This window comes from Prinia subflava, chromosome 3 (assembly GCF_021018805.1).
Source record: "Prinia subflava isolate CZ2003 ecotype Zambia chromosome 3, Cam_Psub_1.2, whole genome shotgun sequence".
NCBI lineage: Eukaryota > Metazoa > Chordata > Aves > Passeriformes > Cisticolidae > Prinia > Prinia subflava.
Window position 1 is genome coordinate 45,330,479 of NC_086249.1, and position 288,358 is coordinate 45,618,836.

Sequence of the window (288,358 nt, forward strand, 5' to 3'; positions counted from 1 at the left end):
ATCCAGACTTCCTGCATGACACACCCATCATGCAGGTAGGGCTGATGACACCTCCACTTGCAGACCACTGGAAGGCTTGAGCTGCAGTTCGCTGCAGATTCAGTCCCAAGTAGCTCAGGGTTCCTTGTCCTGGATAGGGAGAAAAGGGTCCTGAATCAAACCAATATCCATCCCACTGGCAGAGAGGCACATGAATGTGGATGTTTCACCCGCCTCTCGGTGAATCTCAGTAGTTTCAGAGTTTATCTGAAAAGTTTAATGGAGTTGAGAGTCTTCTCTGGGAACCTGGAGTTAGGGTTAAGTGCTCCATCCCTACAGGCACTTCTTAGCACTGCTTTCCTGCAGGCTTTTGCTGGAATAAGGTTATTACTCCCAGCAGCACAGTGTCACAAGGCTAGACAGGTACAGCAGAGGACCACACTCCCAACAGCTCCAAAATTTGTGATCAGTTTTGTGTTGGCTAGTTGCACAGTCTCTTTCTGGTTTAAATATGCTACTGCAGCTAATGGGACTGTGATGAAGTCAGAAAAATCATGCTGGTTACAAACCATGCAAATGGTATCATAATAACAGAAAATATTGTGATTTGTATGATAGATCTGACACAAAAAAAATCTCTTGTTTTCAACAAATCAGAGGCTAAAATCTGAAGGAAGCTATTTCTGTATCTTGGCTGAAAATTAATGAGCTTGATGCAAAGTATGAGCAAAGAAACATGGTGGGAAATTAAAATCTTTCAAGAATCATTAAGAGCAGACATCTGGGTTTTCCAAAGTTCATTTACACTAAAACTAATTTTCCAATGTAAAGCCTTGGCAACCACTTTAAGCAGTTAAACATTTGATGATGCTCATGTAACCAAGGCACGCTAAATGAAAACTTTCCTGAGAAATATTGTCTTAGCCCTTAATGCAATTAAAAAAACCCCAAGCAATATATCTCATGTATTTGAAATTCTGTAAAGCATTGTAAACTGCAGTTAAACAGGAGATTTCAGATTAAATCATGGTTTGACAGGAAATAGCTATGTGGGACATGATGGGAAGGAAGGAGGAATTTCCTTCAAGAGGAAATTTTGATAGTAGAGGGTTACTGATGGAGCTCAAGAACCAGACAGCAATAGCAGTGATCAGAGCACTGTGTCCAGGTCCAGGGTGACTTTCAGGTTCTTTGTGAGGCAGTCACTGAAAGACAACTTCAAAGCTAAGCTGGATCGAAGTGAGATGATTCCAGGAAAGCATAGAGGATTATCACTTCCACAGTTTTAGGTAACAGTGACATGCCTCTTGAATGTTGTATATAATCAGAACTTCCATGTTTAGGACAACCAAAGCAGAACAGATGCTGGAAATTCTCCACTTAAAAGATTTTCAGGAAAGGTGCTGAAGGTACAGTTAAAACATTTGTATGATCATGTCCTCACACAGGCAGTGTTTAGATGAGCTGTAGCTTTATGTAGGATGAGTGCTGAATTAAGGCTTTGGTTGCACTGCACTGCTTAACTTGGACTCAGTGTCCTCATCTGCAGAAGAGACTGGCCAGTCATGCCATGGCTGAAATCAGTGCTTAGGTCCATGGGCTCCTTCCCAGGAGATGCTGATCCCAATGGCCAAGGAGCGTTAGAGTTTGTATATGAAGCTGAATAACATACACCCTGTATTGCCACAGTGAGTGTGCAAATCTGGGGCAAGGAACACGCTTTGCCTTCAAGCTGTGCTTCAAGCAGTGATTCTAAATCTGGCATGTTTAGTTTTCAAAACAAAGGCTATTTCCCTTTATGAAGAGGAATACTTAAAATATAAAGAGAAAGCTGAGACTGGACAGACCTTTAGTCTACTAAAAAATCTTACAGATCTTCAGTGACCTGAAAAGAGAAAATTGACTTAACTGTCATCTAGAAGATGGGCAGAGCAAAAGTCAGGCCTTTGTCACGCCACGTGGACTTTCTTGCAGCCTTTCACTTTGCAGCAGTTGAAATGTCCTTCTGTAGTTGTCAGTGATTGTACAGAGAAATAATTCCAGTCCCCTTGCAGTTCCTCAACATCACACTATTACTCAGAAAATCAATTACTTCAAGGAAAAAGCTGTGGCTATCATAGGAGACACAAAACAAAGACCAGCTATATCAGCCAGGTGGAATTTGCACAACCCTGGTTTGCCTTGCCCTGCTGCTGGATGTGCAGTTTCTTAGGCTGCCCTTTGACTCCTTGACATTCTGAGGCTTTGCAAAGATATATGCCAAATTCAGGAGGAATATAATATTTGCTACCTTTTCATCAAAGTCTATGAGAATAAGCCAAGATCACTGATTATTAGGCTGGGTAATATCGCTGTGAAGAAGGACCACTGCAGGAGACAGTGCCTCAAGTGGATTTGTCCCATGGCAAATGCAGTTCCACTATGGCAGGACTTAGGACATGTTTAAGGTTGCCCCAAAGGCCGTGTCCAACCATTTGTTCTCCAAAGCAGCTCAGCTGTGCTGGATTTCTGCCTGCAGTGCTTGGAGCTTATCTGTGTCCAGTAGACCCTGGACAGCAAATCCCCCAGCATCAGTTCTCATATTGGCTGTTCCTTGCCCTCTGACCTTTCCTTTCTTTTCTCTAGCACCCCTAAATAAATAAAGACAAGCCCAAGGGGAAAGAGAAGTAAGGCAGAGACTGCTGAGCAGGACGACAGTACTTCAAAGGTATTAAGGGAAAGCAGAATAATCCTTTGTGACCCTAAAAGACCCTGGTTCCTTCTCACGCTTCTCTTTCCTGTCTCCTCCATTGTCCACCCTGATTCTCTGAGGATCTGATTCCTCTAAATGAAATCAAGGCAGTATTCTGGCAAATAGAAAGATTAAAATAGAAGAAGTTTGGTGGTTTTATTGTTGGTAGTGGTTTTTTAGCTATTTGCTATTTGGCTTATTTTGCTGATCCTGTCTACAAAACAGCCCTCATGCAATGCTGCTGTGAAGAGGTTGGGGCTGATTTACATCAAACAAATATGCCAGCAGGCAAATATTCATGCAACTTTACCTTGAAATTGTCTAAGCAATTAACATAATTTAGATAAATTCAGGGCAGTAGGTCCTTACCTGCAAAAAGTTGAACTTCTTTTTCCTTTCCAAATCCTACAAGGAAGTACACTGAAGAAAAGCTTCTAGTTTTTTTTTTCCCAGTTCCATTATTAAGTCTAATAAAAAAATAAAAAATTGAAATAACTACAAAGCCATCTCAGGAATCCTAATATTCAGAAAACCTTAAAGCTCATTTCAGACCTTTATACTTATATTACTCTGTGGGCTTTGTAAGAAACTACTGTAACTGAACTGTTCTGCAAGACAACTCATGAAAAGAAATGGGATTTTTCAATACAAAAATCCCTAAGCAAATCACTTTTACCCATTCCTTCTCAATCTCCCACAGTTTTCACTCACACACTTTCCTCTGTAGTCATGAATACCAAGACACCTGTGCCCAAGTAGTTTTGGACCATTTATATGCAACAGGGAGGACAAAGGACATCAGCAGCAGTGGCCTCAACATGTATCTTGGGGTTTTTAGTTGTCTTTTGTATCTTCTAGCAGTGGATGCTGTGTTGGATTGCTCGCCTTGTGATTTTGACTCACCCTTTGTAAATGTTTGGCAAAATTCCTGAATTTCACAACTTTTATTTTCCTTGCTTGATAAGCTGTAGTCCTGTTCTTTGTCCACTTGTCAGTTCTAACTTTAGTTGTTTGTTCACATGAAACAACAGATAATGAGCTCCATGGTGATTAATACATTCCTATCCCTTTAAACTTTGTTCTGCTGTTTCCTCTGGTGCTTTCGCACACATTTTCCCATTCTTACTCCATTCACACCCCTCTTCTTATTTTATTAAAAATTTCTACGGTGCTAATGGAGTCACTCCTAACTTCGGACATTGGAACGGACAATTAATTACAGGCCCCCAGGATGGCCAAATTCATGTGGTGAGAACTGGGCAGAAGCCCACAGCTTTTTTTTGTTCAAGAACCACTAAAAATGTATTAGACATGATGAAATAAAAACCTGAGTCTCATGACCCACATAGCACATATTGTTTTTGATATCCATACAACTATTCAGATAATTTGCCCTTGGTTAATGCTGTGAGAGCTGTTGTAGACTCTTGAAAATGCATCCTCACCTTCTGGGATTTTCTAGTTCAGGCACACAGCAGTCCTGCTCAGTTCTAGTGGAGGCAGATCACTGCTGAAGCACTTCTGCACTCTGTGATTCAGCCATTTTCTCTAAGACGTACAAGCAGGAGTCTCAAACAGCTCTTCTTAAACTCTGGCAAAAATGCTTTCTCCTAACAGCAGGAGCATAAGCAAACAACAAAATGTCATTGTCAAAATTATTATAGTGGGATGACAGAGTGCATCTCCATAGTAACAAGTGGGGCTAATGCCACCTCTTGCAGCATCACAGGCAGCCACACAAAAGTTTCTTTTCCTTTCTGAAAGAAAAAGTCATGAAGGATCTCAGTGGCTGCTCAGCCCTGGGAGGTGGAGAGCCATTAAATGCCTCTTATGACTCCTTAATACCTGCCTGGAGTGGGTAGTCAGATATCCCCACAGCTATGAGCAGCACCTGATCCTCCTTAAAATTGCTTTAAAGGAAGTAGCAGGATATAATAGTTCCCTCCATGAGCCCTCTTCTGTTCATCCTCAACAGAGCAAACACAGTCACATCCCCTGCAAAGTACACTTTGTATTTGCAGTCAGTTAATTTTAAATAATTCTGTGTTTCATTTTGGAAATGAATTGAGTGGCCAGGTGAGGATGTGGACAAGGAGATTTTCTTATCTCCTTAACTACATGCTTTGTAACTACCAACATTTTGACAATTGCAGATGTACTATGCTTCAGTAGCATTGAATACGGATAACGATTAGTTCCTTGAAATTCATGCAACGGCAAGAGGCTAAAGTTTCAATCCTTAATTTAGCTGAGGCTAGAATTTTGCTCTTTAGGTGCTGTTTAAATCTGTTGTTCATCTCCAAGTTAGACTTTCAGCTGGTATGAACCAGAGCAGCTTAATTATTTTAATACGTCTGTGCCATTTTCTCCCCTCAGTACCTTGTCCTATTGCCTGTCTTGTTAGCTTTATCTCAAGGCTCCTACATCTACAAATGCTCCTTGCAGTTCCCATGACAAAGCTGAGAAATACATGCATGCATTTAAGAGGAAACATATCCCCAGCATGCACAATTCTCCACTCTGAACAGCACTAGCAGCCTCCGGGTGGGTATTCTGATCCTAACACATACAAACAATTTCCATAAATGTCACTGCTAGGTACCTGACTCATCCCCCCAGGAACAAAGCAAACTTTCCAAAGTAAAGCCAGGGTCATGATGAAGACTGGCACAAATTTTCTGCTAAGTACTTTTCTTTGTGCTTTTCTGTCATTATACTTGAAAGAAAGTTGCTGCCTCGGGCCTTGATTCTCCCACATTTGGTAGATACCTGCTGGGGCTAATTCATGTGAAGCCATGGCATTATGTACCTTTATGTACCTTGAAAAGATGGTGTGCTCAGGTCCCCTTAGGCTCCCAGCTTTTCTGGAGAGTGTGTGAGGTAAAATGATTAATAGGAGTCTGTGAGCTCTTAATATAACTCACATTCACAGTTTATGGCTTCTCCCCTGCAATACATCACTTCCTCCCTTTCCATGCAGTTTTTCATGCAGAGAAGCCTTCTTCTCTATTTCTTCTTCCAACAGAAACTTTGCAGAAGTAAAAGCCAATCATCTGCTCTGCATTTGCAGAAATGTTTTCTGATACACATCAGACATAGCTATAAAAATTAATAGAAGATATCTGAAAAATAAAACTACAAGAAATACCATATAGACATGGAATTTAGTGACTGTTAATATATAGAATTATATATATATATTATATAGAATATTAATAAATGTCTGATATTCCTAATCTGTATTTAAAACAATGATGGTATAAGGAGATAGGAAAATATCCATATATAGATTTTTTTAGATGAGGTATAAATTGATAACAGGCAGGTTTATTTGCTAGGCAGTGATTTTCACCTTAATAATTGTCTGATTTTACTTTATGGCATTTTATGACTGATAGTTTTGTAACTGCTTTTATGGCACTGCTTCTGGAAATTAAACTATCTGATGTTCATTCCTTCACACCACTGAGTGCAGGTCATCATTTTCACTAGGAAAGCAGTGAAATCTTAAAGATGGACCCTTTAACATTACTTCTAGTCCAATTTCCTGACAGTAAAATTATATATGCTTTGCTTGAGTCTCTGCTTCTGTTTCTGCCAATTCACACTTATTGAACCCACTGTCCAATTTCTCCCTAATTTGACAGCAAGTTTGGCATGTACAAGTACAAAGCTTTTCAGATCTTAATGGACGTTGATGTCTGGATATGTGAGAGTCACCAATTAGTAATGTCTTAGGGTACAAGATGAAGAATTCACATGTGACCCCTTCTGCCTGGAACCAACCCACCCACCAGTGCATGGTACCTCCAGCAGCATCACAGCAGTCATTGACCTTATACTCACCTCTCCATAAACCCAGGAACAAGCAAACTTGAAGAAGTTTATGGGGTAAGTGAAGTGGGGACTGGAGGAAATACAGGTGACTCTGGGAGGGCTGAAACACAGAGACAAAGGAAAAGCATAAAGGACATGAAAGTGAACAGAGGAGTAAGAATATAGAAGCATTGTGGGAGCTGGCTGGAAGTTGGAAAGGTGAGAACAATGAGATTTATTGTTCTGGGTTTGCTGAAGGATTTGGGGGAGACAGGATATTCTTGGGGAAAGGCATTTATAAAATGAAACCTTTTTGCATCCTTATTCAGGTTCCTAATCTGATTCTTCCCTCAAGTCTGCCTTTCCAGGAGGCAAAGTTTGAGAATATGTGGAACAGATTCTGAAATCTTCCTTTCACAAACTCTCCCCCCCCCACCCCGTATTCTATCTAAAGCATTGTATTTCCTTTTTAAAGCTGTGATTCAACTGCACACTCAGGCTAGCTCCCATGGCTGGTCTAAGACTGCTGACTTTGACATAATCTTGGTATTGTAATGCTTTGTTGGATTTTGTGCTTGAGAGTCAATCAACCACTAATGTATCAGCTGTTGTTATTAACACTAGTAAAGAAGAAAGAATGGAAACATCTTCAAGAGAAGAGAGAGAGCATATTGTGAAAGTAAAATAGGAAATTGCAGCCTGGCTAACCCTTGTTTGTGAGATTCTCCAAGGAAGCCTTTTATGCAAGGATGAAGTGTTCTCAGAGTAACACATCAGGAGCTTTTTAGGTGTTCTGCGTGATGGAGTTACAGTGACATTTAAAAACAGATGCATTGCAGATCTTCTATATACTGTTGTCTTAGGAACTAAAAAGTTTCCCAGAAAACATCCTGAACCAGAAAGGCTCAGAAAATTACTGGAAAAAATAGTAGAAATACATAAGATCTGAAAAAACATAATGACTAAACATAGAAGACAGAAACAATGATTCAGATTAACTATAATCTGTCACACCAATTATTAGTCCCTGTACTCCTATTTTACTAATTTAACAACAATTCCTGAATAAATTTGTTTCTCCTAAACAAACACTTTATGTGAGTTCACATAATTCTGTCATCTAATTATAACTTCAGCTTCTCCAGGATCTCTTATTTGGGAATCTGTTCATTGGTAGTAGTTGGAACCAAAATACAGCTTACAGAAACATACTGAAAGAGGAGAGGTAAAGGAAAGGCACAGAAAGATTTCTTGCCTCAGTGATATAAAACAAATGAAGTGATGGAATCTGCTACCAGGCAAAAACCTAGGCCTGGCTTCTCATACCTTTAAATTATTCTCATCTCAAGTTGCTTCAAATAAATAAAATTTGAAGGACATGCTCTCAAAAAATACACCCTTTACTTTTTAGCAGTCTCTGTGTGATGTTTATTGACCAGTGCCCTTGGGGAGTTTTGAGCAAGACTGGAATGATACCAGCTCATTCCTGCCAGCCTGGGAAAAACTGCTCAAGAGCTGCCTTCCTAGAACTGTCTCCCCCAATTCTGAAAGAAGGATTTGAATATCTATGAACTTAACCCAATTTTCCTGACAGGCTGACAAAACAGAGGGGGCTTTGAGCCCTATGTTGCTGCACTTGAACCAGGCTAAATTCAGTCCCACTTTTGGGTTTTGTTCGGGCTTTGGCTATTTTCTGTGTGCTTTTTCACTCTCCCTTCACCATTTGCAGGAGTTATCTGTACCTCAGAGGCCCCAGACCTGGCCCTATCCGACCTTAGGGGGCCTATGAGCCTAATATAAGCAAAAATTTTAATTTTATGTATCCCACTGAGACTGACAGTTCTTTCTGCATTTTTTTGGTTTGTTTTGGTTTTGTTTGTGTTTTGATTTTGTTTGTGTTTTGATTTTGTTTGGGGGTTTGGGATATTTGTTTTGGGTTTTGTTTGGTTGGTTTTGGGTTTTGTTTATTTTTTTTTTTGTTTGATTTGAGGTGTTTTTGTTTTGAATTGTTTTGGAGTCTTGTTTTTTTGTTAAAACTTTTGTTTTTATTCTCAATTTAAAAGATAAGAGCTGGATACACAAGCAAATACTGTAGTACAGAACAGCAAGGGGGGTGCAGGGAAAGCATTAATTGCAGATTGTTTTTGAGCACTCTGTAAATCTTATTTTGCATTTTAATGTGGGGCTTTGGGAAAATAAAAGCTATGTGCTGCTCTTCAGTGCCAGGAAAGTTCACTCATTTCTCTGTCATCTGCACAAACGTCTCAAAGTGTCTTGGGAGTGGTCAGAAACATCATCTGGATGAAAGGAAAAACAGTTGTTTCATGGCATTAGGAAAATAATCTCTCCATTTGTACTGTGTCTGTTTTGTACAGAAGTCAAAAGGACCCTGTGCTGTGACAAATCTGGAACAAAAAGTTAAAGCTGTCTGATGGTACTGCTGGACCTAATTCCCCTCCAGGTTTTGCAAATGTGCAAATCTGGCCCCTCCTCTATTCAGCTTGAGGAACTGCTGAGCTACCTCTCCCACTTCTTTCTCACCTTGTCTGACTTTCCATCAAGAAAAAAACTTTCCATATTACACCAGGGATATTCTGTGTAGCAACCTCCAAATATTCACCTTATATAGGTCCTGCAGTAAATGCTTAGCAAGCTGTATTTACACCCCTTCAATGGCATGGCCCTTCAATACATAAGCCTATAGTTTTTCAGAATTTCAGTATGCCCGTTTTCCCTCTTTACTTCTTCCTAATTTACCTCCAAGCATGATGCAAAAAGGCTCAAAAACAGCTGAGTTTTTCAGTGCTCTGAAAATAATTTTTGAGGCATGGCTTGCTCATTCAGACAGAAAGAAGAAAATGTGGATGTTCTTCTGAACTAGCATTCACATTCAATGTGATAGATACACTTTTTGCTGGCACTATGCCATTTTAACATGTGGGATGCAAGTACTTTGCTGCTTCGGCAGACCACTGTGAAGAGGCTGATTCCCAGCCAGGAATACAGAAAGGCTGGTCTCAAAGGCTGTGTGCCTGTACTTAGTGATGAATAGGAAATGAGAGTCTCTAATCCATCCATCTCTGTTTTGGGCTACTCTCCATATTTCTAGTCACCTCGGGCATGTTTGAAGAGTGCTAATTACAATGAAATGTCCCACTTGCACTGACAGGAATTACTTTGTAATAAAATTAGAAGGGTTAAAGGTGCCTGGGTATGCTCCTTAACAAGTCTTCTCAGCCCATCTGAATTTCTGCAAGCTGATCAACTGGTCTGAAGGTCATGTACATCAGTCTGTGACACAGCTTCTAGAGGGACAGCAGCAGTAACTGTCAAATATTGAGATTATAGAAGTTTGTGGAGCATTAGGGGATTTTTTCTTCCCAAAGAGAGAAGGAAAAAAGCGTCTTAATCTCCTGTTTCTAATGTAGGCTGGTGCTGGTACTCACTATTGCAATGAGTTAAAGACCCTCAGCAAACACCTCATGTAAGTGAAATAAAGCTTCCTCCTGGCCCCACAGCCTGCCCAAAGACACTTGCAAAAAGTGACCTACAGAGCTGCTGGAAGAAAGGGACCAGATATCCCTTAACAGGAAAGTCTGTTGAATTAGTAAACACCTCTGGTTAGGAAAAAACTGTGAGCCCTTTGTTATTTTTCTCTTGAAGATTCATGAGGAGACATTCCATATATAATTAATGGGATTCTTTTTACTAAAAATTATTGTAAATATTAAATATACTTGCACAGTAAAAGAAAAATGGCAAGCCACCAATACATATCATCTATCAATCCTGATTGCTCACATATTTGAAGTGTTTCCTTTTTCTTCTCCTGCCTTTGGTGCTAACATGTCTGTGCATTATTTCAGGTGACAGAGAATTACTATAATTCTAAAAATAATTTATTATCTCCCAAGAGCAAAGGTCATTTTAATTTGGAACAAATAAATGTCAAATAGTGGATGATGTACAGGATAATAATTCATGGGCAGCCAGCCAGAGGAGATAGCTGTAATTACATTCAAGTTCAGGAAGACACGGAGAGCTGAAAGATGAAAATCTGAATGTTCTTAGGCAAGTTATCAGAGTTCATTTTGCTGCAGGATGTGCTGTTATCTGATTCCCTAATCCTGTCTGTGCCCTGAACTGATCTCATAAAAGAAGAAAACCTACAGGAAGAGGGGTCTTGTATAGAAGTCCCTCTTTTCTGAGAGCCCAGCAAGCACCGGGGTAGCTTTGTGGAGGGCACATGCTGGTACTGGTGATTCATGCCCAGTGGAGCTGAAGCAGGTTCCAAAAGAAGAGAAGCTTCTCAGTGTCTGTGGAAGCAAAATCATTAAGGAGAGAAGCATGAAGTGCTCAGGAGGACAAGGGCTCTTCCCAGGACAAAACTTGCTGGATAGTGTGGGACACATAAACATACCCTTTACTTCCCCTGCTCTGCTTGCTTTTCAATTTGCAGCATTAATCTGTTCACTAAGTTCATTAAGACACCCAGGTGTCGTTTTGATAGACAGGTATTCAAAAGAGTCAGTGGAGAGCAAGGCTTCCATGAAGCTGACAGTCTTTAAGCCAAATAATTCTCTTGGATTCAATGACTGTCTGTGTGCTCAGTGCTTGAGTCTAAACCCAGGCACTGTCAGTGCCACTTGGGATAGCCCCAGGTGTCTGAGACACCTTGCTGGACTTGCCTCCCTGTGACAGATACAGTAGAAGACCTTCATACCTTTGAATTTACTTTTGTAAAGCATGACTAATGTCAGGAAATAAGCTCTCAGTACCCAGGGCATAAAAAGCATTTAAAAATATTAATTTTCCCTGATGTACTATTTTCCTTTCCTCCTACTTCTGCACGAGTATCTAATGTTTGTCAGGGCCACAGACAGTCTCCAGAATGAGACAGCTGATTTGCCTAATTCAAAAGGCAAATATTGTGTCTTACGGTCCTGTTACTATTGCCCTGTTACTACAGCTGTAATTGATGCTGTTATTAGAGCTACAGAAGGTGATGAACTGGAAAATGCAGGCCAAGATAGGGCTTGCTCAGATATTTGGAGGCTTTTGGATCTGGGAAAAATGAGCAGCTGTTTACTACATTACCTCACTATACAGAGAAATGCTGTTTGTGAGGCTTATCTGAACATCCAAGATTTCTTGCTATTTAAGGATGTTCTAAAATAGATTTTCATTCAGCCCCATTTATAGCCAAAACTTGAGTAACCTATTAATTTTATGGAGTAATTAACAGAAAATAAACAGGAAAAAAAATCATCTGTACACATGTAAGAGGAGATCATTCTTTAGGCTCACAAGAAGCTTTTCGGTAAACCTGATGACAAACTCACTTCCAAATTGTGGAGGAAAATTAAGAATTTATGGTTTAAGTGAAGCAAAATCCAACTTTCTGAGAACTTAGTAAACACAGATCTTTTTCCTTTTATTAGGAGTGTGTATATTACGTGTTTGAACTATTCCCAGGAAAACAGAACTGCACATGAATAAGTAGAAAACTGCAAATTGCAAAGCAGATGTTCTGCTGACCTCCTCCCACTGGAATCTGCTAGCTGAGCTGCTCGGCTTATTCTCTCTTTCAGCCATCAATAAATCAACACATCAAGTAGGTAGAAACACAGGAAACTTTAACTAAGTAGGCGGAAATTTAATTGCAGAATTTGCAACAAAGTTGGGATAGTAAATGGAACCACATCTATTGCAGAAGGATTGCAACTTAATCCCTAGCAAGTTTCTGTAATGTTCATCATTATTCCCTTGGTGTTCAGCACTTGATAATATGATACTGGAAAAAAGGGATTTGGGATAAACAGGGAGTGAGTATCTTAACGGTGAAGATTGTTAGGCTGAGGAATAATGCTCTAGAGAAATAGTAAAAGCTTCATTATTTAGTGATATAGAAATTGCCTAGACAGAACACTGGAAAAATGCAGACAATAATTGTGAGTTACTTACCCTGGCACACCAAAAGAGAGGGGAACATTTCACATGTGTGTACATGATATTTTAGTCAATTATTTTAATCCCTAAATTCTATGATACTCTTGTCAAGTAAAATTGTTGTCAGCTAACCACATGGCTAAGAGTTGCATTGGAGATGTGCTTATCCGATGCCATGAATATTCACTGTGTAGTCCTACAAAGTATCACAATCTATCCTGCTTCTCTTCACTAATACTAAATAAACTTTATAGTATTGTAAATGTGGAGGGGTTTTTACTGCTTTGATATTCATGCTGATTTGTGTCACTATTGATTCAGACCATATTAGCAAGAAATCTTTTAAATGTGCCCTGAGGTAACTAATCTGCTTTTGTATTGTATGTTAGATCGCACAGCCCCTAAAGTGTTAAAATCACACAACCACCTCAATGAGATTCAGTGCTGCATAAGGAAGAGATTTTGTAGTCTGAAGCAAAGCTGGCCAAGGCTTCTAATCACGAAGGCAGCACCGAGGATCTATCACCTTGCGCAGAAGAAATCCTAAGAGGGTACATTTAGCAGGTATCCTATTTGCATACTCGTCAGATGTTGCCCTTCTGCTTTGCTCATTGAGCTTCTGCTGACTCGGCACATCTGCTCTTCCTCTCACTGTGACCCTTTTATCCAACAGGGTGTCAAACCTTGTGTTGCTGAGGAAGACTCAGTGGGAATATTTTCAAGGTGCTGAAAATATTAATGCTGAAAACTTAATAAAATGTTTTTGAGAGAACTGTCAGTTGGTTGTTAATTTAGCAAGTTTTTATTACAAGTAAATTGATTACAAATTGCAGTTCGCTCTTTCGGTGTTAGACATTCCAGATTGAGACTGTGTGCTGGAGGACTGTCAAGACTATCAGACCACCATATTCAAAAGGGTTTTCTTTCTCAGAGAAAGGATATCTTTATTTCTTTCAAGGGGGCAAACCATGCCTATGACTCATCTGTGTCTCCTTCTCCTTCTGTCCAAGGAATTCAGACACCTAATTAAATGGAGAGGAAGAATTCTCATGCTGAGCAGAAGGGGATTTCAGGGTGAGGAAATTTACTCTAAAAGTTGTTTTCTTGTCAATCTTTATCTTCTTCAACAATTACAGGGTATGGAAATAGCTCATGACAGCACAAGCGACAAATTTTAAATCCTAATGTTGCTATAGCTGCACCAAAGCCAACACTTATTGCAAACGTTCCCTTTCAGTCGATTGAACTCTGTAGAGAGACAAGTACATGGAATGTTGGTAAAAATGTCAGAAGTTGACCTAGAATTAATTCCTGTATTGTTGGCCATGAAATAATATAAAGAGCACCAGAATTCTCTTGCAATGAATTGCTAGATAGCTGTCACAACACAATTAACATCTTTCTTTTATTCATGACAGTTTTTCAAATCTGAATGTTTATATTACTGACTTCAGGCTTGCAAAGCCTGTGTCCTGAGGCATAGGGAAATGAACAAACTGTTAATAAAAAGGCAATAAATCCTCCCTGCTGGATGAACACGGTCTTTCTGTATATCCTTGAGATGCAACAGCAAGTATGCTCCCCTTTTGTACTGAGCTCAGTACTTAACTAGCAGCCTGCTACAGACCTGTCTGTAGTGTGACATGAAATGGGGGGCACTGGTCAAACCTCTGTCACTTCCTGTCTGCTTGTGCTCCTCTTTCCCCAGGAGTAGCACTCAGGTGAATTGTTCCTCCATCCTTCCCCTGTATCACCTCTCTGGTGTTTTGCTAAGGGGATGTTAGCAAAACATGCTAAGAGTGTTAACCCCACTGCTAACAGCACTAGAATGAACCTCATCATGGTTTATACAGGAAATCATACAAGGATTAAGCATAAGGTTGCATTCAGTGCTAGAAGACATACTCCTGAGATTTACAGTGATGAAGACTGGAAGATGAAGATCACCCAATCTGATCTGCTTCCTGAGCCAGGAGCTTTGACACTGTTACCTCCATACTAAGCTGGATCCCTTGGGCCTGACTAAACGCAGTCTTTGAGAAGGGCGTCTATCCTTGGCTGCAAAAAATGAAGTGACAAAGAATTTATAATCTCCTTTGTACCCAGTGGCCTATCACCTTCTCTGTCAGAAGTTTGTGTCTAATTTCTGCTTTGAATTTGGCTTCACTTCCAGCCACTAGCTCTTGATGTGCCTTTCTCTGCTACATTAAAGAGCCATTCAGTAACTGGTATTTACTCCCCATGAAGGTTCTTACATGCTATAATCAAGCTGTCTTCTGATCTGTCTGATAAGATAAACATATTGAGCTCTCACTGTTCTCTCTTTTATTTTCCCTTCCAGACATCAAAACATATCTGTGGCTTATTTCTATATCCTTTGTAGTATTTCAACATCCCTTTTAAAATGTTGACATCAGGACTGTATACATTATTCCACATCAGTCCCAATAATGTCACACAGAAAGAAAAGTCAATTTCCTCCTCCTACTCTCTATTCTGTTGTTTATACTGACAAGAATTGAATTAGCACTTTTTGCCTCTATATCACATAGGAACTCCTGCTGCTCCATTTCCTCTTAGAAGCCAATGTATTTTCAGTCAGTGCTTTCCAGGGTACAGAATACCCTTCTGCAAGAAGGGTTTGCATTGCCTGCTTTAAAATGAATGATTTGATTTGTCTAGGGTTTACCCAACCATACCAGCAGATGAACCTCTTTCTGGTTTCAGCAGTCCTGTTATTCTCACCAGAATTTAGTACTGCATCACAGGGGATTTTGTATTAGATCCCTAAAAAGATTAGACAATTAAACCATGAAATTTCCCACCAAACTCTACAGAGGTTCCTAGAAGTAAACCTGTCTGATAAAGACCCCCCCCAATGACAAGTTGTTTGAGATCTTTGAGACAGACATATTGTTGCTCATTATTTATTTTGTTGATGCCCTAGAGAGCTCTTTTGTTCTTCATCATATTGTGTGATACTAAACTGAACAAATTTGGGAAGTCTGAATAATACCACACCTGTTCAATTGCCACTGCCAGCAGGACTTGTAATCTCATAAAAAAATGAGAACAGGGTTGTCTGAAAATAGCTACATCCTTAAGGTGTATTGATGGTCATTAATTGCTTACATTCACTGTGTACTTATTCTTATGTCAGCTGGCATGCTACTTTGCCTGTAGCAGATGTACTTAAATGTCTGTGCAATTTGAAGGTCATTCCACTGCATGTTTAAATATTGGCACAGGAGAAGCACTTTCAGGGTCTTGCACACTTCCACTGATATTGAAAGATTTTGCGGGACATTACTCTGCTTGAAAATGTAAAAGACATTTTTAATCACTTGATTGCAAGTAGTGCAGGACTGACAGTTACAGGAATATATGTAATCTACATCCATCAGTGTCCTCATTTCAGATGGGATAGAGCAAATTTTCTTCCTAATACCTGTGGTTTGGATTTAGCATGAGAACAATGTTGATAACACGCTGATGCTTTAGCTGCCACTGAGTATTGCTTACACTAAGCCAAGGTCTTTTTTCTGTGTCTCATGCCCTGCCAGTCAGCAGGGGCACAAGTAACTGTGAGGAAACACGGCCAGGACAGCTGACCTGAACTGGCCAAAGGGATATTCCATACCATAGAACATCATGCCCAGTATACAAATTGAGGTCAGTTGGTACATAGGGGCTGATCTGCTGTGGGATGGGCTCAGCATTGGCCTGTGGGTGAGAAATTGTACTGTGCATCACCTGTTTCTCTTGGGTTTTATTCTCTCTCTTTTTCCTTTCCATTAGTGGTGGTGGTGTTGTTATTAATAACATTAATATATCTCACCTTATTTGAGTTAATAAACTGTTCTTATCTCAATACACAGGTTTTACCTTTTTCTGATTCTTCTCCCCACCCCATTGGGCAGGGAGGGAGAGTGAGTGAGCAGCTGTGTGGTGCCTAATTGCTGGCTGGGATTAAATCACAGCAATTAAACAAGGCAATGCAACATCCTGCAGCAACATACACTTCCTAATTCTAAGACCTCACTCTGCACTTTCTGAACAGAGTTTGTAAAACCTTTTTTAGTATCTTTGCATTTTCAGCACCATTATTAAAATTCCCATCTAGCATATAATCCATACTCGTGCCAGGGCTTGTTTTTACCAAAAATATCAGTTCCTTGATAGTGTCTTCTAATTCAGAGAGATACAGACTTTCCCCAATGCCTACCACTTTCTATTGGTTGCATATTCTTGTGAGGTATTTCCTGGTTTACCAGTGGACAAGCATGAAGCAAATTTCAAGACCCCACAGAACCTTGAACCTTGGACCTTTTCTTTTAAGAAGGTGATGAATGACAGCACATCACCATCAAATACATACTAAAATTATCAGACAAGCACTAAAACCTAATATCTCTATGTTTTGTGCACTAACCACAGTAAATGCTGGGTATTTAACTTAGCTTACCATCTAGTGACAGAGACTTTAGCTAACCTGCAACACGTTGCTACACAGAGTTTTCATCATATAACAGGAGCTTAGACAACTGACGTAGGTGTACACATCTGAATTAAGGAGTTTTGGACATGCTAAATTAATGTGTCTTGATTTTGAACTGAATCCTGCCCTTCTGGTTCCTTCTTGGCAACCTGGAACTGAGCCTTTCTATTTTCTTCTTTGTTTCCTTATATTTATTTTAGAATGTTGTCATCCCATACTGAATTAATTGCCAAGATGGCTAATCCTCTGAAGCAAAAGTGATCTCTGTAGTCCCTTAAAACTTTTCAGTCTCATAGTGACGGTGTGGTTTTTTTGCTTTTAGTTAAACTGCTTATTCTCAACATGTTTTGAAGAATTTTAGTTCCTTACTTTTACCCTCAAGAGTAAAGCAGTGTTAATTTTATCCTTTTTCATATCTACTCAGTCTTGCAGTAGCACTGCAGATGTTCAGGCAGTTCCTATCCTTTAAACATTCAGTTCTGCCTTTGTACCACAGCATCAGATGTAGCTCAGAAAAAGACATTTGTCATTAAAAGAGAAGTTTGGGCTTCAGTCCATAAGGCCACCAATGTAGTAAAGCTTTCTTCAACACAGTCTGACAATTCTTCAATTGTCAAACCATAATTTTCAAATTATCTCGTATAGCAACTTGACTGAAGAAGGGTTAAACCTATGTCTATTTGATCTTCTTCATGCTGAAAATATCTTTTCAGTTTCTCATACCAAGCCTCAATCTTATGTGTGAGAATCTACTAATAACCCATTAGACAGTGCACTTTTTCACTCATTAGACCTCCTTTCTTTGTACTGTTTGTTCCCATTAGCGAGACAAGAACAAAAAGTTGAGCTTTGTTCTTGAAATGGCATGAAGTGTCCTGTGAAGCCACTCATATTTCCTGCAGATTTTGATCCCTGTGCCTTGAGCCTGCCTTATCCGCTTAACTCCCAAGCAAGTTATGTCTTCTGTATGATGGGATATCTTGACCTAGGCATCTCTGCTGAGCTACAAGAGTGGAGATACCCATCTGTTTTGTGTTTGGGTCCCCTCATCCCAAAGGGTCCCCTGAGCTCTTGAAACATTGGGATGTGAGGCTGTAAATAAAGTAGGACAAAAAATAAGACTAAGTTGGGAATATGATAACATGGGTTGTGAGCAAGACCTGGTTTTGCAATTAATGTCACTGTTGAGAGTTGAAGGTTTTGTGATCAACAAAAATATGTTGCAATACTGGGATCCCATGCAATACAGCTGTGTGTAAAAGGCAAGATGTCACCACCCAGATGGAAAGTAGACCCTGTTGTCTTACTGCATTTTCACAAAACAAAGCGTAACACTAACTTTTCATTTACAAGCAGATTAATTGGTCATGTACATTGAATATGCCATGTGCACAGGAAAAAATTCAGCACAAAGCCCTGTAAGATGGCACCTGTTTTGAGCTCTTTCACCTAAACTCTCTACCTCTGGAAAACACACTTTAGCAATAAAACTTCTGTTTTGGTCTTTAGCAAATACTGGGTTTATTTATTAGTCCCTGATCCTGCATTCTTCAGAATCAATGGGACTAATGATTGGCAGAGTTTCATCCATAACTATGTGTTTATATTTCAGTTGTGCAGTTCTGAAATTGTATTTTAATTCTGTGCCATATCCATCAAGTAATTCTGTAGTAAACTGCAGGTAAATCTCTATTGAGGGCTATTTCCAATGAATCTCACTAACACAAATATTTATCCAGCAAGTTTCTCTTGATTCTAATGTAGAAATATCTGTTTCTCTGTCCCTAGGAGACAAAGTACAAGTCAGAAAATGCATTTGAGGCAAACAAAATTATTTGATTATGATCATTAAAGGATTGGCTGAATAGACATATTTGACCCTTTGTTCTTCATTTCTGTTTTACTATCTCCATAATCATAAAAGCCGTCAATGTAGTCATCTAACCTTCCTTGTTACATTGAAAAAAATGGTGATTCTGAGTTTTCAGTTGGTTCCACACTCGAATTTTGCCAAAATGGAAAATTTACTTCATAATTAAAGCACTTTAAAATCCCCTTACCTTTATGATTGCAAAATAGGTTCTATGTTCCCTATAGAAATGGATGCTAATTAGGGGAACTTTTAACCTCCCAATTACACAGAATCAAAGTTTACAGGCTTGCTGGAGGAAACATGCCCACGTGAGAAGACACTGATTTACATAAACTCTCTGTCAAGAATTTTTAATCTTTAACCATTAATTTTTTAATCATTATTTGCAGGACTCTGCCAAATCAGAGATTAGAATTTTCACTTTACTTTCCAGGGGAAAAAACAGACTTATTCTCTGCATTTCTCATTGAGATTGAGAATAGTACTGATTTTTCTCACTTGAGTCATAATATTCTTTGAGGATTAAAAAAAATAAATGAAATTCTGATGGCTGGTGTTTATACATGCCTACAAATGAGACTGATCACAAGTATTTTTCACAGATTTAAGGTTAATAATGAATGTTTCAAAGGTAACAATCATGACTTCTTACACCCCAGCCATGGTGCCTGGGAGAAGGAAGGGACTCATCCTTGTGTTCTGCCCATTCATCTTTCCTTATTTTCTTCTGTGCTGGAAAAACTGTTGGTTGTTGTTTCTCTTGAAGTCAGCCCCTGCTCTTTTTTGTTATTTACACTTACTTGTCTCTTTCTACCCTTCATCCAGACCTGCTGCTGTAACGCTTCTCAGGCAACACGAAATTGTGAAAAATGGATTCATGCTGTTTCACACCTTTCAGCACAGATTTAAACAGGAGAAAAATCAAAACAAAAGCTCTTTTTCAAGTGAAAAAAAGCAGAGTAAACTAATTACATTTCTTTCTTATCTTTTTATTGTTCATGCTGGTTCTTTCTCCTCTCTGAACTCCCTCTCTTGAATTTCTCCTTTCTATCTATAATAACGTCTATTTAAAACTTAGGAAGACAAATTGCCCAAACTGTTGGGCTTGTTCATGGGAATGACTTTGCCAAACTAAACTATTTTTCAGCCTTTTCAGAATATAAATTATTCAAGCCACATTTCAAGGCCTGGCCAAAATCCAGCAGGATGTTTATAAGAAAGTAGTCAGACAGTTCCTCTCCTCTAAGTAAACTCCAATAAAAGAGAAAAAGAGAAATAAAAGAGACATTTGAAAACAAGAAACCTCCAGCAGCACCTCTACCACCCTGCCTGAGACATTTTTCTTATGCCATCCCCTTCCCAGAGACTTATGTACAGGAGGCCTTCCCTTTACAAACCCTTGAAGGTGGAAATACTGAAAAATCCACTCTTACTCCACAATGATGTCAATACACCATATTAATTATGGTACAGTGATAAACTGTGGCAGACACAAGCTCTTTGTCATAGTCCATTGCTGTGTTGTAAAATTTTCAAACTATTCTTAGGCTTCCTTGTGCTACTGACGCATTTTATTATAAACTTGTCCTTTTTTAAGATTTATACTGCAGTTCTGGCCTGTATCATGGTGAGTGACACACGGTTCCAGGCTCTAACCTGAGAGCGTTCATGGTCTGTGAAAGAATTTATACTCCAAGTCAAATATTTCAGTTGTAAATTCTGCCTCGGCCTCCTTCAGGCACCACATCGACACACAATGGTTCTCACCACCACTGTGCTCAGATTTCTTTGTACTATAACGTTTTGAACAGAGTAGAGAGATGTGACAAGCCACAGCTTCTTACAAGCAGATAGCTATCCTGTTGGGTGGAACGAACCTGTGCACCCTGCTGTCCTTTTCGGGAATTTTCTCCTGCAAAATTAAAACCTCTTATATATTGCACAAGTTTGGTATAAAGGAAAAAAAAATCTAGAAATTCAGCACTCCTGCTGCTTCCCTGAAGTGCTGAATGATTACCTTTTCCTGTTGTGGTGAAAATCATATGGAAACTGGCTAAACTTTCTCAGGGAAATCCCTGAGCTGTTGAAAGAATCAAAGGAACCCACAATCAAGAAAGAAAGCCATGAGCTCTTTAAGGTCTTTCCAAAGGTAAAAGGAAAGCACCCCAGTGCTCACCAGAGAAAGGATATTGCTGTGAGGATGCTCACAGTAGCTTTGACCAACCTCACTGCAGTCAGGGAACAGACCACACTGAAACCTTCTCTTGTGGCTGGCAAAGACAGAAAGGACTGAGAGATGAGTAACAAGGATCTGCCCTAGCAAAGAAACCAGACATTACACAGGGACTCTGTCCCATCTCCCAGCATCTGAGAAGATGAAGCACATTGTCTCTGAGCACCCTTAAACAGGAGAGTCCCTCCACTCACAAGCATTTGGGGCTTTCTGCAAACATGTGAAAGGTGTCACAGACAAAACTAAGGAAAGTGCAAAAGAAAGTGCTGTGTAAACAGCACTTGTATCCTGATCCTTTGAGAAGGCTTAGCAAAAGTCCATCTAATTCCTTTCACCTCTATCTTACGGATGTCTATGAGGCAACGGTCCATGGGTTGTTTTGTGTTTTCCCTTCACTCACAATTTTGATCAATTGTAGCAACTACCCACATCCCTCTAAAGAGCTGACTAAGAATCCTCTTCCCTGCTCCAGCATGAAAACAGCATCTTTAAAATACTTTTTGATTCACAGTTTTTAATTCAAAGTTTATCTAGCTCTTGTCCAATGATCTGCATCTTCCTCAATACCTCTCAGGTCACAGAGAAGGTCTGAAACCACGAATCTCTGCCACAGAATAAAAAACCTTTTCTCAGTCCTTGTGATCATCACTCATGTGTCTGAAATATAACAGTGACTAGAGAGATTCTGAGTACAGAGCCTAAGCTGCAAAACTTCTTTACAGGAATTCTCTTTCAGTCATGTGGGGAAGTGCCACAGTGCTTGTAAAGCAAATATTCAATTTACATTGCTATCCACAATGCCAGTAATTAACTCAGTGGCTAATTTGTTGTTAGCTGCAACTAATGGATTCAAGATGAAACATGTTCTTGTTTTATAATGAGCTGTTCTTTGATGTACTTCCTTCTTGCACAGAATCTGAATATTTTTATTCAAATGCCCATGTTTATAAATTCCTTAAAGGGCAAAAATTAAATGTTGCATGCATATTCCCACCTTTCATAAGATCTGATGTGTTTCTACTGCAGCTCAGCTTTCAAGTTATACCTATTATTGAATGTTATGGATCCTCTTTTCCTATTCCAGTAGAAAATTCTGAATGGCTTTGAAACACAGAAAGCAATGAAAGGCAATTCATTTGCCATGAACAACCCAGAATCCATCTCCTCTTATTAAATAGCAAAAGTGGGTAGCAATATGGATTTTAAAGGTCAGTAATGCTCACAGTCAGGAAGGGGAAAGACCTTCTGAACTTACAGGAGGAGGCTTTTGATCCCACTTTCCACAGTATGACATTAACTGGAGCATTTATTTCCTCCTCTTTCCTATACACCCCTAAGATAATTTTACAAACAGCCACCCAGTTTGAGCTGTATCAGCAACCTCCCTTCTGCCCAAGGTCAGAAGGGATCCGAGGGAGAGCTGAGTGGGTTCAACCAGTGAACCAGTTATTCCCAACAGTGTATGGATCCAGAGGTTCAGATGTGCTGAGAAAACACAAAGAACAATTACATTTGGGCCAGAGTCTCACATCCTGTTGCAAGAGCCGGCCATGAGATGTTTTCTCTTTAAATGCCACTTATGCCTTACAAATTAATTAACAGAGGAATTTGCTTGCACTTCTGTTGCTCTCTTCTTTACGTAAGTGACCTTAGTGGGTTGCATAACCCAGCACAACACTGTGATTCACTGCAATGCTCTACCATATTTAGTCTTATTAGCAGCTATTTGAGAAACGCTGCTGCTCACTCTGGAGAGACATCATTTATAGTGCTATATAAAGGTCTCTATATTTTTCCCTCATGAAAAGGATTACTGCAGCATTCTTATCTGTAATGCAATCCAGAATAGGAAAGACTCATTGATTTTTGAGGAGGTGTTTTCAATATGGTGACCTGTTCCATACTTTCATTTGAAGTGTAATTATAGAACAAAAGACTAGGATGGGAAGTGCATGTTGTAGAGGAAAAAATCAAATGCACATTTTTTCTTGACATTTACTGAGAAAGAAACCTCGCCTGTTTTCTAAATGTTAATGAACAGTGCACACAAGAAGAACCAGGGCATTTCTTCACAGAGTTAAATACCTACCACGCTTACACCAATTTCAGTGACAGTATTCTGAAAAATAGGGTGACGGCTGAATTTTTGCTCCTAATGTTAGCTCTTTTACTGAAGAGGAACAACCAGAAGACAGATCTGCACTGCATGAGCATTTCAGCATCAAAGTCAAGGAATAAATCCCTTGTCACTTTGTCCTCCTGCACTGTGACTGTCATTTTCTGGATTTTGACAGAGCTAGTCCTAGTCTTGTTGGTGCAAGTTGAAGAGGAAAAGAAAGCTTGGTGCTAGTGTTAGTTTATTTTCCAGAAAACCCATAATTTTTGCAGCTTTAACCTGTGCATTTTATAACTCATTCTGTCTCCCAAAACTTGGGACAATTCATCAGATTTGACACTCTGTCAATTTTAACAGGAAATGATGTTTCTTGGAGAAAATAAACCTTTGATTCTGGTTAATCTTGATTTTTTATTTATGGGGATTGCCCATTTCCTGCCCCATCAGAGCAAACATCAACCAGGCCCTACAGACTTTATCAGAAGCAATATAATTTTCAAGCTGTGAGACATTAGGAAAATCCTGACAAGTGAAGAGCAATTTCATATAAGGCACCTTCTACCAAAAGTAATATTCAAGGGCATTTCCAGAAAGAAGTGAGTATCTTTGGATATTTGGATTTTTATAACTTTTTCCTTTTTCCGTGGAGAAATGAAAAAAGGAGGTGCCTATATTGCATATGTATCTATATTGGATTCTTTTAAAATAAGTATTTTTATTTTTTATGATCAAGTTATGCTTTTTCTTCTGCTATATATGATGTACATAGAATCTAAAAGAGCCACCAGAGTTGCTTGGTAGTTTTATGAAATTTTTAAAATGCAATATTTATACTTCACAATTATTATTTTTTGTATTATTTCCAGTGCTGCTGTTGTTTTCCTGAGACTTGTGAAAGAAAGAGAAAGAAGCTAAAAGAAAGAGGATTTTTTTTTATATGAGGTAGGGGATAAAAGAGGTGTTCCTAACTGTTTAAACTTTCGATTCATGTGCAGTAAAGATTTCAACAGTACTGTCAGCACCATGAACATGAATGATGCCACTGTGTGATGCGATACGGAGATGTCAAATACTGCTGGAAGACACACATACAAATATATCTTGCCTTTTTTAGCCCCTCCATCTTCAGGGGGAATATGCTTCTCAAAAACACATATTCTCAAATCAACAGGACAGCAGGGTTGTCACTGTCCTGATCACAGCTATGCAGCCACCTCCACTGCAGCTATCACTCAGGAGATATTGCCACGTGTTTCCACCCATCAGACAACTACCAGATCTCATCTTCAGAGTGTCAGGAGCTTCCTGCAGTCAGAAGATTACAGTGATAGCAGGTCTAGATGAGTCAGCCCGGGGGCTTTAGAGATGACAGATAGGATGGAACAGAGCTCAATCACGATCTTTCAGATCAGAGTCCTGTGAAGCAACTTGCATTTGTTGTAACAGCTGCCATCTGTGAGCATGTCGATTCTGTTCTGAGTCCAACAACCCCTCCATCACAGACTCCTTGTGCTCTCTGTCTGGAGTGGAAGCAGGAACACCAGGGAATCAAGCAAAGAGGATTGGACACAAGGAAGTGTTTTATTACTCTGAAGGTATCACAGAGCTGGAACAGATCCCTGAAACAGTTGTACACACTCCACCCTTGAAGGTTTTTGAAATTGTCTGGATGAAGCCAGAAGTGCCAGTTCTGGATTGGTATCCATCTTTTTTTGAGTGGAAGGCAGGGCTATATGACCTCCTGAGGTAATTTTCCATTTTTAACCTTTTGTGAAATGCGCCTCAGGTGTCCTGTAGGTAGCAAACACCTCTTTTCACACTAATTTATAGTGGAATTAAAGCTACTCCAAGAACTGATCACATGTTGCCCATCCAAACCTCACAACACCTGGCTAATGCTTTCCGGCAAAGGACAGGGATCACAGTTCGGATGACTGCTGTGATTTCAGTGATGAGCTCTTCTTTGCCCAGTGCTGTGACTACTTTACTTAGCCAGGATTTACAACTTGCTGCAGGTCTGCTGGTTTAACAAAAACTTCTGTTGAACTTCAGTGTTAATTCAATCCCCCATCCCAATGTCCCTTACACCTGTATATCAGACAGAGCAATCTATAAAGACAAAATGGAAAAGAAAATGACTGTGAAGGAGTAAAGAAAAGGTAGCTACAACAGCAAGTTGTAAACAAACACATTTAAGCAGAGCTGAAAGAGTAGTTAGTGTCTTTTTGTCACATTGAAAAAGATGGAGCCCTGCAGAAACCTGCTGTGAGCCCACTGATTAGGTAATTTTTGTGGACTGTTAATAAATTGGAAGTACATATAAATTTGCTGTTAACATAAAGGAGAGAAGTGTGTAAGCACTCTGGAAGACAGGTTCAAAACTAAAATTAATCTGGATAAACCAAAAAAAAAAAAAAAAAACCAAACCAAAAAACAAAACAAACAAACAAACAAAAAACCCCCAAAAAAACCCCAAAGTATGAAATCTGAAGGGTAGAATTCTGCAAAGAAAAGAGCAAAGTGGTCCACTAGGGAGACACTGAATGAATGAGCCTAAAATGATGTAAAAAATGATGTAGCAGGGAGAAGTACTACAGAGCATAATGGATAAGTAAGAAAATAAGAGTCAACTATGTGAACCTGTAGGGTAGAAAAGACACCTCTATATCTCTATTAGCAGGGGAGTTACACATAAGACACAGGAAGTAATTATTCTGCTCTATTTGTGGTGGAGTAAGGCACAGCTGGAACAGTGGGTCCAGATGTGATCCTTGTATACTGAAGAAATATAAAATTATTGGAGCCTATAAGAGGGATAAGAACTTAGAAAATTTGATTTAGGAGGAAAGAATTGGTTATGAATTTTTGGTTACACAAAGGATTGCTGTAGGGATGGTGATGATTCACTTTACTGTTTGCAATGTCTCCACCAAACAGCTACTGAAAAAATTTAAGATCTGATTTCTCCTCAAAACAGATGGATGGACTGCATGATATCTTTGATGTCCTCCTCTACTCTTCCAGGATACGATGAGTTGGACACAACTGCATTGTATTCTAAGGAGTTATCTTGCTAATCCTCTTGAAAATCCCTTAGCCAGTTTTGTGGATAATTGTGTGAGAGCAGCATGAATGAAGCAATTAAAACTAAGGACCAGAGCGCAAAGAAATACTGCCAGAAACTCCTGCTCAGATCAATTCTACTGGCTATATTTAAATCCTACTTCATCTGACACCTTGCACCAATATCCTGTGTCATCCGCAGGACACGTCTGTATTTCTGGGAACTGCTGAATTCAGCCTCTGCAACTCCCTTCTCCTCACGCAAGCAGCACATCCTGCCACGTACGCTCTGATATCCCCCTAAAGAATGCACAACCTAAAGTGGCCTCAGAAAAGTGGCATGTTGTAGGCAAAAGATTTTCACCTTTTTGAATAAGACTTTATTGCTGGGTAGCCATGGGAACGTGATTTCCTTCAGTTCCAAGTCTGTATAAATGTACATCTCATTGTTCTAGTTCACGAGCCAGGAGTTATGATTCGAGAGGTAGCACAGAGGGTGAGAAACCTCAAGAAAAAGCTCTTTACAGAAAAGATGTAATCTTAATACTTGTACAAACCTCGTAGCTGTTTTTTTCAGCAACTCAGAGATTTTATTGTATTTTATAATTTCAGTACTTGTCTCAAAATTTCCCCACCCCATGAAAAGCATTATATTTTTCTGCAGGTAGGGGTGTGGGTCGGAAAAGCAAGATGTCCATGACTGAGATAATGATAGCAAGTCTCTCCACCTGCAACGCTCTGCCAGCATGTCCGACCCTTCCAGGACCTACTGGTGATGTACATCACTTCCACTGCACTGTGTAATTCTGATCCCATGTTAAATTTATTTCATGACATATTCTGTACAATCTGCAAAACCGAAAACTGGTCTGTGAGAAAGGGTCATTGTCTAATGGCTGTCCCAGTGAAAAATAGAGAATAGCATCATCTATTGCCTGCTCCAGGTACTGGAATCCCACACCTCTTTATATCCACCACTGTGATATAATTCTGACTTGCTATTACCCAAAATGCAGCCTTTTTCTCTGAGTACTGCCCCTGCATGGACTATTCTATGAGATTTCCTGAATAAGTAGAGCCTTCACTGGGGAAACCAGACTGACTCCAAACATTGCGATGTGGAATTTTTGAAGTGTGATTTGGTCTGTTGTTGGTTTTGAGGTTCTGCTCCTGGGAACATTTTGATGAGTGTTATACTGGTAATAGGTATGCATATAGCTAATAAATAATGACTGTGGTTGCTGCTTACAAGCTACAGTTTCATAGTTGCCTGTAATATTTAAATATATACTAGCTGTTACTATTAGCTACTGTTACTACTGGTAGATATATACATATACACATACTTACTCTTCTGGCACAACCTTTGAATAACTTCATATATACATTTGCATTATTTGGAGTAAGTATACTTGCTGTAGTAATAATAATAATAGTAAAAATTTGCATCAGTCTGTGATATTTGGAAAATGAATCTTACATTTCCTTGTAAGTTATGAAATCAGTGTCACACACTCAAACCCAGTGTCACAGTAACCTTTTAAGTCACGGCTGTTGCCAAAAAGTAGGTCTGCAGAAATTACTACAATCAATACCAACAGACTCATAATTTTGACCTTTCTTACTTTGTTTTCTAACATGCATCAGAAAACTATGAATGACAGCAGTGGAAAAAGTAAAGCATGGTAAGAGTACAGAATACAGACTGGTTACTGCCCCTACCAGTGGCTGTAACTCTCCTGATGAGTGTAACCATTTGAAGCAGTGTAGACATTACAGAACTGGTTCCCAAGGTTGGATTTGAGGGGAAAATAGTAGAAGAAATATAAGTTGAGGGGTGGAGAGAATTTTTCTGAGAAGTCTAGCAGTTCTGGTAAAAAGCAGCTAAATACTGTAGTTTCAAAACAAGCAGCAGCAGAGGAGAGGAAACTGAGGCAACCATGAGAGATGGGAGAAAGCAGAAATTAAATAGCAACCATTCAAAGGCACATGAGTGGGGAGGAAAAAGAACTTCAGACTAAAGTAGCAAAAAGTAGGGTGGGCTGTTGTGATCATAGGTAGAAAGATCATTGCTGGTAGGGGGACTGGGAAAATGCTATCCTTCATCTCTCCTCTTGTTCCCATCCTCATTCTAGACTGGGAACACAGCAAAAAAGTCTGAACCTATAGGCCAGTGACTCGTTTCATTGCATAGAGCAATGCTGGTCATTTACTGGAAAGACCTGTCCTCCTGGATCTTCACATCTATCTGGAGTGGAGATTTGCATCAATATTACAGAACATGATACAAAAAAAGCTTGCACATCTCTAGAGCTGATGTCAAATAGCTGATGTAGATACAGAAACTAGCTGTTCCCTCAGTAGGGAGCAGCTTTTCTTCTTGGGCACTTTGGCTTCTTTCCCTGCCTGTAGTGACACATTTGCACAAGCTGGAGCTCATTATACTGCTTGTGGGTTTTGATGTAGTTTGGCAAATAGCTAATTGCAACTCAGCACTTGTGCCCATTTGTTCAGAATAACTGTCTAACCAACAATGTAGAGTAAGGGCTTGCAAAAATTAAGGAACTTGGTAAAACAGGCTTTTATTTCCAAATTCCTCTGTCTGGATGAGAGGAGTCTAAGTCCACCCAACTCCACTCATTCATGTATTCTGGTTCCAACAGCACTATAGCCCTGTCTGCCAGGACATGTCCAAGGCTTTTCTCCTTTTCAGTGGCTAGTGCCAGTGTACCACCAAGGTGAACCAGAGATTTCACAACCCATGACATGCAGAAACCCAATCTCCTTGGCATCAGAAAGGTAGTGATAGACTTTTCAGTCACACAAATCTCCTTTCATTGATAAGAGCTCAGTTTAATTCCCACTGATCTGATTCATAACTTAAGCGCTTCCTGCAGCCCAGGCAAGTCCAGACAGAGTGATATTTCACCATGCTTTAAATGAGTTTGCCTGGAAGAGCTCATAATGAAGAAAAATACACTGAGTTGCATTCACTGAGAGCCTTCAGCTGCTCTTTCTTCAAATTATCTCATCAAAACTAATGAAAAGTTGATCTGATTTCCCCTAGCTTCACCTCACTTCAGTTCATCCCTGAATAGTACCAAATCATCAGCAGAAATTGGTTTAAGTATGAATGTTTCTGGAGGGAAAAACTGTTTTGCAGTGTTGTCACATTTTATTTGTGGTGGTAGGCATGAATGATGTGTGCGTGCCTGTCTCAGGACCTCATTCCTGGCTCCTCCTCCGGGTCTGTGAGGTCCTGTCCCCTCATCCTCACTCACCCAGTACAGGACTTCATAGTCACCACATATTCCAGAATGTTAATCCAAGAAAAAAGCTTCAGAGCTTTCTGTCCACAGTCATGTCTCCCTACACACTCAGTGAGGGATGGTTGTTGGGGCCCAAAGCAAGAGACAAAACCCCAAATAGCTGAGTATAACAACACAACACCATCAACTTCTCTTCAGTCCTGCACTGCCAGAGTTCCCAGTTCTGCACCCCTGGGAAAAAAATGGCTTAATAGATCTCTTTGGCTTACATTTAGTAACAGGCAGCTACGTTTGGTATTGTCAATGTAGCTGCGGTTGTCAGAGCAGTCACAAAATGGTTGTTTCTAAAAGGCAAGAACCAATATTCTGAGATAAACCTTATGATATTAAATTGTTTGGTTAATTTTGTCTCTATGAACAGGGGAAGCTGATGGTGGGCACTAGCAGAAAATTGTTTTAAGGATGGCATATCGAAATACTAGCAGCACATATATTTGCAAAAACCATAAGTGCATAACTTGATTTTGTGGACAAATTATGTAACTGTCTGTATTCTTGCTCAAACAGAGATTTCAATCATATACCTAAGCCTTGCTTTAAATTATTTGCATATGTATTTGTCTTTAGAGGCAGCCATACCACTGTGACAGGGAATATAAATGATGTTTTTAATTTTTATGGATTCCAGTTTCATTCAAATTGGACTTAGCTGCCTGCTCACATCTCAGCAGATATAAATTTTGCTGGCAGGAATAAACACAGTTTAAAACTGTGTGATGTGAATTTGGCTTCTGCTTCTTTTCGCTTCTTGATTTTTAAAAAACAACAGCAACTCACAAGGTGATCATTAGACATATATCTACATTAGTTATTAGCTTCAGCTTTGAAGTTATCTACAAGGACTCTCAGGTATATTACAAACCTTTTACAGCTATCTACACAATATTCCTCATCAAAGTGGAGCTGTAATACAATTTTATTGAGGATGCCTTTTCCCTCTTTCTGGACAGGAGAGGAACTGGGAGAGGCATGGAAAGGTGGGTAATTGATGCTGGTAGTCTCCTTGTGCTAAACACTACCATAGGGAGGTAAGTTCAGCAGAGGACAGCAGGGGAGACAAGGGTGGCCCACACTCTGTCCCTCAGTGCATGGACTATGTGAGACTGGTCTGGGTGGGTGAGGAAAACCACGAGCCCACCTGCAGATCTCTGAGCCTGATCCTATTCTAGCCCTAGGAAGGAAGAGGGGGTCTCCTTCCCTAGACAGAATAAGATTGTTGGTCAGGGGAGGACATCTTATCTGACTTTGAGAGCCTGAAAGAGACAGAAACTTTTGTCCATGTAAGGACTTTTCCTTTCAGCCTTTACAAAGGGTGAATGCCCAATAATAGGAGAAAATAAATGATGGCAGGTGAGTAGGGGGAAGATCCAATCCTTAACGTGATTTTTGTTTTTCCTTCCCTGGAAAGCTCAGGCAGCTCCTGCAGCTGGGATGTGAGTCATATACTGCACTTCCATTTACACTGTTATGTCTTTTCTAAGGATGCTTTGTATCACTACTGCTCAGTAGTAGTGAGTAGTAGCCTTAATCTCTGTTAAACCCAAGACCATGTGTTTCTTGTTCATAAGCAAGATTTCTAACAGCTGAAGAACTGACATTCATTATGACAACTAGCCCCTAAAATAAGGTTATGAAAACAGGTTTACCACTCAGCTCTGGGTGTATTAGCCCAAGGAACTATTTACATTTATTTACTATTGTTGAATCCCTCCAAGAAAATTAGGTTATCACTTCATACAGATTAATCAATTACTTTGCTTCAACCTACACGTCACATTTCATTACATTCTCATATACTTTACATCAGTGATTATTTGAAGGAGGAAGATACCAGAGATAACAGAGGAAGAAGTATATGTTGCTCTGTGCAATGAAATTTTGTACTGAATACCACAATATTATTATCATGAAACCGGAAGATCAGTATTGCATTGCCTTCCTTTTTTATTCAAACAGAAACTTAAATATAAATCCACTTAAAATTTAGTACAAAAGGCGACCACTGGGAAAAGAAAGCAGAAAAAAAGAAAGCAAAACTTCCTCATGATTTTCTAAATGTTGCTAAATCTCTAAATGATATTTGTCTGAATCATGGTCAGTCAATATCACAGCAGATGGTGCCTGACAATTTAAATCCTGTTATGAACAGTATCATTCATCGTCACATATTATATCATTATGAAAAACATTCAGTCTCCTGTATTGTACAAAATCTAGCACACAGGGATAGTTGCTCCCAATCCTTAGTTATCATCTCACTTTTGTCACATATATTATTTTTGAGACCACAGGGCAGAAATTAACAACAGAAGTTCATGGTCTTTCTGCACTACGAAACAAAGTAATTTTATTGAGTGTTTGCCCACAGTAAAGGACCATAATGATTCTGAAAGCAACACCATAAATAATACAGAGGTGGTAGAATAGTGTCAAGAGGCTTTTATTTTAGCCAAAAGTAGATCAATGTACTTAGAACTTTAATATTGATCAAAAGACAAGATGAGACATCAGATTTCACTGGTTTTTAGCAGGTCAGAAGAATAGAGTGTTCAAATTATTAGCTAGATAAAAGAAGTACACTTTGTAACACTGCAAACCACAGGAAAATAGATACTGATCTTCACATTAGCACTGAGCGCAGTTTTCCTGAGCCACTGTGTGAGCAAGCAGCTCACATCTCCAAGGAATGCTGTCTGCTCATGCAGCTGAGGAAGACTCAGGCATATTCCCAGTTAGTTTCTTGCTAACAAGAGGTTAAAGAGATCCTGCTAACATTTTACATCACTGAGGACCTTAAAACTGGAAGCAGATAATTAGCAGCTGGTAATTTAATAAAGATTCCTGAGCAGTGCCTGAGAGTTCTCTAGGAGGGAGGCTCAGCTTACAGGTCATCCTGTCAATCACTTTTACCCTAAAATAAAGGACCAACCACACTAAATAACCATGTGGAAGAGGAATAATGGCACTGATTTCATAAACTGCAATATCCCAGAAAGAAGTTACTAAATATATCTACAAAATTCCAGGAGATGGGAGATATTATAGCACACTCTTAATACCAAAAATCCTTTCATACATACTTCAGAAAAGGACATTCAAAGATAAATGAAGGCTCCCTAAGACTCTTCATTGCTGGAAATCTAGTATCATCAATATACTCTAAGCAGACAAAATGAGAAATTACTAAACCTTCAATTAAGCACCCTCAGATATAATTATGTGAAAGCAATATCATGCAAGATGAATTGTTAAACAGCTAAGAGAAACAGGGGATATGATGCCTTGGGTATAAAGGAAAATGATTTAATATAGAGTATTATGAAATTACAGATGTTTCAGTCAAGATTAATATGCCATGTATGAGATGGTCAGATGCATTCCCTGTCACTGGTAAGTCCTGGTTTTACTTTCATATTCCATACCTCAGGTTGCACAGTAATGCCAACAGACCACAGAGGGCCCTTAAAATGACTACTGACCACTTTGCAAGAGGGTTGGTAGCCCCCATAAGACAGAATCACACATCCCATTCTAGTTCCACTCTTTTTGCTTCTTAAAGCTCTAATTTATCTCTGCAGCTTGCAGGAAACCATCAAAATTCAGCAGACAGAAAGCCCTCAGGCTAAAGAAATACTTTCTCCCATCAAATTCCATTTAATTTTGTTTAAGTTATAAACTGTTAAAAACCACAAGATCCCAAATAAAGCTTGAAAACCTCAAGAAAAATTATTTCCAGCAAAGTGACAAAACAAGTTTAAAAAGAGGGAGGGAAGAGGATTTATTGGTTTATTGCACTGCAGGAGCACCCGTGGGTTTTGGGAGACACCAGACCACGGGTGGCTGCACCAGGTCTGGTTGCTCCAGTCCTACCTCCCCTTACAGGCTCCTCTGGCCAACAGCTGGCACAGCAGCTGGAGCACTGCACCACGGTGCCAGCAAGGCTACGTCCCACATGACAACCTGCTCCTGGAGAGGTTAAGGTTACAGAGACTTATTTCAAGTTTTTTATTTAAAAAAAAAAAAAAAAAAAAAAAAAAAAAAAAAAAAAAAAAAAAAAAAAGTTAAATTTATAACCACCTGAATAATCTTGGTTCTCTAATTAATTCTCCACATCCATCATGATACAGTCTACTTTTATTCCTCTGTGCTATTTTTTCCCTTGTTGTGATCTGATTCATCCCACGTAGTGTAATGATATTACTTGCAGAGGGGAAAGAATAGTGATAGCACATGCAGCCATGATACGATTTTTTCTTCACTTATTGTGCCTGTGTAATGCAATGCTGATCAGGTCTTTTTCCTCCACTACAATATACAAGAAATATTGATGAACCATTATGCATTTGAGGAAATTTCTTTTATAATTTCTGACCATTTTTCCCTAACTTTTTGGTTTTGATATGCCCCTGAGTTGTTTTGTTTAATTTAGTTTTGTCTACAAACTTCCTTACAGTCACAAAAACTATTGTGTCATTTAATCAATGCCTTTAGCACCAAGAAATTTTATTGTTATTACATTTTTCTCACTACTAACATATTTTAAAATGTTGCAGCTATCTTAAGTGATGAGCTAACAGAACTTTTATTGTAAGATTACTTCCTCTTGAGATTTTAATGATGGAAATCATTGCCTGACAAAAATAGTTTCTCTAAAAAAAAGTTTTAAAATTCACATTTCTGCTTTATAATTCCATACCTTTGTTTCTATGTCTTTTTTAAGTACCTTCACCAGGTTCATTGTTTATAATGCTCAAAACTTGGCAGGCAGTAAATTTTTCAGTTAATCAGCATATACACAAGTTAAAGCTTTAATTTAAGTTTAAAACTTTTAATTTAGCTCCTCAAATATTTTCTCCCAAGTACCAGGCTTTTTGACAGCAATGTGCAGGGGCTCAGACACTGATAAATTCTAACGAATAATTAATCTGAGCTGCATAATTTAGCTTCAGAGAATAAAAAAAATCAGAATTCAACCACAACTGAGTACGACTGCAACCTGCTACAACTGTTAAAAAAGTAAAGGCAGATAGAAGATTATTACAGATAGCTAGTGAGCCCTTATTTTAAGAGGTTTTTTAGTCCTTTCCTTTCTTGTATCAGTGAAAGGAAGATGAATCAATCATGAAACCTGGCCAGAACAATAGAGAGAGAAAGAGTCACATAGCTCTTAGATAAGTAGTGGTTTCAGAATAGAATTCAGCATCATAAAATGTAGCTTTTAAATGAAAATTTTAAAAAAGGTTGTGGAATCCCCCTCACTGGAGATATTCGAGAACCATTTGTATGCAATCCTGTGTAACGTCCTTTAGGATGAGCAGGGAGGTTGGAGTGGATGACCCCATGGTCCCTTCCCAGCTGACCCATTCTGTGAACACAACCACAGGACCTCCAAAAAGGAAACCTCTGTTGTTCTAATATGGCTCTGAAATGCACACTTGAAATTAAGAAATCACAGACAAGGCTTCATATTCAAACCTCTAGAAAACCTTGAGACCATTGTATGGCATTTATCTGCAAAACATCCCTTCACTTACAGCTCAGGCTGATTGCACACAAGTGAGAAACCCCTAAAAAGACTGATGAAGAGCAACTGCTGCCCTGCATGGATTTCAGATATTTTACTGCAAAGGTTTAGTACACAGTGTGTGCACAGTAGAGCTTTGAACCTGGGAATAAGCCCTTTTACTTGTAGAAGTGAAAGGTCCTTGGCAGATATCTCACCAGAAACTGGATATTTCTATCCAATTTCTTCAGCTTATGAGGACAGAAGGACTCCAGCCCCATCGAGCTCGGTACACTGTCAGCCTGTCCTTGGTTGATGAAGAAGCCAGAGCCAGGAGAAGTGATGGGCTCCCTTCACATTCAACCTCCAGGCAAAGCATTTTAGAGACAACTGGGGTGGAAGATGACATGAAGAAGAAAAATTTGAGAATTGCCTCATAATTTTGCTGTCAAATCAAGAAACCCGTCAAAAAGTTAGGAAGAGCTGAGGGAATTATTATTCCATGGGGACTTTGTACAACTGGAGTGGAACTGTCAGTGCCTAAAGTTGGCTCTTATTTCTCCAAACCACACAGGTGTCTGAGGTGAGGGCCTGTGGGCAGGATCTCAAACAGCAGTTTAAATCTACAGAGGACACTTAAAACCTAAGGATGCAGCACTTCCTTATAAATTGTTTACAAAAATTATTCCACCTGTCATAGCAATGCAAAAAGCAAAGAACTGCAGCTGAATTTGTATCACACATGCAAGTTTTCATATCTGAAGAGGTCTTTATGCAGAGTGTTCATCCAAAGCAGAGTTAACTACTGTCTGTAAAGAAAAAGGTGTTTATTATCCTGACACACTGTGGACTGGAGTGACTGATTATATCGAAGCAGGAATCTGCACATTGACTGCACATCAGTTTAGAAGTAGTTGATGACACTGCTTTGTCAGGTGGCTGATGACACAGTAGAGATCATGATAAGAGCATTTTATCAATTAATCAAGATACAGTCCTTAAGCTGAATCAGAGGAACAAGCATTCCTGGAATTAGTATAGAATTGACTTTGCATGGTTCAGTAGAGAAAGCAATAGCTCCCATAAGACTTTAATGTACTTTACAGAGACACATTTTCTTAATTGCTTGTAGGCATGTAAATGATCATAATAAATTCCTAACATGAGACAAAAGAAAACTTTTGAAATATTTAGCCAAAGAAAAGAAAACAGCCACCACATATCTCTATCATATATTGCATACAATTTTTTTTAAGCAGATCCCTCTAATTTGACAAAATGAATAACATTATTCCAACTTTTCCATAAAATGTTTTATCTTCATAAGACAACAACTTCAGGCATCCTTCACAAAATATTAACTTGCCATTCAACTGAGAAAGATTTTAAAGCCAATGTAGAAAATGAGAAACCTTTTTCTATGGCCACTCATGGTGCAAACCATGTATATACAAAAATGTTTATGATAAACTGTTACTGCATGATCAATATTCCACGATGTTCAAGGCCCCAGCAGAACTGCAAGAAATGCTTGTAAATGTGAAGAGTGTATAGCAGTCAACTAGCTTCAATTTGGTCATGCATCATCTGTGACAACATTATGACTCTACTGCCAATGATGACTTTGGGATACACCTTTGTGCCCACAGATAAATGGAGAAGGATAACAGATGGCTTCTTGCCAATTGCCTTCATCTATACAACACAGCAAAGCATTCAAAAGATAAATCAACAGGCAAAACTGTGGGCTGTACAGCAAAGGTTTTGACTATTTTTTTCTGGAATTCCAAGTTTCAAAACTACTGAAGATCCTAAATCTGGTCAGTTTGATACAGTGAGGTAGGGTAGCCTGCACCGTGGATCTTTCCATGTCTTGTGATGAACAAAATATTAAAATGATTTTCTGTTAAAAGGAGTTCATACAAGATGATGGGGATTTCTGCCTTAAAACTTCTAAGTTATTTTAAAATAATAACTTAAAGAAGCATATTTTTGGTGGTTTTAATTTCTCTCAAAAACTGAATATTTCTTACAACCCTTCCAAAATTAGAATGCTCCATATGTGATGGAGTTTATGAACTCATAGAAAAGTAAAATATAATGGAAAAAAACATCAGGTGAAGATGGTAAAGAATGGTAAAGAATGCCATTCCTATTTAAAAGCAAATGACAAAGCAGATAAAAGTGGAAATGGAACATTGTTTAGAGACATTAAATGCATATAAATTTCTCTATGAATTGAGGAGTAACAGTATGTCATCTTAATCTATTAACTTTCTTTAAAAAATACAAATACTTTTTAAGGAAGATGTAAAGATTCCTGAAAGGTTGAAACCTGACAAAAAAGCTAGATCATCAAAATATATATGTGTAAAAAAAATTTGTGTACTGAGCAATTCAGTAAGAGATTTAAACATATTTCAGGAATTTTACATTAGAAAATGAGTAATATTCAACCTTAAAATATCATTATTTCAGTTTATTAAACCATATAGGTTGAGAACCACTTTATTATGTCCAGCTTAAGCTACACCCAGGCTAGTTCTTCCGATTTTGAGGGGATTGCTTCAGTGAGCTAGTTTCTTTCTAGTTCTTACATATCCATTCCATAAAGCTGTCTGCTCTACTCTGTTCTTCATTTTTACCATCTGTAAATGTTGCAGTGAGATATTTTTTCAGAAACATTGTCTGTAGAGTCAACAACTTTTTTTAAAAAACATATTTATTTACTTTTCTCTGTAATGTATCCACGTTGGCTTTTTATTGTATATGGGGAAAAAAAGGAACTTTTGTGTTGACAGATTCCATGCAATGTACTGACAGATAATGGAATGTAACACTTGGGCATAAAAGCAAACTAAACGAAAATAGCCCTTAACATGCGTGTTTATTTTGCTAGCACATGGTTTGAGAAAATGAGCATTCATTTCAAATAGCTGTACAAAAAATCATCTGCTGTTGTGCAACAAGTTTTAATCCTTGTTTGCAGGTATTGAGCTTGACCTTTGCCAGTAACACTACAGCATAGTTACTGCTGACACTGTAATGGACATACAGCTGCAGCAAGGAGAGGTTAAAGGAGTGGCATTTGTTGTAGAAAATAGGCTAAAAGCACCAAATAGGATCATTTACGTTTTATCCACTCCCCCTGCTTATTTTTTCTTTCATACATGTTAGTACACTTCTTGTATATAAACATAAAGACAAATGTATGTGGTTTTTTGAAATAAAAAGAAATAAATGAAAGAACATGAACTTGGAGTTCAAATTTTAGTTCCTCCAAAAGCGTTCACAAAAACCATTCACGTAAAAGCTCCTCCTAAAAGCTCAGACAAAAATCTCTGACTGCTCAGGACAGAGCCCAGTGCTGTGTGTCAGGTGCAAGGAGCATGGTCAGGCTGGTGTGGGGAGGCTTTTCTGCCTACCTCTCTGTAGATGCCACAGGACTCAAGAAAAGGTGGCAAGAACAGGCACTCCCTGTAGTCATCCTTTATGAGGGACTCAACTTGACGGCAGACCCATGGCAACAGATTTTCCATCATGCCTTTTATGCAGCAAAAGAGGTCTGGTACTAAACCTCTTCTTACAGCTGGGCTTAACTTTGGCAGAACTCTGACAGGGGGCAAAATTATCCTCCTTGACAGAGCAAAATCCTCAAGGAGAACTCAAATGGAGGGAAGTGATGGGAACTCATATTTCAAAGCTCTCTACATAAAGAGTGAGAGATTCTCTATTTGCAGTTGTGTGCTTTTTTCTTTTCTTCCCTGCAGAAAAAGAAAATGCGAAATACATCCCCAAAGCCTGACAGGAACAACATTTTGAACTTAGGTTTACAGAGAGGCAGGTAGCAGATCTGTGACTTCACTTCAAGCTAAGGTCAAGTTCTGTCTAATGCTTTCCTGTGCAGCTGTGATTTGGAAAAAACAGTACCTCCCAAAACTTGCAATACAGGTTGCTGTTCCCTGTGCATGTTCACTGAGATGAATCTAAAGGTTTCTAGCTAGTTGTACCTCAAACTTATTCCATTATAACTTAGGAAGTGCTGCTCAGCTGAAGAACAATTAATAGGTAGGATGTGGGACGACAGTCAGGGGAGTGATGGTGTAGATTAAGAGCTTGAAGCAGGTGTGAGAAGCCCAGTTAGCATCCAACAACTGAAAGAAACCTATTCTTAGCCTCACACTCAAAAGAAAAATGAAGAGTACTTGCAACAGTGTTATTTACCATTCTCTAACCAAGACAAAAGAGAAAAAAAGGAATATAAAAGTTGGCTGAGGAAAAGCAGCTGCTGAGGTAAGCACACCCAGCCTCCAAGGAAAAACTGGAAAAATTGTAAAAGTGGTCAGAACAAAGAACCTGTGACACCTGGACCAGAAAGCTGAATGCACACACAGCCTGTGTGTGCTATACTCATGTACCCCTTGGCACTCCATGTGCCCCAAGTACCCACTGCTCCCTGCACAACAGAGAAGTCAGATCATACTAGAAAGGACTACTTATGACTGCTTAGTTTTGTGCAATTTTGTTTGTTCCCAGATAGTTTCTGCATTAGATTTGTACTATCTCTACCTTCACTACCAACTGTTTGATTACTTGCTGTCTGGGTTTATCCCTTCAACCACAGCCGTGAAGCAGCGAAAAAAGGGTGAGGGACCATAACAGGAACAGCTTAGGTGAGGGCAGAGTTTCTTTCTAAGAGGAAAAGTTGTGGGTGAGAAAATAGTAACTGTAGGACAGTGTTCAGTCAGTGGAATGTAGTTTTAAGTGCAAATTAAAGCTCAGAGGAAAGTGTAACTCTGAAAGCGGGGTTGATGTCAATTAAATAGAAACGCAGCCTGAAACTCTCTGCAGAAGGAACAATGGTTCCACAGCTCTGTCAGTGAAGTCTGTTTCCTTCACTAGAAGATGCCTTTCCCATTAGAAAAAGCCACACTGCCTTGTTCTCGTCTCAAAATATCTCAAAATTTTCTTCCTTTGGTTATGACTGTGCAGTGCCTTGTCATGGCAGGAAACCAAATTAAACTGAGATGATGTTTTAATTTTCTGGAGTCAATTTGAAGTTCATGCTAGCTCATCAAGGAGAAATATATAGAGCTCCCCCGGGGTATTAACATGAACTCTGTGTGTGATACCTCCTCTTTTTCACACCTATCCCAAAATAGTGCCAGAAACAAGACAAGAACACTACCAGTACTTACTACAATTGAACCTATAACTTTGATTTCTCAAGTAATTTACAGATGATTGAAATGCTGCTAACAGCTTAAAAATCCAGCCTCCAAAATTATTGCTGTCACTTTTAACTATATGTGTCCTAAATATAACTTGTTTTCTTCTATGAAAACTATGATTAGGAGACTCAGTGAGCCCCATATTTTTAAAATTACTCCACAATTATTTCCCTCTGTTTGCTACTTTGCAGCTCTTACTGTTTCCTGTGACATGAATCTCTATTCCCCGTCAAAGGATTTGGTTATAGCTTTGCCTTTTAAGACCCTGAGTGGAGATTGCACCAGAGTATAGATCTGGGTAGAACCAGGGAGCAGCTTGTAAACAGACCACTTGTTGGTCTGTTTACCACTCTGTCACTGTATCTGTTAACAAAGGAAGGACATTACAGAAAAAAAAAATAATATTGGGAGGTTATAGTAGGTTAGAAACTGACTACGAGTCAAGAACATGCTGCTGCAAGGAAATTCAATCCAATTGTGTGATGGACAAACAGAGGCCTCATAAGTGGCAAAGGTTGAAATGTTTCTGTCCCACACAGCACTGCTGAGAACCTGTCTGGAGTACAAATTTGTAAAAATATAGTGAAGATCACAGAAGAAAGAAACACTTTTTCTGAGAGTGTTAGAAAAAAGACTGATGAGAAATGATTTTCAAGAATTTTGTTGCATCCATCTGGAAGAGAGAGAAATAAAGAAAAATAGAAACAGAGGTCAAATGTTTTCCACATCTTCCCAAATAAATGGTTTTCATAAAGGACTGCAATCAGTGGTTTCATTTTGCACTGAGCATGGAATGGAAGGTTCTTTGCCACAGAAGGTAAATAATCAAATATAAGAGAAAAACACCTTTCAAAGGTAGTCATATGGTGAAACACAGATACTAGGAATATATGGCACTTTCAAAGCACTGCCAAGAATATGGATTTAATCTTCCCCAGAGAAGGAAGGTGGCTAAAAGGACTTCTTCAAGACCCTAATAGGAATAATATTTTCTTTGATTTGTGCACAACATAAATTCTACACTCACAACTTTCAGAGTATCCCACCAAACTGCCCCCACAGCCATTTGAAAAATATTACTGTCATCACCAGAAACTCCTAGAGAGAATTCATTCATCAGATATCTGTTGGTGTTAGCTGCCAAGTAGACAGCTGTCCTAGTAGTGAAGTCCTCCCTTTCATGGTTCCTCTTCTTTTGCTGGCAATGTTTTGTGCTAGTCTAGTACATATTGTATATGATCACTTTTTTTTTCCACATTTCTGCTTATAGAAATTTTCTGTCTTCATAGAACTCAAGCACCTTTTGTTTTATTTTATACTGTATATAATATAAATATATTATCTCTATAAACCATATGTTAAGCTGATTTTTACAATGGAACACCTGCCTTGGATTTGCTGGGATGGTTCAAAGAGCTCTCAAGAGCACTCACTCTAAAATCACTGGAGCAGGTTTGTATTCCTCTGACGGAGCTGCCAGTGAATGTTCAGCAAGCACATACCTACTCATGGTGTGATATGAACCAGGTGTTTGGAGGAAAACAGGATGGACATTTGAATGTTGTTTCAGTGACTGATACTGAAATTATTTTTAAGTAGGAGGTGTTGATTGCTGCTTCAGTCCCTGCCTAGATTTTAACAAAATTGTGTCACATGCACAGCATTTTCCTGCCTTAGCCTTATGACTGAAAAGAAGATTAAATGAAAAAATAATGTGTAATGTACTCTTAATGATTTATCCTGTAAAACTGTGGTACTTAATCTCAGCTGAGGTCTATAGTCATCATCTGAAACCCCTTATCACCTACAGTGTTCACACACAAATTATATTCCCTCCAATCTCATAAATTCTAATTAGCTTTAACTCTGATGCCTTACAGTTTCTGATTAAGGAGATCATAGTATCTCACTTTGCTGCAGAATCCCTCAAGAAGGAAAATAGAGCATTTAAATGATAGTCTGATATAATGTTAATAACCTACAAGCATTATGTTCAGACCTGATATCCTTAATTAAGAAAATTACAGTTGTCCCATTTGGAAGTTCCTACGAAATAATAGGACAGATAAAAGTAAAACATTTACAAAATGAAAGCAGTCCTTTAACAATGTAGTTTTGAAAGAAAATTCATATCAAAAATGTATTTTGTACTAGTGTAGTTCACCCCAGAGAAATTCATAGGAGTTGGCATCTGACTTACACACTTACTGGTTTTAACTGGAGAAGTGTTGAAGGGTTTACTGCATTGCTGGTATGACATGTTGCCTACAACCTGGGGAACCCACTTTTCTTCAAGTTATTGTTTGGTCTTCCTTTATCTAATGCTGCCTTTAAAGACACAAAAGCCAGTTCTTCTCACATTTTACAGTTTGTGCCATTTAAGACAGTGATCTGCCATACTCTGCTTTCTTCCCTTCTGTCCTAGTCTTGTCCTTTTGATCCCCAGCCTTTCTGGCATGGCTTCCAGTTTGGTTTGTATTTCCTGGTGGCAAACCCTTGTGCTTTTTTTTCACCTATTCAGGTTTACTCTGTTTCCTCAGACAGGCTTTTTGAGTGCTACCTTGGAAATTAAATTTGATTTTCCCTGGGCTAAAATCAGTTTCACTTTGCCTGTATATTCTCAAATATTTTTTGTAGTATTACAGCACTCTGACTATCTTCTTAATTCAAAGAGAGACCTATCCTCTGTCAACAATAACATCCATTTCCACTCCTGTAACTTAAAGCTAGGCTGCTTGCCCCATCTGTCTGTACTGAGGCAAACCCTCCAGAACGATTTAATGTTCTTGCAGACCTGGAGGGTGCTCTATACACAAATAATGATGTGCAACATGTTGAGCTGGTTTTAAAAGTATCCTTTCCATAGGAAGCATTGACCAAAAATGTAAGAACCAATGTATTTTGCCTTATATAAAGCAAAACCTAAAATACATTGGTTCTTTGCCATCACCTTCCTCACTTGTTTTTCTTCACTTCTCCTCTCTTTCTTTCTGCTGGAAAATAGTAGGGAAAGGAGTGAATAGGAAGCAGTGGAGTGAATGGGGCAATTTCTCAAATTTTCCTCCTTCTAAAGAGTCTTGTTCTCTTTTTTTTGCTCTCCCTTCCTTGGTCTATCACAAGCACAGTTTTAAAATAGAAAGGAAGAAAGTAAAAGAAGTTCTGAATCTTTTCTTTTTTATTCTTCCCTCTCCCTTACCACTAAGAATGGGACTAAACCAATGAGATGCACATAAGAATGAAGGGATCTTCCATATTTTTAAGGCAGTTTACTCCAAAATCTTCCCCAATTACATCAGCTTATTCAATTCTGATCATGGATATCTGTAAGGTGACAAGATACAGTGGTTTTCTTTTAAGGAAAGTGAGCAACTTGAGATGTTATTTTATGCTTGAAGTTTGACTTTGATACTCATTAAAGATCTTCCAAAGGTGGCAGAGAAACAGGTGTGGACAGTTTAGTTACAGCTGAATCTGCAGTAATGCCTTCTGCAGGAATCCCCCTGTCATAAATATTCATGGAGTTTTTACCCTCTACCTGTCTCTGCTCTCGAATTTAATTTGTCCTCAATCCTTTGCAGAATGACACATCTCCCCAAGGAATTCACCTCTATATTTCCGAGGGATATTTGGCTTCCCTAAATTGAGAAATTGCATCTCCTCTGCTGAATCAGAAGATGCTCAGATCTGTGTATGCATTGGATTTGTTGTGCATTCAGTGGTTGCTCTGTGAAAGCTTCCTAAGCTATGGAAGTGCAAGGATCAACAGAGTCCAGCTTCAGGAGAGCAGGGCAGAAATTCAACCCCATTGCTCTCGGGATGGGTGGCTAACACAGCCACCTGCCTGGGGCCACGTCACAAAGCAGGGAATACTCTGGCACTGGGGCCCCACACATCTCCTGCCATCCTTTTCCCTATGAAATCTGTGTCTGTGCCAGACACCCACAACAGACAAGCACACAATGGAGACCTGCAGCTCAAAATCACTGAGCAGGGAGCTGTGGATGTTTATGGTCCCCACTGATGCAGCATCTCCGGTGTTGGGCAGTGCAGGTGTCAGGCACAACACACAGCAGGGTGGGTGATAGAGGGAAGTTTGTGCTGCCAGGCTAAACTTAAAGGGGCATTGCAATTGCTCAGCATTATGCAATGTGTGAACTAGCATAAAGTAGGTAAGAATTATTTTTGTTTTCACCAGCACTTGAAGCTGTAAATTGAGTGCAGCTAATTATAGGATAGTTCTGTGTATAGGGAACAACATATTGTTGCAGAGGAGTGTTCATATTTATTATCATGTCTTGACAGAAGTTTAAAAAATCTGCTAATAAAATGTTTTCTAGTTTCTCATATAAAAAATCATCTTTTTTTTCTTATCAGTCTATTCTATTTCTCTCTGGCAAAAAGTTATATTTATTTTCCCCAAGTTGTGTCATATTTACCCATCACAATAGTCAGCAAGCTATTTCCCTGTCTTTTTCCTGATCTATGAGATTTTCCACACAATTTTCTCTACCAGTCCTGGTCAGGAGAGGAACAAATTGCACAGCTGGACTTGGGGAACTTGACATGTAGCCAGGAGAATATCTGCTGGAAAGACTCTGCTTCCTCTCAGAAGTGTGTAAGGTGATTATTGCCATACACCTGCTCAGAAGCAATTAATCCCTGCAGGTAATGACCAAGGTGATCATGCAAGTACTTGTAAGTATAGATGAACTCATCAAGGAACTACATGGAAACAGCCGTTTATCATTTCTTCCGAGCTGAGCACTCAATTCCCAGCTTACCTCAAAGGCAAAAACACTGTTTCAGTTCACCCTTTATTCAATAAAAGTTATTTTGCTTTTCTGTCAAGTGCAGCAAATTATTTAAGCCTCAACTTTACTGGAAGGGCAATTTAATTAATTCGTGGAGTTATTCTTTTAATTGGATTTGGGTGAATCAACTTTTCTGAAACTCAGAAAGGGAGGTTATTGGCTTGACTTCACAGATGCTATTCTTACATTTCAGCTAGCCCCAGAAGCAAGGTTATTTCTCTCTGAGGATGTCAGTCTGAGACAGTGGCATCCAGTGCATTTTTATTATCTTACTAATATAAAAATTCAAGAAAATTGAAAGGTAAAATCAAATTCTCTCCTTCTGGATGCATTTTTAAATGATGGAAATATTAATAAGACTAACACTAAATTGATCATCAGGCTATACCCTTAACTGTCAAGGAAAAAAAAAAAGTCAGTTAAAGGGGAAAATATTCATATTTTGGTGACAAGAATATTCTTGTCATCTTCATGATGCAACTGTGTTGATTGATCTGCCTGAGCTCAGGCTGGTAGGTGACACCAGAGCGATGTCCACAGAAGTGTTGTCAGTTGCCTTTGCTGTATTAAAGTAAATTCAGTGAAACAGTGAAGAACAACCAGACCAGTCTACACTAAAATAACAGTAGGTTCCTCCTGTATTCTGGCAGGACTAGGTAGTTGAAGATGTATACAAAACTAGGACTGAAGCAAATAAAAAACTCTCAATAGCAACCTTGTAACCTAAACCTTTCGATGCAAGACATGCAAGACTTTATCAACCAGATATGCCAAGGGAAGGATTTTTCTTTATTTCTTTTTGTAGCAGTGAATTCTTGAGTCACTGGGAAGCACAGATCTATTATAGTCTCATTTCCAAATATTAGGAGCTTCTGGATGGTGCTGTAATGGGAAAAATGATCCTGCTTTCACTCCCCTTTCCTACCCAGTGCACAGACACTAGTAGGCAGTGTGTTTGTGTTTATGTACCATGTAAAAGCCTCATCTGAGTCTGGGACTGAGCACATGGTCCCTGATGGCCCAAGGATGGTGTGAAATGAGAATAGGACATAGTTCTTTCCTCCAGAAGTTTCTAAGACAAGAAATGCTGTAAAAAGAAACAGGATGCAAAGGGGTGAAATGATGTCATGCTGCCTACCCACTGCCCGAGCTGGAACTCCACTTCTCTTAAAACCAAGCAAGATGATTTTGCTCGTGCTTCTACAGGATCAGCAGTGAACGGTGTCAGAGAAAGTCCCTCACAAGGGGGACATTCAGTGCTACCAAAGAACTGTGTATCTGAACCTAAAAAACATAAAAAACCCAACCCCACAATATCATAAAGTTCCTCTAACAGCAATATAAGAAAAAACTGGAATTCAGGTAAGGCAATGAATTTGCATTCTATGGCTGCACTTGTAAACACCAAGGTAGATGTTGACATTTAATTTTCTCACATTTATATTCCTAAGAGAAATTATATGTTCAGTTTACACAGATTTATTGTCTTAATTGCTTAGCAGCTCTTGGTATAATATTTAAAAGGTCAAAAAAAAGTTTTTAGTACATATTGCGAGGTACTGAGTCCCTGTGAATTGCAGTTATAAAGCCTTCCCTCTAAAACAAAGAGCAGCCTAGATGTGAATGTGCACAAATGAAATGGCTTCAGATGTGGGAGGAAGAGGTAGGGGCTGTTTTTGGATCTCTGCAAAAAAGCACATTTGTGGAGGTAAATGCTGTCTTCTCTGGGGGTACAAATATGGGTGCACAGTTGTGTCTGAAGTCTTCAGGTGTGAACTTCTAATGGCCCTTCCTAAGCAAAGAACCTGTAAGGGAAGGGAGCTTGTGGTTCTGTTTCCAGGGAAGTCTGATAAGATCATCTACTCCCAAACACTGGGACTAAACTAATGTTTTCCATTTATACTTTGTAGTAATGGGAAAATTAGAGGGTTTATTAAGGGAAACTTTTTTGCACAAAGCTTTGCTCTCTTTCAAATGCTTTGAGATTCTCAGGAAAAAGCCCTTTCTTTTTCTTAATCAACTATATATTCCTTTTTTCCCCATGAAATATCAGTATTTTTTAAAGAACATTTCCAAACAGTTCTAGTAGATATCGTATGCCAATGACTAATTATCTAACTGGTGATCATTTAGAGGCTAATATATGATTTTGTGTAGCGCAGGTTAGCTCTGCTGAAGTCCAACACGCCACGGTCAGACAGCACATTTTCCAAGATACTGTGAAGTCTGTAGCACTGCACCACATTGTCCTCTCTGGTGATGCCAGCCTCTTAACCTGCAGTGATTAATGTACCTGTTCTCATACATCTCCTTCCCCATTCAGATCAGGGCTGCATGCACCACTGGCCATGTGAGCACGGGCAGGAGTGTACTCCTTCTTCTAAATTCCTGTGCACATTTCCCACTTGCACAAGGCCTGAACAGCTTATGAGCTGCCCACTGTGGCTAGACAGGAAATTGCTTCAATCAAACAACTTCCCACTCGGCGATGATGATATGTTCTGTGACTCAGTGCAGGACTCCTGCTGCTAATTTAGCTTAATATGAACGTGCAACATCACAAAATCATTTGGCAACAGCAGTGTTAGGATTCCAACCAGAGCTGTTGCCATGACATGAAGGGGAGTTTAATCTTCTAAACTAGGGAATGATGTTTTAGCTGGAAATGCTATTGACTGTGAAGAATTCAATCTGAAAATAAGGCTATGGAGTTTTTCAAACTACAGCATGTACATTACCAAACCAGTATGACATTACACTGACCGTACTGCGTTTTTACAAATCCTACCTTAATACCATAATCAATACCTTTATTTTGAATTCAGGTTTTCATTTGATTAGATGGAAAAAGAAATGTTTGAAAATGGTATTCTCTGTGCTTCCTCAGACCAATACTGCTCTGAACAAAATTCCATGTGATTGTACAAACATAAAATACAGCAGCATTTAAGGTTTTGTTGTCATCTTCTAGACTATCACATAAGAGTTAGATGCTAGAAATTAGAAAAAAACCTCTCCAGACATTGAATCTTATTCAATGCAAAAAACCTCTTGCTGTCACCTGCCTGTTTTATAAAATCCTCATTCACAAAGTTCTCTGAAGTGGATTTCTCCCGAAAGAGAAGGACGTAAGATGATGAAAGAAAATTGTCTCTTTGCTTCAACCTGTTTTTAGTCTACCTTTTTCCTTGCTTAGACTTTATTTATTCTGCAGAGAGTTCTACAAATACTTCTTGTTTATATTGTCCCTTCTTGTACACCTTTACCAACAATCCAATAAATTGAATCTTTCCTGTTGAGTTAAGCCCCTACACTTGCTGGGTTTATTTGAGACCTGGTGTGTTCTGTTTCCATTGTACAACAATATTAAATTGTGTATGTCTGCAGAGGCAGACCCCATCTTCGATCCACAGAGCTTCACCATGTAAGAATGAAAACCAAACAGGACACTCCAACCAAATCTGGCTTGAAAAACTCTACCAGCCCTCAAATCTATGTAGATTCCAAAATGCTTTCATTTTCACTAAGAGGCAACTTTGGGGGACCAGCATTTTACACAGATGAAATTTAAAGTTCTATCTAAAATTTTCATTCCCAACTACTCTATGCTGGATTTACTTAGGAAAAAAAAAGAAAAAAAAAGGTTGTCTCATTGTACATTTGCATCAAATATTCAGTAATGATAAACTAGTCAGCACCTCTCCACTCACAGTATGTCCTCCTCAGATTGCATCCACTCAGCCTGTCCCCTCTCAGGGCATGTTTAATGCTTTGTCATTGGTATTTTTCAATGCCTCATGTCCTCCACTATTCTTCAACAGCAGCACTGCCATCCCTACCACTGCTTGGCCAATAACACCATGAGCAGAGGATGAGGTGATATCTCTCTTTCCAACAATGTGGGAGCCAAAGCAGGTCACAGAAGGCTTTGCCTTTTCCTAGCCCGGCTTCTGTCTGCTCTACTTCCACCCTTCAGATCAGACTAGCTAGTGCAAAGAGACTGGGAGTTCTAAATCCTTTAGCAGACTATCTCAAGTGATAACCTTCCCTTTAAGCAAGTGTTCTCTTTTATTATGAGAGCTCTGTAGTTTGACCGGTTGCTGCTGCAGTCAGAAGATTTATTCATCTTAAGTGAGAAAAGAGGCTTGCTTTTCAAATCAAAAGATGATTTTTAAAATTTTATTTAAGACAAAGCTTAAACTATTAAACTGTTCCAATGTGGGTATAAAATATAGCACCAGATCCAGTACAGTATTTCATAAATAAATCTGAGAAGCAGAGACATGGGACTTCTTGCAATTTCAGGTCAGTTTTTGAAAGCAATTTCTCAAGACACTTCTGTGGCAGGGTGTACATGCACTCAGAAAAGCAGCACAGTGAGTGAACAAAGGAGTCAAAGCTAGCGTAGCCAAATGTAATGAAAACACATTCAGTAACCCATAAAACATACTGATAGGGCTGCAATCAGCAGGTGTAACAAATATAGATAACATTCCACAGGCCAGGCACCCCATGGGCATAATCTGCCCTGTAAGTCTGCCCAAGCACAGGTTCTTCTTTATTTTTTTTCCAGGGGTCAAGAACAATTCAACATTTCTTGAGGTTCTGGGACATAAAGAAGCTGTCAGAATTACCCTTGGGGGCAGTCCTACTTTGTTTTGCTCATTTATTTTTATGTGTAGGACAGGGTAAGCACCAACAAATATTTTCCTGCCAGGAGCAGGAAGGGGGATGGTTGCTGGTTCAGCAGCTTGAATTGTTTCACACAAAGGAACTGCCCTTGCTCCTGTGCTTGAGCAGTCATGCAGTTAACACTTATGCAAATGCCTGTCCAGATACCACGGGACCTCCAGCTGGACCCTGTGCAAAATAAGATTGCTTGCAGTGTCCAAAAACCTGCCCAAGCACAGGCAGCTGGAACAGGGGATGGCGACACCACTGTGACTAATGAACGCAGGCTATCAAACAATCAAGGAGCTTCCGGCCTCAAATGTGTTTAGGAAACCCTACCACTGTGCTTTGGGAAATTATATTCACTTTTTGTCCTGGATGCTTATGGGTGTGGCAGCGCCAAAGACTTAAAAGGGAAGGGTCAGGTTTGCTTAACCCTTAAATAATTGTTTGCTGGACACTGTTTCCAGCAGGAAAATCTGGATTGCATATTTAAAGGAAAAAAACCAAACAAACCAAATAGAAATGTGGCTAAAATCCTATGAGTGATAGAGCAGCTTAAGAAGTGTGTAAAAACTGCTCAGAAACAGAACAAAACAAAACAATCATTATTTTTGCACTCTAATCTGTTCCTAGTGGGTTGTTTGCAAACCCCGGTGGGTTGCTTGATACTTCTCTGGCTGTCACCTGCTGGGATATTCCTGTGACCATACAGCACCACAGAGCTAAAACCAAAACCAGATGGCATATAAGGCTTCCTTATGCTAACTGCAAGAATGAGTATTCAGAATATTTGTCATCCTGGAGGAACAGGCAGGATCCATGAAGATGAGGTGTTTTGCACAACTTTATCCAAATATTGTAGGTCCAACTGCATTCCATGCACATTCCTGAGCTTCCCCTCCAGAGGCTTGTTTCTGTTGTATCACAATGCTCCCGTTGTAGTGCTATAAACTAAAAGAGGAATCCTTGAATAGAGATTCCCCGTACAGTTTGGAGTCTCCTAGCTCCCCTGAGGGGTTTCTTTTTAAACTCATTAAAGCTCATACCTCTGGCAATCTGTTTTGTAACAGTGACGTGTCAAGTTATGCCAACTTTTGCTGGGGAAGACTTTTCCATCTTAATGTCTGTTCACTCTGCTCCATCTTACCATGCCACATCTTACCATCCACATTAAGCCACAGTCTCCTTACAGAGGAATTTCCCAGATCATTAACTGTCTTTCAAGTGACAAATCCAGTTTCCCATGCTTTCTGCTGCACCAGGAAGATTGCTTTTATCACCCTTCACACCCAGCAGGAGATCAACTCAGTTGACAGTGGTTCAGGACCTTTTCTTTTTCTCCCACTGTCCCTTAGCTGCTACTGATGTATCCCTTTCTGCTACCTGCTGCCTATTTGGCCTCCCCAGTTCAGCCTTCCAATGTAATCATCGCTATACCTTATTTAGCTACCTTGCTCAAAAACACCTATTTCCCACTGATGCCCAGTCCTCCAAAGCTTTTATCTTGCTTTATCCTTTTCACCTGTCACAACCTCCTCTCATGCTTTACTTTTCCCAAACGTTTTTAACACATATAGGGTTAAGGATTAAATGAACAGCTGAGAAATGGGAAGGGCAAAAGCTTCTCATTCACTTATTTTTTTTCTTTTTTTCCCTCTCCTCTTTTTAAGGGAAAAAATCCAAACACAATTTAGAGGACTGAATATGGCTGAAATTACACTGGAGGGGACAATCTGTTCCAGCTCAGAAGGTGGTGGGAAAAGAGTCCAAGCAAAAGCAAATTTTCTATCTCCTACTGTAAAATGGAAGAACAATAGTATTAATTGTCTTTCATTCACTATGCAAGGGTTTGGCAAACCTGTCCTGGCAGCTGTATTACCATCAAAGCTGAAATGCTAAGACATATGCCCAGTGAGAAATCATAAAAGCAGAGCAGCAAAAAGGATGCGGGGGCTGCAGGAGGAAAGATTTGAAAGGCTAAATATGAATAAAACTGGGCTTAAACACATCTGCAAAAGAAAAGGGACAGCGATTTTCTTATCAATGTTTGAAAGGTCTGCACACCAAGGGGAGTTACCTCCTCCAGGAGAAAGGATGCAATTAGGAACAGTGGATGAAATCACAAGGTGAATTTAAACTGCCCATTGTGAAGGGGAAAAAACAACCTCTTTACAAAGGAAGATATTTTAGGAAGCAGGCATCCCAATGCTTGGAGTGTGGAGAGCTGATCCAACAGCAGCACGTTGCTTGCCTCAGTCCTATACTGCCAGGGGCACACAATAGCTGACCCAGTGGGGGTTTTGCATCTCTTCACTCCATGTTCTGGATTAAATGATCACAAATTCCCTATTTCTATGTATTTATTAAAACAGTTTACAACTGTATTGCCCAAAGAGTTGGGGTTGTTCAGCCTGGAGAGGAGACCTTCTAGCACTTTCCAGTACCAAAAGGGGGCTACAGGAGAACTGGCAAGGGACTTTTTACAAGGATATGTAGCAATAGGACAAAAGGTAAAGGCTTGAAATTGAAAGAGGATAGTGTTAGATTAGATATGAGGAAGAAATTCTTTCCTGTGAGTGTGATGAGGCACTGAAAGAAGTTGCCCAGGGAAATTGTGGATGCCCCATCCCAGGCAGTGTTCAAGGCCAGGATGGATGAGGCTTTGAGCAATGTGGCTTAACAGAGGGTGTCCGAGCCTGTGACTGTCAGTACACAATCTTTAAGGCCAGTTCCATCCTACACCATTCTGTGGTTCTGTGGCTGACTCTCTGCTCCTTGTGCCACAGCCTGGCATCACTTCACCTTCCTCTGTTGCCAGCACAAGTGCTGCTTCAATTATTAAAAAAGAAGTGGGTTTTTTTTAAGCTTTTCTTATCCCAGTATATTAAATCTGTCTTGGAGTTGTACTACTGTGTAATTAAATTTAATGCATTTGAGTTGGAGGCACAAATAAGGAGGATGCTGCAGCAGCAGCAAAATGATGGGATTTTTCTCCAGCTGATGACACACACCCGAGAGTTTTCAATTTTGAAACTGTGACTCTAATGGTTCATTCCTGTTCTTTAGCAGGGGGCATGTGTGAGACAGAGACACAGGGTGCAACCATTGAGCTGCTTGTTTTTCAAAACTCAGTAGCTACACAGTGTATGTGAACCCAGATCAATAGCTCACCCCAGAGACTGGCTGGGGGGACATTCAGAAAGCAGACTTCAGGTGGTAACTTGCTATTTCATTTGGACAGTACAGAGCTTACTGATCTCCCTTGCCAGCACACACCGACGTTATGGGAACTTGGAACAACATGTCTAAACATCTAAAGAGCAGCAAGAGGATGGAAAAATTACGAGTCCTGTCCTAGACACCTGCAGGCAGGAGGTTCACCATTCTTCAGCTTCATGTTTATGTTTTTCTGGAGCTCAGGAAATTTCCAGTCTGGACAGTGAGGTGAGTAGCACTACTTACTTATTGTGGAGAACCACCTATAGGTCCCAGTAAGTAATGTACCCCCATGCCAGGAAGCACTTTGGTGAGGGCAGCCCATAAAAAAGGATCTGGATCACATAATTTTAGATTCACTGAGATAGTTCGTGCATTTTAGTACATGACATCTGCCCTACATTTTCCGGATTACGTTTTTTGGGACCTCAATTCTCTGTTAACTTTACATTATTTGGAACATTAATGAACAGTCAGTAAATTCACTGTGAGGAAAAAAAGGTTCTTGCTCTTACAGAGTCTTCCTTTACTTGTCTTGGATCATGCCATTTTTTTTGTTCACATATCACCAGCACAGGATCAAGCCGGATGCACCATTTCAGCAGCCTGATATTTAAGCACGTATTTACAGGAAAAAGGTATTCCCTGAGCAGCTTTTGACTCAGGATTCGGACTCTGCCAGGCTGGCAGGGCCCAGAGGTTTCAGCCATTATACAGGGCCACAATACAAAGCTCATCTCCTGTCAAGCATTTGGGTGGATGCCCAATTTATTTTCAGAGGCAAATTTTTGGCTTGAATCTTGCATTTTAATGCCATGCATTAAATGAAACACTACAGAGAACATCAAGGAAGAAATTCAGCTCTCTTGTGATGAACTGATTCCACCTACCATGTGCCAGGTATGTCTCATTGCCTTGAAATTTTCCAACACCCCAGAACATTTTGATTTCTATTCCCCTTATGGTGGGCTTTTTGGGCACAAGGTATAAAGCACAAATGGCAGAAGTATCCTCCTTAGAGCAAAAGTGTCTCTTCAAAGTCAACATGCTTTAGGCACTTCTGTCATTTTCACTCCCAAAATGCCCTTCACACAGTTCCTGACTTAGTTAACAGTATGTTGCTAAGAAGTGAGTTGTGTTCATAATAATAATGTTCTATGAGGCAAACAGGGAAGGAGATACATTTTTCCCACTGCCTTTTCTCCCTTGATTGTGCAATCCCAAAATGCCCTATAAATAAAACCAGACACATATAAACATACAGGCTCCAACCTCTGCCAAGCAATCTGTGATGAGACTTCCAGTGGCACTCAGAGCCTGCCTCTGCAACCCAAAGATCGATGCCTTGTTCTGAATTTGCTCCTCATTTTACCCTGCACTACTAATTATGACTTCTTGCCCACACATAGTTTCTACTGAAAGCACACGTCCATTCCAAGCCTTCCTTTACAAAGACAGGTTCTTCACTGTTTTCTCTCAGACTGTCATGAGATTTCCATGGTTCCAGGTATTAAAAGTCAGTCTCAGTCAGGAGAGTATACTGGCACAGTGCCTCAGGAAATGGCAGTAAGAAGATCACTAAGGACCAGATTCTGGACCTGGCAAAGATAACCTGTTTTCCTTCTGAAAACATGCTGGAGTGAACACAGGAGATTTTCTATTTACATTGATTTACCCGGGGTTTGAAGGACACTATGCTCCCTTGCCAAGCTTTTCTTTTCTTAGTACGAACAGGGACATGGGTCTAAGTTGGAGCAGTCCTTCTATAGCATGCCTGACAAACACATGGAAATAAAACAGTCTAAGAAATCCTGAAAAATAAATGGGCATTAAAATTAGTTCTTGATAGAGTCTGAAAGCCAAGAACACATTAAAATTTTAAAGAGGACCGTGGATCATGAAGACTCTTTTGGAGTTCTGGTTTTTGCAAGTTTTTGCACTTGAAGTAACAAACTTCAAACCACAGATGTGTGAAAAGGTCATTCCTGGACTTACAAGGGAGTTTTTGTCAAAGACTCATCTGACTCTGCATGCCTGATACCTGACTCATGAATCTGCACATCAGATCGTGATAGATCTTCCTTCCCTCCCCTTTCTTTTCTTCATCCATCAAACACCAAATCCTTCTCTAGCTTCCTATATACCCTTTACTTTCTCCTTTGCAGGCCCTGCCACTTTTCAGCCATCCTTGCTCCTGGTTTCTCTTCACCTTATCAAACTGAACATCTACTTTCACATATGCATTTTGAAGTGCCTTCCTTTTTTGCCCATGACTCTCTCACCATGTGAGAGCTGTGGCACAGGTCCCAGTTATTCACTGCCCTCATGTCCCAGGAATTGCTGTCTGGGCTTTCCAGGCTGCTGTCCTGTGCACAGCCCAAGGGTGCTCACACACCCTCCCTGCCCTTGCAGCCATGGGACTGGCAACCTTTATGAAGCCTCTCCTTGGTGGTACCTCACAAGGGATAGCTGCCAGGGCTACACAGTGTGCTAGCAGCCATCCTCATGAGGAATCTGCATGTTTTGGGAAGTATTCTGATCCACATTAGTCCTAGTGCTGTGCCCAGACACACATATCTTCCTTGCCCTGGGTTGTGCCAGCACATCTCTTAGGACTTTCTCACAGATGACCAGGGCAGAGCAGCAGCTAATTGGGATTTATTGGTGTGCATTAGCTCAGCGACCCTGCATGTACCACAGAAAGCTGCAGTGCCCTACAATGTATTAATAGACACCATAAAAACTTGTGGCTGGAAGAGAGGGAATAACTTCCATCACTTAGCACTTTCATGCTCCTAATGGTAATGATTGTTCCCTCATTCCTTTCTCTCATCAGCAGCTCTCAAGGAAGCATCATTAAAATGGCATATTCCAGTACAAAAAAGACATCAGGCTCAGTTCATTTAAAAGACATATTTCAATAAAGATAATTTAACGTTCAGATCAGAGGTGCCCTCAGGGATTCTTGTGCCTGCCCTGCATGGCTCTAATACTCAGCTGTAGCCCATGTTTGCACAACATGGGTGTGTAAGATCTGGAGATGCCCAGTGAGTGTGGATTGTCCTAAAAGACTCCCAACATAAGTCATCCTTTTATTGCACTCCACCATACTGTGGTGCTCTGACACATGTTAGAATAACATAAATTAAATTACAGAAAGCAATGAGTTCTTCACTTGTAGTGCAATTTACAGTACTTGCTTCCCGGGTGGAAACTGATAGTAAACTTGATGTTTGGATCCTCAGTGGACTCAAAAATGAGTCAGAAGAAAATTACATCTAAAATGTTTACAGAGATATCAAACCTCACTAGAAAAATATTTTATATTTTAGTAGTATTCCACTTGTTTCTTTAAGTGATTCAGTGCTTTAAGTAAATACTTTTGATTGCCTTAATCGTTCTAAAGAAAAACATTTGGATTCCAGTGATATTTAGGAACCAGAACTGAAATAAAGCAGTGCCAATTAAACTAGGTAAATAATAACAGCTTCTTTTACAAATCAAGCTGTTGGGCTTTGTAGTCTCTCTAGGACTTCTCAGCAGAACGCTGCAGGCTCTGAAGAAAGTACCTGTTCACATGTTTTATCTAAAAGAAAAAGGTGGGAATTAGCTCCATCACTAAGGGAAAAGGTCACTACATTTCCCCCAGAATACCTTAAATTATAGTAAAACAATTCCATGAGAAACACAGTATTTAAAATACTGGAAGTTACAGCAAAATATCAGCACAGTTGTTGGAGTCAACTAGTTCAGACAGCACAGTGTCTAGATGTAAAAGACAATTTACATAGCCGGAGGTAACACAATTCTTGTACGGCATTTTGTGAATCTGTCCTGGCTTCCACTGTTTTAAGAACCAGACCCTGCTATGAAGGTACAATCAATAGCTGAACCTGTGAATTTCATGTCACCTTACGTGAAATGAGTAGAGGGTAGGATCCAGATCAGCAGACCTCTGAAAGACTGCTCCTAAATTCACTCTCACAGCATCAGTGGAAGCAATCACCTCTCCATGCAGGGAGCTGTTTCTCTATGCACCTGCAGTTAAGGTGCACATCAATCTTAAACAGGCAAACTGGATGCCAGCACGTAATGCCAACCAACACTCCTGGCAGGCCATAGTCACAACATCATGACTGATATTTAGGGGCTTCATCAGCCAGTGTGTCTGTGTTACTTGTTTGCACCTCCTTGCCAGTCCACATTACCCAAACAACTTTGGTTAAATGCTGTACTTTTATGCATGAAGAAAACAAATTTTCCTATTTTACACAAAATTTGGCCTATTGGGGAATGTCTTTTACAGAACTCTTGCTTACATCCATTAAAGATTTTCTAATCATTTAAATATAACTAAACAGAACCTGATAGCAAAAATCTTAAGTTTGCCAAGGAGGAATAATTGCATATTTCTAGATATATAGCACATATTCAATAACAGACAATTGAATCCATGCTAATTCATGCACTGCATAATGTTTTCTACTTTGATTACACACTGTAATTAATAACTTGGAAAAACGGGCTATCCCAGGAATAACAGATGAAAAACCTAACAGCAGTCACCTGCCAGATGCAATAGAGAGTTGTAACAAATAGCAGCTACATTTATTTATGTATATATATTTTTATATATGTAAAATGTTGGGGCGGCAGCTGTTTGATTCTGCAAAATGTATGGAAAGTAAAAATACTTTAATCATGACTCTTGTGGCATTCACCTAGTTCACAGCTCAGTGGTACTGTCTGCCATACACTGGTGAACCTGTGAGCCTCTCGAAAGTACAAATATATTGGAGTTAATCCCTGCCATGCAGTGCTGCAAATCCAGAAGAGATGACCCACATCTTTGGATTCAAAATTGATTCTTTTCCTCTTAAATGCTTCTCCATCCATCAATGTCCAAGCATAAATGTAGGGAAGTCCTTATGGATTCATTTTACTCTTGCATTTCTGTTCACATACTACTCGAGAACCAAGAGTAAAAAAGAAGCCCAGAGAAATATGGCCAAATCATACACTGGAACACAAAAAAGATATAGCTTTTGTCTTCCTTTTGTTTTCCCTTTCTTTTGTTCTGACCATCAAAGTGATGTAAGTTCTTTGAAGAGAGGAAAGAAAGAATGAAGTGCCCCCACCATCTTCTGCAGTGTCTATCACCTGATAAAAGTCTTTTAAGCTGTAAAGGTTCCCCAGAGGTGATGCTGTAGTGGAAGAAAGTTCCCACAAAGCCACCTTTGAATATGGTGCACTGGTTTTGGTCACCCCATTTAGAAGAGCTATTTCACTGGGTAACAGCTGCTGGGAGACAGGCTTTGGATGATGACCAGTGTTAATTGTGGGCAGGAAGTGCATCTTTAAACAGTAAGTTGAAGTAAATCAAGTGGAAAAGGCTCACTGCTGCTTGGGAGTTTAAACTGAGGAAAAAGACAGTTGAAGAGATTCAGGTGTTAATGCATGGAATATGGAGCTTTATATAATGGAATTTGCAGTGATGTGTGTCAGGATGCAATAAAATTTTACCTACAGAAAAACTGGCCAAATTGTAATTCAGCTGACCATAATACAACATAATATTGTCTCAGAGCAAGCCAACCTATCAGCTAGTGAAGCTGAAAAAAAATATTCAAAACAAAACAAGTTTTATTAAATCAAATGTCCGCAGATGCTTCTTGTGGTATAAAAGGTCATTGTTGGGTACATAAATAGTTAAGATTTACAGCTGAGAGCAAGATATGGTGAGGAACTTTTCCTTTCATGTTTCACTAAAATAAAGCATAGATTTTTAGAGAGGTTTCTTTAAATAAAGCTGCAGAGCTCCTCCTTAATACATCAGAGGCCTTTCTTTGCTTCAGCACAAAAGCTTAGTGACACTCCCCAACAGTTCAGCCTCTGATGGGAAATAAAGTTTCCACAAAATCAACTTTCTATTCAAGGAAAAAATCAAATCAATTTTGCCCAACGCATTCAGGTTTCCTTTGGGAAAATCAAAACAAAATATTTTTTTCACTACATGAGCTTGACCCAAACCAAATGTTTCCGTTTATTTTTTAGCTGAACAAGAATATTTTATTTCAACTCAGTTCAACTTGAAACTGCCTCTGGGTATACTGTCATGGTGGATATAAATCGCCCAGGAGAATATGGGAATAAGGCAATTTGCATCCCTGACGGTTACCTGGCTCATAAGAAAATATTATTAATTCAACCATGTTAAACTATCATCTTTAGAACAACAAGACTGAAGCAATATGTTTGGATACTTCCAAACCAAAGTCCTTCATAACTTCTTCTCCCATTAAAAAATTCTGATATGGGGAAAGAAATGTTTCAACAGGTAAAATCGCACATGAGAAAAACAAATAATTATGACTCTAATTTCCAGCCAACTATTCATTCCATCAGTTTATGCCACAGTAATTCCATTGAGCTCCACTGGAACAACACAGCCAAAGGGGTTGAAGGTACAGTGTTTCCAATCTGACCTCAGTGCATGGGTTTAGGCAGATAAAAGTTGTGTCTTAAGGTACTCTGGGTTCTCTCTCACATTTAACTTCCCCTTGGCCCTGTAAGTATCCACAGGAACTTGTAGATCCTAAAATAATAATGTGGCTAGAAAGGATGACACCCTACAAATTCTCAGGAATATGGCACATCTTTCCAAAACTCATGGATGAATGAGATAATCAGGTTTTTAAAAGCAAGCTATGAGTTCAGCTTTAGCTGGGATTGAACAGAGATTGAAACTAATGTTAGTGTGTGGGATAGACATGAAAATTTAGAGAGATTCAGTTATATATATACATATATATATGTATATTTTCTTATTACTTAGAAATCATAATTAAACTGAGTTATTCCAGCTTTCCCTTCACCCCCAACTTCTAGTATTCAGTTGTCATTCAAAAGCAATCTAGAGCAAATTAATACAGACATCCAGTTTCACAGCAAAGAGCCCTACACCACCATGCCAGTCACTCACCTCAGGTCTACAGTCATCAGGACAAAGGGCTCTGGTGCTGCAACATCCAGCTTGCTCAGGATCATCACCTGTGAACAGCAAGTTTGAGAAGTGCTCTTCTAGCATGGTTTTCAGAAGGCTCATGTCAAGCTGTTCACACCTCACTGCAATGCCATGGGTCTGGAAGGCTGAGAGGTCCAGAATGAGCTCAACTGCATCAAAAAGAGAGGAGGGGTTTTAGTTTTTATTTCTGGTTTGTAATGGCTAGCCTCTGATTCACATGCAACAGCCTCTAATGAATGCAAACAGAGACACCAAACTGTAGTCATCTCAGCCACAGCACAAATTATTCACATTCCACTTGCCTCACTTTTAGATATCAGAGTGATTGATTAACATTTGCAGTTACTACTACATTTAAAAGATCTATTCAGAACACCAGAGAGCAATGGCAAACTCAGAAACTGGGTAATTTTCCACCTGAAACAATCCTGAGAACACCAAATTTGAATTATGTAAACTAGGTTTTTAACTTCTCCTATTTCAGATGAAAATTATTGAAAAGCAGCATTTCTAGGAAGTGTTTATGTGCACCATGCCAAGCATAAAAACCCTGTCCAAGAGAACGGAATAATGTCCTACAAAAAATTTCCAAGCAGAGCTAGGGAACATGGGAGGGGCCATCATGAATTTGTTACACTGGTGCCTTCCAGAAATTAAAAAGCAATGTGCAGTCTGTTCCCATTCCAGCTGTGTTTCTGGAGACTGCTTTCTGTCTACCGCAGACCATGTTATTGCCATTTTAAGCTAAGATTTCACTTAATTTCCATAGGCTGGGGCAGAGTGCAGCTGTCTGCTTTCAGGGCAGATGAGCCGCCTGGGATTGCAGGGCGCAGCGTGCGGGCGAGGCTGCTATCGGCTCGCAAGCTCGTGTCTTTAAAATGGAACATCACGGGACATTCAGTTTTCCAGAGCTTTCCACCTTTAGGAAAAGCAGTGGTCAAGGCTGGTTTGGACATGGCTGATCACTTAAGAATTGTTCCACACTGAGTTCTCAAGGTAGAGCTCACACTTGGTTTTGCAGACAGATGAGAGCCCTTGTACCTTTTTTTGCTGGGCTCTGCAAACAAAGATTGGACACTTCTTTTCTTAATACCTGCAGTGATACTACATGGAAGGAAAACAATTTTCAAGTTCTTGGGAGGAGGTGACATGAGTGACTTTTGCAGTCAAGATAAGATAAAAATCTTGAGGTAAATAATACAATAAACTCATGATCAGTTGCACATCCAACACACTTTGCTAGAAGGCATAAGATCACAGAATTGTTTCTGATACATCAACCTACACAAAACTGGCTTCTGATTTGTCCATGCCTCATGTGCAAACCTTAAAACAATTTTAATATGCCTGTGCCTCAGTTTCACATATGCCAAATTGCTTTCTGTGAGGACAGCTAAGTTTCCAGAAGGCACTCAGACCTTGTGGTAGATACTCGTACAACACGTACAGCTACACCAAAGTAAACAGTGCAGTCCTTAAATGAAGAGCTTATGACTGTAGCTGCAAAGGTCTTGGGCAAGGCAGTATTTAGCTGGCTTGCACTTCACTTTTATGTTCTTGATGTCCAGAGTGGAGCTGCAGTTTTACATGAGTCATTGTACACCCCCAAGCATAGTATTTGTCAAGGTCCAACTCAGGCCAAGTTTGGAAGAAATTAACTTCTGTAGCTGGTATGCAAATATGACTTTAAGCCGATTACCTTACTTCATAAATAGTGAACAGCCAGGGCTCATTGATCTCTCCTGCAGGACAGTGCTCTGTTTGCCAGGGTCTTTGCTTTGAGTCATAGCTCTCAAGGTTACTCCTCAGAGTTGAGAGATTCCTTGACTCGAGATTCTCAGTAAATGATTAATAAATAGCATGCTAAAGTCTGAAATCTTAGCTAAGTGACACAAAGGATTGATTGTACACACATAATCCTTGGGACATAAAGTGTTGACTAAGTATGGGACTAAGTTTGGAATTAGGCATTCATAAACTCTCTTCTGAGAAGGATCTTAGAACTCAAGGAGGTCTTTTCTGAACCTCATGACTCAACAGGAGAGTCTCTCTTCCTGCTTATTTTGTCTGATCCTGTCCTCTATGCCATAAATAATCAAGTGCACTTTGTCATCAGATCTTATTAAACCCTTCTCCTGTTTACCATGAAGCTTGGCAAAATCACTGGGTTATATCAATAAAGATATTGCTACTTCTTTCTTAGGAGTGACATCCATGACACACTCATGACTGCTATGCTACAGCTGTCAGAGCCCAGAACCAGCCTTCTCAGAAAACAACAGGACACCTGGGTTCATCACAAAGGTTGTATGTAGCCCTAGCCAAGGGATCCTGCTCTGCATAGTAGCTGCATTCAGCAGAGGTGGAGCCCACCCTCTGCATCAGATATGCACCCTCATGTTCATGGGGATGGCTGCCAAAGCCTCTGGAGCATGGATGCCAAATTTACCTGGTGAACACAGTAACTCATTCGGTTATAGTATGAAAGGAGAGAAAAGTTCCTCTTCTGGTTTCTGGGTGAGACTGCCAGGGCTGAAACATTTCTTGCTAATCTCAGCATTATCACCTTTATTACCAGTTGCTGTTGTCTGATAGTCTTCTGGCCTCACCTATGGGACTGGAAAACTTTAGTACTGTGATGATACATTTCCAAGTCCCACATGGGCACTAGTGGGAGCTACTGCCTTGTCTGCCCAGTCTTCCTCGGTTCATGTGTGAGTAAAACTGGCTCCAAAGAACTTTATTGTGGGAGACATTCTGTAACTGTGTCCCACTGATCTGAATGGGCTCCAGTGTGTGCTCTGAGGCTCACTTTGGTACGGTTGGGGTCCATGAAGAGATTAGCACAAGTCAGCTGAGCTGTAGTAATGCTCCCTGTGTTTGAAGCTCCCTGGGATCTGCAGCAGGGTTCACAGTGCTGCACACAGAGCTGAGCTTAGGAGCAGCCTGCAGCTCCCACGGGCCTGCCAGGACCCATGGGTGCCCGGGGACACTGGCATCTCTCTGAGCTCTCACTGTAAACTGCCTGAGCCTGCCTGTTTAAAACCGTTGTCCTCAGCATGAGGGAAGTCTGCAATATATTTCAGGATGTGCAGGTGAGCAGCAGACCCACTCAGCTAAAATTTTGACAACTATAAGTCTCAGAAAGTCTGGGAGCTGGGGCTTTTTTAGGTGGCAAATTGAAGAGTTGGCTATTTCTTCATGTGTGTCCTGGCAGCAGAGGCACAAGGCAGAAGAGCATCAGGCTGTTTCGTTTCCCTTTTGCTCTTTAAACCCTCTGCTTTACAGAACTGCTTCATTTGGGACGCCTGCTTGGGACAGGCTACTGGAGTTAACTGTTACATCCATCTCCTGACAAATGAGTATGACATCAGAGTAACTTCATTTTTTTTATAGATATCTATTGTTAATTTGATTCACACGTTAGCACAGACATGGAGTTAAAACTGAAGGGGACTGAATATTATACCTGCCTTTTAAGGGTGGTGGAATTTCCCCTCTTTATGAAAAAACTTCTCACATATTTCACTAGTATCTACCCATTTCAAGCCTCAGGTTTTGCCTCTCTCAAGCCTGTGTCCTGTAATTGCATGCAGCTGTTTGTGAGGAATCCGCTGCCAATTGAAAGCATGCATTGAAAAAGCCCCCAAGCAGAGCACCTCCAAAAGAAGCGCTGAAAAAGCTGCTGATTTACCAAAAAGACCCTCTCTGCTCTGCCCTCCCCTGCCCTCCTCTGCTGTCGCTACCTTGCAGTTTATGACATCCAGAGAGTGGGAGGTCTGACAATCCGAACAAGGCAGCAAGGAAGAAATTCCGTTCCTGTTGCAATCAGTAATCCCTCCGTGGAGGCTGCTTTCTCGTGAGTGTGTGTGCGCGCTTTCTTTTGTGTCACTTCAAGAAGGGCTCTGATATTATTATTACTTTAAATATAGCTTGCCCCTGGGGCGGGGAAATGCACAAGGAAAGAGCCGGCGAGCAGCCTATCTCTCAGAAGAAAAGAGCAAGCCTCGCAGCACAGGAACTGGCTTCACTCAAGTGTGCAGTTTAGAAGTAAAAAAACTATTTGAAATACCACCATTGTGGAGGAGGCTGAAGAAAAAAGACACAGAACTGGATAAACACAGCGAAGAATATGGTAAACCAAGGTGCAAAGTGCATCTGTTTGCAGTTTGAAAGTGGGCTCTGAAGTGCAATGTAAGTCTTCCTTAAATTGTATTCTTTTATAACAGTATCTAGTTGTTTAATTTCCATTCTGAAGCCATGCTGGGCCAAAAGGTACAATTAGCTACAAAAATCAGCATAGAGCAGAATGTGTAGTCTCTGATATGAGGCTGAACACGATTCTGAAATACAGCAGAAGACAGACACTATCAGCCATATTATGGAAGAGGCACTATAAATAAGACCATATTTAATTATTTCAAGAGAAAGATGCTGGATGGAATCATTAATCAACTTTTTTAATAGAGAAGCAAGAGCTTTGCTGTTTAATATGGCAAGCTATTTTAATACTGCTGTGTTTAAAATTGTGTGATTACAGTTACCAATAGCAATAAGATGTAGCTCCAGAGGGGAGTCCTAGTAGTTGCAAAAGTTTTATATCTTTTATTTCTCCAACATTTTTGCTCTCTGAAGCCTCAAGTCCACATTCTCTATCCTACAGCCTGGTTTTACTTTTCAGCTGGATTTCCAATATGTCAACACTGGACTTTCTATGGAACTGAAAACAAAACATTTCAGCTTTCGGAGTAATTCTAGTATGTTTTTCTACACCACACTAGTTGCAAAAATACAGTCGACAAAAGATTATGCTCGCTCAACTTCTGGCATGGAGAGCTGAGGAATATAATGCCCAATGGTGAAAAAAGGTGATAATTTCCTGGTTTTCAAAATTTATTTCTGTGGTTTTGGACTTAGCAATGGATATTCTTTGTGATGGAGAGAGCCTTGTGAACCCAACTGCAAACTCCTTCATACAAATAAATCATGAGAGAAGATTCTACAGAAATGTTTGTGGAGCTGGAGGAATTAATATATCACATCTCTGCAACTTGACTGTGAACTCTGACAACCTAACCAATCTTTCATGTGAAAGTAACATGAGCCCACCGTGCTGCCCTTCACAGAAAAACTGGCCAGCTTTGCTGACAGTGATAGTGATTGTTTTAACCATTGCTGGAAATATTCTTGTCATCATGGCTGTTTCACTGGAGAAAAAACTACAGAATGCCACTAACTATTTTCTAATGTCACTTGCAATAGCTGATATGCTGCTGGGTTTCCTTGTCATGCCTGTGTCCATGTTAACCATACTGTATGGTGAGTATTAGCTGTGTAACCTACTGCATGTATTGACAAGACTTAAACATTGCATGCAATAGCATCTTGTTGTTATTATGATTTCATTTTCCTACCACAGAAAATTTTTATCACTCCATGTAAGTTGAAATATATGTCACCAGTTAATGGATGAAATAGGTGAAGTACTTGTATCTTTTTCTACTTTATATTTCCAGTTACGGTCATTTTAATCACAGTCCCTAACATTAGTTTGTTACTCAGTTGTCAGATGAATTGTCTCAAAGTGTATATGAAGATGCTCTGTTCTTTCTATTGCTTTCAGGTTTTCCCCCTGGCTCATAATTTTCATATTCCCAATGAGAATGTAGGGTCCTGCCAGTTACTTTGCTCTGCAAATATGCACTGAAACACTAATGACTACTTTTAGATTCAAAGTAGACAGCCCCCTCAATTATTTTTAATGAAGTAATACAAATGTAAATAATTTTCTTATCACCAATACTCTGCTTAGACATCTTCTTACTAGCAAATGCTGGAATAAATATTGAGGGAGTTAAGAAATGGATGGACATTAATTCTGCCTGTTTAGTAACATTTAAAAATGCAAAACTACCATTTCTTAAGAGAAGTTTTTTAAGTTAATAATGGCTTACAGGTCATGGCCTTGCAGGTGATTAATATCAGATCTTTCTTCTCATTTTCACTAAATAATTTGCAGCACAGCTCACACAGGAACAGCAGCACCCAATGTGTTCAGCACTGATTTTGTCAGGCTGTTACTGCCCTAAACTTCAGAAACGAGTCTTCTAGGGCTGCAGCTGAATTGCTACGGTTCAAAGAGAAGCTAGACATTGTCAAGAGGAAAGTGAGATTGTTTGGAAAGATTTCTATTACTTCACTACTTTGGTTCTTGAGGTCCAAATGTGAGCCTGTGACTTAAAGGAGATTTAATTCAGAAAGTGGGAAGTTATTTTTTTTTCCCATTTTCAGTATCTCTAAACAGGTCGTTATCCCAGTAGCATTTGCAAACTGCATTTGGCATCGGTGATGGTGCAACACTGTGGTATTAGCGTGTGATTATCTTTGGCGGGAGAAACAGCGTGAAAAACAAGTTGTCCGATGGGTGAGATTTAAGTCGTGCGATTGATTCCCTGAGACAAGCAACAGGGACTCCTGCTGGCCAGGCTCCGCTGCCGAGGGAAGAGACGCCCGAAATCCATGTCTCGGGAGGGATCTGGGGGCTGGGGCGCTGGATGCCCTTCCCGCACGGGAAGCGGGAGCCCCGTCCCGGGGAAAGACTGTGCCACGGCCGGGGCACGGGAGCCGCAGGGCACCTAAAGGCGCAGGGGAGAGGCTGTGTTGGCTTTGCCTCCTCTCTCCCTGCTTCTTCCCTGGCAAGAGCAGGAATGGAAGCAGCATAATTTGGGGTGAAAAATCATCTGGTGGCACTCACTGGTACTAGGAGAACCATCTTGGTGTGGTGCACCGTCAACCTCCAGGATGATCAGTGATGGCATGGAGGGAAACCTCCCCTTCCACAGTAATGTTTTCTTGGCCACAGCTGCTCAACTTCAGTCACATAATCTATGCTGACAGTCTTGAGCTCAAACTTTGCACACTTTTGCATACCTGCTCAGCTGGGACACTTCCAAGGCTGTGGAGTGCTCCACCAGCCCTTCCGCAGCCCCTTGAAGAGGTGATTGCTTTGCTCAAAGGAGATATGATTTGCTTCAGAGTTCAGAGCTACTGTGGGCAATTCTGGTTTGAGTGCTCAGCCATGCCAGTTGTGTGCCTGTGCCAGTCTGCACCCTTTGGGCTGGGCATAGTTCTCCATCCACCCAGCAGCCCCAGACTCTGCTGGAGAAGGCAGAACCCAGTAAGTACTGCCAAGGTGGGCATGTATACAGAGCAGAAAACTTCCTGGATGATGTTATCTACAGCCTTACTAAGGGTGAACCTTTTTGCATCCAGAGTTTTCTCCTCTCATATACTTTCCCCTTTCTTGAATCTGTAGTCTCTAAGGAAGTTTATCTGGCAGATGCTGTTTTATCCCTGCCCCATCCTGGTTTATTGCAAAGATGAGAAGTCTAGCAGGATCTGACAAATGTGTTCCCAAAGGTCACTGAAGCAAGAGAACAGATGTATGTTGTCAAGTGTAAAAATACTTTAACAGTTTTCCCTGTGTAAACTGGCCTGGCCTGACAGAGAGATGCTACTGAGAAGTCATGCCCCTGAAAGCCAGACATCACATAACACACTCCAGGGACCAGGTTTCCCAACAGAAGACCAGAAAACATGATAAAATATATCCATAAATGCTGTATGGCTTGTCAGGGTCAGCTAGTATTACAGCAACCCAAGAACACCAAGAAATAGGTCTCCTCAGTACTCACTGAGACTAAATGTAATTAGGCACAGACCCACCTCCTCCACCTCCTTCCATTCCTGCTGTTGCAAATCTTGTACTGTATCTCTAAAGGAGACAGGCACTCCCCCAAATATGAACATATTCTCACAATATCAGCTTTGGCATTGCCCCATGCTACACTATCATGGGCAGCTTGGGTAATACGCTCTAAATTAAATCACTAAAAGATAAGGACCCTGATAACTGCAGAACTTTCTCCAAGGAGAGCTATTAGTGGTTCCCTGCAGGAATAAAAAGGGCTTTTGAATGGGGGTCCTGCAGGGCTCTGCTTAGCCTGAGTCTGCTCAACATGTTCAGAACAACATGTATAGTGTGTGGAGTGAGAGCTTACACAACTTTCCAAAAGCACCAAGCTGGGAGAGGTTACAAGTACTCAGAGGGACAGGATAAGAATCATCGATAAGAATCTGGACCCCTGAAGAGAAAGCCTGAAACCAAAAAATAACATTCAGTGAGGATAAATGCAAAAGTAAAGAAGCAAACCAACTTTTGCTGGTAAAATTTATCCAGGCTTCAAGAATGCTGAACAAGATCTGGCTATCCAAATGTATCATTAGCTAAACGTGCTTCACTAGCATGATACTTTCGTACAAAAGGCACTTACCATTCCAGGTTGTATAAGTAAAGACATTTCTTTCAAGATCCATGAAGAAATCTTGTACTTTACTTAGCAGACAGGAGGCCTTTGCAAGAGTGCCAAGTCCTGTTTTAGTCACTGATATACAAGATGCAGATAAATCAAACAGATTCCAGGGCAGAAAAAGAAGAAGAAAAAAGTTTTAAAAGCATAATCTGTAAGAAAAAGATAAAGTACTAGGCTTTTCTTAGACTGGAAGACAAAAAAAATCCCAAAAACCCCCAAAAACCAACCAAACAACCAAACAAAAAACAAACAAAACAACAACAACAAAAAACCCCCACACAAACAAAAAACCACACAAAACCCCAAAAAAAACAACACAAAAACACACCACAAAACTGGGCAAGCCACGACAGCCATCTCCCAACAGCTTTGAGAAAGGAAAGTAATCAATTAATCTTCATAGGTAGTCAAAAGAACAAGGAAAAGTAAGGGCTTAATTTGCTGCAAAGAAGCTGTAGGTTGGATATTGGTAAACACTGATTCATCTGCTTTGGATTGCATTCCCCAGAGGAGTCTATCAATATTCATTGACAGAGGGAATATCCATATTTAGGTATGTGGTAGAGGCCTAAACACAGGTGAGATAAATATCACTGGTATGCAGCAAAATTATTTTTCTTCTTTAGCTTCCATTAAATCCAAAGTTTTACTTTCAGAGTTAAGGCAGCTTTGCATATCAGCAGGTGTTGATAATGCAGTAATTACGTGGATAAAAAGTCCTAAAGCAAAATAGAGAACTTGCAGATTTACAATGACAAAATTGCTTCTCTTTTCATAGATTTGCTGCCAAAAATGTTTAATCATAGCACCAAGCACTAACATTATGCAAACAGAATTAAAAAGAAAAAACATATGCTGCCTGTAGCCTCAGAAAGAAGCACAGTTAACCCCAAAAGCTAGTTAGAAGGCTGCAAACAAACAAGAATATTTTCTTAAAACAGTGTCAGGCAGCTCCTAAATGTATCACTTACTACTACTTAGTACTTACTACCATCCTCCTAGAAGGATATATGCACCAAGACACGTGTCACAACAAAAGATATATGCCACATCTTTAGCTGATGCCAGCTTTCTCTTGTGCAGGATACGAGTGGCCTCTGCCTAGGAAGCTCTGTGCCATTTGGATCTACTTGGACGTGCTCTTCTCCACGGCGTCCATCATGCACCTCTGCGCCATCTCCCTGGATCGCTACATTGCCATCCGGAACCCCATCCACCACAGCCGCTTTAACTCAAGAACTAAGGCTTTCGCCAAAATAATTGCTGTTTGGACCATATCAGTTGGTAAGTGAGGCAATATTTCGGCATGTAATTGCAGATTTCCAGCTTTTGAGAGGATTTGACATATATACTGCAGTCTAAAACTTTATTCTCTGCCTGCAGTATTTTGCTTCCCCCAGTCTAAGAAGTGCTGTAATGTAGTAATTTTGCAATGGAAATGAACAACTATGGGAAATGGAGGCGAACTGAGCAGCACTGAAGGAATATACATCAGTGATAACATTCAACATGACTGCATTCAAGTTTATTTTAAAGATGTGTTGATTTCCCATATTGATGATCCATCGTTACCTAAACATCCGAAAAGAAAAAAGAAATCAACTGAAAAAAGTATTTCCCTGTTTTGTGTAAGTCAGTTGTTCTCAATTTCTTATTTGGGTAATTTGCTTAGAGATTTTTCTCCTGGGCAGATTTTCTCTGCCTCTCTCAGTGTGTATGGTGGGGAATTTATACATCCTATTTAGGAGACAACAGATACTGTGTACAGTGAGAATGAGAGGAGTTTCTCCAGAGGACAATTCAGAGTTACAGTCTAAAATATGTGCTCTGAATGACCCTCTTGACCCTGGACCACAGTCTGAGAAAAAGCAGTCTAGGATTGTTAGGATTTAAAATAGCTGCACAGCAAGAAATCACGGTCTGCACTCAACAGGACAGTTCTGCATTCTCCACCTGATGAGGTTCAACAACATCTAGTTCTGGGGTGCATTCAGCTGATCAGCTGTAGATGTCTAGCACAGGCCAGGTTAACTCCACCCTAAAAATACCTAGCTCTCAACAATAAAGAAAGCCTATAACAACTCAGATGAGATGTCTTCATTTAGATTAGATGAATTATATCTTGTCTCTTCTACAGTCACATTTTTTAATCCAGTAGAAAACATATTACCTACTCCATCCAGTTTTTCCAGTTTTTGAAACTGCTAAGTGCAAGTATTTTTAGTGCATTTCTCTATATAATATAAATAAGTCAAGCATTCCTTAAAATTATGCATACTGTGTTTGTCTACACTTGTGTGTGGTGCCTTCTGCTTAGTGTGTGTGAAACTACTGCCCTGGTTAGACACAATATCACAGAATGATCAGAATGACCATTCCAAGGGCAAACCAGTGGTCCACTCTGCTCAGCATCTTTTTTCAGACAGGGGCTTACTGACAGAGTATCTGAATTAGCTCACTATTAAAAGGAATCCAAGAAAAAAGTGTTCTTTTAGCCCTGTTAGTTAGAACATGGTTTATGTCCTGTAGCAGGAGGGTTTATTTCTTTGCTAGCTTGATATTTTGTTTCAAAAGTTATGGCTTTTCTTTGCAGTAATAACTAGTAACATATCCATTGTAAAAACACCTTTTCTGCTCTCTGGAGAAACTGTCTTCTAACAGTGATGAGTCACAGATGTTACTTATTGTTATTATGGCAAGTGATAGCAATGTGGTCCCTATTTATGTAACACTGAAAAATACGGCTCCTTATTTTATTGGAAACCACTCCGTTGTGGCACAAGTGAAGAGGATAGAGCCCTGCTTTACTGCAGCTGGATTAGGACATGTGTAAGGGAACAGGGGGTGTTAGGAAAATAGAAAGTGTTATAGGGTAACTCCATTTCATCCACACATTTCGTGTCACCAAAACAATGAGAAGGTTAAATAGATACAAATTAATGTAGGCAAGCACACTTTGGTGGGCAGGAAAGATTTGGTGCTCAGCTGCTTTCTAGTCTCATGGAAGCAAGGGGCATGGGGAGATCAGCTGAAGGAAGACTGGTCGGTGTCCAGCAACAAGCAATGGCAAATGGGATGCACTCCAAAAAAAGCTTCTCTCTCTATAGGGAGAAGCTATAAGAAATGGATGAGGCAGTCACTGCCAGACCGGAGTAAGTTTGCACTGTGCCATATCCCAATATTAATAGAATAAAGAAAAATGCCAATATTGTAAGGAATCTTGAGAGATCCAAGATCATCCATGCAATCTGCTGTCAGTCAGTCATCAACCCTTATCCTCCTGATCTGCTACCATCCAGCTAAGAATATGTAGGATATGGGTTTCTGAAGGTGCTTTCTATATCACTTACTAACAGGAAAAGCTTTCTGAACACAGAGGTGCTCCATGTATCATTTACCAGGCTCTCAGTGCTACTTAGAGTGACAGGGCTATAAAAGATTTAACCCTTTGCATTTTCACACGCCTATGGCTGCAAAATCTCACTGGAGTGAAGCGGGTGAGATGGTGAGACACTGCCATAAATTGCTCAGAAAAGCTGTGGATGCTCCATCCCTGGAAGTGCTCAAGGCCAATCTGGGCCTCTGAGCAACCTGGGCTAGTGGAAGGCATCCCTACCTGTGGCAGGGCAGTTGGAACGAGATTATCTTGAAGGTCCTTTCCCACCCAGACCATTCTGTGATATCTGGCACAGGCAGAGCTTGTGTTGGGCACAACACACCCTCCACAGCGCCTGGTGTGGCTACCATCTCACTTACAGATTCAGATCCAAAGTTTTGCTCCCCAGCCCCAGACAGATACCCTTTGACTTCCCCATGTTTGTCCCTACAGTTTGCAGCTGAGCTGGTGACCTGTGAACTGGTGAAGTATAAGATGGAGGGTAAAAAGCAGAGAAAGAAATGAAAGATGTTATATTCCCCTGTGCAGACATTCATTTTAGCAGAGGAAGATGGAGGAAACAGCCAACAGTTATGTGTTGGCAGCACATTTAATCAGTTCCACTCACCATGCAGACAGCTCAGACTGAACTGGACAGCACTGATGAACATACAGGGCTGTCAGATGCTGCCTTCTACCACCCTCAATATGGAAACAAACTGTGTAATCCTACCACTTGTCTTTCATCCTTCTGTCTTTCAACCCATTATTTTTCTACAAGAGGATCTTTCTTCTATTGCCATTAGAATTTAATTTCACTGACAGTCTTTGACAAAAAGTATTGTCAGGGATTTCTGGAAATCCAGGAACATTATATCAGCTGGATTACCCTTATCCACCTGCTCACTGACTCCTGCAAATACTTCTAGCTGATTTGTGGGCCCTGAGGAAGTTCTTCTAGTGCTTCCCAACCTACCTAGATTATAACTTCTAGTGTAGCCAATTAATTACACTTTTGTTCACTAAATTTGTAATTTCTCTTTTATTCACTAAATACGCAAATATATTCAGTCAATTTTAACCAAAGGTAATCAGTGATCTTCCTTCCATTGGCTTCAGTGACATATGAAGCATTTTAAAAGGAACAGAAAAAAGCACAGATACTTAACTTACTCGACTTCTGAAATCTTGATTTTCTCAGTTTAAAAAAATAAATTGTGCTAACATTTGTTTTTGCATTTAGTGGAAGAAGAGCATTTAGCCAGAAGCCTTTGTTTCACTAGACCATGTAATGCCACAGGCAATTGGTTTAAAATAGATTCTAATTACTGTAACAGACTCTAATCATGTCTTTAATTCTTAAATCATCCACTATGCACAGTGGCTAGATAATTAGATTATTTGTAGCTGTTGAAGGCAAAAGCTCATTAAACCCTGAAAATTATTCCATTTGTTTTAAAGCACAGAGGTCATGATTGAGAACAGGTGTAAAAAGCCAAAGGATTTCCCCCTGTTGGAAAAAAAGTAGAATTTTGAATAGAGCTGAAATCTATAGAATTGTGAATAGAGCCTAAACTGAAAAATACATGTAAAATACCTTTGAGTCCTAAAGGGGCCTAACAAACACATTACTCTGCAAGGGGCCAACAGTGCATAATTCCCTCCTTGAAAGGGTAACATAAAAGAATTATAGGTATGAATGTTAAGTCCTTATATATAACATTCCTCAGTTCTTATTTATCTCTATTCCTCTGTTAATGATCTAAGTAATGTGAAGTCTGATGAAGCCCAAGCACTCTAAGCTGAGTTTTCTCTTATCATTTCTTACTCAGCCTACACATCTGTTCACTGCCTTCAGGCAGTCTCTGCACTCCCCAGTCACTAACAACTTAGATTTATTCAGTTCTTTTCATGCAGAAAAAAAAGCCCAACACAGATCTAGATGAAGCTGGTAAAATACTTCCCAGCACATAACTCTAAAATTTGCCATTGCTTTTGAAGCTTTGAAAATGAGAAATGCTGTAGCACATGAAGCAACATTCCTCAAAGTGCAGGGTGAAGTTAGCTCCAGGTGTACAAATTCCCAGTGCAACTGAGCCCCTAGCTAATTTGGCAGTGTGACATTTTATGCTGACACAGAGGCTTACACCTCCTTCACAGGCAGTCTGCAATTTCCCTGCATGATTTCTTGCTGCCTTACAGCATATGAAGGGGCAGGGAAGCAGCAGGGACTGGGAGAGTTCAACCACCAGTGCCTCTGGATTGTGTTTTGCTGACAGCTCTGGCCTACTTAGGCTCAGTCTTCTTCCTGTTAAGGCCAGCTTTCATTTGAAAATCCCCTTACAGTTTTCAAAAGACACAAGCAGCTAATAAACTGCAGCCTGGGAGTCCCTGTCCTGAATCTACTACATATCCATTTCTTCCAGGTGACATAATTTGCCATTTCAATCAAGTCTAATTTATGGACACCTTGCCATAGGAAAAGATCATTTGTTAAAACATGGAATATATTGCCCAAATATATAAAATTGCAAAGATTTACACAACAAACTGTACTCTGGCAATATACATTTAAAGCTTAGCACCTACATCTGGAAGTCCTGGAGCTAAACTTAAAATACCTACCGCATTACCCTCTTTCCCATCTAGTCATCTACTCTGCTTCCATTTCTTCTTTTGAAGACTTGACTTTGCACTCTTAGCAGTTTTTTATAATCATTTCCCTAGAGAAAATGTCTCTTATTTTTATCATACTCATGAAGCCATCTCTCAGAGAGTGAACATACAGTTTGCTCACTCCAGCTGCAGGATCTCAGGGGCAAACATTGTAGGTTTTGTGTTTGGGCAACCCTGGGACCTTTACCATTTGTGCATGTAGATGATGCCATAAAAATAAAATGCAGTTGTAAAAAATGTTGCACGACATATAAAGAAATCTGCATCAATTATAATGAAGGGTGTTGATATGAAATTTCATTAATAAAGTATTAGAGTTTCAGAACCATCTCAGAAATAGAATCCTCATTGTATTTCTTCATAGACACACAATGTATGAGGCCCAGTAGTCAGCAATAATTATGTCAGTGGAAAGTTCATTGCCAAACTGACTACTATATAGTGACAACAACAAGCCCTTTGTGTACAGGTTGTCCGGGGGAAGGTAATGTTCAGTTCCATGGAAAAGGAGCATTCAGCGCTGTGGTGCACACTTCTGAGTTGACTAGCACAGGTATTCTGGTCATGAGACATTACTTAAGATGGTTCTGAGAAAGACACATAAATATCCTATTTACTTTGATGTAAATTATTCCCATATTTCTCAGGTAACAGAACCCTTTGTTTGATTTATTCTTCCCAGAAGGGTGAACACATCCACCAGATCATCAGTTTACCACACATATCTCCCTCCCATAAGTGTAAAGGTTTAAAAACCTTGCATTTTGAACTTGTATGTTTTTGTTCCTCTGACAAGGAGGTGTTATGAACATTATACTTTTTTTAATGGAAAAAAATGCTTAAAGGAATGTTAATGATTGAACTGCTTTCTAAATTCTCCAAATTTGGAAGCACAGCAATAAAGAAATAAGACACAGACGTGTCCACAGGGACACATTTGCAAACCAAAGACACTGAGCAACCCAGCATTCATCTGGATGGGGGAGAATATATTATACCAGTAAATACATGTCATCAAAGGAAGAATAATTATTATGTATATGTTTACCATGTTCTTTACCATGCTCTTTATGTAATTACATCAGGATGAAATGAAGGGTTTTGCCTGTGAAAAGGGCACACACTCATTTTGTGTGCTCTCCTTTTGCAAGAAGCAATCTGCCTTTCAGGTGAAAAAAGGAATGAAGGGTGGTCATGACATTATTGTGTGGCATTTCTTTCTGTTTTGGTTTTATTTTTAAAGGCAAGTTATAAACAGTACAGATGTATTTTAATAGAAAAGAGCCTGATTAGTCAAGGTGCTGATGAAAGAATTAGTTATCTTCTTTTAAAAAAAACTTATCTTTGTTTTGAAGATCATAAGGGCCATGCTCTTCTTCCTCTTGAAGCTACCAGCAAAGAAGCATCAAGTTTATTTGGACCAAACCTGTCCTATTATGAGGGATTTTTGAATGAACAAGTAACTGTTGGTGCATGCCAATATGACCCCTAATCAAGCAGTCTCTCTTTGTAGGGTACATCAGAGTAAATGGAATATTTTAAGAAAAAAGGCATCATCTCTCTCTAGTCAGAGGAGATGCATTTCTGCATAGAAAATGCCACATGCAACACAAATGACAACAAAAGAAGTATACAAGGAATTATGTTGGGATTAATCAGTTCTGTTGTCTGTATGCTGTGACTGCTTTTAATCACCTTCTACATTAAAAATGGCACTGCTAAACTAGCACTGTGTTGCATAAAAGAAAATGTCAAGAAAAGAGAAAATTTCATTAATTTTAAAATTACACAGAATTATTTCATAAGTTCCTTTATTTATAATACTTGGCTTAAACCAGATGTGTTTTATGGTGCTAAGAAAGGTTCATGTATCACAGAATTCTTTAAATTTAAAGCCTTACATTTATGTTTATCAGCAGGAACACTGCAAACCATTGAGCATTCAGGCTGCAGTTAACTTTCCCCACACATTACCTAATCTGTGCCATTGGCATCCCTTCTAAGCAGAAACACAGCTAATAAAAGTCAAGGATTTTGTCAGAACTGCAGCAACATATTCTTAATTACCTGAGACAAATTTAGAAATACCTGTCAGATGATTTTGCCTATGATGTCCTCCAGGGTCATTGATGGAAAATAGCTTGTTGAGCTCCTGTGATGTCCTGAAAGCAGGCTGTAGCATCGAGATAAAGGCTTTCTTTTCTGCCTGATCAAAATTGGAATCTGTGTATTTCACAGCATTCAATCCTGCCTTTATTTTGGAAATAAATCACACCCACTGGGAAGACTTATTTCCTTTTGGCAGAACATAGCCCTTGTTACGACTCCTTGTATTTGATCTGAGTTTTGAAATGTCAAATTGAGCGCTATTGCCAGGATCATAGACTGAGCTGAACTGTGAGTATCCTGAGAGAAAAATTGTGTGATTTTAGGTCCCAGGTGCACTGAGTGAGCAGCGTAAATTACCCCTTACAAACACAGAAGTATTCAGAAATTTTAGATTGAAAGTTCCCCAGTTAAATCCGGCCCTGCCTTGCATACTGCTGCAGGACATGAGGAGGTCACTCCAGCATTTCTAGTTGCAAGGACAGTTCATGTATTTATTTTTCATTTTCAAGGTGCTTTGTGACATTTAATAGAAAGAGAAGCCTAGGGATCATTCTGTAGCACCCGCACAGACACCAGTAGGTGGGAAATATGGACAGATACAATCTCTTCAGATACGCCCCCTTTTTCTCTCTTCTTTAACACTGTTTTCTTGTAAATGTGACCAGGGCATTGATTGGTCTAACAGAGTTCAGTCAGGGTGAAGGGCACTAGCTGTAGGGTGGACAGTAAAACATAAAGCACAGGATCCTGACTCATCATCTTCAGACCTGTGCAGGTCCCTAAGCTGCTTCTCATTCTGTTTTTCCTTCTAAATTATCCATCACATCAGGACATCTATCCCAATAACTGTCCAGCCACTGCTGCAGTCTTCTTGTATGACTAGTAAACAGCTGACAATTTGTTTATTAGGCAGCTGCTGCAAGCAACCACAAAAGGAGGCATGAAGAAACAACTGGGACATGGTCTGAGGTCTAGAAAATGCAGAAGGATTAGAGATTTTGTTATCTGTGCCCTTCAGATGGAGTGTGAAATTATTGTAAAAAATAAATTTTAAAATTATCTGATAGCTACATTCAAGTCTCCTTTTAAATTACACAATGAGGCCAAGTAGCACTGCTGAAGAAATTGCAGAGATACTAACAGATAAATCTCTGTTCAGTTCAGTGGAAGATTAGGGCAGAGTTAAGTAAATTATCAGCATTCAACAAATCACACCATGTAACAATTAAAAGACAGAGATATAAAAACTGGGATACTAGGGGATCTTGTCACTTAGACTGTTCTAGGAGGTATCACATTATTTGCTCATGGTAGTGGAATATCTAAGGTCTTTCTGTAATTTCTAGCTTATTGCTGCTATAAGTATTTTCTTAAGCATTACTGTGTATGTAGCAGATAATAAATTAGCCCTGAGGATCCTTTAGGAGCTTCATAACTAAAAAGACAAACTGATAACAACTGATCTAGGAAGAGCCTGTAAAAAGGGTATGGTATTTCCTTCTTCTCAAAGCACTGTTATCTCCAAATCTGCTCTCGTAGGGGCCTGAACAGTGAACACTGTGAGGCCATCTGACATGGAAAACTGAAAGGTCGTATGCTAAACAGAGGGGTATCACAGGGGGCTGGAGTTGATCCTACACAAGACTCTTTTCCTTTGCAAAGTAACATATTTACCTAGGCCAGTGCCAACCATAAATTTGTAACTTCTTTTGAGTAGAAATTAAACCATTGCTACTGGGAGCTTAAAAATACTAAGGCAATATAAATAACATTAATGGAGTATGCAGAAAGAAAAAGGGTGTTTGACCTGCTCTGCTGCATTTTGCTGAGCCCCAAAAGCAGCAGCCTTAAATAGAAGGAGGAGCACCTTGTCCCTCTCTGCAGAGATAGGCTGGAGATGTGTGGAACCCCTTGCAAATTTTCAGACTAAATATTAAGCTCTTTATTGTAAGTCTAGGCACTTTTCATCACTTCTACCCACCATGGGTGAAGAGGTTATACAGTCGTCATTAGCCTATGCCCCCTGAAGGAGCACATCAAGCCCAGTTTCCTTCCAGCACCCAAATGGCAGCAGAATTGAAGCTGCTGCCCACCTTGGACTCAGGCTCTACTCAGCCAGCACACCCCAGGCAAGTTGCTTCCTCACCTTTCCTTTTTTATTTCTAGCTGTTTGGTAAGTGTAGACTTCTATATGCCCTTTAGTGACTGGGTAACCATCTTAAATAGAGAGATAACAACTTCTCTCAATTTGAGATCTCTGTGAGAAGCTAAAAAACACCTTGGAAGAAGCTCTGTCCAAATCAAAAATAATGTCACTAGTTGAGAAGCAAAGACTGTACTGAGGAATAGGCTCCTCTGGAAACTGCTATGCAAAAGGTTGTATCTTCCTCAAATACTCAGAAGGCCTGAAAAATCCAACAAGAATATTAGTGGAACCAGAATGTAAACAAGTCCTGCAGCATAACTAACAAAGAGAATTTGAGGAGTGCAGAGCCAGGAAAAGCACTTAAAGCCAAAAGCAAAGAAACTGTTTCCCGCTGTTGGATTCTTGCTGCCTTTAGGAAATAGGGCTGTGTGCACATTTTGAGGATTATATCAAAGCAGAAAGCGACTTCATCAGGGGCTTCCTCTCTCATAACTCAGCTCACTCTGAAGCCCAGGGTTCCTAAACCATTGGGTCAAAAAGGGGCACCTTCATTTCTTGCACTGTCCTCCCTGTAATTCTCCTCTGATCCTGTTAATAGTTATTTTATTATCACAGTTCTACAAATTAATTTGGAGACACATATCTCTGTTCTTGTTAAGAAATAGGCTTCAGAACTGAGGACATAAATGAGAAACATATTAGGAAAAACAGACTTCTCTGATTTTGTTTTTCTAAAGTGAAATAGATAATTTATAGTATAAATTTTCATTTACTATACTTTTCTCACATAAAAATAATTGAATGTATCTCCTGCTAGGCTAAATAATTTTCCTTAGAGATTTTCTGAGCTGTCAAGAACAAAGACATTTCAAAATTAATAGAATAATCCAACTGTTACCTGGCACCCCCTCTATGTGACATTAAATTTGTTTTCCTTTCACTTGCATTAAATAGAACATGTGTGAGCAAATAAAGTGTTCCAAGGGAAAGATACAGAAAAACAGCACCATGTGTGCCCTTGAATAAAAAACTAAATTTGGTCTATCAGTAGTTATAAGGAAGGTGCCTGGACCCACTCTGATTCCATCCCTGTGAGTACAGCCTCTTGGGATGCAGAAAGGAGATGATGCTCCCCCAGCACTGACTTACTTAACTCTTGAGGAAATCCATGTGAAAACAAATATTGTGTGGGGATTTGTGAGAGAAAGCTCCTCATTCGCTTCTGCCTCTGCCTCTACACATGTACCTACCACCAGGGAAGAATTCTGTGCTGGTCTCACATGTGAGGAGAAATTCTAGCCCAGGACTCTGTCTAGGGAAGGTGGAAGCTTTTTAACATTCATGTTAACTAGATGCACCATCTAATCAAATGGTGATTCCCAATCCACACGGAGGTTTTCAACATCCCCTCTTCCCAGGTGGAAATCTGTGCTTCTGCACTGCCACCCATCAGCAACCTGCACACATTGGAAATATGGCTGCCACTACTCTGGCAGCAACAAAATTATCACAGTGAAGGGTTTGTCATGACTGGAAAGGAGTCTAAGGGGGAATAACATTTTCAGGTGCATGCAGAGAGCAGCTAAGTGTTTGCAGGTCTGGGGAAACAATAATGTAATGACAAAACAATGAAATGTAGTGATGTAACAACAATAATGGTGAGTGTCAAATGCCAAGCAGAGACGTGAAACCTGACTGAGCAGCTCCTCTGTGGATGTTTAAGTGGAAACCACACTTGCTAAACCCCAGCTCCTCGTATATGATCCAGACACATTACCATCCTTGATACTCAGAGGAGGACATGCTCCATGGTCCCCCTGCCACAAGTGGCTTGTGTTCCTTGAGCAAACAAATATCCACACAAGGCACTAAGGTAGCCCAAAGGAATAAATATTCTTTTGTGTGGTTAATTAAGTCAAAAATGTTGAAAATAATGTGATGGCAGTGTGCAACAAGGAGATTTTTTATACAACATGAAACTGAGAGTATGCATTGCATGCCTTGGGATGTAGCAGGTGAGTTATACACGGACATCTGTTTGCTGTTTGAATGTTTAGATACACAAACAGAGGATATTTTCTGAGTAAAAATAGGCACCAGATACCAGCATGGACTTTTCTAAAGAAATTAGGCAATATGGCCAGATTGAGCTGCTTGAAGGAGACACTGGCCTTCTCAATCAGCAATCCTTTCAGAGGTCCCCAGTGTCACAGCACATCTTTGTGCAGTGGCCCAAGAGCTGACCCATGACCTGGTATGTCTGAATCAATGTGACTGCTAGAACCTGAGATGGGGAGAGGTTTTTGTTTTTCATGAGAAGGTGAACAAAGGTGCCAAAGTTTTTGAGAAACTGTAAAGACATTTCTAAAAGGTGGTTCCTAACTTTTACACATTTATTAAGGCACAGAATAATGCTCATTTGTATTAAATAAAATTGAAATGGATATATGCGAGGTGAAAGCATGTCACTGACAGTTTCTGCTTAAACGAGACTTCACTGAAAGAACCTTGACCTTATTCACTTCCCCCTCCTTGTCTTCACCCCAAGTAACCCCAGTGTGCCACTCTACACACACATTGTGAATTATGGCTTTGATTTAGTGATAGTCTCAGCAGCTCAAGGCTGCTGCAAACTCAGTTTACCTGTCCAGTTAAAGTGATTTTATAGCTGTTGTACACCTCTGAAGCCAGCAATGTGTACCACTATATCAACCTTTCTCAATTTCATCAGGCTTCTTGAAACAACAAAAAGGATGCTATTGCTTTACTTCTTAATCTTTGGTAGTTTCAAGAGCCTTCTGTCATTCTGAAACTGTGCCCAAATTCTTGAGATTTAATGCAGAATTTATTACTCAACTCTATTGTTTGGGATCTGTTGTGCAGTTTATTAAAATCCACAGTTTGAAACAGCCACATGTGTATAAATCAAACCATATAAATAAACCATCATGTACCAGAGAAAAATAATATTTAGGGCTTGTTCACAAGGGAAAATGTTCTAAGTGGGAATGTCAACTGGAAATGGAGTGGCTAATGTACCTTCAGTGCTTGAATGTATGTTCCTGTTCTGTGCTGGATGCTTCATTGTGCCTCAGTTTAGTTCTTTTGAAAGCCAAGGAAGATAAACCATAAAAACCCCCTCAAGATTTTTTCCAGACTGACCTTTAGCTAGCAGGAGCATGGAATGGGCAGGGTGTGGAATAGCTGCTCTGTTACAGCCCTTCCAGGTTGTTTCCTCCAGATCTGCTGCTAGCACATGCTTCACTTCCCAAACACCTGTTTGTCCCTACCTGGTAGCTCTGCATGATCCTGTCTTGTGAAGCTGATTTTCTTCTTATGACATTTGAATGCACCGGCACCATCTGTGTCTTCTTAAACCTCCAGTCACCAAGAGCAGGGAGCTGGAAAGCAAGGACAAGTAAACCAGCAAGTATGCATCTGAATCATCCAGGTGAAACAGATCATTCATATTCAACTTTTAAAGAGTTAATTCAGTCAGTTGCAATAATGCTAATGCAACTTTAGACCAGAGCTTTATGTTATGGGTTTACAGAACAAATGATCTTGACCAAAGATGACACGTGGGTGATATTCTTGGCCATATGTGATGATTTCTAAAAATCCTATCAAAATACTGGAAGTGAGTTGCACATGAAAGTTCCTTTACTGACAGTTTAAATATGACTGCCTTTGAATTTCATCCCTGTGTCCTCATGGAATTTGCCATACTTATGCTGCAGAAGCCAATTGTCAAAGGTGAACAAACCCTGTTCCTTTCAGGAGGGAAACAGCAAATTTAGTCTCTATAGAGATATGAAAAAAGAAAACTGGGATGGACATTAACTTTTTCCACACAGGACTGTCACAATATCATTTGGGGGCTGTCCTGCATCAACTTAACTAGGGTTACACAAAAAGCAGTTTACAGCTGTCAGTGTTCTCTGCCACCAAAGCGTGGTATCTCTGCTGTTCTCAAACTGTATGCAGGCCACTTCCCTGTGGCTGTAGGGGAAAGATGCCTTGAATGGTCACTCAGAAAAACTTACATGACTAGCAGTGCCTGCTACTGCTCTGCTGGCACAGCACTTTTGTGCTTGTTAAAGGAATGTCAAAGAAATGCAGGAACTTCTGCTACACACTGAAGCCCATTTTGATTTTTTAAAGCCAGAAATCTGGATTTAGAAGCCAGTCTCCAGAAAGCTGCTAAGAACAAAACAAAGAAGTTGGGGAATTGCTTCTCTTGTTTCAGGTGAGAAGTTGCAACAGGCTTTGGCCCTTTACTTGAAAAAGCGTGCAAATTATGCTAAAATTTTCCTTTTCCTAATGCTGCCTCTGCTCCCATGCCTCCTCAGGCAGCTGAACCATAAGGTAGTAATGAAAAGCATCTTTTTACCCTGTCAATACTATTGTTTATTTTATCTCTGCAGCTCACACTAGGTCTTTGAATTAAATGAAAAAACAGCCTTGCTGTTATCAGCACAGGGCAGAAGCAGTCAGGAAACTTCTGGTATTGCTCTGACTAATGCTGTGTCTTCGTGCAGCTGGAGCATGATGGTGGGAGGATGGTGGATGCCTTCAGCACCCCTTCGACTCATCAGAAAAAAAAAAAAAAAGAAAATTAACTTCAAAGCATTCTTCATTTCCCTGGAGTTGTTGAGCACCCCAGATTACTCAGCCATAGCTGGACAATCTGACTTCTGATGGTGACCTCTTCCTCTGTGCTTTCAGAGAAACAGACTCAGATCTTTTAGCCAGTAGCTAAAAACACTGGAGGTTTCTGTCAGCTCAACTCAGGAGTTGCCACACACTGCATGAGTTTGCAACTCACTCACTGGCTTCTCCTAGCCCAAGTTCAAGCATTTAGAGCTTGTGCAGGAGGAACAGAAAGGATAATGCCACAGGCTTTCCACCAGCTTCTGCCCTGGGCCGATAAGAACAGCACTTTTCTAAAGTGGCCTGAGGCAATGCCATGACTCAGTTCAAAGTTGAAAAGACAAAATAAGCTACAGTGTTCCCAGAAAGAAAAAGATCTTTGTAGAAGGTCCAGAAGAACAAAAAGAACGAAGCACTTGGACAGAATAATAATCTAATATTTTTATTTCTGTGATTATTATTGTTTGGTATTGAGCCTGTGCTCCACAGCCTTCCTCTAGGACTGGAGCTGTTATGCTGGGTACTGGATATGAGTGAAATGAAGAGACAGGCTATGCTTTTAAAGGGCTCCCAGTTTAAGCAGCAGAGTGGGAAGAAGGGAAAGAAAGAGAGATAGAGGAAGGTACCATTGAAATGCAGATGTTTCAGGACTGGTCTGTGAACCAGTAAGGACACTCCTGGGCATCCACTGAACAAAGTAGGGCACAGCATCCTCACATCACAAGAAATTCTTCTCCGGTCAATGTTTTTATTTCTCATAAGCCAAATACAGCAACTGGGATTTCTGCTCCAAAGTGCACATGGGACTGAAGCTCCCAGATTATGCTAACTTTCCACAGGAGTCAGACTCCTCACTGCTTTTATCCAAACAGGGCTGCATTATCACTCCCTGTTTCATTCCACTTTTGCTATCTTTGCAGCACATCATCTCTTTCATTGTCTGAACATTGCCTGTCTTGGAGAGACAGCATCCATTTGGAGAGGAAGAGACAAATGCTGAAAAAACCCCAAACCAACAACCAAATAAACAGCAGCTGTTTCATTTTACCCGGACTCTGTTGTGGTGTGACTCTAGCAGCATTTGCAGAAATCCCTGAGGAAATGGCTGAGTAGGCTTGAAACAGACAGGGCAGTCCAAGGAGAATGGACTTTGTCACCTTGTCTTGCCATTCATGACAAGCCAAGGATGCATGCTCCAGGGGAAGACAAATTTTCCATGGCTGTGCACAGAGAAGGCAACCTCTAGGAGCTGGAAATACAGTGAAAGGACTTTTGTAGTCCTGCAGGACAAACGACATCTCAGGCTGCCTCATATCAGTGTCTCTCAGTGCTTAATTTGTTCCCATTGTTCATCTGGCCATTACCACATGGGAAGCTGGGTTTTGTTACCATTTAACCTGTGTTGACTATATGGAGATTACAAGAAAAGAGAAAGACACAATTTAAAATTACTCTCAGACCTATGACAAAAAATTATCTTTCCTCCTAAAATTAGTACTTCTCAGGCTGTTTAGAGCCTAGAACACTTTTAATCTTCTAATGAAAAACAAGATCACTCTTATGCCACTCCAGAAAAGAAGTACATCGTGTCATCTTGTTCATAGTTCATAAAATCCTTTGCCAAGGTGGCAGGGACCAAGGAGCAAGTCTGGAGATCATTACAAGGGGCCTAAGATCCAAAAACATGCTTATCTGGCTACCAGGTGTCATAGGACAGTTGGAAGAAATGCATTCTACCTGTGGCTGAGGTAATGTGTATAGCTACGATCACCTCAGCCCCAGGTAGAACACAGGTAGACGTTTGTTTGTTATTTCTTGGAGGCTGGAAGTGGTTTTCATTATTGTTTTTAACCTCTTCTTTCTCTCATCTACTTTCAGGTATCTCCATGCCTATCCCTGTCTTTGGACTACAAGACGACTCCAAAGTATTTAAGAAAGACATATTTAAGAAAGACATCTGCTTACTCGCAGATGAAAATTTTGTTCTAGTAGGCTCTTTTGTGGCATTCTTCATCCCTCTGACCATCATGGTAGTCACTTACTTTTTAACTATCAAGTCGCTGCAGAAGGAAGCTATGCTATGCGTGAATGACATTGGCCCTAAGACCAAGTTTGCTTCATTCAGCTTCCTCCCTCAGAGTTCCCTGTCCTCAGAGAAACTCTTTCAGCGCTCCTTGAACAGAGATACAGGGACTTCAGGGAGGAGAACCATGCAATCCATCAGCAATGAACAGAAGGCTTCCAAGGTCCTTGGCATTGTCTTCTTTCTGTTTGTTGTGATGTGGTGCCCATTTTTCATCACCAATGTGATGGCTGTTATTTGCAAGGAGTCATGCAAAGAAGAGGTCATTGGAGGACTCCTTAACGTATTTGTTTGGATTGGCTACCTTTCTTCGGCCGTCAACCCACTCGTATATACGTTGTTCAACAAAACCTACCGCTCAGCTTTCTCTCGCTACATCCAGTGTCGCTACAAGGAGGAGAAGAAACCTTTCCAGCTGATCTTAGTGAACACTATCCCAGCACTTGCATATGACTCCAGCCAGCTCCAGCTAGCACAGATGAAGAGTTTGAAAAAAGGGGCAAAAATGATGGCTAAGGATTACTCGACGGTCACGATAGGCACACATCGTTTAGATGGTACCTCCAAGGGAAGTATTGGCCCAGGGAATGAAAAGGTTAGTGGTGTGTGATGGTCAGCAGCTGCCATGACAACCACTGTGCGTGCACTGAAAATTTCACCTGCTGTGAGAAGCTCTGATAGCGTAGGAAAATCAGCTGTGTTCAAGAGACCTTCCAACAAGATCATATACTCCTCACACTATCCTGTGGCTGAAAAGCAGGGTTGAAAGGGTATCAAACATGCAAATTTTTTTTCATACAGTACTTTGGCTGTTTTAAGCACAGGCTTTATTAAACCTATTTTTTTAATATTCTAAAGGATATATTTCTTAAAGAAAAAAATGCAATTTCTGGTATTATAATACAGGCTGTGAAGAAACCTACGCATCTCTTTTCTCTTTGCAAATGAAAGCTAAGCTGTCCTTTGATGTTCTTGCAGAGTAGGCTCCAGCTAGTTTGTCTTGCTACAACTGAGTTTTGTTATCATTAACTGAATGAGCACTTTACAGAATTTTAAATAAAATGATGGTTCATATGCTAATATATATTTAAAATAAATCTTAAAGTATTAAACAAAATCTATTAAAACTGCTATAGATTAATTATATGGACATTTTGTTAATTGGTTTTATGCATATTTTCTTCATCAGTAACCATCCTGAAATGTCCCTAGGCTTTTTCTGCCATTTGTTCTGTATTTCAAATAAGCAATCTTCAAAGGTAAATTATACTTGAATAATCCTCTGTTTCCACCACCACTTGTAATCTTTATTTCAGGACTTGTAGTTTATTTGCATTCAAAAATTCCATGTGTTCAGCTTAAAAATTGAAAGTAATGTTTTCAGAATTATTGGTCTTAATTCCCCGCTCCCTCCCACCGGTGTTGACAGGGAGGTGAAGTGAGAGAACAGTGGAAAACCAGGCACAAAAACTGCTAAATAATTTCACACCACTTCCAGATTCATGACTCTGTTCAATTCCAACAAAGTCTGATTTAGGTAACGTCAGAGGAAGCTTTGCGTGAGAAAAGCCTTCAGTAAAAAGTTGAAGCAGATCCTCTCTCATCATTTCTCTTTGGTTAAAAAAGGCCATTATGAAGAATGTTCTGGTTTTGGTTTAGGGCTTGTAAAGCCAGAATTATTAGGAAACTGTTAGTTGCTAAAAATTGTTTTTCCTTGTTTCAGTGTATTGCTGTTAAGGCAGATTGCTCAGGAACGGTCAGAAGATTGCACTACCAGGACTCAGCCTTAATGAAAGATGTATGGGCATATGGGGCTCACTTGAAAAATAACAGGACCTGTAAACAACATTACATTTCACCTGCAGAGATCCAAGGGCAGAAAACATTGCATAAAGAACATAAGATACATTGCTTGACGGACATGGCTAGGCATGAAATTCTTCTCTTTCAGGCATCATAGCCAATGTCACTGAGGCCAGTGGGACTTTGCTGAAGAGGAGAAATATAAGTGCTGCATTCACATGCAAAGCTTAAATCAAGCCATCTGAGTCATTCCATGAATTTTGCAGCTATAATCTCATCAGAACCAGGATGTATTTCAGTTTCTCTGGAAAAAACACTGCCCACCCAGACACAAAACCTCAATGCTTTCATCCGTTCCTTCTACTGAAGTTGTTCAGTTTTTACAGAGCAATTAAATTTCCACTAAGTCAAAGAAGGAGAGAGACAGAGAGAAACCTTATTCTAGCCTACCAAGTGAGAGTCTTTGGAAGAAGAAGGTCTTTAGCTTAAGATACTGTGACAGACAAGGACTTAAAAATTTGCTGGACATTTGATTTCCAAGAAACTAATTTATTGTCATATATATAGTATAACTAAATCTGCTATTTTTATGAGCCTTTTCCTCTGACATGGGATACATAGTACCTACTGTGCTCTGGCCACACAGAAGCTCTGCATGCACTTGATGACACTGACTCACCCCACAGACCTCATTCTCCACGTCTGGGAGACAAAGTGTCATGCTCTAGCCCCACTCGCAGTGATGATGCCATGCATGTCGTCTGTCAGCTCACAGACATTCATGGTTTTCTCCCCAAAACTGGTCATTTAGGATGAACTGATAATTCAAGTAAAATAAATGCTGTGCTCACCATGTGTTTTATATGCTTTCTCTGTCTCTGGGTACATCTGATCACCACAGTTAAACTGAACAGCTTCAGCAGAAGCAAAAATGAACTCGCTGCTCCTGCCTCCTTATGCACACATCCCACTCCTACATAGCATTTTGTGAGGGGTGTCACACTGGCAAAGAAGGGATTCCAGGGGGAATCTGCAAAATGCAGCTGAGTAGGAAGATTACCATAGTAGTAGGTGGGAGCAGTGACTTTCCACTGCTTCCTGTCAAGTTGGATATTGACCCTAAATCTGGTACTTTGAACTAAGGACAATGCCCATTTTGTATCCCACAGTCCAGATGTCTCCACTCCACAAGGGAGGTGATGGTTTTGAGGATTTGCCCTTGGAAACAAGTATCTCAGGGAATAAGCAGGCAGTAATAAAAGCAAAGGTGTTTTGTGAGAAGAGGTCTGAGGCTCTAGATCTGCCACCAAACCAGATTGCCTTCATATAATGAGTATTGACAGGGACTGAAGCTCTCTAAATCTACACGTGAGGGGAAAGGAAACACAGAAGCTCCCACCAGTGGAGGGAATCACCACATTTTTTGCCATTTATGTCTGACTTGATGCAAGTTTCTCTGCCCTTGAGAAAGAAAGAAGTAGGTAGGACAGACAGCTTGGGTCTTACTGCTCATTTGTGCCAGGGAGCAGAGCTCACCTGCATCCTGTATGTATATGGCACCCAGCACTTCTCCAGAGCTCCATTCCTCCCAAATCTCCTGAGGGTCTGTTTGCTGCTTTGCACAGTCTCCTTCACCCGCTTCACTCAGCTGATAAGCTGTTACTGAAAATTTCACATTCAGTGCTTATGCTCTCCACTTACTGTCTGCATTTTGCCCATGTGGCAGAGCAGATCAGCCCTCTGTTTCTCTTTCATTTCACCTCCTGTTCCTCATTCACAATGTCAAATTGCTCAGGTTGCAAATACTGACAGGGAATGTTTCGCTACAGTCACAGAGGCTTTCAACTACTGGCTTGAAGTTTCAGTACAAGATGACTCTGAACAATCATTTTTTTCCAGCTTATTAAAATAAAACCTGTGTTTTGGACATAAGAGACTTGACGGCATTTCATTAATTGACAGCTGGAGAGAATATGACACTTCCTTTTTGCTTAGAAGCAGGAAAACCTGATGCCTGACATTTTGATTCTGGAGCACTCCAAGAGATGGCTTTATTGAGTGATCAGCAGCTTTTGTCTAAGAAGCCTCTCAAGGCCAAGAATGCACAGCAGATAAAGACCAATATCTCTAGCTCTTTATGGGCATTTTTGACAGCTTAGAAAGGCCTGATTCTACCACCCTGCATCAAAATATTAATAGATTTTTGTGCAGTTTTCCTTAGTGAGGATGACAGAGTCAGGATATGAATTTGTTCTAGCCACCATGCCAAATCTGCTAGAGGTTGTTCATCAGTAGATAGCAATTAATGGGCTCATTATACTGCAGACAGATGACAGAGTTCAGCTGTTTTAAACTAGGATTTACAGCACTTGGCCCACGTTTGGAATAAACACCATAGTTTTAATACGACCAGCTTCAGAGCAACGTTTCCATCTTCCAAAAAACTGTGTTTTCATTATGCATCAGACTGGAATAGAATTTTTTGTAAATTTTCAGGTTAAAAAAAAAGAGAAGACATTCATACAGACTGGTTCAGAGGTTAGGGCCTTCTCCTACTTCACAGGAAAAGCATGCTGAGTCAGTCTGTAATATCTGCATCCAAAAAAACCACTTCATCTGAAAAAACTTTTCAGCATCAATTTTTCAAGCAGATTGACATTTTATTACTGTTAAGACTGCATCTGAAAAATGTCCAAAGACATGAAGCTCACCATGTATCTCCTAAGCTGGTGTGCATCCTTTTTACACTTCAGGGTAAAAAATTCTTATGTATCTATCCCATCCAGTCAACCATGCACTGTACTTATGTAATTATTTCCAGACGGTGAGATGCATTCTATTTTGAATACCTATATGTTTGCTTATGTAAATACATAGAGAAAAAAGATTGCTGTATTTTGTAATGTTAATGTAAAAAGGTGTTTCAATGCTTTACTGTTCTGTCTGATTGCACTGCTAGTAAAGCAGATTAAAATATTCAAATGCCATCAGTTGTTTTATAAACTGGAGGTTTGTCTTAAATAGCTAATTTGGTTTGGTTTTATTTCTCCCATAAATATTCAGTACAATGTCTGCTGAAGGCTAAAGTAATTTTAAATGTTTTGCTGGACAAAAAGAAAGAGCATGTTGCAGAATTTAACTCAGTAAACTGGCCCAAAGTGAGGGCCATTTATAATCCATTGTAATAATTCTTTTTTCTAAGGACAGCCATCCTTCTGCTGAAGAGGTACTCTTCGGGTAAGTACATATAGCTTAATAGTCTCAGAAACAGTGTATTTGCAAATCAAATTAATTTCATTAAGAAGTAGATCTATGAGATTAAAATTAATAACTTGTATTGGTTTGCATGGTAAGGTTTCAGAAGTGAGGAAGCTACAGGAGTGGGTTCTGTGAGATGCTTCCAGAAGTTTCACCCATATCTGACAGATCCAATGCCAGCCAGCTGCAGGATGGGTGAACCTCTGGCCAAGGCCAAGCCCAGCAGCCTGCTATGGTGTCAGTGGGATAATAGATTTAAGAAGTGGGGAAAAGCTGCACCATAACAGCCAGAGAGAGGAGTGAATATGTGAGAGGAGCAACTCTGCAGACACCGAGGTGAGTGGGGAAGGAGGAGCAGGAGGTGCTCGGGGCACTGAGCAGAGATTCCCCGGCAGCCCTTGGTGCAGACCATGGGGAGGCAGCTGTGCCCCTGCAGCCCAGGGAGGCCCACAGGGAACGTGTATCCCCCTGCGAGCCGTGCAGAACTCCACTCCAGAACATCCACCTGCTGGAGCAGGTGAATGCCTAAGGAGGCTGTGACCCCGTGGGAAGCCCGTGCTGGGCTCCTGGCAGAGTCAGCGGAGGGAGGAGCCCCTGCGGAGCAGCTTTGCTGGCAGGATTGGGACCCACAATGGAGCAGTTCATGAAGAACTGCAGCCCGAGGGAAGGATGCATGCTGAAGTTCATGGAGGACTGTCCCCAGAGGGAGAGAGCTCAAGCTGGAGCAGGGCAATTGAGGAGTCCCCTCCCTGAGAAGGAAAGAACAGCAGAAACCACCTGTAATGACTGACCATAGTTCTCATTCCCTATCCCTCTATGCCACTGTGGGGGGAGAGGTAGAGAAAATCAGGAGTGAAGCTAAGCCCAGGAAGAAGGGATTAGGGGTGGAGGGGTGAAGCTGTTTTAAGATTTAGCTTTTACATCTCATTAGACTACTCTGATTTGATTGGCAATAAATTAAACTAATCTCCCTATGCCAATTCTGTTTTGCCCAACAGTAACTAGTGAGTGATCTCTTCCTCCCCTAATCTCGACCCAGGACCTTTTCCTTGTGCTTCCTCTGCCCTGCCTGGTTGAGGAAAGGAGCGGGACTTTGGTGGGCTCCTGGTGTCCAGTGCGGGTCAGCCCCACCGCCAGGGCCGCACACACAGCGTGGCACCGCTACACAGACCGAAATCACCTCCAGGTCACAGAGCCACAGTGCCACCTATTGTCGCTATTTTCTTTCACAAAGAGCGTTGAAATAAGAACCCCAAGTGGATTTTAATAGTTTTCATTTTCCCTGTCTTAAAACCAAAATAAATTTATTCCTCTAACTGATTTGCAGCATGCAAACTTGTTTGCAATGGCAATGCATATCAAAGCAGTACAGCTGTTAATAAGTAACGCCTTCAAAATTTTGCTCTAATCTTCGGATTGTATCAAACTTTATAATGTGTAGAAAAAACGCACAAAACTGTATTTTTCAGAAGCTATCAGACCTAGGGAATCAGATTGTTTTAGCTGCAAATATGTGTCATACCACATATGGTGGTATGGTGAAATGTGCCATATAAGATCCCTGAACTACAAATCCACTCAGTTTTACCTCAGTACTATTAGAGCTCTGTACATAGGCTCCAGCATATCGTAATTTTTAATGTTCTTTGGAAAATTCCCTGCCAGATTTACCTGTTTCTACATAATTTACACTGATCATTGAAAGAGAATACATTTAGTTTAACAATGTGGCACTCCAAGACAGAAAAGCAGACATGTTTGGAAAAGAAGACCCTAAGTTCCATCTAGAGATGTATTCTCTGAAGGGAGTCAGCACTGCACATGCATCAACATAGTCCATTATGAAAGGCTCGAAAAACCCCAGAAGTTAAGACAGTTTCCTGAGTTTCCTGTCACTATCATCAGTTCTCACCATGAAGGCAGGACAACTGCTCATCCATAAATATTTCTGCAAATGCATTTGCAATTGACAAAAAAAAAAAAAATCTCAGCGAGTTTAATCGCAAATTCCTAGGTCACAATTCACTGACAATACAAATATTAGCATTTTGTGAGCTCACTTTTATTCTCCCTGTTACACGCTAAGTTGTTCTGTAGCAGTAAAAGAGATTGAGAGTCTCAGAATCCTTAAACAGTTCTTCATAACTCTCAGGAACCCAGTAGTAAAAATTATAGTCCTGCAACCACATAACTGCCACAGGAAATGGAAGCAAAGAAATCAGTATTTAAAATGATGGTTCCTGAGTTTCCAAGCAAATTTACAACCTGCTTGTTTTGTAAAGTCTCTGCTGCTGAATAATCTGAAATTACAAAGATGTTTGGGTGATTCATGTCTTTTAAGAAAATCCAAAAAGTGTGCAAGTTGAAAAATTTGTTTTTATGGAGTCATTTAGACTGGGAACTGCTGGTGACTCCTAGTTAAATGTCCAGGCCTACTCTAGTTGAACCAGCTTCTAGAGGCAATAGAGAAAAAGAGGCAGCCTAAAATCAGTATTTTAAGCAAGTGGAAAAAATTACCCTTTGGAATTGCCTACTGAAGAAAATCCCTGTCTTCAAATCCCACAAGTATAAAATATCTCCATTCCCAACTAACAGCAGATATAATGTGGCCATGTAACTTTGCTTTTCAAAACTAAATACTCGGGGCTTATGGGGATAAGGCAAGGCCTGGAGATAGGTATAGGGAATATTTTTCCCTCTGTAAGGGGACTATTAACAGTCACATTGGAGATCCTTGAGGGAAACCAGCTTCTTTGCTGAATGGGCCTTTTGAGGAACAACCACCTGGGAGAAGGTAAAAAGATTGAACTGTGCCATCTTCTGATCTGCCCAATAAGCCAGTGGCTGATGAAAGAGGAACACAGTGACATATTAACTGAGGTTTTACCTTACAGATCTACACCTAAGGATGAAAATGGGGAAAGAAGCATGTTTAAACAGATTACTCCAGTCACTGTCAGACTACATTCACTTTTATTTATTCTTACAACTGTTTTCAGGAAGCGACAACTGTTGCTGGAGACTTATTTACTGATGGGCAACTGAGGTACAGTGAGATAAAAGAAGCCTCTCAGTAAGCTAGGAACCCAGAACTTAAAAGACATGGATGAAGCTCCCTTTCCTATAAACCTCTACTTTTCAGTGCTGGTGAAACAGATTTCAAAAGCATATCTGGACATCTGCAGTTCTTATTGACAAATGAAAACCAAATTCTAGCAATGCACAGTTATTGTAATTGAGATTTATGTATTTGAAATGGGTCACGTTTACTTACTTTAGGTTTGTAGGACCAGAAAAAATAGGGATCAAAAGTAGTTTATAGAGACACTTCCTGAGATACACTTCCTGAGATGAAGTACAGCAGTTGTGAGACCCTGAAAGACCCAAAGAGCCAGATTACCCTAAAACTCCTCTTTGATACTTCCACAAGAATAAAAATGACAGCCATTTGGGAAACAGCACATAGGACCTGAAAATTCATCCAAGGATACCTACTTCTGAAATTTTTTGAAAGAGATGGAACTTTTCAGGGTCAAACAAAGGCAGAAAATCTCAGTATTCAGAAGCAGACTAGTCTAACAGTTATTCCATCAAAATATTTGGAATTGCTGCCTTTTATGTAGAGTTCTACATAAAAAAAAGGATGACATTTCCACAGGAGCATAATCATCATGGCTGCACTCTGGAAGTCAACATTTCTGTTCTCCACATCATAAGTGCAGAAATTATTTTTCCCCCCTTTCTACCTTGTAGACAGTGAACCCTTCATGTGAGGTTTGCTTCAATGGGTTTTTCTACGGTACTTTGCACTGTGGACCTGGTCATTCTCAGTAGCAATAAGCTCTTTAGTTTTTTTCAATGAGCTGTATTATCAATAGTAACCTATATTGTCAATAGACCCTTCTTTACTGCAACTTAATTTTTTTTTCCTGAACTCCAGAATATCCTTCTGAATTGAAGTCTTTTCTTTTCCCAAAGATCTATTCTCCTTCTCAATGGAGAGATGTTGGGGAGTAATATAACTGGCCTTTTCTTACCTATATATCTCAGCCTGCACTCCCTCTCATCCCCCAGGTCACTAACACAGACATTAGGCAGTCCTGTCCCTCGTATCGATCCCTGAGGGGTGTCACCCTGACAGCTGGACTCTGCACTGCAGATCAACACTCCCTGAGCCCAGCAATGAAGCCAATTTTCCACCCACCTTATCATCCACTAACCGAGCTCATATTTCTCCAATCTTGTTAAAGGAGACAAGGAGACAAGAGGACTATTAGAAGTTCTTCCAAAGCCCTTGCTAAGGTATACAACTTCCACTGCTCCTGCTTTTTCTGCTGAAGCAGAATTCTCTTCAGAAGGTAGTTAGACTGATCAGGTGTGCTGTGCTCTCGGTAAATCCATCTTGGCTATTCCTACCCACATTCCTTTTCTTTGTATACCTGGAAATGGCTCCTAGGACGATCTGTCCCATTACTTTCCTGGCAATGGTGGTAAGGCTGACCTGACCTTAGTTTTCTTGATCTTTTAGACACTAATTAGGCACTTTTAGACACTAGTTAGAACTAAATAATCCCTACTAGAAAAATTAGTGACTAAAAACTTGTTGCCCTAAAGGTTTACTATTTTTTTAACTTTCAGAAGACTTTTCTTAAAATTTCAATCAAGTTTTTTATCAATTGTCTTTGGGCAATATAACCATCTACTTTACTTTTTCATCTTAAATGATATTTGGAATCTTCTGACCCTTTCATTGCCTGTACTTCCTCTAGGAGTCATATATGTTAATGATAAAATATTCTTTCTGCTGGGCATCAGGCCGGTTGTTCTAAAAGCCATGTAGGCATGTTACCATACTCATCTCTGACAGCAATAAATTACTGCCTCTTCCTTGGCTTTTCTAAAAGCCATGGTCTTTAAAGTAACCTTTTATTGTAATTTTGCATGACTCTGTGTCTTACCTCATTATAGATAACAGATTTAAAAAATCCTCACAGGAAGAATTTATGATACACATGAAAGTTCCTTCTGTTACTTCGACTGTAATTTTGATGAATGACTTCAATTCTGTGGTCTGAACTGTCCACCAAGACCAAGAAAGAAAGTTTACAGTACTTGTATTACTTCAAGGCTCATGTAAGGATCAAGGCATGCCAGTTGGTGTTGCTGATCTTAACTTATTCCATAAGAACTAAAGAAATGCCTGCCTCCCTTGGAAAGACAACCACAAACCTAAACAAGTAGCATTTATGCCTCTCCTTGCAGCTCCCATTAATAAGGCAAGCCCTAATGTTCTACTATATTATTTATTGGCTTAAATTGAATTTAAATTTGTCCTTTGGCATTTGCTAAATCAGATCTTCACTATTACATTCCTGTCAGACAACATCTTTCCTTAGCTCAATTATACATCAAAGCTCACTTGAATATCTGAATTCAAAATACCAGCTTCAAGGGCTCAGTAAATACATGAGACATTTAAAACTGTGTGTGGAAAAAATTCTCAAAAAAGCAGACTCTTCCTAGGTTCAAAATTAATCTGTACTAGAAAGAAATAGAAAACAAAAGACATAATACAAATATGTGGAATTAATTTACTAAGAAAAACCAAGACTTCCTCGTTTTTAATTGTAACACATTAAGAGTAAAATACTATCTGTCAGAATTATCAGGAGCATATTCCTCACTGGATTTAATATCAGTTGAAATGTGCTTAATTTTCCATTTTTCTGAAGTGATAAAAAATATTACTAATATTTCTTACATAACTGTAACAAAAGAAGCATGACTGGCTAGTTTTTCCCTTGGAAAAGTAAGTGCTTTAACTGCTCCAGGGACAAAGAACTTTTCAAAAAATATTACTTCTCCTATTTTCTTATCACAAATGTCTTGTTCCTGCAACTGCAAATCTTCTGTGTATACACTTTCCACAGCCTCTGTGCAAAGAGGATTTATGACCATTCTCAGCCTCATACAGCTCAGAGCTATTGAGGCCACTCCTGACCCCCAGTGCAGTGCTGCAGGAGCACCAATCCAAGATAAAGCCAAGTGGAAGACGAGCCAGGGGAGCTGTGTAACTGGGATTACAGTGCAAGCAAGACCAAAGGACAATGCTGTGTCCCTAAAAGACGTAGGGACTCAAATGACTCATTAATGAACAGAAAGGAAATAACGAAATTAAGAAACAGAACAAAGCAGAAAAAAAGCCCTCAGTGTACACAGATAAAGAAAGTGAGGGTGTGTAAGAAAGAAAGAAATGAAAAGAAACTCAGATCTAACTTCCACCTATGAATAAAAGGTAAGATAAATGGATGTAGAAGGACGGGGAAATAATAAAGATAATCAATAACAATACAGTTGTGCAGAAAATTCTCCCTTTCCCTGTGCAAACTGTCTGCCTTGTAAAGCTAAAGACTTGAAACAGGTTGTGCCAATGCAGCCAGCATGAAATATACTGAGGGATGATACTGCTGCCAGCATATATGCTTCTTGAAAATGACTGATTGCATGGCATAAGACAGTTTAAGATAATTTAGATAAATATCACCTTAGAACTCTAAAAGACTTGATTATAATGAATTGCTATAAAGAACACTGGAGAAGTTCTTTACAGAAAAGAACAGCATACAAATAATCTCTTGACAAAGTCAACAGTGAAGTGTGAATTCAGAGCTCTGAATAGCCAAAGTGATGATGAGATCACATACAAAAAAAAAGTTGAGAAAAATGACTGAAAAACAAGCAGGAAGAAATTAGTAACCATCACTCTTAATTCAGACTACACAAAAAGTATTAGAACATTAGAAAAGTGTGTATCCAGATGCTTGGCTGAGGGAAGGACCATGCTTACTGCAAATAAAATTGGAAAGGAAAAATTTAGTGCCATAAGCTTAAGACATACAGGTTGTTTGGCTACAGTGTGGAAGCTTCTTGCTGGAAGCTTTACAGAAAATGTGTTTGAGAGTGTTGAAGCTAATGTTTCCCCAAGTACAGAAAAGATGGTGAACAGGCTTTCTCACAGAATGCAAAGACTTTCTTATTGATACCAAGAGAAATTCTAGATAGATGATGTGAAATCATATCTCACCACTGGACGAGATCAGTGGTAAGATGGTAGAAAGCACGATCTGTGTAGAGGGAACACAGAGAAAGTAAGTTGGAACAGTACGTGCTGTACTGGAATACAATAAAGTAAAAGATAAAGCAAGAGTACATAAGCCAAAAATTTTCCAAAGTCAGTGTCTGTCATTCTTTTCTTTTAATGCCCTCATTTCTACTGGTTGCCCTGCTGTACCACATGAGAAACCTTTTAATGATGAAGGAAAGGAAGCCTGTTTCACATCTGGTATTTTTTAGAGAATCTGAAATGATAGGCAGAGTGCAAACAAAATGAATTCACAGGTGAGATGCTGTCTGAAAGGATACAGAAATGGAATTAAGGTTAAACAAATGTACATAACCAAAGATCTTTAAAAGACCTGGAAAGATCTATACCACAGCATAGAAGAGACTGCACCAGCTTGGCTCCCTCTGCTATAACACTGCTCTTAACCTGGTGTGTCAGCTCAGTGCCATGAAAAGAGCTCTCTGAAGGGCTGAGACACATCTCTCACATGATTTACCTATGCATTTGTGTTCAGTCATTTTTGACTGAGAAGACACGAAAATAATGCATGCATCTTGACATGGAGGTGTGGGGAGGCCAGGCAAACTCATCAGCAGGCTCTCAGGTGAATCCTTCTGAATATATCACTATAAAATGGGAATAAACAGGGCAGGGATTATCTAATGGGCTTGGATGGGAAGAGCACACACACATCAAAATCTTATGAGTATCACTGCCTGAGTTAGGCAGATTTCATACTGACAACAGATAAATAATTAAAAACAAGTGCAGATACCAGGAAAAATGAGATGTGTGCAACAACAGCTGCCTATACATATGAGAGAGAAAACAGGCTGTAGGAGAGAAAACAGCTCAAATAACTAACTGGGCATTTAGGGACTTACAAAATGCACATATAGTGATGGAAGGAACAACCTGAAGAATACTTGAGTAGTGAAGAAACATAATTTAATTTGATTGATGGCAACTTAAACACAGCTTGAAAAAGAAAAGTTGAGACCAGGAAGTTTAAACTATTAAGACTATTTGTATCAACTACACGCAAGTACAAAGGCAGGATAGGTAAGCTGCTCTGCAAGGTCCAGGTCTGGGGTCCAGCAGCTATGGTCCAAATGGATCTACTGGAGAAGAACAGAAAGTAAGGGGGAGAGAAAATTGTCAGTACTGGGCATTGCTAGAATTAGGGATCAAAAATATAAAAGGAACTGGAAAAGTCAAGACATTTTTGATATGTGCAAAAATAGTTACTGCCAATGCTACATGCTACAAGACTAAAAGAGTAGGAGGGAACTTTGCTGAGGATATTTTTTGAGAACAGATAGGCATGTTTAACTGCAAATTACTAAAGAAAGAAATAATAAAAGCCCAGCATAAAGTGGGATCATTTGGATTATGAATAAGATGGAAGCACTGCCAAGTATCTTTGTTACTTAGTGATCTTGCAGGTGAGGTGTAAACTACCTGCACTAGAATTTGGATTCATTATAAAATCAGCAGTTTGTCTGGATACACCTGCTATGAAGAACTCTGAAATCCTGAGGAGAAGTAAAACATTTGGAATCCAACGATGCAGTGGTCCCAGCTCAGGCCACTTCAGTCAACATTCTTTCCCTTGAAGCAGTCAAGGGACCATGACAAAACCAGGAACACTGCTTTGAATAGTTCTATTATGGATTCCCTGGTGGGTTTCTGGAGTCAGCAGGTTGTGAGTTGATGGTCACGATCTCCCCATCAGAATTATCTTCTACCCAATCAGAGCCAATTTCAGCACAGTTAATGAGTTTTCTTCGTTATTTTCTTCCCTGTCCTAGGAGTTCTGCGAAATGTCCTTGTGGCCCGCGAATTCTGCGTTTTTTGTGCTCACTATCAGCACGTCCCTGTCCCCAAGCTTTGGTAACCTCTCCCTAGGTCTGAGACCACTGAAACGTACCAAGACATAACATTTTAACAAGGCAATTCTACTGACAAGCAATTTGTCTTTCTAGCACCTGGCAATCAATTAGAGCTTGTTCGCTGCCGTTTCACGGATTAAATCTCCTTTACCAGATAGCACAGAGCAACCTTTTTCAAGACAACATTTACACATTTGCCGTTCCGCAGCCCCCGGCGGCGGCAGGCGCGGCCGTGCTGGGGCGGGCCCGTGCCCGGCAGGGCCATGGCGGGCGGGGGCGGTGCGGGCCAGCCCCGGCCGGGAGGAGGAGCCGCCTCCGCCCCGCGGCCGCCCCTTCCCGCCGCTCCGCCGCGGTAAGGCAGCGGGAACGGCAGTGGGAGCGGGCTGGGAGCGCGGGAGGCGATGGCAGCAGCGGCTGGACCTGGGCCTGGGCCTGGGCCTGGCCGCAGGGCAGGGATGGCCGCCTGCGAGGGCGGGAGGGTGGAAACGGGGGCACAGGAGAGCGCTGCGGCGCAGCGGGCAGGCGGGGCCGTGGGGAAAGGGCCGTCCCGAGGCGGGCCGGGGCCTTGCTGCTGCCGTGCCGTGGCGGGGCCGCGCTGCTGGGCCGGCCGCCCTCGGGCCGGCGCCGCGGGGGTGGCGGGAGGCAGCGGGGAGGCCCCGGGGGCGCTCCCGGAGCGGGGCTCTTCCTGCCCGCTGCCTGTAGGAGCGCGCAGGTGTGAGGGGGGAACGCTTTCCCTTTGTCGTTCGCTACCTGGGCTGGTGTTACCTGGGTTGCCCTCAATGTTTTGTTGTGTGCCGGTGACAGGACCCCAGGGAATGGCCTGAAGCTGTGTCAGGGGAGGTCGAGGCTGGATATTAGGAAAAGGTTCTTCACCCGGAGCATGGCTGGGCACTTGAGCAGGATCCCCAGGGCAGTGGTCACAGCACCAACCTGACAGAGCTCAAGAAGCGTTTCCACAATGTTCTCAGGCACCTGGTGTGACTCTTGTTCTGTGCAGGGCCAGGAGCTGGACTTGTTGATCCGTGGGTGTCCCTTCCGACTGCGAATATTCTGTGACCCTGCAGTCTGTTCACCTTTCAGCTGCCTGCCTGGCCTTACTGCCCCTGTGCAGGCTGACAGCGTCCACTTTTGTGTCAGCCCTCCAGAGCTGCCTTAGCACACTTACACTACCAGCTGTTCTAAAACCCCCATGACTCTCCTTTGCTTGTGTTTTTCATACTGTTTGCCGTGAAAATAAGCCTTCTGCTCCTCTGTTCCTGCTGTCCCACAGACTGTTAGAACGTGCTCATTAACTTCCATCAAAGATGAGAATAAGGCTCACTATTGTGGTAGTTAGTGGCTGGATCCTGTCACACACAAGGGAAGGAAAGCTGGGCCAGGTTTTTCTCATGCATGGTGATTGTGGAGGCAGCAGCCTGGCCCAGGAAGCTCCATGCTAACCACAGCACGTGGGAATGCCTGTTTGGTAGCCAAAGAGCAAGCCACAGTCAGTGCTGAGGTAAAGGTCCTTGGAGATGTGGGTCTGTAGGAACGCAGGTAGGCTTTGCCCATCCTGCTCACAAGAGTTCAGCCTCCCGTCCCTTTTTTGTGGGGAAATAGTTAATGAAAGATCAGAAAGGGTGTGCAGGACATTATTCTGAGAAACTATAACATTAAGCAAAGATACTACAAGTTGTATATAACTTTTCAGTTCTCAAAAAGTCTAAGACCAGGATTGTTTTATTTTCAAATTTAACTTTCTCTGTGTTCTTTTTTTAAAATTTTCTTTCCCCAAGTTAAAATCATGGCACTGAAGCAGGTTTCCAGCAACAAATGCTTTGAAGGTTTCCAGAAGGTGTTTGAACATGACAGGTAAACGCCACTATAAAGCAACCAAGATGTTTAGCTTGGGGCAGTGAGTCCATTGCTGTCAGTGCTCTCAATCTGCAGGAAAAAGAGCATGCTCTCACTAATATCCATGTTTCAGTCAGGAATAATGTCTACTGCTGCTCTGGCTGTGCTCTTGAATTTCTGTGTTAATGTTTAACATAATCTGGTATACTTAGTGCCACAGAGCTGAGGTGGGAAGCTGGTATTTTTACCTTTGAAAATGGAACTTCATTACTTTGGGTTGTCCTGTGTGCAGCACAGAGAGCCACTGTGTGTGCAAAGTTCCACTCACTACTGGATATCTTACTTCTGTGCACTCTGGAAAAGTGCTGTGAGCAGTGATTTGGAATAGATTCTTGATTGATGAAGGTGTACAAAAAAACAAGCTTTAAAAAAAATTCATCCAAATAAAAATAAAATCATCTGTTGTGCTTAGATAAGAGCTTATTGATAGTTTTAGGCGTTAGTATTAATTGAGCAACTAATTGGTCTGTAGACCTTGTGGCTTGAAAGCCTCCCTTTCTGGCACATGCTGTGCATTTTAAGTTGTGCAAGTCATGTGGATGTGTTCTTCAGTAAAAATTACTTTGCAGTTTGATAGCCAAAGCTCAAGCTAAATATTGCTGGGATTCAAAATTCGATTTTCAACCTGTTTTTGGTTAGCAGCACTGTGAAAATGTGGCTTATTTGTAAGTCTCTGTTTTAAGTACGTTCCGAACAAGGTTGAAAAGTTAGCTGTTGCCAAATCTAGAGTCTAAGGGTGAGTTTAAAAATTGATTTTCCCTTCCTTTAACTTAGTTTTTACAATCCACTGACCAGATCTCTTTGAATGAAATGCACTGATCCACTGATTCCTTATATTTATGTTAGTGGCCTTGTTACTTAAGTAGTGGTGATAACAAGAAGTATTTTATTAATACAGTGCAGAGCTAAAATGCAAAATGAAATTTGGAATCTACTTGCCTCCAAAAGCAGAAACTGGGAAGTGTCCTGTGCTGTATTGGCTTTCGGGTAAGTAACATGGGGTTTACTTTCTTAAAAAATACAATCTTAAACATTTTTAAACCACTGCACTACAGTTACTGAAAACTTAATGTAGAGGCACTGCAGTGGCACTCCTGGATTCTACAGAAACTCCTCTTCTGGAAGGCACGCTTGGTTTGAGTGTACCGTGATAAATCAGGATGCAGCTTGGGGAGTAGCCTGCCAGATTGTGTTCTAAAATGCTCAGTGTTCAAAGTGTTCTACCCTGTTGTTCTGAAATGTTCATACCTTCTGTTCCAAAGTGTATATGTAAAGGTTCTCCTGTAAGGCCTTCCTGTTGGGACACCTTCTGCTTTCCTTTCTTTTTAAAACCTGCTTCAACTAAGAGAGTAGGGATGTGAAAAGAGATTATGGAATCCAGCACATTTGTGCTGTGGACTCTGCCTTATTCCAAGCACAACTTTGCAGGAAGCAGCTGCTGAACTTGAAAAGAGAGGTGCTGTCAGCTGCCTTAGCACAAGCATGTCGAGTGTCAAGGAAGCCTGTGGGATTAGAAGGAGCCAGGGGCTGAAGAGGCTTGTGCAGCAGGAGTGAAAATGGCTCATCAAAAATTAATTAATTAAATCTTTTTTTTTCTTTCATTCAAAATAAAGAGCAGAAACTCTGTTCTGTAATTCAGGCAGTTGCTTTATTGAGACTTGTGTTTAGAAAGTTGGAGACCAGACTGTTAGTGTGGAGACTTATGTTCCTTGTTTATATTAATTTCATAAAATAGCTGGTGCGTCTGATTTGTGTCATGTCGGTGGACTGGGTAAAAATGTTTATGCTTGAAGTTAGGAACATCAGAATTGTCTGAAGGCATATTTATTTTACTGAATGTAAACTGTATTGTCTTGGACAATTTATCAGTCAAATTAGGTTACTGGCAACTTGTCCTCAGAGAAAACTAGAATCGTTAACTCCTCTTAAATTGCATAGTGGAGAAAAATTGAAATATCAATTTGAAATGTAATTTATTTGTAATTGGACTTTGGACCTGCTGCTGTACAAAAGGCATGTATTGCTGTGGGTTTAGGAGCCAGGGTGTTTATGGGCCCTTTATCCTGTCTAAAGTGTGTAGAATTTGTCAGACCACGTGTGTGATTCTGTAACGCAAGCAGCTGAGATGACAGTACAGAGAAAAATGTGTTTGCAGGATTAGGTGTCAGCAGTTACCAGTGTCAGTCTTGCCAGATGCCTGTGGTCAGTGGGTTTAATGCACAGTACTTGAAGGCACTGTGCACTGAAGGAGGAGATGCTCCAGGGGATACAGGGTGCACACGGATCTGCTTTTGGCCACGTGTTAGTGGGACTAGATGGGACAGTGCCACTGCTTTACTGTGGATTGCTAAGTATTGTTGAGCCTAAGGAAAACATTTTCCATGTTTATGGAGATAGGATTTCTTGTTTTTCAAAACCTTTACTGTCAAAAAGGCTCTTGAAACCAGTATGCCATGAGCAATGGGTGACCAACGATATTTTTATTTCCCTAGGGCTGACCTGCACAGAGCAGAATTTTATAACGAAGGCTGGGTTCCAACAAGCGGCAGCTGAGCACGGCCTCATTGTGGTGGCACCAGACACCAGCCCACGTAAGTTCAACAAGAGACACGGTAACTGAAGTGTCCTCAGAGATTGGGGTGCTGCAGTGTGCTGAAAAGTGTTTCCGAGTCAGAACCTGACCTCACCTCTGCATCTTGCGTTGTTCACTAGATTACATTGTGTGTGTTCTTAATAATATAGGGGTAGTGGGGGTTTGACATTTGAAACTCATTGCTGTGGCCCTAAAACTAAAACAAAGGGGCTCTAGAGTTCAGCACAGACAAGGAGAGGGAAGAAAAGTGAAACAAGAAATGTCTCTTACTAGAATCTCTTTGACATTTTGTGTGCGTTGCTGAGACCCTGTAAAACCTTTGTATTGCCACACAAAGATGCAGTGCTTGCTCTTAATTGTATTCTGTCTACTAAAGCAAATTAAATACATGCCTTCAGAGGATTACAGTACTTGAAAAGCAAACTAGAAACCCTTCTCCCCTGCAGCTACAACAGGCTAATGATGAATGGAATTTTTAAATGATGTGCTGTTATTTGTATAAGGCTGAGCTTATGGTATGGGAAATCTGAAAAGGTGGATCTGCAGTTATTGGGAATACTGGAGATTCACTGTTTTATGTTTTATATTTGTTGGATTCAGCCACAGTCCCATGAGTGCTGTAAATAAAGGTGTCAGCCTTCTAATATTTGCCAAGCTTTAGTGGGTTACATCTGACTACAGGCAATATGGGAAAAAAGCAATCTTCTTTCCATATAGATTTTTTACATCTAGGTTTTGAAGTTGTGTCAGGTCAAAGAATGTAAATACATGTTTCTAACAAAGAACAGGGACAGAAGAGCAAAACTTGTGAATTAATGAACTTCACACTTTGTTGTTGCTATTTGCTGCAGGCTAGAGATGGGCAACTAAACTTTGCATTATTCATATTGGGTAGTTGTACTGTAACTTGTTTTTGGCAGTATCTGTGTAAACTGTCTCTATCAATGTGTAACTGCCTTTGCATAGGTCCTTCCTTTGTCTGTTTTCTTTTAAGTCCCTTGTGGCAGCTTCTCTCTTGCCTTTTAGCCTAATAACTGATAAGGATTGCTCTACTATTTAAATGAGTTTTGGTATGAGCTTCATGTTATACTCTTAAATTTTAGCTCAGAGAACCCAGATGTTCTTAAGTCTGTTTGAGCTGTCTGGAGAAACAAATGAAAAGCAATTCAAATATAATCATGAGCTGAGAGGCATTGAAAGTGCTTACATATGCATTTTAATTGTGTAGTGCATGAGAGTTACCTTCCAGGAGCCAGGAGATGTATCTGGATGGGGGAAAAGACTGCATGAAATCATTAAATACTTGTCATTACAGACCCTCTGTCAGGCCTTGATAGAATTTACTTTTCCTACTTTGAAGGGGTTTGTTGTTCCAGACAGATATACTGAGCAGTATTATGCAGATTCCTTTTCAAATTTCTTTTTTTCAAGGCTTCCTGAAAGGTTTTTTTTTAGCATAATGAGCATTATGCCAAGGACTTTCTGAGTTCTTGTCTATCTCAGAGGTACTCAAGATAGACTTTTTACATCCAACGTGTTGTTCAAGCACCCCAGTCCCTGTGACTGCTGGACTGCTAAGTTCCAGAAACACTAACTGCTAACTGCTAAGTTCCAGTGTTCAAGGGCATGTCACTTGGAGCCAAGTCAGCTTTGATCCTTGTACAAATCTGGTTTCACACTGTGGCAGGGTGGCAGCCATCTCTGCACCAATTCTGAGGCACTGTTGAGTTACGTGTGGGTGTGCAGTGTAATCTGACAGTGGTAAAAGCCCATGTACGTTTGGATTGCAGAAACTAGGAAATAATGGCCTCTTTCTCTCTCCAAAACACTCCTATCAGATATACCTTGAAATATTACATTCTGTTCTGCAGACCAGGCTGGTGAATCACAGACTAATCAAAGGGAGGACTGGTTGGGATGTACTGACTTTCAAGAACACATCTGCAAATTTAGTTTGACAATGTAGCCTTGGAAAGGAGGATACGGTCCTGCAGTTATTCAAAGAAGAAATTATTTAAGTTTCATGGAAGTTATAGGTGGGAGCAGTGAAATGAATTGCAGAAGAGGTAGAGGTATAGACTTGTGAAATTATAGGAACAGTGAATTATTCTTCTGGAGAATGTTAAAAGGGGAGGTGCAGCAGGCATCATTTAAAGCACATAAATTGGCTTGGACACTCCTTTTGGTGATACGTGGTTCTGTCATTCTGGGGAAAAGGAAATTTTCTTCTGTTTCTCACACAGTTTCTTGTACTTGATAAGATGAGGTCTAATGACTGAAATAAGCTGGTAGCACTAATTAGCAAGTGCCAGCTTTTTGATTAAGTTCCTGGGTAAATTGGACAAAGCTTTGTAGAACTAATTTAGGAGACGTGTATATGCTATATTTATTTATGAAGAAATAGTGACGCTATTTAGAAATTGGATATATCTGTAGATATTATGTGTCATTTTGAAAGTGTTGAAATAACACTTCTAAACATTGTGTTAATGCATTAAAATCTGAATTTTCTTATAGTTGAAGGAGTAGAGATGTGATTGAGAAACTTGTGTCCCAAGTCTGATTTGTGTGGCAGGTTCTCCAAATCTGACTGTGTAGTGAAGGAAAGATTTTTCATGCTAGGTGGCTGTAATATTGAAGGAGAAGATGAAAGCTGGGATTTTGGCACCGGTGCTGGTTTTTATGTGGATGCCACTGAAGATCCTTGGAAAACAAACTACAGGATGTATTCCTACATAAAGGATGAGGTAACTTTGCTGCTGGGTTCTGCTGGTGTTGCTGGGTGATAAAGGGGTGTGGCTCAGTCATAGGAAATTCCCACATCTTGTGTTACAGGGTTATGGAGATTTCTATAGAGATACTTTGAGTTACTTATTATCAGCTGAACTGTTTCCGTTTGATTTCACATTCCCCTTCAAGTCGGCCGTCGGGCTAGAACCAGAGATGTGCCTTTGCTTTCAGTGGCATTAAAAGTTGGTTAGTTATGTGCTTTTTTCTTAAACATACTCAATTGCTTTAACATTTTTATTTTGCTTTTGTTTCCTTTACAGCTGCCTAAACTAATAAATGCCAATTTTCCGACTGACCCTGAACGGATGTCTATTTTTGGGCATTCCATGGGAGGTCATGGAGCTCTTATTCTTGCTCTGAAGAATCCTGGGAAATACAAAGTAAGATGAAGTACAACTTGTATGAGGTATACTAGTGCCTGCATAGGTTTCTGTAGATGTGAGGGAAGCAAACATAATACTGAGTTCTTTGAGGGCATTAAATGTATAAACAGATTCATTTGCTGCTGTTCATTGTCACACAGTCTTGTTTTTTTGCTGCTGTCTTTCTGAACAGTCGGTGTCAGCATTTGCTCCTATCTGCAACCCAATTCAGTGTCAGTGGGGGAAGAAAGCCCTTGGTGGATATCTGGGACCAGATGCAAGCAAATGGGAGGTATGTGTTGCAGCCACAGTTCTTTAATGACAGATGAATGAGTAAATACATCACAGCAGGAGCCGGGGAAAAAACTCTGGAGTGCCATGAGCTGGTACTGTTGTTTTACTACATCCCTAAGCGCAGAAAAACATTGTTTGTTTCTGGCAGAAGTGACTTGCTGTTGCCTTATGGTGCTTATGAAAATGGAATGACATACAGGTCTCTCATCAAATCAACTACATTCATCTCAGTTTTATGAAGATTTAAAAGTCTGGGCTGAGAACAATAAAGAGCAGTGTATTTTTGTAGTAGCCTGAAGGGAGAGACTGCTGCAAACTGTTCAGACTGATGAGCCTCATGACATCTTGCAGGGACAGCCTGTGGGAGGCCTCCAAGAGGAGCCCGTTGGATACTGGGAAACTGGTGTCCTGCAGGACAGCATTAAACTAGACAAAGTTAGGTTTTAGCTCCAAGGCCTTAATTTTAAGCTATCTGTATATGAATGGCTAAGATACAAAAATGTGTTTGTCTGCATGGTTGCTGCATTATTTGGGCAGTCCTTCAGTATTTTTGATCTCAAGTTTAACATTGCACTGTATTTCTGTAATTAAGTTAGAAGGGGTCGTTGTGACCATGTACTTAGATTTCCTTGTAAATAAACACAAGCTGCAGTTCATTCCCCTGTAAATTGGATTAAAGTGTGTCTTAGGCAGACTTCCAGGTCTGATTAAAACTTTACAGGATTGGAGAGTGTTCTCTGCTTTTCTAATTGTTATAGAGTAGTTTGTGTACTTAAAACCCACCAGTTAAACTTGCTTAGACTTAATGTAATGGATTTGTTGTGAAACAAAACAAAACAACCAAAAGCCTGTTTTCTGTCCCCTTAACTTGTTTTGGAAGGCTTCTGCAAACCTACTCCAACAGGTCAACAGCAATCATCAGGAACAGATTAGATCTGCCTTTGGCACAGATATACAACCTCTGATTTCTCTGTTTTAGCTTAAAATTGCCATGTAAATATGTTCAGGATAATTTGATACCATGGCCACAGTGCTGGGCTGAGCCCAAGCTCCCCTTTCCATCATGGTGTCATTTCTGGATCTGGGGACATCCTGAAAGGATGGCTCTAATGCCTTGGTGTAGGACTTTGGATTTTGCTGTCCATTGGTGATTGGTCTTCTCCACAGCCTTAAACACTTTGCTGCCTTTTGAAAGGAGTTATTTATTTTGAGCATGCAATAAGCACAGGACCCCATGGATAGCACGTTCCCCATCACAATTACATTTTGATTCATGTATGTTTAGAGTTTTTAATTTTTGTTTCTCATTCAAACCAAGTTTTCTTGGTCAAATGATGCTGGTAACCTTCAGGTTAAATGCCTTCCCATGAGCATAGTTGTGTTACACTGGTGTTTTGACTTTGAGCTGCCAGAATAATTACACCAAGACACCAGCTTTCTTCAGCAGGATCTAGTTTCTGCACGAGGGTGTGAATTAGTACTGACTAAATTGCTGTTCCTCCATTCTGTAGGAATTCAGCCCTTGGCTGGATGTGCTGTTTGGTCAAACTCGTACATTTGCCCTTTTTAAAGCAATGGGTAGCACTTTTCAGTTGCCTGGAATTTCCCTGTTTTTTGTTCTTGCAAAGTGCAGCTTGGTGTCCTGATCAACAGCCCAGGACTCTCTGTGCCATTCTTTTCCTGCAGTCGACAGCCTGAAGCCAGCTGAACCAATGTAACTGGCTGTCATTGCTCTTCTATTTCTGCAGGCCTATGATGCTACTCAGCTTGTCAAGTCCTACTCGGGCTCTCGCCTCGACATCTTGATTGACCAAGGCAAAGATGACCAGTTCCTGTCCGCGGGCCAGCTGCTGCCCGATAACTTCATTGCTGCCTGCACCGAGAGGAAAGTCCCAGTGGTCTTCAGACTGCAGCAGGCAAGTCGCTTCTGCACTCCTCGGTTGTTGATTCTTGTGATTTTTGGTTCTGTACAGCAGGCAGTGAAGAGGGTGTCTGTAAGGGGGCAGGCAAGCTCTCGCTGTGGGCCTGTCCCTGCTCCCTGAGGAGGAGGGTGAAGTGACACTTTCCCGTGGCATGGGCCATCCCGGTGTGCATCACCCGCCCGCCTCGGCCGCGCTTCACCGCTAGGTGCCGCCGTGCTTCCGCCTTGGCCAGGCTGATCCTGCACGGGGCCTCGGGCTGCCGGCGCTCGGCTGAAGACACAGCACTCATCCTTTTCAATGGGTATCGCAGTCACTGTATGGCCAGAGTGACACATGGCCGCCTGCTGCGTCCCTTATCTGTGCCGTGGGTTTCGTGTTTACTGTAAAACTCTGTGATTCAATTTGTATGTGCTTGTGTAAATCAGGGAGGGGGTGGAATGCTTGACATCCTAGATTCATGTAAAGAGCCAGGTGGGAGGATCGCTCTTACCTGTGGTGCAGTGACCCAGCACAAGACTGTCCCGAGAGCACTGGAGCCTTTGTAAGCCACTGGCAGCTTCCACCCAGACCCAGTGGGGAGCCCAGCTGGGGAGAGGAGGGGTTGTGCTCTCCGGTTTATCATAAACCTTGCACCTAAAGATAGAGTTAGTGCTGAGAAGGGCCGTGGGCCAGGGGTGACATTTCAGCACAGTGATGGAGCAGTAACTCAGACCTGTGTTCACCTTGTCCCCCTGTGTTTTGCCAGTGTTCTCACAGATTGCGTCTCACTGCAGCTGATCCTTGCTGTCACCCAGCTCTAGCTCAGGCCCAGATCTGGGCAGGTTGAGGGACTTTCTGTTTGTTTAGCTTCCTAGTGCTCCTCTATACTTAGCCTGTTACGTACCCCTTGCCACTTGTATATATAAATTCCAGGTATTTCTTAAAATGGATAAAACCAGGAGAGTCATTGCATTTCCTTTAAGCGAGCTTAGCATGATTGCTTTAGCATGAGCTGTGTGTTCTCTGCTGATTCCTTTATTGTTGCTCTTTTCTAGGGTTACGATCACAGCTATTTTTTCATTGCTTCATTTATTAATGACCACATCAAACACCATGCAAAATACCTCAATGCCTGAACCATTTGGATGCAAGTGCTGCCTGGCCAATATGAACCAAGAGATAGTGGTGAACTAAACAAAAATCATTTGCTGAAATAATGTTTGTAAAATGGAGCTCTTCTGATTGTACTTCTAAGAAAAATAAAAGTCCCACTTAATTTGATGTGTGTGCTTTAGAGTAAGTACTGGGAATGTTCTTGCATGCTTGGAAAACTGTTGATGCCATGAAGTTACATCTGCTGCATTTTGGGTCAAAGTGTAAGCCACCAGATGAGTGACTTTCAGACCATGAGCGTGGGTGTGGACGAGGCACCTGCAGACAGCTTCTAGTGCAGCTGTGCAAAGACTGGGATTAACAACAGTGTGCCCATTCAGCTAATTAATTACTGGGGTTTACTTTGTCCTTTAATGGTAAAGGAAGTTGTTAGTGGCACAGCTAATCCAGCTACTTAATCTGAAGTGACAGGAGTGTTTTTCCTTGGCCTGTGTAAACACCTTCCAAGGACCAAGTCTGGTGAAGAACGCAGAGAAAAGCCTGCTGTGCACAGTAGTTTACTGTCCTGTGCATTATCAAGCAAATGGAGTTATTTCATGGATGATACTTACAGAAAAGACCTCTTAAAATGTGAAGGAAGTGGTCTGTAGTAAAAAAGATTTTTTCTCCACTTGCCTTTAATTCTTAAGAGTGTGAAAGACTTGTACTGTGTATCTTAGATTTGACAGGACTGAGAGGAGACTGCTAAATAGATCTGAAAAAAGCAACTGCTGTCTAGATGATCTAATATCTCATTGCTGAAAGCATGTGTTCTTATTTTACAAAAGATGGCAGAATTTAGTCCTGACAGTTGCAGATCTAAAATAGCTCTTGCTGGTATAAGTCTGCAAGCTGCCTTGGACAAGAACACAGATTGTTCCAGTAAGCAGCCAAGTAATCACTTGTAAACTCAGCTTTCTCAGGGTTCAGCTGGACCTGACTTGATGCTCAAACCTTGACTTGCTCTTGCCAGAGGAAATACTCTAAGAGATGTAGGATGGGTTTCCTTCTTTAAGCAGTGCTGAATACGCTCCTGTGTCTCTGGCTCCTGCTAGATTCTAGGTTACAGGGAGGCTGGTGTTGGTGACAGCCTTAAATTATGCATTGACTTTTATCAATCTTGCATCCATTTATTTATGAAATAAGCTGTGAATGCTGGGAAGACATAACTGTGTGCATTGCAAGAGCTCTCCAAAAGAAATCATTGCAGAAAGATCCTCTGTTTCCAGACGCCCCTATCAAATGTGAAAATACAGCCCCTAAAGTCACCTGTTCACTGAGGTAAAGACACTCCATCAGAGAGACTGGAATCTAGGAGAACCTGTAGTTGGATGACTTCAGAAACCTGCATGGGCAAGAGAAGGCTGGGTGCTGTGACCTGTTCCTTGTTTGTGCAGCCAGGGGCAGAGCAAAGCAGCAGAGCACAGCCCTGGCACACTGGGTTAGCCCCAGGGCTGAAGGCTGTGTTTACTGCTTGGATTCAGTACTACCAAGGAATCCACAGGTTTTGTTTGCTGAAGCAGAAGGCTGCAGAGCAGTCTCTGCACTTCTGGAGGAGAAAAGGCTGCCCTGTAGAGAGAAGTGTCAGCAGTAAAATGAACAGCTCTCATCCACCAGTGTGAGCAGGAGCAAGCTGAGGGATCTGGCTGAGCCCAGCCCTGGCGGCCGAGGGCAGATAATTCACTGCCACTGGAGGACTGGCAGGAGGCCACAACAGGAGCAGCAAAGCTGCAGGGAGAACTCTGCAGGCACCCAACAGTACCTCATGCCTACCTCAGCTGCCAAATTCCTTTATTTGCATTGCATCATCATCTTCCTCCATCACCAAATCCATCATTTCCAGTGTTAAGCTCTCAAACTACCATCTCTTTTACAAGAAATCATCAGGAATAGCCATTAAAGGGTTTCTGCAAATAATATAGTTTAATTGTAACTACAGTAAAGATTTCCTATATACATTATGTTCACTGCAGAGGGTATTAGAGATTTGCCATGCATGTTTTATTGCACATATAAATATTGTACAAAGGATCATGAAGATTCTCTTTTTAGCCATACAGATTAAGACTGCATAAAAAAAGCTGTATTACAAAATACTTAGAGCTACTTATTTACAGCCAACTTCAAACAAATACTGAAAGACACTATCAGGAGAAAATCAAAATTTTAATTATGAAAAAACAAGATTTGTCAAAATAATAATAATTACAAAGCTTCATGTTGCCATATATACATTGTAAAAAAATACTCAGGAAACCTGCATTTTATCCCTCAAGATGCAGAAATCAATATTCCTATTTTTATACTGGATCCTTGAATGCTTTTAAAATTTGATAAACTCTGACTTGAAAACTTATTTTCTTTACATTGTTCGTGCTTTTTGACAAAACAGCTATTTGTGCAGCTCTGTAAAATATTAAAATACATTTTCATTTAGTGTTAAAGTGCACAGTACATTTTATAGGAAACAATACGCTAGCTGCCGATCAAGTGACAATTTCAGGCAATGTTCCCTCTAGACAATAAATGTTTTTGCTTTGGTTGAAGTAACTGGATATTCCCTGCATACTGCTGTCTGCGAGCCCCCTTTCGCTGCCTCCAGCCCGCCAGCAGTGCGCGGTGTTGGTGTGCGGTGTGCGCTCAGACAGGTCCCAAGCACAGCAGAGCACGGGCCGGTTCCAAGGCAGTGAACGTGTGTGCCGCTGCCTCCAGAGGGGGCAGTGACAAGTATGCAGTGCTCCGCCCAAAAACCTTCATACAACAGTTCTCTCCACATTCTCCTGCTTAAATATTTAGTCCTCCCACCCCCTTGCCTCTTTATTTTTGCGACTCTACATTTCAAACTCCCTGCTTGTGTGTCCCCAGCCAGCTTTCCTTTTCACCACATGCAGCTGCCCCCTCCTGCTTGCCCAAATCCCATCACTGGCTTCTTGAGTGAATGAAAACGGGATGTTCCAGATAGCAGAGGGATCACTGTGCTGGAACTTTTGATGTCTTAATAATAAATGATGCTTTTAAAAATCTCTTTGAAAAATGTAAAGTGGTGATAAGGAGAAGAACGTTTATTTCCTATTGCTGACGTGGAAGTAGAGGTCTGATGCTGCGAATGTGCACTACAGAACATTGTGCTTAATTCTGTGGATACTTTTAAAGAGAAGCACTGTACCCAGGCAGGTCGGATCTGGAAGATCAGATCTTTGAGACTGCCTTTGGCAATTTCAATAATTTTACCTCCTCTTGAAGGAATTACTGAAGAAAACAAGTTAATTTTTTAGCTACCTGGTGAATCTTGTTAATATTCTTGTGCTATTTTTCACTATTTGTTCTGTAGTGCTGTAATCTTTAAAAGAAATCAAGTTACAGTGCAAAATTACGTTTCAAGACACATGATCCTAATGCACATAATTCATTTTGTTGTGGCAAAAGTTAAATGTCTTGTGCATAGTAAAATAAGCAATCAAAAATATTTGTTCACATTTATTTTTCAAGTTTACATATTTCCTTTTGTTTTTAAACATCTATATACAAATAAAATGGGTGTGCTCTCACTTTCAGCCAATTTAGTCTAGTGAGGGGAGAGGTGTTACTGGAATGTAGGAAACTCAATGGAATGCAGACAATTTTTAACCAATGTTCCACAGATTCAAGAAATAAAGAATGCCATTCCAGCTAGCTGTTCTTTTAATAGAAGCACCTATTTTGTTTGCTTTTTTTATCTTACATATTAGAAAATACAATTTACGGAGATCTAGAGCTACTGCACACCAAGTAGAATAAAAAATAACTAAGTATTTATATTAAAATAAAGTGTTTAACCACAAAAAAAGCAGTAATAAAATACAGTTTCCTAATTTACATTTTGCATCCAAAGGATGAATAACAACTCACTAATAAATAATATTTATATAAATATTTTAAGTCTGGATATTTTTAAAAGGCAATAGCCTGAAGCAACTGCAGAAAAACCTAAGGTGGTAGCAGTCTGACTAATTCTCCCTTCTCCCTCCCCCCAGGTGATTACAGTGATTCGTAGTTTGGTAATACAAAGGTATCTTGCTGCAAGACAGCTGTGTACTCCACACGGTTTTAAGTGGCAGAGAGGTGGTTGTTTTAGTAAGTACTGTACAAAGTGAGCTAGAAAAGCAGTGAAGCGCCAACTTCCCCTGGAAAATGTTTCTGTTCAGTCTCTGCTTTGTAGTTTGACACATATGTACAGTCTGAAACATGGGTTTAAAATCATAAGAATACTCTTGGAGTACTGGAGTTGTTTTCAATGCAGTTTGAAAAAATGGGCAGTTTTTTGATTCTTTCATGGCACAGTGTAGCTGGTAACAGCAGAGAGGGTAGTTTCATGTGAATAAAGCTTGTTTCACTGTGGTTACATCTAGCAATGCTTGAACTGTTATGCTCACTTTTACCAAGCCCTTTTCTTCTAGGATATGATGTGGTAGGCAGAGCTTCTCCTAGACAAAGACAAAAAAGGAGTAAAGATTAGAATATTCAATGCTCACTGCAGAACCTCACTTCACATGATCACATTTGGAACACAAAGCCCAGCAAGCAGGAATCGTTTCCTATTTTTAATTAAAAAGAACTTCCTGTGATTTTGACAGGAAGTCTCATATTTTGTTCCCGCTACACTTAAGAGTTAGTGAGAGATCTGTTAATTCTGGGCCCCAGAAACCAAGTTATCCTGTGGTCATTACAGCATGTAAACAGCTAAGATTGAGGCCAGCAAGCACACACCAAACTTTCACCTGCAAAACAGGATAACACAGCATTTGCCCTGCTATGACATATGTGTGAGATGGGGGATGGAAGGCTGACTGTTTAAAAAAAGGCAAACCAAAAAAATCCCATTCGCCCCCTGAGCTCCAGACAGGTCCCAGGATATGCACCTTGAAAACTACACTCTAGCACATACAGGGAAGTGTGTGCAATGTTGTGCATTCAATGAGCAAACTGTTTTGTTCTGAGTATTTGCACCTTATTTGAAACACCCAGGAATCCACTTTATCCACCATAAGGACATGGCAGTCATGGCCAGGACAGAACTCACTGGCTGTCCACAGAGGCTGTTACAGCAGAAGACAGTCAAGCAGTAAATACTCTATATCCTACAGGGAGAGCAAGACACCCACCCATGAATAATTAGAGAAAGCCTTAGAGGGGCAGCCTTGCATCATGACTGGCCCTCTCTTTAAAAAGTTTTTCTCAATATAACTGGGTATTCTTGTTAAGAAATCAATGAAATTATGAAATTGGGCAGCAGGTCTGTAATAAATAAATGGAAAAGCCAGACTATGTCACATAAACCATAATTACAACTGTGAGACTCACTGCCACAACATGGAAGCCAAAAGCGTAAGTGGGATGACAAAAATATACAGGTAAGAGAAAAATCCAAACAATGCTGTTAAACACAAACACATGGAAAACAGTGTCTGGCTCATGAAGTCCTTAAGCTGCACATCATTGCTTTAGGCATGAAAAAGGCACCATCTCTGGGATCTAACCCATTCCTTCCCTGTGCATCCATACATGACCATCAGCAGACTTGGAATACTGATTTTTTGGAAAGAGAGGGTGGTTTTGATATTCTCACTATTAATTATGTTAGTTATTGAATAAACTTTCAGCTTTTAAAACTACTGATGCATTTAATTAACAACCTGTCTTCTACTGAATATTCCTCTTGTGTCTGTAATGTTAATGTTTAGGATGCAAACTCCTAAACTGATACCGATTACCACTGGAGTAATTACATAAGAAGGTAGATACAGAGAGATATCAAATAAAAGGGGAAACCCCCCTCCCCCCCCTCAACATTCTACTACTTCAAAGGTGTGATTTCTACTAGACATTTTGCCAATCTACTGTCCTGGGAGCCAGTTCATCTAAAAATCCACAATGCTTGAAATTGTTTAAAAAAAATTAATTCTATTAATCTTATTTGAGAATACAAATCAGACCTGAAGTGAAATGTTACTTTTTCCACACTCTTCTACTTCTCTCCTACCTTGCACAGTAGGTTCTTGTTTCACAGATGTGGTGGCCCTTAGCATGGCAATATTTCATTATTCTTCCATGCTAGACAGAAGGTATTTAATAAGAAGGCCTGCTGAATCCAGAATCTGAAAACTGAGCGACTGGCATTACATGGGTATGGACTGAACTCAAAAACCCAGCCTTAAGAAAACCTACCTCACTAGATATTTATGTTTGAGAATATTCCACAATTTGCTATTGAAGTCAGATATACTTAAACCACCACAGGTCAAGGATGTTTACTTAAAAAAAAAGTAAATTCCAAACCCACTGTTTTTGTGGCACCTTGTAGCACTCACTGAGCTGTTCTGTCATGTTCTCTTGCTAGGATTTTTGCAGTTGTTTATAAGCACATTTGCACTAAAAGCATAAGGGAATGTGTGCCCCATTTCCTATAAAAACCCCATCCAATATGGTTTTTTTTCTGTTTTTAAAGGCAAGCGTTATCCAATTATTTTAAATACAGCATAGTAATTTAGTTTGTATGAAGCAATCTCTCTCCACGTGTTGTATTTACAAGATGCATACTCCAATCAGAAAAGCTGTTCTAGGAGGTCTGTAAAAAAATAGGACCATACAACTGTGTTGTAGGAGTGAAAAGTTTCCCACCACGTAACTTTTTTATGTATCATTCTATGTTAGTGCTCAAAACATACACACTTGGCAGCCTTCTCTTATGAGGCACGAGGAACTTGGCTAATACTTTATAATTCTGCAGCTAAACACATGGCTACAATAAACTTTCCAAACTTGACACTGAGACTGATGCCATCTCCTAAAAATGACAAACTTCTCCTAATGTGTCACAAGTCAGCTCTGGTATGTAAGCCCTAAACACTATCTTTAAAGCTTTGTAAATGGCTTTCATCAACCCTGTGTCACATACTTTTCAAAGCAGAGTTTTTGAGTCACATATTTACTTCTCAGACTAAGAAAAGGCAAATCTTGCCAAGGATGGAATCCAAAGCACAAACAACAGCCTTCCATAACAGCAGTAACATCCCAGGTGTCTCCACACTTAAGTTCAGCTGCTGTCTCTGCCTTTCCATGCCTTGCCTCATTCCCTCACCAGATACAACTGCTCTCTAGAAACCACCAACAGCAGGGCTGTGAAGCTGCACACCATGGACATTTCAAAGCTCTCCTTAAATCCTAGCTTTTTGAAAAAAAAAAATGCCTCACCAACCAAGAGGAGAACTTGCCCCTGACTCTGAGGAGACTCAGCTTCACTCGCTTCTCCCCGCATTTAATAAAATTTCTGTCCCAATTACAATAGTTTCAAATGCATAACACTTTTGTGTAGAATTGTGAATTCTCTCTAAAAACACCCCTGTTGAAACCATCACTGAACAAACCCCAAAAGAACAGATCGAAGAAATGAATACTAATTCTACAGACCAGACTAAAACAATTGTGGTGGGAAGGGCTGCCACTCCTCTCATAGCAGCACCAATCTCTCTATTCTGTATCCACTACAAAAATGAAGATCTAATATATTTTTACTGCCTTTTTCTCTCTAAGAACACAAAGGAACTTAAATTACTTGTTGCAAACAAACCACCTGCTACAGACACACAGCTATTTCGAATGGATAAAGATGTTTTCAAACTCAACATGAAGCAGAAGAACAAACTCCTCCTGAAGGAAAAAAAAAGTTAAGAAGTGCACAAAAAGGAGGCAGCAGCAGGCTGAATCACAAAGCAGCACAAGGAGACAGTACTACGTCTACCCACAAATGTACACGTGTGCATGTGCTTGCCAAAGCAAGTTTCTAATCCTGAAACAAAATGTCTGATTTAGGATAGAAGAAAGCCAAAAATACACAATGACACTAATCCCTCAAGAATACGTAACATATTTCACATACATATCTATTTTCTTTGACACCAGATGTCTTCAAAGTCAAAAGAACTGGTTTCAATTAGTTTATGGCAGGGCAAGCAGCTCAGCGATTTAGATACATTAAGTATTTATAAAAAAGACATTGCTGCTATAATATCAGATTGGTAATTGATAAAACGACCACATCATGATAAGAGCAGGGCCCAACTGTCTCTATTTGTTAGTAAAAATACAGAGAAATGGAATCCCACGATTCGGCAAGAGCCTTTCTCTTTCTTCCTTGTATTTGTAGAATACGAAATTTCAGATCTACGAGGAAAAATATTAATAAAAAAATGAATACTGGAATGTGCAATTCCTCAAAGCACAAATTAAAAACCTAGGTCCAGGTAATGCCCATCATTTCATGTTCAAAGCCAACTGTTTTGAAGTGGGAAGTCAATAAAAGAAACTTCAAGGCATTACACTTAAGCAAACTTACGTGCAATACACTCAGCCTTTACATTTTTTTAGGTCAAGGCCAGTTTTCTTTCTGAGGAGTTGGAAAAGAAAGCTACAGCAAATATTTACTTTTTCATATATATAAGGCAATTTAAAATAATGTCCTTTTATATATTTTTTTCCTTTTCCACTATTACTGTTGATGTTTATATATGCACAGAACTACCATTTCAAGAACAAGTGAAAAGAGATATAAAAAAGCACAGTAATTCAGGCTATACTGCAACTGCAAAATTATGTATTTGGAGTCATGGCCAAATGACTATGATTCTATATCTAGATAGGTGCATCTTCTGCACATTCAATAAATCAGAAATATTTGCAAAACTCTAATTGCTGATGATGGGCTTTGGATTCTTCAATACATTATGACCTTGAACCATAAAATTTAAAAGCAGACCACATATTTTATAAACTCCCTCACAATTTTTTTCTAACATGCTTAGAAAACAGTGATTTGAAACTTCAAGGAACAAAAATTTTAATAAAGACAAGACACACATGAAACAGTAAGAGAAAACAGACTCTAACAAGGGAAATACCAGTTATACCATAAACTCACATATTAAATTCTGAGAAAGTGATGAGTGTTTTGTATCATCAAAGCAGAATAGGTCATTACCTTACAGTATTTTTCTATTGCTCTTTCTGCATAATACAGCTTGTGTTCCAGAAATGAAGGAAATGGCAAAGGTTCACAAAACCAGCTGTACCATTTTTTCTCAGCCTGCACGTTTTTTGGTTTTCTTTTTTTTGCAACAGGAGAATTTTTTTTGTGAAGAACGATGACATGGCAATTCTTTGGTAACTTATTAATGTATACTGAGTAGAAAACTGTATTGAATATTTGCTTGGATCTAATTCAATCCCCATTCACATAAAGTTCAACTTCCAGAACACTTATCAGGAGCACAATGGGATCTATATACAGCTTTCAGCTATAAAACCTTGTTAATATGCAAGAGGCATTTGAAGGACTATGACACTGCATTACACTGCACTTGAAAATACTTCTTTTTTCTGGGTCAAGGAAAAAGAAACCTAAATCCTCACATCAAAATGCCACTTGTGATCCAGTGCAAACACAGTTTGCTTGCAAGAATATCCACTAAAGGCTGTATTTATTATTTTATTGCAGTATGGATGAGATGACCTCCACAGGACATAAAAATAATTAATATGATGGGCACAGTACAGATTGGAAACCAATTTATTAGGAAATCTCTGATGATCACTGCAATGGAAAAAATGAATGGGAAAAGAAACAGAGGAGCAAATATAATTAGTGTTATTAGTGAATATAGGAATGAACTACAATATGCCTTTTTTTTTTTAACTCAAGGTGATCAACTTAATTATGTGACTGGCTATAAGCAGTAAGTACCAATTATATCTAAGTGGATATCTCAATATTGACATCTCCTCAAAGGTGAGGAACCATCAAAGAGTTGAACTGTTTGGTTCACAAGTACTAAAGCCACGGAACAGCAGCACAGAAACAGGACTCTGAATTTAGCAAAGAACCTATTAGAGCAGATTAATGATGTTTTAGTTTCCAGCTACCCATATAGTGTAAGAATTACTGCCTTCAGAGATGGAAAGACAGATATTTTTCATATGTGCATTATGTCTGAAATATATTTTGAGAAACTTTATTATATTCAGACTTAGAAAATGTAAGGGTAATTTCACTATTTCTTTCCCTTTAAGATTTATAGATATTTGGAAGTGTAATTAATAACAACCTCCCCAAAATACCAAACTGGATAAGCCTCATGTATGGTAGCACAGCTGTGCTTGTCATGAACAAGTGTGTTTGGTGTTTTTCACCATCTGTTTCAAGACAGCTTCGCCATCTCTAACAACCAGAAACTGCACATAATGCTGCACTTTCAATACCAGGTATTGTCATAGCTGAGAACACACAGAAAATGCTCCCTAAGTAACTGAGTGATGACTCTGTTTGCATGGTAAGCATATACAAAGTTAGGACTTCAGAGAAGTTTGAGAGTTAAGTGTCACTGTGACTGGGGACGTTCACTTGGTCTACACTGGCACAACAGGAGTTCAGTTTCTAGCCCAGTGCCTACTCTGATAAAGCATTCAGAACCACCAAAGACATGAACTTCCATTTGCACACACTGACAATGCAAAACACACTGATTACTCCTCTTACCACGCTCCAAACTGGAGACAGTGGATAATCAGATGTGCTATTAGACAATGAGACAGATGTGTATTACAGGATGGTAGCAAAACCTTTCTCCACATGGTTTTCTAATTTGAAAAGAGGTACTCATACATGTAGTTCAGCACCACATAAGGAGGGCACAACACAAAGCTTCAACAGGAGACCTGTTCACCAATTACGGGAGCAATAGCAAAACCCCAGCCCTACAGAAGACATCACTTTTGCCTCAAATGCCAACACTGGATTACAGAGAAACATATTAACAGATTCTGAACTGATTCAAGCCATACATCACTCAGTTTCATCAGAAAAGCAAAATAACTAGAACAATACAACAAAAATCAAACCAAAGACCTGCTCAAAGTAGAAGCTTAAATGTCAAGCTGTGACTGAGTAAACAAGTGTCTGCTGTTGGAACTGCTGAAATTAGGCACACGGTTAGAAGACAGGCCTGTGCAGGATGAGGCCACAAGCCTACAGCTACACACCAAATAAAAAGCTTTGAAGCACTCACTGAACTCTTGCCCGGTCACAGATAACACTCTTTACAATAAAGCTGGTTATGTATGCACTGGAAGCTGCCAGACATCAAATCCTTTAAAATTTTTGATTTATCCATCATCTGAAATTAATTTTTACATTGTAAAATACGTATCTAGTGACACATTTACTGCTTTTTATCTACATCTGTCTATATTATGTATCTATCTACATATTTAAGCCACAGAAACTAGGAATAAAAGTGCATTTATAAGTTTTTTAATAAAATTTTACAAGTATTTGTGGAGTGCGGATATTTGTAGAGCAGCATTAAATAATAACTGTATGGCCAGAATAATCAGTAACATACAAATTCTTATCCTAGTTGTACTCTTAAAGTCTACAGCTAATTTTATTATATACTAGATAAGGAAAATGAATGTATATATTTCCAAGACACAAAACAGGTCTTTTGGTTAGCTAGTCTGAGACTGAGTTACAAATTTAGGCAACAGCACTTAGGCTAATATTGCAACACCAGTGTGGGCTTATACTCGAGGATTTGTATTTTCAATCAATTTTCATTTGTATATTTCATATACAAATGTCTGTAATGTCTATAATGAAAAAACTCGAAAATTATCTTAATTTAAGTTTTAGAGCAGATGAACAGAACACAGAACTGGAAGGGAAACAGAGGTCATCAGACCTGCAATCTAACCATAGGCAGAGTTCAAACATACCAAAATAGCTTCTGGCTAATGTATGTCTAAGCTGCTCTCTAAAACCTCCTAGGATGGAAAAGCTAAAGTCTTCCCAGAGGATCCATTTTCCTAGCTACATAGTCTTTGCTGCACTGGTTACAAAAACAAACAAACAAACAAACAAACAGTATCTGCATTTTCATAGGTGATGAAACAGAGAAGATAATGATGAGACTTGCTTGACGCCACACAAAAAAGGATGGCAGGTAAAGGAATCTAATAGCTTATTCCCAAACTGTCTCACTGTACTGCATGATCTTCATCTGGAAACATTCTAAAGTCCCTTGGATTCTATAGCTTGCTCATACCCACTGCTAATTTACAGCCAGCTTTGGGGTCTACTGTAGCAAGCGTTTAAAAGGAGTTCAACATTGTTCTGTGCAACAGAAGAAAAAGATTATTCTACCATAGGAAAACATGAGTACTCCAGTATGGAATTTAATCAGAACAGTAGAGATGAACAATAATCTTTAAAGTTACAGTGCTCTTGTTAATATATAAGAATTAAAAAATCACAGTAATTTGGAAGATAGCTCTCCAAGTGCTCTTAACACAGTATATGTAGAGATAATTGGCACCCACTCAGAAAATACTACTACCTGCTGCAAGTGCCACCTGAAGCTGCTTCAATATCTGCAGCATTCTTGGATTTTTACAAGAAAGAGGCTCAGTTCTATTTAGCTTGTGATATTCATCTAGCCTACACCCAAAAGTGGAACAAGAGGAGCTTCACTGCCTTAACACATTCAGCGAGTAGTCTAGGCAACATGAAAGGAAAAACTATAAATAAAGAGGTACATAAGTTCTTAAACTACAGCTGGAGGGAATAGAAGACATGGGACTTGCCTTCAAGATGCTACTCTTCTCTCCTATTTGAAGAGATTAATAAAGATATTATAAGGAAGGGAAGCAAGGGAAAGGGAGAAGCTTGTAAGGTAAAGGAAGGAAATTAAGTACCTGTAATTTGTCAGAGACAAAGCGGAAAGTTTGTGCGCACATGCGAACAGGTTATGCTGTTAGCAAATTCCAGTGATAAGTTATATACATCAAGACTATAAAAAGTATATGGAAAAGACAAAAGCCTAATAGATCCCAGGAGCGAAAAGTAGAAGTTGATTGTGGGGGTTTCTCCCCGAGGGCGAGCAGAGTGTCAACAGTCTTTCGAATGTGACGAATATCCGACTGCAGGATGTCATACGGAGAGCAGAGGTCAGCCTATCCCGAAGGGCAGCCATTAGAACAGAAAAAGAGTGCAAAAAATTAAAAATACAAAAATAGAACGATATTGATAAATAAATTATTACAATTATTCTAGCATAAACATGTAGGAGTAGTTTCTTCCTAGTATTGCCTTAGTCACTAGACATCCCAGCTTTCTTTTAGCTCCTCTAAATACTGAAGCTATCATACAACATCAGAATGTTAAGGAAGAAGAGCTCAAGGCCTTCTGATCCTTCCGAAATTATGTCCAAGTTCACAAGGGTGAGGAAGCTCGTGTGATCCGCTCATTCCAATGAGGTCTGCACACCTTTGTCCATATGGACCTTATTCAAATGCTTAAATGGAACCAGCTGAAAAAGCTAACTTATAAAATAGCAAACAGTGTGTTAGAAAGCTGTTAAAAGCACAAGCAGCAGTAATATGAAGTCTCAAGAAAAAGCACTTACAGAAATCATTAGAAGTATGCAAATTTCTCTAATACAATAATCTAAAACTTGGTATTCAAGTATCACCTCAAATGATACCCTGGGATAGAAACTTAAGTCATTGTAGTACTAAGTATACCTTATTTTAATAAAGTTTCTAAACTGAAGAACTGGGCACTAAATTTCTTATGTAGCATATTTAAAATTATGTATTTTTAAAATTATATTAGCAGATTAGATTCCCATAGCTTTTTTGGAAAGTATCAAGGACTTGATGTAGGAACTTACTCTAGACTAGCTATACAATATGAAGTGTAATATGCAATAGTATCAGTAAGTTCCCACAATATTTAACATTTAAATCAAACCAAGCAACACTAGTACTTCTGAAATGCAATTTAAGATACACCATTTTCTATTGTAAATAAGGCCTTACTGAGATAATTAATACTTACTGAACAAAATTACATGCACTGAGAGTTTGTGTGAACACTGTTCATGTGGAAGTTTTTCAGCCTCACTTCCTTAATGAACTGACAGTACACCAAATAAACCAAGACATGGAAGTTCAATGTCTGTTTCCTATTAGCGAAAAGTTTGCAAGATCCAGTTTGAAATAAATTAGACTTTAAAATATTTAAAATGTCTTTCTATCCTGAAAAGTGGCTAGTGAAACTGAAGTCAAAACTGTCATTCATACACAAATAAAATAGTGACACTTTTTTTTTTTTTTTTTTTGCTTACCATGACTGGTTTTAGCTTTACCAGGAGTCAAAAGCTGCAAAATTTTGATACAGATACAGAGCAGGGAACCAACCTGCCTAGCAACAGCAATTTTTTTGCAGACATTTTTCAGATTTTTTCAACTCAAAACTCTAATGTGATAATAAACTTCAATGCAATTCTGTTATTTTAGAGAGTATGAAATCTCACAGGCAGCACAAAACATGCTAATCTTGTTTAAAAATGGGATAGAACTAGTACTGTGATTGACAATACCTACATCCACAAGTTGCTTACTACAGAAACAAATTTTAGTGCAAACTATTTGTGACTACCAAATACATCATATACTGCATTTATACAAAAGACACCAATAAACCCAGTAAATACGGGAATAATTTTGGAACAACATTTAAGGCTCAATTCCTACTTGTTGCAAACACATTTAAAAAGTAAATAGCTAAGATACATTCAACTTATATTTTAAAAAGAAAATGCCAGAACTTTATAACAAGGATTTTTCAAATTTTTTTGTCCAAAAAACCCGCAAAACAATGCCAATAGTCCCTACTGCAGTCAAATGGAGAAGGGAGTCATTTCAGAGTTTAGAGACTGAGAACTGGTAGTAAATTGACTTGTTACAGATACTGATGAAGTTGTTAACCCAAGATCAACATCCTAAGCAGCATAAGAAGCCAAAGCGTACAAAACCAGCCAACACATGCAGAAGAAACTTTCTACAGAAACTGCCATGATGTGTTTTAGTTGAATCCAGTGAAACTTGAGGAAGTCTTAGGAATGTCTATTTTTGTGTGTTCTCTGACAATGGATAATCTGGTATTATATTCACACCTTATAATGTAAAATATTTATATTTTATGTATTTTAGATTTCTCTAATGTAACTATAGATGAAAAAAATACAGCTTTTCTGTAATGGTAGGAGTATTTCCACTTATTGCACTGATATTGTGCAATAAAAATACAAAACTAAAACATGACATCATGAAATTGTGAAAAAGCACATGACCTCCACACAAAGTCTCAAAGACAATCACCCTTCCACCCATATATGACAAACACTGCCCCTCTCATTTAGGGGACTGAAATTATTGCTAGTAAGAACTACAAAGATACATCTATTTAATTATTACATTTATGGACTGATACTTTATGTCTATGAAGCTGTATGATTAAATCATACAGCTGTCAATCATGCACACAGGATAAACAGAGACAGAAATGAGACAGCAAAAGCATAGCCAGCTGTTTGTGTGCACAAACCACCCACATTCTGCATGCCCCTGCAGTGACTGAAAACAGCATTTCAGAACTGACCTCCTCGGAGTTACACTCTGGTAACAAAAGTCAAGAGTAAATTTCCAGAAGTGCACTAAAGAAAGAAATCTGTAGTGCATATGCACCATACCCAAACACAAATAGAAAGAACCACAGAACTCTGCTTTCAGAAGTGTAATTGAGAGCGTATTAAACCACTTAACTCCATACTGTAGGCCAAACAGTGTCCATCACTGAGTCTGGAGGGAAAGATGGAGAAAGGAGTCCTACCTGATAAAACTTACTGCAACTTCATGGATGTCTCATGATGAAACTATGGAGAAGTAGCTGATTATGTCAAGTGATTAGAAAACAAGCATAAGTGAAAATGATAATATGCCTTGTATTAAACTGAAAAACATGATTACCAGTTGAACAACTAACACGTGGCTAGAAGGTAAAAAACTTCAGAGTCACTGCCTGGCTGCCTTCTTTACTTTGTTTTGCTACTTTTAGAATACAAAAGCTTTCTGTTTTGTTTTTTTTTATTATTGTTTTACATAATTTGCTACGCTAACTCAAGTCACACTGATTTTTAGAATAATTCTGTCTGACATTGCCACACAGTGGATCTCATTATCAGAGGAGAGGTTGAAACATGGAATTAGGTCCCATTTGCAGGACTCGAAAGTCACTCAGAAGGGGCACAGCTAAATCTTTTGTAGTCTGCATCTTCGTACAATGACTTCAAATCCACAAAGCCATTCTTTATCATCATCCTCTTTTCTGCTCAATATGTTCACACAATATAAATGACTGAAAATTTAAGAGACATGGCAGAAGCCTCTCATTGCTACCCAAGATATTATTTGTCCCACTAAATTAGGCTGCATCACTGCTGATGTGCTGGAACACAGACACTTGGTAAATCTGCTGGGACATTTGGCTGTAAAAGATTTCATTTTATCACTAAATCACAAATTACCATTCTAGTACTAATCATGATAATTTCAGCCTTTTTTTTTAAAGGTATGAAGATCGACACAATATGCTATCTGGGGCAAGACTTTCTTCCCTTTTTAAAAAGATAAATTGTATTTCTCTGACCTGATCCCATAAAGGGTCAAAATATGCTCAAGTGCTGAAACTGTTAAGATATTACATTAGTCTAAGCTGCATACCATAAAACTTCATTCCTGTCTTTGTAAAAAGCTAATTTCACAGACAATAAAAATATTTAATTTTCTTTTTCAAAAAATGCTTAGAAGATCCTACTTCTGATACCCCTTATTTGTTCATAACTGAGAACCAGAAAAAATCCAGACCAAAACTTGTAACTTTTGTCTTTCAAACATATTGAATGTACAGCTTTGTCTGGTCTAAATCTTACTTATAGTAAAGTATCATTCAACCCACCACAAATCAATTATTTTTAGCTTTTGAAAGGAGTATTGGTTAACACTGCTGAAATTGCATATAATATGGTTTACCAGGAATAACAGCTACCAAGACTAAAAGTTCAAGTTTAATTAAGTTATTAATTTGCAGGTTAAAATAGGAAAGTCTATGTCCTTGCTCCAAGTATGAATACTGATTTGGCAATGATAAGTTGAAGAAATCTGCATGAATATTTTTCCCTTTATTTGCATATACTGTTACTGGTTTTATGAAAGAGCAGTTGTAAACAGAATACTTCCATAACTTCACATACAAGGTAATGTGCTGATAATTCACTCTTCTGACAATTTTTAGTATCTCTGGGATGAGATGTCACTAGGAAGAGTAAAACTACAATAAAACATTTGACACTTTGGGGGCCACACTTCCACACAAAAGAGAAGTAAAAATTCCAGCTTTATTTTTCAAACCCACAAAGTATGAGAGGGTGGGTTCAGCATGGATGAGCTGAGTAAGCAGTGAGGGTGGTACTGCTTCACAGTAACAGGGTTCATGTGACATTAACAAGGTAAGTCCAGTGAATGGCACCATCTAAGTACTGCATGTCACTAAAAAAATGCAGCAGGAGCTCAGCCCTGCCTGCCACACATGTACTGCCACCTGCTTATTTCAATCTGTATCAGCCAAAAAGTAGGAATGTTTGTCAGTGTTGCTACTATAGAGGAAATCAGGTAATGTGATGGGGTTTAGTTAACCATGTAAAATAAAAGTATTCTTTAGCAATTTTCTAAGAGACAAAGATTGCACGTTTTTGTTATACAACTCCTGAGGGGCACAGCAGACATTTTCTGAATCTTTATACTTTCAGATACTTACCCTTTCTCACATCAAACAAAAATGTTGTTTTGTCTCAAGAAGTGATCTAAGAGGTTCTCTAATAAGGTGCTATAGCAAAGCCTAGTGGCAAAACTGGACACAACTTGATTGTCCTACAGTTCTCACACTTCTGACAGTCTGGTGCAGCCAGAGCATTTCTATTTAGTTTCTTATTAAGGGTCAGCCTTCAAACCTCCCTTTTGCACGTGAGCCAGCATATTCCTTCTGCATGCAATCAGCAGCATCATGTGGCTGTTAACAAAAATTGATTTCAACGCATCCCCCACTGTATTGGAATTCTCACCTGGCAGGTAATGGCTTTCAGAGTCATCTACGCACCAGTCATTAAACATACCATGAAGAGACAGCGATGTTCCTGAATTTTGTATTTGCAATTCTTTGGTCAAGATGCCAACTCCTGATACTCAGTGTGACACACTGACATAGCAGCTACATTGTTCTACATTTGTATGAAATTTCCCAGGATCATTCTGGGAAGGTAATTTGGATCCAAGAACTGAAGGCTGAAAACCACAGAAATAAGAGACCATGCATATCAGCACAACACAGCAACTACTCAGCTATTTTCTTATTTTCATTTTACATGTTTAAACAGGAAATTATTCCAAACCTGTGGAGCTTGAGAAACAGGACATACTCTATTCCTTAAATAACTGAAAACAAACCAAATTATGACAATTTTAAATCCTTTTCAAATCCATGCAGCAGAATTTCAAGTCAATTCTTAGGACCTAGACATGGGCATAAGTACCACAGAAAAGCCCAATACCTACAAATGTAAGAAACCGAAAGTAGAACCCATCACTTTCCCACATGAGGTGCTTGTTTTAAAAAAGAAGTCATTCACTGCACTCCTTTTCCTGGTTTCTGCAGAGATAGTCAGGCACTGCACAACTCAATCTGAAGCAGCATGAGCACGCCATCTGTAGTTCATTAAAAACTTTGACAGCTGACTGTCATACTCGCTATTACACAACTTTGCGTTCCTAATCCATGTCCCTGCAACACACAGGGACAAAAAGCAAAGTTCTAGCATCTACCAGCTAGTTCCACAACATCATGTGTTTTCACAAAATACAGCAAATATACATTTGCAAATTACCGACAGCTAATCAAACAGAATATATTCAGAGTACTTAAAACCTACTGTAAGTTTACAATTGCAAGCAATTCATTTAATGTTTAAGTGAATGAGCTTTTCCCTTCAAGAGAAGTTAATGCTTGTTTAGATACATAAAGATGGTTAGTTTACAAATCAGACAGGTAAGATGTGCCTTTTTGCCCAAGCCTCCATGACACTCTTCAACAAATAAACTTTAATAGAATTTTTTAAAATCCTGACGAATTCAAAAGTATTTTTGATGGAAGGATTAAAAAGGAGGGGCAATAAATATATATAAATGGAAATGCCTTTTCACAAAATACCACAAAGATATTTCTCCAGAGAGCTTACTTATAGAAATCCAAAATCAAAAAGGGAAAGATTTCTGAAAGGTCTCATAACAGCAATGAAAACAGATCTTAGCCTTTTTTTTTCCCAAAAGGCTACAGCCAGGAAAATCTGACCTTTTATTCACTGATAATTTATGATGCATCAGAAGAATTTTGGGACAGCTTAATACTCCATGTCTAGAAGTTCACAACAATGAGATTTTCATCTTCTCTGAAGTGAAATTTTACCTTTAACATGAAATCATTCTAACATAATAAATTACATAACTACAAGAACTAAATGAACCATTACAACTTAAGAGACCCAGCCAAGATTCATTGAAACTGTAAGAAAGTCTCCCCCTCAAAATTCCTACAAATAGCAAAAATGATCTGTCACTTTTGCTGTTCTCCAAATCAAGTGCTAAAATATAGATAAAACAGAGAATTGAAACTAGAATTCTTTCCCAATGTGAAATCTTGCATTACCATCTGCTCCCCAAGGGGATGGTGGTGGAAATCACATAAAATGTCTTTTCATTTCAGCATTCTTGAAACAGACTAAAAAGAACTCAGCCTTCATTATACTGTCATATGTAGGCACCAGTGAAAATACATAATGCAATCTTCTTGTGTTCAGTTTAAACTGACCTTATATAACACTTTACCTTCTTTTGAGGGTCATATATTTGAAATTTAACTTTTTCTTAATAGGTTCTTCAAAACCACAAGGGAGTCTTTGAAATAATCCCAGTGCAACTCCAGTATTCATTACATTAGTTATGAAGATGAGAATAAATTACATGATGAGTGATACCATTCTTGAATGAAAATCACAGAACACCAAGCACTGCAATGTCCCTGTTTTCAGCTACTGGAACACTTATAACCACCTTATAGAATCTTACACATACATGCTTTCCATACTCAACATACAAATTTTCTTCAAATCACTGCAGAAATGTTTCAATACAAGAGATGAGTCTGTTATTAGTCACCAATGCGCAGAGAACTTAACATTGGAAAATAAGGAAATATTGCAAAAAAAGAAAAAAATAAAAATAATGAAATTCATATTCTAAAAGCATGAGGTAAAAATGCAGTTATGTTGTGCAATGAAAAGAATTAGCAGCTTTTGGCTACTTACATAATATATTATCATAATTCCTTATTTATTTTCCATGGCAAAGAAAGGTATTAGAGATAACAGTGAATTACTCCTTTGAGACAACACTTGCAATTTTTAAGTGCTATGAAATAAGCCATTTAAATGCATTAAAGTAGTATTGAACCACATTATTTAGCTCAATTTTTAAATTCTGTGTCTTTATTGCTAAAAACCTGTAGTTCAAAACATTATCCTTCAGCTTTCAGGTTATTAATGTGCTTTTCATTTTTGAACATCTAGAAATGACAGACTTAATTAAATTACCTCTGGTATCCCCAGTTTTCTACATGCATCCAAAAAGTTTTCCACGTTTCTCCTGCATTTGGCCATGCTAAGTTTAGGCTGTAGAACAGAAAAAAAAATCGTCTATGGCAAAAGAAGTCACAAAGAACAGACTTAATTGTAATTAACAGGCTCACTCCTTCAAAACTTTTTATGTCCTCACAAATTTATAGTATTATATTAATATTAATGTCTCTGAAGATGTTCTATTATTTTAGCATCTCAAACACTGCTATAATTTGTCTCACTCGGGACTATTCACCAAATACTTACAGTAGTATCATGCTACTGAAAAGAAAAACCAAATCCCAAACTCCTCACTATTTTAGCTTTTCAATATCAGATGTGAAACAACATTAATTCCTGAATATCCACTTAAAACAAGAATTCGCTGTAGTAGAAAGGAATTCAAAGAACTAATTTTCCTGGCTAAAATAATTTGAAGGTTGCTTCAAGAAAGAGAACATCAATATAAAGTTGAAACAAAATAAAAAAATATATAAGATATGTGTATTTTGTTACAGAAAATACCATAAGATACTTATTTTAAAAAATCAGCATGAGGAGTTTTTACTCCAGAAATCCAAGTTTGCATATTTTGGCAATGTCATATTTTTACCAAAGACAAATTATTTCAAGTCAAGGAACAGCAAAAGAAATTCCACCAGAATATCTGCGAAAACATCTTTTTCTTAAATCTGTCTTCTTGGAAATTCTTACAGATTGCCTCCAAAATCCTCATGGTATTCTCAGAACTGAGTGTCAGGGTGTACATGGCAAATTTTTACCAAAATGTATGTTAAAAAGAAAAAAGGCCAATAGTCTGAAAACACAAAAGCTCTTCAGAATCACACTGTTACCAGAAATCTGCAACAATGATCTATTCAAGAAATAGACATAAACAAACAGAGAAAACACAATAGTGTTTCCTTAAGCTTCAAACAGTGCACATAGAGTTTATGTCCTGACATCTTCAGGTCCTTAGATTTAGGCAAGCCAATATTAAATAACTACAATCCAAGTTTCTGTTCTGTCTGCAGGTAAAAGGAATCACCTCAACATTTCACTCAATAGGAGAAATATGCTAATAAGTGTCTGAAGTGCTTTAGTAACATGACATCTGCTAAGCTACCCACTGCTGAGGCCAACTGCACATTTTTTCAATCAACAAAGGGGAGATAGTTTTCTTTTTTAAGGGTGTACTAGAATAAAAACTTGTAATCAAAGCATTACATACTGTTCTGAACAGAAATGTCATTATGAAAATACCTGATCCTGTTGCTAGATCAGGGATAAGGCAGGATAGAAAAGTTAATGAATATTTAAATTTGCAATCATATAAATGTTGCCCCTTAACAGCAAAGATCATTCATTGAACAGTAACATGGCTTATGTCCTCAAATATCATTCAGGAATGAAACAGTAATCAGTAAAACGTTCCAGTGCAGCAAGAAACGTGCAGTGACATGGATTAGCAACTTACTACTGCTGGTGAGGGGACGTGAATACTCCCGACAGACCGAGGGCGAACGTGATTCACCAAATGGCACAGAACGACACCGTCCATCAGAGCCGAGCCCAGGTCTTCAGGCAAACAAATCTTCAGTCTTGTTTCTATGTTCTGCAAAGGAAGAATGCAGGCACACTTTGATATAGGAATGGATGAATGGGGCAAAAAGGGAATAAACACCCTCATCTCCTATACTGTAGGCACATATCCTGTTTTGTAGTTTTTGTTACAAAAAACCACAAATCCTTTATATAACTAATTTTTTAGAAACTAAACCACAATCTCCTTCATGCTGGTCACTGAACTACATAAACTTCCTTAAAAGAACTCAGTGCTGCAATGCTGCTGCCACAATATGCACCTGTTTTTGAGAGGTATAAAAACACATCTGCATGCAATTAGACATGTGACTGAACTGCATGTGGCTCCTTCCTTCCACCATTCCACCAAGTCTTCCACTTATTCATCTTACATTTTCTTTACCAGCAGCACACTGAAACAACTACATTGTGTTAATGACTGTACAAGCACAGAATAAAAGGCAATCTTTCCCTAGTAGCCTAAAAATTACTCAGGAAACATTAGAGAGATCAGAAAAATAGGTAAAGTAAGGCAAAACATTCAGATGTAAAAGAGAAATTCTGGATACATGTTAGGAAAAGCAGAAGTCTCAATGAACAGAATTTGATATTGCAAAATAAAATACTTTTGAAAATATTTAAGAATTAAAAAAACCCCAAACCCAATAGATTGTTATATATGATGAGTGTCCTGAATTGTCCTCCGATCTTGATAACATTGCAATTCTACACAGAGATAATTACTCCCATTATCTTTAAATAGATATTTCTTAGTTGAACCTCTTAATGTCATTACTTTCTATTAATATGTTACTTCAACCTATACTGGCTGAATATGAATATCTATGAATAGATAATTCTTTCTAGAATAAAAAAGTAGGTTGGAAGGGATTTTCAAAGGCCACAGTCAAACAAATTGAAAGTGACACCAGAGCCCTAGTTAGTTAAATTTTGGATATCTGCAAGGACAGAGAGCCCTCAAAGTCTCCAAGCAACTTTATTCAGTGTTTCTCTGTCTTTATGGCAAAGAATTTTCTCCTTATAACTATTTGAAATGTCTTTCTCTACAATTTGTGCCACTCTTTTTTATGGGTTCACTGTTAATCTTTGAAAACCCTGGCTTTACACCTTCTCTTTCACTACTCTTCAGGCAGCTGAGGACAGTCATATGATATTCTCAGCACACTAAAGCAAGAAATCCAATCTAAAGAATTACAGCTCTTCACTTTTCTCATACATCCTTTATTTAGGTGGCCTCACCATGAAATAGCCTCCACTGAAGCACTCTGAGGTTTCATTATGTTTTCCCATATTTTCTTTTACTAGACACACTATTCAAGTACTTCCATATAGGTCTCACAAGTCCACACAGTTCTACATTAAAAATCTCACCTTTTAAACACTTTTTGATAAAGGAAAAAAGGTAAACCCAGTTGCTTTAAAATTGAATAGAAGATATATTTTTTAAAACAAACTGATATGTTATTTAAAACAAACTGATATTTTTTCAATTAGCCATTCCATGAAGCTAATGAGATAAGAACAAATAATCTTGTAATTCAGCTGTGAAGTGAAAATCATCTATCACTTTCAGGATTTGCAGTGATACCCTCTGTTCTGTTAATGGGGTACAACTGGAAACCTTTACAGCTTCAAGCTTGTGACAGTCCTTGTAGCAAAGGCTGTCATCTCTTTTTTTTTAAGCACAACCAGGTGTAACACAAACATCACTATTGAGGTATTAATTGTGTAACACAAATCCTATGCACCAATTTTTCCATCAGGCTCTAGCTTTTACATTCAAGACAATGTATCAGGAAACCACCTTCTGTATTCAGATTTCCCACTGATGAAATATTGATTTAATTTCTAAGAAAGCTGTTTCAAGCATTAGTTGTCTACTTTAAACTTTAACTAATAAATTCCACTAGGCCTTTTACATGCACAACTGAGGATTTCTCCAGCTGTTTGGAAATGGTTCCTAGACCTCTCTCTCTCAAGTCCTCACTTCATCCTTTTTGATTAAATTAAACAAATCATTAATTCCACCAGTGCAAGGCATGCTGATTAATAGGATGTCATTCAGGTAACTCCCATTATTACTTCTCATTTTTACAAAAGCTTTACAGAAGTACAGACATCTGATTGTGATAAAGAACTTCAGCAATAGTCTCATGAAGGTGATTTGCAGAAGTAATATTGCCTCATTTAACCTTTCTTGTATTTTCCTCCTTAGGCAACTTTCCCAAAGAAAAACTAAAAAAGACATTCCACCAGCAAAAATTAGTGCTACCAACACTCACATACCTCACGTAGCTGTTCCACAAGCTCTCTCTCTTCTCTCATCTGCTCCATTTTCCTTCGAATTGTGAACTGTGGATCTATTGATTCCAGATTTCTTTGTGGCCTTAAGAACACTGATTTTTAAAAAGAGAGATGTTAGTTTAAGAACAAACACTGAAGCATTTATTTCTAAATTAACAAAATCCTTAGGCACTGCCTCCAGCACAAACAGAATTTTTTTTTTTGTTTCTCAGGAGGACAGAAAAATCTGATCTTGGATTATAATTATGAATGGCTGCTTTTTTGATATTGCTCTGGACAGTGTCCTGAGGCATCAATGGCATGGATAATTTATCATCCAAACCATAATCTCAACAGACAAGTTTTGTCAGATGATTAGGCACCAGCAGTGTCCCTTAGAGAGTCTCATCTGTACAACACTTTGTATTTAACCTGGCAGGAAACACCTCTTACTCCTAAGTAGAACTCACTCCTAACAAGATGCTGAATTGCATAAAAAGCTGTGACAAGCCTCCTACACAGAAGAAAATGCTTACTAGGATAAGGCTATGCTAAAAAAAACAAAACCAAACCCATGAAACAAAGACAAATGTAGGAAGACTCAGCCATCAGTAAGTGCCTACACTAAAAAGTCATATTGCAAATGTAGCATTGCACAAACTCTTGGCAGTTCTCCTTCCCACCAGTCTTGTCGACTCTATCACTTTGCCCACAATACAGTTCCCTGAAATCATTACATGACATTCCACAAACATGCACCTCTATCCTTCTATTTCTGTGACTGGTGACACCGCTTTGAATGGTTTGGAAGAACAAGATGATGTACAAAATGCAACTGTCCCTTTTTGTGCCTTTGTTTGCCATCTCACACAAGTGTAGTCATGAGGAATCTCACCCAACTGTGTGCAGGCTCCCCTGTATGCAGGCTATTTAAGTAATGAGATGATTGATCTAAGTTACTTCTCTAGCCAAAGGGACAGACAGACAGCACACCTATGGCACTCCAGCCAAAAGGCAGAGTTCTGTCCCTTAGTTACAACAAAAAACTTAAAGCAAACTCCTTGAATATCTTTAGACTATTTATCTGAGGCATCAAGACAGAATAAACCACGGCCAGTTACCAAACTTGTTTCCTTCTACTACTTGACTCATACAGTCCTAATTTAACTTTTCTCAGGGAATTGAAATTTGCTACATTGCTGCTAAATAAGTAATTTCTGGAATGCCATATTAATGCTATTTGTTAAACAGGACTGTTTTTAAATAGAACACCTAATATTACAGTTCTACATTAGTAAACTCTATTCTTCGTAATGTCAGAAATTCCAGGGGCAGAGTGGAAGAGCATCCTGTAGAGAATGTGAAGGGCTGAGAACTACAGAGAGTGACTGCAGCTCAGTTCCCCTCTCCTGGTGGACAACACATCTTCATCAGTGTCACCACTCAGAAGGATCTACACAGAGGTGCACACATCATAGATAAAAACATTCTTCATGCTGACCTGCCACACAATGCATAAGAGTAGCAGAGCCATGCCTTCAGATGCAGAAGACCCATAGTTTTACTGATATTTTATCTTTCACTTTGTAGAAAGCAAACTGGACATTTGGAATTGAATTCCCCATCCAAACTAAACTGTATGAACAGATCCATGCCTCCTAACATTTTGTAGAATGGTGACATGTGACTATGACTGTGCATGCCCAAAACCAGAGGCTGTTAGAACACTGACATGGTGAAAAATATCTAAAAATGTTATTTATAAATTGTATCATTTAAGATGGCTACAAAAACAAAAAAATCAAATCTGAAGTTTTTCAAGAGCAGAAACCCTTATTAAGGACTTTTATTCTTCCAGAACTGTACTGTATTAAAATTTCTGCATTAGCAACTCTGCATTAATTTACTGGAGACTGTTGCTGATTTTTTAAGAGGTGAAATAAAAATCTCCTATCACATTAATTAAAAACAGTAGCTGCAATTACAAAGATTTTCTAGTTCATTGTACAAACCTAATAACTGAGTTTTGCTGCCTCTCACAGAAGAAACACCTAGATAAAAATCTTTCTTGAAGAGTAAAACCATGGTTTAAATGGTATTTTAAAATGGTACCTGCTTTATTAGCAGTAGCAACATTTCAAATAATCATCTACAAAAACACTAGTACAGAATTATGTTCAATTTTCATAAAATTAGAGTATTATTATGGTCTTCATTCAGTTTGGCCACAGCTATTCTTTTTTAGGTCTTTGTGAAGTCACAGTTCCAAGCTTTACTTCCTTCCAATTTCAGATTACAAATGTCCCTTACTGAAAGGTATCAGCATTACTTAGTCAAGTCCACCACAAGAAAAAGGCAGGCTAATCTCAGGCAGTGAGAAACCATAATCAGAAGCTATTCCATAAATTAATTGACTAAAAAACCAGAATTTAAATCCTATACACTCTACAGCATTATTTATAAAAGTTTTAGTTAAGTACTGAATTTTTTTAAAAGTGTTCCCATAGAGGACGTTTTGGCAGTCCCAAGTATTACTTGCTTCTCAGCATTACACACAATCTCCAGCAAGGGGAGCCCATACCTCACACACACCTGAATGTCTGTTTTTCACTCTTATGAAGAGTCAGTTCCTGCTTTTTGAATCCATGCTCAAAGCCAGGTTGGTTATTAAGTAGTACTTGTTCCAATAATTTTTTTAAGAAGTATTTTGCACAAGTGTCAACAAGTTAGACGAGTAATAGTTAATAACATAGTATGTACTCATCATACCACTGTCAAGCACAAACTTCCTGGCAAAAAATTTCATTTTTGCACTGAATTTCAATGTGTATTTGTGCACTATTAATTGTACATCCAGGAGTTCTCAGTGTACTGAGTAGTCAGTGTGACAACATCTTCCTTCAGACACACCACAAAATTATTTAACCTGACTTTTAAAAAAAACAAACAAAAAGAAGGTTGGACTATGACAGGCAGAGCTGAAGTCAGGCAGAAAGTTTATAGTTGCATTTCTATTTGATTGACTTATTCAGTCTAAATTTAAGTAACAGAAATATATTAGCCCCAGTTAAAAAATACACAGTTGTAAAAGCAGTTTCTGCTGTACCACTCCAAGATAATAAACACTAACATTTGCATTTGGTTTAAGATTTGAGTGACAGGAGGCTTTTATCTGTTCCAAATGCACAAGCTAGTCTGCACCACTCCTTTCATCTAGAAGATTAAAACATTAACAAATATAGGTTAATTCTGCACTGACAGAAGAAGCACCTCTAGGTTTCTCTGTTACAATATTCATCAGTGAAATGTTAACTTAGCTTCACACCATCATGAACTAAGTTCAGTTTTTTCAACTTACCAGTATCAGAATTTTTATATTCCACAGTCATTTCCCTTACAGAGCTGATTCCTTATGTATGCTATCTTTATGGTTTTATAATCAAGAACACTGAGGCAAATAGGAAATACTCTCAACTAAAGAACTGAACTAAGAATGAAATGCCCCCTGTGAAGGGGCTTCAGTCCTGAATTCTTGGGTGGTACAGGTGTGACTTCCAGAGTGGCATCCGATTAGTCAGACAGGAAAGTTTCCTTAACAGTAAGCTAAATGTTTGCATTTAACATTCAATATTTGTGGTCTGGGTTTCAATCTGATGCTTTTGACAGTTTCACTACCTTTTAATTGCTGAACTCCTTTCCACTTTAGCACAACTGGCAAAACATGTCCCACTTTGCCTATTAGTGCTGAATCTCAGTGTATTATAACAATAAAACCCTGGAGAAAAACAAAACAAAAGCAGCAATAACAAAAGTCCACTCATGTACCTGACCTTCATTAGGAACAGCTTATTAACAATTTCTATTAGGCAGAAATTATTATTTTTGCTTAGCTGACTGTTTCAGCTTTGTTTCTTTATGGATTCTTCTATTATGCCAGTTATGCATCTGCACCAATAAATGCAGAAGGAAGCAGGATATTTTAATAGTCAGTAACTTTCAAAAATAATTAAAAAATGCAGAAGACAGCAGCAAAATTAACTGCTGTTTCAGTACAACTTTAGAACTCTCGAAAATAAAGCAAGTAAATAAACCTACACTGAAAATAGTTCTTGGAATTAATATAATGGGAGAAGTTGTTTTGCCAGAGTAGAAAAGAGTGAAACTTCACTCATGGACTTTTGACACAACATATTGCAGAACAAACTGAAGGGCATCCTCTGGGGAACTGAGTCTTATAAACATCCTCTGGAGAGTATTGTCTTTTTTCCTTAGCCACGTGGGGCATTCACCACATACTCATGTTTCTGAAAACATAAAATTAAGTAAATTATATACGGAACACCTACCATTGTCACTGTCTCCTTCAGATGGGATACTGTAGCTAAAGCTGTCCCATGTTTGTGCCTGTGTAAGTGTGTTGAAGGAGATAGGAGGAAAACTGAGGGATGGGTCTGCTGAAGGGGAGTGATAACCAGTCCAACCATGGTGGTAAAATAAGGACCGGAGTGGGGATAAAAGTGGGCAGCAACATTTCATATATGGCATTAGGATTGTATGGTAATGGCAAAGATGTAATTCAAAGGTGATTAATACAAAATGCATAAATTTTGAGAAAAGAATGAAAGATGGTGCAGAATAAAAAGAATGAAAAGTTAAATGTTAGTACTTGCAAATCATACATTATATGTGCAGTTAAGGCTGTTAAGCTTAGCAAGATCAGTGTAACCACAGCACTTCACACAACTTGTTATAATCAAGTTTTAAGAAAAAGTACCCATAGATTTTACATTGTAGCCTGATAAAAACCTTGACTCTGAATCAGAAAGTAAATATACCAGCTGTGAAGTTTCAAGAAGGAAACTTTCACAGAGTAAGAATTTTTATATATTTGTGTAACTACCTAATAAGAACACTTCTCACAAAGCGAATTTACACATCCATATGAAAACATTTCCCTGTTTGTTCCAATTTCCCCATTGATTTTGGAAGTAGCAATTACATTATCACTTGGATTCTCATTTTGTTGCAGGATGTTCAATAAGTACGTGTAACACAGATGTTTTCCTTCCATTTTAATTCACTTAATAATAAATGAAGCCCTACTAAAAAAGTTTCTTGCTAACTCCGAGCAATAAATTCAAATCTACAGTGGGTCCACCATGTAAGTACTGTAAGTACTGGTCCTCCACAACTTTTACAGGCTTCCCAGGGTCAAGAACAGGGAGGCTGATCCTGAGTTTGTGCAACAAGCTTTGGCAAACTTGCACCACACACAGTCTTCTAACAAACACGACACAATTAATTATTCGACTGGGGTCCCTGAAGTACCCCAAAGTGTACATTTCCACAGAAGCTGCAATAATCTGCTGACTTTTACCAGATGAATGTAAAAGCATGTCATGCCTACAGTTCACGACCACCCTTGAACTCATTATGGAGCTAAACTGGGGCAGCAATACAGCCTCTGTTCTCCCTATCCATTCTGCCTTCTCTCCATTAACTAGTCGCAACACCACCTCTTACTGATCCTCAGATCCTTCTGTGGAAATTTTTACTCTTTCCCCACCACATCTACTCTGCACTTCTGCCTCATCTTGATTGTGGGCAAGGATTTCTGCCCAAGCTTTCCTCAAACCTCCATTATACAGTGTTTTAGAACTGGATACTGACACCCTTAAAATACCTCCATCCTGAATCTCTTCAGCATACCATCCATCCTTCCTGAACTTCACATTGGTTTCCTATTATCTTGCAGAGATTTAAATCTTTTTTCTGCCTTCTACAGTGATGGTGCTCCTTAATGAACTCCTCCTATATCAAACCACAATGTTCCTTACCACTTCAGCAAAAAAAATGAACTCACTAATTTCTTGTTTTTCTACATGTATTTCCATATTTATCTACTGAATTCTACACACAAACAACATTCATGTTCCTCAGACCAACCTAGAGATTATAAACTACCTCTGCTCTAAATGCTAACCATAAACGCAAATTAATTTAAGATTGCTGTGTAAATCTAAAAACAACTAAAACCACTTAAAGAAGACCACTTAGAGGAAATTCCAAAGTAAGGCTTCAGTAAGCACAGAAAGCCACTCTTTTCTACCATTCCAAGCTAATATTCAGATGGAACTGAATCATGTAGGTTTTCTCCTTCCCACAATTTTGGAATCTGTATTAACATGATAATTCAGACAGTGTCACATAAAACTTCACCTTAAACTTCTTTTCAGAGTTTCACAGCTCTCTCTTTAGACTTTCCCAAGGCTGGGTCTCTGCGTCTGGCTATTGGGACACCAGAGCAGCTGAACTCAAGAGTCAGAACAATTTAAACTCTGAGTAGAGTCAACACTGGGTAACAGAACACAGATTTAAAAAGATAAACAGTCTGACTCTGGTAGCAATTGAGATTTTCAACTATTTTCCTAAGAACAGAGATAATGCAGTTAGAGAAGAAACAAATGGAAGAACTAAATATCCAGCAGTAATAAGCACTCAAATGAGAGAAAAAGACTGTCAGGTTTCAATGATCATTGTATGTTCCAACTAACTTGAAATACAAGCATGTCTACCACAGATACTAACACTGTGCTTCAAACTCTCTACAAGTCACCCAGACTGAAGATTTACAAGTAATGTTATGCTACGTGAACAGCTGCACGGGAACAACCTCTCACTTTGGAATTCAAAGCGCTTTGCGACTTTGAGTTTTGTCAGTGCTTGCTTCAGCCTCTGCCAGTAGAAATTTTTTTGTCTGTGTTGCTGTCACTTTATTCAGCAGAAACTAAGAAACACAGTGACCTAGAAATAGCACAACACAAAAGCAAAAACAACTCTTGATTGCAAGATATATTAGAAGCTGCTCAGACTTGAAAGTCTGGCATATTAAAGATACCACAAGACCTTGGCAACTCTCAATTTCAAAAATTAGCACCACTTTGAACATTTTAATCAATTCATGGATGAAGGAGGGAGAATTTAAATTTATTTGCTATTTTGAGTGATTCCTTTTCAGACAGATAATGCACTTCCCAAGAGGAAAATTACAGCTCTAAGAAAATTGTTTCTGTTCAATGGTATTTTTTTAAGGTTTCCAAAATTAACGTGAATTTGAAAAGTCCATACTCTCTAAAAATATTTAAAATATAAACGAAAATAATGTGAAAAATTTAAAAGTCCTCTGTCTTTTTTACATTCAAAATAAACTTCTGACCCTTGGAAAAAATCTTTCAAGAAATGTAAATACATTCATTACCTTTCAAAACATTTTCTTTGGGTTCTTTCTGTCAGCCATCAGATATGAGTTTTCCCAATGTTTTGCCTAGCTTAAAATTGAAAGTATGAAAGGACCTTCAGTCCTGAACACATATCAGTATGTACTAACACCGACGTTTAAGCCACTGTGGTTTATCCTCTGGAAGCACTTACATTTATGGTGTACTTCACAAAACTGGAATCTTTACCAGAAGTCTAGAACAGTTTACTTTCACCTTTCCAAGAGACATAAATCATTATGAAATTATGAGGAGGATGGAAAATCAAATAATTTAATTCATTTTAAACAGGTGAAAATAAACACAGTGAAAATAAACTCTCAAATTTCAGAAAAAAAATACGTTTGCATATATTTTCATTGAAAATTTGCCACTATTTTTTCCACAAAGCATGATGAACACATTTTAGTTCGAACACTTCAATGTTCTTTTAATGCTGCACTTGGGGTTTAAGAGATTTATATAACCAACTAATTCAAATGTAAGCTCTAACAAAGTTAAATAGTTAAAAGTCATTAAAACTATTTAACTTCATTAGAGCTTACATTTCCAGTAAGTTTTAACATTTCCCCATAGGCCATTAAGAACTGAAATGAAAAAACCTATTAAAATCAACCTAAGCTGAAAACTTTCCTGGGTCACAGAAATGCTGAACCTCTGCACTAGCTCAGGTCTGTGACAATAAAGCAGTATATAATTAACAAATACAAATACAAAGCAGTGATAGAATGATTCAAATGCACCAAACTTGCACGAAGTTTTAAAGGAAATACAATGAAGAAACTACAGACCTGCCAAGCAAACCAGCTTTAAAAGAAAAAACACGCAGGCTTCACAAACATGCCAGTATTTTCAGTCATGTACTACTTCTATCTGTAAATATTTCTCATGTATTTGCAAAGCAGCAGAAGATGAAACAATATACAGCTTTAATATGCCTTTGCAAGGTTTCATTTTGCTACATGATGCTACATAAGTAATATACTCTATTTTTATCTGAAACTGGACATAAAATTTTACTATTGTCAAGTTCCCCTATCTTACCACAGTATAAATTTAAGGTAAGATGACTGAAACTAGACATGATCAGGAGAGAAACTGTGCAGTAATGGTTCTTAGTGCCTGTAGTGTCTCATATGGAAAAGAACATAAATTCACATTATCAAGTTTAACGCAACCATAATGTGACCAAAAGACACTACAGTATCGGCAAGCTTTTAGAATATATGAACTTCAAGCAGGGTCTAACCAACTGACACTGGTATTTAATGAGGCTATACACACCTGTAATATAACCAGGGGATGGACTGTAGGACTTGTGCACATCTGGTCTTGAATCACGTGACTTGGAGGTTTTGTTGCAAAGGACTGCAAACATTGCAATCCAGTCTTTCTAGAAATTCTCTCAAAAAAAGTCACTAGGCTGTTCTGCCTGGACCTATTCCACTTGTTAATTATAAGAAACCTGGGCATGGTATGCCAAGATTCAGAAGTGCATGTCAAACTAACACTTGAACAAGAAGTCAGTCTTGCATATTCTTCCACAAAGCAGCTTCCAGTCCCCAGCAGCAGATTTCACTGTGGGCTCAGAACACAGCCCACATCCTGTGAAAGCAGCAGCATGGCCTGGGCCCCTTTGCTTTCACACATCTTTCTCCTGACAGTGATATTGCAATGCTGCCACTGGACTATGCAATATTACTCAATGTTTAATTTTCAACAAATCCTGAAAGGACCCATCTGCTCATCATTTCATCCTTATTAAATTTATGTAGAAATATTAAGATTTCTAAATCATCAGGAACAAGACAATGTTTACATTACAACAACCAAAGCTGAACAGATCTGTCTAACAGTATATCACAACTACATGAGAACTTAAAATTATCTTCCTTCATAAAAACAGCTCTCTAACACTTAAAAAAGTAAACAACAAAAAACAACTAAATCTATGGGTACAATTTCATAAACATTTTTTCAATGTTTCACCAGCAGGTTCACAAACTGCTGTCATTATTACCAAACATTTTGTTATGGAAACTACAAGCTTGTAGGGGTTTACCCTCACTTGATTAAAAGCATTTGTGGTGAATGACAGAAATCAGAACCATGGTCTTAGTATGCTGAAACATACTGAAACCCTGTAGCTACTCACTAGAGGTGACATGACTTAACATTGACCACCTCAGCACAGAGAAAACAAAAACTGAATTCAATTATGTAGCTAATCCAGTTTTTAAAGGAAGCTGTTTATCCAAGCCCTCAAATACATCTCTAAGTTTGGGAGGTTTTTTGTCATTACTTGCTTTCAGGTTTAATTAGTTTGTTTGTTTTCAAATAAACTGCTGCTTGTTAAAAGACTGGTGGTTATGCAGATACAGAGCATTGCAAATTCACTGAACTCAGTTGCTGGCTGAAGTAAAGATGTAACCTTCCCATAATGCTTGATCTTTACTCAAGCATAACTACTGACAGACTCAATGAAGTGAAAATTTTCAGAGCAACACAATTGTTTTCTAAAATAGCCTAATTATTTGCATATATTATTCAACAAAATCTAAACTGTATCACCACATACCAATCAAGCAAAAATTCTTACTTCAATTAGTATGACAGCACAGATGATAAATATGTATATGCATATAAATATGTGTAGTTATATCCAAACACATTTTTAATATACATATAACTTTACACAACACCCACTAGTAATGGATGAAAATTGATCCATATATAATGTGCCAAATAAATACTTCCTATAAATTCAATCTTGATTCAAAACTAGAGAACCTTAAAATGTTCTAAGCTTCTTCTAACTGTTGTACAGAAAATGTTACATTGCTTACTACTTAAGGGGGAAAACCAGAGATATCTAATAATAACAGAGATGTAAAGAACCCCAAACCAGTACACACAAACTGGTTTCCCACGTTACCTGATCGTGGCTTCAGGCCAAAAGGGATTGTGGTGTTTGTAGTAGGAGACATTGTTGGACTTTTATCCTTAATCTGTGTAATTCAAGAACATACATCAAAGTTAGAATAACACCCAGAATATATCTCAGTATATCTGACTATGCAAAATGCAAAAGTTAACAATACTGCATGCTAGAACTATTTCACCATAATCTGCTCACAATATGGTCCCAAACCTATGATAATTTCATTTTTTATTGCACCCTATTGCTCTGCTAGAAAAGACAAGCTTCTGACAAAAGACAGCAAGATATTCCCCCTCGCTATAAATAGACTCAATTATTTCTCAGTTTTCTCCCATGACATCACTTGGTTCCATCAAATATACATTTTGTGGCAGAGCACATTCAAAAATTAAAGCAAAGGTTTTTTTTTTCCTTAGACAAGTTTGTTTCTCTCACAGAATTAATTACGATCCTGCATGGTATCTTCCATGCAACACTGAATTTCTGCATTAAAAACAGAGAAGAGGAAATAAAGCTTATGCCTCAGAGCAGGACCACCCCTGACCCTGAACTAGGCTGAGAGTTGCAGCAGGAAGAATGGAGCAGCAACATAGAGGAGAGGGGAAGGTATAATCATCATATCACCAATGGCAACACAGAAACAGTCCTATAACCAAATGCCATAATGGAAACCCCATTTAAAAAGTGATTCCACTGGGAGCTGGGAACTACAGAAGTCCCATCAGCAAGACTGGTGGACGGTGGCTGGGTGCTCACGAATTTGCAAGATGCTTATGCCCAATGCAATATATAAGAGAAGCCCTATTTCTGCACCAAAAAAAACCCAGAAGGTAAATAATCCCCTTAAGGAGTTCCATACGGTTTTTACCTTTTTGATCTTCTAATGAGATTTGCACTAGAAAGCTACAGGATCAATAAAATCAGATTCCTCTCTGAAAACTAATCAAGGACATGACACAATTGTGCAAAAAGAAATTGCACTGATATCAGTAGAAAATCTTGTTGGACAAGGAACTATTTAAAAAAGAAAATTTTAAAAAGTGTGTCTGAATGGAGAAAATGTAAAAAATTAAATGTTTTATACTAAACTGCATAGTTTGAAACAAAGTGATCAAAAAGTGTATTTTTGTACTCTAATAAATCTGAGACAAGATTAAACCGCACACCAAGCAAACCACATATTCATTTCTGATGAAAATCTCAGTCACATGTTCTGCAGAATTCAGTTATGATTCATTTAGTCTGTGAAACACTCATATAAAACAGATAAGAGAAACAAATGACACCTTACCTCATTGTGAGAGCTTTGCCCGCTTCTGTTCCAAACAATTAGATCATTCTGCATATTTGGAAAGTTAAGGAAAAAAAAAAGAAGAAAAGACAAAAAACATTTCGGAACCCATATTAGTGATATACTGCAATGGGACATTTTGCTAATTATAGTCAGATACACATTCATACCTAATTCTTTTTTTCACTGAAACAATTAATTTGCATGAATCATAAACACTTGTATCGCTAGCCAAAGAACATTTTTAAAAAAGCATGTGGAAATTATTCATACAAATTTGTCATTAACTTTTTGCTTCTATACTAAAAGACTATAACTGCATTTATAAGATTTTAATATTTGTTGGTTAAAATACAGCATATTTTTCAATTAAACTATCACAAAGTTTTCCTTTGGAAATATAGATTTTCAATACAGATTTTAAGAGAGAAGTATTCTGTAAACAATTAAATTCATAACTGCAACATAACATACCTTTTGTTACCACTTCTGTTATAGTTACATTGGAAACATATATATCACATTGATAAATATGAAATAAAATCATTAATTCAGCAGCAATCATAACTCAGCAGAAAGACAACTGGCATAAGTAAAAGTAAATTACAATTCAATCCTAAACAATTTCTCTAGAGCAAATATTTTTTTTAACTGACAAAAAATGGAAACAAAAGAGAGTACTTGGAACAGGAGGTCCCAACAGTCACAGAGCTTTCCAAAAGTTAGCAAGATGGGAAGGAAGATTACACACCCATTTTGCTTCATGACCTTTCTTGGCCACTTTTCAAGACTAAAAAAAATTCTTCAGCCTTAGACATCTTTCATAATATTAGCTCAACCACTGTCTTACCAAGAACAAACAGAGAGAAATCTTACTCATCTGATTCCAGCCAGTTCTACCTGGGGACTTGTATGCTTAAGCACTTCTATTTTTTTCTAGTCAGAATTTTGAATTTATGCTAAATTGAATTCATTTAGCAACACAAGCAGCAACAGAACTTCTTACTGTACTACACAGAACATAATATGATTAAAAACTTGCTCTTGCAGGACATGTTTCCATTTCACAGAGTGTGCCTAGGATTTTCACCTGCATAGGACAGTCCAGATCAGACCTCCCCAAGTGCTTAGGAAGATTTTGCTTCTTTTGGAGAGGTGAATTAGTGATATATCTTTGCTAAACAGTTCATGAAAAGACAGGGACTACTTTGACATTGAATTAGCCTTATCTTTTCATCTCAACAATGAAGTAAGCCCTGCTCCAAATAAAGTGTGGTAATTCCAATGTGTAATAATATAACAAAGGAAATCAACCAACTCCATTTTTTGATGTTTTAAAGAAAAAGCAAAGACAAAATTAGGATTAACAGGAGTTATTATTATCACAGGAGTATTTCATATTATGATGATTAAATATTATGATGATTACGATGATAAAAATATTTGAAGAGCATCAAGATGAAAAAAACCCACCCTATTTCTGGATAGAACAGACAACATTAAAGTACTGCCAATATAGACAGCATCTTCTGTAATTTTGCTGTCACAATCTGCTTGCAAAGTGCAGTCACAAAATCTTTGTACAGCAAGTTCTGAAGTAATAACATATGTCCCAAATAATTTTTTTGGTAGTTCTAATTTTATGGATCGTTCAAGTCTACAAATCTTAAAATATTTTTGAAGCTTTAAAAACTATCATCTCAACGTATATACAGTCTGTTTGCAATATTAAATACAACAAAAAACCTGCTGTTAACATAAACTTAAAAACTTATATAACTACAAGAATATTTGGGGTAAGGGGAGAAAAGGAGTCAGGTACCTTATTTTCTTGAAGATCTAACTTTGAGATGACATTTTTTCCAGGGGAACGCAACCCCTGCAACTACTATCATTTTATTTTATATATTTATTGTATCAGGTCTTTCTGAAGGGATAGGTCTTAATCAACTTTCCATTTACAGTCAAACCTTGAGATTCATGATATGGCAAAAGAAAGCCCAATCCCCACACTGGGCCTAAACCCATAATCCCCACACACAAATGGACAGAATGCAATGATCCATTGCAAATGTTTCCACATTTATTGCATCTGGACACCTCTGTACCTGGCTCAGGGACCATTTTTCACCCTGTTCACAAGTTCTTGCTTCAGGCTTTGCTTTCTCCATAATCAACTCCCTCCTCCTCTGGAATTCCAGTTCCTCTTCAACATTTTCTCTCTGTAAGATAAAATAACACTTCTGTCTGTACTACTGGAAATAGAACTTTTTTTTTTTTTTGCATAACATTACCTTGAAGTATTTCTTACAAATACTCTGATGAAAAACAGACAGATAAGTAAGTAGATACTATATAAGTACAGTTCCAGCACAAACAGGTGGATAATGTAAATCTAAACCAATTACTTCATAAAAAAACATCAATTCACCAGACAGGATACAGAACAAATAATAAGCAACATATATCACACTGTAAAACTCAAACCCCATACTTTATCTATATTCTCTGTAACCAGTGACAGTACTCTGGAAAAACACTAAAAATTTTTATTTTACAAAATATTTTGGGGTTATCCCTAATGGATATAATGTTTTCCTGCACCAAAAGGTGGAGATAGGAGGGTCAAATGGTAGATGAAGTTGCATAGCTGAACTGGCATACAGGGACAGGGTGGGGAAACTAAAATGAGAAAGTAACAGATAAACACACAAATTTTGCATATACAGACACCCACAGATGAAAACAAACAAACCCCAAAATAATTTCATAAATAAGTTAAAGAAGAATTAGTTTTACCTTTCAGCCTACTTACTTTTTACCTTCCCTGCTTGGCAGATTACTAATTGATGAAATTGTGGGCTCATTTTCTGTCTTTCCCCCCCAGAATATTTTGTAATTATACACTCATTAACATACCTGACCAAGAGAAGACATGTCCATCTGTATTTGACCACTATACATAAAGACAAAGGCAAACATGTAATTCATTATGCAACAATTTGAACACGATGCATCTAACAAATTATATTTTTTTCTAAAGAAGGTACATAAACACATTTTACTGTAGACTCCTGAAATTCTAAAAATGATGCTGTTTCTGTGGGATACAGATTCACAGCACTGCTTTCTGAAATATCCATGCTTAATCTGCAAGGTTTGAAATAAAAACATTGCACTGGTCTACACTTTGGCAATCACTCCGTTCAATATTTAATTTCAAACAAATATATACATGAAATACTTTTATAGTTATCATTTTAACCTTTTCAATGGCATCTCTTAAGAGCTTCTGGAAATGCCTCCTGATGCTGAAGCAACATTCATGGTTTCATTTGCAAAGTACCACCCTAAGCAATGGCTTGTATCAAAACAAAAGGACCTGTTTACTACCAACAACCATGTTGTTATCTAGAAGCCTGCAGATTTCTGTATCGAACCTCTAGAAACACCTCCAGTGTTCAAATGGAAGCCACAGCCCTGCCCAGATATTGCCACTCAATTTACAGTGGCTGAAAATAAAGCAGTGAAAGAGAAAATGAAAGAAAGCAGGAAATATAGAAATAGCAAATACAGAAATACAATGCAAACATAGAAAATATTGAAAAAGGTTGAATCTGAAATCTCTCTTCCTAGAAACAAAATGCTGTCTATGTGCAATAGGGTATGCAGATTTTAAATTCTGTAGAACACTCAACCAACAGTATGTGGGCAAGCATTTTACAAGTTCAATAATCACACCCACTAACAAAAACAGCTGGAAAGAATCCCAGTCAGTGCACATTAGGTGTGCCAGCATCATCAACTGCTTCAGCCCCTACAGTGTTTTCTCCCAAAGGGCCTTCAGTGTGAGATAAGGATAGTCCTTATCTATAGCATAGAGTTAGTTATTTCAACAAGGTTACCTTGACTAGGCCAGAGGTATATGGATGCACAAAGGAAACTGGAAAAAGTTAAAATGTTTGACATGCTCTAGGTTTAAATTAAAAGCAAATGCCGGTTTTGTGCATCTTAAACTAAGAAGCAACAGAAGCATTTGAATTCCTACCTAGATCTGGATAAACACAAAACCTCTTGGGTATGAAAAAAAATTTCTCATATTGCTTTATATAAAGCAAGTATATAACAAAATGCCATAAAAAACAGTAATGACATAAAAAAAATCATGAGGAACTCATGGCCCAGAGGACTGAGAGTCTATAGCATCCTTTGACAAGTACTGGGCAGTCAGATGTATCTCGCTGCTTAGGTCCGGATGCTAATAACAGGAGGCGTATATTGAAAAGCCCATATGATGCTCAGAAAATTAAATATAAATGCTACTATTTTAAGGTTAGAAAAATAAACTGTAGCCACGAACCGCCCAACATACTGTAAAAACAACAGTAGAGAAATATAGACATACATGACATGATTAGCCACTTCTAAAAGTAATTTTTGAAATTTACTGTAGTGTTACTACTGAAAGTATATCTGTGTGTAAGTAAAAACAGGTTTTCTGCATTTTATTGACCTTCTTAATTTAATAGAAGTACCTAAGCATGTAGGAAATATTAGGGCAATGCCTGGAAACAAAAAAAAACAAAATGACAAAATTTATCAGGCTAATATTTTTCCAGGTGTTTTTTCCAAAACAAACATATTCCATTTTTAACTACAACACTCTTCTGACAAAGTAATAAGCCTCATATGAGATGCAGAAGCAATGGGACTAGGAAGCTAAAGGAATTAAAGATATTTCCTAATTGTCTATATCCTAATTTTACAACATTTTATTAAGCACAAATATTTTTGATTCAAGTATTTAGTGCATGATTCAAGAATTCAAATATTCTTTACGTGATGCAAAATAAAGCCAGCTGTCTCTCTAGAAATACTAACAGGAATCAATTTCTGCCCTAAAAGTGCAAGTCTGTTAGGTGAAAAAGCAGTTCAAAATAGGCGTTTAAAGTAAAGAACAGTGTAGTCACAAAAGCAAGCAGCTGTCAAGGGAGGAAAGAGAACCAAGTATACTTAAGGCTGAAGTGACAAGGAGGTTTCTAATCTTAAGAGAATGAAAGCTGTAAACCACCTACCTCATAGAAGTAAGAATTAAAATGAGTTTTGAAATGAACTTAATTTCTGAAGGTGGTTACGCTAAGAAAAGCAATAGCAAGCATCTGGACAGACAGAACTACAGGCACCACTATTTTCATACTTTTCCAGTAGGGTAAAGCACTTGTTTCTTTTAAATACTTATTCTTTTGTCTAGCCACACTTCCAGAACCATTCTATGTGACTCTGGGCACTCAAAATGGGCAGCTAAATTATAAAAGCTTGCCTTCTATAGTCAGGGGAAATCTAAATAACTTCCTTTGCCTCCTCTTCTTTCTTGTTTGGAATTCAGAAAACTAAAGAAACTTCACCATTAATTCAGGCACCTCCTTTATGTGCTTCATTGAATTGGCATGAAGATGGGCCAGAAGCCCTTCTCATTCCAACAACATACACCAAGCATGAGTAAGAGGAAAATTTACAGTCCCTAAAAGAAATGTGACAATCCTAGACAAAACTTCAGATAATCACATTAGTGTACATGAGATGAATGGTTAAGGGGTGTCCCCATCTCTGAATTTAGTTGTATTTTATACCTTCTTAATTTACTGGGAATCTTGGCCTAGGTACTCAAGAGCCAGTGTGAGTTTCCCTCTAAACTACCTTGCACATGCTGGTATGCTAACAAAACACTTGGTAACTCCAGACAGGTTTCAGTTGTCAGTTAAAAGAGAACTCTAACCTAATTCACAAAAAACTTAAAATATATTAGTTTATTATTATTATATTATTGTATCAGCTATTGTAAGCATACCTGTTGGAATCTTGTAATAAATCTACTGCTTCTCTTAGTTGTTCTATCATTGCTATATCAATAGTTTGTTCTTCTGATAGATTTATTCTATAACAGAAAACAAAAACATTCAAAAAAAACCGTACAACAGCAATGATCAAGGGTAGTCTGAATTTCCATATTGAGCTTCACCTTCCAACTAGCATGCAAACACTACAGGGGAAAAAACAGCCTCTCTGCACACTGGGATGTGCTGAATTTAAGGAAAGTGCTTCTTCTGAAAAACACTGTTCTGCACTTCGTCCTTAACAAAGCCCCCAGCCTCATACCTACATAAATAAATGTAATGATGTAAAATTTTTAGCATTCAATTAAACAGAGTGACTTTCAAAACTGAAAATTTATTTACCAATATCTGCCTCTGAAAGGCACTCATCCCATGCATTGTTCCAGCATAAACAGTAAATACAATGAAGTTTTATAAGGGCCAGCTTGCTTTCTTTTGCTTTTCAACATTTATAATTCTTTTGGGGGAGTAGAAATATAACCTCCTATTAGTTCTGCCAATAAGTTCTGCTCTGTCAAAAAGTACTTATTCTTTCCTCCCTTCAGGTTTTGGGTTTTTTAAATATCACATAGGACTACACTATTCTGGTGAGTGATAACTTCACAGTACAGTCATGTTGGAGTCCCTTTCCTTATGCACTTATCTCAGCAACTGATGTTCACTTCTTCCACTCTGGAATTAATATCCATAAACTAATGATTGCTTCAAGGTTAAAATTATGATAAGTAAGAAAAAAAAATGTTTTCTAATTAAATTGATTTTTTAAATGTACATTAAATTCAGATCTTACGAGTTTTGATTATACTTTTTCAGCAATGCCTATAATCAACAAAATACCAAAGCACCTAATTAAAAAAGATTGCATTCTACATAGACAAAAAATGATTTGGGTTATACAAATTAATTAGTTGTAATATAACATCCACTCTATTCAGCAATAAAATGTACAACACTGAGCATACACAAACTGCAAGGTTATGCTACTGTCATGAGTCCAAATCTACAAAATTATTAAACAGTAAAGTCACACCAGTCCTGGTCAAACTAATTAAATGACATAGCTAATTATTAATAGACACACAAGAAATACTCACATCTCGTCTGCTTGCCATTGCGTGTCCTCTTCTATTCTCAGTAATTCATCGCACTCTGCTGCTCTGCTCTGTACGCAGACAAACGATAATGAGAACTGAGCTTGGCAATTAAGTAGGCAGATAAATTCTGCTTTCCGACTCAGCACTGACCTAATTTATGTAACATTTTAGGTTGGCTGGTTGAAGCAATCCAACACTTCTCCTCCATTCCTCCCTCTACCCACTTTTAAGATACTGATTACAGGATCTTCTATTCAGATTTTATTGAGGTCAACAGCCCTTACCCTCCTTTAACTGTAAAAAGAAACTCAAGCAGCATAAGAATTCTTTGTTCTATGTCCCAGATTCCAGTTGTGACTTTCTGGCATATAGAAACAATGCTTCAATTAACCACGATCCCAACTCTCCTCCTACTTGCTCTCCTACTGCAGCCAGATTTGTTTACAAAGCAAGGGAATTCCAAACATGCAAACAGTGGCAATTATGTACTTCACGCATAATTATTAACAGGATTCATATTTGACAATTTTGACAGTCATGAATCATTTCATTTTTTAAAAGGAACAAATTGGAACAAAAGTTGCATCCAGGAATTCCTATCAGTCAGCCACTTATTTTGAGTTCAATGTAGTAATAAACTGGATCCCTCACACCTATAAATATGAAGTACTATTTATTTGAAAACTTGAATCTCTTTTATGCTTCCACTTGGTGTTTTGCAACTCTTTCATCTCAGACAGGCAGGAGCACTGATGTAGTTCAGTTGCCAGTAAAGACAGAAGCTCTCTGAATGAATGTGTATTTGTACTTGTAGAGAAGGAAGAGCATAAACCAGAGGCTTATCCTCTTTTGTGTCATGTGCTTGGCACATCAGTTGCATCATTCTGTACCAATACATTCTACCCAATTCTGCTGTAAGTGGCACTGAAGAGTGTACCAGCTTCTCTAACACTCTCCAGTGATGGCTCATTTCCCAGAGACAATCCCTAGCAGAATGAATAAAGCCATTCTTTTTCATCTTTTTTCACCTTACAGGAATAAAAAGACCACAACATTTTCCTATAACAAGGAAGACATAAGACAACAAAAATGCAGCACTTATTCTAGAAGGTGAATTGATAGAATTTGTCTTTGAGAAGAATTGCTCAACTGCTACTATAATCTTTAAAAAATTAAGAAAAGGTATTTTACTACCATAACATTACTTCAAAACTTTAGCCAACACAGCCAGCACAAAGTCATCTTGCATTTTAGCAATGTAACAAACACAATGAATTGCTCAATTCAAAATATAAAGAAAATGGCACAGAACAAACCTGCCATTTTTCTTAAAGCCTTAAACCAGTTAAACGATAACTCTCACATATCCTAAATAGAGTTCTGGGTAAATTGTCCTAGATCAATTGTAATAATTTTAAACCTACCTGCTTATTTTTGCTTTCTGTATATTTTTAAAACAATGACTATCAGCTGCAGTCTCTTATTCCTCAAAATATCTGCTGTTTATCATTCTTATTTATTCTGCACTTATAAAAGCAGTGGAAATATTTTCCCCCACTTAATATTATCACAAACTTGCCTTAATGTAGCTCATAAATTCAGTAGTAAGAGTCTCCGATTCATCAAACTGGTTTCCTGTTTCTCGTGACTTATCACTGACAAATGCGTGTGAAGGTCCTTGATGGAATTCCACTAGGAACAGCAATGAAAAAAAAGAGATAGAATAATTTAAACAAAGTTTAAATTCACATTAAAAATTTCAAACCGGTTAAGATCCTTTCATTGTAAACAGTGATGTCAATTCATCTCTAAGTTGTAATAAATCCATGCCCTGGGCATACGCAGTTGTATATCAGAAGCACCACAGCAGGCACTGATGGAGCCAGTTTTGAACTACACCAAGTCTCTCTCGCTAGTGCCAATACAAGAGCACAGCTGGACAACTGTGCAGTGATTTGAGACACTCAGACATCTTGGGCAGTGACTTGCAATTGAACACAATTTTAGAGTTCTGTAACAAACCATCAAATACCCAACAAAATGATTCAAAGCCTGTCCCAATCCCTTGCCTACATATACTATTTGCAAGGATATGATCCTATGATTTACCCTCTCCAGTTTGCTAATAAACACTGTAGGATACAATCCTGTTACCTCTTTTCATATTCTACCAAGTTCTGATGAGTATCTCAACAGCAGTTCAATAAAGTGAGTAACACTGAGGATGTGCCATCTCCTATTTCTGTGGTTTCCACGTGCAACTTGCTGACTTCATCTTTCCATTTATTATTAGTATGTGCAGAACTTGGAGAACCATTGTTTATTAGTATGCAGTGTAATTCAGAAAAATATAAGTTATTTTTAAAAAATTGGATAAAATTAGACCTCTCACAAAATACAAAGACATCTACTCATTTCCAGAGGTGATGCAGACTGACTAAAAACTTTTATATACACACACTAAGTCCAGCTATAGAAGTAGCCTCCATTATTGCACTTTGCTAAATTACTGAACATTGATATTAGTTGTTGGATAGCATGGCTCCAGCCAACTTTACCTTTTGTTCTCCCAGTCAGAATCAGATCTTACTAACTCTTGAAACGAGGTGCAGAAAGTTTTTTGGAATTGCTATGGAAAATTACTAGACAGACTTAATTCAGTATAGTAAAGATTTCCTAAGTAGCATACTTATTTCATTTCTACACGACTGCATGTGCATGCCCAAAGCCTTCTGGGTAAGTAGGCAGGCATGGAATCAACAATAGAATTTCCCTGTATTTAACGCCCATGTTTTTTTACATTCCAACCTTTTCTTGAGTTAGGATGGTGAACTGAATCATCCTTTATAATGTGATCTTCTTCCATAATGTCTGACATTGGAACATTAAAGCTGATAGTATCTTCATCAGATGGCTAGGAAAAAAATAAGAGAAACACTAGTCCCAGCTCAAACCAAGAATGATAAAAATGTACATGTTAACAAGAGTGCTCACTAAAGAGCTGCAAATTAACATGGGAGAGGATACCAGAGCATCTAACATGACCACATCCTGTTGTGAGAAGTTGTAGTCATGCTGAATACATCCTCACAGGAGGTTTGCCAAGCAGAACAATTCACATGTCCTCTTTTCCTGTCTTACTCACTGCACTAGTCCTCTCCTTGCACTGACACTGCACTGTGCTGCTGTCTGTGCTTCCCTGGGGCAGCTGAAAACAGGGCTTCCTTGTAGCCACCAAAGCCTGTACAAACACTAAGCCTCATATCACAGCCCTTTTTTTCTTCCCCTCCGCAATTCTTACTACCTGCTTTACCATGCAGCTTCTGAACTAAATGGCTACAGCAAGCAAGATCAACATCAAGTAAGGCAACACCTTTAATTATATTAACTGACAGAGCTGGAAAAAAAAAAGCATAGACTCTCCAGTACACTAGCTTTTTCTGACTTAAAAGTTCACCCATTTTTTCAGCTGTATTAGCTGGTATACCAAAACACATTACTTGTATCTACAAGACAATCCTGTCTATGACTTTACAGATAGCAGCTGCACAAGGAAGCACAGGTACAATTCTGTCCCCAGCCACTATGGCTCTGTTTCTCTGCAGGGCCAGCAGCGACCTGCTCAAGTGGGACCTGCTCACATCCCCTCCTGAAGTGAGCTACAGCAAAACCACAGTTTGCACAAGAGGCCAAGTTTCTATTCTTGCTCCCCTGAGACGGAGAACTTACCACTACAACAGTCTCAGAACTTTGTAAACATGTTTTCCAGTAAACCCACGGGTTGTTCATTCTTTAAATGCTCTGTGTTTCTGTAACTTGCTACTCTGGGCATACATTTTCCATCCATGTATTCTGTAATTATAACTGCTATAATACATATAGCACTTTGTTCCATATCCCTTAAAAATGTAGTTTTTAAGGAAATTATATTCCCCATTTTATCAGTTCAGACCACTGTAACAAAAAAGATCTGCAATGAAATGTTTTACATATAATCAGTTATTTAATTCTAGCTAGCTTCTAGTAGAAGTTTGCCGTTCTTGCTACTTTCATATGTTCATAATCTATGTAGGAAGTATTTTTTCTAACTTCTGAAGCTAAAGTTTGTGATAAAGGATGGAGAAATCCACCTTGCTCTTAAAAACTCTATCAAAGATACATGTGGTTGTTCCTATTTTCCAAGGATACCTTGGACACAAAACAAGTTGTAAATGTGGACCATGATGAATATTCTTTCTGATGAATAAACTGTATGTTATTAACTCTGAATTCACTGGCTGTATTCCTCGGCTTAAGGAGGAAAAAATTCAAAAGGGTGTTCAGGGGCTTCACAAAACCTTTTCAAAATAAATTTTTAATTTTAAAATTAATGCTATTTTACAATGAAACCGATTAGCATTTTCAACAGAAAATAAATGACACTCCAAGTACCCTAAGCACAAAAGTCTTTTAGATCTGAAGCAGTGACAATCCAACAGCTTAAAAAAACAAAAAGACAAGTACAATATAAATTCATTCAGACAACCTAGGTTATATCCAAGTTCCTTCTCTTTCAGGCTGTATCTCAGGTGACATTTAAGTACTAAATTTAGTTATTCTAGATCAAAGTTCATGTTGTGTAATTTTTCAATTCTCCTTAGAAAATAGTACAGTAAAATGTTCCCACATACATTATTAGAAGGTCTGGATTCGGAACAGGTACTTTTTTTTTTTTTCTCAACAGAGTAACACAGACTTTGAGGAAAATATTTTGGTGTGTTGGTAAACAAAAGGGGCAGATCATTGAATTTGGAAACAAGAAAATATTCCTTTAACAGGCTATGTCTCACATTCAGAACCTACAGAATTCTGCAATTAATTTTCCAGGTGTTTCCTGCCACTATACTACAAAACAAAAACTTTCCAAAGCAGCCTTGGATAATACAAAAATATCACTCCTTCACAGGCGAAATACTGTATCCAACTTCCTTCTTCCACAGTTTTATTCTTCACTCAGACAGCAACAGAAGATAATAGACATATAAGAATCAAAAATACCTAACATTATTCTAAGACAGAATTGAGATGATGCACTTTGAAAGACTCTTCATATGTATTCCTGCTGGTACTAATGCATCACTCATACCAGTAATAAAGCACAGACACCATTCTAATCTCATTTTAATGAATTTTAACAAAAGGAAAAATAAGGCCCAATGAAGGCAGGAAATTAATCAAAATGCTGTATTTTTCCTAAAAGATGAGGAAGATGCTACACTAGCTTAAGGCAAAATTTGCCTTCAAGTTAAAATGATCAATTTTATAGCAGTGCTACAAGATATCTTTCAATTGAAGTGCCCAAGATGGCTGTAGCTGGGAAAAGTGATGCTCTAGGGACCCTACCAAGTCTGAGAGAGATACACAAATCGTTTATTTCATCAATTATTCCCTCCTCTGTATTCATCTAAAGTCAATTCAGCAAGCTTCCTGAAACCAACATTAGTGTTTAAACAACTGATTCATTTCTGTTATTAAGTTACACATGAAAAATGACATCATAGTTTTTTCTGTAAAAGAATAAAAACTCAATAGTCACTACTCTCCAGACTAAACAGTAGTTTATAATCATTAAAAAAAAAACCCTCAGAAACATGTTTTAATGATTATAACTGATCATTTAATGTTTATTTAATGTTTGGTATGGAACTTTCTGACTGTAATTAACAACACATATGAACCTGTATTTACATCATGCTAATATTTCTTGCACAGTTCCCATATGTGATACAGGTATTAAAGGTCACATTAGAAGGAAAGTGAGTGGTAAATTTACTATCAAATGCATTTGGGATTACTGATCTCAGCATCTATTTCTTCTTGAAAGTAGAGCAGCAATCAGGTGGGAATAGAATAAGTAAATAGTTTTCATATAAATAAAGCTTTGTGCTATTAAAAACACATTGATTCACTGTTGGTAGTCTTCAAAATATGTTTTGCAGCATTTCAATTGCTATATTTTGATTACGGTAACATGATCTATTTTCTAAAGGTGATATTTATAGCTAAAGGAAATTCTGGAATATCAGTCTCATTAACAAGCCAACTGAGCTTCAGGAAGTGTAAGACTGGCAAAACAGTTTTTAAGTGTCTCTGAACAGACTGAATGCTCTTGCAGCAAGAGGTAAACCTTTAGAGATTTGGCTAGAAATCATAACAATTCTGCTTCACTTCCATCTACCAAGAAACACTTGGAAATTCTCCAAACATTTGGAAATTCACGTGGGGTTTTATAAAGTACTTTAATAGCAGTGATTAAGTGGATTCATGTTCAGTTTGCGTTTGAGTAACTATAAATTCAGTACCTAAGCTTGATTCTTCATACTTTGTTTCAAAAGAAACAAAATCCCTTCTCCTCAAAGGAGGAGAAAAACACTAAAGAATCAGTGTAAAAATATTTTAATTAAGGTAAGCAAGAAGGTCATTTTACTGTGAGGCATTTCCCATTAGGTCAGACAACAAATCTCACTACTTTACATTTCAGAAAGATCACCACTGATTTATACTGCTAACTATTTACTTATTTACCATTATCTATTCAGTTCAACTCCACATAGATTTAGTGCCCTGTTGAGCTAAGCAGTGTCTCAGAAAAAACCTCTGTGGATCAGTTCTAACTGCTTAGGACAACACTAGCCCCACAATGCTATCCTTTCTCTTTGCTCAGTCAGACAGCGAAGTTCAGGAAAAGATCTGAAAGTTTATTTTCAGCATTGCCTAGCTGCCAGAACATTTAAACACCTTAAAACCTGCCAAGTTTCTAAAGTTTCTACACCACAGCAATCTGCCATAAACACATCACAGAGCATATTGGGACTGGGCACTGTAAATTTCCAACAGGAAAGAGTAATCAGGCAAAGAGAAAAATATGTGCGAAGTCATTGGTTTGTAACCTGTTAGCATGTTTACTTTGTTGGAAACAGCAAACGTGAATTCTGGTTTGTTTCTCAATCTCTAGGTTATGTAAACTGCCACAAAACTGTAGAGAATTTTCACTGCTGACAAGTCTGTAACCATTTGGAAGCGTCTCACTGCCCACTCCAAACAGTGTACAAACAAAAAATTTGAAAAACAAACAAACAACAAAATCCAACAACAAAAAACCCCACCAAAAAAAACCCAAAGCCAATCTCCTTTTATTTTTGTTTTAGCTATTCCTTAGTGTAAAATTTATGTCAAGGATATGGTTGCAGAGATTTTAAATCTAAAAATCTTTTCACATTATTATTCAACTTAAAACACAGTCAAAATATGAGTGCTGGGAGAGCAGCTCAACACAAAAGGCAGGTAACTTACCTCTGTTGCTGACAAACGTTTATCACCATTATCACTACCAACACCTGAATCTGAGTCCTTTTTACTTGGGTAGATGTCATCAATGCTAGATGTGAAGAAAAAAAAAATTAAAAATCAGTAAAAAGCTATCATAGCATTTACATTCAAATTCTGTTCTGGTTCCACTTAACTCTGAGCAAATTTCAAACTGTTCTTAATGGTAAAGGTGAAATAGCCTAGTACAGTAAAACACTAAACATTTACAATCTGGTATTGGTAAAATAGATCAGATTGAATGGTTAGCTAGCCTAAGGATTAATGAAACAACAGAAATCATCTGCTATCAGCTTGCTTTTGTCTATACCGTAGGGAAAACTGCTTAGTTACTAGGAAAGCAGGACAGAACTGAAGCAATTTAGCCATGGGAGAAGAAACCAAAATAGTAAAACTCAAAGTGGAGTCAACTGATTTAATTGTAACCATTGATCCATTAAAACAGAACTCACATCTCCCTCAGGCTTGAAGTAATTATTAACACAGAAACCTCCTTTTGGTGCCTTAAAATATACTTTGGAATTTAGGTTTTTGAGAAAATTACTGTAATAATGACAAATGCTCTCTATACTGGTTTCATTACCCAATATGACCTCTACTCATTTTAAAGTGCACTATTAGATGTAATACTCTCATCACCTTTTTTTAAAAAATATACCTTATTATTCCTTTATTTGCTATCCTGAAAGCTATGATACTGAAATCAGATTAACACAGCAATTTAAGAAAGGAACTTTATCAGTTTTCACATGAAGAAGGTATCTGATTCATTAATACTAATCTTAAATTAGCTCCTATCAGTAAACACTGAAGATTATTTTGCAGAAACTGCCTTTGGAAATCTACTCTGTACCATCCCCTTACCCTAACCTGTATTCTTCAATATGACCAAAATACCACACAGGATATGACATACCAGTCAATTTTCTTGTATACTAAAAGAATAAAACAGAAAACCAGTAGGTATCTCCCAAATGAACACCCACTCCTCATCCTGGATTCTTCTCACCTTTGACATTTATCTGATAGAAATGCACAAAGGGATCTCCAAAGGTACATGGAGGAAAGCAATTTGATTCAAACTTTATTGAGATGACTGAAAGGGGGATTCCCTATCAGCTCTTGTTTTTTTTACTTCCAGATTTTTAGCAGTAACATCTCTACTATTATTCATATCAACACTTCGTTTTCATTGAGTACTTCTCTTCAAAGATATCATACTTTCTCTCACTGGTTATATTATATTGCCCTTGCTAGCAAAGAAAGACTGGGAAAAGCTGGTTTCCAACCAGCTATGGAGAATGAGCTCAAAGAAATTATCTGCTTTGTATCTGGTTCCTGTCCTTAAACCATGGTACAAGATGCCATTTCCTGCAAATCTGATGCGAGACACAGAAGATTTTGCCTCATTTTGCTAACAAATTACCACACTTCATTTTAAAAGCATCTCAATATTCATGCAGTTCTCTTTGTTTGACAGATGACTTTGGATGAATTAAAAATATTAAGCTGTCACACAAGTGTGTAAACATACAAATCACATATAAATCATAAAACATAAATCACAAAACAACATATGAAATTAAAATTTATTTTATGTGTAGATAGATAGATAGGTCAAGCCAACACCTAACATAACTACCATTTGATTATTTTCAATGTATTCCAGGAGTCCACTAGAAAGAGGATACATTTAAACTAGGGTTCACTTTTGAACTCTTAACTAATGTGCTGCTTATTTCAATCAGAATTAATTTTTAATTTTCTAAATTCTTATGGGGATTTCATTACAATAAAAGCAAATGAAATGTCAGAGCAAAAAAGTGTACTCTGAATAGCATCTAAAGAAACAAAACTGTGGAACTTAAATACTATTTTATTTTTTTTAATTTTACATGAAAAAAAACAAGTGAGACTTTCATACATACCTCTCTTCCACAGGTTGTGGCAAATGCTGTGGTTCTATGGCATTAAGATACAGCGAGTCTGCTGTTTTAATCTGACAGGCTTGTACAGTCAGATATTTGAATATATGCACCTTACCCTTTGTACAAATCTGTGGGACAAGGAAAAAATTAGGTTTAAAACTAGAATAAAAAAAGTAATTTATTCCAAGTGTCACTTAGTGTAAACCTTCCTGAAATTCAACTAACATTACAGATTTCACTTAAAGGAAAATAGATTTTATTCTTTTTTTTTAAATTAGTAAGTACTTCACTTATATACTCAATGATTTGTATTTACCAGTATAAATACCCTCAGAGACTAAGACAGAAAACAACAAAATCATATATTCTACTTTTGAAAAGTCCAAATGAGTTTCTAACTCAAAAAGAAATATATTAAAATATATGGTATGGCCTATTACTAACTATAAATTGAGTAATTAATTATTTTTCAAAACTAGTGTATAATGACATTTAATGTGCTCTTTATATTCCTGGTCACATTGTTTTTAGTAGCGTTCAAGCATACTTACGATGCAATTCACCTTCATTTTAGCATTTTCTTTTTCTTTAAGTGCACACCTTTTGCTTTGTATTTTTTAGTTTAAAGGCAGCATCACTATTGATTATGAAAAGCATTTCTCCAATGTAGTAAAATTCTTAAATATTTCAACAACTGCTGATATAGAACAACTGTGGCTTTCAGAGATGCAGTTTGAATCTACTGTCTAGTAAATTAACAACAAAATTGTCCTTAAGCAGCAGAGGTTGCATTCATTTATCTTTATTACTCAGAGTGGCCTACAGTTCCAAAGAAGAGTTTTATTTCTTTCACAATCTATAAACTTACACTATAAAGTGAAATAAATTTCACATGGATTATGTTTTAGACCATCTGCATATTTTTTAAGTTAAAGTTAACAAATCACTGTAGAACCTTCTAGAACTGGTTTCTTTTTAACAGAAACAAAAATTACCCAGGAAGTTTATCACTACTCTTTTTCAAAATTATACACATATTCCAAGGTTAACTTTCATATGCAGATAGAAATAAAAAAATAAACAGCTAATAGAATGGACATCTAGATGTGTGCTGGTTTAAGTGCTGCACAAATTCATATTGAGAATAGAGGATATTTTTAATCTCTTATTTAGATACATCCTATGTCTTATTTAGGTATCAACAACTATCAACAGTCTGCGATGACAAATTCATAAGCCTGCAATTGCAGAAGGTGACATTCTATAGTCTAAAATGTGTTAGCAGCCATCCAGTATTAAGGCACAAATTATAGCTGTTACTACTTACTTGTGCTGGTGGAGACTGCAAAGGATTATTCTCAAGCAGTAATACTTGTAACTGCACCATCTTTCTAAAACAAATTGGAATCACAAGCACTTTATTGCAGGAAAAGTCAAACTTTACCAAGGGAAGCTGTACTAGTTCTAAAAGTAATAAAAAGGAGAGAAGGTGTTATATCTGTTTTTATTTTTGGCATAAAATAATAAAATATTACTGAATAATCCTTCTTTTGCATTCACGAAGAATAGAAACTCAGGGAGGAATAAAATCAACATTTACTCCATTTTATACTGGGAAATAAAAGAGTTGTCATACAAGTGACAATAAATTCTAAAACAAATACTTTGAAATGTTTTTTTTTTCCTGAAACTCAGCTGAGTTCAGGAAAAAAAATATGCCGTTCCCATACTGCATTCAGACATTTGTTCAACTTAAAAGTTCCCTGGAATAATAAAGATACACTGAAGAAATCTCACACACTGCTCTTCAATGGATACCATTGAACGTTACATTCTGCAGACCCAAACGGGAACTTGAACATAAGGTAACAGTTACTTTTTAATCATATCTATTTATAGGATTAAAAATACTTTCAAAATTTTAGTAAGAAGAGCTACTGTAAAGATTTTTTTTTTTGTTGTTCATTTGCTTTTACCTTGGGGTAAAACTTCAAGGTAATTTCTTCTGACATTCAGCTCTTTTAAAGATTTCAGCTGGCCTATCTGCTGCGGTAAAGATGTGATTTCATTACAGCTGACATCCTACAGTAAAACAGTAATACAAATAATAATGAACTTCCAGCTCCTACACGTTCCATAATACAAACACAGCTAATTTGCTATTATCATTGTGACACTTTATCAACCTGAAAAAATGCAACAATCTATGTCCTGTAGTCACAACAATAAAAAAGATACATGGGAGAATTTTTGCACATTACTTAAAACCAGACCAAATTCTTATTTGAAGAACAAGTTAATTTTGAAAGTTAATTTAATTTCTATCTAAATATTCAAAACTACTTAAGAAGTTCTTATTTTTTGCTCTTCATATGAAGAATTCAGTATAGTGATTATATAACCAAATATGTTAGGATGAAATTTAAAAATCCAAGTGTGTGGATGCGTGTTTTTAAAAGAGTTCTTGCTCTTCAAAAGGGACTATTTAAACAAAATAATAATAACAGTAATACAGCAATAGCATTCTGTAATGCTCAGTAAAGACATATATTTGACCAGCATAGCACATAGTAGGCCATAATGAAAAGTGACAAAGCTTTTTTGGCATTACTTAACTATTTCAAGCAAGAAACTGCTATAAATGTGCATGAAAGATCAACTTCTGGGATTAAGTCAATCTGCAGTGAGACAACTGTTAAATACTAGCTACCATTTTTGCTGCCAAATGGACATGGAAATCTGCTTAAATCCCAGGTAACCTGCAAATTTGAGTAATGTCCCAATTATGCTGTCATTTCTGTGCTAAAAGAATGAAACAGTATTTCACAGTATGAAAGCTAAATGGGGTTATGCCCAAATTGCCTGAAAAGCCAACAGAATACTCCTATTCTCTCAGCTGTTTCAAATGGATTTATAAAGAACCTGGGAGCTCTGCAAAAGTTTGAGAAGCCAGATTTCTGAGTCACGTCTTTGAAGATGCTTGCTTGAATACCAAAAGCATTATATTAACTCCTTCTTTTTGAGCCTAAAATCTAGTTAACAAAATAATTATAGTAACACCAAAATGTGATCTGGCAATGCTATTCACTGTATCCAACAAGTTTCTTCTTGTAATAGAATCTTATTGCTGCCAAGAGTTCCCTTGTCAAAACACCGTCAGGAAATTACTGTAGCTTTTAGACAAGGAAATTAAAAGTCCCAGCTAATGAGTGCATTTTTGCCTAAGTTGTCACAAAGTTTGGTTAATTGCATGTTCCCTGATAATTTATTTTTAAAGCTTTACTGTCCTATTTTTAATTTACAGTCTCTAAATTACTTCATAATTAGATACTTGATTTTTAGAGCACAGAATTTAAAGTCACCTTGTGGCAAAGAAACTCTAGACCAAGTGTACTTAGGCACACACACCAGAACAAATCAGGGAAAGAGACAGAGAATTCTCGAGAAAGCATCAAAAAAAAGAAAAAGAGAGTTGGCAGTGTGTAACCTCAAAAACAAAGTCCACTTCCACTTAGAGCCTTTCAAAACATCCTCAATAAGATTGATCTGTTGTGACAGCATGTCAGCATTCACAAGATCTCTAGAGACAGCAGTATCCTTTATCCTACTAAACACTGCAGCCCAACTTGCTTTTTTTTATTCCTTTGTCTGAATAGCCGTGGAAAACAAAGACTTGTAACATTTATTCATAGTTATGCTCTTGACTATTATTAGACTTCATGAGTGTGTATGTGACAGAGACAGTGTTAAACTTTCTCATTACTTTGGCAGTAATGGAAGCAATAATATCAAACACCTATGGTTTACAAGCTAGTAATTTCTTAAGAAATTATGCAACCAGCAGTTTGGAACTCTGCTTCAGGGACATTTGCAGGTAACTGAAGTGCAAACAACACAAGTTCCACGGGAAACCAATATTTGCTGAGATCAGACTTCTTGTATTAATTCTATTTTATTCTCACCAGACAGGCCATGTCCTGTCATGACAAGGTAATTTGTCAAAATCAGAGATATGTACGGCTTTTATTTAACATTTATTAAATTAAGGATATTTAACATTAATTTCTGTGGCATGAAGTTCAGTGGCATGAAAGCAAAATCATTAACTATTTCCCTTTGTTTATAGTAACATTTAAATGGCATTAAACCAATCAAATTCAGCACATATGTGCAGCAAGGTTACCAGAAAAAACAATAAGGTACTCTGACTCCATATTAACATATTTATTCATACACACAGGGAAGTTTATCCAAACCATTTAAATTGAGGCAAACTTCCTCCTTACATAACTTTAAACTTGGGACTCCTGACTGAGCCATTATTCCTAAAAAGCACATGGCTTCAGTCAGAGCTTGTGACACAGAAGTCATACTGAACAGTAAAAAGAAGTTCCACAGTACAGGAGCACGTGGACCCTTTCAGCAAACAGCAGGCAGCCAAGTCCCACATGATCAGGCTGCTGTCTCTGATAGATAAATGAGGCAAAGGACAAATCCCAGAGAAATTTGAAGGCTTCCAACATGAGATAGGAGCATCCCAGAGATGGAGAGGGCTGTTATCTGAAGAAGGCAGAAGTGCAATACTGCCTGATAGGATGGAGAATAGAGTTTTACTGCACATCTGACAGTTTGGGTACAATTACTGAGCCATCTCTGCCTAATTACTTTTCCTTGGCAGAAAGTAAGTTTCAGATTAGGGTCACACTAATTTTGCACTCTCCCGGTTGACAGTAGAGGCATGATTGAGTTAAAGATTTTTTTTGCAGCAAATGAAAGTAAATTTCCCAACCAAATTTTTTGCCAAATAATGGCAATGTATTCTGCATGGAGAAAAATTCATGTTACACATACCAAAATAAGTTAGCTGTCAGAACCCTAAATTTAAAAGAATACCTGAAAGTTTCCTGCATGTAATACCACAGTTATTCTATGCTACAGGTATGAAATTCATAAAAATACTTATGTGTAATAGGAAAACCATTACCTATCCCATTTGGAGGATAGAAGGGAAAATGCAGAGTTTATTGGAAAGATCTAATTTGCAAATTATGCTTGTATCATTCTACAGTGACTAAAGGGGTGAATTTCATATCAAAAAGGTGGATAAAAGGAACCCTTTTCTATGTACACCCAGATCTCACTGCATGCAGCTTGTGAAACATTTGGGGAACCAGAGGTTGCTCGGAAATGTCCTACTGATACAAGAACTGCAGAGAGCCAGGTGGCATCTCAGGGTCTATCCCCTGGCCCAGGCCAGCACTGCCACTGTGTACACACCAAAACAACAGCACTCCCTGCTAGAGGGCTGGGTGATGCTTCTGCTTGAATCCCATTCTACTCAGGCTTTGCTCTCACACAGCTGAATTTTTTGTGCAACAACTGCAATATGACTTAATGGTTTTTGTTTGTTTCTTGTACTCATTTCAGAACAATGATCACCTTTTATTATCTAAACTGCTTTATATTACACATGCCAACACAGATCCCCACTCTCAATCCTACCACTATTTGCTTCTCCCAACACATCACAGTTATGTCATTTCCAGTTAAATAGTGCAACTCATTTCCCTAGAAATGCACCAAACACACATGGTGGCATCAAACTGTGTAATCAGGTCATCTGAAAAGACTCATGCTCAATTTAACAAAAACTTGTTCTTCATTCAGGCCCCCCCCATCCCCCAAAGCCTTCTAAATAACAAACAACAAGCAGCAGCCCTTTTCCAGTTCTCATGTATCTCCTAGGCTTCCAAAGTGACATGTAGCTAGAGACTCTCATATGAAATACTTCTAGAGCAAGAATTGTTGTGTCCTTCATGACAAACAGTAACACTGAAACTATTCTATAACTGGAAAGCAATATAAAAATCCAGAATTCCAGAATTTAAATACATGATATGCTCAAACTAAACAAACCCAATCTGCTTTGGATATAATCAATGTTGATCTCAAGCTTTTAGTTTTCATTCAACTTTTGTTAAATTTAACCTAAATTATTTATAAAACTGGAACCATCACTTGTTATTGTGTCTATTTTAAGCACAACAAAAAACAGTGCTATAACCTAACACATTTTTAGAATAATTAAATCAGAACCATCTGTGTAAATCTGACTAAACCCATCACACACACACAAAAATTTAAAATATTTGGTAAGATAAATTAATAATGCTCACCAAACAAAACAAACTTGGTAGTCTTGAACTCAATCATAACTCAGAAAGGAAAAGGTAACTACCCCCACCATCCTCATCAACAGCCATATCAATTGTAATATGCAACAGAAGACTGATACCACAGAATGTTGCTGAAGAATATCAGAAGGAAAAAGCCCCACAATTTCCACTTCATACCACCTGTGAAGAATCAATAGCAGGGCTGAGGCCTCATGCAAGGTTATAATTTCTGTAACGTAATTTAGAGGAGGAACTACTATTATAAAGACAAGAATATGATAATAAGGCAGTTTCAGGTACAGAAAAGATGTGCAAGGTAACTGCTGTAAGTGGAGATACCAGCAGCTGGAAGGAAGTTCAAATCTGGTTGGTTTACTATGCATAAATTAGCAGGGTCAAAATGCAGTTTGTCAGTTTGTATCTCAAAAGGTCAACATGAATAGAAATAACCAGAGCACATATGCCATAAAGAATTCCGAGTCTCAGTCTACAATATATATGAGAGGAAGATAAAGGGAGAGGAAAGGGAAGCATTCTCATATATATATTTTCCACAAACATGTGCAATTAAATTAATTTAATGCTGTAGTACCAAATAAGTTTTGCTTTTTCAGACTGTCATTGACTGGACAATATATTCTAAATTATCTACTGCTTGTAGAAACAGTATTCATGTGGACAGCTTTGAAAACAAGAGGAGTATAATAATTTTGTAGATCTGTTTAGATAGGTGTTGCAGGAAAGGAAGGTTGCATGACAAATGTAGTGAAATAAAATGAAAATAGACTGATAAGACAAATATCACGAGTGGAATGCAGTGTGGTAAGCAGATAGCAACAACACAGAAAGGAAACAGTAGGGGAGGGTGCTACAGGGGTTACAACCTTGCAGAGCCTGATGCCAGAACTTAAGAACTTGATACAGTGAAATCGGGAGCCAGGGCAGGCAGTGAGCAAAAATGGTGAAGATGAGGAACTTTGAAACTGAACTTTGAATGAACTGAGGGCAGTGATGTTGTTTAAAAGAATCCTGAAGAACATAAAGGAAGGTCTTATTGTGTTATTATCCAACACACTAGAGAAGTTTAAAACTTAAGTTTTGCAAACTACATTATACTATTAAGCACCTGTTCAAATATATGTGAAAAGTGAATTTTACTGTTTCTATTTAAACTCAAAAGAAGCCAAAATAAAAAGTGAAAAAAAAGATCAGTAACATACCAATTCCATTAACTGTTTTAGCTGACCTATCTCTTCTGGAAGGGAACCTAGCTTATTGTTACTTGCAATTAAGACTTTTAGAGGAAGACCACACAGGCAAGCTGGCAAAGAAGAAAGCTGATTTCGACTGCAACAAAACAAAACAAAAATATTAAAACCATCAGTGATGTTCTACTGTATACTCACGTAAACTCTGAGAATTGCAAAATTTCTTCATTTTCATGGGTCATATTTTATGCAAATAAAATGGAAATTTTCAAATGGCAATTATTAAGAAGACACTTGCACATCAGAAATACCTGATTATTGACTAACGATATTGCAGAATTTACCACTCTGAAAAAAATGCATTATATCAATTTAACAACATTGTAACAAATCTGTTTGTCACAAAGAACAGCTGTTTCCCTTCACAGTAAATACAGGAAAGTCAACTGAGACAGTATTTTGCAAGTATTTAAACATTCCTGTGGTTTTATGTGCCATTAAAATGGATGTCTTTTGTTACAGCTGAAAAACAAAATATATAAATTACAGACAAAATGGTAATTTTGTCAATTAATTTAAAGCACATGTACAGCTGAAGACTACTTGGTACATCTTGTACTATGGTTCTGTGCTATTAACCCAGGTAAACACAGCAAAAATTTCTGAGACTATCAGTGATTCATTTCCTTCCAAGACTCCTAAGCTAGAGCTTAAAGATGATAAATGTCATGACCCTTTGCCATGTCCAGAAGATTAAAAATTTGTGGCTCAGTTCCCAGAAGAAACCTTACGCTCATCAGAATACCATAGTAATTGCTCTCCCCTAGAATATTTAAAAGTTTTCTTCAAATATAACATTTTCTTTCTTATGGTTATTAACCTGTAGTAAAACAATGAACAGTAACTAAAGTGGCAACCCAATATAAACCATTTTTACTAGCTTCTGCCTACATGCCTGCTTTGCTTCAGAAAGCAAAGACAGATGACTGAACTCTGGAAACACAAAACACTCAACTCTGGAAACACATGGCAAAATTTGTCCTGTGTAATTTCAGTAGGAGTTGTAATACTGAGGTGAAAAAACAAACAAACAAACAAATTGAAATTCCACAAGTTGCAAAGCATTTCTTCAATTGCCAATCCAGCAGTGTGCTACAAATCTGCATACAGAGGTGAATATTCATGTTCCACACAACAGTCTCAAAATGTTGTACAAAGAAACTACCAACATTTCTCTGTTGCATACACCAGGATACAGACAGATATCAATATCCCAAAGAAAAGAAAAGTTAGAAATCCAACTACTAACCAGCAGCAGCTGAAAAAAAGTATCAATGCTTATTGTGAAGTCAGGGTTCTTAATTCTAGAGTCCTTACAAAAGGCCAAGACACAACTTTTTTGAAAAATTACTTGGAAATATTTTTTCAAGTTCTAAAGAACTCAAATTGAGGAACCTTAGACTCTAAAACAGTAACCCTATGCTATAGATCAGACACAGATAAAAAGGTAAGTAAAAACAATTTTTAAGCTTCACAGAACTCAGAAGCAACCCACTAAGAGATAAGGAACAGAATATAACCAGGGCAAGTGAGTAATAAATCATCATTAGTTTCAAAGGAATTTCTTTAAATAAAACATGAACAGTATGCACCAAGGCCCAAAGACTATATTTAGATCTCTTGGCACCACTTTCTAATGCTATTCAACATATGGGCTCTGCTGGTAACAGACAGAAAGATATGCATTTTAAATCTATTATGTATTTCTTGCCAAGAAACAACTTAGTTAGAAAGTCAAGAATGTATTTCCTTGTTCAGACTGTTCACTACATTCAGCTAACAGGGGGAAGGGCACAATCAAGTAAAGAAGGGATTTTAAAATCAGAGAAGTCAGTTAGTTAATCAAATGAAAAAATTCCTTGTATTTTGTCCAATTTACTCTCATATGTGATACAAAATCTATTATAGTTTTGAGAAGACTCTCACCAATTCTATCACTACACAGAGTTCTAATTCGTGGTTTCATGAAATTAAGTTTTAACCAAGTTAATTCTGGATTCCTAAATTTACCAAGACGTTTTATGTATATTTAATAAGTGAATCCAGTTTTTAAGTTCTTTATGTATATCTAAGAAACACTAATACAAATCTCAAGCTCTAATTCCAGGACACACTATTCCACTTCTATTTTTAGAGCCAAAATAGTGTTCCACAGTGGCCAAAACTGCAGTACAGTAATAATATAGACTTGAGAAAGATCCTCATTGTTGATAAAACTGATGATCAAACCTATATTCCCTGAATTTAGAAGACCAAGAGTCAGTCCACCCTCTACTCAGACCTCATTCTTGCAAAGAGCAGACTGTTATATCTTCACTATTACAGTTTTTACACAGTTAACTGTGCAAAGAAAACTCCACACCTTGCTCCAACTGAAAAAGGGCTCACCTGCCCTCCATCAAGAGCACATGTGCACTCACCTGCACTTTTCACCACAGAAAAGCAACTCTCTGTACTGATTAGCATTCACACAGATTGTGCCTGAAAAGGAGGCAAAGATGTTTTGTTCCTCAAAAATTCTTTGCCATTTTCTTCTAAAAAAGACAGTAGCTATATTTCTTTCATAGTATGACTATGCCAGTGATGGATAAAGTATCACACTCTTCCATTTCATTCCCTATGGTGAAAAATATAAATCCTCTGTCTCTGTTCCTCCATCTTTTTAACTGGAAAAAAACTGTCAGGCTTTACAAAATTTGTCATCAGAAGTGAATTAAAAGAATACAACTGTGTGGATGTGATTAGCATTTTGGATTTGTTAGATGATTAAAAGACAGAACTCGATTAATATTGCTCAGTTTTCTTTTAGTGATTTTTTTTACATTTTGGCATTTGTGATGCCTTCATACAGAGCTGTCTCTGCAGCCAGTGAGCTTTTGCATTACCCTTTCCAGTAACATGAAAAAATGCAGTCAGTTGTTCCAGAACCTTATAAAGAGCAGAAAAAAAAAAGCTTTACATATTTGCAAATAAACAAAACATGTGGCAAAGATAAACTTACCTCAAATTTAAGTAAGTTAGCATTTGCAAGTTTACTATGGCATCTGGTATAACTTTGATACAATTGTGGTACAAGTTTAGTGTTTCCAACGACACAAAATGGCACAACTCCGTAGGAACTTCAGTTAACCTATTCTTGGACAAATCTGAAAAGAGGAAAAATACAGAAGACACATTTTTTGAACCATTATAAAGATGTACTTTGAAAAGCTGCACTTTAATATTAAAGTAAGTGAATAAAAATAATTTACAGGGAGACAGCAGATTAGATCAGTATCATTATGCTAAGTAAAGCTAGTGCGAACTTCTACAATTTTGAAATTAAATAGGCTGCATATAAAAGAGCAAATATTCAATTAGGATTTATTTGGTCTAATAAAACGTAATTATTTGCAGGACTCAATATGCTGAGGAAATAATTGCAAACATACTCCAAAGCTCATGTAACATACCCAAAGATCTAGCCAATGCACAGTTAGACATCTGCAAATAACTGCAGCACTGCGAGAAAACAAGCAACCAGGATTACATCTTTAATTTCTTTAAATAGATAAATTAATAAACAATTCGGATAATTCTTCAAACTGACCAGTATTTCCTGGGTCTAAACCATTCATAAATTAATGGTACATAAAGGAACAGTGGTGGTCTTCAAGATTTTATGTGAGTACATACAAGACAACAGTGATGGATTCCAATCCCCCAAGACACTGCTTGTACCCGCAGAACAAAAGCTTTTGACTTTTTATCAGTTATTCATTCTTCATTTCCCATTCTAAGCACACAAACACAAAGGAAAATAAGGAGGAAAAATGTTACTGAGCTTTATTGCTTAACTACCACTGTATGAAGAATGAGGTATCATAGTACTCATATGACTTGATGTGAGCTCAAGTCATAAATTAATAACGATGCCAGTATTCAACTGAATCAAATGGGTTCACATCTTTGTTTAAATAGTGTTGCAGAACAAATATCCTCAGAAACTACACAAAGGCTTCCAACCCATGTCACTAGCCTGATAATCATGAAGAATGGTTACCTGTTAAGTGGAAGGAACAGGAATTCCCTATGCAAAAAGTGGAACGTCTGATCATAAGGAAAAAAATGGAACTTAATGATCTCCTCACTTCACTGCTGCTATTTTAAGCCTAGTGCCTGATCCTTCAAAGCTTATTTCAAAGCTTGCTTAAACTAAAAGGAAAAAGCAGCCCTAGTATGGATTATTTCCAAGGCCCTGAAGATCTGTTCTCTGTCTTTAGGGCCATAAATTATATTTTTGCTTTTTGTGAACAAACAGGTAGAAGTTTGAAGAGTTTTTTAACTTCCTTTGAAGTTGGCTGTGCAGAAGCACAGCTTGAATTCAAACTTATCACCACTCAGGACTTAATAGTTTTGTTCTTGTCTCCTGTAATGTGAGCTGAAATTCAGCACATTCTATTCTTGTCAGCCTCCACTTTGCTTCATCTCATTGCTTCCAACAAGAAGCTGGTTTCATTATTCCATCCCCTACCAAGACAATAGCGATGCCCTACAACAGGTGCAGTAACTGAGAGCAGCTCTGCTGACCCTAATGGTAGCATGATTGAATTGAGCACCTCAACCAAAACTATTCACTTCTAAGTTACTGTACAACAGCAACTCTACTTGCTCTGCTTTCTCTTACCAGGCTTTTAAGGTGGTTAGATGCAGCATTACCTCAGCTTCTCTTCCCTTTGTTTCTGACATCAAATTAAAGCTTTCCCTGTTGAGTGACTCTTACTACTGTTTCAAAGCAGGAGAAAGCTCTTCATTGTTGCCCTGGTTTAGTGCTTTAATTCTCTACTGTTTTCTATTTATCCTGAGAGCACTTGTTTACTAGCACGACATTCCAAAAGAATTCTGCTGCTTTTCCAGCTATGTTCATGATCAGATATTAACAAAAGACTGCTGTGCTGTAACTTTTTGAATTATGTGGGGCTATTCGAAATTGCAAAGAAAACCTTGCTTTTTTTAAATTGTGCTTTTCTGTGGTGACATTGCCAGGAACATCCTGCTCACCTTCTCCTTTAAAGTGGAAGGAGCAGCAAAATCCAAATGAGTGAAGTCAATTCTCCATCCAGGGTGGAAACAACCTGTATGGCACTAGATGGACAGTAACAAACCATTCCTCACCCGATCCCTCTCCGGTGATGCACAGATCTAACTAAAATGTTACCACTTCTCAAGCTCCTAGAACTGCAGCCTGCCACCTTAACTCCCTCTTCATGCCTGTTCTCAGTTATCTTCACATCAAATAAAAGACTGTTGCCACAATATGACTCATTCTTGAAAAATTCTAGTATCTCAAAAAAGCAAAATAGCTACTAGAGATTGACCCTGGTCTTAAAACAGACTTTATTAACACAGTTAAACACCTTTAATTTTTTTTTCATTATTTATTGCTATCTTATGTTCTCAAGGTTTTAACTCTGTTAAACTGATGAAAGAAAAACAAAAACCACACAGATCATAACAGACAAATCCCTTCCTGTCATCCACAGGACCATGGGTTATAGGACACATGACATGCACAACAAAGGAAGGCAATTATTTGTTGCTGTCTAGTTATCACAGTAAGATAATTTCAACACTTGTATCTACTGTTGCTTCCTAAATAATGGTTATTGACAATGAAAATAATTTTTAAAAATCTATTCACAGTATAAGGCAGAAGAATAAAAACTGCACATTTTATTTATACTGTTGTAACATAATAGAAAAAGCAGAAGTTTTTCACTATAATTTACTGATAGAAGGTATCATCAATAGGAAATCTGAATGTCTTTGTGGAACACAGGACTGGATTGGAATCTGACATACAGAATGTCCATCATATTTTTTAACTAGTGGTTTAACTTTTGCCAAAAAATGGAACTCCCTGATCACATGGAAGTTAAAGAAGAAAACAGATTGCTTTTATACAATCCTAGATAGAATGTGAGCCTCTGAACATGATGCAGCTGTGAAAGAAGCTCAGCAGTTTTCTGAAAATTCCACACAGAAAAGCACGTGTTGTAAGAAACTAAAAGGAAAACAGTCTGCATAATAGTTTTATACTGTACCTTATAAACCCATACAAACATGTAGAGAAACCTCTGAAGTTTACATGATTATTGTGATACTACTTCACACAAAGGTACTTTTGCCTCAAATTTTTGCATCTTACAGTAAGACTGTATAAAAATCAGAGTTAACCTGAAATAAAAGTTCTAGACTAAAATACAAGGGTTAAGACCTTAGGAAACTGCAGAAGCATTTGTGCATACTGAGAAAAACACTATGCATGTATCTCTGTTTTGTCACCATTCATAAACTTTTTGAAAAATATTTTGCTGTGGCATTCTTGGGTTACTTAGGGAAAAGGAAGAATGCAGAAACTACACTTCAAACAACTTGTGACAATACTTTTAAAGTACAGAAACAACTAGTTTGCAAACTTCTAGTTTCTTCCTGCAATTCTTTAACTCCACACTTCACAAATTGCTAAGCTACACATCTCCCGTATGTCACTAACTTGAGGAATAACACCTCATGGTAAATACTAATAATGAAATTACTGGACTGGCTTTTGCTACAGAAAAGAAAATGAATGGAGGAGTGGAATTTGCTGGTGTTTAAAAGAATTTTGAACAACTTGCTTAGACTATGCAACACAAGGGAGATCTAATAAAATAATGAATCTATGATAGCAGAAGGACATTTCATGGTTGCTAAGACAGTACAGGTAGGTTTTACCTGAGGTCACTATTTCCTCTAACTTCCATTATGAAATAGGTGGCACAAATACAAAACAATGGGGCAGAGTGAGCCCATGCAAAGGAGTGAGCTTCCTGTTTTAAATGAAATACACCACTCATTCATTATTTGTGACACCAAGACATTTTCAAACTACATTTGGCTTTACTTCATTTTCCCTGCCAAAAGCAAGTTTGTTAAAACTCCAAAATAAAGTAATAGAACACAAAAAATAAGCAGGCCAGTTTAGAAAAATATTAGATGGAATCTCGATCTTTAAAAGAGTCAGCAGAATTCTGGCACAATGACACGGCTTTTGTATCAGAAATGTTACTATGTTGGAAGCCAGACAGGAACTACACAAAATAAGCACTTCCTTAGCTGGGAGTGAACAATAAAAAGCAAAAAAGTTCACACTGGTAAATAAGCATTTAACAAGACTCCAAGCCTTGTTTGGTAACTGGCACACTGCAAGGCCAGGAACCACGCTGCCATTACAGCACTAATTACTGGCCCCATCCCTGCTGCAAAACCTTTTCATTCCTACAGCTCTGACCACCTCCACCACAATGAAGTGCCCTCACTGCGCAAGACATTCCTGACTTCACCCTTTACAGCCAGACAAGCAAGTGCCACTATACATATATATACTATATACACGGTATAAAAAATCTGCATTGCAGAAACCAAAATGGTTTTGTCAAAACATCCAAAATAACCTTAGAAGTCATATAGTTACATTGTTTTCACTAAAGCTACCAAAGTGCTCCAATTTTACTACTTTCCAGAGATTAATATATTGTTAAATATCAGTTATCAGTACATTATTAAATTAAAATTGCACACTATTCATGGGAGAGCTAAAAACTTAAGTCTTTAAATTGTAAAAGTAATTCCTTAAATATGCATATGCACTACTACATCATAAATCTTGACACAGAACTTTAAAGAAAGCAGTTTATTTAAAAAAGTGATTTACACATTTCAGATGTTACCCAAATTCACTATAAGTTTATGTTTCTACCACACAAACCTGCAACAGACAAAAATTGAAATTGTGCTATAAGCATCTATCCACCACTGAACAGGAAAAAAAAAATCTGTCTATCTATATATATATAAAAAATATCTGTACTTGCTATGAAGTTCTGAAATTAAGAAATTACAAGGGAAAAAAGTTGCCCAACCAACCTTAATTCCAGCCTACTAAATTCCTTTTTTTTTTTCTGTAGGATTCAGCACTTACTGAATAAAACACTGACTGAAGTCATTCTGAAGAAGCTATTTGCATTTGCACTAAGATACCATTCAAGGTATTCAAATGAGATGTCTGAAATGCATTTGACAAGGAATTCAAACAATTCAATGTAAAAGTCTAAAAAAAAAAGTAAGTTCAACTGTAATTTTATAATGCAAATAAGAATGTTAGAAAATAAATAATGAAGTCTATAAAGGCATAACCACATGGAGCTCTTCCTTTTCTACTGTAAGCTCCCCATAGTTTTATCAGGCTTTGCGGAAGCCTGTATTTCCTCATTTGCACGATGCATCTTCCTTGGGAACTGAAACCACAAATGATGGCGCCATATCTTGGACACTTTTTGGAATATCCACTTAGAGTGCAGTTCAGATCTTTGGCAATGCTGTCCCCCACTTTGGCAAAGAAGGCACGGCATCTACGATCAATGTAATTGCACCTATGAGAATCCATCAAATGTCAATGCTCTCTAATGAAGCAATTACTTTGTTGTAGCCTTCCCCCTAAATCCACCATTCTAGAGACAAATGCAATCCATTAGTCATGAAAACACTAATGGAACTACGAGGTGCTACATACTTTTAAGACATGCCCTACAAAAGTTGTCATTATCTCTATATTCACAGCAGGATACCCACTTGTCCTCTCCCTCTGTCAGAATTTATGAATAATATCCTGGGTGTACTGCTAGCTTTTCCTGCAGTCAGACACTTCTAGGACAGTGACGCTGCACAAGTGAAAAAGAGGCGACAAAGACCTCCACTGCCTCTGGCATTAAATGCATTCTGCTTTACTCATGACAATTATGCCAAAAAAATGCATGGCATTTCTTCATTAAGAGACATTTCTATTTCAGTTATTTAGCAAACAGAATAACAAACAACAGAAGACAAAGAACATCCAGTAAAGTAAAAACAATTCTGCTTCCCTATTAGAAATAAAACATGACACAGTAATGCATAGGCTCAAAGTTTTTCCTTTTGAAAATACAACTTGCATCAGACTGAAAAAAGGGGAGTAGCTCTAATGTTGATTCCTAGCAAAGTCATCATTACTGATCCCAGAGTATGCAACAACAGCATCTGAACATTGATCAACACTGAGCCCAGATGTACAGCTGCTGACTCAAAATATGTAGAAAGTGCATCTGTCTCAAGCAGAAAGACATAAAACATACAGACCTTGCAAGACAAGTATTTTGAAGATATCATGAAGCAACCCTGCCATCTCATACACTTGTAGTAAGCGCTACTTTTGAGCACTGTCAGCATGTGGTCTATTTCCATCTGTCTTCCATTCACTAATTTAAGAACCAACATTAAAAATCTCCACCTCAAAGCCACAGTTTAATTATTAAGATTACACTAGCGATGTAGGAAATTTCAAAGTGATAAGAAATACAATTTCGTATGTACTTTTCTTTTAATCACTGGATTTAACACATCAAAATTTTCTCCTTTAGCACTGTATATAATACGCAGGCAAGTTAAAGGGCTAATACAGAGAGGAACTAAATACGGTATTTAGAGGAAAGGGGAAAAAGAACCGGACGGAGTAAAAGCAGGCCGAGAGCAGCAAATTGAAGAGCCTGACAGAGATGTCACCACTAGAGGGGGCCCCGATCTCACAGACTTGGCCGACACCCTGCAAGGGTGTTCATCTTTGGCTTCTTTCAGAGCCCATCCCCAGCGGATGAAGGGGGCAGAAACAGGAAGGTTCACTTTAAAACCACCCCTGTTGTGAACCTGTTGCCCAGCACAGTTTTCAAAAGATTACAAATGTGGCTGCTCACTTGCAACCATTACTGCAGGAAGCAAATATATACACTCATTTCCAACAAGGCTAAGCCCCTAAAAAGAAAGTCTATTCTGAAATAGTCACATTGAAGTACTTTTCCCCAGCCTTCACTCAGATGATGCAAGAATACAAGGCATCCTTGAACCCTCTGTAGTACATAAGTAGCAATGTTTGGCCAAAATGATGATATATTTGACAAACACCCTGCCTGCATTCCACCCAGCAATCCCTATTTTACTCTATTCCCTCCACCACTCCACAATCACTTTTCCACAGTGACCTGCAATAAAGTACAGCCAAATGCAAGAAACGTGTGTCCTACATTTTTTCTCAGGTAGTGCACTAACTAGCCTGAAGCAATCCAGCAGCGTCGCTGGCCAGATGACTGGCTCTCCCAGTGATGCCAAAATTTTGGGCAAACACCACTTTAGGGTTTTTTGTTTCCTATGTGTGAAATAAGAGGGGAAGGAGGGAGCAAAGGGCTACCATATTCTCATTATTATCTCCATGGCATACTCCAGTCCCAAGGACACAAAAGGAAATTTCTCTGCAAGAAACATGTTCAAGAAGAGTATCCTAAGTCTGAAGGAATAAAAAAATAAAGGTTACAAGAGTAGTCTGCTTCATGATTGTACCTGCTTTTAGGTGACAACATATAAATTTCTCCTTTATCATCTATGTCTCCCTCTTTAGGAACACAATGGTTTGGGGTTAAGATTATCAGAAAATAAAAACTGTTGGGAGATGGATCTGGTGTGAAAGTGCCTAACACGCCCTAAAAACATAGAGCAAAACAACAGGATTATCCCTGCAGACCTCCATGTGAATACAAACAGATGTGAACTGTGGTGGATTGACCTAGCTGGCCACCAGGTGCCCTCCCAGTGACTCTACCACTCCCAATCTCAGCAGGACAGAGGGAGAAAACAAAGCAAAAGCTCACAGATAGAGACAAGAACAGGAGAGATCATTCACCAATCACTGTCATGGGCAAAAAACAGACTCAGCTTGAAGAATTGATTTATTGCCAATTAATAAGAGAGTAGGGTAATGAGAAACAATAACAACTAAAATCACCTTTCCCTTATATCCCCTTTCCAGACTAAACCTCTCAAAGGATTCTTCTATTTCTCTCCCAGCCTCCATGTCCCTCGTTAGTGCAAGGAAACAGGAAAGGGAGTTTTGGTCAGTCTCACACTTTGTTTCTGCCACTCCTTCCTCCTCTCACTCTTCCCCTATTCCAGGACAGGTTCATCCCCACATGTTACAGTCCTTCATTAACTTCTCCAACACAGGTCCTTCCCACTAACAGAACTAAGACTTCGATTATGAAATTCTTTGCTAAAAGAAGAACAATGACCACTATTTTCCCCAAATGCAAAAGAAAAATTGAAAAATATGTCAATTTAATATGCATGTATATAAATGTGCAGGCACACAAGCTTACTTCATTCAAATAACTTCAACCTATTGGAGAACAAGGAAAGATGTGAAATAAAACCAGAAATTACATTCTGTCCCAAAGATGGCAGTGGATCCCTGCACAGATGCACTCTTCCAATATCTTCTAGTACAAACCTCTTGTTTCAGCCACAGAGATCTTCCAGCTTAGAGAAAAACAAAAGTTGTCTACTTTGTAAGTCAACACTTTCCACCTCCATGAGGGAATTCCACATGATGTACTCAAAACCAGCAGGATGTAACCTGATGGCTTAGAACCTTTTCCAGCCCACAGACAGCACTACTAAGAAGAAACAAGCTGAATACAATGTCCAGGTTTGTTTGTCACTCCATTCTCTCTTTTAATAGCTACTGGGTATTTTTTCCCTCTCAAGCTGTGAAGAGAGGACACTGTTTATGATATGCATTATCTGCCTCAGTGACCTGCTCAAAGAGGAGTTACCTCATATTTACCATCTAGTGTAAATAGCACATTAACAAATTTCTGTGAAGTACCTCACTTGCCTGCACTTTGAGAATGATTATTTTTCACACCTGACAGATTTAATACTAGATCTGCTTATTTTAAATTCATTTTACACATGAACAGTCCCACTGTTCTGTAAGAAAATTTGCTACAATCATGGAAATGAACAAAAGTTTATTTGATCTTCGGGTATATCAAAGGCATGAGGGCAAAGACATGAGAAAGCTACCTGAAGCTAATTTACAGTGGCATGGAAAGCAGAGCATTACTCATCTAATCACTTCCCTTTCTGTCTGCCCATCTCCCACAGATGTCAGGGTTAATCTCTCTTACCTACATTATTCATGTCCTTCTCCAGCAATGGTTCTTGAAGTCAGCACAACATAATTGTAACAGTTTATCAACACAAATCTGTTTTGTACCATGAAAGCTGACTTACACTATTGAGCACAATCTTAAACAATGAAGTAATTATGTGACTGTTACACAGGAGGTACAACATCTGAAAGAATGGCTAAGAAACATTTCAGACTTCTAAATAGAACAGAAATCCATGAAAACATCATCAAAAAGTAAGGTACCAAGAAAGAAAAAAATCCAGGAATAAACGAACTAAGTTGTAATAAATAACCAAAAATCAGATGACTATTCCTAGATACAGGAAAAAGAAAAGAAAAATAATAAAAATACTTCCCTGAACTGAAGCACAGTTCATATTTTACCCATCCTTAAAAAAATCCAAACAAACTGAAAACCACGTAGCTGGAACCACCAGAACTACAGACCTGTAATTTTTGTACTAAGATCTCTATCCTATGTGACTGTTCCCATGGCTCTTTCTCAAGTTTAGGACAATGTTTCTCAACCTTCTAATTTTTCATTCCTTCAGAATGAAAGAACCTTGCCTTCTTTGGGGAAAACAAAACCAAAACAGATATCCAAGATGCTGCTTGTTGGTCAGGGACGAGTTGGATGGGTAACATGTGCAACTTCTTTTTTTAACTTGTTTTAACGAGTCATAGTTTACAATGGGATTTTAATCGAACATCTTTACGAGATGAGACACATCAGATACACAGATTCAAAAAAAACTTGGGAGGGGGAAGTAAAATTCACACACACAAAATCTACTTACAAACAACCCAGTGCCAGTGACTGGGCAGGTAGAAACCACCATAATATGGCACCAGGTTTGCCACAATTCTTGCTGGGGGATACAAGTGGAAATAAGCCAGCAAGCACCAGTGGCACTTGTGGGCAGCCTGAAATCACAGGTAAATATCAGTGCTATAGCAGTGTAAAAATTGCATGGCAATGTGTATTTTGAAGAGACAAAAGAAAGTCTCCTTCTGGTCTAATTTCTTCCATTTGGTGTTTTTTTTAGGGGGTACACTTCACAGTCTTCTGAATAGCACAAAATAATTTAACGCTTGTCAGTACAGCCTACTAAGCCTGGCCTACAATTTCTGCTTCTGGTGTAGATTCATTTCTACTTCCTTATTCATTTTACTTCCAAACTACCTTCCATGAGGTCAAAATTCCATCTTACAGGCTAAGTATTATCATGATATTTTTTCTGTAAGAATGATTTTTGGCTGAGTACTCTTTCTGAAGGAATTCTGTTGTGCTTTTGCTTTTATTTATATCTTACCTTGCACATTCCTCTTAGTTTGATGGCTCATGTGCTCTCACTGTGGTAACACTGTGTTATCACAGACACAGAACAGGTTGCATAGAAAGCAGACAAGGGTCAGCAAAGTGTTAATTCACAATGCTATCCCTATCAATAATTAAAACAAAATGTAATTAACTACAGACTCAGAGGTCTTATCCTGACGAGGCTTCAACAGCTCATTTATTTATGCCCAAATGAGACCCCTGGTCGGTAATGAGGAGTCCTGTGATGGACAGCATTATCTTCCTTCAGCTGCCATAGCCTGATGGGTAGACATAAAGTCTAAGCAAGTTTTAATAGATATTAGATTAAAGAAGTCCAGTAACTGCAGTGTTATAACACTTCTGTTATATTTAAAAAAAATACCCAAACTAAAACCCCAACTTTTTACTCCATCTGCTTTCTTCATGGTGCTAAAATATAATAATGCTTTAATGAAACAGCTGGGGTTAAATTACCCTTGTCAGAAGATGTCTCTATTGTACAAATGTCTTTATTGTACAAGCTGTAAACCTGCTGCTATCAGTGACAAATATCATTTTGATACACATGCAGCTGCAAATCTAGGTCAGCTTTTGTGAAAAACAGAGTAAGGCTAAAAGCTTCAGGCCTAGAACATGAAAGATGATGGGAATACACCTTAAACTGTGGCAGCAGAAAGTGCAAAATATTTTTTGGGGGGGAGGTTAAGAACTCTGTCTTGATTTGTTTATCCAGCATATACATTTTAAAATCTTTACTATGAGACGAACTGCTAACTTTTAAGTTTTCCACCAGAGGAGGTGCTGAACTTGGTTTTCCAGCATGCTGAATCTGCTAACCTTATAGTACCACTACTATTACTCAGTGGCTAAACTTCTATTGATGTCATTAATTCCAAATGTGCAATTTTGACTTAACTCAATTTTTAAATCACTAATGCACTGCAAAACTCACTGATTCAATAACATACTTTTAACACTACCCTCTAAACATTCTGACTCAATAACTGATACTTCAAATGTAATTTGTTAGTGAACAAATTCACTAACTTACAAGCAAAGAGATCCACTGATGATTTAGACAATTTTGTGACTTTTCAGTCAACACTAGAAGTCATCCTGCCAGGACTTTGAGTCTTACTAAATCCATTCTCAGGACTCAATATCTCAATGTCAAGTAGTTCGGTCACGCTTAGAAAGAAGAGGTTCAGCTACTGAGAAAACTGGATGTAATTGAAAAATTGCCTGGCATTTTCACATTACAATTTTTTTCTGTGTTCAAAAAACAACAGCCTCGCATTTTTATCTAACTCACTCTCAATTCAGCCTCTTTTTACCCAGGGAAAAAAAAAAAAAGAAGCTAGAAGGTCTAAAATTTTTATTTGGATTTATTCCGAAACTGGATAATCCTTGTGACTGACACATTCTCCTCAGCTCACAACCCCTCCCCCTCTGCGTCATCAAAACATTTAGATAGGAAATTCATTATTTTGGCAAGAACTTCTAAAGAGATTCACCAGCAAATGTAGAATTATAAATGCATTTTCCTTCAGGAAAAAAAAAGGCTCTGATTATGCAGAAATTATGAATCATTTCAACCAGCAGTTTTTCTCTGCCGAGACGACAATATCACATACCCCCATGTGTTTCCTATGCTTATTTAATCAAAGTCTCATTTATGAAGTTTGTTTATTCCAGATTTGCAGATAGCAGAAAATCATCTCTAACACAAAAAGCTTCCAATGTGGCTTGTGCTGAGCTCTCTGCCAGCACACCTGCAGATATACTGAAGGTGTTATTCAAGACTATTATTCCAGAGTTATATACTCTGTGCAAGATAGGAAACAACTGTTGTGCTATAAACTGTCAGTTGCTCTGTTTTCTGCACACAACAGGATTTGATTTCACAGAAAGCTAATTTTAATCCTTGACTGAGGACAGAAAATCTATTTTATAGCATGCTCTTGTAACAAGTAAAAGGTTCTAAAACTTTGTTAAAATGTTAATCTATACTTTCAAATCAAGCACCTCAAGATTTTAAAATGCCAGGAAGCTTAAGATGTATTCTGTGAAGGTCTGCTACATCATCTGAAATTTTTTGCTGGAAGCATTTGTGAATAACAAATTCTCCTACAGTTTTTTCCAATGCCTGACATGCAGGAAGCTTTTTTCTTGATTCTACAGCTCACTTGCTACACAACCACCCACATGGATACGTAATGCTAGGGACAAAGACTGTCCTTTTAACAATTCCTTCCCCCACTTTTTCCCAGTGATATTCATGAGAACATTTTTTCTCCCAGTCGTTCTTTTAAAAGACTAATAAGCAACCTGGCCTCTTCTACTTTCCTCTTGCTGCAGTTTTCCTGACCATCCAAGTCCTTTTCTGCACCTGTTCCAGTCTCAAGTCATCTTCGCTGAACATGAACAGAACAGAAATCACCACAGAAGTTTCATGTTACACCACTGCCATGCCTAAAATCATTAACAATTTCTAATCTGCATTGAAACACATCTTCTGGTAAAGCCTCAAGACAAAATCAGATGATCATGATTTGTCATACTGGTGGGCTTGTGACCATCTTTACAAGTATCATACCCAGGCTTTCTTTCTTTAGTAATTATCAGTGATGAATTCATAACAGAGCAGCCACTTCACTTTGTGACCCTTTAAATTTTCTTCTGGAGTATTCTTCACAGAGCAATTAACGTTTCCAGTGCTAAATGTATCTTGAGTGTTGTCATACATCAGTGTTCTCACCATAAAGAAGTAAAAGTTCTTAAGAAACACAACACTAGGTGGGAAAAAATACAAACAACCCCAAACCCTGACACTAGAAAATACTGTTTCTATAACAAAGTCACAGAACTAAGTTACCTACTTCAGATGAAATTACAGAAAACAGAAACAATCAACACCATAAAAATAAGGAAGAGAAAAAAATACCATCAACATTTTGCTCACAAATAGGCTATAAACCACAGCACCTTCTACTACAAATTTGTAACAGCGCAGTATTAGGCAAGTATCTGCAAGCATATCTGGCATTACAGATCTCAGTTGTCATTCCAAAGATAAAAGCCATGATCCTTTAGTCAACTATGCCAATAGCCAAACAAGTGGCTTATCAGGAGATTATTTGAAAACATGTGTATTGCCTTTTGCTACTAAATTTCCCTAGGTCTGCTTCTTTCAAACATCTGAAGAGAATCTTGCCCATGCGCTTCCTCTCCACCAATACATCAGCCATATCTTAATCATGAAACAAAAAGCATGTTCTTGACATTTTCCACTAGCAAAGCCCATTTCAGAAGTCAAATAAACCTCTAAAAAAAAAGAAAAATTTATTTAGGCTTACTTTGGGGTTTGTTTTAGAGGTTAATAAAGGTCTAAAGCAATGTTTATTAAAACAAATCTCTTTCACAACATAAAAATTATTGAACCAAGTATGAAGAGAATAAACTTACTTTAATAAAATATGCATATGCTATTAAGAAATATTTCTTTAATATAAAGCATATGTAATTTATAAATACACTTTATAAATTAATATAGTATACTACACTTATGGATCAGTCTGCTGATGTGAAATGCCATCAGTAACTCCCCACCAACTACTGAGAGGTATGCACTAACATTTCCATTTCATGTTGCATCTTTACCAATGTCACAGAATCCATGTAAACAACCTCAGCAACTCCCATCAGGGAAGACTCATTTGTTATCCCACAATTCATTTTTTATTGAAAAACAAGAAAAGAAATGCTTCAAGGTGGCAAGGTAACTTACAAGTCTGGACACTGTAGCCAAATTCCAAAAACATTATTTATTAACTATATACACACCGGATTTATATGCAAATATTTTTCAAAGAGGAAAACAAATATTAGCATGCACAGAGGAAGGTGGGAACTCTACCCTTCCTTTGGGTACAATCAGCAAAGTGTCATTAGTGACTGTGGCACAAAACTGAGCAATGTGTGCACACCAGCAGCTCCCTGAACAAACACAGTGACTGTGGAAGAGGACATTGGCAGCAGCAGGGAGAAGCTGGCACAGATCTGGACCAGCATCCCTTCATCAGGCAACATCGTAACAAAAAATACAGCCCAGTCCTGCTGGAGTCCTGTTTGCATACATTGGAGACCAAGCAGGAAGAGGGAATAACCAACCCAAGATGGAAAACCCTTATTTGCCTAGCTCCAGTGAACAAGTGATCTTCAGCACCATGTAGGACACAACACCTTAAAACATTTAGGCCTGTGAATCAAAGAATGACTCAAACAGAGTTACTAACAGATCTGTGAGATCATTGCCCTTGACAGAAGGGAAGGGAAGGCAGAGCCAGAGTTCTGCTGCCTTTCTTTCAGCAGGTGAAAGGCCAATGTAGACTGTACTCAGCAGAGATGATCTTTCCCAATTTTTTCAAATGTAAAAGACAAAAACAGAGAAGGAGCATTTTCTCCTCTAATTGTAGTTCTACTTCAGATGAGCAATGCATACAGACTACTTGCTTCTGCTACAGTAGGTTAAGAGCTTATCCTCCTTTATGATAGTGAAGAGGAAAAACAAAAATTAGTCACTGCCATCCATTTATCAGCTCTTGAATGCTTAAAGACAATGTCAAAACTGAAAGTGGAGTTTTCCTTCTAGGATAAATAATTAGTAATAGGATAGTCTAGGATCACTGAGTAAAATGCATCTGGTTTAGATAAAACCTGAACAAACTAAGATTCCAACACAGATATATGCTTCAGAGGAAATAAAATCCTTCTACAAGTAAGACTGCATTATTTTGATATAAAAAAGGTTGGTCTAAGGTGCAGGGTTTTTTTTAAACATTGTAATTACCATACTTGTTCCTCAGTAGACATTATCATAGTCTAAATGTACCCAAATTGCTTTGGATTTCTTTAAAAGGAAGTAAATTTCAATTCAGACATTGCATGACTATTACAAGAACAGTTTGTCATTGACTGGAACAAGAAAATAGGGGAGGAGGAAATTTCAATCCTTGCATATGCTACACTCATAAATAAGCATGGATTAAAAAAACCTCTCAAAAGCACAAATGTCACTAACATACTAACTCTTTAGACTATAATAGTCTAAGTGTTATTATTCTGCATGTAATATTGTATGTATTTAACTTATGGCATGAAAAAATCTCCTTTAGCACAGAAGTAATTACTTGAAGTCTCTTAATACATATTTCATTTCTTTTCTTTTGGCATATGAACATAAAGCAACTGGTAAAAAGCGTATCACTGAGTTGCCTCAAGCTGCTTCTAGATGTAGACAGGGGAATTTATTGCCAGCAGGAGCAGTCTACATTTTTTAAATTGTTTCTGCATTCTCTGTACACAGATTGTCAAATTATTTGCATGTGGTAGACTCATGTCATTTCCAGCTGCTCTTTGGTCCTTACTGTTTTGCACCAACATATAAAAACATTCAGTACAGCTTATTCAAACTTGGCCAACAGTATCCTGCAAAAACCACAACCAAACATGCACAACTTCTCTCCCAGTCATTAAAATGTACAACAAACAAGAAACATAACCTTTCTTTAATAGCCAAAGCAAACAACTCAGTAGCTTTCATTCACTGTGCTTTAGCAGCTTTCATTGCCCAATTCTGACAGGCTAAAAGCCCCTTTTAGGCCTCAAAGTTTGCTTAAAACTAATTAGGCAGTAGTGTAAAGTGCCTTTTTGAGACTTCCACAAGTCTTTCATATATTTTCAGTACGTCACATACTGTTTTTAAGAAGTCTTACAATAAAAAATTTCTATCTAATAAATGAAATCCAGTTTCTACACATAAGACTACAAAAGCAGCTGGTGAAAGTTTATCAGAGCTCTTCAAAATTTATTTCCAGGCTTTCATATATATTTTTTAGTTGTTCCTAGAAGTTTTCTTAAGTACTTTTTCTTAAGTCTTAAGTGCTTCCAAGAAAATCCAGCTGTACAAGGAACAATATATTCATGGCTTTCCAATGTCAGCTTTGAAATATGACTAATCTTGCACTGACTTAGGAAAATAGTGTTCAAATAATTTATAGACTGATTATAAACCATAATTTTTCAGAGTCCTAAGTTCAGTGAGATCTAAAGTTCCCCTAACTCCACAGTAATGGTCAATGAACTGTAAAGTTCACTAAGAATTTAACCAAATCACTGTCTGGGTACTGAAGATATGAGAAGGATCACACAGGCTGACAGATAACCCATGCAGTACTCAGATCATTAATTCAATCAAAAATTCATGAAGCAACAGAGAAAATACTCCTGATTTTAGACTCTGCTCTTACAGCATGAAGTTGGTGATTATCCTCTTTGGAGGAACTGGAGGAGGTAAAAAACATTCTCATCAGCAATCTAGTACACTTCAATCAGAAAGAAAACATTGTGATTTCACAGTGTCTTTCAGAATTAAAAAAGTTTCTTAAATTCAGTTAAACCACCCACAGTATTTCTCATCCAAATTTCTACACAAATCCTCTCCAGTTTGCTTTGGCTACATTCCTTGGCTGAACCCTCCTGACTGAGGTTATGTGACCCCTAATACTATACTGCCATGGCAAATTCCCAAGTACATAAGCCAGAGACTTTGATTCCCTGAGATTTTCCTACCAGCTACCCGAACCATTTAATACAATGAATTAATTCCATTTTCATTTCTCACATAACTTTTAGCCTATTTTCTACAGAGAATTACCCATCCTATCAGCAAGGAAAGTAGCATTTTAACATTTTTCTTTAATGAATTATTTGAAGAATTAATAATTTTTTATTCTCTTACCAGGAGTTTTAGACATGTGCAGCATGAAAAAAAAAGGCACCAAATGACTGAAACAGTTTGGAAAGGCCAAGGAACTGGGAAGACTAAGGTATCCTCTTCAAACTCAATGTGTAGGGCTCACAGCATTTCCTCTTTGTAATTACTTTGTAACTTGGTCTGGCACTCTGGTATGCCCCTGGCATTCAGGGACACAGATATGAGAACAAGAGATCATAGGACTTCATCATGCACTTGGTTTACACAAAATCTACATTTTGGTAGACATGTAACAGCAAATTACAGCACTCCATTTTCTATTTCACACCAGCACTGTTCTGATTCCTCTTCAAGCCAATTTTTAACTCACCAGTGATTCCTCAGACATCTTCAACAGAGCAATATAGTCCATGAATATTTTCCTAGAACACTGCAAACTAATCTAAGTCTGAAAACCACAACATTTGCCCAAAATAAAAAATTCAAGAACAAATAATCAGCATCTTTTCTTCCAGCTTTTACCAGTAAAAATAAAGCTTCACAAACATGCTATTTTATGGCTCCAGGAACAGCTGAATCACAGGCAGATCAAACTGGCTGAATTTGAACACAACAAACAAAATTCAGAAGTTTAAACATCTTCACTGCAGATCTCAGTCAGCAGCTTGTGACTACCAGTAGCTAGGAATGAAAACAATTATGATATGTAGTTTCCAGCTTAAACTTCTGAAGTTATTGTCCAAATCTATTCAAAGTGGTGAGTTTATGAGGGAAAAGTGTTGACTGTGCTACTATTAGTAATACTGCAAATACATTTATTCCCAGACAATTAAACTATTTCAAATGTTGTTTTGAATGCTTAAGTATATAAACTACAGCAAACATTTATGGCAAATCAACAATCCAATGCAACAAAAGGAAACAGAAGCTCCTGACAAGCACTTAAATTCAGCAGAGACAACATAAAAAAACAAAGAGAAGAACCACATCTGGAACTTAATAAGATACAACAGAAGTTTAGCTTTGCTTTACAGTATTGTTTACACAGTACTACAAACGATTTAGTAAAGTGTAGTGTGTACATCCAAAACATAATGCATTTTACTCTACACTGAACACAGAACTTCTTAAATAAAAACTCTAATGTACTATTGTTCCCTACTGAAAACAAATTTCAGTGTCCCTACCCTTGCTGTCAGGAGGTGAGAAGTTGTTTGGATATAATACTCACTACAGCTAAATCCAGCTGAATGAATTCACATTACACTGACATCAAACATGCCCAACCTCCTAAACTGCTTTAACCAGGAGTCCCAAAAAGAATGTCTGAGTTCTATAAATGTCTATGTAAAACAAACAGAACTGAAATTAACATCACAGAAATTTAATACAAATTTCTCTGTAGAAGTTTAAGAATCTAAATTAAGAAATAAAATAGACTTTTAAATAATGTTATGAGAAGGAACTGCATGTATTACTTTTTCTTACTATTCCATCTTAGTTCTGATCTTATAATTGAAAAGTTTTCACCTACATGATTTTCAGAAATGTCTTTTACCACTATAATAAAGAGGCTGTCTATCCTCCATGAATTTAGTTCCAGAATTTCTCAAAGTTAGGACTGCCCCAATATTCTACTTACTTGAAATCATTTAAATTGGTAAGAGGCTCTTGTATCCAGACATGCAAGCCAGTAAAAGAGCAGACCACAAGGCCTTTGGCTCTATTCCTCTAGAACTATAAGATGAAAAAAGGACATTAGAGGAAGGAATGTGAAGAAGGTATGATAAAGTTATCAGGGTTAGATCAAAGCAGTTTTATAAGCTTTTATCTTTCTAATGAGCTCAGCTTTTAAAATATATTTGGCAAGCTGTAAAGTAATTCTACCTGACTAAAGGGAGAAATTGAGAGCAGCTGTTCAAGTGTACATACATGTATTTCTCTATATTCTTGGTAAGCCAATAATCCTGCTTGCATTCTCTTAGTCAAACAGTGGCCTGCCAGATCATGACCTTGTTAACCATTCCAACCTTGCAGGTGATAATTCTACATTTCTCAGCCTGTAAAGACAGAAGTCAAATGAAGTGTCAAACAACATGAACACAGCACAACCAGTGCTACACAGGAAGATGAATAAAGTACAAAAATAATGCATATGGTGGGTGGAAAACTGATTTAACACACCAAAAAATGGGATTTAAGGCATGGGAAAATAAAATCTTTATCCAGTACAGCATATCAGAATGACATACAAAGCTCCCCAAAAAAATGTAAAGTACTATTAGAAGATTTGCAGTGTTGGAGGTGTGTTGAATACTTTTCCAAATCCTAGAAAGAGGCATACAGTAAGCAAATCTAGATGACACTTTTGCCCCCTTTTTCTTTACTGTATGTTACTTCGAGGATAGAGATTTTGTGTTAAATAGGATTATCAAAGAGTAGCACCCAGTAATGCTTATTATGAATTGTAAAAGTAATTAAAACATTTGGAAAAGTAAGCAAGAAGTAATGCATAAACAGACTAAATGCAAATGACTGTGTCACCAAATAAATCCACAGAGCTATGGATCTGCTTTGAAGACTGCATATGGCTCTAGCAGATTCTGTACCAAAAGAATATGGCCAAAAGGAAAAGGCCAAAGAAGAGAAAAAAACAATGAAAGTGTCAGAACAATTTCCATGAAAAGAAAGATTGAGTTAGCTGAGATTGTTTGGGGTGGAAACAACCTGGTAGAAGAGATATGAGAGTCAAAGTTAGGAATGGAACCAACTTAGCTAGTAGGGAACGGTAATTCAACTGTCTCTCTGTCTCTGTAATACAAGAAAAACAAAACAAAAGCCACGGAACTCTTTACAGGAGTCTACTGGAATTCAAAAAAGAACAGCACAAACTTTCTGAAATAAACCGCCACCAAGGACTTAAAGGTGACACTTCTGCCTCAAAGTCCCTCACTTGCAAATTCTTGAAAATAGGCCATATGTTCTGGGAGATAAGAACACCTGGCTAATCAGTTCCCTTCTCCAGGCACACATGGTGGGCACTGAGATGGGCTCCTGGCTAAGCAATACCTACTGCTCCAAGCTCTTCTCTTTCACCAGCATCTAAAAAGCTCAGATGAAGTTAAAACCTGCAAAATTTCACACAAATGGCTTGTTAAAAATTGGCAATTGACAGTCATACGTTATGATTAATGACTCCACTTCACTGATTTACTGTAGTTCTTTTGCTGCACAACAATGGACAGCAAAGCTATTAGCTTCTGTTTTATTGTCCAGATCATACTTCTGTCATTTCACTGTGCTATCTGCCCTGCAAACCTGCTATACAGCACTTTTTACTTCAATGTCAGTTATTTTAAGGTTAAAGTAGACATTTAATACACCTCAATATCAAGACTTTCAACCCTAAGTTCTGTATGCACGACTACTTGATATTTTAAGATGACAGACAAATGAAAATAAGACTTTTAAGAGAAAATGGTTGCCACTGTAATGATGGCTTACAAGTTTGAATGGAATATATATGCACTGTCATAAAAACAGACTGGAAAAGAGCTTCTTCACATCCCAGTAATATACTACTCATTTAATAAGATAATGTTGTTTTAGGGGCACATCAGTATCAAAAACCCTACAACCTCTGTAGAAGAGTTGTTAATGTTATACAAATAACAAACGTGTTACACAAAGAACAAAATCATCTCTTTTCTGAAAAGTTATTAAATCTAGACACAGACAACTACACACAGACGTGTAACACACATAAGATTAAAGGCAAAGTTGTCAGCAAACCTAAGTTCTACATGAACTGCTTTCCAATAATAATCATCCGCATCATACACAGAATGTTGCTATATTTCACAATATTGGTCTTACCAGCTGACAACTCGAAACATCACCAAAAAATGAAATGTAACCCATCTGCCTTCCCTCCTAAAAACTGGCAGATCCCTGTTAGAATTATTTTTACCAACAGATAAAGGGCAGGCAACAAAAAGTGCTAAATTAGACACCTTTCTGATAGGACCTCACATGTGACAATAAATGAATCACAGTATCAATTAGGTTGGAAAAGAACTCTGAGATCATCAAGTCCAACCTATGACCAAACATCACCCTGTCAACTGGACCATGACACTAAGGACTACATCCAGTCTTTCCTTACATAGCTCCAGGGATGATGTCCCCATCACCTCCCAGAGCATCCATTCCAATATCTCATCACCGTGAAGAAATTATTTGTGATGTCCAACCTAAACCTCCCCTGGCACAGCTTAAGGCTGTGTCCTCTTGTCCTGTCGCTGATTGCCAGAGAGAAGAGGCCAACGCGGCTGCAGCCTCCTTTCAGGCATTTGTAGGGAGTGATAAGGTCCCTCCTGAGCCTCCTCTTCTCCAGGCTGAACACCCCCAGCTCCCTCAGCCACTCCTCGTAAGGCCCATGAAGTTATAAGCTGAAATTCCCAGCTTTGTGAGATTTCAGAATAGGAGCAAAGTTGAGACAAAAAATCCACATTGCTTGAATCCCTGGTTGACCAGCTGATATGCTTTTTCCAAAACTCTCCACAAATTATATGCGATAAAGCAAAACATGCTTTATTCAATTAATGCCGCAATTACACCTAAGAAGGTGATGACCCTGAACCTGCATCTAACACCTTTGTGAGCACTGGTTTACAAGCACAATGGTGACAGTGAGCTTAACACAGGAATGTGAACTCCTAGGAAGAACCAAAGGTACATTGAATTTATTATGCCAAATATTTGACTCTTAATTGGACTATTTCATAGCAGCCACATTAATAACATATTCAGCATTCTGCAAACATGAGAGAGTTCAGGTGTAACTATTCCCATTTGCTTTCCCCTTTGGCTTGAACATTATGAAAATTTAGTCCCACTATGCTCATCTGTCTAAGAAAATCATGACCTAAATAAAATAAACTGGTTAGACAGAAAAACAGTTGCTTGGTAATTTTGGGCAAAATCAATCAATCCCCTGCAACAATTTTTTTTATTCAGCAGCAGGTGATGAAAATGCAAACCCCACAATGGATCTATGAAGGGTGATGAATTTTTGTCAAGATTTTCAAGGAAACAGGGTTGGTAAAAATTTCAATTAAACGAGGAACAGCTACTGACAACATCTGAAAAAAATTAAATTCAATTGTTGTAAAATCTATTTTTATGTAAAATGTTGCCAAGCTTGCACTTATGATATTAACTTTTACATAGAATTACTTTAATGCAGGCTGGGAGTAAAACTAATTCTACCTGGACTGGAACTTGATCAACTTGGAAAAAAAGAAGCACAAACTAGACATCAAATGACTTTTACTCAAAAAACACATGATGTTGCCTAAGAGATGCAGAAAGAATGTATGTCACATATAAAGACTGATTTTAATAAATGTCAAAACATTTAAAGATATGTGCCTAGATACTTTAGGAGACCAAATTCCGCCTTCAGTGATTTCAAAGTCTAAAACCACTATGAAGCTGATGCTTTGAACAAGTCCACCTACATATATAAGCAATTACCATATAAATAACAGTCCAAAAAGACTTTCAAATCAGAGGAAACTCAATTTAACTCAGCACATCAGAACACTCTGCATGAGGCATGGGGTAAGAGAAACCCCATTAGGTTACTTCAGTAATTCATTACCAAACTACAACATTGAAAGGCTACAAAAGCAGAGTGCTTGCTTAAGACGTTCTCAAATCAGTTTGCTGTAAAAGCATTTCCAGAAGAGCAAAGTAGACTAAACCATTTTAACAGAGCCAGAACCATGCCCCAGATTTTACACTATTGAAAATCTTGGATATAAAATAACCACAAGATAAGTGCTTAAAACAAAGGGTCATCTAGAAAAGGACAAACATTTGTGCTTTGTTTATAATGGAGGAGTGGCAAGTGGCAAGAGAGAATCACCAAAGCCTGACCAGAGGATGGAGAAATCACCCCACATCCTTCCCAATGCATCCCACCCTGCTCAATGCCTTGGGGAGCAGCCTCCCCACAGAGTGACGTGGGCAGCCACACTCCAACCAGCAGTTGTGAGGGCAGGAAGAGGGGGAGCCCATGGCTTCGGTGGGCTGTGTGACTTGGAATGGGGAACACACTTTAGTGCCAGCCTACAGCTTGGCAGATTGGCTGGCCCTGCTATAAAGCTGGAGCATCCATATTGCCAGGAAGAGGTATGTGCAATCAGGTGAACCCACGTTCCTAGAAGAGCATGCACTGCTTGTAACCCACACTGCCCATGGAGCTGTGTGCCAATAACTATGTGGGGCAAGAAGGGGATTAGAACTTTTCATGAAAAGTTATAAAAGTGTTTAGATATTTGTAGATGTTTATTCGTTTTTTTATTAATGGTTTGACATTCTGGTTTATCTGTTGTATTCTTCATGTCAATCCCAAGTATACAGTTTCCTGATTGCTGTTTACATTGTATTAATAAGTCAGTAAACTGCTTTTTGTAGTTTTAACTACATGATCTGAGTGCTGTTTCCCTGCAAGTCAGCAATGAGTCTTTGAATATATCAATCTTAATGTTAATTTCTATTGTTTCTTATCAGCTGTGCATAGATAATACAGACCAAACACACTTTTTTGTAGGGACAAAGAAAAACCCAAACATTTCCTCAGAGATGATTCATTATTCGGCTGTATCCATTTAACTTAACAAGATACATCTTTCAACTAGACTTAGACAGAGGAATACAATCCAAAAGAGGCATTCAGTACCTTTCTGAACTCTCCAAACACCTTCAGCTCTGATGAAATTCAAGGTGGACCTCTGCATCAGTTGAGTCTTTTAAAATCTTATGCTAGCCTGTTTTCACAGCATGACATTACATCCAGCATAATCAGAAATCACATACATAACGCATGTTAGTTAAAAACAGTTCTAAAAGGAAAGGAAAAATTCATTGAGAATGACTAGACAGCAACCATGAAACTTCACACTGCAGAGCAACAGCTCATACACAAACAAACAAACAAACAAGCACAGTTCAAACCACTTGCATTTTAACAACTTAATTCCAAGCTGGTTTTACAGCCTCAAGTTTTCGGGTTTGTTCAACACTGCTGAGTAAGGCAGCAAAACTTTTACCTCTAGGGAACTAAACATGAGATCAGTCTCTGAAATACAGGTCTTGCCTCAGCAAGTTTACTTCAGCAAAACAGAAATACTTGTCCTCACTGTTTTGCCAGCACTGCCCACACACAGTTACCATGGTTAAAAAAATTTGAACCCATGCCACTCCCACCACTATTTTTCTCTTTTAACTGTGAAAGCGAAGCCTCAGTCTGGGCAGATGGCTTCAGGTCTCCTGAATCAAAATGTCTCTGCCCTGAAGAACTATTTCATTATACACATAATTTCAGAAGAGAATTTAACATAAAAAAGCTTCTGCTTATAGAAGAAGGATACATGATACTTAGGAACACCTTTATCCAATCATGACCTTCACAAATGGAAGCTAGGCATTGTAAGCAAGGCAGATCGATGCACAACCCACACCTCCCAGATCACACAAGGCTTTGTTTCTCACAGTCATCTACCTTAGAGTGCCTGGTAGGAACAGAATGAGTTTAAAATTATAGGGAAAAAAAAAGAAAGAAAAAAGTCATGACTCACAGGAACAAATCCTGATCTAAAGAAAGAGATAGCAGGTGACTGATGTAGTTACAGAAGTCATCAATATTTTTGGTAGTTTGTCCTGTGTGGTCCATCTTACAAACAAAACTAAAGCAGCAGAAGAATAAATAAGCCCAAATTTAAACTGGCTTTGTATCTTCTGGTACAAGCACAGTGCTCAACTCCATCCAACATTCCATCAGGCAGTTTCTTTGAAATGGACAACTTTTAACAAAAAGTTGGCTAATAATTTCTCAAATGCAAAAATTTTAAATGGCTGAGACTTGAAAAACAACCCAACTCCCTTCTGAATTTCCTTTTTGCACTTCTAACACTACAATTCTGCAAACTCAGCTGTTTCAAAACCCTTCCATAAAAAGCTACACCTGAATTTCTAACATGAAGACCAAAGGGCAGGAGGACAAAATCATTCAAGGCAGATGTAAGGAGGTATGTCCAAGTTTTATATCAGACTGGTTAAACTAAAGAAACAAAAAGAAAGTGAGCAGCTGCCATAAGCTACTAATAGTTTCCACATTTGTATTTTGAAAGAATGACTAGAATAAAGAATTAGTTGCAAAACCCTGCAGAAAGTAATTTATACTGCATAAAAAGTGCAGTATTTCATGATATATTATATATATAACCACTTTGCAAATCCATAAGAAGCACATAAAATCTAGGTGCATAATCCATTAAAACTTATATGCAGTGTTTTATGATTTACAGTTGGGGTACGAATTGCACACCTAAAAATCTGTTCCCTTCAGCTCTTTTCAATTAGTGCAACTGGCTCCCAGCAAACTTTTCATGGATGTTCACCAAACAGTCCCAATGCCACTGCTGGCTAAAAAAACCCAGCCAATCAAAACTCATTTCTTCATGGTCAAATATACTTGTAAAACAAAAATACAAAATACTTAAGGCTTCAAAATTCTAGGATTTATGTGAGGTAAAGGAAGTTGATGAAAGTCATGATTTAGTTTTTTTGTGTTTGACACTATTCCAAGTATAAGACTCATTTCCTGAGGAATGTAGTTAAGTTGTGGAATTCTTGTACCATAGTAGAACAACTTCAGTTAAGAGAACTATAAACAAAACTGAATAAATGATTTTTCAGAAGTAAACATAATACCATAAAGATTCATCAGCATTTTAAAAACTGTTAGAAATAGAAGGACGCTAAATATTACACAAGAATCAAATTCATTAGCGATTTGCATTTTCAGGCCTGAAACTTAGAGAAAAACTGCTCCTGCCAGTTGCAGATGATAACAGTTTTCAATGGAGGAAAAATAAAAACAAAAACACTGAAAAGTAGAAACAAAAAGAAAGATTTACTGTAAGGGAATTCCTAACAATTATTATACATGGCAAAAATGAATTTATTTTAGTGTTATAACCAAAGTTCATTAAAATTCATTTTTTAAAATCTGAAATGATCAGTAGCTATTCGGATTTATTTTTTTTTTAACAATGCCTTCAAAATTCCCTGTTTTGTCGTCCCATTAGAGACAAGAATCTGTGGTATGCTGCTGAAATGTACAATTTACATACCCAAAAATCAGCTTCTAGAGTGCAGATGATGGATTTTTTCTTTAATTTTTTTTTTCCTACTTTTAATGAAAATGGGAGTTTTGATCAAATTCAATTATGTTTTTAAAATTCTGGTTATACAAAAATAAAACCAACTGTATTCTGGCAAAATAAAACTTAGATTTTTGTGCCAGTAAATTCTTAAATTCCATCCAAGCCAATAGAGTTCTCTTTTGCCAAGTAAAAAAGATACCATGATAACAATATCATTATTCCAAACACACGGGGAATGTTATATAACAGATCACTGAGACAGGAAAACCACAGTCACCCATTCATCCGAATTTTAAGTGTTTTCAGAGTACTACTGAACAAGCTACAAGCTACCCACATAATTTATTTCTAAGAGGTCAATACAGTGTGTGTTCCATTATTGATTGTGTTCACTAAGGGCTCCATAAAGAAAACATGTTGAAGAGATTGAATGTACAACGTAGACAATAAAATTCAATATATGTAACATGCCCACAGGAAATGCTGATGGGAAACAAATTGGCTAATTCTTGGAATTTTGCAAATATCTCTGCAAACATACCATTGAGTCAGTAAGACAGACCGGGTAAGTAAATCCCATCAATCACACTCCCTTGGTTACACCCACAGGGTTGCTTCTCTACACTAGTCCATATTCATTACACCCAGTTTTAGTTGTATTAAGTTATTCGATAACCTCATAATATAAGCAACATACTTAACTCAAAGGATACACAAATTTTGCACCCCATGTTCACTTTCCATCTTCTTGCATCTCATAAAATATCACACTTTGTGCTTTAGGGACTTCTTTTTCTGTTCTACATTTATTAACAAATTTGGAAGATCTTGACAGGACCTTATGGCAATGTTACTATTGCAATGTTGTGGACTTGCAAAAAAAAAAAAAAAAGTAAATAAAGATTGATAGCACATAATAGAAGAGAGGATTACTAGAGAAAACTTAGTTTTGAAAAACTTCCAGTTTTTCTTGGCTTGAAAAGTGACACCACACAATAAATAAAAACAGTGTCCTCCTTTAAAGCAAAACCACATACCATGCTTCTGATGTGCCTGTATTATTTTAATTATGTTGGCTGCAATTCCAATAGGCAACTGAATGTCAAGATTCCTTAATATCTGAAAAGGGATGACCTGTTATAACACCTCAGTGTTAAATACTACTGTTCTGAAAACAAAGGGTGACCCATCCTAGTCAGAAATGAGATCAGACCTTGGGTTTACATACCTGCTAGAAGATGAGAAATTCCAGAGAGGAAAACCTAAGGTAAGGCTGTAACTCATGAGCTGTGTGCTCATGAAGCAGAGTCCATGAGGGACAGTGTGACTGCATGAACTACAGGAAGGCAAAACTGCGATTTCAAGTAAAAGCGTGCTCTGGTGAGTGCATCCTTTAGGAAATGAAAAGGAACAGCTCGAATTGTCCATGGCTGTCAGTGCCATAACTAATACAGCTGTGCAAGAACCTGGCCAAAAGTCAAGTTCATTTTTCCAACGAGTTGGGGGTGCTGCTAGATGGAGTAGCCTTAAATTAGTAAAATGCAAGGAAGACATTATGTATCTTGGCAGTCAGATACTTCTACAATGTTCCTAGATCATAGTTACTCTCTGTCAAATCCATAACAAAGACTGTTTTATGTCTTAACTAGAGCTGGTAAAACTCATGTGTCTTGTAATAGTACTTGGCAAAGTTGTAACACTTTGTTTATTACAGAGCACGTAAAACTAGAGGGAGCACCCTGATGCCACACATAGGATCCTGTCACAGTTACCCCAAATAAATCTGGAGATGACAAACGAGTTAAACTCTCTTCACTACTGCATGAGAACACAGCGCTCAGTCAACTAAAGGAAAGTAAACAGTAAAATGCAGCAGGACAGCCTTATATCTCAAGCTAGAGAAGGAGCAGATGACTAAGTATTCTAAAAATTCAGAACCAGCTTTCTAAGAACACTGGTTGGCATAAAGCTGGCATAAACCACACTGTTCAGGCTTCCGTGATTAAAATCATGCTACAGCAGCTCTCTACTTCAATCATTGTGTTTATTAACACAATTGACCACAAATCTACCAGGGAGTTTTTGTTAAAATAAAACCAGAACATTATAAGCAGCAAAGCTTTCTGAAGCTTCCACTACACTACTTGTAATCACACCCTGTAGTATGGAGGCAAGCTTCTCTCACACCAACAGTGTCCCCTATTTTCAGTTATGTTGGCAACAAAATAAATGAAAGGAAATTATATGACTAGTGCTTGTTCCTCTTCAAACCAATATTTAGAGTTGTCCCTGAAAAATCCAACTGTAAAACCATGAAAACTATTAAGAAAACCCACCTCCAAATATATATCACAGATTTTCTTTCCCCTGACATAAATGGTGCTTCATAAATCAGCTGTACAGCAGGTCAGTCCTTTGGATGGCTGAGTTAATCACAGGTAATTGGCTTCTTTGTGGTAAAAGTGACAACTGAACTGGGATCGCACAGAAGACAGGCATACCCAACAGAAAATTTATTTCCTGAACTTTACACAGGAAACCAAGTTCTACTAACAGCATTTCAGGAAATATTGGAAAATAAGGGTTAGGAATGGGAGTAATCCTAAAACACACTTAATTACTCATGTTTACACCTTTACCAGTGTTGGTATTAAAACAGTTTTGCATAGTTTCTCATATGTTTTTGCATTAAAGTAATTTAATCTCTCTCCCCCACCATTACATTCTACTGGATTCTATTAAATAATTTTATAGCAATAATAGAGGGCTTCTTAAAAATCAAACCAGAATATTTAGCTAATGTGCTAAAAAATCAGTGTATATATAAATCAGTGTATATTCACTGTAAAACAGTGTTTATTCACTGTTACAGAAATAAAGTTGTTAGGACTCTGCAGGCATTAAAATCCAAAAGTCAAAGTACCCTAACTTTCAGAGGTGATAATCACCCAAAGGACATATCAAATTCCAGCAGAGTTCAGGGTGTTAAGCATTTTTTGAATACCAGGCCTCCAACACTGAAAATTTTGTTCTTCATTGTTGGATGCAATCCTGATACAGAAAACCTGCCTTGAGGGCAGCATCAAACCCGGCAAAGTATCCCTCACAGAAAATTAACACCTGAAGTAACAAGTTCATTTGTTAGGGGTAGGTAAATAAGGCATACTGAGAGACTCACAGCAGCCCTCCTCTCCTGGGCTGGTGAGCAAGAGCTATTGCTCCCTAGCACCTTTCCAAGCATAGGAAGGTGGAGCAGTCATTCCAAGGGACAGGGAGACACGCTGTAGATAACACATCTCACCACAAACATACAAATGAATAGAAGGGAGCAGTACTGCACTGAACGCCTCCACAAACACAGACACCACAGACAGATCCATCCCGTTCCTAAGGATCAATACTAAGAGATAAAAACCCTTCACTATTGTCTCCATTAGCTTTTGTCCCTCCACTGTCTCTCAGTCTTTCTATTGCTGGCTACTCCAGCCTGAAGCTGGGTAGAAGATCATGCACACATCCCACATTCACAAGGCAAGGGAATTGGAAGAGAAAAAGAATTTCTAAAGAGTTTCATAGGTTAAGTCATGGTAATGAGGCAACAGGGCTTCACCAGCCAAACCTATTAGCCTGCTTTAAAATGTATCTGTCCCCTTTTATCCCTTCTTTCTTTCCTTTTCCCACACTCTTTCCTCTCCACTTCACTTTAATCCCTTTCCACTTCTGATTCTTGCCTTAAATAACCCATATCAGACCTGTACAACCTCAAAATTATTTTACCCTGTCCCCAATGCCACTCCAATACATCTTAAGCATTTTTTTCAAGAGCTACCCCTCCCCAGTTAGCCTGGCATTCCAAAGGGTTTCTTCCAGTGAATCACCTCAGCAGGTTTTGCGATGGGGATAATGGCTTCACTGGTCAACTTTTCTGGTTTTAGGAGTAGCTTAACAGATTAAGTGGCTCAGTTTTCCACCTTATGACTATTCCTCTGGTCATTATCTGACTATCTGAAAACCCAGTAATCAGATATCATTATATGTATCTCAAAAAACAACAAGCTTTTGAGACAACTTAGTTACTATTTCACCAACATTTTAGCTATATTGTATTACCATGCTCTGTTTTTATTTAAAAACATTTAAACATGTTTTAACAAATAGGCATGATTAAACACGTATATTTGCAGTATACTGTAGTCACTGAAAAATAAGAGGCCAGAAGAAAAATTTCATGACAGCTTAATGTAGCTGCAAATTATACCAAACTACTGCAGCTGAGGGCAAGGCTACTCTACCCTACTATAGCACAACCCATCTTTCCCTCACTCCTAGTTCCAAACTTTTGCCCATCTTTCCCTATTCATTCCAGCACTTGTTCTTTTATCTTGCTGACACATTTTAATGAGTCCTGAGATATTGGTGTATCCCTCTTTATTACACTTGCTCTCATACTTCTAGTACATAAAAATTGCTGCTATGTCTATTTTACAAGGAATTGGAGACACAGTGACTTCTTTGAAATTAGCTTTTCAAAGACACCACACATCACTTGCTTCAAGTGCAGTAGGAGTTGTATTATCCATATTTAATAAGTAACAAAAGCCAGCAAAGCCAGACAAATAGAGAAAAGCCAGATTTGTCTGTCTTACCCTAGATGTATGTTCTAAGATGACATCTTATTTTCCTAAGGGAAAATTATCAGGCACAGAGACTGTAAAAGGATTCAGAGGAGGAAAAAAATGTACACTAATATTGGTGAAAGCAGCAGAGAAAGAGTGAAAAAGAAAGGGGCTCTCCATCTTCACCACACACAGTTCTAGAAACCAGGAGAGGAAGCCAGCTTTTGCCTGAAGAATCCCAGACACTTTCAGTTTATTTTTGTTTTTGCTGAAGAGTTCCATTGCCTAGCATTTACTAAATGTAAATGTTAAGATTCAGCAAATATGCCTACATTGGCAAAGTTCAGATTCCTGGTTTTTGGTGGTGCCAGTGCACTACCAACAGTAAGAGTGCAGACCATGAGCTAGTAGTAGTATAGAAGACACTTTGGGCATGTCTAATGATAAATGACCTTAAAGGTCTTTTTACCTATGATCCTATAAAAGCACAGAATAAAATCTTACGACTCTTAAGATTGGTTCCAATGTTTTCACATCATTTTAAATAAGGCACTATTTCTTTCAGAATTAGAAAGTGATTTGCAGTGCTTTATATAGAATCAAAGGCTAGGCATTCATTTAAATGGCCAAATGCTTTTTTCTCTGCCTCTCTGGTGTGCTCTTACATAAAAACTATATTCAATAATAAAAAAGGCTCAGTCCTACTGAGAATTTAGATATCACACAGTAATTGCATGTCAAAAAATGGGTTTATGTTAGCATTTACTATCAACTTCATCCAGAAACTCTGTCTATTCTGTGGTTAGTTTATTTAATTATGATCAATTGACCAACAAACAGACTACTAATTTGCTAAGTTATTTATACATTTTCTTATCTTTTTTTATTGTATAGCTTTATTTGCTTTTCTCCAATAGTCACATCTTCATTCACATTCATTTCAGACCATTCTGCAAGGAACACACAAGCACTGCCAGTGTCAGGGACATCAGCATAACCCTTAAGAACCTACATTCTTTCCTACCACGTTTTCGTTCAAAGCCTTGCAAATTAGGCAACTCAACTATAAAGGCACAGAAGAACTCTAATAAGGCACCATCAAAAATGCAAGCCAGAAGAGCATTTTAAACTTATTCTAGTTCCCAAATAAAAAACTAATCTGGAATATTTCTAAGTATATTATAAAAATATACTATACTTTTAAATTAACACAGAGTAGTTCTGAACTTTAATATAAACCAGACATTTAAATCAAGGATCTTTTCTGAGTCTAGAATATTCATATAAAGTGCAAAAAAACAAACAAACAAAAAAAAAACCCGAAAAAACAAAAAAACAAACAAAAAAAAAACACAAAACAAAACAAAAAACCACAAACATGCAGAGAGTTGAAGTTGCTACACCAAAAAAATTTCCTTTTTAGAATCTCTGGATGAGGTTGCTTAGCTCGCCTCTAAAAAACTGCTTAAAATAGAGAATTCTGTTTTGTTTCTTGTTATTGCTCCTATTTTCAGAAGTCATAAAGGAAAGAGTACATTCTTCAGAAAATCCTCAGGTTTCATGTCAAGGGTCTGCAAATAGTTTTAATGGGATGCCACTTTCAAGCTTTTATGTAATCAATGTTTTTGATTTGGAAACCATTCTAGAGAAACTGTCCAAAGTGAAAAATCAGAACAAGATGTCTTCTGCAGTGAAAAATCAGAACAACTCCATCCAAAAATCTCTTCCATCTCCAATTCCAAAAGATCAAAAATACTTACAGAAAGTCTCTCTGACATGGAATTTTTAGCAACACAAGTTCAAAGGGAAAGGATCTGCATTCCTTTGTTTCAGTATGAAATTATAAATAACATCTGAGTAAATTTTTATACACACTTGAATGTTACATATCTGATTAAACAATATTAAACAATACTTTTCCTACCTTAATCTGTTCTTTCAAGTGTACCTACATCATACATCTTGATTTGACAAAGACACAGGGATGCCCTGGCTGCTGCAGTGGTCCCCATTTCTGCAGCTCCAAAGCAACAGGACTGTCTAAAGAGACTTTAGGCATTTACTGTCACCATAGTCAGGGACACACCTGTATCAGCATTATATTACTCTTCTCAGACCCTGTGCAATCTTGAAAATAATGATGAAAACTTATATGGTATGTCCATAAAAATCATAAAATTATGAGTGAAGAGAAAGGTAAAATATTTTTTCCTTGCTATATTGTAGCCAGACATACTTAGAAAAACAACTGCATAAGGATACAGACACAATTAAAAAGAGCATGATAGGATTAAGAGGTTCTAACACTCTTCTACTACTTACTTTACCTGTAAAAATAGAATAGGGATTTTAAACCAATAATCAGGTGCATTCCTTACATAAGATTCCTATACAACATTATATAGTTTCATAACAAACTAGCTAATGCTAGATTATTACCTAAACACAGTAAAATGTTTAGATATGAAGAAATTACTGTAAAAATAACATAGTGTGTATTGTGAGTAGCAACCAAAATCAGAATGAAATATACATACTGTTTCTTTGAATAAATTCTGCATAAGTCACAAAAACTTAAAATTGATCCTGAAAAGCTCCAATGATTACCTCTGATTTTAAAATTATGGATATAAAAATGTGCCTTTTTTTCTTCCAGCTACAAGAAAATGAAAGCTCAGATTTTCCATATGCCTCAAGTGTGTACAAATGTTTACATCATGTTCCACAAGTCTACGGATATGGGCTTGTACATAACCTGCAAATGAGAGAATACAATGCACAAAGACCGGGGCAGTTCTTTATTCAAATCCATCCTTGCTTGACAAACTGCATCATACAAAACTTTTGTTAGTAGTAATTTCAATAGCCAGTATGATTTGAAATATTTTGCCTGCATATACTTAGGAAACTCTACACAGATGTGCCTATGTGACTAGTTACCCTAGGGAACAGTCTTTAAGGAAATACATTCTCCTGGCTTAGCTGTAGTTTTATCTGGCAAAGAAAGACACCAAACAAGGTATATTTCCTACGCTACCAAGGCTTGGAGAGGCCTATACCTGATGAAGCACTACTAAAAAGGAAAGTGAAGTTCCTAGAGGATGCCCTTTTCAAGCTGTTACACCTCAGATTCTGTTTTTCTGCAAAAAGAGAAGGTGGGCTCAATCTTCTGTTCCCCTCATTTTTCCTTGGTGTCAGAGGGAGGCCAGACAGCATTTGCACCAAAACTCAACTTTTCAGTGAACAAACTCGTTTCGTCACTGTAAAATGAGGTTAAAGCAAAGGAGGGGAGAAAAAAATTTCCACATGGTAGCCTAAAATCCAGAATTGCCAATTTACTCTCATATATAGTACAGCTCTATTCATTCTGCTACTCCAAGTTAGCTACTAACACACTTTGCAAAACCATAAATTCATAACACAACTTACAAATTTTCCAAACTGCATGAAAATGACTAAAAGTGCAAAGGTAGCTCAGCGTTTACATTGCAGTTTTATGACACCAGAAGTCAAAGCTTCTTTAACAACAAAAAATAAAACTGCAGTCTAAAAAATTACCTTTGACCACAGCAGAAATCCAGTGGAAAGTCTCTAAAATTTCTATAGATTAAACAGTCAAACCATATTATAGTTAAACTTCCTCCAGTTAATTTACTGCCAGGTACACTGACTGACAAGCATTTTAAATGAAAATTGAGGAACACAGAGCAATCCCCCAAAGAAAAACCATTCATGCTATTGAACTGTAGAAATGCAGCATGGTGGGATATAAGCTCAGTTATTATATTCACTGTACTTCCTTTTTCTTTAAAATTTACAGATTATTACGTTTACAAGAACAATACAGGAGACAGTTTCAGATTTAATCACACTCAAGTTCAAAAACATTCAATGCACCTAAAACAGTAAAACCATAACTCTATTTGCTTCTATTTTGCCTAAAAGTTACTCCTTGTTTCTTTAGCTTTAGCTATAAAAGGTAACAGAAAGCACAAAAACCAAAACAACAACCAAACTAAAAAGAAGGCATTCAGAGGGCTGATATTTAAACAAATTTAGAAATGTGTTGCTTCCCAATCCACCTGCTGCCTGCTCCATTCCTTGTCAACTTCTCCAGTTATAACAGAAAAATTCTCACTAGTTGAAATCTACTGTCCTGAAGGTTTATAGCCCTTGACGGTTGTTATGGGAATAAATTTTAAAAAAACAACTCATAAATACTGTTAAATGCTGCCTTAATGTTTTGAGAAAGAAGCATATTAATAACTATGTTACAAAGTAGAAAATTTAATTAATGGAAGAGAGTTTTGTGAGAGTAACATTCTAAGACATTATTTGATTACATGTCATTGTTCTTCAAGAAAATATTGTACAAAATAACGACCCCAAAAATCAAACAAAAAAATCCAGCATAACAATAGTGACTGACTAGAACAGTCCTCAGTGCATTTCATTACACACTAAAACAAGGCTGAATCATGAAAGCAATCTGGTATCATCTTGCCACAGGTGAGTTCTCCTGCAGATTTTCATCTGATTAAATACAGAAAAAACAGGTTTCTTTTAACTAGTTAAAAGAAACTACAGTTTCAGGTGATTTGTCATGTATCACAAATTTTGTTCCTCCATCTGTGTGGGAGGAGACCTTTCACATCTTAAAACCATATTTTAATAAAGTTATATATTAGACACACTGTATATAATGAAAATATATTGGCAGTTAACACAAATATCAGAAATAATTTTCTAACATTCAGGTCCTGGAATATAACAGCAAATCCTCCTAATATTTTATTGTTTACATTCCTGCTGTTGGGGATTCCCCAAGACAGGCAGAAAGAATGAAAACCAAGGCATAACATGCAAGACCATACACACTATCTAGTGAACAAGAATAACCATATTCCAACAGCCCTAACTGCACTATAGTCACATTATTTACAGACTATTACAGTCATGGTGACACAGATAGCCACAAATTCCTGCTGAATTAACTAAACTCAGATGCTGAGAGCAGACTAAGTACAGCAGCATGACAGCAGACCTTGCCCAGAAAGGAGGCTGGACAAGCCTGTGCTGAGGTTTATGCAGATGAAAGAAGACTGGTGAACTTCCTTACACCACTATAACCTAGTCCAAAGTATTATTTGTTTTAGAACATTAGGACAAGGAAAGTCCCACATACATCAGTCAGAAGGGATTTTGCCAGTAACTTCACTCATGCCCACGTTCCTTGCTACCTGCATTTGCATACCAAATTTTCAAAACAAACCCACCCACAACTTATTTTGCTTTGCTTGCATGTGCAGCTTTTTCTTTACCTATTAAAATTCACTATCTCGACCCGCACTTTTAACCCTTGTGACTCATTTCTCTGTTGCACTGTGGGGGAGTGAGCAGCTGTGTGGGTCTTGGCTACCTACTGGGCTTAACCCAGTACAAATAAGTAAAACTTACTGCCATACAACTTTAAACAGTTTAGTAATTCTAAACACAGGCATTCCACAGCTGCCATCAGAACTCAAAGGAAAAAAACCACACTATCTCAACATAAGCAAGTCTGTGTCTCTGGGTATTTTTACTGGGAACTCCAATCTTGAGTGCTGCAAGCTCCTCACGAACATCTTTCTAATGGAGAAACCCCAACGTACACAGAATAGGACTTAAAACTAAGACTGCCCCACATTCTCTTTTAAAGTGTTCTAAAAGCACTTCCAAAATGCATTAACCTACGTCCTCTCCTCAGTATTTCCTTAACAAACTAACAATAAGAGTCTACATTTGGTAATATAGATGCAAAACGTGTCAGAATTTATGTCAATACACAACTGGAACAAAACTCTACAAGTAGGTCTGTGAATAAATACGTCAGCAAACAAAAGGTGTCTGAATAGTGTGTTTTGCATAGCTGCAAAGCAAGGTTGTAAAAACAAATCTAATCACCTTGGGTATTCTTTCAACCACAGAAATGCTGGGAATTCATAACAGAAGGAATACCTGGGATTTCAAGATACTTGGGAAGGCCTCAGCTAAACGAAATATGCTTCAGCAGACAAGAACAGATTGAACAGTTTAAACTTGATTTAGATTTACGCTGGTTGTTGGACTAGAGGACCTACAGGGTTCCCTTCATCAGCATCTTAGGTTCCTTCACAGTTATCCTATAAAATTTAGACACAAAGTTAGAATACAGTTTTTATTCAATTAACTGCATATTTTCACTGATACTTAGCATTTATTTACAAACAAATATTCTCTTAAAGAAGCTGTTTTTGTGAAGTTGTAGTTAGGTTTTAACCAAAAGGTTTTAAAAGGACAATTCAAATGCCATAGAACCAAAATTATCACAAGTGAGACAAAAACACATATAAGAAATCCAAACCAAGTGAACAACACAGCTCTGCCATACAAGAAAGGCAGTTGAAGGGTTATGTTTTAGATAACAAAATGATCTGGAACCTACACTGCAATTATTTATAGTATTTTAAATTGAATAGATAAAAATCCACCACTTACTCCTCTATCTTTATTGCCTTAGATTTGATCACCTGGACATCAGTACCACCAATTCACCTTAAATAGTAAGACTGCTTAGAATGCAATTCCTTTGATGTCACTGACACTTCTAAAGCTGGGCTTGCTGTATCCATAGCACCAGTACATAAAAAATTCTGATGTCATCTGCATTCCACCAAGGGTGGAGGCAGACAAACACTTTCTCAAATGAGTTCCCAAGAAATCCACATTCGTAAAACCAAAACATCCTGTTTCTATAAATGGAATTGTCAAGCAATCCATTCCAGGACAGATATCCAGGGAGGAATTCTTAATTATAAAGAAGATTTACCTCTATCGATTTAAATGTTGATTTAAAACCTTCCTCAATATAACCTTCCTTTTTATGTTCCTAATTCATACAGCAAAACAGGAAAGGAGATGCAAGTGAAAAATTAGTGCAAGGAGAAAAGTCCACTTTGATATCTTTAAAAAGACATGGTAATAAGCTAGGATTTGTACACTACTGAAACAAATCATATTCTACAACTTCATACGAATATACTGTCTACTAGAAGAGATTTTTTATTTGCTCACACTTGAACATCAGTAATTTTGATGTGGTTGTAGAATGTTAATCCAATATCTACGCAGAGAAAATAAACAATACCCTGAAGGAAATCATTACGTGTCTCATACAAGAAATCAGTTTTATTTATCCAAAACCCAGCATCAGTCAGGATTTTCAAGACTTTGCTCCCTAGAATACAAAGCCATTGCTCATAAAATCTGCGAGTGACTGATGGTAATGGTGCTATAATAACAGCAAGGCCAAGTTATAGACACACAGGGACCTGGAGCACACGGTTGGTCAGACACAATCAAGGTCATATTTAACTCTGTCATATGAAAACATAAAAATACAACAAGAAAGAATGCAGTCATAAAATCACAGTCTTGGCAAGTGACAGCATAAACCTGGAACAATTACAACCATGAAGTCCCACCAAATCTAAGGTGCAAATTACTAAAATGAAATTTGCGTGCATTCATAGTGACTATTGAGAAATAAGCTGAACACACATTACCCCAAGGAAGGTATTCACAAAGCAACTCACAAGTGGCTATGTCCAGTTGTTAATAACGAAACAAAAGATAATAAAACTGTTAAGGCACCCAAAAACCTGTAAGGTTTTGTGAAACGGTAAGATTTGGGATCTGAAATCATCTTTCACAGCAGAACACCAAAGGTTCATCTGTTTAGGATTGTCTCACAAGCCCTTGCAACATTTAGTAGAGCAATGTATGATAGGAGCAGCCCCAGCTCTGTCCCCCAACCTGCTCTGAGGGTGGTTTCCTCCCCAAGCCCAGGCACAGCAGATGAAATCACGTGCCAGCTCCTCAACACAATTCCAAGCCTGTACTAGTAGTTTAAATCCACCATCATCATCATTTAGGTTGTCACCCCATTAACATGGGCTGTAGCTTTCAGCAGGAAGCTAGATGGACAATTGCAGCGGCATCCTAAATTACTGTGATAGGAATTATCCCTCATTAATCAAATATCTAGTTCATTAAATACAAGATTAAAAAATAATGTATAAACAACCGCCAAAGAGTAAATTTCTGCTACAGCGGATTAGCTGATCTAGTGAAGAAAAAATAATAAATGACCAGAAGTTGAAGCTAAAATACAAAACTGCTCTGTAATCTATTTTTTTGTTTCCAAAGGAAATATACAATCAATCATACTATTATCACTGGCATACTTTAAAATTGAGACAGTACACATGAGCCATAGATTTCTGATCTAGATACACAGACTAAGGGAAATTGATGGCCAGCATTAGGCAGAGGGACAAACTGTATCAACACAAAAGTCTCTTTTATTAAGACAAATCAATCGCTTCAACATGTTTCAGCAAGGATAGTTCACTAGCATCAGAATGTGAATAACAGCACAAAGTAAGGTGAAACACCTGGTAAAGAACAACAGGAATGACTAAATACTCTGAGTATTAGAGAAACTTCTCTAAAAGCAAGCAGCTTCTGTTAATAGAGCAAGAAGCCCTGGCAGCTTACTACCCTCTCCATTTTCTTTGTTGCAAGACTGCTTCCCAATGATTTTCACAGGAAAAGCAATTTCACATAACCTTAATTTGATAACTTAACCATAATAATTATCAATAAAGTAATCTATTTCTCCCTATGTTCTGTTTTTTCACACATATTCATTATGTTATCCTCATGCCCTCACTATTTCATGCACCAAGGAAGGCTTTAGAAACATATGAAAAAGTAGAACTCTATCATGCATTAAGTGGAGTGGGTGAAATATTTTAATATATACAATACACTCAATATATTTAACACTCACAATGACATAATGCAAATGCACTAAGATTGGGCACAAGCAATACTTGCTTTTTTCCAAGCTGAATCGATTACAAGCAGAATACCTCCTGACTGCAAATATTTTTATTTCTATGATGAGACCATTGAAAAACAAGACGGTTTTGTTAAAAGACAAAGAAGAAAAAATTTTAGACACAGACTAATTCCTTCAAATATTGTTAACCAAGAATGTGATTTATCTTCAGTAAGTACCTTAACAAAAAAACCTTTTAAAAATAGCAAACATTCTATAAAACTATTTAGCTGGAGGCTACAAGCAAGAAATGTAACCAGCATGTACCACGTAGCCATCAAAACACAAAACAAAAGATTCTGTTTTACAGGGACACCTGTATTTAGGAAAACTGGCAAGGTTTTTGCTTAGTCCAGTAAGCAAAATTCAAGCTTTCTGAGCACAAGTATTATATGATCTGGAATTAGTCTTTTTCATAAATTGTTTAGAACAAGAGGATTTGTATTTTAGAAACTGTAATTTTAGAGGTAGACCGTTCTCTGAGATGCTCGTGCTTCACTACCCCCATACCAATATCATGGTTTATTTCTTCATTTTAGAGCCTTAGCACCACGTAACAAAAATCTGATAACTGTCTTTGAAAAGCCATTCACTAGACCAATCATCTCAAATTTGTGTGATCACAAATTTGATCAGAACTCATTTTATTTTGGTCATATTTCCAGATTACTGTGTTAAAGCCTTACATTGCAAAGTTAGAACACAAAAAAAACAATACTGATTTCTTGGATGATTTTAAAATGAGAGTTATATTTACAAGCTATGTCTAAAAAAACTGACTCTCATGCAGAATTTGTCCATGTTGACTTCACACATAAGAAGAAAAAAGTGGTTTTTTAAATGAATTCTATTCTATTCTATAGAATGTTCTATTCTATAAAGTCCTGAAAACTTTACTTTCCTGCAACACCGTGCATTATTCCTATTTAGTCCAATACAAAAATTGGGAGAAAAGCTAACAGATTTGTGAGGCACATAGAGGGAAGCAACCTCCAGCTTTTTTCGCAAGTTTTCAGACTTTTTATTGGTATAAGATTTTTCAGATTTGACTGCCTTTTCACTATTCTGACTATTTCAAACTCATGGTTTAAAACTCTATCCAAAAAGCACACATTCATATGTAGTAACTGGTACATTGTTTCTTGGGGGAGGGCAGTGTTAGGTTTGGGGTGGATTTTTTTCCCTTTTAAAGGTAAACCCTGCAGCACTGGATAGAAACAGAAGGAAACTTCACAGACTCCTTCTATTGCCTACATGTACAGTCTCAACTGCAATGCTTGAGTTTCACTGTTCCCACAGAAAAACCCTGATTTATTCCTTCATTTTAAAGCCTTTCCCCATAGAGGCTAGACCTTACACTGTCTCTTACTTCCCTTTAACAAATACTTGTAGAAAAGCCTCTTTTTCTTTGGGCTACCAATGCCTCATAGATAAACAAGGCTGAAATTTTTCTGATAAATGGGATGCTGGAGGGATCCCAGAGCCACATCTCCCACAGCTTAACATTTAAGTGCATAACTAAAATGCTTCAGTGAGACTAGCAATTACTGCAGCTCTGTTACTACGACACAGAACTGCTCAACACCAAACGGAGCTATGAGATTCCAGAAGCCATTTTTAGCCCAGGGCACTTGGCCAAAAATAACCTTTTCAGTTCTCTAGGAAGCCAAATGTACAAAGATATGAAAACTGGCAGAAGGAGTATAGCACTTCTTGCCAAAATACTGATTTTTTTTTTAATTGTGTAAAGTTTCTACTCTTTCATATTACTTGATTCTCTTTTTGAGACGATTTCTGAGTTGTATGTCTGTGTCAGATGCTACTAATAAAATGAGTTTCTGCATTGTGTTAATATATTTAAAACCACTACCAGGACTTAAGACCTTAATGGAAGCTTTACTGCTATCCCCACATCTTCCAGAACAAAATTAATTCAAATGCCTCAGCATCCATTCTTCAAGATACCATACACTGACAGTTAAAAAAATACAAAAAAAATTCCCTCAAAAATACCAGAGAACCAAACTTGGATTCCATTCACAGTTTGCTTCTGGTTGGTTCTGAGATAATGTATTAAGCCATTCAAAATACTGCTTCTCAATTATTCCAATCTATACAACCAGGGAAAACCTGCATCATTACAGAACAATGAAATAACTCACAGAGCAAAGTTTGCACAGTAATTTTTCAATGCAAACATAGAGCAAGATCTGTGCTGGGAACAACCAAAAGTAGAAACCTTAAAGTCATTATATTAATGACCTAAAGACTTAAGCTCTTAAAGTCATTACACTAACAATCAATATAATTACTTAAAAGGCTTTCAAATTACACAAAATTCAAAAGACTGCTTTCTCTACACTTAGAAGTTCCTGACTGGTTGGCTGAATGTCAAAGTCACACTCAGCACACTTAAGCAGAGCACTAATAGCAGCAATTCCATGATACAAAAGTGTCTCATGGTCTATACCATGACAGTGTCGTATGTCTAAATTCCCTTACAAAAATGTTAGCAAACTGAAGTTACTGGTTATTTTAAAGTAGTTCATATTTTCCTTCAAATCACAAGATCCACACCACTTGCATGAAAGATCTTTTGTGGGGAGTCTGCCAGATTATCTTCAAATTTTATGGTGAATTTGAGACAGCACATGGAAAAAAAAAAGAAAATAGTTCTGAAGATTGGGGAGAAACTTGCCTTTTTTTAAATGAAAAACAATTTTAGACTGTGCAGCTTTTTTTGTCCCCACAAATAAAACCTCAGAAAAATAACATATAAAACTACACATTGCCAAATTAACATAATAGTTTTCCATCACATTTGGAAGTTCATACAGTGAATGGAAACATCTATAACAACATGGCTACAATTCAGTAAATCAGTCTTAATTTCTGCACATTACGACTAAGAAGCTACATCATCATATTGATGTTGTATAGAAACTAGAAGGAACTGGTACTGATGGGTCTCAAAATAAGAAAGAATGGAAACATTTCGGATGGCACAAGAATATGCTTGGTCATACATCTTCCTTCAAACACATTAGTAAGCAGAAGGAAATAAAATACCATGTCTAGCAAACCTTGTAAATGACAAGACATGTGTGAGTGAGGAAAAAACCAAGTCAGTAACACAAGGCAATCTGAACGGCTGCTAAGTGGAACACAAGCAAGGAGTAGGCATCCAGCCAGACTGGAATTCAAACACTGGAAAGGCAATCACAGACAAAACTTACCAAGCAGGGAAACTACACTGTGCAAAGTGAAAGGCAAAAGGACAGTTTTCTTGAACTGAGACGAACTCAAGAAACAACAACAAAACAAGCAAACAAGACGCCCTAGCAACACAGCATAAAATGAGCATGGGAAACTCCGGGTTAAGTTGTTCCCCTTGATCAATCACAGCTGTATTTAGTAACCAGGGCATCCTTGTGCTGCCCCAGCTGCTGAGAAAGCTCTTTTCAGCTTTGACCAGACACCTATTCCAGAAATCTTCATATCTGTCTGCTTTTTTTAATTAATTATTTAATTTATTATAGCATATGAATGACACTATGTTCTTCCTCCTTCCCCACTGAATAGACAGCTTTGTTGTTAATAGCCTTGCCCTGCCTTAAAAAGACTGAATTGAATCAATTCAGCTAAGCCTCACTATTCTCAAAATACAGTAATATAACAGCAGAAATGATACTACCTGACTACAGTTCAATAATCCCTACATCTCCTACCACTAAGTTTTTAAATAGTTAAAAGTTCAAATAGTACCAAAGGTCATTTTAATAATAAAAGCTTTGCTGACCGTGATAACAATTTCATTGTCTTTAAAATCTGACATAAGATTCTTATTATACATAAACTACTGCACTTGCATTTTAGCTATCTTGCCTTACCCTGTAAAGATTATCCAAGGGTATACTCTGCTCCACTTCTTTCCTTGGCTTGATCTCCAATTCAATTTTCTTTTCCTATCCCATTTCACAAAACTTCTCCATCAGTTCCAGTGATTTATCTTTGCACACACATTTTATGAACCTGTTTCTTTCTGTTCACCAAACAACAGATCCAGCTCCTTACTCATGCTTTTCTCTTCACAGTTAAATGTGGTGGGTTTTTTCCTCCATGTTATTTATCTTTGATTTTTACTTTTTGCCTGTCTAATGTAATGCTACAGAGGAGAGGTGTCCCTTCAAATAGCACAACCAAAGATGCAGATTTTGGATGCTAAAAAACCTCATGTCTGTTCACACACAGTAAATTGAAGTGAAAGTGTCATTTGCAGTCACATTGCTACTTTTGAAACATACTACTTTAGAATATAAACTAGTGTTACAGTAGTATTTTAGTATTCTTTACAGTATTAAAAAAAAATCAAGTCACATGGTATGTTTCAATATACTTCCAAAATGTACTTGGCTGAATTTTATTTTTTTAATTCAAAAAATTATTTGCCTTAAATCCTCCACACACATATTAATGCCAACTGCTCCACCAATGTCACCTCCTACCAGAGACAAGTATTTATCAGGCTACAATAACAGAATACACCTAGTTTATATAGTTAAATCTAAAACCTAGAAATTAAATCTGTTACTAATCTAGTATTTTAAAGCACCACAGTCCTGAAAGAAAATAAAAATACTGCAACTACTGCACTTTGCACCAAGGAATAAAATCACCCATCTACAGAAAATCAACATTAAAACCTTATCCATTCAGCACACAGGTCACTGCTAACATGGCGCTCAGCTGTTCTGCCCTTGTTCTGCTTCTCATAAAGACCAAGAACTCTATTCTGATATTTAAAACCTCCAGTAATTTCTCTAACTAATCCTAGAAGAACTACCTCACATAACCATCATGAACTTATCAGCTAGCTTTTAACTAAATCCACACAAGCTCAAGCTGCATGAACATGAAACACTTCATGCAGCTTCAAAAGCAAATGCAAACCTCAGGCTCCAAATTAAGTGCAAAACTAACCCCTACTTGGCTCTGCCACGATCATCGTCTCACAAGTTTTGACTTTTTGTTTTTTCCTTTAAGAATATTTCTCCTACAGCCTGGGATAGGAGGACAGAAGACTGTTATTGTTATTTCTATTTTTAAATAGTTAGGAGGTTTACAGGCGTTAGGGTGTTCTGCACCATACAAGGAAAAAAAAGAATAAAAAGCTGGCCAGCAAGACACCCTTAGAGAAAGACACTCGGGGAAAAGCATATTAGAATTTCATAAATGAACTCCTCCCACAAAGACACATCTATGCACAAATTTAGCAGAAAGGAATTACTCTTCCAGAAGCTTAACTCCTCAGTACCATTCCAAAGAACTGCCCTGATGTGTGTATAATGCCTTGCACAACATGGTCAGCAGAGAGCTGTCAGAAGTCAGGAGATGTAACACCCGTTTCCAGTTTTGACAGCGATCTGCTCACTGAACACAGGGGTAACATTTCTGGCTCTTTCAGTTTTACACATCAGAGGACAATAAATGGGTACACTTTCCATAATTCTGGCCTCAGCAGAACAAGTTTAAGATATCTCTGGTTTAGGAAGGGCCATTTCAATCATTTAAATCATATTGATTCTTACTGTGAATTAGCAATCCAACTAGCTTGGGAACATTCACAAACCTCGTAAATCCTTACTAACAGTCAGCAAGAACACAGCAGGCAGAGTGATGAGCAGTCAGCCTGTGGGCCTGGAGAAGTTACTCACCTGTAGATGCTGGAAGAGCAGGGACAGTGCACAATCCTGCTTTTAGCCTAAAGGATGAGTAGAAGCCGAAATGTCCTTGCACTGTTCCTTAGATGGGATAAGGATGAAGTAAAGTTTGGAGCAATAGCCATAACAGGATGCTAGACAGGGTGCACTGCCCATAATTTGGAGAAGGCTCCCAGCATCCAGCCACATGGACAGAGCTTCTAAGCCAATCATGTATACTGCAAGGATGCTGAACACTGTGGTTTAACCAATGGTGTTCAGAGTTGGGTGCATGATATGCTCAGCACAGTACAAATGTATGTCAAATAGCTGAATAAAGGAGCAAGATTTCTAACTCATACTGAGTGCTGTCTTGACTCCGGCTGATCTCCGGCAACACTCATCCTTCCTAGAATGGTCATTCTGATACACAAAATGTCAGTCTCTCCGTCTTGGTTGCTCTTGCAACTCTGCAAGCAGCAAAAACAGTTCTCCTTGTGCAGACAAATGGATGCTAAGCTTCCCATACTCTAAATTCAACAGTTAGTATTTTGAAGTATGAATTTGAAACTATTTGTAGCAAAGTCTGTAAATGTCATGTATCTTGGAGCCAAACAATTTTCTTCACATTTATCTGATTCTCTATGCACACAGTACTGATCATTATGAACATAACTGGCATTTTTCCTCAGTTATACAGATTTCAGAGAATTATCCCAAGCCATTACCATACACCATACCACAATATCCATTATCCAAGCATTTCCCTTCTTTGACTTCATGCACTTTCTTTCAATAGTTGATAAGTTTTCATTCTCTAGGACACTTCTGCCTTTAATAGTATCTTCTTTTTATGTATTTCCTAGTTCAAATCTATATTGCATTGGCATTTGGCCTCTTCCAAGACACAGCTCAACTGTGCAAATATTCATTTTACTTTATCATACTTCATTCTGCCTCAGGCTCTTCCCCTCACACAAGTATTCAGTGTTTTCGAAACTCTGTGTATAGTAACTGTGTTAAGACTCATAGTCTCTCCTGTTTAAGAGATGTCTAAACTAAGATGCCTTTTTTGATGAAGACACAACAGAAACAGACCAGGGAAGGACTAAAAGGAGGCTCACAAACAGTGCAGGGATATTTGGCTTCTACCTCCCACCAGGACAGTGATCACAGGTGAATGGATCTGCAAAACTGCTTGTCTAAAAGCATTTGAAAGGGAACCTGTTGTACCTTAACTTTCGTAACAGCACTTGTGGAGCTCTAAGTCAGTCTTTTCCAAGCAGATTGGCCAAGGATGCACAAAGTGACAATATTTCTACAAAAGCCTTCAGCTTTTATTCATTTACATGCACATCCAAACATGGCATTTCTAGGCAGAGCCGCTTAAAAAACTGCCACCCTAAAGGGGATGCTCACTTTGGTGGTAAAGGTTCAATCTGCAGAAGAGCCTACTCCTGCTGAAATGGAGGGGTTTCACCTTTCCTTCCACCCAGTCGTTTTTAGGCTGGCATCTCTCCTACCTCTTAGCCCATGCACTAGTTTTGAAGCCTCTGCACAAAGCAAGTCAAAAAGAAAAAAACAAACACAGGGGAAAGACACACACAAAGAGTCAGTGGTAGAAAGCCATTAATCTGTTCAAGCCACATTATGAAACAGTAACCAGACAATTGTGTACTCATAATTTGTTCCATGCAACAAAGACACTCTGAGCTAATTCACTTTATTTTGTGCTGAGGAGAGTCTAACAGCACCTGCAGTCACTGGCTACATTTCAGCTATGGGGGCATAAATCTCCAGACAAAAGAGGTAACTTTCAAAAGCACCACTGACTAGACTTTACAGCAAGAGAACTAATAGACTCTTTTCAATAGAGGTCAATAGCCTTGACATTTATAAGATCCACAAGCAAGGATATAGTCAAGCTTCAGGAAGAATAAAAGGGCCAAGAGGGTTTAAATGGTATTCTGCAGTTACAAGCTGCTATGCACATCAGTGTCTCTAAAAGAACTCTTTAGTTTGATAAAGCTCTTTCCCAAAGCATTGCTTATGAGTAAAAAACAGAAGCTAGAATATGTTGGAACAGAGATATCCAAATAGCCCACATGATCAGGTGGTATCAGAAACTGTTAAATACATAAGAATATTACATATACTGCTGGATACATAATAATGAATACAAAATTGATTTATCTTCATTTTTTAGCCATAAGAATTACATCTCCTAAGATTTGACTGCAGGGTAATATTCAATTCATTGGTGATAATAAGGAAACATATTTATTCTCTTTCCCTGTCCTAATATACTTAAGATATTATTTATGTAAAAAAACCAGTAAGTAAGGTTAGAAATCTTCAAATAAACACAGCAAGGTTGTAGGAAGAGACTGACTTTTGAAATTAAAAAGAAACAGAGTTCTGTTCTTTTTTTAGTCTTATAAAGACATTGTTTATTGATATGAGTTTAGATTAAATGAGCAAAATAAAGGCTCTTAGCCTTATCCAAAAAAGCCCTCACAATTTAGTGAAAATATGAATTCAAAATTATTAATTATTCAAAGTAATTATCAGAGAATTCTTAAAAGGAGAGGGGTATATCAAATGTCTTTTTCTCTAGTGGCCAAATAACAATCAAATTCTACACCAGAGTCCATATAGTGGTGATATTTGATATTTGGAAGTGTGCAGTAGCACAAACAAACCAGTCTGGATGTGTGACATCCTGCTCAGTACAAGCTGCACTTAGAAGAGGTGGATCCAACTGCACATCTACTGCTGTAACTAGGACAATTCTCAGATGTGAAGGAAGAATTACATGAATAGTGCAGGTGGAAAAAATAAGTAAGAATAAATTATGGCAATCTAACGTACACAGAATCATAGAATGGTCTAGGTTGGATTAAACCTTTAAATGTCATCTAGCTCAACTCCCCTGCATGGAGCAGCAACATCTTTGACTAGATAAGGTTGCTCTGAGCCCCATGCCCATCATATTTAATTTTTTAAAAAGAGAGGGGGGGACAAGAAATACTACTGTTGTTACTATCAGCAAAGAGGAATGAAGGGAACATATTTCACCTGAACCAGCATCAACGCTCACAGTGATACTGTGATTTTTCAACCACCCTGAAAGCAAAACCATAGTTATACAGTCAAAAATCTATTTCAAAGATGCTGCCAGGCAAAGAAATCTTCAACACAGCACTGTCTGACAAGTACAGTCCACTTAGAAGCACTTTAAAAACAGCAGGTAGGAGCTCTTTTATCAAAAGAGCATTCTCTTGCACAAAAAAAAAACCAAAAAAACAAACAAACAAACAAAAAAAACCCCAACACATTCCTTCCACAATTTCATACTGTCCAAAGTAGCAATCAAATTCTTCAATTTGTAATTTATTTTCTAATAAATTCTTTAAATTACAGGCTGGATTATTTTCTTCTCGGCCAGATCACTACCAGCAGCAGCAAGTAATCCCTCCTCATGTGCCTAACTCACCCAATAGAAATGGATGAATTAGGTATTGACCAGAAAAGGTTCAGGGGATCTGTCTTCACAAAATCAAAGCCCACAGAAAGAGGCTGGAGTAATACAACAGGCAGCCACAGTTACATCTTTAGGGCCTTTGCCTGCTCTTTCATAAAGTAACATGCTTCCAGCATTCCCAGTGGTTTGGAGGAATATAATTGCATGTTATTACTTAAGAACTATGTGATTACTGTGCCACTGCCTTCTGCATAACCCAGCCTGTAATAAAAGTGATAAGAATAGCATTTATTATTTTTGAAATGGTTTTTGCATTGCATCCACACTGATGTGGTTTAAAACATCTGACTAAACTCAAGACACTTTACATAGTGGTTTATTTTCTTCTAACAGTACTGAACACCATGAAAACTCCATTCTGTGTGCAGAGATACTGCCTGAAAGTTCCATTGACCAGATCAGTCAACACTTGAGCAGAACTCTCAAAGATTGAGGAAGAAATGCTCTATGGCATTTCTGTAACCAAGATGTATTTAATGCAAAGAAAAGTCACAGAAGAAAAAACATAACAAGGAGCCACAGGAATAGAAAGTGACAAGTACAGTTCAGCCTCTGTAGTTACTACAGAATGCAGCTGCAGTAAGAACTAGAAAAATCAAACTATCCCATCCCAGCTGCTGGGAAACAAGGCAAACAAGCCACATCCCTTTCATTAGTGCATCAACTGCTACATAAAATCTGACTTCTAACTTCAGGAAAAAAATAAATGCATGAACAGAGAAGGTAAAGTCGATCACTTTTTTCTTCCTTGGACCTACAAAAAGCACTCAGAACCTTTCTACAAAACAAGTTTGGTAATATTTTATTTGAGAGTAGCTGTGGACTATCATTTTCAGTCTGTAATACTAAAGCACTGTCAAATGCAGACACGGTTTTAGTTTTCTGGAAATTCCCTGTTCCTCAGACCTCTAAACTCAACCCCCCTCACTAATCTCCTCTACATCAAGGAGTGTCTTCATTTTTCAGTGAGACTGGCAATCCCCTTCTCCCCTTAAAAAAACAGTGAAAGGCTACCCCTATCCCAATAACCAGTGTTTCAGGACTTCAGAGACATGTCAGCACATCAGATCCAAAACTATAAGTCACTCATTTCAAGGATCTATTCCAAATAGTACAAGGAAATTTTATACTATGCACATTTATGGAGAGGAAGCAGGAGAGAAAATTCCCATCAAGAGTTTCAGAAATCTGGCCTTAAGCTAAGCATCTCTTCTGTTTATATATTTCTTATGTAATGTAACTAATTTTAAAAAACATGGAATTTTGAAATATATCAATATACAACTTTCAAGGCAGTTCCCATCAAACAGTTACAACAATCTCTTACAAACAAAACCTTAAAGCAACTATAGATTAACACACTGTTCTTCTAAAAAGGGATGATGATAAAAGAGCTACTCTTGTCACAACATTAAGATATGGGTTGACCTAAACTGCTGTTTATATCAAACAGAAAGAGAATGAAAACACAATTCTACATTCAATTTCATATTGAATGTTTTCCATGTGAACTCTGACAAAAGCACAATAATGCTTGAATATAAAGAGTACCTTTTTCCTAGAAAAATCAGTAGAACAAACAAGCATGTAACAAGCAGGTGCTACCTATACACACTACACACAGCTCATGCCTGTACAGCACATACTTACACAATACACAAATACTAACATGCAATCACTACCAATCAAACAATTTTCTTCCCAGTATATAACCTCCTCAGTACACAATTTGGTTTTCCAACAGTTTGGTTCAATCCTAGGTCAAACTAAACAAGTGCAATTTCTGGATTTCCAAACTATTTATCTCGTACTGTGGCATGTCTGCTAGACTTCAGCTTTAAAAAATAAATGAGATAAAACATAAATGAGATTAAAAAATGCCTTTCTTGGGATGACAAGCTGAAAGTCATTCTTCTAACTGCATACAGTTTCCCTACCATGCCTATCCCTTTCATATCTGCTACTGAGTCAGCTAATGGTTAGTATGGTAATTCATGCTATCAATTTATGGTAGTTTCATTCATCAAGCTTCCTTAGCTTTTTTTTTTAATTGATATGATGATACAGGTGCTCGCACAGACCAATGTGAAATCCACTCAGCAACAGCCATCAAGTAACAAAGTTAAACGACAATAACAGGTGACACCTACCACACCTCTGAGGCACTAAGTGCGGGACAGAGACAACAGGCAGGCAGCACATGTGTCTCCACATACAGGAAGGCATAAATGCCCTCATGTGCAGGAAGAGCTGAGAACTTAGATTCATGTTATCACACGTCTGCATGCAGGTATAGCACCTGCTGTTTTGTGGGACAAGAACAAGTGACTACACGTCTCCTGCTCTGCTGCCACAACACAACTATCTCCAGCAGGCAAATGGGGACACAAGGCCATGTGGAGGCCGTACACTGAAGACCTTAGCAATACATTAATATATTCTTCTAATATGGGTTTGCACCATTCCTAGTGACACCATGTAAAGAAGGGATTAGGTTCCATCACCTGGGATAAAGAGGGGCAGGAAAACTGGTATGATCCTTTGAGGTGGATTTGCCTCCCTAGATGAGAAGTAAGTGCACATTTTTCATGTCAGAAGAAAGGTGTGAGGGCACGTTAACACAAACTGAATACCTGTCCCCTCATCACTCCTGCCTGCAGGGTTGTCAGGCCTGTCCCTTCCACAGATTTATGTAATGATGGTGTCCCCCAGTGTAGAATACATACAGTGCCTATAAAGACAGCGATTTCTCCCTACATTTGCCCTGGAAGATAGCATTACATAGAGCTGGCACTTGTGGCTGCATGACTGTAAGGACACTACATGAGGATGACAACCCCAGTCCTGATCAATTGACATTTGTGAGAGGTAGCATGCTCCCTGTGGCACCTGCACAGCAAACAGTCTTCCTGTGGACATGTCTCCACCTATGGCATGCAAATAGGTGACACGTAGAGAGGCACACGAGTGTCCCAATGTGGTTACGTACTGACTCGCATCCCCGCCGTGCCAGGTGGGTTCACCCACGAGCAGCAGCACAGAAGCAGCAGGTATGCACTCTGGCACCGTGTGTGCATTCCTCCCGCGGCTGAATCAAAGGTGGGCTGGCTGCCACCGCAAACCTCAGCAGTCGGGGAAGGGTGGCACAGAGACGCACATTCCCCAGAGGGAGAAGAGGACAGGTGCGAGCAAGAATTCCCCACACATTCCCCAGCGTGCCACGGGAGAGGCAGCTCTGCCTCACCAAACGCCGAGCGGGGGGATGGAGGGGAGCGTGCACAGATCCAGCCATATGGAAGCAAACACCTACCTCATACACCAAGGCGGGGGGAATAAGGAAAGCATAGGGTCCACGGAGAGATGGGGGTGGGCTCGGCTTCCGTGCGGGGACGGGCCCCGGGGGAAGGCGAACGAAAGGGTGGGGAGTGGGTGTTCGCCTCACAGGGAGGCTGGGGGGCACCAATGTGCCCGGGGGGGCGGGAAGGGGGTCCCGGCCGGTTCACCGAACCCACCGTCCGCGCTCCCCGGCCGCCCCCGGCCCTCGCCCGGGCTCACCTGCCCGCACCGTGTCGGAGAGGTCGTGGCTGTGGGCGGCAGCGCTGCGCGGAAACTCCTTCAGCTTCCTGCCGCTCAGGTTGAGCCCCCCGGAGTGCGCCGCCTCCTCCAGCGCCCGCTCCAGCCCGCGGTTCAGCGGCGCCTGCAGACCCAGCGCCCCGCCGCCGCCGCCCACCCCGGCCGCCGCCGCCAGAGCAGCAGAGGGGAAGGGCTGCGACTCGCCTCCCAGCGTCGCCATCTTTCCCTCGCCGCTGGGGGTACCCGAGAGGGCCGCCGGACCTGCCTCCCTCCCTTCTTCTCTCCCTCCCTCCTTCCTCCTCCTCCTCCTCCCGCTCGCGGCGGCGGCGGCGCGGCCAGGGGGCGGAGGCGCGCGGCCCGGGCGAGGCGCGCCCACTGCGCATGCTCCGCCCCTCCCGGCACCGCTCCCCGCCGCGGCGCCCCCTAGCGGCGGCGCGCTGCTCGCGGCGCTAGAAGCGGCGGTGGGAAGGCGGAGAGGGGCCGGCTCTCCATTGTTTCCTTGCCACGGCAGTCCTTGTAAAGCCGGCCCGGCGGAGCTGTCCCCCCGCAGGGCCCAGGGGCTGGGTGGGGGGCGGTGGGCGGTGGGCGGCGGGCCTGCAGGTGCCGGCAGCAGCGGGTGCGGGCTGGGCTGTCCCCGGCGGGAAGTTAAAGGCTGCGGCGGCTCTTGCCACCGAGCGGGGCCCTGGGGAGCATCTGCCCTGCAGGAGGGCTTTCTGTGCCGTGTTCTCCCGCAGGGGCCGGCTCACACCTGTCTGTGGCTCCTGGGCACAGCCTGCCCCGAGAGACCCTCGAAGGATTTGCAGTGACCAACCACGCGTAGGAACCATCATCCGTTCAGTTTCCTGTGGGATGACCCTTCTGAGGGGCTGAGGGTGCTGGGTCTGGTTTATTTTCCCCTTCCTCTCTGCAGCTTGGCAAAGCTGAGCCCAGGAGATGGAGGGGAGCAGGGAGCAACCCCCACAGGGATTACAGAGTTCAAAGACAAACCAGGACTTGTCCACCATCACCGCTGACCTGTGCTTTACAGACATTTCACTCACCCGGAGCCGTGATCAATGGTTGACATTGAACCAAAGCCTTCCCAGCTCCAGGAAGTTCAACCGCTGAATGCTACAGGGACAAGGAAGACCTAACTGGCACAAGGAAATAACCCCAAGTTTCTGAAGAACAGGAGACGACATAGCAAGTTTAGCAGTCACAACCAGAAAGAGCACTGGGGCAAAAAAGTATTAAGAAATGGGAGGAAGGGTGTCAGAGGTGGACCTTTTCACATAAAAATACCATAGCATCAATTAAAAACCTGTTCTTTATAATTAAGATACATATCAGCATTTTTCATTTATGTTATATATGCATTGTATCAATGCAAAAGTGTCAGCAAGCAGCATAGCAGTGTTTCTAGAGAGATGATTTACCTTGGGGAAGGAGCTGTAAGGTGGGGAGGAGGGGGTTATTTTACTGTAATTACATTTATACTACACCTAAAATACAACCCCTGAGCTTAATCTCCAGTGCAAATTCCCCTCATACCTACTACTGCCAGTTCCTCATGCTTGATGCAGACATCTTAGCTTTTGGCATGACTAAGTCAGTGTACTACCAGTTCAAGAAAATTTGAATGCACCAGAGAGTAAATCTTGACTGCATTCCTTGGAACAGCCCCTAGCTGAAGTTAACCAACAGTTACCACAACATTTGTGCCCAGATATCACATTGCTTTTGACAAAGCTTGTTGCTGGGTTATGAAGATCATATTACCCACAAATTTCCACTAGTCACAGCATGTTTTGGTTTTGTTAAAATGCTTAATTCCAGTTTGCATGCAACCTTTGCATTGCTGCTGGAAAGCATAAAGTAATAGATTAATAGCTACATCTTCTCAGTAATTTAAAGAAAAGTGTTAATAAACAGTAAGTAATAAAAAACATTATTTAAGTTGATGTCGTGGTTTGAAGGGAAGTGAGTTTTTTTGGAAGTAGTGGTCAAACCAATCAGTTTTTAGATCTGAGTATTGGCACCTTTGTTGGCCACTAAGAGGGTGGACACGCCTCTGAGGACACGAGGGGTTAAAAGCCGGATTTCCCAGCAGGACTCCCTCTTTCCTGCTCTGCTTTCGGAGAGGGAGCGTCTTCTCCTCTCCCCTGCCCAGGCCTGGCTAGGCCGGGTAGGGGAGGGGAGCAAGGTGGGCCTGGCTGAGCAAGGTGGGCCTCGGGGTGGGGAACAGAGGGAGCTGGAGTGGAGCTGGTCCAGCTTCCATCTAGAATGGAGGGGTGGAGGGAGAACTTTGGAGGTGCCTTCCGTCCCCCTCCCTGTCCCATCCCGTTCCCCCCCCTTCCCCCCCCCCGGTCCCGTCTCTCTCCTCCCCCCACAGAGAGAAGGTGCCGAGTTGGAGCTGCTTGTGAGAACTGCAGTGTCTGCGATCGCCTGTGCCTGACCTTGGTGGTGGGAGATAAAGCTTTTAACTCTTTCTAAGGCAGAAGAGAGTTATCCCTGGACGCTGCATTCTCATAGTTGGTGGTTTTAGAAGAGAGAGGACAGCCTGGGACCGAGAGGGTAATGTGAGATGAAAAGAAGCCCCTTCGATTGCCGGAATGAAGAGGAGTGGCCTATTAGGCTGGACTTTTCTTGCATAATGATAGCCATAGACGGACCCTGGACCCTCCTGACTATAAATAAGACTGTGTTTGGGTGGATGTTTTTGGCTCAAACCCAGAGACGTTCTGGCCTGCTTCTTGGAGCCCCCGGCCCCAGGGGTAAATGGGGGGGACCTGAGTCCCAAAAAATGAGAAGATGGCTGGTTTTTGGTACTTGGCCAAAACATCCTTAAAAAGAGCCCTGTTGCAGTGCAGGTCCATGGACGGCAGTGAGAGTGCCGGACATGGAAAGGAGGGTGTCACCCTGGCAGACTCTTCTAGGCAGTGCCATGGGTGACGTGGGAACACGGGATGGTGGACCTGTGTTTCCTGTGGGGGGGGTGGTCTGTGGTGCGAGAGAGACTCCTCTCGTCCTGGATGGAATGTGGATTGTCTGAATTTTAAAGGATGATGATTTGGATTAGGAACCCAGGGTTGTTGAGGGATTAAGCAAGTAGATGAAGGTAATGTGCTGGAGTCAACTGAGTGAGCATGTATGGAATGGAAATTGGGGGGAGGAGAAGCAGTGTTTTTGGGAGGTTTTCTCTTCTGCTTTTGGGTGGCTGGGTTTTTCTTTCCTTGTCTATTGTCCATTGTTCTGTAGTATAATAAATTGTCTGTCTGTTTTAAGTATTAGGCCTGCTCTGCTCTGTTCTTGACCACATCTCACAGGAGTTCATTAGGTAAAATATACCCTCATGGGTGCATTGGCATTTTGTCTAATGTCAACCCATGACAGTTGAATAAACTGAGAATAAGAACTAACTGCTAGGCTCCCCCTTTATTTTTAAATGCAATTTCTTAAATGCAAATTTAATGAACAAAGTACTATATTCTTACACATTTAAAGAAATCTGAAATACTGTCGTTTTATAACTCAGTAAATTACTTTGCATGCGAGATTTCTTGTGTATTAAATTACACAACATCATGGAATTTTATTTGGAAATTTTTAATATAGAACCAAACACTCAGGCAGCATAGATGAAAAATTCCTCTTCCAGCATCAGGTCTTTACAGTCAGGAATGAGGCCTGTCTTCTGGTGAAGTTTGTGAAGTTTTCTTACCAGTTCAACACCATGTCCCTTCCTCTCCTACTTCTGGTGAGAAAAAATTATTTCTAAAGCTGGCTTCTATTACAAAAACCAAAACCAAAACCAAAACCAACCAAACAAAAAACCACAAAAACAACAACAAAAGCCTCTTCATTGATGTCACACCATAACACTAATCCTGGGAATTGATTCACAGCCTCTTGCTGAAGGGAGATTAGCAGCGATGCCTTTCTCAGCCTTATTTGAAGGACAACTTGTCCTCCTTTGCAGGAGGTACCCAGCGCCCAGGTTCCCCTGCTTGCAGGCAGACACTGTGTGCCCACCTTGGCTGCCCTGCTGTGCTCACATGAAGGGCCTGTGGCTGGCAAAGGCAGACAAGTCAGCACAGCCTTTCCTCTTCAGACATGCAACATCAGAACAGCTAAGATTACAGAAAGGCTGGGGCTGCCCAGGCACTTGGCCTAGCAGGGGTTAAAGATGTAGGTTTGACTTTACAGCAGTGGAAGGGCACACACCAATCATCAGGGATCAGGACTGATTTAAACTGCCTTTTGATCTGAGCAGCTGAGCTGCAAAGCAGTCACGACCTGTGCTTATCAGACACTGAGTTGAAACTTCTGGAAGTAACACTATGAAAAATGTCCATGTTACCAAGATCGTGGAAAGCAAAAAAAACCCTGCACAGCACTGAGGCTGTACATTGCCTTCACTTTCTCTCCTATCTGCCTGAAAACTGCGCCAGATCTAACTCTGTTCCTATAGATACAAAGGATTAGAAACTGGAAGCACTAGAGAAAACAAAAAGATCGATCACACCAGCACCAGCTTCCTATCTGTGCTGGTATTTCCTATCCATTCGGAAGGTCACACTCCATAAACTGACTTTGGTCAGATCACTAAGTGGGCACACCCTGACACAGCTAAACTAAGCTAGTGGCAAGCTGTCACTGCAAGCAGCCCGTCCATTCCTTGCCCCCACCGGTTCCTATGTGACAGTATTTGCAGTTGTTTGACTCTTCAATAAGACCTAGAACAGCTTAAAAGGGGCTGCTAGGAGCAGCTCTAGGAGGAAAACAGAGAATACTCTTCAACAAGCTGATAAGTATAGCAGAGGAGAGACGAATGCAGAAGGAAGTCTAATGGATGGTATCAGAAGAGAGATGACTGTTCTGCCTGTTGGGTCACACTTGATGGTAGTGACAAGAAAACTCTTATCAGAGATGCACAGAAGGTACCACAGCTAAGGGAGACAGCAACCTTAGAGGTTTGGAGTGAATTTTTATGACTTTAAAGTGGCAGAAAAAGGGCAAATGGCAAGGCCAATGTGGCTTGTGAAGATGCTAACCTCGTGCTCCATGTGCTCTGAAGTAATGGTGAAGAAGGAATTGTGTGAAGTATCTCAGACACTGTCAGGGTACACCAATGCTTTCTCCACGTGAATATCACAGGTGGACAAGCTGTCTGGTCTGGAGACAGAAACAACAAATACATTAAGTAAAACGTCAAACAGAAAGTGTATGGCACTCAGCCTCCAAGGCTGCCTCTGTTTGGTGCCACACAAAACAACAGCTACAACTCAGGATTCATTATATGTCCTCGGTAGCTTGACAAACAGCGTCAGGACAAAGAAAATTACTAAAGGAATCTCAAGAGAAAAAGCATGCAGACTGAAGCATCAGGTGGCACAGAATGCAAGATACTCCTTTCAATTAGAGCACAGACTCCCTACCCTGCTCACAGCATTCCTGGGACGAGCAGTTCATAGCAGACACACCAGAAGGATTAGTAGCCTACACAGAACAGACACACCAGGAGAATGAGTAGCCTACGCAGAGCAGACAATCTACTGGAGCTTCCTTGCAGCAAAGCTGGTGAAAGGAGTTTGAAAGGCAAGGAACCTATATCAGGAAATAGCTCAGAAAAATCCAGCTACATAACACCTACCTCTCAGAACACTAAGGAAAGAAAAAAAAAAAAGGATGAGGGGAAGAAGAGAACAATTAATTGATAGCAGACAAGAGATCAAGGAGAGCTTATATATAAAGCAGGAACTCAGAAAGTAGATAAGCAGGATAGTCACTGCTCAGAAGACAAACAAGTTCATCCTACATAGACTCAAGCAAGCTCACTATATAAGGGAACAGAATTATTTAATTGCTACAGAAAAAGAAACACTTCTTGGTGCCTGCCACTGATTGTGACAAGCATTGGTAACTCAGGAAAGCATCTTCCTCACTGTGTCCTGAGACCTAGCAGGTGGGCAGGCTCAAAACACACCCTGAGTGATGGTTAGTGGGACTCCATTGCCACAGGATGGGTCTCAAACACCACCATGTACACTGGGCAAACTGGCAAGGTTCACTGCCACTGTCATGGTAGGGATCTCTGTACAGACACTGATGCTGTGTCTCTACAGACACTGATGCAAGAGAACAGAAGCTGCAAGAGATCATGAGAAGCTCAGTTCTCATGAGAGGTCATGAAAACAGACCTAAATGAAAACTAAAACCAAAATGAAACTTGGTATCACTGAAACACAGGAAATGACTAAAGAGTTAAAGGCAATGCATTTACATGTCCATGCTTGAAATACTAATTTAGCTCACATTATCAGCTTTATACTGGCAGAATTTCTTTCAAGTTTTTCAGGCAACCTTGAAATATGCAATGTGATAGAGTGATAACTATAGCCATTCTTACCTTGTATCAACTTCAGCAGAGGTTCAGGGGATTGTAACTGTGATGGGAGCCTTGCTCTTGAAACAGGAAGAGCTGAGAAGTGTTTGAACTATGGAGAGCAAAACAAAGACATACCTAAACTAGGAAAGGATTGTCTTCCAGGAGTTTGCACTTATGAAAATTTGAAACAACATCTGGTAGAGGAAGAAGCCATCAGAGTAAGATATAGCCTGTCTTCTAACAAAAATAGAGAAGGCAATTGGTTATTGTCAATAGGAATGAGACAACATCTGTGGAGACACATTGCTGGCAGCCTCACAATACTTCCAGTGTGTGCTGTTGACATAAAACAGTTTATATGTCTGTTGCAAAAAAACTACGCAAACCTGATTTCTTACCCACATCAGACAATTAGCACAGACATATGAAACAAAAATGGAAATAGTCCCCAGTCTATTGCAAAATTCAGAAAATGCAAGGAGATAGAAGACATCAGCCAGCCAGCTGAAGTCATGTTTCTAGGTGGAGCACACAAGTCAAAGACTTTGTCAGACTCATGTTGATTATAGGAAAGACAGCAGGTAGAATGCTTTGTATCCCTTTAAAGAACAGCAAAAACACTGGGGCCAAAGAGAACTACTGCCTGGTAAACCATTGTGAGTATAAGGGGAAAGTGAAGGCCTAAAGGCCAAAAGCAGCAGTGGAAATGAAAGAACAGCTCAACCCTACATATAAGCCCAAATATATTCCCTACAGACCACACAGACCATCTCTCTGGTACAGACAAGTTCTTGAGACACCTAGGAACTCAGTAAGAGCTGTGAACCAACACAAACCTGGTGGTTGCAAACTGCTCAGCTGACTTAAGTCAGATAAGTGATTTTAGTTAACCAGCACTGTATTTAGGCCTTGTCCTCTCTCATTCCAGCCATGTTGCTGATACCAGTCAACTGGCAACAATAAATTTGGAGGTGAAATTGAAAAGAGGGTACCTGCCACTGGGGAAAAAAGATACACCATGTCTGCAGTTTTTTAATGGGGCATTGTATCTAAAAATATGTTAGTAGCCAGCTATGCTTTGATAATGTGCACAGATATGGATCCATTGCGACCACCAGCACCTCTCTGTCCAGAAAGTGTTCCACCCTTAAGAGGTATCTCTGTTTTCCAAATATGTGTGCAGGGCCACTGAAACAAGAGTTATTTGCAACAACAGCACCATCAGAAAAAGAATTTTGCTAGCAAAGAGTAATCTCCTCCTTGGTTGTCCTGCTAGCCCCCAGACATCAATAAGGATAGCAAGATGCAATATTTTTTGAGGAGCGAGTCATGTGCTCTCAGGTTTAATCATTTGGTTTAAATCACTTTCCATGGAAGTGAAGCTGTATATGTTTTATAGACATATTTTGGCCCATATAGGAATGTTGCCTTGCTACATGGACATGGGAAGTGCTGGCCTAGGAGGGGATACTTAGCATACTTTGTATTTTAAGAATTGTGGCTGCATGGCTACAGAGAAAATGCATGTCTTGGAGCAACCTTGATTCTTTTCTATTTCATATATGATGCTAGAGCAGCTGTAAGTGTCTTGAAGGTGATCCCAAGTAACTTAAATCCACATTTGCTATGCTGCAAGTACTATGGTACAGGTCTTGAAAATCAGTGAGAAAGAATCAAGATCAAAGTTTATCATTTAATTGCAATTTATATCTTCATCCCTTCCATAAAGATCAAGGCATTCAGCAATTCATATTAAACTTCCCAAAACAAATAACTTGCACAACTAGCAAGGAATATATAATTTCCTGATTTCTTTGACAGAAAAACAGCAAGCTATCCTGTTTCATCATGACTCTCTAACACATCTAAAATGACTATAATAACTCTATACCAAGTAAGCTTGTAAGCAATATTTTAGAGGCATTCTATTCACAATTACAGAACACACCACTTAGTTTAGAGCAGTCTTAATTTCTTCCAGTGACCTGTAGTCACTGGACATTAGTTCCCAGCTTGTGAGCTGGATCACTGGAGCCCAGCATGGGCTGGGCTGAGCTGGGGTGCAGTGGAAATGCTGAGGCAGGGACCAGAGGAGTTGAGATGGCTCTTGTAGGTGTGACTTTGCTGCTACACCTGCAGAAGGGAGCACTTCCCAGCATTGCATCACAAGCTTGCAGCCTCTGTGAAGTGAGCAGAATCTTCACACAGCAGACCCTTGGTGCCTTCCAGTGAAGTCTGGATCTTGCAATCACAGTACAGGGATGTGAACCTTCCACTACTGCAAAATCTCGTGTGCTAGGTATGAGTGAGTGACCAGACACAACAGGAGCTGGGTGGGAGCCACAAGCAGGACCAATGTTGAGATGAACCATGCTAGAGAGATAGCACTCTCCACTGCAGCCTCCCTCCAAATTCCATGTAGCTTGTCCCTTGTCTCTGCCACTTTTCAAATCACACCATTGTATAAGAGCATCTCAGTCTTTGCCAAAGATGACACTAAGTGATGGATTGTTGTTTCGAACAAGTTCCTTTTATTTTTATTTTAAAAGTGCAAGAAGACAATTACTGTCCATAATCTCTTGCAGTATAAGGATTAAATCTTATTTAATATATACAGGCCTGCAAGTCTGGTGACTGAGTGCATACCATGAAGTAAGAGGATAATATTAAGGATGGAAATAATAGATTCCTCTTGGGAAGGAATAGTATGCAGTGTTCCTAGTAAGACTGTCTACAAAAGAGCTCAAAAATGTTTCACATGGGGTAAGTCTAGGTTCTTGCAGTGCTGGGCACTGCAAGACAACCCCCCTCCCTTTACCCCCTCCTCTTGCCAGACACACACTGTCAGACTGGGCAATGCACAGCCAGTGGAATAACTTTCCTTCTCACTGGCAGGTGGGGTTACAGCCTGCTCTTGGACATGGAAAAATAAAGGCAACCCTGTTAGCTGCTGACTTTCATATCCTGCATGTAGTGAAGGCCAGGAAAGTGCCCAGGTATGGGTGGTGCTCTGGTTGCTTTCTCCCAGTGGTTTGGCTCCTGGGAAATGCCAGAAGATCCTCCCATGCTGCAGAATCTGATGGGAGTGAAAGGTGCTCACCTTCCTGCAGAATCTGTCTGTAAGTGACATCCTTACATTCTCAGTGTGCACCCATTTAAGGACAACTACTTGAATGTCCTTTTCTGTTCTCTCCCAGTTTTGTTTGAACCACCTCCTTTACCTTCAAGTGCCTTCAAGTGCTTTCTTAATGTCTCACACTCTATTTTTAACAAAAGGAGCTGAACATTGAAACAGCGGAGTTAAGTGAAAGTATGTAGAGAGAAGGGGAAGGAAAAGCAATTCTTCACCCATCCCCCCATCTGTGATCTGTACATCTCTGTTAATATGCAAAACACAGAGCAACCTGTACAGCCTACATTACATGTAGCAATTCAAGTAGGGAGGTTTTTTCCATGTGTTGCCTATGGCACTGAAAACACTGCTATTACTAAAACACCCAAGGAGTAATGCAGATTACTGGTCTTCAGCAATTCTAACAAATGAAAGAGAAATAGCAGAATTCCCTGAAAATAAAACTTTTCGGGGGTCTTGCTGCCTTTCCCTGAACTCATTTGGGCATATATTTGGGCAAGAGTGTATACTTTATCTGACTCATGAGAGCCTAGACAGCTGTTTAGAAAGAATGAAAATAGCTAACAAAGCAAAACAAATGTTCTTAGTATTCTGAAGAAAAATAAAAGTAAGAAGGAAAGTGCTAGTCAGGGAAAGCATCCATTCAAGGCTTTCTATGACAGGTAGGGGTAGGGGATAGAGATTATTTTTATAGAAAAACAATGGAAATAGGAATTAGAAGTTGAGACCAGTGCTTCACTGGTTGGTTGGTGTTAGTTTTGGTTTGTTGGTTTGTGTTTTTTTTTTCACAAAAAATTCTTGATTCTCCACCCTTGTAAAGAAACAATTGATTTTTCCAAGATATTGAGCTCTGAAATTATTAGGATGATCGCTACTGTAATGCTTCTATACTGTAGAACCTTCTACAGTGCTACTATAATAACTTGTGCTCTGATAAGATACCATTCTCTGTAATTACCGGCTACAAAAATGAGGCATGTTTCATGAACAATTTCAGAAGTTTTATTCTAATCTTATAAATTGCCTTTCTTTTTGTACATACAACATAGTTCAAGTTCTCAAAAACCAGCAGCAAACTCCTCACATCTTTCATATATGGCCACTTCCTTTTCTTTAGGCCGGCAAGTCCTTCTGCAGCAGCATCTCCTACAGGACAAGTCACAGAGCTCCTCATCTGTCTCAGCAAGCACTGCCCACCAGCACTGGAGCATGGGGAGCTTTCAGTCCAGTCCTTGAGGGAGTTTGGGTTGTTCAGAGCAAATTTCTAAATGCCTGTAGGACCTCCTCAAATTGCCTTTGTGTGGATGTTTAGGTCAAATGTGCCTAATTTTGGACACTGCAGTTTGTTAAAACTAGGATTCAGGATACATTCACATGAAACTCAAAAAATGTCTTTTCTGTGCTCTGTTGGAGGTACATACCCTAGGCACTTACTCACAGCAACACTGCATCTTTCATTCGCAGACAGCTTCTCCAAATTACTTGACTTTTGTCAAGTCATAGATATTTAACCAGAGAAATGAAGAAGACTGATTTCAAGACAAGCATGTATTTAAATTCTAATTACCAGGTGCACCTCATATTTGCAACATGTCTGCAATAAAACCTCCAAAAATGGGCCAGAACACCACCCAGTATTAAATCAAAAGCCTTAATAAATCTAAATATATTGCAGTACTTTTATCAGCTAAATATATAAATTCCTCAAGCATGAAATCAGGGTTGCTTTACAATAACTCATTTTCACTAAACCAGATTGATGGCAATAATTTTATTTGTACATGTCAGTTCCTTTGAAGCCTTATGACATTTTTCTGTCATTTTGCCTACAACTGATGTAAGCTAACAAGCCTTTAATTAGTGGCTCGTCACACCCTCTCAGTTCTGGCACAGACTTGGTATTTTCCCGGTCTTCCGGAATTTTCTGATTCCAAGGTGTTTTCTCAACATCTTTAACTGCTGCTGTTGAAAGTCATGTATGATTCTGCCAGAATACAAGTACACCCTGCTCTATTCTGAAGAATACTTTTCTGAAGTATTTCTGCCTGTTGTGCATCACTGATACTGTTTTTTTCTGCTTTTTCTAGTGATGGGCCTAAACCATTATCATTGTTTGAGCAATTGAATGATTTCATACTATCCTTGGCGGTCATTTCAGAATTTTATTTACTTATTTTCATTACATGATGACTTCTTACTTTTATGGATTGTTCTTTTTTTCACTATAGAAGTTGTCTTTTCAACAACTAATTTCCTTCTGCCACTGAGTCATAACTGATGTTTAGTTCTTCATTGACAAAGGGGAAAGGGTGTTCTTCATTGGCAAAGGGTGACACTTTTCTATCTGAATAAACATCTGCAAAATAAATTTCCATTTTTATTTTTCTCTTTCATTTCCCATGCCCTTTTTTCCTAATTTATCCTGCATCAGGAATTTAATTTTCAGGATAACCAGTACACATACACTACTGGTGCCCTGTGTGCAGCTCTTGCCCATATGAAATGTAGTCAGACCATGGTCAGTGACCCTGAGGCAACCAAAGCTTTCCGTGGTAGCCATCAATTCTTTTTTATGAACAGAGACTGTAATGCAAATCCTGAGCCAACAGCTAAATTAAAGTCATAGAGATTCTATGAATTCCAGGGATTCCTACATTTTGAATATCTGTCTTTTACAACAAATCTGCATGTTCTCCTAAAATAATGCTATGGAGAGAAGGTAGGAATGCAGAGAACTTTTTTCCTATTCTTCTCTTTTTTAAAAACACTTGAGAATACTGATTCCCCACCCCCTGATTTTGCCTTCAGCAGAATGGTGAGCACCAGGGCCGGAGCTGACTGGCTCAGCAAGTGCCAGAGGACTGTAGGACATTGCAAAGTGGTTTTCAGGTGATTGTCTTCTCAGTGGTCCTGTCCCTGAGAGAACAGGCAAGGGTCAAATCTGTCTGTGGATTAATCAAAATCTGTGGACCCTTCATGGATTTCCCCTCGGCTTTGCAGGGATCCAGTCTAAGCAGCCATGTGTTTTCCTCCCAGTCCTTCTTAAATTTGACCTCCTTTGCTCCCAGCCCATCCAGAGTCATCTTTTCCCATTCCTGGCTTCTCATTCGCAGTCCCAGCCTCCTATATTTTCTCACCCAGCCCAAATCTCCCTTTATTATCCCATTCTGCCCTTGCTCTATCCTTGTCCAAAATTGCTCAAGTGTGTCCAAGCTCTAGTTTTGATTTTTCCTATATTTAAACCAAACTTATCTCTTCTTACTACCACCTGCCAGAAAAAGAGGGACATTAGGAGGCCAGGAAAAACAGAACCCAAGGCCATGACACCCCAGAGCTGCAATTACACAGTCCAAAAGGAATGGTGTGCAGCTCAGACAGACTTTTCCAGGTATTTAGCACACAGCTGCAGCAGAGATTTACAAAGTGTACTAGCTGCATTTTTTCTGCCCTAGAAGGTCTACAACTTGGCCATATTTGGGTTCATTTTTCTGGAGATACAAAGTAGACAAAACTCATCTACAGTTAGTTTCATGTCCCTCCTATAAACACAGGGACCAACTGGAGTTTCCAAGTGAAAGACAGAAATTAGCATCATGAAGTAACACATATTTTCTGGCCACATTCTTGGAAGGGACTGAACTGTTTTATTTATGCACTTAAATTTCAGCTAAATGAGCAGATGCCCCGCAGGGAAACTTTTATTCCCTATTGTTAATATTTGGCAAAGTATAAGCATAGGGAACAGGGGCTCATCATGGAAAGCATTGGACAAACAATAGACGGCGCCACCATTAATACAAATATTTTTTATTTTTAGATTTCCTATAAAATCTTCATTAGGTATGCAAAGAATTTGATATACTATTCTTCACTGCAATTACACGAACTTTTGACTGAAACCTCTGGGGAATCAATGAGAGCTAATATCACCCAGAAAGTGCACACCAAGTGCTGAGCTGGATACAAGTTGAGGAGATTTTGGAGGCAGCTTTATAATAACAAAAAGTGTGTTATGAAATTGGACCTACTGGTTAAAAAATACTGGGGGGAGGGTGGGGGGGATGGAAGTGGGGGGGAAAGAGCAAACATGTACCAGAAAGCTAAGGGAAGTAAAGCCACAATATCTATTGGCTGAGTTTATGTGTCCTTCCCCACTAAAGTAACCAAGAATCTATTTTGACTGCATATAAGAAAACAAATAACAATGTGAATACTATAAAGTCATCAGCAAAAATATAAACAGGGAATAGGAGATAAGAAAAACTTGAAGAAATTGTCAGCCTGGGACAATGCACTGTACCCTGAGATTTATATTAATTACACAGGTGGACAGACAGCAGTGAGAAGAGAAGGGATGGAAAGTCCTCTTTCTATGGTCCCATAATCACTAAAGAAAAAGAGCATTAAGACAGCAGATGTGCACTGATACAGTTCTCTTGTGTGCTCAAATGCATCAGAGCTGGACTCCTTCAGCTGACTGAGAATTGCACCAGGCATGGCCAAGTGCAGCCTGCACCTCATGTTGTGCAGATTTGGGTTACTCTTGTCCTCATTTTGGTTGCTACATTTATCTGTCTTAGAAATTCAGCTTTTGCCATTTGTCCCACACCACAACACATGAGTTCTTTATAGCAACACGGGGAGCTTGGAAAGTCTCATTTAATAGACAGGAATGTGGAAGAGCAAGACCAAGATACCACAGTAGGAGGCCTTAAGCAGGAATTAGGCAATCATATCTGTATTTTGTTCCCTCTGACCTGAAATTACTTGCCCAAAGACACAGAATAAGTGGCAGAATCCAATGCCACTAGGGTAGAATGATTGCTACTACCTCAGGGTAGTCCTACCCTAAGGCTGTAGCAACCATCTTCCCTTAAAGCATAGGCAGTCAGTAGCATCCTTACACTGCATTTCCACATTGAATGACAGTGTTTGAGACTGTTCAGCTTCAGTCTGAAGAATATTTGGGAAGAAATCTCTCATGAGAATGTTAATTCATCAAAACCAAAATCTTCTCAGTGGAAAAGAAAAGGAAGGAGCATGGTAAGAAAATTTGCAGTTCAGACCCACCCAAGGATCAAAGTCATCTGGCCTAGGATGCTGCTGCTGTAGCCCAGTGATTACAGGCACCTCAGCTGGTTTTGGCACTTCAGCATTTCTATTCAAGGTCAGTTCAGTGCATCTGCATTGCACTTATGGCTCTGAATGCAGCATAGGCAATGCTCTGAAAGTGGGTCATAGCTTTCAAGATGATGAAAGCTAAATCATACAGCAATTATGCTCAGGATCTAATCTGTTGCACTAAGACTCTCAGTGCACTTTGACTCTTAAAATAAGAACCTTTAAGTAGACTGTGCCATACTAGTTCAAAGAGATTTGTGCTCTACCTAGTCCCAGTGTAATTATTTTTCGTTAAAACTTTAGGAAACCATTCAACCTGCAGTTATTAACAAAGGTCAAGCGTCTAGTTTGAAAAAAAAATAATACTAACTGGGGACAAGCCTGTGGTGATACTCGGTTTTGCTGAACATGTTTCTACAGATCAGACCCCTGCAGAGCTGCTGTTTGTCTGGACTGCAAGACAAGCCCAAGTGTCAGGTGTTGCTCATCCACTCCCTGGCTACCCCAGTGACACAAAGACGTGAGAGTCCACAACATCCCTCCCTGCAATGACAACTCCTTTCTCACTGCATTGCCACCTTCAGAACTCCCAAGGCAGGTGACATCCCACCTGTGCCAGCAGCATGGATATCTGTGAGCTGAACACTGCAGAAAGAGAGGCCTGAGAGGTGGGCTTTTAACAAAACAGAACTGCAGGGCACAGTTTATAACATACAACAGAGAGACATTTAGAGACACCAGTTTAGCTCTGAGTCATTACTGCCAAAACACATGGAAAAAATGCTTAACAATTCTATTTCCATAATATATAATTCCACTGTCTGGGCCTTTTAACAATAATGTATCTTATGAATAACATAGATCCAGAACAACAGAAATGTGAGCCTGGGTACTGATAATCTCATGTTACTTTTTAACTAACATGGGAACAACAGCATTTAATTCCTCAATGAAAATAACTCAGAGCCTGTTTGTTTCCAACAACGCACTTTAAAAGATGTAATAGAACTAGGTGTTCCAACATTCAGTACCTTGCAAAAGCTGCCTTATGTTCATGCTTCGATATAGCTGAATGCATCAGAATTTGAAAACTATGGCAGAAATTTGTAAATTTTAAAGCAGTCGTCTTCTATCATCCTTTACATGCTTGGATATATATATCTACATACGTTTAATTAGTGCTGTTATTGTAAAATTATAAGATGTGACTGATTTGGCTCTTCTTTACACATTGCTACTGATAAAACTTTCCTTAAAATAAAAGCTATAGATACTTGGAGAAAAATATCCAATTTTTTTTGCCTCCAGTGGAACTGTGGGTTAGCACAAACAACATATAGATGAAAGAAATAAAGTTCATGCTGGTCTTGGCCAGAATCAACAATATTGCTTCCAGGTTTAAGACCTAGAAGATCATTTCCATGGTCCTCTCTATACAAAAGACAACCATGGTTTAATAATCCTCACTAACAAAGAATTTATTTCATTTATTTTTTTTTTTGCACAGCTGCCAGTAATATGGAAATTTGCCATTAAAGGGTTACTTTCATTATAGAAAAATTTTCAAGGTCAAAGACAGCCATAAACTTGTTTTTTTCAATGATCTCTATATTGCATAAAAATATTAGCTTAAAATATAAGCTAATGGCATTCCAGAAGAAATGGTCTCTGCAGTTCATGGATCATTGGAGTCTTAAGTGTAGCAAATATTCATGGTACATAAATAGCTCTGCACCAGGATCAGATGCAGGCTTTAAGGAAGGAAGTTGTACATTTAAAGAGAACTAAAGGGCTTAGGTAAGAAGTAGAATTTTTGGTGAGATCCCACTACAATGCAATGCATCTATGAAGAATTTGCCACACACCACATGAATCAAGTACTGTCAGAAGGGACCAGAGCAGTTTCAAGCCCTTCTTCCTTCCTACACCTTGCAGTTTCATACAGCTCTCTAAATCCTTATCTTTCTTACATCAATACCTGTGCCACCTTTGCATGTCTCCAACATGCAGCAACAGATTTTGAAATGCTTTGAAATGCTATAAGACAGGTCAGCTGTAAGGAAAACAGGACACTCTGCTCTCTGCAGAGCTGAGTGTGATCTATGGTTCACATCTTATCCCCTGAGGATTAGGGTGCTCAGGACAGCTCTCAAAGCAGGACCTACAGGACTGAGAAGCAGATAAGGTGTTCCTGGGAGGAAAGGGCCTGTCCACCTTCAGCTTAATAGCAACTATCATAGAGTTCTATCAATGCTGGGGGTGACAGGAGTTTTCCAAATGTTTCCAAATGTTTTCCAAAATCATTATGCCAGGTATTCCTCATCTACAGCTTCTCAAGGCTCATTTGATAGCTCATGAGGAGGAAGAGAATCAAACTAACCCTTAGGCAGACATATCATGATATGATCTGCTCCTGTATTTAATACAAGTCACAGCAAACATTACCGAGGGACAGGGGAATTCTGGTAACTTTCCAGCCTTAAAAGCCTCTAATGTTTGCTTTCAGCTGCAGTGCTGAAATGAGCAATTACAGAGTGACTTGAAGAGCAGCTCCTTACAGTGTCAGTGACAGCTTACTAAGTCCTATTTATTCTGCTTTCCCCCCAGAGTTATCTAAGCAGCCATGCAGTGAGCCACTCAGGGAAATGGATTGGGTTTTATAGTTTTGGGTTTTTTTACTTTTTGTTTTTGAGATGAGGAAGTCAGACTGGGTGTTTGGACTGGATGAGGAGATACGAGAATTTTTAGGGAAGAACAAAGAGCTAGCAGGCTGGGTGAGAGGGCAGCTGCTGGCTTAACACTTCCACACGTGTCAACGCCACAAGAGAGATCAGCATTGCTGGCTGGAATACATAGTAGCTCCTCTAACAGATTCATTTTAGCTTCAGAGTTTGGAAATTTTTTTAATCTGGATTTTTATAGCACATTAAAATCTCCAAATGAGTGGCTAAACTGCTTTATCTTAGCATTATATATACCTGACACAAAGAAGAAGAGGACCAGTCTGTTTTGATTAACAACTAATTTGATGTTTCTTTGACCAAAGGCATTGATCTGCAGCAAACATTGCTGCATTTATAATTCATAAGCACAGGGAGTGCCAAGTCCCACTACAAGGACAGAGGTAAGATTAATTATGTGCCTTTGCTCTAAGTTTCCATATGGCACCATATTTTGTTTAGGTTGTTTTCTGGTACATTTATTCTTTACTCTGAAATTTCTTGGTTTGCAGTGTTCGCTTGTGCCATAAGGAAATTACTTGTGTAATTCATCTTAACCCTTTGTAACTGATTTGTATCCCTGACCATCACCTCAGGTGTATCTGATCCTTAGCTTTCTCTTTGGCATCAATTTCCCAAGCAATTTCCAGTTTTTATTTTCAAATAGGAATGAGCCTCCCTGGAATAGCTTCAGCTGGCTGAGTGTTGGCTAAAGGCTGCCTCTGTCTGAACACTGCCCTGCAAACATTTGCTAGCACACAGGAAGAAAGCATCACCTCCCTTGCAGCAAGAATGCCTAAGACAGACCATAAAAGGCTTTCTGAAATTTGTTCATTCTTCACTCTTTTGTCTTTAAAAAAATAATGCAGCAAGTAACAAAAGAGAACCAGCTGCTTTGTTTTATTGAAACATTTCTGAACTCTAGTAGGTTTACAAGTACATGTGAGAGCTACTGCCAGCCAGCAGCTCTAGGTTTCCCCCAGGGAGGGCCTTGTGCCTGTGGCAGGAGCAGCCCTGCAGAAGCTCCCACGGCACACGGTGTGCTGGAGGGGGTGAGCAGTGATGCCTGGTGTCATGGCTACACTTCAGCCTCAGGGGTCTCCCTCCAGAAGATCTGTTGCCAGGCTTCAGCATGTTCCCAGCTCCAAGCACTAAGATCACTTCCAGCAGCAAGTTGTCTCTTGTAGGCAATGATTAGCTGGGAAATCAAAGGTGGTTCCTTTGGCAGTTCCTTGGCACTGGCAAAAATAGGATACTTCTTGAACTGTATATTTTGCATACATATATATATATATATATATATATATATATATGTTACAGTATGTTTATCTATCATTCCATTGCAGTAAAGACTCAAAACTGAGAAACTTGAGCTGTAACTGGATAGAAACAGTTGGACTCAATGGTCTTAGAGGTCTTTTTCAATCAAAACAATTCTGTGATTTAAAAAACCTCTCAATTTTTCTCAAGCAGCATTTTGAACTTGATTTATTATCTTTTTTTTATTAAGTCTTTTTTGAACAAGCAATGGAAACAGGACTGAAAAAGAATATCTATTATTGGTTTAAAGTCATGGTTCAGTGAAGAATGTTGTGGTATGACAGATAATTTTGCCATTTCCTTGTCCTTTGCCCTGCCTCTTTAAGCCAACCACAAGTTAATTCAACAAGCTGAGATGTACTGATCTGCTTATTAAATCATTATAAGCCCATGTCGAAACAATTGCAGCCGCAGCTAAAGCCGAATCAAGGGCTCACACCTACGTTTTGCAGGCTGCTGTAGGAATGTATCATCTGCTCACCAAACACATACAAAGTGAGAGTGTGCCATGACATTACTATGCCTTTATGAAATGGACTATACGCAGATGTAGAAACTTAAAGGCCTACCTTCATGTCCACTAAGTGAACTCCACTGATCTCCATGAATTTACATTGCCACAGATATGAACTAAACTGGATCTAAAATCATTGTAGGCAGAGGCATCTGTTGCCTGCAACAGGTCATGTCCCAGCTCAACCACTGAAAGCTGCCTTTCTGAATCCTGCATTGCTCATCATTACTTCTTCACCCTCTAAAACTCCATCACTGAAATGACCATGTTGAGAGGCCACTGAGAACATACTCCAGTCTGTGAGATGCTGTGAAAAATTATAAAAAGAAATGCCAGATCAAAAAATAAAAGTCCAACTCCTTCTTTTAAATTGTGGCACTTTACTTAGAGACTGGCTTCTTTTGTAAGAAAATATTCCTGAAGTTCACTCCTCAAGAGCTCTCTTTTTTTTTCCTACTGTTATCTACATATGGGCTATAGCTCAAAGATTTAGGTCTTTATTTACATTCATCAGTGGCAAAACAACACAGATCTAATATCTAATCTTAGCAAATTAAGATCTGCTTGTTGAAACCCCTGAAATTTTGCAAGCTACTGTGGAAACATATTCTTAGCAAGCCCACAGAAAGTGGAAATTGGTCCACTGATAGAGACTAGATACTGTATACAAAGGGTGGGCAATCTCACATTACATCATTATATATCCAAGTAACAGATCCACAGGAGTCACAGGTGTCTAAAACTGGCCTTTGTTACCCAAACCAAGAGCGGCAATGCTGGAGACAACTGATCAATTCCAACTCATCCTGGGAGGATCCCAGCCTATAAAAGAGGCTGTCTGCAATGTCAGAATTTCTGTGGCTGACTGAAGTGCTGTATCTCTACATGAGCAGCAGCAGCACCAATGCATTTTGGCTGTGCTGAACAGGTGCTGGAGAATACCCACCATCCTGGAGTAGGGACATCTTCCGAGCCCTGTGAGCAGCTGGGCTGGGAAGTTGCTGGCATGAGTTTTCAGGGCAATCTTCCATGTTAAATATAATGAGATGCTGATTTCTTTAAAACCTGGCAGAGTACTTCAGGTCCTTCATTGAACTGGACCCTGAGTGACCATTCTCCTCACTGCACTTGCTCTCCACTTTCTCAGCCTGGTGCATATGCCAGACAGATAAACTGCCTATAAGATTGTTCTCTAACACAATTCAGACAAAACTTGCTTCAGTAGCTTAAAAAATATCATAAATGGGGCTTTGCTATTAAAGCCTGACACACTTCATCTGAAAGAGGACTGATTGGAAGTGAATGTACAAACAAACAAACCATCTGTCAAGAGATGGCAGGAACATGGCTGGGACACAGACACAGACAGAAGTCTCTGTTTACACCAGAAGCTTTTGATGGCTCTTTGTTGCAAAACTAGGGCCACATATACCACTTCCCCTGGGAGTGTGTGACAGACTGGGGACAAATCAATGCCATCTAACCTGACATCTTTAAGGAGAGGTGTCTATATCTGAAATAGCATCTCTTAAGCAAAGGAGAAAATAAAACATTTCTAAGATACAGATTATATAATTTTATATGCTACCATCTGCTTTGTCCCAGTTCTCTGTCTCTCACCATCCCTTTTGCTCTGCCTAGCAGAGTAGCCAGAGCTTCACATTTTCTCTGCTTGCATATAGGGCAAAACATTGACCAGGGAAAGAACATGAAATAACATCCTGAAACAGCTTCTTTATACCTGCTGCCCATCAGAAAGGTCCAAGTATTTATTGATAGCTTCCACCTATCCCACCTCACCATTCTTGTAGTCCTACATCCCTTCACCCTCCGCAGATTTTTTTCTTGCTGGATTCTGCCTCTTCAGCACCTACTGATGTCTAGTGAGAACCAGCTGTGTTTTCAACAGTCGCTCACAACCTGGTTTTCATCTTTCAAGGGTGTCTGTTATCCCCTTTTCTAGATTATGCCCCCCACCCCCCCTTTATATTGCCTATCTTGAGAAGTGTATTGATGAAATTGCAAGTAGATGTCTTGCCTTTGCCTGTTGGGTTCAACACATTTATTGAGGGTCACTTGTAAATAAGAAATGAGAGGAGAGATGAGATGAGTCTGAAGACCCAAGCACTGGCAGGCTGTTCCTAAAATGGCTTGGAAAAATGCACGTATGCACATATATTAAGGGCTTGGTATATTGCTGTCCCTATTTTGGTTTACTCTTCCACCTGCTAATTAATTTTAAGAGCCCATTAGGGAGCTCACAAAGCTCAAAAAGAGCCTGATTTTCCTGTCACCTAATACACTTGTCTCAATATCTGCTCTGCTCTACAAACCCTCCCCAAGCCCCAGCCCCAGTGGGGGCACCCACACACCCAGCAACTCTGCAATATTTCTACCCCAACAAGAACCCTACATCCTGTCAATCCTGCACCACCCAGCTCATACCCACAGCACTTTCTGCCCCACAGATGGTGAAGGGAGAAGAGGGCAACCATGGTGTCACAGGCAGCTGCTCCTCCTTGCAAGCTGAGGAAAGCATCTAAGAGGTGTTCTCAGCTCCTCTCCTTTTTCCCAATGAGGTGATGAAGGGGAAGAGGAGTAGTGAGGACCAAAAATGACAGGACAGGGAGAAAGATTTCTTTGAGTTTCCAGTGGGTTTCTTCCCGAAGGCAAATCTTGGGGAACAGCACTTCCTCCCCCAGCAGAGCAAGCCAGGGAAAAGAGCAGGATGGTGGAAAGCTGTGGAATGGGCCTTTCCTGAGAAGGAGAAAAGGTGTTCAATACTAAGTGCTCCTCAGAGTTATCTGAACATTTTCTCTTCTCCTACTGTGACCACTGGCACCATGTGGTCGTGGATCAGACAGAAAATGTGCCTTTTACAGAAATAACCTGGAAATGATAGGAAAAGCTGAGGTCTTCACTGAGGCAATGGTGTGTGGCTTGTACATACTCAGACATTACAGCTTTCTGGTGGCTTTCTGGGGTGGGGGATGTGGTCCTCCCCGGAAACTTTCCAGAGCCCACCTTCCAGACACGCTCCATCCCACAGGGGCGGGGCACTGACAGTGCGGTGATGCCAGGGCCTTGAGCACCCCAGCAGTCCTCTGCTACACTGAACACCTCCATGCAGTTGTCCTGAGCTTGTGCAGCTCAGAGCTGACACTGAGCATCACAGAGGCCATGAAGCATCACTGAAATAAAGGCTCCCTGCTCTCCCTGCCCTTATCTTCCATCAACTCTACACTCCTCCTGAGCTGCTTCTCCTGTGCTGCATGCTCCCAGAGGCTCATAGCTCCCTGGTGCTGGCAGATTTTGATCTGGCTCTTCCAGTTTTGTTACATTCCCATCAGAAGCACAATAATCGCAGCAGGTGCTGTGGCAGATCTGTCACGTGGGTTGGCAAACTGTGGATCCTCACATCCTGCTGGGCAGAAGCTGCATCTGTAGGGTAGAGAAAGCCACTCTGGGTCTCACCACTGCTATGCAATTCCTTTGCATACAGCTTTCATCTTCTTTGGACCATATCCTGGTGGCTGCATTTAAGCAAATCTCCGTCTGAAGCTGATGGGAGTTTTCCCTGTAGAAAGTGGGATTTTTCTATAACTTTCCACCCATTTCAAAGCAAACCTTTATCTAGCCCAGGCTGAACCAGACTGGTCAGGTTAGGGAAACCCTGACTCTTCATGTCCCTGTAAAGAACATTCCTGCATACCTTCTTATCCCAGAAAAAAACGGTTCTTCCTTCACCCCTGGGGGCATGGGCGCAATCTTATGAAACCAACAGAAACTAACAGAGAAAAAGAAAGGTTGTCTTTCTCTCCCTCTTCCCTCTTCTCTCACTTTTTTTTTTTTCTTTTTTCTTTCAAATAAAGAAGGATGGACTTGTTAGCAATCATGGGGGTTCCTGGATAAGAAAACAAGCACCCCAAGCATGTCATCATTGCCCCATAGTTGAGAACCTGATCATATTAGGGGTGTACGGGCTGCTGGGATAGAAGGAAGGATTAGGAGGTACTGGAAGGTTTCCAGGCAATTTCTTGGAGAAAAACCCAGCGTGACTGCAGCACTGTTCATTTGTCAGAAAAGATCAGCTCCATAGATGTCATCCTACAGGAATAACAGTGTAGGTCCTTCACCAAAAGGATGAAGGTAAAAACTGTCTGCTTAATCAGAGTGAAACATGCACTGAAAATGGTTGGAGATTACCATGATTTCTCCATCCCAGGAAGAACATGACATCTCAAAAATAGCTCCAGTATATGCAGGCTGCATCTGTACAATGAGCTGCTGATTCTCCATGATGTAGCCTGACAGGAATGGCTGCTGGATTTCAAGGGTGAAGCCTGAGAGTTGGTGGTGAACAGAGAGAGCAAATGGTTCTGTGGCAGTCTCTTACCACAGTAAACATAATTCCTCCTCACCCTATCCAGCACATATAACCACCTTGCTCCTTCCAGCTCGAGGTGAGAGAAGAGGCCAAGACTGCCATTTAAGGGAGGAATTTTTGTGTTCCTGCTGATGAATCTACCAGAACATCTCTTATCATATTTTGCTAAGACTCACACAGACCCCATCTGCACTTTGTGCAGAGGAGTTTGTTTCAGCATCTCAGAAGTGCTCCACAGCCTCCAGGAATCCAACAGTGCCTCAAAGGCCCTCCTCCTGAGGAGCTACAGGTCTCCAAAGCAGTTCCTACATGACATGCTGGCATGGCTTCTTCCCCACCCCCTCACAGCTCCTGATTCACTCACTCAAAAGCAGATTCATGTTTTCCTGCTATTTTTACACACAACAGTCATCCTGGTTGTGTGCTGGGTTGCATGATGCACACTAACATGACCTGACATCCTTCCTCACATATGTGCGTATTTGACTAGACTTGGGTCAATGCAGGCAAAATCACACAGGCTGGTCTTTTGAGTGTCAGGTGTGCATTCATCTACAGGGATATTCTATTAGGATAAGCTCATGTGTGTATTCACAAGCCATTACATGATGCTCTGTTATGTCCGGATGAACAAAGCATTCAAATTAACTTAAAGGAATTTATCCACAGGGCACTGCAAACCCTAGTCACAGAAAGGAAACAATGCATAGAAAGATCACATCCAAATTTTTCAGTGATGACCCCTGATGCTGAGTGCCCAGCATCCAAGTTTTTCTTCTCATGTTTGATATGTTTTTGTTTTCCTATTCTGTTTGCATTGAGGACTTTGCTATTTACTGTATTTTGAATATAAAGCTCCAATTAATGTCAGTAGAACTTCTGCTTGCAGATAAGGGAGGAATATTAAATAGATCTGCAGTGCAGAGAGAGATGATATTTTAGTTCCTTTCATGCATTCGAGTTAGAAAATAACACTGTAGTTGGTTGGTGCCTTAAACTCCCAGAGATTTCAAAGTACTCTGCTCAATATCCAGGCAGAAAACTTCCCACCACTGAAGGGAGGCTCCTCCTGGCGTGGGGATCATTGGCTTAGCCTGATGTGGGAAAGAAAAGCTAGCACACTACAGGTGAACTAGTGTAGAAATACAGAAGCTGTTCCATGCCCAGGTTAAACAGGCAGGCTTGCTCAGCGTTGGCAGCTGCAGCAGAGACACAGTGGGAGGCTGAGCTGAGGGCACAGGAGCCGAGTACAACAGTTCACCTCAGGTAGAGGTTTGTAGAGGTGAACAAACATTTTTTGCCTTTATAGGTAACGAGCATGGAAGCATTTGTCAAATGACTTTTTTTTTTTAGCTCTCCAGTGTCCCTCACTGGATAAATCAGGGAGTAATTCAGATTTTTTTCAAGTGCTGAAATTGAAATAGCATTGGACTTCTATATGACTAGAAGATGAACATGCATTTCCAGACACCCTTATTGTTGATCGCTGCATTAGTGCAATTTATTTGAACTGAAGACTTTGGAGCCCTTGGGATGTGCTTTTAAACACTATCACCTTAAGACTACCTTCACCTTGGCTTACAAAGCACCCTCTGTGTGCTTACTTGTGGAAATCTCCACCATAATGAGTAGTCGGATCTGGTTTTGTCTTCAAACCTCATTTCAGGAAGTAATCTGGGGCTTTTTGTGCCTGCTCCCACTCACAGCAGGACATTCTTACCCTCCTTTGAGAGGCAGAAAATCAGAGGAAAGCAACATTTTGGTGATAAGCATATGCTGGCAGGAACACTGCTTTAAAACTTGCAACAAAGACTTTAAGAAGCCAGTGTCATAGCAATTAGATTCACAGCATCTATCAAATTATAATTCCAGCAGAACTGAGGGTGAGAGAGCTTGTCACACAGAGTCAGCACCTCTTTCCACCTCTCCAAACATTTTTTTGCTGGTGCAGTTCGATGGGTTAAAAGAGCGCTTGATATGGCCAAAGTCACTCCTTTAGAAAGTTAAGACAAATACTCACAAGTGTGTTGCATTAGCTGCCTACAAATATCCTTCTATCCATCTAAGCATCTGCCTTTAGTACTGTCACCGACCATGAGTCAGCCATGAAAGCTTAACAGCCAGGGAGGTGGCACTTCCCGCTGGAGGGGCAAGGGGCTGGGCACGGGAAAGCGGCTGTGGCTGTGTCGGAAGAGACGTGATGTAAATGTAACAAGCGCGGATGCAGGAAGGGCGGCATGAGAAGGACAGCTGCCCCGGTGCCGCTTGCCAGGGGTCTTCAATGCCCTGGCCCTTCTCCCTGGCATTCCAACCCCTCCAGCAGCCTGATGGGGACAGGAGGGGGCTGCCCAGCCATTCCTGGGGCCCAGCGGGGCAGGTAATAGCGCAAAGAGCCGAGGAAAAGGATGCGTCTCTGCTATAGCAGAGGAGAAGCTGGTGAAGGCACCGGGGATTGCTGCAATGCCACAGCAGCTCCCCTGGGTCTCTGGGCTGGTGACGTGCCTTCCCCTTTCGGGCTGCCTTAGCACAGTTCTGCAACTGGCTGTTTCTTTGCAGCTACAGCCTAGGGAGAAGTCCAAGCAAACAACTGCAGAAACAAAAGAGCAAGTGCAAAGCAAATGGGAAGGGCTTAGGAGCAGTGCAAGCGCTCAGCATCTCCCTCCACCAGAAAAGAGAAGGGAGCAAGAGGGGAGGAATTGAGAAAAGCATAATGAAATCATAAGGAGCTGGGACACTTCTGGACAAAACGTGTTGCCCAGATGAATTAAAGAGTACATCAGCAGGTTTCTACTTCTGAGAAGTTTTCTGATTTTAGCAACTTTGTCTGGATCAGGGTTTTAAACCACATTTATCAGATCCTTGAGCAGTAGGAAAACGCCTTGAACATCATGAAAGGTTTTTCTTTGTTTGGTTTTTCATTTTATTTTATTTTAATAAATGGTAGGTTATTTCAATTTGCCTGCTGGTTTCTGAACCTTTAGGGCCTATTTAATTTGCATATTCATGTAGTGTTACACAATGGTTCAAGCCTTTTAAAATTATCTTTTTTAACAAAAGCTCGGATTTTCCCAGAATCAAATTCCAAGTAATGGCAAAATGCTGAATATTGTTATGGCCGTGATACATTACCAAGCTAAATTTAATAAGAATTTTCTGATAAAGAACAAGTAATTAACAGACTGATTGCAGCAATCATTTTTTATATTCTGCTGACCAAAATGCCACTGTATGTTCTTTTTATGCCCTAAGTGTGGCCTGACTATATTAATGTATGCACAGATCCCTAGTATTCTGAAATTTGGGAGTTAATCATATGCTGAAGTAGATTTACAATAATCTGGTGAACTTGTCATATGGCCTTTTCCTTTAAATTACTTTATTTACATTTCTATTTATTTTTAATTTAATTTTCTCTCTCCTTGATAATCCCCATAGGAAGGTATCTGATTGGAGTATTCGTATAGGGAATATTGTGTGAACTCAGCCTGCATGTCTTACAGACCTCTGGGAAATATCTTTTGATAAGCAGGTAACCATTGTTCAATAGTTTCAATTTTTGTTTTGTTTTCCAGCTGAAACTCTTTTTTCCCCACAGAGCGAAGCAAAACTTTCTGTTCAGCCAGAGGACAAGTGTCTTCCCAAACGCAGCCTTTTGAGAATGCTGAAGAAGTCAGCCAGTTCCAGAATTCTGTGGTGTCTTAAAGGCAACCATGGGCACAGCCCATTGATTTAGGGAGGAATCAGGGAGCTAGGAAGGAGTAGGGGACTAATGCTATGTGACATGATATCCACTGACCCTAATTATCAACTTCAAAGCAGCTCATGGATAGTGGAGTTATTGCCTCCCAGCAGACAGATTCTTCTGACTTATCTCAGCCCTGGCTACAGACCCAGTTGATATCAGCATCATTTTTACAGACTACAAGTGAATTAAAAATAATGGCAGGGAGCGGGGAAGGAAAGACAGTGGGAGAAAGGCTAATGGAGCCACAAGTATTAGTGGGAGGATGGCTAGGACTGGAGGGCAAACTGGAGCACATTGAAATCCTTTGGGTAAGGGAGGGGAAACTCCCTCCTCCACTGCCCTGGGGCAGAGGGAAGGCTGGCAACACCCAAAAGAAAGAACACGCAGGAGACCAGGAGTATGACCCAAATTTTTAGAGTGGTGCCTGGGGGTTAGCAGTGAACAGGACCAAATGTCACACCAGTAAGTATGACACTCTAAAACTGGGTTGGCATAAAAACTTATAAGCATTGGAGGCAGCTGAGTTTCACAGTCTGTTTGCAAATTGAGTGAGATGGATAAGCTTGGGCTGGAGAGTGAAAAAAGATTTAAATCATTTGTGGTAGGATGAAAGCTTTTCCTCACAAAAGCTCAGGACATAAAGGCAAAATACAGCCTAGTGTTAAGAGGCACTGGGAAAGGAACTGTCCATCCAAGCTGCAGTCCAATATTAGTGAGTTAGGAGTCTTTACCATTAGTGAGTTAGGAGTCTTTAACATTAGTGAGAAGAAACTTTCTCTGGTGGGTGTCCTCATTGTTGTTTGTTCATGTGTTTAAAAAGAAAGAGATTTTAATGCACTTGTTTTTCACTGATGTTTTCTAGTATCACACAGGAACATATGCAGATTCTAATCCAGGGATATTGTAGATCAAAGTGGTGCCCCAGCTGCTGCATCGTACCAGATAGAGCTCTTGTAGCAGGACTCTGGTTTTCTCTTTGCAGACAATTTTCCATCAATAAGAAAACCAGATCAAGAAAAACAAAAAATGAAGGAAAGTGCTGTTGTTAAAAAAAAAAACCTTCCTCTTTAAGCTCACATGCCAAGAGACATCCAGCAGCCAGCACAGGACAGTGAAGCCTCCCCTTACCTTTAGAGACATAGAAGCAGCGCCATTTCTCCACATTAGGTGTTGCCATGAATTTTCCTGGTTTGCTAAGCGTTCATATTAAAGGAGAAACGTGCAGTTTCTCACGCTGGTGAATTGTAAACACAGGACCATGTTTTGTAAATATTGGCAATGTTATGAATACTTTCTCCAAGAGAAGGGGAGGCTGAATGACAGCCTCCTGGACCAATGTGACAGGAGAGGTGGCAATACCCTTCTCCAATCCATGGTCACCTTGACACAGATATAAAATGGAAAAATAAACTAAGGGCAGGGCTTCTGCCCTGCTGCTGTTGTTGCACCCAGATCTCTGTCCCCAGTCTGTGTTCCTGGTTGGGCCTCCACGGTGATAACTGGCGCCCAACGTGGTCAAGTTGCAAGCTAGTGAGGAAAGAAAAAAGAAGAAAAAAAAAAAAAAAAAAAAATCTGCCTTCTACAGCTGCAAAAAGAAGAAACCCACGATGTTCTCAGAAGAACGATTGATGATGGAACTGCTCCACTCCTTTTTGTTGTCATGTGACGCTGACTTGACCAGGAAACACGTGAGAGAACTATTTAGCTGGGGAAAGAAACTTGGAATTTTTTATACTGCTGAAAAGGCACTTTATATTGGCCCATGGAGAACCCTGGGAAAAAGCCTTTTCTCTGCCGTCCTTGACGGAAACTCTAAGGCAGGCACTCTTTTACGGGCATGGACAACAGTCTTCCCACTTCTAAAAGAGGCTGGAGAGGACTTTGAAGTTGATTCTGGGTTTTCGACACAGAGCAGAAGCTCCCCTGCGAGCTCCGTCGCTTCTGACGAGGATCGCTCTTATGCAGGGTTAGAGCCGATGCAGGAGACCCCCACCCCCATGTCGGGGGTTGGGCGCGCCCAGCGGGGTTTTTGGAAGGGCGGGGAAGCTTTTTTCGGTCCGCTCCCCGCGCGGTTTGCCGGGCGGGGAGCTGGGGTGCCGAGGGGGCGGAGCGCTCGGCCTCGGGTCCCACGCCGAGCGCGGGGGATCGCCCGCGCCGCCCCGGGCCGCCGTGTCGCGGCGACCCCCCCGCTGCCCGCCACCGCTGCGGGGTCCGCCCTGCAGCTGCCGCGCGGAGCCGCGCCGCCTCGGGCCCCATGCGGGGAGCCGGGGGGGCCGCCGTGCGCGCTGCCCCCGGCGCTGCCGGCGCCGCCCCCTGCCACCGCCTCCCCGGCCCGCCCCGCCCCGCCGCGACCTGCTCCGCGCAGGATTCGGCAGGCGAGAGCGGCGGGGACGGCCCCTCCTTGCCCCGTCCCCCCGCCGCGCCAAATGCTGTGCGCGGGGTCGCTGCCGCCGGCGGTCTGTGCGGTGCCCGCAGCGGAGCCGCCGCCGCCGCCCACCGCGCCGCGCCCCGCCCCACGCGTCCAGTGCCGGTCCGGCGCCGCGGGGGGAGGGCTGGGCGCAACGCTGCCCGCCGCTGCAGGGCCCTCCGTGCCGTGCGACCCCCCCGCGCCGCCGCGCGGCACCGCCGCGCGTCCCCTCCCTGCCGCTCGGGGAATGCCCCCCCGCACCGAGCGGGAGGGGCTCTCGGCTGCCGCTGCTGCCGCCGACCTGGCCACCGACCCATCGGCTGGCCGGGCAGGAGCTGAAGGCTGTGGCCCGTCGGCCACGCCTCCCTGCCCAGCGCGACAATCGCCCCCCCGCTCAGAGAGGAGTCTGAGCGAGCCACTGTCCCCCGCCCACCCCCCCTACGGGGCCGGGTCGGCTGTGGGAGATGATAACGGGGCAAAAGCGTTGTCTGATGTGCACGCTTTCCCTGTCATGAAATCGGATGAGGCTTTTAGTCCGCAGGTGAACCAGGCTGCTGACCTAAGAGAGCTGCTGCCTGAAGATGCAGCTTTGCCCAAGCCAGTTCAGGGAGCTGTGGACGTGGGTCCGCAGCATCATAGCCATGATGACCCATCATGGGCAGTCCTGCTTCCCTTATCAAGGGACGTGGCAGAAGATGATATAAGCTTCACTGAGGCAATTCAATGGATCAGTGCAGAATTTGAGGATCTGATCTTTCCTTTTGTAATAAGAGGTCTTGCAACAATGATGCTTGAACCTCAACAGGTTTTTACCTTTGAAAGAAATTGGAAATTCCTAGCTGGACAAATGGCTGTCGAAAATAGCCACCTGCCTCGAGATGATCCCTTGTTTGGGGTCGGAGTTGACCTACTTATGGGGAGGAGTCAATATGCTTGCCCTGATGTGCAAGCTGGCCTTTCTTTCAGGGTTTTAGATTCGTGCAGATACATAGGGATATCTGCATTGATAAAAACCAAGTTATCCTTCTCCCCAAAGGAAGACTTCTTAGACATAGCACAGAAGCCAGAGGAAGCTTTTAATGAATTTATATCGCGTCTGATGCATTTTTTAAAGACGAGAGTCGAGGATATAACTTTGACAATGATAATTTTGGAGCAATTAGCAAGAAGCCATGCTAATTCTGCTTGCCAGAGGCTCCTGGAAACCATTCCAGAGACTTCTACTGTCCTGGAGATGGTCCAGACCTGTGCAGTTCTAAACACCTGTGATTCTATGGTGATGACCCCAACGGCTGCTTCACAGCCGGCAGAAAAGAGGCAGAATGCTGGACATGAGACACAGGCAGATATTCAGCCTAGTGGAGAACAGGAAAAGGAGGCACAGAAAGTGACTCCCTTGTTTTTCTGCGCACAAGGTGTGGGTCCAGACCATACTGCAGAAACTTGCAAAGCAGTGGGTCATGCCGAGCCCACGCCAAGCCCGAAAACTCGGAGGCGAAGAAAAAGACGAAGACGTCAGGGGGACGAAACAGTTTCCCAAGCTCTAGAACAAGAGCAAAATTCTCTGGCTGGTGTACAGCCATCATCTCAAGTGTAGGAAGTGTTGATGTTGCCACATAGCTATGGTCAGTTTTCCTTGGACCTTGCAGTGGGTTTCTACGTCCACATCCTATGTTGCATGCATTCTTTGAGAAAAAGTCAATTGCTCAATTTGTGTTTTCTAAGTTCTCTATCCTCAGGTTCTGGGATCTTTGCCATGGAGGTGGCCGCTGAAAGTCTGCTGAGCTGCCTCAGGTGCATTGGACTGATCCTGAAACCTTGTGCACCCTGTGCCACCCTAGTGCCACCCATCACAGAAGCCTCTTCGAGATCTGATTGACATGGACACGGACTGGCATCCTCTCTTTTCCTATATGGCCTCCATAGAGACTTTGGATCCTGTGGAGCTGCTGGACAAGGACAGACTGAAGCAGTGTGATGCTGAGAGCCAGCGGACTGTTAATCATGGACTCAGAGGAATTGTTTGCTATGGCTCAGTTTTATGTATGGTAGCCATTGTGACCTCTGTGGGGAAAGTGCACGTTGTTTGGGGGTTGTGGTTTTGGGACAGAACTTTTGGGGTTCGGAATTTTGTATTGAGTGGTTGATTTTTCTTGGAATGCTCCTGCCTTTTGCACCGTATATTCCCTTGTATCTTATAAAAATTTAAATATATGAGGGTGTTGGTTGAATTATGTTAGACTATGCTCGAGATATTTTGAGCAGATTATTGCAAGGGGTTCAGGGTGAAACCCTGGGTAGCAAAGGCAGAATCAGACCAACATGTAGCCCTCACACCGTCACCTAAATGAAGGTCGGTGAACTTTATACAGGTTTTTTTTTCTTTCTTTTTTCCTGTCACAGAATTGTTCATTTTTCTTTTTTTGTTTTCTTTTTAATATACTTAAAAGGGTGAGATGTTGCCATGAATTTTCCTGGTTTGCTAAGCGTTCATATTAAAGGAGAAACGTGCAGTTTCTCACGCTGGTGAATTGTAAACACAGGACCATGTTTTGTAAATATTGGCAATGTTATGAATACTTTCTCCAAGAGAAGGGGAGGCTGAATGACAGCCTCCTGGACCAATGTGACAGGAGAGGTGGCAATACCCTTCTCCAATCCATGGTCACCTTGACACAGATATAAAATGGAAAAATAAACTAAGGGCAGGGCTTCTGCCCTGCTGCTGTTGTTGCACCCAGATCTCTGTCCCCAGTCTGTGTTCCTGGTTGGGCCTCCACGGTGATAATTAGGTATTCGCTTTCCATCTCTCCAGCTTTGAGAGCTACCTGTGTAACCATGTTACAGTGTCTCTACCAAGAAGCATAACATCAAATAGGATTTTGGGGTTCTGAGAACATGACTGTAAGAAATAGCCTATTCTTTGTGCCACTGTCAGGAGGCCTCTTTGGGCCACTGAGCTGTTGGAAATATCACTAGAAGCAGCTGTATTAATCAAATGATGGTGAATACCCAATAACTTGGACATTCCTGCAGCTTCCCTCTTTCAATGCAGCTAGTTTAATTCTGATGTTGCTAGGATATATCATCTTAGAGAACATAAACCCTACAAAGCCCTCACTGACAAGAGGATTAGAAGAGTCTGCCTACCAGTGGATTATGTATATAAAAGAAGAATAAAATCAAACATAAAGTATTTCATTTCTGGCTAAAAATATGTAATTCTGTGGGTGCAGACATTAAATGGTCAGGGTGGCTTTATCTTTTGTGCACCCCTAAACAGTAATGCTCTGCTCCAGCTGTTCTCTCAAGACACATCTCTGCAGAAAGGCAGTGGTTGTTTAGGGAATACCACAAACTTCTCTGTCATCTGATTAAATGTGGACAAATCCAAAGTAAACATAAGCACTCACTGCTTGACCTAGGTAACCTTATTTCCCATTTATTCAGTGTCAAGGGTCAACCGTGTTTAGAGAATGAGTTATTTCACTCAAACATGGGGTGGAAATTGTGCCATTGGAGTACCAGGCCAGAGAGGACCTACTCCCTTTGCAGGGCACTCCACCAGCCCATCCCAGTCTGGCAGGGGTGGGGCAATGCAGTAGCTGTGCTTGCTCATGGGTTCTAACTGCATCAGCAAAACAAATACACAGACTCTGCATACGTGTGTACACATACACCTGTAGAGACATACACTTATGTATACATACATAAACATAGGACCTCTGTGTATATGTGTCTATATGTGTGTGTATGTATATAAGATGCTCCTATGTTGTTTCATTCATCAGATTCAGGTATCTCAAATTTTATGATAATTTCCCCTCTAAACATTGAATATGTAATTAAAGAAAACCTTCCTATATCCATTGGGCCTTTTACCTCTTTCTCAATACCATCTAACTGCTCAAACATTAAATTGTTGCATTCCAGCAATCAGTCTTGGACTTGACATCTGCATGTGGACCAGTGCAACTCAAGTAACCAGGATTCAGCACAAGTTCAAGTCTGTGCTGATTTTGGCAGAGGTAGACATAATTTTCTTCATGAGGCTATGAGGCTGAGTTCTGGATTTGTGCTGAACACAGGGTTAATAATCAATAGATTTTTTTTTTATTGCTGAGCAGGGATTACACAGAGCCAAGGCCTTTTCTGGTTTTTGTACTTCCATGCTGGCTCAGGGTACACGGGAGGAGACACAGCCAGGACAAGTGACCCAAACTGACCAAAGGGAGGTTCCAGACCATGCAACATCATGCTCAGTATATAAAGTGGGGGAAGAAGGAGGAAGGGGAGGACATTTGGAGTGATGGTGCTTGTCTTCCCAAGTACCCATTACACATGATGGGGTCCTGCTCTCCTGGAGATGGCTGAACACCTCCCTGCCCAGGGGGAGCAGTGAACTAATTCCTTGCTTTGTTTTACTTTTGTGTGCAGCTTTTTGCTTTCCCCATTAAACGATCTTTATCTCAACCCATGAGTTCTCCAGCTTTTACCCTTCCAATTCTCCCCCTGAGCCCACTGGTGAGGGAGTCAGCAAGAGGCTGTGTGGGGCTTACCCTGGCTAAGGTTAAACCACAACTAAGTCACTGCTCAGTGGAGTGTAAAAGCATGCATACAGATATGCTCATACCAAAATTAATAGGATTAAATTAATGAATTGCCACACTGCCTGGTCAAAACCATTTTATTTAATCCATGAAGAAGTCAAATAAATTGCTTGTAAACCTAACAGGAATACTGTGCATATCCAAGTCATGTGTTTAGCCTGGGCCTAACAGTTGGAAACCAGATAGAAATCTCCTCAAACCCCGTGCACTCAGACTTAGAGGCAGAAAGAATGCAGGGGTTGGTTTGAAACCCTCGGAGAAACTGAGATACATAGTCACACAGACATGAAATGGGAATGTAAGTTTGAGTTTTAGGTAAGTAAAATTATGCCTTAAGTGCCTTAAGCAAAATACTAACTGTATTAGTTAATAGAAAAGCCCTGAAGTCCAGTTTAAAGTTCAGTAGCATTACCTTTTACAAAGTTAACTAAGTCCTAGATATAACATAAACATAACATAGCATTGCTAACATTGCTAGACAGAATAGATAGGCTATATGCACAGGCCTTGTGTAAGAAATGACGACCATTGTCACACAAATGTGTTAGACCAGGATAGGTGCAAAAAGCCAGTAAGAGCATTGTGTTTGTTGCTGACTGAATGATTTATGAATATAACAATTGTATCGGGGTGCTGCTGCTGCTGCTGAGTCTGCTTGGGACATGGGGACTCTGCTAGAAAGCTTTTGGCACGGACTGTAACACTCTGCCTCTATGAGACTGATCTAGCCATGTAATAAACTACTTTACATGAAGCTGCAGCCTCTCTTGTTCCTTGGTTGGCCTGCCAAACTTGACACTCAACTCCAAGTTTTCCTTCACAGCAAAACTCTCCCCTCTGTGGCACCCCTTTACATTTGGGGGCAAAGTCAGAAAGTGATGTAAACCTTAGTGAAAGAGACTTGATAATATGTTACAGATATTTGTTCCTAAATGCTATACATCCTTGTGTCTAAAGCACCACTCGCTAGTACTAAGGAAACCTTAGACAGAGGGAGCAAATAACAAATAGCAACATCAGATTTGGTGACTGATCTGTAGTACTCTGTAGTTGTTTCTCTGCTGTGCACTTCAGTGTCTGTTACTGTCTCTGCATCAAAACAATGTGCTGTTTGATCTTGACCTCACTCTTTTCCACTTACTGTCTTGACTGATGTCTTTGTGAACTCCAGATGATATTCACCTGATATCAGGAATTTCCCTGATATTCACCTCTTCATGTAACCTATGTGCCCTACTCATTTGCTACTATGCTGATGGCCACATGCTTGGGGATGGATACCTTTCCATAACACCACACATTCATTCCCTGTGAATGTTCAGGACATTTCAGTCTGAGATCCCAGATGCAGATTGCACTTTCTTTTTAGCCTGTGCACAAAAAACCCCAACCAAAAATCAACCCAAAAAACCCCAAAAACAACAAATAAAACCAACCCAAATTACTGACAATGAATTCTACTTCTTGTTTGCTTCTGAGCTTTGGTCTTATTTCCTAATTCAAGTTCTCAAACTCATTAATGTTGTACCTCTGGGAACTTACTGGTCATGCAACTCTCCACCTCCCTGCTCTTGCCCTGCACAGCTACACCACAAGTCTCACTAATATTTGCAGCATTAAATACTGTGAGAATCTCACATAGTTTGGGTTCTTTCCTTCACTGTTTCCACAGAGCAAGCCCCCTCTCTTTAACAGGTCCCCAGTTCAGCTCTTCCTGAGGACCAGGTACTCTTCAGGCCATCATAGGGAGACACTGGGATTGTGACAAGTTGCAGCAAAGCCCAGTATGTTTTTGGCAAACCTGAACTCTAGTTGAGCTGGCCAAGCCAGAAAAACCTGGTGTGCTTCCTCACGTCTACTGCAAGCACACTCTGTGTGTATCAGGCTTAGCAGCAAGTACTCACATGCAAAGGAGGGCTGGTATCAAGGTATCTACAAATCCTAGTTATCCCTGGCAGGCAATGTCAGGATGCTTACTAGAAAGACCATGTCTTTCTCATCACCATGTGACAGGCTACCAGGACACCAATAGGAGCAGCTGCAGCAGAGAATTCCCAGGGCATCTGCACACACTGGTCTGCGTTAAGGGTTTACCAAAGTTCAAGCTTTCTCCATCAGACCAAGCTGAAAATCAGAAGAAATCTGTGCCTGAGTGCTACCAAGGTCTTTCTTGGGAATGAGAATAGTCTGAGGTGAATCTGTCCCCAGGGAAGATGGTTTTCCAAGATTTGCTGGAGAGTTATTTCCTATCAGAGTAAATGGAGTTTTGAATCAGGACTGAACAGAAGACAGCTTATGAAATCCTGAGACAAAATGTTCTCTTTCAGATAGGCCAGGTGGAAATAAGATGTCTTTCAATACCTGAGAGCCCTCGCTGTGGTTAGGACGAGTGAAAAACTGTCTGACATGTTACTGCATAAACTGGCTTGAGGGTTGCTTGTTGTCACCCATGTAGCTCTGCTCAGCACAGCAGACTCATTCAGTCTCATTAGCAGATGTCCTTAAAGTGAGGCTGGTGCCTCAGGACAAAGAAAGAGGTCTGCAGATCAAAGTACACCTTTGATCATCCAGGACATTATTTTTATGAGCTGGGCTAGAACACAACAAATTCCACAGATGCAAGCATAATGAATAGGTCAGAGAGCAATAGGTGGTATAACTTGACACTCAATTTCTAAATTCAGAGGTGGCTTTCTCAACTTGGTGGCTGCTGGGCAGCATGATTTATGGCTTTGCCTGCAGGAGGTAACTCTACTGCTAATAGGAAGTGACCTATTTGTTAAGCAGAAGAGCTGGGTGTCTGTCCCTCAGTTCTGCTTCCCACATTGTGGCTTTTGCTGCCAGCATTATGTTTCAAATCATGACTTCAAAGGTTTATAGGAAGGTCTGTGTCTGTTTGAAGACCGATGAATCCAATACTGGGACAAGAACATTTTATGCTGGAGAGCAATGAGAACCCAGCTTGCCCTGTCCACGAAGTCCACGACACACACAAGATAAGGTGCTCTGCAAGAGAGTTTGTGTGGATTGCCAGAGCTGGCAAAAGGCCATCAGGGAGGTTGTATAAAGGCAACTTTCCTTTGTCTTTTCAAGGCTGTTTCACATTTCAGATGATATAAGATGTGTGCACCATTTTATTTCGATAACCTCACTGAATGAGCAGAACAGAAGGCACATGGGGGAGTCACATACCACTGACAGAACTAATCTGAATGCTGGCGTGGAACATACATTTTTCTAAACTGCTTTCCTTTTGCCCCAAAATGATACTGACTCCTGTCAGAGGAAATGCTTACAAAATTCAGCTGTATAGGCTGTGCAATACCTGCTATTATCCTCCAATGCTTTTAGCAGTTATAGATGTCTCTCATTAGACATACATACATCTAGACACACGTCCTTATGACCTGTTTGTGACATAACGCTGTTGCTGAGCTGGCTTAGTCTTTGTCAAGTGGGGTTTTTTTGCATATGTTGTCCATCTCTCCTGGGGTCATGAGCCCAAAGAGCTCAGCTGGCAACAAGTATGACTAGTGTTGGGTAGAAAAACTATGCTTTGTATTCAGACATACATTAGCAAGAATTCACTGAACCGTAGTGGAGTGTATTACTGCAGAAGCTTCAAAATATTTCATCAGTGCACTTCAAGACCATTGAGTGATGAGATCTGTCAGCACAGAGAAACTTAAAAGTTTTGTTCTAACTACTCACTGGGTTCTGTAAGTACCCATAATTCAGTGTTCATGGTTCTGACTATGTATATTTTTAAACCACCCTGACAGATGCAAAGACTGGAGTCCCAGCTTTCAACTGTGTCTCAGCAACTGTACATCAGTAAAAAGTATCTGAGTAGTTGCCAAGACAGTTGTGTTTGCAGCGTGACTGCTGCTGGAGTGACAGGGCTATAGAGGTCTGATCTGCCACAGTTCTTCAACTTCAAGGAAAGTTGATAAGTTTGGCATAAATCCAGCAATTGCAAACATGGCTTGGGAAGGTTGGGAACCACTGACCCAGTTTTATGTTTGTCCAGATCATTACCCACAGGAAAAATTCACACTGAGAACAAGCTTGCTCGCTCCTTTTTTTTTTTTTTTTTTTTTTTTTTTTTTTTTTTTTTTTTTTTTTTTTGAGATTGCATTACTCTGGAAAACAAGCAGAAAAAAGAAAAAAAAAAAAAAGAAAAAAGAAAAAAAAAAGTTGAGTGGAATGGGATTTCTTTTCCTGACATTCTCAAAAACAATCATTGTTTTCCCTCTTCCTGCACTGCTAAATCACGTTGCGAGTCTTATCATGCTTTGGCTTCATCAGGCAGGTCACATGTCGACATCAAGACAAAGTCATACTGAAAACTGCACAGCCCTCTCCTCTAGACAGACCTGTGCTTGCAGCAATGCCAACAACCCACAGACTCCACTAAAATATCTGCAGTAATTTCCTGCCCCTGCAGTCCCAAGTATATTTCCTAAGTCAGGAATATCTTGCAAATATTCTCCTATGAAACACAGAATTGTCTTTTCAAGTAGCAAAGTAGAAGTAATTGGTGCTGCAAACCTTCCTTCTTGTTTCCAAATAAAGAAAAAAAAGAAGGATGTTTTGGTTGTTACCACAAAGCCAATAAATGTGCTTCAGGGGTCATTAACTTCAAATCCATTCTTTTGGAAAAAAGATTAAGTGCAGCACTGTACCATATCCTGAATTTCCTGCCAAGCTTTGTTTAGAAATAACATTTTACTGACATTTTTTTTTTCTCTCCTTTGAGAAAAACATGCTCACCCAGGGCAGAAGCTGACTGCATGCAGCACCTGACTGCATAACAAGTGCCACCCTAGACTGCTTAAGCACATTAAAAGAGCCTCACTTCTCTTTTTAGGGTCTGGTCTGGCAGTGATAAGGGAGCTTAATCCCTGCAACTCAGGGAGCAGCACGGCACAGGGGGTGAGCAAGCACTCCTGCCTGCCACTTCGAGATCCCACATCAGCATCCGGTGGCTTTGGGCTTTTTGGTCTGGTAACACCCACAGAAAACACATCCTGCCAAAGAGGTTCAACCAGCTCCTGCTGCAACCCCCTTTAATGCTTTTGATGAGAAACTGCCATGAAAGGAAGCAGAGAGCAGGAATTAGGAGATTTTGGGATCAGCAGTCAGGAGAGGGGATGGGAGCCAAGGTGGAGCAAGACAGCTGGGTGTCCATTTGGGGCAGGGCTCACTGGGAGGCTGGATGAGAGCAGGTCTTCATGGCACAGGGGGTCACCTCTTGTAAGTGAGCCATGACTGCTGTGGGATATTTTATGGGGATGAAATTTTCCTTTTAATTGTAGATGTATCTTTCAAGCATTCATTTCAAATACCTCCAGTAGTCAATCGATTTACTGAGCTCCAGGGCACCGTTTACTTTGTTGTCATTGACAATAATGTTTTAAGACATTTTAATGTATCCTGCACGTCTTAAAATCAGATAATGCAATTCTCCCCAGAAAGACTGAAATTACTTTAGTTTGAAACCTTTCGTAATTCAGTTTTTAACAGGTTCACTTGTGAAGAATATTCATCATTTTCTCTGCATCTGAAATAGGAATGGCATCATGAGTTCTAAGGGGTTTAAGATCATGAAAGGAGGAGGATTTAGCCTATTTCTTAATAAAAGACTCCTGAAACATGTTAAAGCTGCTCTGCTGAGACTCCCAGTATATAAGTAGTCTTATGAAAATATGTCATATCCAGCTTTCTATCAGATTGAAGTCCCTCAGGAGAACTTTGAGTGCCCTGAAAGTCACTGTTTTTTTCAGAGAAATCATCTCAGTCAGATTGAGACTAAACCCAAAATGTGAAGTCAAATATTTGGGTGTGTGACAAAAACCTTTTTTTTTGTTCACTAAGAAGTCTTTTTAGATAAAAACTGTACTTACTACTGAGGAACAGACAATTCTGTCTTGTGACTTACCTCTCATGAATGCATGATATAGTTAATTTCACATACATCATTAGGTCTTTGACTTTTGATGTTGTCATATTGAAAAAATCTTGTGACACATTGTGAAAGAACTGTTAAACTTTTAATAATGTCCCTTTGTCAACTGCATCTAAGCAATTATTTAAGAATTTTAAAGTGTGAGTAGAAATTCATTATCTAACAATGAAAGAGATAAAGAAGGAATTTTAGGGGCTTTTTTTAATAGTTAGAAAAGATATTTTTAATTCCTTTTAATGCAACTCCATGAGATAACCATCATCAGAAAATATAGCCAGATATTTTCATGTGTCTAAAGTTAGAAAAAGTGAGATCTCTCCTGCACTTATAAAACTCTTGGAATTGAGAAAATATCTGTAAGCATTGCTAAACTGCTTTTAAAATCAAATTGCTTTGCTGTATATGAGAGGTTTGATCAGCTAGAAGAAAATATCTTCTTTTTTCTGCTAGAGAGGTATCTCCTGAAGTTAACACCTTGCATTATCTAAAGCTATTGATGACACTGTGAAAGTTCAAATCACTTGAACACAGTTAACTTTTTGTACTTAAAGATATTCTTTGTGTTTTAGCACCATCTTTTAGTTTTAGCACCATCTTGAAATTAATAAAAAACCCATGATTGGTTACTCCCCTTTCATATCTGTGCAATAATGAACTACCATGGAAGACCATTTGACATTTTTAGTTGAAAACATAGATTAAAAAATAAGATGCATTCAACCACATCTCCGACATTTTCTCAGTTGGAAAAGAAGATCACACTTGAGGACAACACAGAAAACTTTCTACCTACCCAAATGTATCATATCAGCTCCTGGCTAATCTTGGGACCAATATTATTTAAGTTATAGTCAAGACAGAGTGATCTGCATGTTTAACTGTGGGTAATGCTGCTGTGGCAACAAACCAAATAATTCAAAAATTTCATCCATTAGTAATTCCTCTTGTGATCAGCTCTTCTTGCTCTTAGTCTTCCTTCTGATAAAAACCACTTTCTCTTCTCTATACACTATGCATATCAGAGCAATACCATGCACTATGCCTAATTCAGCTCAGTAGTTATCCCATAAAATTGTGTAGGATAAATTATCTTTAGATAACAAAAGGAAATGGATGGAAGGGAATCTTAGATGCTCTGTCAAGTAAGCTGAAGCTTCAGTTGGACTCAGTGATCTGAGAGGTTTTTTCCAACTTTAATGATTCTATGATTGATTATATCATTCCTTGAAATGCATTTAAACCTGATATTTTTACATTTGTACATTGTTTAAAACTGCTTCTCTGTGAAGACTGGAAAGAAACAGGTCCCTATGATTTTACAAACAATTCTTTAACATGAACGTAAATTAAAGTAAAAATGCACAGAGCTACAACACAAGAGTTTGGGGGAAATGAAGAAGCGTCCAGCAGACATAACTCTAGGTAATTAACTCAGAAGTCCTCATGGAGGAAGCAGTCTGCTCAGTTCTTTTGTTCCTTTCTCCCAGGATGTTACCTATCCAGACCATGTTTTTCCCTCTGCAAACAACAGAACTCTGGGCATACCCAGTTCGGTTTTTTGGAGGGTTTTCCCATCTCAGTTCACCTATAAAATCCTTACCCAAGCCTTGACCTGAACTCAGAGGGAATCGCTTGCTTTTCCATGCTGAGATTATCAGGGAGCTTTGTTCTTCCAGTGACTACTTTAATATCACAGAACCCCTGGTGCAGCACACTCAATCTTCCACTGGATAATTATTTTCAGGAACCCTGCTGAGACACCAGTCTTGACATCTCCAGGCCATTTTATAAAAAAGTATCTTGACACCATGGCTTAAAGCCCAACGTTGCCCACTGTGCTGACAAGAGAAGCATATGAATGGAATTTGTTTTGGTCTCTTGCTAGATGGATGCTCACCTGGGATGTCCACAGCTACTCAGCTTCCCTTAGAGGTGCCAGGATGTCCTCTGATGGCTACAAGCACAGTGTGGGCTCCACCCAGATATGCAGTTCCAGAGAGATATGTGCTGTCTGGAGAGGGGGCTTGGCAAACCCCGAGGGTGGAGATATGAGACCCTCTGAAATCACAAGTCATACAACAGAAAGGGAGAAAGGGGCAGGAGGACTGGGTCCATTCTGTGAGCAAACTAGGCTGGGACAGACAAATTAGAGGAAAATGTTCTCAGAGCTGCAATGTGATTTGGCTGTCTGCCACATGGATTCCCACACAAAAATGGACATTTTTGATTCATCTGCTACGTGGATGAGACCAGGACCATAGGACTAGCCACATGAAGGGGCAAGGCCAGCCCTGTCTTTGGGCTACATCTGTTGTGTTCAGAGACAAAGCAGCAGTAGCAAGAAAACATTGAATTATACATAACCAGGACTTAGGGAAGAAGCCACAAACCTGTTATACAGGAACGAAAAAGAAAATGACAATAAGAACAGAAAGCAATTTCTTATTGCAGGGACTCTTTCCTTAGAGTGGCAGTCCTGTCTTGAAGGCTGTGAGGAAGAGGACCCTGTGTGTGCTTTCGGCTGCCCTGCATGGCTCTGCAGACCAGGTGTTCTCACCAGGTCATTTTTATGATGATCTGTGGTCTGTCCTCAAGGTACACTTATGCAGTCGTGTTTCCTTCAGCAGAGTTATGATTACATAAACTGAGGGCTGAAATAAGCCCATCTGAAGTGAGTCAAAGCAGAAGAAACTTGTTTCCCCTTTGGGCATGATGGTAAATAGATCTGCCAACCTAATGTTTATGGTGGTGCTGTACAAGAAAAGTATTCCTCCACCTCATGGCTAATGCCTGCCCACATGTTTATAAATGCCCTTTGGCTTGGGCAGGTTAAATGTTCAGAGTCCAAATCTAATAAAAATCCACATTTCACTGATACTGTACCCACTGCCCCCTCATCTCATTTCATTTATAATAATGATATTTCTTGTTGCAATTCTATTATATCAGGATGTGATCTTCCTTGTAATTTTTCTCAGTTTTTCTCATATGACATGATCTACATTACCAGCATGTTATGAAAACGAAAGGAGATGCAAATCCTTCTAATGCTGGCATATCTGCTTTAGTATTATAAGCTACCAGTAAAACACCTTAGCAAAAATGAGAATTAAAATGCACAGAAAATTCAGTTTCTGTTGGAGTCTTAAATCAATCCAGATGCAGCTGACACCCTTCACAGCCTTTTCTGGGGTTGTGGGTATTGATGTGAACTAGAACACTTACTGTCTTGCTTATTTGTGACTGTGCAATTACACTGGTATAATCAATGATATGTATAGCCCCGGCACAGAACATACACAAGCTGAAAGATAAACAGCTTTTGTAAATTATAAACACCTCTGACTGAGATAATGTTATCATCAGCCATGGTACTCAATTCTATATTTCAGTCCAGTGAAAGGGCTGGAGAAGTTCAATGAAAGCTATTTGAATAGACAGCAATTACATTACTCTAAATACAGAAATACTGAATTTTGTGCACTGAAGTGACTGGAGCTCCAGAAGCTGCTACTATTGTAAAATACAGTGACAAAACGTACAGAGCACTTAGGGGTTGCCTGGGGGAAACCTCATGATTGCAGATAAATTCTATCAATATGTCTGCCAGAAAGGCTGCTCTACACTAAGGAACTCAATTAACATGATTTGTGTCTAAGATTTATTTTTGTCAAGCCACCTATTACACATGTTTTATGTGTGTTGCTTCCCCTCAGCCAGTGAGGGCAAATATATTACACTTCTGACATCCTCATCGTGTCTCTCCACTTGCTAAAATTATTTGGATTGATTTAAGTAGAACTAGTGTGATTTACAATTTCCTTTTGCTTTTCTTTTCATTTTTAACAGCCCTCTTAATTTACAGACTGCTGTTATGGTATGTAGCAGTGTGTGCACGACAACATGCTTTGGTCTTTCCTTAGCTGGGCAGTGTTAGATGTCCTCACCACAAAGGCGAGGGTGGGACTGTGGTTTTGGAAGATGCCTGCAAAGAGTAGGGTTGTGCTGCAGCACCACCTTTAGCCAGAGGAACCCCACAGATGTGCAGGAAGAGGCATTCTGGTAACACCCACAGAAAACACAAGTTGTTGACACCCAGCAGCAATGACATTGAAGACCACTGTGACTGTTTCTTCTGAATGACATGATGTTGCCTGGACTGGTTCTTGTTTCATTTCCCCAGACCAGTGGCTGTGCATCTGGAGATACCCTGCTCCAACCTTTCCTGGATCTTAATGCACAGTAATGATCATAGCAGGACCAGTTCACAGCAAAGTGACCTCCCTGCTCCTACATAAGGTTGCTTCAAGTGTATGCACTGCACCACACTTCAGTTGCTTAGTCCCCATGGCTCCTGGTGTATTTTTAGCTGGACATTTTTTTAGGGACTTCTTGCTCTGTGACTGTAGGAGCTTGGCTTCTTTGTGACTGTAGAGGTCAAGGGCTGGTGGGAATCCTTTACGACCGCTGCAGACAAGCCATGCAGCAGGGCTAACCTTTTGGATCCCATGGGAAATGGCCCATCTGCGAGACCACAGCAAGCTGATGGGTTACTGCAATTTGAGTCATCTCCCAACAGTACAGCTTATGCAGCCTTGAAAATCAACAGTCCTTTTGTAGACATTGCTCAATACCTCTTCCAACAAAATCCATCACCTTTCTGCCTCTTAACATTCTTCCTTTTGTACTGTCTCTCTGAAGAAAAGCCTTTTTTTTTTTGTATCTCAGAAAGGTTATCAAAATATTACATGTTCTTCCCAAGTCAAATTCTTCATGAAGGAAAGCAGAAAACTTAAGCTGATGTTCTACAGCTGAGCTCTAGAAAATCAGCAGGAACTTCAAACTTAAATCAAGAAAATTAGGAAAAGTCAGGCTGTTGAATATAACCCAGTGTGATATGTCAAGGTGTCATTTAGTACACAATAAAAGTTTACCATAATGGAAAAACTTCTAGGTGTCATAAAATGCAAACAATTCACACTTTAGATTTCACTTGAAGATGCCATTGAAGAGGAGTTCAACTCTTTCCTTCGTGTCTAGTTGCTTAAGTGGGAGACCCTCATGTAAAAATCCCTGCCTCATGTTTAAACTTTGTTGGTTTAAATGAGATAAATTACAGCATTTCTTTTGAGCCTTGCCATTCTAAAGACTTCTGCATTTTCTCTCAACCAAGGTACCTAAGCAGTGCAATGCTCTGGTGTCTTAATTTTCCTTTTGAGATGCTAAAAAGAAAGAAGTCTTCTGTTTTCCTTATTTCAGATTTTTTGGGTTTTTTTCCATTCTTTACAATTTCTCTGGTCCTATCTCTCTAGTTTTTATGAGTCTGTTTCAAATGAGCCATGCAAATCAGATGCCAGACTGGTTTACTGGGCCCTTAGCTCTTGGCCCCAGATTGCTCCTAAGTAGCTGACTCTGTCCCTGGCCATGGCATACTGTCTTTGTTCTTACTTGGATGTCCTTTCAAGTGGCTGGGCGAAAGCAAATCAAATATTACAATAAGGCCTTTCAACAAAACTGCTGTTAATATGTATTACAGCAGTGCCTGGAGTAGCCAGCTGAGATGGAGACTGTATGTGTTGTCTAGTTAAACACTGTCTCTCTCCTGAAGCAGCAACAATCCTTGGGTAAAGTCTGCCAAGTACTCCCCTGGAGTATCTTGCTGCTCACGACCATTGGCTCCATTGAATTCACTGGTAGCATCCATGCATCAGAGTATAATTTTTCATGAATGGCAGCAGTACCAATCTCTTAAAGTTCAGAATTACCCTCTTCCCTGGACACGTGATATTTCTTGGACTCATTATGAAAGACAAGTGAAAGGAATATTATAAAGATCTGTAGAGCTGCTTCAATACCTTCTAAGAATCCTATTTCTCCTACAAGGAAAGTAAGAGACACTTCAAAACTAGGATTTAGGAATCCACTTCATTAAACTGGTAGATGAGGACATACAGTATGTCCATTTGTGATTAGTGGACTTCAAAGGATTCAACTAATAATGTATAAATTAACGGATTAAAAACTTTATTGGAAGACTAATAAAATCAGAGTGAGACCTGCCTGTTTCATTTCAGCTTTACCAAATTCCATTTTTAATGAGTTCTGGCTTTTATTGTGGTCATATCACTATATAAAATGAATATACAGATGAATATTACAGATAGACCGAATAGTAAATATAGAACCAGTGTTTGCCTGTTTTATACAGTGGCACATTAGGTCTTCTCCTTACAGACTTGCTCACAAGGTAAGGTTGGAACACCTAGATTTATTAGCCTAAAAAAATTCAGTTGCTTTGTGCTTTGTCTTTCCTTTTTTAATCCACAAAAAGGCCAAATTTTTATGCAGATTTTTTTTAAACTATAGCTTCAAGCAGAATCAGCTTCATTCTTTATTGGATGAAATGAGCTGCTGTGCCACTGTGTGCTTCAGGGATTCATTCAGAGAAGAGAGAAGATGGGGATGCCAAAGCCCCCACAACCCAGACAACAATGGCCCTCAACTTCTCTGATCTTCAGGAGCACAGCCAGAAGGTTCAGACCCACATCTCTTCAACCACCCAGTGGAAGACTCTGCTGTTCCCTATGAAGCTGTCCTACTTGCAGCACGGGCTAAAAAATGGAAGGGCACAGTAACTGAGCACAGCTGTAGTCCAAGGATTAAGGGATTCACCCAGAAGGGAAGAGAACTGGTTTAATCTCTTCTTCAAGGGCTGTTTTATGCTGATGAATGCAAAACAGGTAACCTGCCTGTGGAACAAGAACGGGCATGAAAGTACCCCTCTGTATGCAGGCATGAGCTTTGATGGGGCTGGGGGAGTGAGGATTCCTAAAGGGAGGTCCCTTTGGAACTGCTGGGCATTGTGAGCTCTCTCTGCAAGGCTGATGGGCAGCCAGTCATAATTTCAGTACTGATTGCAATAACAAGCCCGAGCCCTGGGATTTTCAAGAGTTTTAGGATGAAAGTGGCCATGTAAAGTCGAACCACTGTGCAATAAGGCATCGCTTTAATCCATTAGCTCTCCATTATGGGCTAAGTATGTTTCCTAATTACCACGGGTGACTTTGGAGGGTAGCTTAACCACATGATTCCCACTAATAGGAATGAAAAGTTTATTGTTGCATCCTAGACTTTGCCTAATATCTTAATTTCACCCTCAGAGCTGTGCTTGCAGGCAGCAGTCAGATGAGATCCATTTAAAGAAAAATGTGTTTAGCATTAGCCTTCAGGATTTAGAGCACATAGCTTGATCCTCTTTATTTGTAATTCCTTGCTCAGGCATTTCCCTTCAATGCTGTGAGAGCATCTTGAGCTCTGAAAAGGCCAGGCTGAAGGATAACATGTAGTGCAATTACAGCAGAGTTGCTTTTCTTGAAGTTAAGGAATGTGAACAAAAGGCTTCCCGGGCCTGTCCAGTTTTTAAAATCAATTGTGTCAAGCAGGGAACAGGAGGCATGGAACAGACAGGGCTTTGGCCTTTTTCTCCTCCCTTGGACTGCCTCCAGTGTCACCAGTGCACAAGCTACAGTCTCAGCTCTCCGATGACTTCTGTTCAGCTGCAGGGAGCTGCCGCATCCCTGCCCCCGCTGGCTGCCCCCTCAAGGGCATTGCAACAGCTGAGAATAAAAGGAATGCAGCAGCTCAGGTCACCTTCCTGTCATCCCTGCTTCAAAATACTGCTCTTCCAGAAAGGAAAGCACGGTTTGTTCTGGTAGTGCCACACCCTTCAGCAAGCCTCCTCAAATTCACAATAACCAAGGTTGTGGGGAAGACTTTAGAGGTGTCAGTGCAGAGCAAACAGGTGGCACCTTAGGAGCTGAGGCTCTTGATTTGGAAAGCCGTCTCTGCCAGTGAGAAATGGGTGAGAAAAAGGGCTCCTCTCCATTTCAGCCCCTTCCTTTCCAACCCACATGCTGCAGCTCATGCTCCCTTCAGTTGTGCCAAGGCAGCTGCTTTGGGGACTGCTGCAAACAGGATCTCTTTGACTATCTCAGTTTAAAAATAAACCTTTTTTTTTCCTATTATTCTTTAGCTTAATTTATGTCACTAATCCACTCTGCAGTCCAGCCACAGAAGCTGCTGCATTGCTCAGTGGAGGGGACGGAGAGACACAGTGCTGGGAAGCAAAACTGGCTGAGGAACTCTTTCATTGTAGTACAGCCCTGTTCCCCCATCAGGTTCCTGTAGCGTGACCTGGATATTCCATTTTATGTGGAGCTCCTTGGTCATTAATACTGAGCTGTACACTACTTGGTCAGGCAGCAGTAGAAATTTAAACCCAGTGAAACATGGACACACCATTGCACTGAATTTAGGAAATAATGCACCATGGGCTGTTTCATCTTTAAATACTTATGCTAATCTTATCTTCTGAGAAGCAAAGCAATACCTTTAATGCAAAGACTGCAAAGTTACCTCATCCACACTCCCAATTATCTGGAATTAAGTTCAATAAGTAGAATTTGGCATGTAAATCATGCCCACATTTTGAAAAAGAGTCCTAGCATGTTTGAAAGAGACCCTACAGATTTTGGATTTCTCGGTGATGAAAACAGGTGTAACTCAAAACAATGAAGGGAAACTAAAGAATGAAAAATTTACATTAAAAGCAGAAAGAAGTGTTGAATTCTGCACAATCTTGCATGAGAAATAGCCTGCATTTTCTATATTCTAGAAAGATTGGATTGAATAATCAAACTGCAGCACAGGAAATAATTTTTCATAGGTGAGACAGGCACAGAGATAAACTTACTGCTCTTTATCCCTGTCTACTCTACATGAATCTGAAAATGATTAATGGATTTATTTCCCACAGAATATGTAAAATAAAGCACCTTTTTTTACCAGTCACAATGTGACTGATGTTATGAAATACTTTATTCAGCTCAGTTAATCTGTTCATATGAATAAGACAACAGACATCAACCACAGGATGGCCATTTTCTGATTGGCCTGGAAATGTCACTGTAGCCACGGTCTTGGCACTGTCTGAGCCAAGGCAAATTGATCTGCTGCATCTACAGTACAGCCTTCACCACATAGTTTTTATATCGATTTTAACTATTTTGGCTCAAGGTGTGGCTTACTTTGAGGAAGTTAAATTACACTGTCCCGGGGCAGATGTTTGAACTGTATTTCTACTGGAACTTGTGGCTGCCTTAAGGAGGGTGGGCTTTATTAGCCATGGTCTCATCCCAGCTAAGCAAGTGGCTGAGATGTGTCTAAGCAGTACCTAAGTTGCTACTGACCTGAACCCAAATTTTCTCTGCCTTTTTTCAGCAAGGGGTCCTGAGCTCCGTTGATTTACTCTTTTGAGTTGGATAACAGCATAAAGATGAACGTTAGCAGACAACTCTGGGCACTGCATTTAAAGAGGAAAGGAACTTGTTAAAATGGATGTTTACACTTTGACAAGTCAGACAACAGCCTCAGCCACCACCCACATTTCTCCATTTAGTCAACTTTGTCTTTTAAAGGGAAACACTTCCCCAAAGGGACACCAAGACTTAGATTATGACACTGCAGAAAGATGAGTGTTTCCTACCAGCTATGCCTTCTTTCCTTTGGGTCCTCTCTGCATATGAGCATCTAGTAAAAGGGATACTAGAAATTCAGATAAGGAATTCTGGTTCTCCCTGCTGGGGCCAGGTACATTATTTTTAAGCCCTGACCATAATGAAGGCATCAGATTTGGAAGATCTGAGTGTTGCTTGTTGAGTTTGACCTTATAACTCTCTGTAAAACAGGGAAATACTATTCTTACTTTGCAAGTTGGATGGGGTTTTTTTTCCTGATTAATCCATGGTCAACTCAGAAAAGTATTTATCTGTTATTTATCTAAGGATGTTCCTCTTTAGTACATCTGAATTTTGCTTGAACTTTTTTCCCCCTGAAACCCAATATTGATAAGGCTGACATCATGAGGTAGTTTAACATCCTTGTGACCAAAACAGAATTTCCCACACATTTTGGCTAGATAAACAGTCTATCTTTGGAGGCATCAGCATTTCCTGCAAACAACCCACTTTTACATGTGAATGGCTTTAGCTGAGAACAGACAAGGATGCCACCGAGCTGTGCCAGGTGAGGTGAGGTCACAGGGACAAGTGACCTCATTTCTTTCCCACTTGCCAGTAGTATCAGCTCAATGGCTCATTATTCCTCTGCTTATTTATGGGGATTTGCATATTTACACTTCCCCTGTCGGACAATAGTAGTACTGAATCTCTATTTGCACCTCCTTTTCGAAAGTGGACAAAGACTATTAGCTGGCCTTCAAGAAGCACGGGGATTACGAGTCTCCCTTTTCTTCTCCAGCCCCGCACTCTGAGGAGTGGCGTGCGGGACGTGAAGGAACATCGCCAGCCCCGGGGCGATCCGCAGGCTTCCCTCGCGCGGGTGCGAGGGCCGGGAATGCAGGAGTGCCGGGAATGCAGGAGTGCCGGGAATGCAGGAGTGCCGGGAATGCAGGAGTGCCGGGAACGCAGGAACGCCGGGCATGAACGCCGGCACCGCGGCGCTGCGCGGAGCACGCCCGGCGCTGTGGGCGCTGCGGGCGCTGCGGGCGGGCTCTGCCGCCCCCTGCCGGGCACTGCCCGCCACGGCGGCCGCACGCCCGCCCGCCCGCGGCCTGTGGCGCGGTCCGCTCGTCACCCGCCTTCCCTCAGGGGCCTGCTAAAGCTTCCAGCGCTCCTCTGCGGCCACCCAGTGTGGGAGGCACACGCAGACCTCAGAGGATCATGGAATCGTTTGTGTTGGAAAAGACATCCAAGATCACCCAACTGTTAACCCGGCACTGCCAAGGCCACCGCTTAAACCATGTCCCTCAGTGCCACATCTGCGCGTCTCAAACACCTCCAGGGATGGGGATTTAACCACTTCCCTGAGCAGTCTGTTCTAATGCATGGCCATCCTTTCCATACAGAAGCTTTTCAGAAAACCCAATCTAAACCTCTCTGGTGTGACCTGAGGTCCTCTTGTCCTATCACTTCTTGCTTGAGCGAAGAGACTGGCCTCCACCTGGCTCCACTCTCCTTTCAGACACTTGTAGAGAGCAATATGGTCCCTCCTGAGCCTCCTTTTCTCCAGGTTAAGCTCCCTCAGCCGCTTCTCTGTGGACTTGTGCTCCAGACCATTCCCCAGCCCTGTTTCCCTTCTCTGAACTCACTCCAGCCCCTCAATGTTTCCTTTGCTGTGAAGGGCCCAGAACTGGACACAGGATCTGAGGTGTGGCCTCAACAGTGCTGAGTACAGGGACAAACCTTGACCCAAATTTGCTCATTTCTACCATACACGGTGATGCCATCATCACCTGAGAGCAGTACTAGCCAGTTTTCTTCAAGAGCATAGATCATTGCACAGCCTCTGATTCTTCTTTAACCAAATATGGCCTAAACCTAAGGCAGAACTGCATTCTACAGCATTTTACCCAACACGAGTTCATCCCAGTACTCACCAGCCACAGGTGGCTCCATAATACCGACACAAGTACCACCAGGATCTTAGTTCCCATAGCCACTCCAGGGGAAATGAATATCCAATGTCCATTTTTGAAAAAGCAGAGGTCAGTGTTTTTTATAAAAACAAAAGTTATCCTCGTAAAATGGAAGGTGTGAAATGTAGAACAACTTGTACTTATGAGTCCCTTCCAGCTCAGAATATTTCGTGAATCTGTGAAGCTGTAAAAAAATACCGTGAAATACTGAAGAGTTGTATTTGCAGAATGTGTCTGCTGCTGGAATTAAAAGTATTTGCTACTATTTAATGACCTATAAACAAGGATGTCTGAGTGAGGATTCCTCCATAGACTTTTCCCTTTTCTCAACCTCAAAACTCCAGTTTTGGGAAGTCTGTGGACGGGCATGACATGGGGCCAGATCCCACAGCCATGCACTCTTAATCACACACCCACCAAAGCAAATGAACACAATGTGAAACAAAAAGAAACTGTCTAGATTTGTCTGTTCTGAGGCTATCACAGTCACCTCCCTCTTTTCCTTCCATCACCTCTGTCATCTGTCCTCCAGCTGAATTTGAAGAGTCTGATTTCAGTTTAGTTTAGAGATGACCCCGGAACAGCCTTTGGGCTGCCTATTATACTATATATATATATATATACCTATTGTACTATACTATATATACACACTATATATATATACATATTATACTATATAGATATACCTATATATACCTCATCCCCTGCCATTCAACAACAGACTGAAGTTATTCCAAACAGCCTATTAAATTGGGGAATGACAACAAAAGCAGAAGCATTCTATGACATCCAGCAACTGTATTTTTAGCATTAATCACCAGTTTTTCTTCCAGGAGCCAGAAAATTTATTTCTTGCTAATTAGATTGCACTGGGAGCTACCCAGCAGCTTGTCAAAAGCAAATGTGATCCCCTCCTCAAGACATAAAAACCTTAAAGAAAACCTGAGTGATATTTTGATAATGTTCTTGTGCAAGTTGTTTTTATGTGTTGGGGGTTTTTTTATAGGCACTGTCTAATTATCTCAGAATAATCCTATGAACATCAAACATTCCACAGCTACAACCAGCTTATTTGCAACTACAATTAAATCCTTGCACAATGCTCCCTTTATGAGCTTTCTGATTAGGTTAGTACTTCTCATAAATAAAATCAGTAACACTGGCACAGTTTTTGTTCTCAGGATCCCAGTGCATTTTACTGCACAGATCTATTAGATCACCTAAGTCAATTGACCTGTACAAATTGAGTCTTGTCAAAAACAGAACAGAAAGTCTTTGGGGGGAGTTCATTACCTTTTTTTCTGGGAAAGCAGTAATTGGAAATTCTATTTTAAATAGGTAACCGGTTCAGTTTCATATCACAAGATTAGTTCCTCCTTTCACTGCTATAAGTGCCTAAAATGCTTTAATTATCAGCACCTTAAATCTAGTTTATTCTTTCTCAGCTATTAACAGGTATCTCACTGCTGCTGAGCAATGCTGAGAATGGATGGGGGACTCCACACTCCATAGGAAGAAGCCCACATTGCTGCCAGTACTTCTGTTACTAATTATTCCTGCTGATTTGCTTCATTCAGGATCTCAGCTGACAATGTGAACCATTTGGTACTGCAGCATGGATTTTGTTCCCATGGAGCCTGTGAGCCTTTCTGTGTTTGGCCATCAGCTGACAGGGATACACCAGCAGGTCTCGAGGCGGCCTGAGGTGCCTGTCACAGAGCTGTATAAGCTGGGGTTTTCCACGGGGTATGAGGTAGGAATATGAGGGGAGGTGACATTTTCACAGGCAAGGCAGCCACAAAGTTGGTCTCTTCTATCGCAATATGCTCCAGCTTCATTCCCTGAAATCTTGGTCTGCTGTGGTTGGCTCACCAGTGCAGAAGTACCAAAATAACAGGAAGCCATGGCCAAGAGTCACCAAACCACCTCTCAATGCCGGCCTCGGCAGCGCCCCTCAGAACATTTCATTCAGCACAGCCAGATTCCTAACCCAGGGCTTAAATGACATGAAGGCAGAGTGACGTGACTCTTCTGTATGCTCCCACAGGTTCTATAAAAAGGAATCAGAATATCAAGGAAAGGAAAGAAAGGAAACAAATACAAATAATTTAAATAGAGAATAGAAAGTGAATAGAAAAAAAATAGCCAAAAGAGGATGTAACAAACACTGTATGCCTGAAAAACAAGAACAAACCCTGCATTTACTTGTAGTATTTAATTAGAGAAACAAAAAACTGATTTCATTGAGAGCAAAATCATACCCTGGCTTGAAGCCTGTGAGTTTGCAAAAAATGATACCTATATTTTCCATTTGAAATAACCCTTCCATACTGAAAATTCACTATAACTCATCAGCCAGGGCTTCATCCAGGTTCAAGGACTTAAATGGTCATAACAAAACTCGGTAACTTCTCTCTTTATAGCTGAGTTAAGTCTTTAGTCTCATCTATGAATATTAAGATCTCAGCATTCAAAGTAGCTCACTGATTTTCTTTGAGGACTCTGTGGACTATTTTAGCCTTGAAAGGTAACTAAGAAAAGGAAGTGTTTATATGGACAACAGGCTTCCATTCACCACAGAAATATACTCCTCCTCCTTTGACAAAAGTGTAGGATGCCTGCACATCAGAACAGTTCAAAAGCACTGCAGACATAATCAGGGAAAACAAACAAACAAACAAACAAACAACCCCAAACAAAAACAAAACAAACCCAGAACTGGAACAAGACAGAGAGAGGAAAATGTAATGTGGAGAGAGACATCTGTCCTAACAGGTCAGCATTATAAAGGAGACAGAACAGAAGGATATACCCAAACAGATTCTACTACTGAATTTCACTAAATTCATTGCTAATGTTTGAACCTTCACTGCCAGATTAATACCTCCTCAGGTAATAGAGGATGTCTGCTGTCTCTTCCCTGTTCAGTCATTAATACAGCAGAGGTCAGTGCATCACTGACAGAGGATTTCTTGGCAAGAGTAGTTTATACTGTGTATGTTCAAAGCAAGGTCTGCCTCCCAATATCCCCTCCTTTATGTGAATGCCCTGACAGCAAAACTACACACTCAGATTGTTGGGTTTTGGGGTTTCCAATGAATTGTTGTTTCACGTTACATCTTTATTCAGAAGGAGACTGAGCACATGCAGGTCACAGCAACCCAAACCCTAATGCTGAAGACACTAAGCACAAGTGTGTGAGACCTCTCACAAGGAGGAAGCCACTGCACCCACCAAACCCACAGTCTTCTCAGTCAGAACCTCAGTCAGCCCCTTTCCGAGAGCTTAGCTCTTTGCTTCCCTGAAACTGAAAGTTAGCATTTGCTTCAAATCCCAGAAGGGGTAAAAAAAAAAGCTAAGCAAAACTATTATTAATATTTATAATTAATTAATTATTAATATTTATTAATTGGAAAAAAAGGTATGACTGTTGCTCGTGTTTTCAGCTGTTCAGATGGGCAGTGAAATCGTCCTTCTAATTGTCTTACCCAGGTGTCACTTAGCTGGGAATTTGTTCAAAGGCTTCAGGTACTGACAAGAACCCACTTATGGTTAATGTATTCAGTAGGTTGGTTACAGTGGATTTATGAGAACTGATAAAAGACTGCAAATGCAACAGTTTGTTTGTTTTCATACAGCTAATGCCAATGGTCCAGAAAAGTTGCCCCTCCCTTCAACCTTGCCTTTTCCAAAATGTGAAGTTCTTGGTAGCTGCTGATCATTCTGTTGTTATCATACATTGTTAGGTGTCAAAGATAACCACACCCTGCAGAGTGAGGTGGTGCCCTGTCCTCTCCCTTCCTGCTAAATAGCTCCCATTATCTAGTGCCGTAATTTACACTCATTATGAAGTGATTTTTCAAGAATCATGTGAACACTTTGGTAAACTAGATGGACGCCAAAGGCTGGGGCAAGGAGTGACTTCTTATAAATCTCATATAGTTAAACAAGGCCAAGTGCAAGGTCCAAGTGTTTAGGCAGGGCAAGCCCTAGTACCGAAACAGACTGGGGGATTGATGGATTGAGAGCAGCCCTGAGGAAAAGGACTTGAAGCAGCTGGCACATGAAAAATTGGACGTGACTTGGCAATGTGCTCTCACAGCCCAGAAAGCCATCTGTATCCTGGGCTGCAACAAAAGCAGCATGGCCAGCAGGGCAAGGGAGGGGATTCAGCCCCTCTTTTCCACTTTGGTGAGACTCCATCTGGAGTGCTGCGTCCAGCTCTGGGTCCTCAGAACAATAAAGACATGGACCTGTTAGAATGGGTCCAGAGGAGGGACACAAAGAAGCTTAAAGGGCTGGGGAACCTCTCCTATGAAGACAGGCTGAGAGAATTGTGGTTGTTCAGCCTGGAGAAGAGAAGGGGCAGGGAAGACTTTAGAGCACCTTCCAGCACCTAAAGAGGGCTATAGGAGAGCTGGTGAGGGAATTTTTACAAGGACATGCAGTGATCAGACAAGGGGAAATGGCTTCAAACTGAAAGAGGGCAGGTTTAGATTAGATATTAAGAAGAAATTCTTTAATTTGAGGTTGTTGAGGCATTGGCACAAATTACCCAGAAAAACTGTGAATGCCCCATCTCTGTGTTCAGGACCAGATTGGATGGGGCTCTGAGCAACCTGATCTAGTGAAAAATGTCCCTGTTCCTGTTAAGGGGGTTAGATTAGATGATCTTTAAAGCTTCTGACATCAACCATTCTGTCATTCTGTGATTCTATGAATTGCTACCAGTAGCTGAAGCTTCAACATAATTCACACACTCTGCATGTTAAATGTTCTAGAAATAACACAACCCAAAGTCCTTGTTCACGTGCTTTTTTTCCATATAGTTTTGTATTGTTACAACCACTACAGATCTGCTTTTCCTAGTGAACCCATGTATGTGTCGAGCTGGTGTAACTAAGGAGAGACCCAGACTGCAAGACAAATATTTTGAATAAGTATCAGCTACTCCTTAACCTTTTTTTTTTTTTTTTTTTTTTTTTTTTTTTCACATGTTGCCCAGCCCACATAAGATGAAATTCATCCAAGTCTGACTGTTGGGTGATGCTGTGAAATGAAAAGATGATTTGGTTTGACTTTTGGCCATTTGCATAGATATTATTAACAAGAGTTTGGATTCATTTAAATTCTGTTTTCAGCAGACTCCAGAGCCAGGATAAGCTCTGTACTTTGTGCACACAATGAAGCTCAGTAACAAGCCTGTACTTGAAAACAGCTTCAAACTCAAACTCATCTGGCAACCTGGGCACACCCAGTATTTTTTTCTTCTAAATTCTGCCACACACCGCCCACTGTGGGTTTACAAATTGGTGCCTAATTGACAAATAACTAAGCAAACACCTAGATTCTCTTTTCTGTGTTGTGAAAGAAGAAACTGTCTTTCTCATAACCAATTGCCCTACATCTTAAAGGCACTGTAGATTTTATCTGGGCTAAAGGATGTTGCCAGCTGAAGTCTTGCTAGCACAGGTTTCTGCTGGTGATTTTGAAAAGCTGCCCAGAAAAGTGCCTCAAAACAGCCCTGAAGAATGGTGGGAGATATTACAGTGATGTCTAACAAGACTCACACCATTTAACACACTGAGGGAAAATACACACTAGGGCAGACTAGCATGAAATCTTATTTTTTAAGTTCTTCAGTTAAGTTTGTTCTAGGCCAGTAGTTAAACAGTTCTGTAATTTTTAGGGTTTGAAATAGGTTGTGTGTGCTAAGGTTTCATTTTGTTGGTATAAGCTGCACACACAGTAGGAAATTTTTTTCAGTAACATTTCAGCAAAATTTTTCAGCTACAAACTTGACCTGAAAACCATCTGGTTTTAATATCTTGGAGAAGTAATGTAGCCTCATGCAGTGATATTAAAAACAGCTGATATTCTCATTTATGCAGTAAAAAAAATATAATTTGATGTGGTACTAAGTACAGTAGTATGTAAGTACTAAGTAAGTACTAAGTAAGTAATATATGCTATCTCAATAATAATAAATTAAAAATTTTTACACATTCCCTGTCATTCTTCTTCCTTCAACAAAAACCAAATAATTTGTCAGCAAAATGCCACGATTTTATGGAAACGTTTTTGTTTCAACAGAGGACACTTCTGAGAGAATATAATACATATGGAAAATCACTCTGACCTGCTCAAATTAGCAACAAAATTGTATCTATATTTAAGGGTAGATTATATGCATATTTAAGGAAGGAAAGCAGAAGCCTACTGCTGGAAAATATCCAGTCACAGTTAGCTTTGAATGTAAAAGAAAGTGTCCATGATGTACAAACAAAGAGTGATGTAGTTTTTACAGGGGAAGTGAAAATTTTGAGTTACATTTCAGCTTTCCAATGGATCTAATGGGGTTAAACAAGAGTAAACACTAACATGACAGTTATAAACTATGTCTTGGAAGAAGCAGTTAAGCAACAAAAGCTCAGGCACTGCAATTCTCAATAGAAGTGTGGCTGCTGAAAAGGCTGTTTGCTATACCCCACTACATCTTTTCTTTCACAGAGCTCATGAACAAGGTTTGCAACATGCTACCTGGTGGCAGTGCCCTGCCAAGATTAACTTTAGTATCTGAGCCCTCAGAAGACAGTCACATCCATGATGTACTGCAAAATCTCATCTCCTACTATGAGCAGCAAGACTAAGAAGCTCAAGAGAAGTGCAGGGCCAGATTTCTCCAGCATCCCTTCCAAATCTTGGGCAGTTGAAAAATATCCTGCAGTACATCCAGCAGGCATGGCTGGAGCTTCAATAACAGGTATGCAGCACCTGAGAGCTATCCCTAGCAAGATTTTCTCATTCATTTGAGATAATTTATGTCCTCAGAGGACATGGTTACCCAGGCATTCTTTTGAATGACAATAGTGCCCTATGGAGCTCCCTTGCAAATTCTCAGGCCTATGTTATCCCTTTACTGAGCCAAATCAGGTGTGTGTGTGTGAATGCAGCTGCAAGGTTAAACTAATCTGGCTGGAAAACAACCAATTTTTTTCTGAATCATCCCAAGCTGTCCCCATTCTACCACTTGGTTCACAACCTCACTATGCAAGCTGCTGCAAGCGTGGTTTGGGGAAGCAATGGAAACAAGAAGGGAAGAGCGGAGCAGTAGGAACCAAGCCCACTAAGCATCTTAGGCAGCACTACCACCAAATGTGAAGCCAGGGTCTGCCACTGTATGTGTTGCAAAGAAATGAAGGGAGCCACAATAGTGTGCAAAACAGTGCTGGCTTACAAAACTTTGGCACTGATTCACCCTTCTGCAGGACACTTTAGGCCAAACCGTAAATCCCTCATAGTTGTTACAGAAGTCCTGGGTCCACACAAAAAAAAAAAAAAAAAAAAAAAAAAAAAAAAAAAAAAAAAAAAAAAAAAAAAAAAAAAAAGTGGGAGGAAATCAGAGCTGTAACTAAACTCAGTGAAGTTAGGTCACCATGTAAGAGATTTCAGGAAGGGAAGTTCTCATTATATATCTTGGTAAGGGAGAAACAGCATAAATTCCGTACCTCACATGTGGCTTGCAATTAGGTTCATCTCTGCATGACAAGCCAGGCCAGCCTGATTTCTAGTTTAGCAATTAGTATAAATGTTTTAAACAGCGTATACACTCTTTGAAGTCTGGAGTTTGGACCCTTATTTAGGTGCCTACTGGGCAGGTTTATGTTATCTTCTGGCTGCTTCCTCTTAGGAGGAACTGAATCTCATCCTAAATGTGCGTAAGAGCTGGTACGTACTGGCTGAGCATGACTCAAAGGCAGGGATGGAGGTGCTGGGTGAAATATGTGGCTCCTCACCTGGGAGATGCAGTCAATGTGCAGGGCCCCCACCTTAACTGCCCTCAGCAGCTGTTACCTCAGAGTGGGTAACAGCTGCTGATATGACAACATGTAAGTGAGAAAAGTGTGAAGGAACAGAATACCCAAATGCACCTGCAAAGGTGTTTGCCCCAAAGCAGGTCACACTAAAGAGAAAAATAACAATAATGAAGTTTGCTTAGGAGATGGCCATCAGCTGGATTAAATAGTAACCAGGAAATTACCGAGAGACTTCTCAAGTAAAACAAAAAAGAAGTCAGCTTCAAAAGAAGTCTAAACAAAGCATTAAACTTCACGATGAGGGAAGAGAAACCTGGCCTGACAACACAAGGCATCATACCATGTGAGTTATGGGTGCCAGTAGCTCTGTGCACCTGGGAGTGGGTTGAAATTTTGGGGAGTTCCCCTAGAAGGGTGTTCAAGCATTTGTCAGTGTTTGTTAACATTCTGATTTATCTGTTTTAATACTGGTACAGATTCCATACATGTAGCACACTGACCACCATGTGATTATGTGACCAATTAATGAATCCCGGTGATTAAAACCACACAAATGGAGCAGTTTTTCCCTGTGATGGGAACTAGCAAATGGGAACCCTTGTCTCAGTGGCAAAAATACAGACTGCAGTGGAAGTAAGGCTGAAAAACTTTAATGCCAGTGTATTCATGCAGTTTATCTCTGAGACAATCCTTCTGTAATTTTGAATTCCTTGACAATTCCGGATTTTTTTCTACTCTTCCTCCAGCAGCATTTCATAGTGATTCATGGCAGGCACATATCAATTATCCTAGATCATATAAAAATGTTTATGTGGTAAGAATTTAGGTCTGTAACAATACTTTTCTATTGTACACCACTCCCCCATATTTGAAAAATATATATTTAGGCCTGCTTGAATGTTCTGATGTACTTCCATATGTAGGAAAGTATCAGTGTAAGATGTGAATTTCATTAAATGTGTTTCTTTTGTCTCACATCAAAACCTAATTTTCTCCATCATTACTAAATTCAGTGATGGTCAGAAGACAGTTTTTCCATGCTTAGTTAGAACTACATAGTTTAAGCATTTTAGTGATTTTTTTTAAAACCAGCACTTCATCAAGAAGTATCAAAGGATTTCAGTATGTGGATATGCCCATTTCATCTTTCTTTACAACAGAAAACCTTTCACAGATAAAAAGTAATTTAAAACAAGTACTTTTGGTTTAGACTGGGGTTTTTTGACTCATTGATACCAGATCTGTGCTACAGCATCACCTAAGAGTATTAAATTCATCCATATGAAGTGCCAGCCCACAATACCACTTTTGTAATGTTAAAGCATAGGACATAATGTTTACACTCATGCTATGGTCCCTGGGTTCTGGCAGGTGATAGCTGATCCACTGTAAAATATGCCTGGACAAAATTATCTCTGCAAAACACGTATTACACTTCAGCTGGCATTATGAGTTTGTATGGCTGTGTGTCAAGTAACTGCAGTGGGTTTGATCCTGTATTTTGTGCCCTAGGACCCAGCCTTTCATCATGTGGAACTATGGCCTTGGATAGTTCCATTGTTCAGGCTCCATGAACTGGGCCCCCACCCTCAGTAAGATGAAGGGCTTTTTGTGTTCATGAAAGCCAGTCTGTTCTTCACCACTGCATCATCTGGTCTACTAAAAGATATTACTTCTCACTGTAGGCATTGCTTCTCACTTGTAACCACTTGATAGTTCAAAAGTTTCCAACCCTGACATGACATTTCTGTATTCTCTCTACCACCAGAATAGTACGTGAGCAGAAAATGTCCATTACATAAATGAGATTCTATCACAACAAGGAAACTTCCTCAGGAAGGAGCCTTCAACTGCATTGCTCCCACTGTGTTTGTCTAGGTGGAGAGCTGTGCCTCCTTATACTCCTCAGGATTTCCTGGGAACCCTGTGATGCAGTTTCAAAAATGAGACTCCTGACTCTGCCTGCAATACAAACACCACAGCTGTTTGTAAATCAGTCCAATTAAACAACTGCATGACTCTCCTGGGGAGAAAGTTGAACTGCTTTTGCAAGATTTGTTTATTTAAAAAAATTTAGTGTGGCAAATACTGAAAAGCAGAAGTTCATAAAATAACCTCGCACATGGATTGGTTCATGTTACAGTTGAAAGGACGTGGGATGTCTAAATAGCAGAACTCCTGTTTAAAATTGGAAGGCAGAAGTAAGTGAATGAGTAGTCATCTGTTTCAAAGATGCTGAATTGCAAACATCTGCATTTCCATCAACAGTGTTAATGGTGATAAAATGTACCTGCTCTAAGTATCTTGCCATCATTTGTGAACACAGAATGCTTGGAGGTAAAAAAGAACATTTTTGTTGAAGTGGTGCACAATTTGTGTACGTTTCTGAGTAGATAATGACCTAGAAGCTTGATGACAGAGGCAAGAGCAAAATATCTTGAACAACTGAAAATATTATGCAGTCTGATATCATTTGTCTTGGTTCTTCTGCTGAATCACTCAGCAATCATTTTTTTCCATGGTGTTTTCATACATTTTACCTTCACAACAAACAGCAGATGTCACCAGGACTTATGTTAGAAATCGATCTCAGCAGCAGCCCTGCAGGCTAAGGAAGTGGCGTGAGAAGACACTATAGCATGCTCTTCAGCATTACAATATGAAAGCTTTTGAGGGTCAGTCTCTGACAAATGG

At 39.4% G+C, this 288,358-nt stretch overlaps 3 protein-coding genes and 2 long non-coding RNA genes across 7 annotated transcripts; 3 read left to right on the forward strand and 2 right to left on the reverse strand.

Annotated features, from left to right (window-relative positions):
• Nucleotides 1–1,023: 1,023 nt before the first annotated feature.
• Nucleotides 1,024–63,930, reverse strand: LOC134547930 (uncharacterized). The gene is made up of 6 exons (XR_010079648.1): nt 63,793–63,930; nt 60,005–60,195; nt 6,557–6,647; nt 4,156–4,320; nt 3,080–3,177; nt 1,024–2,090 (listed from the first exon to the last, which is right to left on the reverse strand). It is a non-coding gene; the product is annotated as an uncharacterized LOC134547930 (long non-coding RNA).
• Nucleotides 63,854–90,275, forward strand: HTR2A (5-hydroxytryptamine receptor 2A). 3 transcript variants are annotated; one of them, XM_063392113.1, is made up of 5 exons: nt 63,854–64,240; nt 64,710–65,365; nt 69,502–69,702; nt 85,257–86,056; nt 87,185–90,275. In XM_063392113.1, exons 2-5 carry the CDS (start codon nt 64,966–64,968, stop codon nt 87,419–87,421), a joined length of 1,638 nt encoding a protein of 545 aa, XP_063248183.1. In that variant the 5' UTR covers nt 63,854–64,240; nt 64,710–64,965; the 3' UTR covers nt 87,422–90,275. The 3 variants fall into 3 exon arrangements, with proteins under 3 accessions (XP_063248183.1, XP_063248184.1, XP_063248182.1); XM_063392114.1 differs by having other exon boundaries at nt 64,728–65,365; XM_063392112.1 differs by having other exon boundaries at nt 63,854–65,365.
• Nucleotides 90,276–99,816: 9,541 nt separating this feature from the next.
• On the forward strand, nt 99,817–110,651 carry ESD (esterase D). The gene is made up of 9 exons (XM_063392116.1): nt 99,817–99,889; nt 101,313–101,388; nt 102,329–102,417; nt 103,923–104,021; nt 106,646–106,770; nt 107,074–107,193; nt 107,369–107,467; nt 109,218–109,385; nt 110,426–110,651. The coding sequence occupies exons 2-9, from the start codon at nt 101,321–101,323 to the stop codon at nt 110,504–110,506; spliced, it is 849 nt and encodes a 282-aa protein (XP_063248186.1). The 5' UTR covers nt 99,817–99,889; nt 101,313–101,320; the 3' UTR covers nt 110,507–110,651.
• Nucleotides 110,652–112,418: 1,767 nt separating this feature from the next.
• Nucleotides 112,419–226,494, reverse strand: LRCH1 (leucine rich repeats and calponin homology domain containing 1). Its single transcript, XM_063392115.1, has 19 exons — nt 226,044–226,494; nt 173,300–173,444; nt 170,251–170,377; nt 164,831–164,936; nt 164,182–164,318; nt 162,855–162,982; nt 160,894–160,978; nt 156,370–156,475; nt 155,141–155,253; nt 153,562–153,629; nt 152,422–152,508; nt 149,493–149,529; nt 148,682–148,795; nt 146,574–146,621; nt 145,277–145,349; nt 135,068–135,177; nt 132,654–132,791; nt 131,153–131,230; nt 112,419–114,985 (listed from the first exon to the last, which is right to left on the reverse strand). The coding sequence occupies exons 1-19, from the start codon at nt 226,279–226,281 to the stop codon at nt 114,872–114,874; spliced, it is 2,052 nt and encodes a 683-aa protein (XP_063248185.1). The 5' UTR covers nt 226,282–226,494; the 3' UTR covers nt 112,419–114,871.
• Nucleotides 226,495–228,007: 1,513 nt separating this feature from the next.
• LOC134548624 (uncharacterized) lies at nt 228,008–229,327 on the forward strand. Its single transcript, XR_010079830.1, has 2 exons — nt 228,008–228,262; nt 228,433–229,327. It is a non-coding gene; the product is annotated as an uncharacterized LOC134548624 (long non-coding RNA).
• Nucleotides 229,328–288,358: the final 59,031 nt, after the last annotated feature.

Bases quoted from the DNA above. Each gene is read 5' to 3' on its own strand.
- ESD (XM_063392116.1), top strand. From the start codon at position 101,321: ATGGCACTGAAGCAGGTTTCCAGCAACAAATGCTTTGAAGGTTTCCAG. The intron at 101,389-102,328 runs GTAAACGCCACT...TTATTAATACAG, and splicing joins AAGGTGTTTGAACATGACAG to TGCAGAGCTAAAATGCAAAA. The intron at 102,418-103,922 runs GTAAGTAACATG...TTATTTCCCTAG, and splicing joins TGTGCTGTATTGGCTTTCGG to GGCTGACCTGCACAGAGCAG.
- LRCH1 (XM_063392115.1), bottom strand. From the start codon at position 226,281: ATGGCGACGCTGGGAGGCGAGTCGCAGCCCTTCCCCTCTGCTGCTCTG. The intron at 164,319-164,830 runs GTAAAAGCAAAT...TATTACTTTTAG, and splicing joins CCTTGAAGTTTTACCCCAAG to AACTAGTACAGCTTCCCTTG. The intron at 131,231-132,653 runs GTAAGTTGCTAA...TCTGTTCTACAG, and splicing joins ACGTCCCCTCACCAGCAGTA to CCTAAACTTAGCATGGCCAA.
- HTR2A (XM_063392112.1), top strand. From the start codon at position 64,966: ATGGATATTCTTTGTGATGGAGAGAGCCTTGTGAACCCAACTGCAAAC. The intron at 65,366-69,501 runs GTGAGTATTAGC...TCTCTTGTGCAG, and splicing joins CATGTTAACCATACTGTATG to GATACGAGTGGCCTCTGCCT. The intron at 86,057-87,184 runs GTTAGTGGTGTG...TCCTTGTTTCAG, and splicing joins TTGGCCCAGGGAATGAAAAG to TGTATTGCTGTTAAGGCAGA.